At 38.3% G+C, this 244614-nt stretch overlaps 19 protein-coding genes, 1 long non-coding RNA gene, 2 other non-coding genes and 1 pseudogene across 30 annotated transcripts; 17 read left to right on the top strand and 6 right to left on the bottom strand.

Moving 5' to 3' along the window:
• Window positions 1-7056: 7056 nt before the first annotated feature.
• Window positions 7057-11995, top strand: LOC122669913 (oxidation resistance protein 1). 2 transcript variants are annotated; one of them, XM_043866822.1, is made up of 8 exons: window positions 7057-7262; window positions 8021-8466; window positions 8565-8637; window positions 8823-8903; window positions 9016-9079; window positions 10440-10527; window positions 10664-10748; window positions 11798-11995. In XM_043866822.1, exons 1-8 carry the CDS (start codon window positions 7158-7160, stop codon window positions 11834-11836), a joined length of 981 nt encoding a protein of 326 aa, XP_043722757.1. In that variant the 5' UTR covers window positions 7057-7157; the 3' UTR covers window positions 11837-11995. The 2 variants fall into 2 exon arrangements, with proteins under 2 accessions (XP_043722757.1, XP_043722759.1); XM_043866824.1 differs by lacking the exon at window positions 7057-7262 and adding an exon at window positions 7576-7623.
• Window positions 11996-14360: 2365 nt separating this feature from the next.
• Window positions 14361-35546, bottom strand: LOC122669572 (pre-mRNA-processing factor 19-like). The gene is made up of 18 exons (XM_043866363.1): window positions 35325-35546; window positions 35110-35195; window positions 34872-34943; window positions 34725-34787; window positions 29999-30085; window positions 29302-29449; window positions 29033-29154; window positions 28007-28123; window positions 20620-20715; window positions 20475-20534; window positions 17627-17701; window positions 16475-16579; window positions 16289-16405; window positions 15899-15976; window positions 15720-15816; window positions 15366-15417; window positions 14882-14952; window positions 14361-14772 (listed from the first exon to the last, which is right to left on the bottom strand). Exons 1-18 carry the CDS (start codon window positions 35335-35337, stop codon window positions 14660-14662), a joined length of 1572 nt encoding a protein of 523 aa, XP_043722298.1. The 5' UTR covers window positions 35338-35546; the 3' UTR covers window positions 14361-14659.
• Window positions 35547-46475: 10929 nt separating this feature from the next.
• On the top strand, window positions 46476-49781 carry LOC122668297 (zinc finger protein HD1-like). The gene is made up of 4 exons (XM_043864884.1): window positions 46476-47213; window positions 47380-47562; window positions 47991-48116; window positions 49548-49781. Exons 1-4 carry the CDS (start codon window positions 46476-46478, stop codon window positions 49656-49658), a joined length of 1158 nt encoding a protein of 385 aa, XP_043720819.1. The 3' UTR covers window positions 49659-49781.
• Window positions 49782-56670: 6889 nt separating this feature from the next.
• LOC122669710 lies at window positions 56671-61418 on the top strand. Of its 2 annotated transcripts, XM_043866545.1 has the most exons (3): window positions 56671-56811; window positions 58265-60131; window positions 61135-61418. In XM_043866545.1, exons 2-3 carry the CDS (start codon window positions 58347-58349, stop codon window positions 61330-61332), a joined length of 1983 nt encoding a protein of 660 aa, XP_043722480.1. In that variant the 5' UTR covers window positions 56671-56811; window positions 58265-58346; the 3' UTR covers window positions 61333-61418. The 2 variants fall into 2 exon arrangements, with proteins under 2 accessions (XP_043722480.1, XP_043722481.1); XM_043866546.1 differs by lacking the exon at window positions 56671-56811 and having other exon boundaries at window positions 58234-60131.
• A 13073-nt stretch (window positions 61419-74491) lies between these two features.
• Window positions 74492-87767, top strand: LOC122669904 (probable inactive histone-lysine N-methyltransferase SUVR2). Of its 3 annotated transcripts, none has more exons than XM_043866804.1 (8): window positions 74500-74833; window positions 74926-75621; window positions 77635-78872; window positions 79090-79355; window positions 83189-83255; window positions 83362-83412; window positions 86180-86276; window positions 87416-87767. In XM_043866804.1, the coding sequence occupies exons 1-8, from the start codon at window positions 74650-74652 to the stop codon at window positions 87439-87441; spliced, it is 2625 nt and encodes an 874-aa protein (XP_043722739.1). In that variant the 5' UTR covers window positions 74500-74649; the 3' UTR covers window positions 87442-87767. The 3 variants fall into 3 exon arrangements, with proteins under 3 accessions (XP_043722740.1, XP_043722739.1, XP_043722738.1); XM_043866803.1 differs by having other exon boundaries at window positions 74501-74832; window positions 74922-75621; XM_043866805.1 differs by lacking the exons at window positions 83189-83255; window positions 83362-83412; window positions 86180-86276; window positions 87416-87767 and having other exon boundaries at window positions 74492-74832; window positions 74922-75621; window positions 79033-79108.
• An 11239-nt stretch (window positions 87768-99006) lies between these two features.
• LOC122667742 (60S ribosomal protein L23) lies at window positions 99007-102023 on the top strand. The gene is made up of 4 exons (XM_043864146.1): window positions 99007-99047; window positions 99163-99447; window positions 101537-101578; window positions 101869-102023. Exons 1-4 carry the CDS (start codon window positions 99035-99037, stop codon window positions 101949-101951), a joined length of 423 nt encoding a protein of 140 aa, XP_043720081.1. The 5' UTR covers window positions 99007-99034; the 3' UTR covers window positions 101952-102023.
• LOC122670170 lies at window positions 100241-100378 on the top strand. The gene has a single exon (XR_006334147.1). It is a non-coding gene; the product is annotated as a small nucleolar RNA snoR137 (small nucleolar RNA).
• A 3845-nt stretch (window positions 102024-105868) lies between the features above and the next one.
• On the bottom strand, window positions 105869-118596 carry LOC122667741. 4 transcript variants are annotated; one of them, XM_043864142.1, is made up of 10 exons: window positions 118301-118596; window positions 115815-115913; window positions 114820-115382; window positions 113916-114117; window positions 111206-111367; window positions 110903-111003; window positions 110291-110359; window positions 110171-110211; window positions 106030-106142; window positions 105869-105922 (listed from the first exon to the last, which is right to left on the bottom strand). In XM_043864142.1, exons 1-9 carry the CDS (start codon window positions 118466-118468, stop codon window positions 106060-106062), a joined length of 1488 nt encoding a protein of 495 aa, XP_043720077.1. In that variant the 5' UTR covers window positions 118469-118596; the 3' UTR covers window positions 105869-105922; window positions 106030-106059. The 4 variants fall into 4 exon arrangements, 3 of the variants coding, with proteins under 3 accessions (XP_043720077.1, XP_043720080.1, XP_043720079.1); XM_043864145.1 differs by lacking the exon at window positions 111206-111367; XM_043864144.1 differs by lacking the exon at window positions 115815-115913.
• A 190-nt stretch (window positions 118597-118786) lies between these two features.
• Window positions 118787-122421, top strand: LOC122667743 (60S ribosomal protein L23). The gene is made up of 4 exons (XM_043864147.1): window positions 118787-118880; window positions 119019-119303; window positions 121813-121854; window positions 122144-122421. The coding sequence occupies exons 1-4, from the start codon at window positions 118868-118870 to the stop codon at window positions 122224-122226; spliced, it is 423 nt and encodes a 140-aa protein (XP_043720082.1). The 5' UTR covers window positions 118787-118867; the 3' UTR covers window positions 122227-122421.
• On the top strand, window positions 119955-120092 carry LOC122670171. Its single transcript, XR_006334148.1, has one exon. It is a non-coding gene; the product is annotated as a small nucleolar RNA snoR137 (small nucleolar RNA).
• Window positions 122422-127683: 5262 nt separating the features above from the next.
• Window positions 127684-147036, top strand: LOC122670091 (protein NRT1/ PTR FAMILY 4.5-like). The gene is made up of 7 exons (XM_043867055.1): window positions 127684-127827; window positions 128007-128224; window positions 128381-128818; window positions 128894-129018; window positions 131230-131325; window positions 141129-141248; window positions 146375-147036. Exons 1-7 carry the CDS (start codon window positions 127698-127700, stop codon window positions 146991-146993), a joined length of 1746 nt encoding a protein of 581 aa, XP_043722990.1. The 5' UTR covers window positions 127684-127697; the 3' UTR covers window positions 146994-147036.
• On the bottom strand, window positions 131927-137446 carry LOC122670092. The gene is made up of 3 exons (XR_006334126.1): window positions 137435-137446; window positions 136946-136947; window positions 131927-132082 (listed from the first exon to the last, which is right to left on the bottom strand). It is a non-coding gene; the product is annotated as an uncharacterized LOC122670092 (long non-coding RNA).
• Window positions 147037-149408: 2372 nt separating the features above from the next.
• LOC122668296 (putative disease resistance protein At1g50180) lies at window positions 149409-151334 on the top strand. The gene has a single exon (XM_043864883.1). The coding sequence runs from the start codon at window positions 149409-149411 to the stop codon at window positions 151332-151334; it is 1926 nt and encodes a 641-aa protein (XP_043720818.1).
• Window positions 151335-151398: 64 nt separating this feature from the next.
• Window positions 151399-152237, top strand: LOC122668295 (probable disease resistance RPP8-like protein 2). The gene has a single exon (XM_043864882.1). It carries the CDS (start codon window positions 151399-151401, stop codon window positions 152191-152193), a length of 795 nt encoding a protein of 264 aa, XP_043720817.1. The 3' UTR covers window positions 152194-152237.
• A 1873-nt stretch (window positions 152238-154110) lies between these two features.
• On the bottom strand, window positions 154111-155044 carry LOC122668294 (uncharacterized mitochondrial protein AtMg00810-like). The gene is made up of 3 exons (XM_043864881.1): window positions 154918-155044; window positions 154471-154758; window positions 154111-154355 (listed from the first exon to the last, which is right to left on the bottom strand). Exons 1-3 carry the CDS (start codon window positions 155042-155044, stop codon window positions 154111-154113), a joined length of 660 nt encoding a protein of 219 aa, XP_043720816.1.
• Window positions 155045-160738: 5694 nt separating this feature from the next.
• Window positions 160739-161886, top strand: LOC122669941 (acid phosphatase 1-like). The gene is made up of 3 exons (XM_043866858.1): window positions 160739-161167; window positions 161346-161555; window positions 161676-161886. The coding sequence occupies exons 1-3, from the start codon at window positions 160779-160781 to the stop codon at window positions 161851-161853; spliced, it is 777 nt and encodes a 258-aa protein (XP_043722793.1). The 5' UTR covers window positions 160739-160778; the 3' UTR covers window positions 161854-161886.
• A 1423-nt stretch (window positions 161887-163309) lies between these two features.
• Window positions 163310-164903, top strand: LOC122668293 (putative disease resistance protein At1g50180). Its single transcript, XM_043864879.1, has 2 exons — window positions 163310-164222; window positions 164255-164903. The coding sequence occupies exons 1-2, from the start codon at window positions 163310-163312 to the stop codon at window positions 164809-164811; spliced, it is 1470 nt and encodes a 489-aa protein (XP_043720814.1). The 3' UTR covers window positions 164812-164903.
• Window positions 164904-169642: 4739 nt separating this feature from the next.
• On the bottom strand, window positions 169643-175912 carry LOC122668292 (annotated as a pseudogene).
• On the top strand, window positions 175825-189121 carry LOC122668291 (protein PHR1-LIKE 1-like). The gene is made up of 8 exons (XM_043864878.1): window positions 175825-176017; window positions 178325-179145; window positions 179293-179503; window positions 179590-179666; window positions 179755-179794; window positions 180380-180434; window positions 185578-185647; window positions 188774-189121. The coding sequence occupies exons 2-8, from the start codon at window positions 178489-178491 to the stop codon at window positions 189119-189121; spliced, it is 1458 nt and encodes a 485-aa protein (XP_043720813.1). The 5' UTR covers window positions 175825-176017; window positions 178325-178488.
• Window positions 189122-192717: 3596 nt separating this feature from the next.
• LOC122668119 (peroxisome biogenesis protein 12) lies at window positions 192718-202804 on the top strand. The gene is made up of 10 exons (XM_043864693.1): window positions 192718-192920; window positions 193263-193368; window positions 195536-195684; window positions 195947-196181; window positions 197189-197298; window positions 199999-200073; window positions 201175-201261; window positions 201827-201913; window positions 202102-202239; window positions 202377-202804. The coding sequence occupies exons 1-10, from the start codon at window positions 192813-192815 to the stop codon at window positions 202446-202448; spliced, it is 1167 nt and encodes a 388-aa protein (XP_043720628.1). The 5' UTR covers window positions 192718-192812; the 3' UTR covers window positions 202449-202804.
• A 2034-nt stretch (window positions 202805-204838) lies between these two features.
• On the top strand, window positions 204839-225156 carry LOC122668120 (eukaryotic translation initiation factor-like). The gene is made up of 5 exons (XM_043864694.1): window positions 204839-205070; window positions 205475-205643; window positions 205736-205861; window positions 224835-224900; window positions 225010-225156. The coding sequence occupies exons 1-5, from the start codon at window positions 204880-204882 to the stop codon at window positions 225055-225057; spliced, it is 600 nt and encodes a 199-aa protein (XP_043720629.1). The 5' UTR covers window positions 204839-204879; the 3' UTR covers window positions 225058-225156.
• Window positions 225157-225823: 667 nt separating this feature from the next.
• LOC122666585 (protein PROTON GRADIENT REGULATION 5, chloroplastic-like) lies at window positions 225824-226630 on the bottom strand. 2 transcript variants are annotated; one of them, XR_006333684.1, is made up of 3 exons: window positions 226269-226630; window positions 225950-226113; window positions 225824-225909 (listed from the first exon to the last, which is right to left on the bottom strand). XR_006333684.1 is itself a non-coding variant. In XM_043862603.1 (2 exons), exons 1-2 carry the CDS (start codon window positions 226548-226550, stop codon window positions 226009-226011), a joined length of 387 nt encoding a protein of 128 aa, XP_043718538.1. In that variant the 5' UTR covers window positions 226551-226630; the 3' UTR covers window positions 225824-226008. The 2 variants fall into 2 exon arrangements, 1 of the variants encoding a protein (XP_043718538.1); XM_043862603.1 differs by having other exon boundaries at window positions 225824-226113.
• Window positions 226631-229674: 3044 nt separating this feature from the next.
• Window positions 229675-234937, top strand: LOC122667285 (cellulose synthase A catalytic subunit 4 [UDP-forming]). The gene is made up of 11 exons (XM_043863538.1): window positions 229675-229976; window positions 230084-230202; window positions 230823-230895; window positions 231008-231164; window positions 231258-231870; window positions 231960-232097; window positions 232255-232380; window positions 232473-232685; window positions 232775-233290; window positions 233577-233927; window positions 234133-234937. The coding sequence occupies exons 1-11, from the start codon at window positions 229694-229696 to the stop codon at window positions 234712-234714; spliced, it is 3171 nt and encodes a 1056-aa protein (XP_043719473.1). The 5' UTR covers window positions 229675-229693; the 3' UTR covers window positions 234715-234937.
• Window positions 234938-244614: the final 9677 nt, after the last annotated feature.

Raw genomic sequence — 244614 nt, 5'->3', positions numbered from 1 at the left:
ATATTTGTGGAGCACAACTCTAGGTTTCTCTAAATGGTTCAATCAGTGAGTGCAAAACTATTGATATAGCCTCAAAGAGGTTGTTTTATCTTAGAAGTTGTCTTGCAACTCATTGATTGCACTAATAGGGGATGTCTACAACCTTAAGGAAAGTGATAATTTAGCACAACTCAACCCACATCTTCTGCATGTTGTTGTGTTGCAAAAACTTAGTCAGGGAACTTGATACTTTCTCCTCACAGATAAGTTCTTATAATCTCTCTCTCTCTCTTCTTCCTTCCCATTTCACCAATGGATGATTGATGATGGATCCTTCCTACTCAATCTGCATTGAAGTTTATTTCTAGCAGGGCAGCGAGAAGCTCAAACCAATCCGAACAAATCAATAACTTCTCCCCAAGGGGTCAGCTCAGTTGACAAAAGACCAACCTCCTCAAACAAGAGGTCATGAGTTCAAACCACCTTGGGGCCTATCCCCATAACCACAAAAGCAATCTAGAAACCACCCAAATGTATAAAAAAGCATGAACTTGATATGAAGAATCAATACTTTTTCAAAAACAAATATAAGGTTTCTCCCCAAACACACGCCTAGCTTAAAAGGACGAGCCACTTCTTTGTTTCTATCACCCAAGTCATGATTGGTTGGCGGATTTGGATCCTTTGCGGCCTAGAGTTGAGCGGCCATCATGCTGCGATCAACTCACAGGCCACCACGTGGAATTAAAGCCGATCCAGTGGTTGGTAGATGGTGGATTGGCAATTTTTTTTTTTAAATTTTGAGCGGCAATTTTGAATTTTGAATAATTGTTATCTATCAACCATTGGATCGACATTAATTCCACGTGGCGGCCTATGAGTTGAGCGTAGCACGATGACTGCTCAACCCCAGGCTGCAAAGGATCCAAATCCTTGGTTAGCAAGAATGTTAGGGTGGAAAAGTTGGAGTACTAAGCCTCACATGGTTAGGGAAAAAGAATGCTACCTGATCGTGTGTGGTGCGCAACTCCTAATCCTAGACACAAAACCACAAGAAATGACTGCTGCGCTTTTAGGTACTTGACCTATACGCCAAAAGATCCAGAACTGATGGAATGTGTTTGATCAAACCCTTTAACCTATGCCATACTAGGCTGACCCAATCTAGCGCCCATGCACTAGAGTGGGCCCTATTAGACACATAACAAACCACCACCCTTTCGTAGTCGTCGCCCTTAGCGGCTCTCACTCTAGCGGTAGATGCCCTTTCCAAGTGACTCCACTCTGTCTGGCGACAGGTAACCCTTTCTTCACGGCTTTCACTCTACTTTAGGTAGTCATTCTCTTATAGGTAGCCCTTTTCTGTGACTCGAAACAGTGACGTGATGACTGGCTTTGATACCAAATGTTATGTACTTGACAGATAACATTAAATCAAGTCCTTTAATCTACCGTCGTAAAAAATTGACTATTCTATTTCCAACAAATCACGTTAGTCGACAATATCCATATAAATCGTCACTGTAAAAAATGTTTGGTGACAGAAATGTTATGGCCGTCATCAAAAATAGATTTTGGGAGAATGACGACAACAAACACCCCCCGTTGCATAAAATAAACATTAGGTGACGGTAAACTACACTTTAGTCGCCATATATTATTTTTGATGACATATATAAAATAACATTTGTGGCTAATATCCGTAGCCAAAAATCACTTTTCTTCTATTGTTGGCTAACCCAATCTAATGTCCATACACTAGAGTGGGCCCTAGCTATTAGGCACATAACACATGCCCTTAAAATTTTAAAAATTTCCCCCCCTCTTTTTGCATGTTGGCAAGAAGGTGTGGTACAAGATAATAAAGTTGCAACTTTTCTTCTAACCTTTCCCTCAAAATCTGATCAAATTTCATGGTATTTTAAATAGGGTGAGATCCACGCATCTAAACATCCCAATGTTTAAAGAACTTATGAAAGTTATCGTTAGATATTGAATTTAGCTCGTCTCTAGGGAGGCGTGTGCCCAGGGTGCTGCCGGGGGGCATCCAACGATTGAGCTGTGTCGCACATATTTTGGTGCATGCCTAGGGATGTGTGCGGCATAATCCAACGGCTGGCAGCGTCCTGAGTGTTCCCTGCTACCTGGAGATGATCCTGATCCTAGATTTTCCTTTACTATTTGTTTTTGTTCCAACCAAACGGGTACTGATGGTTTAGCATATATGGTAGAAATAATAACTCAGGTTTGGAATCAAGATTCTAAATTACATGTCTCCCTATGGTATTGTCTAACAATGTCATTGAAAAAAACCCTCTCTTTCCATTGTTCAACTTCAATTTCAGTCTAGCTCCGCTTTTCATATCCTTTCCAAATCCAACCTACTCGTGTTCATCAATCAGAATCCCTACCTATTCAAGAAGGCAATTGCTAATGCAAATGGTTGGTGTCTTCCCATTTTGAATCGGTGGAACGGATACACTGGAATAAATCTGTCTAAACAAAAAATAAATAAATAATTAAAATTAAAAGCAAAACATTTCAATTCATCTTTCATTCCGATACGTCAAGGATTAAAATCATCTGGAGTGGTGGCCTGAAAAATCCTCGACATGTTAATATCCATGCCCAAAACCCGATTTGAAACCCGACCGACCCCACCGATCCGGGTTTGAACCTTTATGTAGAACCGAACGGAGTACACTCGTGGAACCGCGGGGTCATAATACTCTAAAGCCATCACACAAGATTGTCGATTTAAACAGGAAGTGGGCCGAGGAAAGGGAAGACCACCGTCGAGACAGGAAAGGAAAGATCGCCCACGAAAGCATATGGGGAAAGAAATTCTTTTCAACCCGATGGGGATCCGTAGTCTCGCACTAAATCGCCTTTATCCACTTAGCGATGACTGGGAGTAAGTCACTTCCGACTAATTCATGCCTATGTATGACCATTAATAAGCATAAGAACTAGAATGGGCTTGCTAGGGAGTTAGTCTCTTTTCATTTGTAACTAGAACTTAGGACATGGGCCATGGGCCATGGGCCCAAGTGGATCCAATGGCCCAATGACTTAAACTAGACCTTGGGCTTATACCTAACCAAACAAGCTCCTAAGCAAATGGACCTAAGGACTTGAGACTAACTAAACAAGACCTAATGCCTAGATGGGTTATTAAAGACCCAAAACTACTATTCACCTCACATTACAATCCTAAATCGTGGAGAGGAGAGGAGAAAAAGAAAGAAGAGGAGAAGAAGAAAGAAGAAGAAGAAAGAAGAAGAAAGAAGAAGAGAAAGAAGGAAAGAGAAGGGAGAAGTATGGTGGAGCACAAGCTATCATCATCAACCCTTGGTGAGTCTCTTTCTCTCTCTCTCCATCTCTTTTCCCTAATTCTATTACCTAGGGTTTGAATCGGTTGAGCACACCTTGAGTGCTCCATCTACTCAATTAGAAGAGCCATTAATGGCAAATCCTTGATGCTTAACTATGAAGCACCTAACCCTACCTTAAACCCATTCACCCTTCTCCATTTATGAATCCTAAGTTGATTTACCTCCATTTATGGGTTTCACCAACTCTCATGGAAGACCATAGAGGTGTGGTTTGTGGGTTGTTAAATAACATTGATTAAAGACCCTTTCAAAACCTCAATACCCAAACCCATGAGTTTCCTTTCCATATGTATTTTAATGGAGGAAAACCTAATCGATCATAGGGTTTACAAACCCATGTTGGGTGTGTGCTATGGCACCTTGGTTGGAGTTGTTCTCACGGCCAAAGAGACCCCAAAAAACCCCTAAGAATACCCCATTTTAGCCCAAGACTTTGGGGCTGCAAAACCATTCTCTAATGGCATGAACAAGAAGATCGGCACATGGACAGCACATGCAAGTGCCTGTCCTTGAGAAACTAGATCCGCTGGTGGGAAGTCCGAGAGGGACAGCACATGCAAGTGCCACCCCGAGAAAGATCTCGCGGTGGGAGGTCCCGCAGGACAGGCACATGCAAGTGCCAGCCCTAGAACCTAGATCTCGCTGGGAAAGCCGAGAGGGACAGCACATGATATAGCCTTGTCGATGTGCCGGTCCCCTATTTTAGCCTTGTTTGATAACTTATGGGGCCCAACTCTTCTAGTCCTAAGGCACTAATCTCTCCCCACGTTGTACACTCTCTTTAGGTTGGTGATCTCACTGGGGCGTAGTACGTGGGCGTACTTGGCATTGAACGCCGATTTGAAGAGCTCCGATCGACGAATGATCGAGAATCAAGGTGAGTGAGTTAAGCAAACGTCTTAATTTATGGAATGTTTGTGTGTCGTATTCTTGAATGCCATTCATGCATGTGTGCTATAATATATAATTATTGGTAAGATATAGACGATATAAATGTTTAGATGTTGATAGGACTTTACATTCTTGTCTTGCGATATTATTTATTTTATTGCACTATGGTGCGAATGGTATTGGATTTAGTTATGGGACTCGGTGCCGTTGGTCTGGACCTGGGATTCCATAATATGGACTCACTCATGGCATGTAGATCTAGGGCTTTAGAAGCGGGATCCAAGTGCCGGTGGGTGCTTGGGCTTGAGATTGCCGTACTTGAAATTGCATTAGAGTTGTAAATTGCATTAGGTAGAAACGGGATGGTGACCGACCACTACCTGCATGTATTCACATCTCGTACTTGTATACGTACGTATGGGCTAGAGGGGCGAGAGGATAGCCGACCGATATTTCGATATCTATAGACTTGGCCTCCGCCTATGCACATGCGTAGCTCACTCATACAATAGGTGAATGTTGGCTAGGATAAATGTTTACCCAAGACTATGACCCTACCGATGGGGTTAGGTGTCGGTCAAACCGTGGGTTCCGATTGTTATTCGGGTATACCCACTGGAAGTTCGAGCACCAATCGTATTTTGGGCCGAACGCCGGGACGGATTTGACTTGGGGTTTGCGATATCTCTTGGTGGAGACCCAGTGACGAGCTTCCAGCGACTCGGGTTTGTCATCGCCGTATACCATCCGCTTATGGTACCGATGTCGGGATGCTACCTAAGGTGTTGCTATAGTACTATACCCGACTTAGTTGTGTGTTAGGTGGATTGACTAGGATAAATGTTTACCCAAGACTATGACCCTTACCGACGAGGGTTAGGTGTCGGTCAAATCCATGGGTTCCGACCGTTATTCGGGTATACCCACCCGGAAGTTCGGCACCAACGATTTTTGGGCCGAACGCCGGACGGGATTTGACTTGGGGTTTGCGATATCTCTTGGTGGAGACCGTACTACAGCTTCCATAGCGACTGGTTTGTCATCGTCGGATACCATCCGCTTATGGTACCGATGTCGGGGATGCTACCTAAGGTGTTGCTATAGTACTATACCGACTTCGTTGTGTGTTAGGTGGATAACAATAAAACTATACATCATCATTCATTCATGTAGCATGATTGTAATTGTATGTGATGTACGGTCTACCTTGGTGGTATGGGACACCTTGGTATCCGTCCATCATGTATGGTTTGCATCAACCCCATTCATTATTATTATTGTGTATGCTTGTGTGGCTTAGCCACTCATTGGGCTCGATTGGAGCTCACTCCTCGAGGAAACATATTTTTTAGTTGATGCGGTACATTCGAGCAGACGGCACGGAGTTCAAGACTCCCAAGAAGGTCATGAAGAGTGGTGGACTTCGAGTATGAGGATCATGGACCGGAGTGCTATCAGAGATGTGTTCCACGAGGGAACATGATTCTTGGTCGGTGGCCATCTTTTGTTACACTTTGATAAACTATTTTCGATTCAAGGTGTATTCTTTTATTCCTTTCTTGATAAGTGTATTTATTATACAAGATAATACATAGATCCCGATTAGAACCCATTGATATGAAGGGATAACTTTGAATAGACAATATTTTATATGCTATCACCTAGCTTCCGCTAACTCGATGTTATTAATATTAATCCTTTCCTTTTACCTATTATTTGTCGTTGTGAATGAGTTAGTCTTGATATCGCATCGCTGATTCTCGGTGGTTAGAGAACGTATTGATACGCTCTAGTTGCATTCCCCGTGGTTCAGGGATGGGGGTGTGACACGACATGTGGAAGATACTTCATCCAATGGTGTGAGCTCGATGTTAGGCAATTTTTTTTCTCAAGCTCAGCACCATCGAATGTTGCATCTTTCACATGTCGAGCTCTCAGTCCCGCACTACAGTGCACCGCCACATTAAGGCACTGTAGAGGATTTTCTTCCATACATCAATCTATATTCGTATCCATATTAGCCTAGAAATCCCAATATGGTTTTTTCCGAGTTACTGTAACTAGAATGAAAAAAAATATTTGGCTCCAACTTGTGTAATGGTTTTTTCTTAGTTACCTGTTTCTATTTCTCCCAACCGTAGGCATTAACTTGAAATAATCTCCTTCTTCGAGATTTCAAATCCACGCCTACGAATGGGGCAACATGAACAGGACTGCAACCCGCGTAACAGCCAAACTTTGACCTAAATGTCCCATGGGCCATGTTAATCATTAGATAGCTAGGGGAAAAAAATTCTGTTTTTTTATTTTTTTTGGGTAAAACCAAAAGACAAATTTTTCAAAAAAATTAAAAGGAATTGGATTGGTGAACTGTGGTGCATATCATCATGCTTTCATGCTCACTAGGAGGTATCGAGTTCGAATCTCCATACTGATACTGTTCACCTCCCCAAACCTGTATTCCCCTCACCCAAAGTAAAATATATATAAAAACTCTCAATTCTAAAAAAAAAAAATTTATGTTCTATTCTACGTGTCAAGTCCAGAAAGAAAAGGAATATAAACATCGAAGGGAACCTGATTCTATCGTTGACGTGAAGTGTCCAGCTACAGCATGGCGACACACACATTCCCTTTTATTACCAAACTTTCGAGGTTGCTCAGTTGCCACCCGTCTCTTCCACAAGCGCTTCTCCTTTTGGAATGCTTGGATGGCAAAATAAGGGAAAGGTGAGTGGCGAAGAAGAGAAAGCCCAAAGCACCCTAACCCCCATCTCTCTCTATCTCTCTGCTGCTATTCTTCGACATTGAGAATTGCTATTATTAGGGCAAAGGTTTCGAGTTATTCTCCATCTCTGTCGTTTCGCCATTAAAGTACGTTGGAACATTACCATGAATTCGTTGAAAGAGAAAGCTGCCGACAAGCTCTCTCGTCTTTTTGCCGACGCTCCATCCCACACCTCTAGGGACTCTTCCGTCGTTCTTCCTGACCCTGAGGTAGAACTTCTTGTGTTCTTTCTTTTTGTTTTCTCTTTTTATTGTTCCACTGTGCAGTGGTTGATTGCTCGATACGCCGACTCAGATGGCCAAAATGCGGAAATTTGGGAAAGTAGCATGCTTTGTGATCTGATCCTGCTATCTGATCTTTGTTTTGGCAAGTGGATCAGAGAGTGCAGTTGAGATTGCTAATTTTGGATATTTGGGATCCTTTATGAGGTTTTTATTTGTTGGGGGTTGGTGGGAAGTGGTTGAAATTCGGATAAACAAAACTATTATTTGATAAAAGGGAGTTTCCTTGATCTTCTAATAGGTTCAACTACTGTGACTTTCTAGTTTATTATCAATGGGCGGGTCTATGGTAATGCTTTTTTGCTTATTGTTACCTCCGTTGAGAAGTTTGTAGTTTCAATTTTTATTTGTCAAAATTTTACATTTTTGAAATGTCCATAAATAGTTTGTAAAAGGCATTTAAAGTTCTCCCTATGCGATTATGCATTTCTAGTGTTAATTCATTTGTATTTGATGCTTATCGTAATGATTAAGCTTCACTGGATGTTGGTTGGTACGGGTTTGATTCCACCTTTTTGAAAGGGAGAAAAAAAAAAAAAAAACTGTATGAGGATGAACAGTCAATGTTATTTTAAAACTGATGCCTCCTTATGATCTTCAACTTGCGTTGTTGTTAAGTTATCCTCTTATTATTTCTTTTGTCCTTTTGAAATTTAGCTTGTAACATGAGGTTTTTACATGTGTAGGCCAGGCCATCTTCTAAGGAGGGTTTAAATAATTCGGAGAAATCTGTATCATCATTTATTTCATCACTTCTCCCCTCAGCAACCTTTGGTGGACGCAAATCTAACAGACGTCAAAATGACACCAAATCGGTTCAATCACTTCCAAGTAAATGGAGAAGCAAAAGTTTTAAGTGGCAAGAAATTCCACTTGATCCCAATGCAGAGTCTGGACCTGTATGCAATGACAAAGAAATTTCAAAAAAAATTGCAGAAGATGGAGGGCATGCCTCAAGCAGAAACATTAAATTTGCTGATAAATTTGAAGAAGCAACTACCTCACTTGTTCCACCGAAAGTTGTTCCTGATTTTCTTGACAGTTCTTCATTTATTTCTTCTGATTTGTACGAATTCTTTCAGTCATCTCTTCCTAATATAGTGAAAGGCTGCCAATGGGTCCTGCTGTATAGGTAAATATTGCTCAAGAAATTATCACATTTTCCTTCAATTTGGTTCTGTTTCTTTTAAGTTGCCTCTTAGTGCATTAGTTCTTTCAAATGAAGGGCAGTACGTTAAAACATGGAATCTCACTGCGTACACTTCTACGTAAGAGTGCTGATCTTTCTGGTCCTTGTTTGCTGGTAAGTGCAGAGTGAATTTATATCTGTTCCAATAAAAGCTCCTCAGTTTTGTTTGTACAGAATTGTATTATCTGAGAGATGCTTTCAGAGTTTCATTATTTTTAACAGTATTATCTTCATGATTGTTATGATGTTTTGGTTTTTCCTTTTGGAAACTGACATGAATAATATTTTGAGCCATCTAGATCGTTGGTGATATGGAAGGTGCTGTGTTTGGTGGGCTATTGGAATGTCCCCTAAAACCTACTGCAAAAAGAAAATATCAAGTAAGTTAGCACAGTCTTCTTGTTCTAAGTTCAGATTGGTTATTTGTATGCATGTGAGTCTAGTTGGAATAGCAGGTTGACCTTGATTTCATTTATCATAATTTTGCATCAGGGAACAAACCAAGCATTTGTATTTACCACTATATATGGTGAACCAAGGCTTTTCAGGGCAACTGGTAAGTAATCTTATCCCCCTCCCCCCCATCCCCCCTGTCTCTCTCACATATACATACGCATAAAACTGCAACACAACACTTGCACACACTTGCTTTATAATTCTTCTCCTATAATTTATGACAATGCTTCAGTAAATTAGAGTTTCCCATCTTAAGGACATCTTTTCTCACTTTTCTGCATAACTTCATAATTATCTCGAGAGGACTTTCTTAATAGTATACTGAACTATCATTTATCTGTTCATTCGCAATTCAATGTCTAGTGAAAATTATTATCAATTATAGATTATGCCTGGAAGTTTCTTGTTAATTAATTCTGGAGGCTATCTTTACGTGTTGCAATGGAAGCAATTGACAGCTTCCTTCCTGAAGTTCCCCTTCCTAAAAGAAGAGACATTCTCAACCTAAATTATGACAATGATGGTTGACAGAGAAAATAGGTTACTCTTGGAGCTCCTTGCTTATTTTTATTTTTTTGTAATGATAACCAAGGGTAATAATTTCATACATTTAGCATTGTTAAGGAATAATAGCCCAGCACCTTGAATGGGCCATATAGATACTCCCACTTACAATTACAACAACCATTGATGGATCAATCAAGTGGGCAAGCCTTAGCACAAAAAGTTGCGCTATTGCAACCTGTTGGTTGCAGGTTCAAAACTTGGAAACAGCCTCTCTTGCGAAGCAGGGGATAAGGCTGTGTACATTTGCCCCTCCCAGACCCTGCAGTAGTGGGAGTCTTGTGCACTGGGATGCTCTTTATTGATGGATCAATCAGAAAGAGAACCCACGGGAGGTTTGCAGAAAGTTTCTCACAGAAAATACTCCATCAGGGAAGCTCGTTGGATTCCTCGATCTTGGACACCATGAGAATAACATGTTCATTAGACCAATCCCTTCTTATCAAATGATGCATGTACCATGGGCCTGTAGTAGATGCACTGAACCACCTGATTTCTGATCACCTTCCTTGCATAATAATGCAGTGATCCACATCTTCGATGCTAATTGAGCACCTGTTAAAGCTGCTCTCAGCTCAGCCCTATTGTGAGGTTTTTTTTCACTCTCAATGGATCAGCAAATGCCTCTGGGGTCCATCTCTGTTGGTTTGTAAATATTCCAAAACCAGTAGGTCCCATGTTACCAATAGAGCTTCTAGAAGTTTAGCTTTGAAATTTTGAAGGGCTCCCGTATCATGGGTTCCTCAATATTTACAGAATTTATTATGTCATGGGCTTGACTATAAGTCCCAGGTGATAAAATCTTGTTGATTTTTTATTTATATTACACTAACGAAGCCAAACATATTCTGTATATTTGTTTTTGAACTAACAGTGTAAATGTTTTCTTGGCATAGGTGCAAATCGGTATTTTTACCTGTGCTTGAATGACTTATTGGCTCTTGGTGGGGGTGGAAACTTTGCTCTATGCTTGGATGGAGATCTGTAAGTTACTATTTGATGTTTTGAAATTTCTCTCCACTTGTCCCATCGGAGCAGCAGCCAAATGCAAAACCTGTCTATATTTGAACATCAAAGCTGCTGATTTTTTTCTTCCTAATTGTATGGTTCCTTTAAAAAGGTTACGTGGAACAAGTGGACCTTGTGAAACCTTCGGAAACATGTGCTTGGCCCGTAGTCCTGAATTTGAACTGAAGAATGTCGAGGTATTGTGTGGTTCCCTTCTTTGGTATTTTCAAATACTTTTGATCTTTGCTGCATTTTTGTTTGGATAATGCTATTGCAGTTTTTTTGTTTTGATTTTTGTACTGTTATCTGGTGTGCGTGGTATACCAAGTAGCAAGACGGCAGTTCAAAGAATAGATTGTTGATTGAAATATTTTATAAATAAGTTCATAAAGGTTAATGCATGGAAGTTTAAAGAAAAGGTGAAATTTTGTTAGTAACTTTTAGGAGGTACTAACAGACATATTCATGCCTAGTTCTGAGGAGTCTAATGTGACACTGACAATACATGGTCATGTAATGTTGATGACAATATCTTGAAAAGAAGGTAACGTTATCTTGTTTGAGCCTCGTTTAGCCTGAAGATAGGTCATCATCTCATGTCTAATGATGGAAGGACTGAAGAAAAGAAAATAATATTGACGACAGCTGCTAGTGCACCTGGCTTGAGGCTAGTGCAGTAGAGCCTAGCCCCCAGGAGGTTTCAAGTTTGAGACCTCCTGTTCCTCATCTAGTCTAGGATCCATCCCCCCCAACCCCCCAACCATCACACCCACAAAAATGTTAGTGCAAGCTGCCTATAATGCAGGCATCCATTGAACAACTGTTTTCATCACTGGTTCTAAATGCAGTGGGAGGGCCCTAATGTTTGCATGGATTAAATATATGCACCTCCAGCTGTCCATAGGATCGAAACTAATTTTGTTAAATATTGATGTGTAAATGATCAGCAGCAGTGTTGGTTTTTTGTTTTTCTTCTGTGGGGTTTGGGATCTTGTTACTTGGTTCATGATAGTAATTGGCTAACTATTGGCTGAATAACATTTGTGATAAAAGATCACAATAAATTAAAAAGAATTAACAGAAGTCGAATGAGTCCTTTTAATACCATGATTTTACATTCTTAATCTTTTTCAACCAGAAAATCTGTTTTCGTCTTGCATGTGTTTGCATTTTATTATAATTTGTTCACTTGGTTGTTATGGAAATCTATTCTTGGTTTGATCATCCTGTTCATTGCTTTCTGCAGTTGTGGGGATTTGCACATTTGTCACAATACCTTACTTGACCTGAGGCTGAGTTTCTTTACTCCAATTATTTACTTCATAATGATGGCATCATTCTTTATTCTTTCGTACACTTTCTTCATTTTGGCCTGGATAAGGCTTTTGTTGAGTGTAGAGTATTATACATTTTCCCCCTTCTCATGTCTGGAGAGCGTTTTCTTTATTTTAAACTTCTTGTACACCCCAACTTTTTGTTGAGCGTCTTTATTTTAATTAGCATCATTTGTGTGACCATGTTACGTCTTATATTTGAGCTTGTTTTCTGGTACTGGCAGCTAAAGAAAGGCCAGCATGCAACAGCCATTAACAGTATATGAAAATCAACCGTTGCCTGGAGGCAGTGGATTCATTACTTTATTGAGCTGTGGTGTCAATTCATTGAGACATGGTTACCCCCAACCTTTGGTGTTGGGAACTCTTGTATTTGAATTAGCTGTGGTATCAAACCATAAAGACTCGGTTATCACCATCTTATATGTTGGGAACCCTTGGATTTGAATCCACTTGTGTTCTTTACCTGAACTTGTCTGTCAAAGCTCGTCAGGTATATGTTCCCTTTTGAATAGTTTCTTTCTAGTAAATTTTAGGGTTGACCTGTACTTAGGTACATCTCACAAAAGTGTTTTTCGTTGCAATGTAACCAAAAGCAAAGCTGGGACCTATCAGCCTGGAACAGAGGGGGGAGGGGGTCAGTCTAATCCTATACCAGGTCATCTATGTATGTTAGGGATCTGAATTAATATATGAGTTCATAGCTAAATTAAGCAATGGGCTCAAGTTCATGGCAAATGAATCCAAATGCCACAAACTCGTCAGTGTGCAGATTCAGTGACGGTTACGCTCATTTCTCCTGACGTGGTGGACACTCAAAGCACAAACAGACATCAACACGGCATCGTGTAGACAGGTGGTGTTTGCATGCCAATGGGATTTGGGCACTTGGTGACTTTCCCATCCCGAGGTAAAATGAAAGCTATAGCAGATCCGATGAAGATCATGTATTCATGTCCATGTAGAAATCGAGATCCTTCAATACTACTGATGCCTTGGTCTTCAGGAGAGTAACGTTGTACATTGACTCTTGTTTCTTTCGGTGTTGCACTCGGCATTCGGTCTTGTGTTTTGCTGTTTTTCCTTTGTTGTTTATGGCGGCAAGGGACTCGACCTCCATGGGTTTTGATTTCAATTCATCGAGAATTGGTTGAAAATTGGCCAAAATGGGCCTGAAACTTGGAAATGAGCTGATTTTTTGAGTTGGGAATCACAGTTCCCAGTACGATTGGATGGAATTGGCGATCCAACTCTGATTTCTCAAACAATGCTCATATCGTTTAACTTTTAGTTGCTAACTTTAAATTGGTGAGGTGGGGAGGAAGGGGCATTCCATCCTCGGGAAACCCATATGGGCACATCTTGGAAAAAATAGGCTGAAACTCTGGATTGACTATAGTAAGCATGGAACAAGAACTTGCAGTGAGATCTCAGTAATATCTTAGTTTTTTTACAGAATCGAGACAATTTTAAAGGCGAAATCGGAGAGACATTGTTTCGGTTGAGATTTGATCTTGGTGAAATAAGCTATACACTAAGTTTCATGATCAAACTAGGTCAAAAATCCACCAAAACCATGGAACAAATTCAAAAAAAAAAATTACCAACTCACCAACATTGGCAAGATATAGGTCCAACTCGTTTTTGGCCTGACCAAGTTAGGGTCCAAAACCGAGTTCTCAAAGTCTCAAAATATGCCTCGGTCTCAGACTGCGAAAGTAGAGTAATGAGTTGCAAGCATCTGACGGATAAATGCTACTTTCATAGCTAGGATTTACCCTTTCACATCAAAATTCTATTGGCAATTTGTGGACGCATTGAGTGTGTTAGGATTTACATATATGGACTACAGGAGCTTGGACAGAAATTGATTGATCAATATGAATCTCGGGGGGTTGGGGGTTGATGGTTGATTACCAAACTACCCCCTCCACTCCCTTCCTGTCCTAGAGGCCACTTTGCTGGGGAAGGCCTTGCTATCCTCCTGGGTGCAAGTCAAAGTAACGAACCCCTAACAGTAAACCCTCGATGCATCGTCAAGTGTCAAATTTCTTTCTTTATACCTGTGAGATCTTGCATTATATTCGTAGCTTTGTTCTTTCCTAATTTATTGGTATAAATAATAAGAATTACTCTTGCTTCTAAATGACACTACCGGATGAACCAGTTCATACGGTGAACTTGTTGACTGGATACAGCCCCTGAAACTCATTCACCTATCGTCATGTGAATCAACGAAGACAAATACCATGCACGAGCCAGGAAGCCTGTCTGTCACACGAGCCAGAAATGCCTAGTATCCTTGCTAGTAGTATTCAAACGAAAGTGTTTTCACTATCTGTAAAGAAATAGTCCAGCAAAGCCATCCATCATCAGATTTGGGGAAAGAAGATACTAAGCAATTAACAGATTTTTTTTGCCGGAATCCATGTCAGGTATCCACCATCTTTGCTAGTCTCTCAGACAAGTAAATAATTTTACAGTCGGGGAAATCTCGAAAGGGAAATTTTTGTTAAAAGGTAATCCCGCTATCACATATGTGCTGCTATTACATGTTACATGCTCAAAACAAAAAGCTCAAAGTAGAACGCCTGCCAAAAATCTTACCGCACCATTGCCTGTATACTTTTGAAACACAGAATTGAACCCCCAAACCACGTAACTTAAAACTGCCTGAGTTTTCATCTACTTACGTCACCTGAAAATTAAAAAATGAACAGCTGAGGAATAATGGGAGGCCTACGCGATAAGCAGGCAGGAGAAATGAGTTACCACTAAGACTCTTCTGCACCATCTCCAGGCAAGCCAAAGATTCGGAGGTTCCGATCCATTGACCCTACTGCCATATATTTTGCATCTGAACTAAACTTCACACAAGTTGCTTTACCTGCATTTAGTACAGAACAGGTGAGTAGACATGTAACGGAGATATTAATTTTAGAGCTTACATAATTTCAAGGTATAGGAAGGAAAACATAATATTCTCTATGAGGGACCTGTGCCAGACAAATCTGGGAATGTTTTGATGCAATTCCATTCTGCTTTGACACTTGCAACTTGGTAAACTCTGCAGCAATGCGTAAGAAAAACTTAGAACCAAAAATGTAGAAATACAAGCTTCAGATAAAAATCAGTGCCACCAAATACAATATTGTAACTGAGGAAATGAATATAAGAATTCTAGAAAGAACTGCAATATTCCTCTCACAATGTCACAGGATCAATACAGCAAAGTGGTTGAGCCTACATATGTTATGCATTTATGCCTATAGTCCTATACACTTGCCAAACAGCTAATAAAGGGTAGAGATTAAGAATTTCGCAAGAAATGGGCAATCTGACAATATTGCTCTGCAGCTCAGGGATAAAGAAACACCCAGTAAGACACTAATGGATTAAGTTAAACAAAAATTCATTTTCTTCCCCTCAGAAGTTGAAACTAGTCCACCAGTTATAAAAGAAAGCATTCTGAAATCTCACCTCATATCTGAACCAGCAATTCCAAGGTAAGATCCACTATGGTCAAATTCCACTGCAAAGCCAGAAATAGAGCAATGTATTATAAGTTTTTGACAAACTGGTTTTATACATCTTTGAAAAGCAACAGAAATAAATAAAGTACTCCCTCCTGGTTTGAAAACTGGTCTAAGAATTTAATGCAGTGAGATTTACCAATGACTGAAAATAAAAATAAGTAAATAATAAAAAAGGTTAAGAATCCCACATGCGATCCACTTGTTCCAGCTTCCTTAACTTCAGAAAAAGTCAAACTTGAGCAAAGGTACATCCTATTTTGCCTATCTGATAAATAGATTGTGCAGAAAAATTGTATACCAGCATTTGTTGGTGTATTTGAATCATAAGGAGTGAAGGTCCGGAAATTTTTCAATTTGCGGAGATCCCAAAGCTTGACACCGTCATGAGCTGATGTCTGATATGTTAAGACACATAGGTTAAAATCAAGCATAACATCAAAACCTGGCTTCCTCAATTAAGAACAGGAAATTGCATACCGCTAAGAAGTAGCCATTTTCAGAGAAAGACATGGCAGTTACTGGCCCAATATGCCCATCAAACTTTGCAACATTTGACTGCAAACATAACATTTATTTTAGAAGAATACAAATATAAAAAGGACCTAGAGAAAAGGTACTTAATGAGCCAAACACACTAAAAGATAAAATTAGAGTGCTAGCATGACCAGAACACGGAAATTTTATCCAATTTTAAGCAACAAACGGAAGATATGAATTTGGGAAAATATGGAACTAGCGAACTTTTACTCAACTTTTGGTCTGACCTCTTTTGACCAAACTTGTCAAACAAGTTACCATTTGCCAAAACATGCTTGTCATCATTCCATCCTCTAATGAATCATAGTTTTTTTTTTAATCAAACTATACCTGACTTTTTACATCCCAAATTCGAACAAGTGCCTCTGCAGTTCCAGTCCCAAGGATGAGACCATCAGGATGAAAAGCAGCTGACGTATAGCCCTCTGACCCTGAAGCATCTCCAACCTGTAAAAAATATCACCAATTAACCAGCTGGAACTGAGAGACAGAGAGAGAGAGAGAGGCGCAGCAAACCTGAGTGAGGCATAATCCAGAAGAAAGATCATAAAAGCACCATGTATTGTCGAGAGAAGCAGTCACAAAGTAATTATGGGTGGCATGGATCGTGACAGCTTGCACCTGGCAGCAATATGAGTAATTATATTTGACTTAATAAAGCATATTACCGAGTCAAATAGCTTGAAGAAGGGAAATGCAAACTATAGTACGTACTGTGAGCTCCAAAACAGATCTTCCACAAATAAATCAAGAGTACTAACAACTACTTGAGCATCCTTTGTTTGAAGGTGATGAGAGAATATTAAAAAACGAGAAAAAATTTTGCCCCTTCTCCACCAAATGTTGACATTCCTCTTGTCACAATTTCTCGAGGAAAATTAAGACAATAAAGCTATTCTGTATGAACATTATTAGAGGCCACATCTTGCCCTCAACAGACAGCAGTAGTTAATAACTTCTATGGGAACAAAAGGGATATCAACAATTGAAAGCCGTAATCCTAGAACACGGATCATGTCCTTGTACAAGTACCGTCCAAGGCCACTCACATGGAATCCACTCCTCCTGTGGGTCCCACTGTGGATTCCATGTGACTGGCTCTGGAGGGCCAGGGACGGTACTTGTACAAGGACACGATCCGGTCTCGTAGTCCTACAGGCATATTAATCATATTTTATTATTTTAGGGAAAATGACCGTCACACCAGTAGTGTAATATGCCCTCTCACACTCTCCTCCCTGATACCCTGCTCCCCCCCACATACCAACTGTGACCCATCCTCTCCCATGCTCCCATTGGCTGGGTGCAGGGATTCCATTCTACGCCACCAATGTGGTGATCCCCTGCCCTTTTTTCTTATAAGCAACATAAAGATGTTGATCGGAAAAAATTAGTCATACAACCAAACACGAAACAGAAACGTGGAAACCCAACCACTTCTAACCAAACAAGACAGAAAGGAGCATAGCCAAATAAAATATATCTTATAAACACTTAAATATTTGATTGGACTGTAAAGCCGCCAGCCACCAAGCCAGACGGTCCAACACCTGGTTTGGTTTAAGAGGTTGAAACTGATGATCTTTTACGCTACAACCATATGACAATCTTAGCATTGAACAACCAATCAAAGTATCTAACATGGCTACGAGGAAGAAAAAATTCAACCTCTGAATTATGATCCTTCAAGATGTGCTGGCAATTGTAGTTTCCATTTTCAGATCCTTGCCATAGCCGAACCGTCTGCAATGCAGTGAAAAAAAGAATCAAATAGTGGTTGAGACTTAAAATGAATCCAATATAAATTAAACATTGAGCAACATCTATTATTAACATGGGGGGGTGGGGGGGGGGGGTGGGGGTGATGGTTCTATTTGATGAAATCAAACCTTTCTAACCACTCACTTTATTGTTTGACTATGTTCAAGAACTCAAGAATAGTGAAGTAACTAAAAACATTCCCAAAAAGTAATATCTGAACAAAAAATTTAAAGAGTAGTCTATGGATTTCAAGAACCATTTTCATAGTACAACCCCTTACAGGTCATAGCTGATATATTTTTCTAATTTATTGTTTAAGGGGATTTCCATATATTATTATACGTACGCTATTACACCATCCATCCATCTATCCAATACATATAATAGACACTCATTATGAATTCATACATTTACATACCATTAAATCAAGGTTCACGATTTTGGTTTGACTGGGATTTCGACCCTGGTTGAAACTGATATATACATCGAATGTGCACCAAAAAAAGATCCATTTGGTGAAAAAAAATAAAAACATTGAAGACATTGTCCAATCTCTCGCATGCCATTTGTTTCGTGTCAAAATTTCGAACTATGCATTAAAGACATTGTGCAATCTCTCTCTCATTTTCTTTCACTTTTTTGTTTTTAAAATTTGTTTTCCATTTCCGTCTCTTGAATGGCTGGATGCCTTTCACGTGTTAAAACAAGAAATGGACGTTCCAATTCCTGACAGTTTTTTACCATTCTATTCTTGCAAACTGATTTCAACGCAGGTCTGTAGAGATCGTGAAGTGGAAAAATATAAGATTCTAGGAGGATCATTGGTGATGACACAACCTAGAAACCTATCACTAGAATCCACTCAATTTCCAAAAAGATGGCCATTTGTTTCTTGTGTCCATCTCCACCTCAAGTTCATCTTGGAACCTTGGCCTCCAGGAGGTTTGACGGATTTTGAGTGGTAAGAGGAAGAAAACCTATTAGATGTCTTAATATATGTCTATTAACCATCTATCACTACTGTTATGGCAGAGAAATATTTATATAAGGGAACTGACATCTAGGGCCCACGATGGTTGTTTCTACTAACCATTGCCATATACACATCATCAAAAGGGTAAAAAGTTAAGCAGCTGGATTATTTAGCCCAAACTGTCCTTTTGTCACTTTATTTTAAAAAAAAAACGGAAGAAAGAAAAAGACTTTCCCAATTTAGACCAAGCGTTCTTAACTTTAGGCTAGTCAAATTTGGTATTATTGGGCTAGTTTTGGGTCATCAATTTTTAGTTACGCCGTGTTTATATTTACTTTACTCCTATATGCCCAAACCTAGGTACTGCTTCCATCAACTTTTCTTCAGGCTGACTTTTCAGGGTCGAGGTTTTTCCACTTTGGCTGATTTCCAAAGGTAATTCAGGTATCTTCCAACAAAACTAAGATCTAGTATGTCTCGTGAAAAATACTCACAAAAATGAGACTTCAACAGGATTTTTATTTTAGAAGTAGTAGTTTTGCCGGGGTACGAAAGGATCTGTGAACTGTGAAGAGTTTTACTTAAATTCATAACAATGGATGGAAAATTTAGACAAAGCTTTGGAAAATTATTCTCACGTTATTGCTTTCAACTTCTGAGGGGATTGCTTAGGAACCATAGGCAGTTATCTTCTTCTTCTATTTCTACTTCTATTCAAATTTTTGGATGAAAGTTTGTTACTGAATGATCAAATATTTGCATAACCTTTCTTATCCAAAAAAAAGGGTAACCTTGTGGCATCCCTTTTCACATAAGGTCTCCCCTGCCACAAGTTTCAAATCTTCGAACAGTATGCCCATCTAAAACTGAAAAGTAAGATTTTATCCTGAAAAGCTAGAATCCCTATCACCAATGGTCCCAAGGAATCCTCAACCACTCCCCTAATAAATCTCTTCACACTATTCATTGCCAGATTGCTGCTATTCCCAAAGAACACCAACCGAAATTGAAGTTAATAGTGTTATAAGGAGGTGATGGTGACTGCATACTTAGATTTAGATATTGCAAGAACTGAATGGGAAAGAAATATACTGAATCAGATAGGCAGAGCCACTGAGTTTGACCTCTCCATAGCCATTTTGACGCCGTTGAGATAAATACCTTGTTAAGGAATACATTGGATAACCAAGTGGTGTTAGACCCCTCCCCTCCCCAAAAAAAAGAAAAAGAAAAAGAAAAAAATATATTGTGCATGAATCTTGCGGTGCTCAAGTAATTTATCCAAAACATTATATAGGTGATATTAAACCCAAGTTTTCCTCAATCTCTCCATAGACACCAAGGCTATCTACAGCATACTTGTTCAACTAGATAAAAGGAAGAACCAGCAGAGCACGTTAGTATATACATTTCCATTTTATTGAGCTTCTGTCTATTAAGCAGAATTTATCTTCTCACAAACAATTAGCGTGGTCATCTCATGCAGCATATCAACTAAAACACTTTTCATTGTGAAATATCAAATCACTGAGGCAGCAATTCCAGAATGAGGACTCAACAACAATATGTGCAAGATCTGTAATGGTGGATGAGGAAAACAAAGGAAAAGAACATCAGGAGCAAAGCATTCACTCTGGAGGTCCCATCTCTTTCACAGTGCAGTGCAAGATATCATAATTCAGTCCCAATAAACAATTCTATTTCCTACAATAAAAATAATGAAGACTAACAGAAAAGTAATAATTATAGCTACTAGTATGTTCAAAGTTTCTGAATGCTTACTTTATCAGCTGAACCAGTAATAAAAAGTTCGTCCCGAGGTACAAACTTGACACAGGTAACCTATAAAAGAAACTAAGTCTTGTCAAACTAGCGACTGGGATTGGAAGACAAACTCCAGCAATTAAACCAATGTGAGAAACAATACCTTCTTAGAATGGCCACTGAGTGTAGACAAGATCTGACCAGATGCATGGTCAAATATAACAGCATTGGTGTCAACACCACCAGTTGCAATCACGTCCTGTTAGCCAGCCAAGGAAACAACACTGATGAGTCTTGTACAACAAGGGAAAACAGAAAATTAATTGCAAAACCAAACAAAGATAATGAAAGAAATCAAACAAAGGCAACTTGATTAGATAGCCAATATTTTCTCCAGACTACTTGTTCCAATGTCTGAAAAAATGGCTGGCACTGATACAGAGAAATTTAATAATGTACTAACCTACTTTCAATCTATTTATGTATTTAAAAATCCCTAATCTACATAGACAGGCAAAAGTGTTGCCAAGATGCACAATGCAGATCCTAACATGCATGACTAGAGAAGCAAATGGATAGTTCAGATTCCAAAATCTGCATTTGAATCCGTTTATATCTTTATTCGAAGAATCAGATAAAGAATACAAATTCGGACAATCTGTTTATTAATATGATACGAATTCGGACAGAAGAGTATTTGCTCCACTAATATCAACTCTGAGCCTTATCCTCTATGTGAATCCATTATTATAACTTGTAGTATTATTAAAAGAGGTAAATGAGAAAAAAGAAGGGCATGATTGTATTACTACATAGAAGCTAAAACCAAATCCCCACTCCTTTCAACCAACAGTTGTAAGCCATAATTTGTTTCTTCTCTTCAACAGTTAAACCTACAAGTTCAGCCATAAACCCTCACCCTTACTCTTTCCTCACCCTTACTCTTTCAATCCTACCATCATGTGAAGAAGAAATTGTTTTGAGGAAGATGAGTTGATGCAGTTGCATTGGACATTAATCCCGCATGGAGGCCTATGTGCAAGCTTGGGAGGCCCATAAGGTGTTCGTGTCAGTCCAACGGGATGAAATTGCCCGTTAGATAGTTATATTATACAGGTTAGGCCTTTTATTTCTTTGGGTTACATTGTAATGAGCCTAATTTATAAGCCCATAAAGTGGGCATAAAGTTAGTACACGGGATTAGTAGTTAAGTATTTGAGTTAGATTAGTATATTTGATAGTTAGATAGAGTTATGTCTTGAGTTTATTTACTTTATTGAGTGTGTTAGACTGATTAGGAGTCATTTTATGAGTCAAATTAAGAATTTTAGGTCTTTGTATATGTAATACAGCACCAATCAACTGCAGATGATTTGAGTAAAGAATATGAGTTTTGTTAAAGAGTTTTGGTACTGTTGGGTAATGCATATGGGATTGATATCCCCATGCCTTATTTCTTCTCTTCTCTTTTGTTTTTTTTCTTGTCCCTTCTTCCTCCCAAGGAGATCGATCCTATCTATTTTTCCTCCCCTTCATCGATCTGATTTCTTCCCTTAACAACACATTTGCTTCCTTTATCTCAAATACGATCACAGATTTGATCATTGGGCCTGCTTGCATCTGAGATCATAATCTAGATTTTCAAACATCATTATGAGTAGAGCTGCTTTGGCGATGATGATTCTGGGAGTACCTTGGCACCTTTCACCAGAGGAGCATAGTTGTCAAGGTGTCACCTTGGTGTCCAGGTGCCTTGGTCACTTAGTTGATGTCGCTTTGCGTCCAGGCCGCTTCCAATGCGTTGAGCAGCCCAGACGCCAGGACAACTATGTAGGTGATCATTATTAGCACAATAAAGAGCATCAAGCCCCATTGTTTTTTAAGATGGGATATCCTTTACGCAGGCTGGTACATACTACATAACTAGGCCCTAAGCTGGAAATTACGTTCTCCTATGGATTAGTTCAGGTCGTGTTTAGATCTACCTGTCTTTGTTTGAGCTCTCTTTTGGTGGTAGCCCCAAGGTTTTAAATATCTGCCGATGCTTATTGATACTTACCGATACGTATCGTATCTTTAAGGTACCAATACGATACTTTAGATTGCAGACCTGGGTTGGAATAACCCTTTATCAGGTTGCTTGTGGGCCCATCCAAGCAAAGAAGCACTCAAATCCAACATTAAGTGGCAGAAGAGTAAAAATTTCAATGTTTACAAGGGGTGGTGGCAGTTTGGTAAATTACCTAGAATCTTTAGGGAGAAATCTGGTAGACAAAGTGGGGAGGATATGATGTGGATTAAGAATTAAAGGATAGGGGTAATGTTGACCTTAGGATAAAATAAGGATGAAACAAGAATTACCAATAAGGGAAGGGGTATATTTGGGAAACAAATATATAAAAACAGAATTAGAAGCACAACCGTGAGGTTGTCTTCAACCTTCAGCCAACAAAACCAGGTGGAAGGCAGGTTTCAATCTTCTGTCGAGATCTCTCTCGTCTGAGGGTGTTCCATCCTAAAATTCAGGGAGTAGCAACCATACTCCATGGGCTCTCAAAGGCACAAATAATCGGCTGGAATAAACTAGCAGAAGAGGAGCAGGAAAGACTTGAAACCAGATCTGCTCGGTAGCTTGTGCCAACCTGAGTTGCAGACTTCAATTCTCACAGCAGGAGGGGATTTTTACTGAGAGGCTGTAAGGGTTTGATTGCCCAGGGCAGGGTAATCTCCGACCCAAATTTGAGAGAGCACGGGAGAAAGGGAATAGAGATCGATAGCCAACAAGGGACACTGCTGGTACCGTCAGAAACAGGGGAGAAACCAGAAACGAAGGAGGAAGAAAGAGAGAGAGATAGAGAGAGGTCACACGACCTTGTTAGTACCAACCTGGTAACTAAACCAAAAAACTTTTCATTCAAATCTGCTGCTTCGTTGCTTACAAGATAGTATTTACAGAAAACAAAACTCATAATCTAAATCTAAAACTAAAATAAATTCCTAATGTAAATCTATCAATAATTAACCTATTAAATTTAATAAAATAGAAGATTAAAAGATAGTTCCCAACTAATTAAAAACCCTAATAAATTAATTATCCTACTGAACCAAAAAACCCATGGACCCAGTTCATCTTCACATGGATAGTATTTACAGAAAATCTGCTGCTTCGTTGCTTACAAGATAGTATTTACAGAAAATAAAACTCAGAATCTAAATCTAAAACTAAAATAAATTCCTAATGTAAATCTATCACTAATTAACCTCTTAAATTTAATAAAATAGAAGATTACAAGATAATTCCCAACTAATTAAAAACCCTAATAAATTAATTATCCTACTGAACCAAAAAACCCATGGACCCAGTTCATCTTCACATGGATATCGAAATGGGTTTGGGTCGGTCCAAGACAGTGCACCTGCATCACTTTATTAATTAAAAAAATGTCTCGCATTTTATTGGTCGATACAACCTGATACAGGTCAATATGGCTTGATACTAATCGATACGGCCCGATATTATTCAATAATCGCATTATGGAGACATTGCTATTTGTTTTTCTTTCAATTTTTGTACTTTTTGTATTGCACATATGTTCGGTCTGTGCACAACATCATCTTAGTTGCACCTTTACTTGAGACCACTTTCAACTCCGAGTTTGAACCAGCCCTCAGCTCTCTATGGTATAGACTATTGATACATGTAAAAGACCTCATCATTCATATATAATATAATCAATTGAATACAATTGTCTCATCGTACTTTGTTCTCATTTTTATAAATGATATATTATACATATCGTTTATTTATAGTGTTTGCGTCTTAAAGCTGTTATTTTTTTTTATACACGATATATTTTACAGATTGCTTATTTATAGTCATAGTTGTCAAGGCGTCGCCTACAAACCGCCTTGGCATCCAGGTGGAAATGCAGGCACTAAGCATGGCTGCGCTCAACAAGAGTCATGAATGGCGACCGACTTGACCACCTAGACGTTGCCAAGGCGATTAAAGCGACACCTTGGTGCGCCATGGGGTCAAGTCGGATGCCAATCTTGAGTGTGGTTTTGTTTTTTGATTTTTTTTCATGCATTCTATTTTATTCTTTTTGTTTAATTTTTATTGGTTGGTGTATATGCATTTCATGTATGCTGCTACATGGGATAAATAACCTTTAAAACTAAAAAACCTAAAATCCCTAAAACTTAAAAGGCTAAAACTTCTCAGAAAGACACTAAAAGTCTAAAACCCACGAGTCCTCTTTGCGCAAAAGCAACTCGACTCTTCCAGTTCCGGTAGTCTCACACTCAATCTCTGCTATTCCGGCAACAACAACTCGACTCAGGCAGTCAGACGAAGCTTCCTCCTACCTTTCCGGCTCCAGCAAGCATAGTTGTCAAGGCGCTGCCTAGGCGTCCAAGCGTCTTGGTGGACTTGAGCGCCTAGGCGGGCGCCTTGGACGACTTGCCCGCCTGATTGGTGTCGCCTTGTTTTGGACCCTCTCCAGCACCTTGGGTTGCCAAGACGCGGTGACAACTATGCCAGCAAGGTAAGTCCCTACTCCCTAGTCTTCTTCTACTTCTCTGTTTTCCCTTTCTTTTCTTTTTTTGTAACACAAAAGGTTATGCGACCTTCCAGTTCCAGCAGTGTCTCACACTCAGTCTCTGCTATTCCGGCAACAAGAAGTCAGCAACTACACTCAGGCGAAGCTTCCTCCTACCTTTCCGGCTCCGGCAAAGTAAATCCCTACTCCCTAGTATTCTTCTTCTTCTACTTCTCTGTTTTCCTTTCTTTTTTTTTTATTTTAACGCCTGCTTCCTCCCACCTTTGATTAACTGCTGTTTGATTGTTTCTTTTTCTTCTTCTCTGTAGTCTGTAACGCCTGCTACTGCTTCACTTTTTTTTTTTTTCTTGGTAACTTCTATGCTTCTTCTTCTCTGTATTCTGTAATGCCTACTACTGCTGCTTCTTTTTTTTTTTTTTTTTTTTGCTTGATTAACTGCTATTTGATTGGTAACTTCTATGTTTTCCTTTTTATTTGTAAAAAAAATTCACGCCTACTGCTGTTTTTTTTTTTGCTTGATTAACTGTTGTAGTCTGTAACGTATGTTGTTGTTTGTTTTTTTTTTTTTTTGCTTGGTTAAGCAGTTAACTGCTTCTAGCCTTCTTATTCTCTGTATGATGCAGATTTATCACCAAACTGGGCTTCTTTTATTGGGAATAAGTCTAGGGTTGGGTCAGATACATGTAGGGCCTTTGATCCCATGGGTTTCTAATGTAATAGGCCACTTTTATGGGCCTAAAATATGGGTAAATAGGTTGCATACGGGATTAGCTCCCATACTTAGTTTTATTTCCATACTAAGCTTTTTATTTGGTGTTTTAAATTGAACCGGTTCAACCAATGGTTCAATTTAAGTGATTTTATTAGTTTTTCTTTTAGTTGTTTAGTTGGTCTGGATTAGGACTCTATTTTGAGTCTATTTCAGTTTCCTAGTCAGTTTAAGTTAGCTAATAGGTTAAGGATTGGGTTAGGCCATTCCTTTGTAGTGTCTAAGTCTATTTTTGAGTCTTCTATATAAGTTTGTAAGGGAGGTCAGCATTGAATACGAATTTGATTAATAAAAATTAGCTTTATGCTTGCTGCCATTGTTGCTGCTCTTTGTGAGTGTATATCGATGTGGATCTCAAGGTGGAAGGGATTGGTGGACCTCCAATCGACTCCTTGCATCGTGAAGATCGGGAGACCCCATTGTTCATCTTCAAAGCTGCTGCCATTGAAGACCTGCAACAAGTAAGAAATTCTGCAACTATTCTTCTTCCTTCTAGAAGGTCACATGCAAGGTGATTTTCGTGAGAATTCTACCCAGCCAAATCTAACCATTAGAACCTGCTAAAAATTTGATCGAGTCTTCCTCAAACCCTAAGAGAGACTCGATTCAAATTTCAACACCATCCACCCAGCCGATTGTCTGAAATTACAGTTTTATCCCTCTCTCCTACTTCTACTAGGAAACCTCCATAACTTCGAATCTGTCCATCAGTTTCAAACCAAACTTTCAGCATACATCCCTTACATCATTGTTGACACTCGGTCCAAGTTTCAACCCCAAACTCCCACTCTAACCCCTTCATCTCCTTGCTCCATTAAAACCCAAACCCAAAACCCTAAAATTCAATTCTGCCCAAAATTGCAGAATTTCAAAACTCATCCAAACCCTAACCTTTTGATACCATATTGACCCCCTAGACCTGCCCATTAATACCCTATAAACTCCTTTCCCAATATCCAACCCAAACCCTAGGAATTGACCTAAATCCCAAGGCTGTCCATTAGAACCAGCAGCCGTTTTTGTTATTTGATCCTGTTGTTTGGCTCCTAGTAGGTCTCCTACCTATCTAGGACTACATTATTGTAACTCACTGACTCCTGATGCTGCTGCTTCTTTTTTTTTTTTCTTTTGGCTTGGTTAATTGTTGCCTGCTTCATCTTCTTCTTCTATGATGTTTGATGTTTCTGAATTTTGATGTATCATGTATGATTTTTCATTTTGATGACTTGAGGTGGCTTAAATTTAATCTTTAATGATATAAGGTATGATACTATGATGCATCATGCCATCATGTATTGAGTGTCAGGGGGGAGGGGGAAAACTAGCACTAGACCGCCTTTACCGCTTAGGCGGGGGCTTCATCGCCTAAGCACTTAGACAGGCCTCCACCGCCTTGGACCGCCATGCCACCGTGACAACTATGTTTATAGTGTTTTATGCTTTAACTGTACTTTGCATGCATCCTGTGCATTTCTGTGTTTCTTGACCATTTCCACGTGTATCTTTAACGTATCTTGTGTCTCTCTGATATGATAAGCTACACCTCTTAAAATCACCCTTCCGTTATGATACCCAATATAAATCCTTGGGTAGCCCATCCTCTTTTCTTTGTTTATGTATTCTATGTAAGGGACAGTTTGCTCCTTTTCTATTTTCTTTTAGGGCTGATGTTCTCTGTGCCGCAGCGCAGCCTGCACCCAGACACATGGGCCTACCATTCAGGGGGGCAGGATGGTCATTGTACCCACCCCATGTGTCTGGGCGCAGCCTGCGCCCCCGGCACAGAGAACATTCTCCCTTTCTTTTATCATGTAACAAAGCTTCTATTTTCATTCTCAAATATGGTTTCAGCAGTCTCTGTAACTGAGTTTGGTGGGTTTTGTTAATTCAATTTCTGAATGTTAGTCATTATTTGGGATCCTTCTGTTAATGCCTTTCACGAAACAGAGGAGAAGACCAAATAAGTCACTAGCGCAGTTTAATCTGAGGAGGAAAAAGATGAGAGACTCTCTTACATCGGAGTTAATAATTCAAAGTGAATATTATTTTCGGATATCTGAGATGTTAAATGAATTTGAATTCAATAATGGTTTGCAATATCCGACAGATGTTAAATCGATATCTCCTACAATATACAGATTTAAAGTAGGAAACTGCCACTCCTTTACATTCCTACGCAAGACTATTGCACAAATATGATGGTTGGTATAAACTCATACCTTAGAGGGATGAATATCAATAGATAATATACCCGGCTTGCTAGTTTTGTGGAGGGGATGACTGGAGAGCTGGGTGTACCTCTCCAGTGCATCAACGGGTGCCAATGTTGGAGGAATCTGCAATGAAAGAAAAACATATACAATTAAGAATGCCCAAAAACTAAAGTATTATGTTATTTCATTACTGATAAATCAAAAGAATAGTTTAATAGTGACACACCACTCATTCCAATGACTTTATCGAAGGGCAGCAAAAAATGAGACTAATTGTCCACCAACCTCGTTGGAAATAAGGTGAAAGGAATGGGGATTTAGGGCTTGGACTCGGGGATCGGATCAGCCGCCGCTGATCCCAATTCTCAATACGATCCCAAGACAACTCAGTCATAAATCGGATGACTTGGTCTAAATTCACGCAGATATAGACCTACTTCAACCGAGTCATCAACTGGGTAGGCAAGTCAACTCAGCTGATATGGCAGATCCAATCCTGATCACTAAATCTAGGTGAAGGAAAATCAAATTGAAACAAAAAATGAAAAGGAACTTTTCTAATCATTACCAACAATGATTCTATAACTCAACAACTTGCTAAATCTATTAATTAAATTGCACTTTACTTTCAACCAAATCCATGGATTTGATAGGAAAATATGATGGGGCTACGGAATCTCGATGAAAAGTTTAATTTCCTTATTTGGAAATAGTTTTAAGTTAGTCACACCATTATTACAAAACTTTCCATTTTCCTTTTTCATTTAATTTAAATCCCGTTCACTTTGTAACCAGATGGAGCCTAACTCTCTTTTAAAACAATACACATCAAAGTAGCTCCCTGCCTCCTCTTTTTGGGTATCAAGAGAGCACCTTCGGCAATACAAAGAATACCTGCCACTTTTGAATATGCCAGCTTCATAAGGTGATAAGATCTGAGGTCCATACGCCAAACAATGGTCCAAAACCCTTCCTCGTCTACTATTGTTAAATACAAACCCTCAACCTATCAAACAAAAAATAAAAATATACCTGCCGCTTTTTCCGCTCTTGTGAGAGTGCACTATTGCAGTCTGTCAGCTCTACAATGATACCAGAGGAAATACCTGGCCGAATTCTCTTTCCCCCAGGGCCAAGCTCTTCATCCTCAGCAGCTGCAGGCATACATGCACAAATAAAAAATTCCAAAAAAAAAAGCAGCAAAGTTTGTGTTTGGGAAGAAGGGAAGAAAGTATGAAACACATTAAGATATCAAGATTTAAGTGCATTTAGAACTGATTCAGATGCATGCAAAACAAGACCTCTTTTCCCGTTGCTAAGAGCCAAAGCATTTGCTGTCACAGGAGCAGAGGCTGAAATAGGAATCTGTCTTTCAGCCAGAGACAACAACGATCTTGCCTCATCCCTTTCTTTCTTTAATCTTGCTATAACACGGCAAGCAGCATCATGCTGTCAAAACATAACAGACTAATCAATGCAGACACATTGCTGTCACAATTCTTTTTCTATCAACAGGCAACAGGCAACAGGAGAACCTAGTGGAAGTAAGATAGAGAAAGCACAAGGGGCTTCAGCAGGGCAATAACAGAAGTAATTGACTCCATTATCACAGACCCTGAACAAGAGCTAAAATAATAAACAACCACTTCAGCTTATTCTTATACATGAAGTATAGCTTTTGCCAATTTTCTGCTCCTTGGAGAAACAATGGGATAATACTCAAGATCTCAAAAACCCAGCCGATCATATCCCTCAGATCAGGAGCATGCTCTCTAGCATCTCAAATTTTATGCGCAATGATGAGACAAGATGAATAACATACGCTCCATGTGCTAAAATAAAAACAGCAATAAGCAACTACATAACTTTGGGGGAAAATATTTGATTTGGTACTAAAAATGAATAATGAAATGAGAGTCACCCAAAAATCTCTAGCATAGAGCTAAATATGATAGACCACAGTCCTAAGTTTAGTGTATATCTGCCTAAGGACAGTACCTGATACAGAGCATGACTCAGCTCTTGCCTTGCCATATGAAGCTGCTGCTCCAATGCAAAAGTGGATAGCATCAAGCCATCCCATTCCTGTTAAGAAAAATAACAATAATAATTAGAATCATCCATCATAAAAAGGGAGGGGGGGGGGGGAGGGGGAACTGTTACTGACATTTAGACATTTAGTATCATCATAAGGTCACACTTCTTTGCCATGTGGCAGAAATAGATAAATGAGGGTGGATCCACATGCTAAAGGACCATAAATCACACTCGACAAATTTCAGCCCATAAAAACAACTACTTTACAAGTGAATCAAGCCAGTATAGAATCACAAAAATGTCAATTCATAATCAAATGGCCTTCTTCTAACTTCCTGTAATTTTGGACATACTCTCTAGACAATGCCCAACCAAATTCGGACTGAAACTCAACCAATGATATGGGTGTGGACTCCTGTATCACATGGTTCCAGTCGTTTTCTGTGTGGAAGGTTGCCACAAATACTATCGTCACTAACAATTGTTTGTGAGTTGTGACAATTAGTAAAACCAAAAATAATAATAATAGTTAGAATAATATCCATCCAACAATGACCAGTCTTTGTCTATATTTTGTCCATCCATAATTGAGTGTACATTGTACAAATCAAGTAATGGGTGTTAATAAGCTTAACATAATGCCCCTTGTCATTAATTGTATGATTCCAGAATTTCAGAAATAAGAGAAGAATATTGGAAAAGAGTGAGTGTCAGTAATTCTTAAGCCCTTAAATAAACATGGGGATTTTCAAAGAGAAAAACCATTGTAGGATAGAGGGAATAACCAAAAGAAAGAAAATTTAGAAAGGGCATTTACAATCAATATCCAAAAAAATAAGCGACTTTGAACATCCATAATTTATACTCTACATAAAGCAACCAAGATTGCACGCAATTGTCATAAAAGGAAATGAAAAGGCAGGAAAAGTGACAATGTCCAAACTTCAAGTACTCCCTCCGAATACCTCCAAGCAGCCCTTCGGTACCAAGGGGATAAAAGAAGCACCCGGCTTAATCTACTCTCATTAGTTTATCATCTGCTTGCGGCTTAAAAAAAAGCTTCTGAAAAGACATCTTTGTCTCAATCAACAGGGAAGCATCCATTGCCTATACTCTCTAGAAAGCAACCAAGCATATCCATAATTGTAATAAAAGGAAATGAAAAGACTGATATAATTCATATAATGGAAAGGGAAAAATATCCCAATTCTTTACTCCCCTCTATGACTTGTATTCCTACTCGGCATGGTAATTTGCCAAAGTTTTTTTTTATTGATTCTATAAAAATTTTTCTTTGGCTGACTCAAAAACAAAAAAACATGTGCTTCGCTTCGCAAGGCACACCTATTTATGTAGAAAAGAGACTTCCCGGATCCTACAGAATTATAACATAATGATGATGAAGCAAAGAAATAGAGAATGTAACTTATCTTAAAAAAATAAATCTAGGGAGATGAAAGTAAAATAAGATCACAAATAACATTGAAATGCCATTGCCCAGGAAATATTGTGGTAATGGCTTACTCTGCCTTGACCATTAACATAGTTTGAGAAACACACAAACATATCAATTGAAGAGTTATATTAGAATATGCTCAAAGAACAGAAATATTACAATATGTATTTGTTTTGGAAAACTTCAAGGCTAACATGTCATTCCATTCATTAGAGGTTTTTTAAGCATTTGCAATGCAAAGTAAAAGTTTTGGTCTTTGTTAAACAGTACAGTAATTTGATCTAAAGTCACCACAGAGAGAAATAAGTCAAATAACTAATAAGAAGTAAATGCTAGGAGTAACAGAAATAGGAAACTATCCTTAAATGGATGGTCAGGCTTGTTTAGGGGCAAACACCCCCTCAAAATGAAACAGGAAATGCCTAAAATCAGGTTTTCTTAAACGTCTATCACTAGGAAAAAAGTTCCTGGTAACTATGGTTTCATGATATTCTAATTTGGAGGATTAGTGACACCAAAGAAACAAAATGACATCAATTACAAATTCATTCAAGCCAAAGCAGTGAAGTCAAATGTAATTGAGGTGGCAGTCAACTACATGAGCATTATGGATAGGGATACAGGATGAGATACTACCAACTTTATGTCATTAGGTGGGTATGAGTATCAAAGCAGTTTCAATGAAACCTAAACTATGGCATCCATTGGGATCCAAAAGGGTACTTTACCTGCAATTTACTGAATGCAAATAAGGGAAAAAGAACAGAAGAATTTGGTCATCAAACAGAGCAACAAAGGTAACCAGCTATTCAATCCATCAACAATTCATTCTGCATCTACATACTCCTGGAAACCCAGTCTAGCAAAAGTACCCATATGCTTAGTAGCACCCAAGGATGGGGTTGCATACATGAGCTAAAGGCAGCAGTACTAGTGCCTGCTAGCCAATAGATATTATTTCATGCGAATTGGTAAATCCATGCAGATGTAATATTAGTAATTCAAAATGCTTCTGTTAAATTACATGACTCAAGCTTCATTATGATAGAACATTTGAGCTTAACTCCGAACCTCAAATATGTGAAGCAGCATATCATTGATATAATACTATCTCCAGCAAAAAAATTCAGCCTCTGATTCAATAAAGGAATTAACTTATATGTTTTTACCCATTACTGTATGTAGGGTCACAATAAAGGATTTATTTTTAATCCACTTTTAAAACTAAATGGATCTAGTTATATAGGATAGTTGTAGACTCAGTTTATGTCTGTTGGATAAGATGGGAGAAGTTATATGGGGTCTTAGGAAAGCTATGTAGATTCACAAGGATATCTGTTGTTTATTTTAGATAGGTTTCTCATTAAGATAAGGAGAACTGTCTCAACAGTCAAAATTTACCAGAACCTCAAGCTGTTGTACCCTGGGCAGAACCGACAGCAGTTGCTGATCAACTATTGGAGAATACTAAGCAGTAGTATCGGAAGGACTGATGACGACATGCTATCTTCAAACAACAGTCCAGGTGCTGTTCAGCCTGTTCTACCTGGGCAGAATCGACAGCAGTTGCTGATCAACTATTGGAGAATCCTTAGCAGTAGTATCGGAAGGACTGATGACCACGTGCTATCTTCAAACAACAGTCCAGATTGAGGTCCTGGTTTTCATTTAGATTCTGTCTTCAAGTTGTTACTGCTGTAACAGTAGCTTCAACCCTCTGATTGAGCCCAAACTTGATGGGTTACTACCTTCTACCTTACCTTCCATCAATCTGAACTTGAAGCCCATCTGTGTTGTTGATCTGAAGATATTCAAGTTTCTCTTACTTGCTATTTTGCTGTTCTCCTAAATTTCTATTTTTTGTCCATCCTTTTTTCTTCTAATCTAACCGTTGGTTTTCTTTGGGATTTTGGGAATACCACCTAGGGTAGTATTCTTGCTACTTTGACAAGTTTTGGGGTTTCATCTGAGTTTTCGATCTTTGTTGGTTTAAGTCTTGAAATTTCTGATCTCCTCTTACACTGTTATTCTGTCCTGTGGGTTTGTTCTCTTAAATCTGATTTCCAGGTTAGAGAATCACATCAATGCTCAAGCATTTATATTGATCATGGTAAATGGAATTCTCTCTATCCTATTTTTATCAATTCATTGTGAGCAAACACTGATAAATCCTCTTCCTTGGTTAACACTTACTTACTGATTTCACATTAATTAAATGGCGTATTTATTTTTAATTGATCAGATTCTGATGTACTATACCCTGTTTTCCCAGTTAAGATTTCTTACTTTGTGTTTCAATGTTTAAGATCTGATTTAAGTAATCAGACTTTGAATTTAGCTGTGCCTTCATTCATGGTTATTCTGGTTTTTGTCTGCATCCATAGTTCAACATTTCAGCCAAAATACTGAAATTTTGGCGAAATATTTCAGTTTTGACACTTGTCAAAATGAAGTAGCATGCAAATTGAGGGGCCTTCAATGTTTCGGTTTTTTCACTGAAATGGACCATCTTTCGGTGCCATTTCGGTGGTATATTTTGGCCATTTCGACAGTATATTTCAGTTTTGACCAGGTTCAAAATCCCAATCGAAACTGAAATCTTAAACCTAGTCTACATCATATTGTTGGTGGGGCCAATACCCGCAAGTTATGTTAGTTGTCTTGCATTGATAATACTTGCAATTGATCTTGTTTTTCCTATTTTCAGCGCTTGTTAATTTCAGTATAACAATTGTTAAGTGCGTCCCAGTACATATTTTGTTCTAATGTTGATTCTACGTTGATATATTCCAAAAAAAACGGAGCACTGTTGGACATCAAAATTTTAATCTCAGTGTCCAATGCATGGATACCCAAAGCTTAAGTGTGAGGTTCAAGTCTAAAAGGTGCAATGGTGGCATATCTCTAAAAATAAAAATACGAACGGTGGACTAAACTTTCAACCGTTTACCCTCGTCTTGAGTAGCTCAAGAAAGGCATAAACGGTTCAACTGTTGGCACTCATCTTAATTAGCTCAAGAAAGCCATAAATGGGGGACACAAGTAGGTTTAATATCAATTTCAGAATCAAAATTAAGAGAAATTCTTCACATGAATGAAATGCAGTCGAATTCCAAATAACAAGCCGAAATAGATAAATCAATTTAGTGTTCCATATAAACATAAACAAAATGCTAAATAAAACTAAATGCCGCAAAATTCATGAATTGAAAATAGATCAGAAACACATACATTTTGGAAAATTCCTAGCAGTCCTGGTATACTAGCTGCCTGTGAAGACCTGGGCTTCACTATCTGCGTGTCATGAGAACAGAAATTAAAATAGAAAAAATAAAAAAACAAGAGAGTCAGGGAATCATTTAATTTGACTAAACTTACCTCACTGGTTTTTAATAAGACAATGTCATCCATAGTGAGGGGCTCTCCAGTCACAGGACATTTCCCATAGTCCTAATAAAAGCCCAAAAATTAAAAAACGCACATAAAAAGCAATGTTTTTTCAATAGAAGCAAACACCGACAACAAGAGTCTAACAAAATTCTTTCATGCTTACATAACTGAAGAAGAAAATAACAAACACAATCAAAAGAACCTGGAGAAGCAAAAGATTACGCACCGCTATATGTCGCTCAATCAACCTCTTCTCAAAGAGTAGTCCGGATTTCCTGGAAACCGCCGGCTCTTCCGGCACTACGCCGGAGACTACACAAGCAAAGTAGAAAAAGAACACAAATCAAACTACAAACGCAGACCGTAACTATCCGTGCCTATAAACCGAAAAGAAGGAACACCGAACATAATAGAAACAGAGAGAGAGAGAGAGAGAAATACTTGAACAGAACATTGTAATGAAAGCTAGGGTTTATCGCGATGTTTCCTTCGCAGTTTCCAAGGATTAGTAGCTGCCGATGTTCAGATGAGAGGAGACTTGGGAGAGTGGTTTCGTTAGTTCCAGTGGGAACTATTGGAGGCGGAAGAGAAATTGAGACTCCCTCCTCCTTTAGATCGGCTTCAAAAGAGGGCTCTCTACTTTACCGAAGGATGTGTTTTCAAGTCCAAGCACACTGATGACTGATGGCACTTTAGACCATTTAGAATTTTTAATGGGTGTTTTTGTCATTTAATCTTGAATTATGTGTGTTGGGAGCGAACCGGGAATTGGACCAGAATCGACAATTTAAAATGAGAACTGATCAGACCAAATAATTATTTTTGGGGGAAAACAGGACTCTCTCCTTGAGTGCAGCCCCTGCGCCCATACACAACCTGGGGCTAAATGGACGCCCTGCTCCCCATGAAAGGTGGAAATGGTCCTAGATGATACTTCTGCCAGTGCTCCCATTGACCTTCGCACTGGCGCAAGGGCCACACTCTTGGACATAAAACTCGTTCCTTTTTTCTTTTTAATGGAAAAGCAAATTTTAAATTAGGAGAAAAGAAACGAGGCTAATTTACAGCCAACCCAAGTAGTTAGCCTCTTATCTAATCCCTAGTGTCAATTACTGTTTCGATAATTATACAACTCGTTTGCAAAATATCAAACTACTGCCTTTTTCTGGGTAAACAAAGTCTACTTCAAAAACAAAACATGAGATACACAAGGTTTGGGGACAAAGTATCTGAAACCAAGGATTGGAATATGACCTATGCCCAATAGTTTCCATAGAGAAAAGGTTGTAAGCATAGCTTGCAAAATGACTCGATACATGACAACTATCGACAGGCACAACCATGTGATTACCCATCATAACACCCGACAACTTGTCTGGTCCCCACTTTCCCATAAGCCGCCCTGGCAAACTAAGCCCAGTGGGCCTAATGTTGGTGATGGCGGTGGTGGAGAGCCAGTTGCGGGTGACGGAGTCCTTAAACAGGATTGGCCTAAGCTCACACGCCTCCCATCTCCGAGATATAGAATAGAACATCAAGTCGACAAAGGACTCACCTTCCAAGGCCTCCAGGAATGCACCATTCCAAGCGATGTGGCTAAAGGTGGTCCATGGGCACACCTCCTAGAACTTGAGCGCCATCTTCCTAAAGGATTCGAATGAGCAGGTCTTCTCTAAGGCAGACGTGAGAGTACGGCAGCAACGCTTCCTGGATTTTGTAATGCGGTCAAACAGTGCCTGGAGGAAGTAAGAGGCAAGCAAATGGTCAATATCACCGTAGGGGGAGCTCAGCTTGTTGAGCATCCACAGTAGTTGTTGTACACAACCACTATTCTTGTCAGTGAAGGCTCTAGCCACTTCCATGAGCAGGAGAACTGCAAAACGGTCGTGACTTAGAAGATTGGCGACGAAGACGACAAATTTGATGTAGATCTGATGGAAAAACCCATCGGTGTTGGAGCCAAAGCCATGGATCATGGAGACGGTGGCCATAATGGGGATATTGAGAGTACGAGAGGATTGGATGTAGATCTGAGATGAGTCAAGTGGAAGGAGAAGGAAAGAAGAAAGGAGGAAAACAAACCATTGGGGCAGAGACGAACACGCCACTGTGGCGGAGAAGGCTCATGTCACAAGGGCGGAGAGGTTACATCTCGAATCAAAGACCATGAAAGGGCAATCGACAAAGTTGAGGTTGAAGTTGCAGAGCAATATCAAACTACTATCATGGCCAGCCTTTTATGAGTATCCAGCATTACCGAAGAGATCTAACTCCTCCCAATCTCTTAGACCAATTATTTATGCATTAGTTTTAAATAAAGGTAAATTACATCCCTCTCCCCTGTACTTTGCCCTAATCACAATTTTCTCCCTTGTGTTTTCAATAATTACACCCCTCTTTTATAGTTTATAATCTATCACAAAGATACCCAGGCGTTTAGAGTCCGCCTGTTAACTCGTGTTAAGTTTTTTTTTTTTGGTAGAAACTCGTGTTAAGTTGTGACGTGAGTAAGGAGTAACATGTTTAATCCTAAAATGCCCCTTAGTACATGTAACATTACCCTTTAACTCTTTGCATAAAAAATGATGACAAAGCTTCATTTCATCTTCTTCTTCCTCCTAATATCAAATCGTCGACGCGCTAAATCTATCTAAGATTGATTCTCTCGATCTCTCTTTAGGATCCATCTCTCGATCTTCTTCTCTATAATGTAATTTCTTCTTCTTTGGTTGGGATTCACGACCTTCATCCCTAGGCGAAGCTGTCACTACAACTTCACCGACCATCTAGCAGTTTATCAACTTCAAAAGTGAAATTATCTGTGAAGACATTTCAATTTTGTGACTATAATCTGCCCGATTCATAGCATCTTTGGTTTTTTTTTTTTGTCTTTTTTCCTATTAAATTGGTTGGAAATCATTATTTGCATATCAGATTCGTCTTTGAGGTAGGCTGTCATTCTCCTTACATTTCAATTTTTTGACATGCTGTTTCCAAATTGGGTTTTCTTTTTACCATTTTACCATTTGTCCGTACTATAAACTGAGAATGTATTGACCCGGTATTAGGATTGATCACTTGAAAAATCGGTATGTATTACCCGATACGATATCGATACCTCAAATCATGATAAAGATCTGATCCATTGACTGTGCCGTACGAGTGACCAATACTCAACTGCCTTTATGATGGGCGTCATATGGGCCTTGGGCTTTGGATAATGGATCCTTTATTTTATTTACAGTTTATACTAGGCAGGCTATGGATTCTGATTACCTATTTTTATAACCGGAAGTCAGGAACATGGCTGAAGTCCAAACAAAGCCCATTTGATCAACATTGAGCCGGGGAACAACAAACAATGGTTTGGCCCAATGTTTAAATGTTCAGAAAATGGTACATATAGCCAATTGAATAAAGGGTGTACTTAGTATACGAGGCTCCCGCTATTGCAGGGTCTAAAGAGGATCGTGATGTACGCAGCCTTACTCCTGCTTTCGTAGAGAAGCTGTTTCCAAACTCGAACCGAACATACTATCAAAAGAAACAAAATACATCGGATTCAACTAGCAATGAGCTTTGACCTCGTTATTACTAAAGTTAATTTTCTTATAGGGCAGTTTTTTATGCATGCCTGTAGAAAGGTGGGGTATGACGATTTGTAAAATAAGGGGCTTTTGATCATTTTGACCCTCATTATTCTCATCCGAAGGCATCATGCATAACCATGCACCATGCACAATTATGCATCAAACCTTTTGCCTTCTTTTCTTATTGACACCTCTCCGGAGTGTCAAACAATTTCCAACATTATTATTATTTGCATTTTTTGTATCACACATTTTTTTAACATGGGCACATCCTGTCATTTCACATATGTACTCAGAAAATATGCAAAATGTTGACAATTTCTGATAATGACACAAAGGGATGGGTTTGTGTACGACTACTTTAAAAATTGAAAGCTCCGAAATAGGGGTAGATGCTAATTTTAAAGTTCAAGTACAACCATGCACCATTCACAACCGTACCTGAAACTACCTTTTATCATGACATAATGATAAGTTACTTTCAAATGATTTTGAAACAGTATTTTTTTATCCTTACATTAAATACTTTTTAAGAATAAAACAAGAGAGAATCAAAAGAAGGATCAACGTTATAAATACACCTATAGAGGTGTCATTTGGATAATCACTTACTTAAAAGCAACCTTATTATTAACCCCCAAAAAAAACTTATCCTTTAGGGGCTTGTCTAATTAGAACTATTAGGTAGTTTGAAAACCAGACCAGGCACTGACTGCTAATTGGGTCAATTATGGTTCAACCAGCTCATTCATCAACAAGCCATAAGAAACTAAAGAAGTGATGGTTTAGATAATGGTTTTAGAAATCAGATTGGAATCGGCCGAATTCTAATTAATGTCAAATCTTGCAACCTATTCTGAAATCGGCTGTAAATACTTTTTTAATAATCTTTATTTTTGGTTATTTTCTCCTTCTTTAGTTAGTAAAATAGTAGAAAATCAATAAAAATTACCTCTTGTGGCAATATACAAGTCTTTTGAATAAAAAACTCCAAAACAATTCATGAAAATCTTTATTTTTTCTTTCCAATTCCAATTTCTAGGGTTTCGACTTATTCAACCAATTTCAACCGATTCTGATCCGATTCGAATTGACATTGAGAAACCAATCTCATGTCCGATTCCAGGTTTTTAAGACTTGGGTTGAGATGCATGGCTGGTTTTTACTGGGTTTGTTTGATTCAATCGAATGGTCATATCTAGTTTTCAAAGACTTGAGATCGTGCATGTGCACGATCATGCACGATCTGCATTAAATGCAGTTAGATTAGCATAAATGCCAATCTAAAATGACATAAAAGCCCCTACATGCCTTATTTGATGGAAGAATCTCTCGTGTACGAATACCTTTCCCATTAGAAATTTAGAATACATCTACTAATCCTTGATTCCTACCTGTTCAGTACATGCCACCATGGAATTTTTCTCCTCTTAGGTTCTCTGCCCGGTCAAGTTCGTAGGTTCCTCTCATAGGGAGGGCGGAAATGACGACCTCACCCCACCCGGGTAGTGTGTTCGAATAGGGGGTAAGGTCGTCATTTCTAGTCCCCTATGAGAGGAACCTACAAACCTGACCGGACAGGGAACCTGATAGGAGTCAAGTCCGCCACCATGTGGGGAAGGTTCATGCAGAAATCATATTACTCCTTTAATTTGTCTCCTCATTGCTTGGAATATGTTTTAATCAAAATCTGCACTAAGTACTCTAGAACATAATTCTGCTAGCTTCTAAAGCAAAGATTATCTTTTCTTTCTGGACACAACCAAACACCAAATTTTCTTAATGTTATCGAATTTTGCCAGTTTGGGAACGAATATATATTTACATAGATATAGCCATCTAGAAGCGAACAATGTAAGTAAATTAAGCTGAAAAAGAACTTCCACTAAGTGGAGCAATGGAAGAAACTGGTCAATCTTTTATAAATCCTGTGTAAAAGCCCATGTGTCGAGTCGGCATTGGAGGCTTTGCGATGATTTCTGGAAAATATATGAAAGTTGGCAATCCATGTTGGAGAGCCATCACACAAAGGCTACTAGTGGCAACATATATATGAATTAAATATCTTCCAATGTTGGTTTTTTTGTGAGCAGAGTGTTTCTTGCAGGGCTAGACATTCTAGAATATCTAGAGAATTCCAGAGGGATAAAACTGATCTTCTAGTGTTCAAACTATAACCGTTTATGGGTTTGGGTGGTTTTATTTTAATACGAATGAGCATGAGTATTTTCGGGTTGAGGTAAGGCGAGTTATGAAAAATATTCGAGATAATAGAAAGAGTAAAATACTTTAAAAATCGGATTGATTCAAATTGTTGAATTTAGTTTTCTTAGAGATCCAAAGCAGGATCAAAATCAAACTACATCTACGTACGTACAATTGTGGAATTCCAAGTAAGGGTGTGAAATTAGAATAAGAACTAAAAACCGAAACCGAATCTAGACCGATAATCAAAATCAAATTAAATAGAATTTAGTTACAATCCGGAACCAGAGAACATAATTAAAGTAGGACTTGGTTACTTTCCAAGTTCAAGTATAGAAACCAATGGTTGGAATCGAAACCAAATTGGATTTGGGTATCGATATATTATAGTATAATATTAATATATAAATACACTATAATATTAATACATTATAATATATATTACTAATATTACTATTCAATTTTATAAATATACTATCATAGTATAATATATTATACTATATACATAGTATAATATATTATACTATGTATATAGTATAAACCAAGTACAGGAACTGTAACCGTGTAGGAACCAGAACCGAATAGGTTCGGTATGATCGAGTACCGATTTACACAATCGAGGCAGGACTCGGTCTGGTTCTGGATCACACAAACATTCCTTGAAATCAAACTAGAACCAAACAAGTTCGGTACGAGTACCGATTTTCATTACCAAAGTGAGACTCGGTCTGGGTCATACCAGCACTCCTTGAAACCTAACCGGAGTTGAACAGGTTTAGTACAAGTACTGATTTTCAGAACCAAGGCGAGACTCGATCCGATTCCAGCCAGATCATATCAACACTCCTTGGAACTGAACCAAATACCCGGTTCATACACCCTTAACTCCAAGGTCCAAATACATATTTAAGGGGGCTATTTTGGTGATTTCACTTAAAATTTTATCCACGAGGAGTAGTAGTGTATTTGAAGTCATTAGTTAGTGGTTAGTACAAATATACAAAGCGTATTGGTTTCGTGCGTTGGGGTGGTTGGGGGGGGGGGGGGGGCTTGGTCAATACATTTTCTTTGTGGACAGTTTAAAGCTATAAATAACAAAGAAACAGGATTAGACACACTGGGGGTGTGAGGTGACAAGTCAGCAAAAATGCCACATCAGAAAAAGAGACACGCGTCAACATATTGCTGGCTGGGTATAGTTCAGGCCACGCTGGCTAAGAGGAAGCTCAGCGGTCCTGCGTTAAGCTCGGAATTACCTCATGAGGCGAAGTACGTAAATCAAAGTCACTATATAAATACCAATACCAAACCCCTCCATTTTCTTCGCTAACGTCCTATAAATAATTTCTAAAAATAATAAAAATAAATAAAAATAAAACCTCCTTATCCATTTGTCTCTTCTTCTTCGTCTTTTCTCTCTTTGTCTGATCCTTTTTCATTCTTGTTTCTCTAATGGAGTTTCTTATAGGGGATTGGAGCTTAGGTTAGAGCATGCATGCATGCATGCATGACAAGCACATCAACCATGTTCTTGAGCTACTTCAAATTCTTGTAAGAGAATTGACAGTTTTGGAGTTTTTGTGAATATTCCTCTCGTTTAAGGTCTGCTACAAAGACGAAGAGACGATGTTACAGGATATTATCCATCCACCAGAACAACAACTTCTGAGCGTAAACTCCCAAACCTCTCAATTTTTTTTGCTTAAATCCATTGCTTTTAGTTTTTTTTTTCTTAAAAACTTTCTTACCATTCCCTCTCCTTGGTGTGTTCAAAACCAAACGAGTCTTAGAATTTGTTTAATGTGAAATTTACTTAAGCTCTAATGTTGAATTTTTTGTACTCATTCACATGGTTTTCTCCTTTTATCAAATTCACTCTGATACATGCATTCCCCTGAAGTGCAAATGCTAGCAATGAATTTGGAGCTGGTCAAGTACTTTATAGGCTACCTTGATTAGAACAAGAAATAAGAAAGTAGCATTTTTCTTCTCTTTAATTTGGTCGTCATAGGAGACAATACTCTTCCAAAAAAAAAAAAGAGATGAGCTTTATATAGACACTATATATCATTTTGGATTCATCAACTTGTACAGAAACAAACAGCTTCTAATAATGAAACTAAGCTATCTAGGAATCCTTGACTTTCATATGTGCCCATGTTTTCACAAGATAATATTCCAATGGGGAAGAGTTCTCTATGGGGTGGTGGCCCCTATGCTAGCATGGGGCCAATGGGAGTGCACGTGGAGGCATCAATAGGGCGATCATTATCATCTTTCATGATGGGTAGGGTGGTCATTTCGCTCCCTCTGTGTCTAGACACACACTTTTCCATAGAAAACTTTCTTCCTATTCCAAATTGTGAAAAATAGTACAAATGCAATACAAATTTTTACACCATTAATTTGCACTCATGAGGGCAGGCCTTGGTGCAATGGTAAGGTTGTTCCATTGTGACCTAGTGGTCATAGGAAAGTCTGGAAACAGTCTCTCCGGGTAAAGCTACATACATTATGACTCACCCCAAACCTCGCAATGGTGAGACCTTCATACACTAAGGACACCCCATTTTTTTTAAAAAATACATAAATAAATTTGAACTCATAATCGAATGGGTCGTCTTTTCTTTTTTTTTCTTTTTTTTGTTTCTGGAAAAACAAACCGGTGCATCCAAACGGTAGATTTTGTTTTTCTGTGCCAGTAGCATAGAAAAACACCAAAAACAAGAAACAGAAGAATTACCAAATGGGCTCTAAGTCCAAGTTTAGTTAACTCGTGACATGCAAACAATCCTCGCACAGATGCTGTCTAATCTCAATTATAATATCATGAAAGTTCGATCCATTCATAGAACTCATAGTTAAAGAACCTTTCGTGTACTCCAACTTGATTCTTGTATATACATAGGTTGAGTACTTCTCCTTCAAGTTTTCTATTTTGAACCTCTTAATTAAATAATTTGATCATTAAATAAAGAACTCCAAAGCATTGCATGTGTTTTTATGTAAGAGCTTTAGGGAAAAAAAGCCTTTTTTTACATTCCAATATTTTCCTCAACTTTAATTTTCAGGAATTTTTGTCTTAACAAGAACAAACACATAATATAAAATTCCTTTCTTGGTATAAGCAATGATCATTGTTAGTAATAGGTTCCTAACTTTCTAAAAATTTCACATGGTGTGCTGGACGCGTCTTTCACCCTCCTGGCATGTATATATATATATATATTTTTATTTAAATATGCCTGGTGGCGGGCCTTGGTGCAACGGTAAAGGTTGCTCCAAGGTTCGAGTTTGGAAACAGCCTCTTTGCAAAAGCAGGGGTAAGATTACGTACATTATGACCCTCCCAACCCCGTAGTGGCGGGAGCCTCATGCACTGGGTACGCCCTTTTTTTATGCCTGAATCAAACCGTTGTACCTATGCAAATTTGTGCCTTTTGTGTTGTTTGTGTATGAGTAGGGCTACAATAGGGTCAGGTTGGGCCGAGCTTTATAAAACCCTAGCCCAATCCTAAGTCCCCTTAGCTGGGCCTAGGCCCAACCCGACCCTGACTCAGGACCTGAAAAATACAACCCTGACCCGCCCTTAGGGTAGGGCCGGGCTGACCCTGATTGGCCCTGATCATGGGGGGGGGGGGAAGGAAATGTATGGGTTAGAATGGGCTAGGGAGAAAACTATCAATTTTACTTGAAATAACACTATAATAAAATGTAGTATATCACTTATTATCTTCATATACAATAAATTATATAACAAAATGTGGGTGAAGTTTAAAGTTTATAATATATATATTATATCAACAGATATTTTATAGTATAACTTAAAATAGGCTCAGGCAGGGCCAGGCCAGGCCAGGCTTAGCCCAAGGCCTCAACCTTGACCCGATTTGACCCTGACACAGGGTCAGAAATTTCCAGCCCTGACCGGCCCTCAGGGCCAAATATCTCAGCCCAGGTCCTGTTCGGGCTCAGGGCAGGGTAGGGTAGGTTCAAGCCGACAGGGCCAAACTTGCACCCCTATGTGTGAGCATATTAAAATAAAAGGGAGATGATTATTTGGGCAAGAGGTAGAAGCACATCAATGATATGCGGTAAAATGGTATCATATATAGGAGAGCAACAAAATTATTTCATATGAGAAAGAGAGAGAGATAGACACAGAAATGCCAATGTACCCTGCAGGCCTGGGGACTTAGAAAAGAATCTCTTCTCTTAGAAGAAAAATGAAGAAAAGCTTGCATAAGTTAGGATGTCCACAAAAAGTTGCTTTTCTAGCTACTAACTTTAAAGGTTGTTAAGCTGTTCCATAATTTAGGGTTTCCTTCTAAGTGCCTATTTGAAAATTATATTGGCACACTTTAGTTCGATAATGCAGAGGTTGATTTAATTTATATCTATCTTTCTTGGCATATGTACTAAAGAAGTTTGACTGGGTCAAAATTAAAAGTTTACAAGTGAAAGGCAAGAGGTACCTCATCCTCCATTTATGATAGGGTTTTGTGACATGAATACCCCTTGAACGTACACTTCAGGTGTCAACACCTGTCCCTTTTTGTTTTCATAAATACCCTTTAGATGATCGTAAATGGAACAAGTGTTGGTTGGCACCTAAAGTGTACGTGTAGATGAAACATACGTGCAAGCCAAAACTTATTTCATTCTTACCTATTTGATTTATTCGTTTAAGAAATCATATTCCACTATTCTAGTTTATCCAAAGATGTAACTTTTATAAAGGCATTATTCTTGAATGATTCTCTTATTTCAACGTATAGTATCCTTTTTTCACACCTTCTATGTCCTTTTAGAGCCTTTAACCTGCAAGAAATATCTAATTTGTACTAATGAATTGATCAAAACTTTTATATGATCAAGTAGCATTTTGGTTGATGAGTTTATTCCATTCTTTAGTCATCCATCCAAATAGGAAGACTATTACTGAGTTGAGTAAACTCGGTGAGACATGACTCAAATTTCTAATTAATGGATTAACAATTAAAGTTATAAATGTGATAACGAAAAGATTCCTTGGATTTCATGGAAGAGATTATGCCAATCTAAAGTTATAAATGTATTGATCTAAACTTTTATATGATCAAGTAGCATTTTGGTTGATGAGTTTATTCCATTCTTTAGTCATCCATCCAAACAGGAAGACTATTACTGAGTTGAGTAAACTCGGTGAGACATGACTCAAAGTTCTAGTCAATGGATTAACAGTTAAAGTTATAAATGTGATAACGAAAAGATTCCTTAGATTTCATGGAAGAGATTATACCAATCTAAAGATACTGGAGGACTCGGGTTTAGAGATTCTAAACTCCATAATCGAGCTTTGCTAACCAAGGTGGCTTGGAGACAATTTCAAAAGCCAGAGTCTCAATGAGCTTCAATGTAAAGTAGTGTTATAGGGAGGCTAGCTTGGTACAATGTTCTAAAGCCCTTGTAGTGATAGATTAATAGAGCTTTGGAACCTTGTACCAAGCTTCCCCTATAACACTACTTTATGTCACCTTTGACTGAAATTAATTATGACCAACATCATTGATGATATAATGGATATGTTTTCTTCATCTAGTATTCTAGTCCAGTTTGGACTTTATGTCTGTCTTTGAACTGCATAAGTGAATAAAGAAAAGGTATGCTTTAAGTGATGATATGGTTGCATTTGTTGCTTTTCCCTTAAAGAAATGTTCTAATATTCCTGTTTCAAAGTTTGTTTGTTTATAAAGCTTTCAGACCTTTAATGATTATTCTGAAAGGGTTTCTTTTGAACTGATTAGGGTATTTAAATATGTTGCAGGATAAGGATGTTGTGAGTAGCCCTATAAGTTCTCAACAATTTGAATTTTGTGATCAAGAATTTTTCCCTGAAACTCTACAAAACTCAGATGTTTCTTCCTGCTCAAACTGCTGTTTTGAAGAGAACTCTAATTACACCACTAATCTCTCCTTTTCTTCTTCATTCCCTTCTGAAATAGGAAAGCCCAATAACAACAACAATAACAGCAGTAACACCAACAATCTCTCAATTATCTTTGATTTTCAAGATGAGAATAATGAGAATAATGAAATCTCAGCTTCCATAGATTTTTCTCCACAATCAACATTTTCAAATGTTGTTGTCCCTCCTCCATTACTATCAACAACACAAGAAGATCAATTTGATCTGTCTTCACTGCAATGCCACATTCCATTAGTGGATATAGGCAATAGGTTCTCAACTACATACTCTTCTGACTCAGTTGTTCCTGATCTCAAAGGACCTTCAATATTACCATCTGTTTTTGAAGATGATCATTGTTTATCTTCATTACCTTCATGTTCTTTCCTTGATCCAACAAGTTTAGGACCTTTCTTGCCCTCGAATTTGAGTACAACAATACCTGCTGATCCATCAGGAGTAGTTTTTGCTGGAAATATTCTTATGGGCTCTGATTTTCAGACACAAGAGTTGGAATTTCAAGGTGATAATTATGGAGTTTATGGTTCTGATTCAATTCAACAAGTTTACAACTCTGGTGATATACAGGTATATATCTAAGCCAATTAAAGAATCAGTAAGAGTACTGAATCAAGAATAAGTAGTGATTTTTTTTTAAAAAAAATTGTTCTTTACCATTATTAATGGGATAAAAAAGATTGTAATTAATTTTTTTTTTCTTTTCCTTTTTTTTTTTTTTGGGTTCATTGAAAAGGGCCTTAATAATGATAGCTCCCAACTGGTGAATGGTGGTGGGACTTCTACTCTAACATCAGAAATCTGTACTTTGGAAGAATCCACCTACAAAGTTGGAAAACTCTCTGTTGAAGAAAGGAAGGAGAAGATCCTTAGATACATGAAGAAGAGAAATGAAAGAAATTTCAGTAAGAAAATCAAGGTCTCTCTCTCTCTCTCTCTCTTATAGTAAAAAGAACAAGGTTCATGTCCTCTTTCATCAGAGTAGATGAAACTAAAAAAAAAAAAAGCGAGAATATGGTGCATCTTCTTGTCCCCAAGTCAGTGATCTAAGAAGTTGAAACCGTACTTTTTTGCCCCTTTGTTTTATTCTCAAAAGTTATTTAATACAAGGGTAATTTTGTCATTTTGCATGGATAATAACAGTTTTTTTTTTAAAATGACATAATGATAAGTCACTTTCAACTTATTTTGAAATTTTTTTTTAACCCATGATTAAAATAATCTTTGAGAACGAGACAAAGGGCAAAAAAAAGTAAAGTTACAATCTTATTGCTGTAACCAACCTGGATCATAACAAGATTTTCCCAACATCTATTTAGCTCCTTTTAATGACAAGTGAATCTGCAGTATGCATGTCGCAAGACTCTTGCTGATAGCCGTCCTCGTGTTAGAGGAAGATTTGCCAAGAACGATGAGTTTGGAGAAGCAGCAAGACCCAATTGTGGCAATCATGAAGATGAAGACGATGAAGAAGTAAGATCTGCTCCCTACATCATAAACTATGACATGCCAAAAAATTAGAACCTTTATTGAAGTTTTTTAAAGAGTTCAAGATTAACCAGGGTGGCTATCATGCCTATCAACTAGTTGAGCTAGTAGGCGAGAGACCAGTTTAAGACCTATATAACCTTGATCTTGTGGCTTCTTAGAGAATTCATGATGCAGGCCATGCCCATACCCATGTGTCTGACCCCAACCAGCTCTCTATTCGATTGGGTTAACCACATGCTCTTCGGAGATCAGCCTGACTTCAAGCCCAACAAGTACATTCCAAGGACCAACCCCAAGGTGTGGCCCAAGCTCAAAAGAGCTTAAGTGCAGCCCAAAGTCCAGCCCCAAGGCAAAGACCGTGTAACATCCAGCCCAAGGCCCCAACCAGAATTCTGACTATGTACATATACCAAACTTCAAGGGAATTTTTGGGATACCTGCAATGCGAATGTGAAGAAATCTATATCACACAAAATTATAGATCAGCGAGTCTTCATTAAAGTTCATTGGAATCAGATCAATCCGAGCTAAAACGAAGGAGTTATGCCATTTATACTAAAGACATATAGTCTAGCTCGCCTATGACCTTTCGTCTCCCTTGTGTCTCTTTATTTTCGTATAAAGCTCACAATTCAGTATAAAAGGCATAACTCTTTCGTTTTAGCTCAAATTTGACCTGATTCCAATGGAACTTTAATGAAAAGTCGCTGACCTATAATTTTGTGTGAAGTAGATTTCTTCAAATTCACGTTGCAAGTATCCCAAAAATTCCCTTGAAGTTGGTATATGTACACAATTAGATTTCTGGTTGGGGCCTTGCGCTGGTTGCTACATGGTCTTTGCCTAGGGGTTGGACTTTGGATTGCACTTAAGCTCTTTTGAGCTTGGGCCCCACCTTGGGGCTGGTCCTTGGAATGTACTTGTTGGGCTTGAAGTCAGGCTAATCTCCAAAAAACATGTGGTTGGGCCAATGGAGTAGAGAGCTGGTCAGGGTCAGACACATGGGCCGGGTATGGGCGTGGCCTGCATCAATTCATTACATGCATAATTGACCATTCCATATGTTCTCTCTATTAACTTAGAATTTAACAATTTTTCCCAACACTTGTCCATATAATTTTCCCTCTGCCAAAACTTTTCCATTTTCCAACACTGGTCCATATAATTTTCCCTTTGTCGAAACTTTTCCATCACACAGGGTGAAGAGAGAATCCATTCATCCATGGTGATATGGGGTTTGATTGGACTCATGAAATAGTGAATCTTGTCGTTGACTCCAGTAGGTCTGAAACACTCTCGGTCCAATCAGAGTGTCAGATCTAATGGATGAAGAGATTCTCTTTTCACCGAGGTGAAGGAAAACTATACCCTTTCTCTTTTTTGTTTTTTTTTGAAAATTTTATGTGTCTATAGGTGGCAGCAGTGAAAGAACAAGAGCAAATGGTTGACTCTTCAGATATTTTTGCTCACATCAGTGGCGTGAATTCCTTCAAATGCAACTTCCAAATCCAATCCTGGACATGAAGAGGATCATGGATCCTCAAGTTGAGATTCGTGTGTGTACAATTTTGTAAGATCCCCTATCTCGGTGGAGCTGATGATTGCTCCATACGATTGAAATAAAATGATGGAGTGGAACATTGCCATTTCTATATATATAAGCAGGCGAATTATTATTATCACAAAAGTCCGTTATTTTTCCAAATGTCACAATGCATCGATTCTGTCACGTAGACCATTGGATAGAGAGAATATGATCTAGTTTAGCCACGTGTCAAATTTCAGAGTCTAATTCAATCAGATAACCCCTTTTGTATTAGTGCACATCCCGTGTATGTCTATATATGTGTATCAATACTCTAGACATTACTGTGCATTCTTTGAACTCTGAGTGAGAACAAACGATTTAGATTAAAATAATATAAAAATAGATGACCCAGATTTTTTTTTCTTGTAATTTTCGAAAACATCGCATTCCATTGTTGCATGGATAACTACTATATAAATAATTCACAGAGTTTCAAACCGGCAGTAGTACAATAACTGGACTAGACTAATTTTTTGTGGGATTGGGAAGGAGTGAATATTATTGGGCCAAGCTAACGAAGGCCCAGCCTATTTTCCATTGCTGGACTTGGACTTCTAGGCCATGGTTTGGGTTTGGTTTGGTTTGATAAATATTTTCTTGGGTCCAACGTTCTGGTCCAAAGCAGATCTTACTTTTACCTGATATAATCGAAGAACTCTACCAAAAAAATATATATGTAATCGAAGTTAATGGACTAGGTGTTTTTGTTACTTAGTTTAAAAATTTTCAAACTTCACAGATGAAGGTGTAATTAAGTCATACCTCAGGGGAGGTACATGAAATTTTCCTAAGAAAAAAGAAAAAGATATAATCGAAAAAACCGTTAAGAAGTGAAAATATCTTAAAAGAATCCTCAATGAAAGAATCATATATAGCTTTAGGTAGCCATGATTTTTCCCCTTTACTTAAACAGTCCAAGAAAATATTAAATCATTGCTTTCATCTGCAAAAAATTTAATAGTTTTACGAGAGCTGAGAGAGCATATGTTTTGCTTATTTGAAGGTTAAAAGGGATTGCACTCAATGTGATGTATATTATAAAGTACTTATTGGGCCATTATAAGGTTGCCCTATTCTATAAATAACAATGTCACCAATAAGTGATCTAAGGATGAGACGAGTCTGTGAAGCATTCTTCAGCGAAAATTTTTTGGTATCCTATATTGCATAATTATTATTACCCAATTAATCGAATTATTAATTTTAACTCCAATAGCTCATTCCTTTATGATTCCTATTTGAGGGTCAATTTAAATTTTGGTAAGCAGATAGCTGTTTATAAGTCACTTCTTTTTCTCTACAGGTTTTTGGTTTTTTATTGTTTGAGTTGTTGGAAATAATGCATCCAAAGCATATATTATAACACATGTATTAAGGGGAATAGAGTATTTATCTGAACCATAGACAAACCAAGACTGATGTTTGAAAATTTAAGTACTCTATAATGCGTCATGAATATGAAAATTATGAAGAAACTTGAGGAATCGATCAGGCTAAGTCGTGTCAATGGACACTTTCTTTAAGACTGTAGACGCCTCCCTAAGGTGCAAACTGGATCTTTGCAAATCAGCTTCCAAGATAAAACAATACTCTAAACATGAAGCTATCGAATAGACTAGGCTACTAAGGACATAAAGAGTTGCACTCAATTGAATATTTATAAACAACAAAGAAAGAAAGCTAAGAGAAAAAACAAAAAAGAGGTTGTCTAAAAATTATCAGAGAAATGGGCAATATCTCTTCTCTTTATATAGGAGAAGAAGAGGCACCCCAAGGGATGTCTCCAAACGATATGCCCATAAATCATGTCTTTTTTCACAAGACTTGTTTGCTAACCATTCAAATAAGTCTTTTAATAGACATACTCATTGGTCATTAAGGTGTCTATTATGAAATGAAAAAAATCCTTTAATAAATCTTTTATAAAAAATAATAATTGACGCAACCCTTGTCTAGGTTGCACAAACTCGGATTGGGAGAGAACGATAACTATAAGAGCGAAATCTTAATTTTAGGTAGATTCGCACTATTGCAGTAAAATAATGATAACTTTCAGTGTGTAACTAGGTTTGAGGTGATTTTAATTAGAGAGGAAAACTAACAGATCGTGCGAAAATTTTTGTTCTTTGGGTTTTCTGAAATTATGAATAAAAGAGGATGATATGAGGTCGTGAAGTAGAGGTCACTACATAGATTCAAATTTGATGAGAAACTTATAGAATGAATTCTCAAACTTGGTATGCAATATAGAAATGAAAAGAAAATGTTATGAGTTTAGATTTGGATTGAAAATGATGAGATGGGTATAACAAAAATATCATAAAATGAAAGAAAAAAATAGTGAATATGTAGGGATGATAGTAATTCCAAGAAAGTACTCTTCTAGGTTCTTTGATGGAGGTAGACTTACTAACTCTTCAAAGTTAATGGTGACAATACTTCGAGGTCACCGGAGAATCTTCAATTCTTCAAGATTGAAATTGAAACTCAGCTTGGTTTCAGGGGGAGGAACTCAACTTGATTCACAAAAGTGTTTGAAGCAACAAGAAAATATTTTATTCAAAATAGGATGACTTACAAGCAATGTAGATAGACTTTTTATAGGCAAATAAAGAAAACCCTAAAAGCTCCTACGATATCTCAGTCGTTGATTTTCAAAGATTGAGATTACATGCTTAATTTTAAAGAAAATAAAAATTATAGAAAACAAATGACTAAAAGTAGATTTCAAGACATAGGGGTTGGTTGTTCCAATGTGCCTTGATGCAAGCTTTAAGGTTGAAGTGGGTGTCCCAATAAAAAAAGACCTTAGAAGATGTTTGCTGTTTTGTAGTCTGTAAGGAAGACTCTCTTGCTTTTTTAAACTAATGAAAATTTGTAGTCTTCAAGAAGGCTCTTGGGAGAAGTAGTTGAAGGAGTTTGGACCAGGAGAATCTTTGAAAAAAGGACTGCTACATCATCTTTCACTATGAGAGTTGAAACAATCACCAAGAAGGATGCCACATCATCTTCCACGATGAAGCTTTCTACATATCAAACTCTAAAATCTCCTACGATATCTCAACCGTCGATTCCAATTGAGCTTCAACGGCTGAGATTAAATCTTTACATTGCATAACAAAGACTAAGAAATATTAGTCATGGACTTGCTGTGCATTATGGGCCAAGTGGACTTTGTGGGCTTGGACCATAATGCGGATAAAACTCTATAAATGTTTAATTGTTGAGCTTAGATGTAATTGGGCTGCATCTATAATATATTGAATCAAATATTCTAAAATCATTTAAAATTCCAACATAAGTTAACCATATATATTTTTTTTCTTTTGAGGAGAACCGTAAAAAGAAGAATTGGAGGAAAAGGAATTTGCACTTGGGGATCTTTTCCCCTATTGTTTTTAATGCATTGAATCAATCCAAGAATCCAAACCTAGTTAGGTCCTTTGATGAAATATTTCTTTTTTAGATAGATTTCAATTTGTGATATTCTTTGGTTAGCAAAAGCTAATAGTTTTGTAGTGTCAAAGTCAACTTGCCTGTTGTCGAGGTCTAAGGGCTTGAGAGTAGTAGGCGGGTGGAGCATTCAAATAGGTTAGGCCTTCTTCTTGATGTTTCTCACTGATCATCATCACCATATACATTTCACCTACCAGAAAAAAAAGAAAATAAAAAACTCTTTAGTCTCTAAAGTCAATAGAGCCATTGAATATAAGGGTGTCCCTGACCTTCCCATAAAGGAACGTTTTTAGGCCTTCGGAACCCAACTAACTACGCACTTTTTGGTATGTGTGTTGTGTGTCTCGTGGCTCATTTTTATTGAATTGTGCGACTTGTGATCTTCTATAACTCCTGACTCTCCAAGGCCTTCAATGCTTTTCTTCTAGCTTCTCTCTTCCTCTTCTTTTTCTTCTTCTTCTTCTGCACATTCAATGGCGCAATATATGGTAGCCGGCTAACTTCTTTCCCACTAAGTTGCCACTTTTCAAGTTCTGAGTAGTATATGGGAAGTTTGAGAACTCCTGAAGTCAAACACTACTCTAATCATGCATCCTAGTCAAGGGATCACTATTATGGATTGTTTAGTAAGTAAATTGGTGTATAAGAAAACAATGGTTGTTTTGAATGCACACATTTAAGCTTTAATTGGATAATAAAAAAGGGCAAGAGATCTCTACTTGGTCGCATGGTCTCTACACAAGTGTTTGGGCCAATGGGTAAGCACGTCTGGGTATTTACCCAGAGACAGAGGAGTCATCTCACAGTGCCCTATGAGAGTCACGAACTTGAAAATGCTTGAGAAACCTTTAAAGGAATCGGTGGGATTGATTCGTGTCACCAATCATCACTCTCCTTAAGACTGTAAACACCCTTATGGTGCAATCTAGGTTACGTGAATCAGTGTCCAAGATGTAATAGTCCAGTAGACCCTTTCAGTAGTGGTTACATTCATTTATTGGGCAACCAATAAGGAAAGAGACTTTTAAGAAAAGTACATAAAGGTCAACTGTTCTCTGCGCCTAGCCTAGACACATAGGGGTAGGCAAAATGACCATCCTACCCCTTTGAATGGCAGACCCATGTGTCTGGGTGTAGGTTACGCTGCAGCACAAAGAACATCAGCCCTTGAATGGCTAGGACGACCTCTTTATATAAAGGAGAGAGACCTCTTGGACAGTCCAAAGAGCCCCCAACAATTGTGTACCTTGCAGTGAATTTGTATGTACAAAAGTAAAGAAACTACCAAGTGAACATAGATTATCCACAATAGTCTTTGCAGCCGACCAGTATTAACAAATCAAACATGGATTACAAAAAAAGAGGGGGGGGGTGGAGGGAATCATATTTTTTCAATCGACCAGAATAATCACATAATCCTTCCATGTGATTTAGTTAGATGTATCCCTTACTTTCCTATATGCAAAGAATCTTTTACTAAAAAAAAAAGACACCATTCATCGCCTTATCAGCAGGGGAAGACAAAGACTTGGAACATGGGAAAGGCCAGGGAGGGGTGGCTGCTGTTTGTCTCCACACTCCATTACATATTAGGATTTCTTTTCAAATACCAAACAGTTTACATCTTTTTCAATTTTCTTCTTATAAATTAATTCAGGCATTTGGGGTATCCTTTTCATGGTCCCATATATATTCTTTCACTACTTTGAATTGGAATCAAAAAGGATTTATGTCTTTTTCTTCTCCACTTGGAAATTATAATACATATGAACCACGACATACTTCTGGGCCCCCTTTCGGCCCAAATAAAAGTCCCCTGTTACTTGATAAGGGGGAGTTTTGGATTATTAATTTGTAGGCCACCCAGCTTCAGAATCTCAATACCTGACGCCCAACAAACCTCATTGACAAATTAGACTTTTCAAAAACCTTTGGAAGTTTTGAATTGAAACTGAAACTGAAATTGAAATTGAAATTGAAATTGAAATGGCCCACCTAGCCAAGTCTGACTAGGACACTTCTTTTCTTGCCATGTGGCAGCTTAGTTGGCATGTGACGCATAGAATGGACTCCATGCACCGGTGTCGAATGCCGTTGATATCAATATTAATACTGATACAGATCGACTATATTAGGCCAGCTCGGATGGTTTTGCCCCTTAAGATTTCGATGCCATTTTTTGACTATTTTTGTGGTTTTGGCCTCCCAATATTTTGTACCATTGATCCGGTATTGGCCAACATGATTTTAGTGCACGGTATCAGATCAGGTATTGATCACTTTCAAAACCGATATCAATACAGATCGACATGGATCAGACAAGTTTGCACTTGATTTTCCAATTAAAAAAAAAGGGTGTTTGACTATCTAACCCCTAGTCTGTACCATTTCTTCGATACAGTTGCGGCATGATATTGGGATCGATGGCTAGCAATACCGATACAGATACTTCAAAGTTCAAACTATGTCCACCAGGTATTGCATCAACGTAACACAACCAATACTAGCCAATCTAATATCGATTCCTACATCCATGACTCCATATTTGATGTTAATCAGGTCGTCGGTTCGTATTGGAATCAGTTGGGACCGTTTCCGATTTTGCCATTTTGAGTTGGAATATTCAGCCTGAGATTCCTCCGATTTATGCCCATTCTAGACTGATTCTAGGGTTATTTGGACCGATTCTGATCCGATTTGACTCACGATACCGATTCTTGATTATAAAACTCGGGTCAGAACTAGATAGGCATCGATGTTTTATCATAAGCCGTTGAATCGTATGGAGAATCTATAGGAAGACGACGGCTCTCTCTTATGCCAAGTGGAAATGAATCATCATCAATCAATCTACAAAGTTGGACCAGTTCTCACGACCAAAAAACAAAAACAAGATTGGACCATTTCTTCCTCGAAATGATCACTCCACGTGTCCAACAGAGGAGATAGAAACCTTCAAAATTGTACTTTTCTTGTATTAAATTACCAAATTAGCCAGCTAAAAGAGAAAGAGCGTCAAAAAGCTCATGGACTGCAAACAGTTGGAACAGAACGTTAACAATCCCGAGAGATCTTGTCTCCAAGGAATCAATAAGGCTAATTCCGTAATTTCAAATCGACAACGATGGGTGCTCATTAATGAGTGAATAAAATTACGCATTAAACAAAGTAACAGAACAACGAATATAATTGCCGAATGAATGTCATCTGAGAATCTTTAGACCCGGGCTACTTCATTTACTGGTTGCGTCGGAAGAAAGGTGAAGGCGGTGACGGTGGTGGTGGTGATGGCGGTGCCGGTGCGGCGGAGGTAAGGCGACGATTGTGCGGACCAGCTCATTCGCACACAATCACAGTCGAAGTTTTCTACATTTCTGGTGTTTAGGGTTTACTTCTGAAAACACGAAACAAGGGGGCCCCCACTGCCCACGCGAACCCGAATCTCAGGCTACTTTCTGTTCTCCTTTTTTTTTTTTTTTTGTTTTTCCCTTCGTTTTTGTCTGCTTTTTCCAAGTAAGTAGTGAGAGAGGACTTGGTGTCCGCTATTTGTGGGGTTAAGGAGTTAGGAGAGTACAGTTTCTAAAAATGTGGCTTGCGTTCTCGTTTCATCTCTTACGCCACCACTACTGTTTGGTTAGTTTCTAAACTCCTCTCTCCATCACTAGTGAGCATTAATAGTTTTACGGTTTCTGAAGTTGGGAGAAAATGGGAGATAAATAGGTATTTTCTCTCCATTCGCTGCGACCCACTATAACCGTTTTCTTCTTTGCTTCCCTGTCTCTCTCGCTCTGGTATCTACTTCTGTGGTGAATGGAGAATTCTTGCTGTGCAAAGATTGTTTCTTGGGAAACCGGTGATTTTTGATTGGATTGAGTTTAAGCTAGTTTGATGGATCCGATTTTTCAGGTGAGAAGTTGTTTCTTTAAATTTCGTCTTTTTTGTGCAAGCTTGAACTTCTGCTGCAGATTTTGTATAACTTTGTAAGGTTTATGTTGGTTGATTGGTTTTTTCTTTTCAGAGCTTCTGTGTTTTTAGCTGCAGCTTTATCTCCAACACCCCCCCTCCCCCTTCTTGTAAAGTTCTTTTAAATCGGGGAAGAGTGAACTTGAAGAGGTTTCTTTCAGTGCAAGTGGGATTTGCGATGGTTTTTTTTTGGCATACTAAGATTCTAAATTGCAGCTATATGTCTTAGATTGATTGATAAGAGATACTTCTAAATTAACTTCAAATCTTGCATCCGTTCTGTTGCAAGTATAGAAGGATCCTTTGTTTTTTTTTGAATAATATATGCTGCACGTATCCACCTGAAGTGGTAAAAAAAGAGGATCAGAAATCCTGACTGGTATTTATTAAATTTCATTAGTTTTTTGCTCTCATTTATGAAGTCTTGGGTAACCTTCCCATCCCAGTGGTGGATTATATTTCATTTAGTTTTGTTAGAGGATCAGAGGAAATCTTAAAGATACTAACAACTGGTCAGAGTTCTTTCACATCCATGGCATTTGCTCCATTAGATTTAGCCATGTTATGGGACTTGGTTGTTTAATGTTTTGTTTTCCTACTTGATTTTATTCTTGCTGTTCTTTTGACGAACACTATCTAGAATACATCAGCACAATTAGTGTTTTTTAGTCTTTTTTGTGGAGTTATTAGGGAAATACCTAATGTCCTTTGGACAACCAAATTCTGGTTTTCTGGTAATAATGTATTTCAATGAGAACAATATGTGGAGTGTTCTTCTAAAACGTATAATAATCGCCTTTCTCATATGAGCCATGAGAGGTCTTGTATTTTGATATCAGTAGATTTGGGTTGGGGGTTCCACTCTTGATTCTTGCCACAGTTTTTGATTTTCAAACTTTTCCGCAGGGACAAAAGAGTCCATTTTTACATGCTTGGAAAGCCAGCACCAGAAATAAATAATTCAACTTAATGGGTCTTCTTTTGCTTAAACTGCATATTCATCCTCCTAACTGATTTCTTCATGGCACCATGGGTGGTTGTAATTATTTTTTTTTCAAGTTGTCTCTTATTACACATTTGATTCAATTTAGGATGGATGCTAACTTTTCATATTGTTTTACAGAGACATTTGTATTTTGACCAATCCGTGAAAGTTTTAGTATATCCAGACTGCCAGTAAGTGCCTTGTTTGGTAGGAGCCAAAGATGGAAGAGAAATTTGTCAATGCAATGAAAAATGATCAAACGAATGAAGATTCACCTCTTAGATTGAAAAAGGATAGGGGAATGGTAGAAGACAATAGTTCAGAGTTTACTGCATCAAAAGCCAAAGGATCAGTCGAAGGAAAATCAAAGGAGACACTAACATCAGATGTGAAGAAATCATATGTAGGTGAAAGATGCATTGAGGAATCACTTTTTCAAAGCCAACTGGTTACTGATGTTACAAAGCTCAAGCATATGCATTTTGGAACTCTCAATGAGAAACATCTCCGGCAACATTACTTGGATTTGGTTAAAGTTAGACCATCTGAATCTTTAGCTATAGCCTGTAGCCCCTCCTACCCGTGCAATATTGCTGTGAAGCTAAGGTCCTCAAAAATGGAGATTCTTTTGGATGGCTTAAAACCAATTAAAAGTAGAAGAAGAAATACATGTGATCTGGGTAGTTTTTCTATTGACTGCCCATCAGCAGCTAGACAAGGGAATTTAGCCATCAGTCCTGTCGGACAGTTGATTGTTGGGGCAGTTGCAGGGAATGACAATGTGAGGAGTATCTTAAAGAGCCCATTAATTTATCATTTAGGGGCCCTAGGTGGTGACAAAAAGACTAAGAAAGCGAGGTCAGCAAATCTTAAAGAAGAAAATTGCTCTCGGATCATGAGCTCTCCGGAATTACCAAGTATTACTTCATCAGCGAAGCTAGAAAAAGAAGCAATTACTCTAGAAAATAAGAGAAATGGACAGGAAAAAGTGCATAAAAGGCTTTTATCTATCTCAAGTACAAATTCTAGTTGTTCAGATCTATCTTCCTTATCTGCCTGTGCCCCTGTTTCTCAGGGAATGCTTCATTGCAAATGGAAAGGTGGAATCCCTTATTTTATGTTCTCTGTAGATGATCAGAGGGAGGTCTATGCAGCTAACCTGCAGAAGGTTGAGTCATCAAACGATAAGGGTCTGGATTATGTGTACTCTTTTCACTCGAGAACAGATGAGCAAAAGGTACTGGGGACTTTTGATAATTTGTTGGACCTTGTTGGTAAAATGAGGGTATCAAGTTCTTTTATTTTATGCCCCAACAGTTCGAAACTCATGGAGACTGAATTTATTTTGTTTGGTACTGATGAACCCCATCCTAGTGAGATGCAAAGTTTGACTTCAACTGCTAAAAAGAATCGGAGGTTCTCAAAAAAGGTAGTGGATGCATTCAGGACAAGCCGTCAATCCAAGAATAAATCTAGGCCCAAAGGTGTACCAAGCTCCATATATGAGGATCTCTCTGGGGAGCAATGTGTAGAACTGTGGGGTGAGCTGGATGCACTGGATTCTACCCTCCTAGAGAGTAACCTTTCCCCAAATCTTGAGTTGGCTGCCATTGTTGTGAGAGATTATGTCCATGACACTTGTCAAGAGGCAGCAGTTGGAGGCTGGGGCTTAAAATTTCTTGAGAAAGTTAGGGAAGAGAAAGCTAATACTCCTGTTGAAGACTTCGATTCTCTGGAAAGATGCCAAGAAAATTCTCATCGAAATAGAAATGATTGTTCTACTAGCATGGATGTTTTAATCCCAGCAGGATTTCATGGTGGTCCAAGAATGAGAAATGGTGGCCCTTCTGGTCTTACTGCGAGGTGGAGATCTGGTGGACACTGCGAATGTGGTGGCTGGGACATTGGATGCCCTCTTATAGTACTCCACAACATGTCAGGCAAGGAAGTCATGCCGCAAGCAGATGCACAACAGGAATGCAGATCATTTGATTTATTCATGCAGGTATGGCAATTTCGTATTGTAATATGATCCTTTACCTGTGACAAATTAACCATAGACTGGTGAATGCTTTTCTTAAACTGCTTCAAGCTATGATGATTGACATATCTGCATTTATTTAATGTTCTTATGATTTCAGAAATTTCTGACTTCCTCATGACAAATAACTCGAGGCTTTCACAGATCCTATTACTAATAACTACATGCTTCAAATGTGGAATTTGTATTTATGAAATCCTAATATTTTATTGCTTAATTGTATCAGTATTCATTTATATTTTTAAAATAAAATAATTAAGTACTTGAGTTCCATCAAATACATAATTTGCTCCCTTTGGAAGTCAGATGAATAGAAATTGCATTGATTCCCATTCTATTCAAATGTAAAACATAACCGCACTAACTTATAACTTGGGTCTTGCTACTACAAGTTGATTCTTTACTTGTGTAAAAGACTTGTGGAATGTTTTTTTCTAGCTCAACTCACCTAAGCCTTTTCCCTACTAAAAATGGGGTCAGCTACTTGGATTCTGTTTCGCTATTTCCCCCTGTTCAAAGCTATGTTTGTGGTTGACCTATGGCTGTTTATACTTTCTTACCACCTCTTCCCAAGTTATTTTCAGTCTACCCCTTTGTCTTTTTTCTTCTCTAATCTGCATCATATCATCAAAGGCCTCCATTGTGGATGTCCATACCACATTAAAGGTTTCTCCTTCAACTTGTATTCTATTGGAGCTGACCCAAGTCATTTTGAATTTTCATTTCTCATTTTGTCTTTTAGAGTTGTGGACTGCCTTTTGTCCTCAATCAAGTTTCAAGAATCTTCAGTGTTTTTGAAATAGAAGATTAATTAGGATTGTGTGAATGCAAGATTTTCACCTTTCTAGATGCCAGTGAATTTTCAACTCTCTCTGATGTAATTCCTCTTTTTTTTTTGGTAATGCTGATGTAATACTTCAATGCAGACAAACATGGGTTTAACCATGGACATATTTGTATGTTGCAGGGAACGAAGCATGAGGAGCCCACTTTGAGAATGGTGAATATCCAGGATGGTATGTATTTTATTCATTTCCAATCAACTCTAACAGCTCTACAGGCTTTCTCCATAGGAGTGGCTACTATTCATACTCAGAGTTCTGCTCTTTGTCCAAAAAATGTAGAGAAGTTGAAGCAGCAGAAATCAGGGGTGACAATTCTGTAGTATTCTGATTGAATTATGACAGTTACATGGTTGTAAATTGTCTTTTTTGTATCACCCCAATGAGAAATGAAATTATTTATGCATGATGTTTACTCATAACTGTTTGTTTTGGTGAGAGGTTTCTTAGCTGGGCTGCCTTGTTTTCTTTTGTTTTTTTTTAGTTCTTCCCTTTGTGAGCACTCTATTTGAATTTTGAGCTGTCTGACGTATTCCAATCTAAACCATCCATGAGTTGGAGAACCTCTGGGTTTGGCCATGGAACAAGAACTCACCGAGATCTCGGTACTATCTTAGTTATTTGCAAAACCAAGACGAGATCAAAGATGAAATGGGAGAAATACACTATCTAAGGTGAGATCTAAGTGGTCTCAGTCATCTCGGTGGGAAACCTTGGTATGCAGACACTTATTTATGTCAGAAAATAGGACAAACACTTATTTATGAATGATATTATTTATGCCTAATATCATTCATAAATAAGTAAAGACCCCCTATTTTTTTTTTGGTAAAGAGCAAATACCCCCTATTTGAATCCAATAAAAATAGTTAGAAAATCAAATTCCAAAAGGAAAAAAAGTAAACTTCCAGTTCAAGAACAAAAATTGGATTTTCGACGGTAGATACAATTTTTAACTTTTAAATGTTAGAGTTTTTCTCAAATCTAAAAATTGCATAAATTTTAATATGGTAAACATTGCTAAAAACCAAAAGTGCGATAAAATATTTGAATGTTAATTTGTTTTGATGTCTAAAAAAATATTTTTATTTAGAGTGATTTTGACAGCATTCATGCACATCAAATAAGGTTTGACCGAAACAAAATTCCCTTAATACAAATCAGATTTAAGCAATCTTGGATTTCATGGAAAGCTTTCGCGGATTGCAGATGTTGAGGTCACAGGTGCTGGGACTCACGGTGTTGTAGGTGTGAGTGCAGGTTATCAAAAGTGCCAAAACCGTCTTCCTCAACCAGCTGTCGTAGCCAAGGCCTGGAAAAGGCATTACCAATCTATGAGATTTGTGGCTGAAGCCTACCCTGGAAATGGGGATTTTCTTTTCTTCAGTGTGTGTTTGATGATCAAGCGATTCGTTTGTCGAGCAAGCAATTGGTTTGCCAAGCCAGTTCTTGTGCATAGTTTTTTTGGTGTAGGCTTGATCTTTGCTGGGTGGAGCTTGACAGGGGCATGGGAGGGGGCTTCATGGGTTGTAGGAAGGGTGGGGCAGTGTGGGCGTGTGAGAGCGGGAGAGGGAGGGGTCAATAGATGATAATGGTGATAATGGAAGAAAAGGTTTAGTGTAGTAGGAAGGGCAATTTGGTCAGTACATGATATATTTCTAACTTTTTTAGTTCGAGGTTAATGGACTGGGTTTACTAATTAATTATTTTGGAAAGCAGAGTTGGTATGCATAAATATTCAAAATTCATGAATGTTTTTGTAATTATGTGATACTTCAGGGGAGGTATGTGTAAATTATCCTTTTTTTTATTATACAAATGAATGACACTATTATCTTAATTGGACAACAAAATATGTATCATATAAAGGGCAAAAATGTAATGTTACAAATTGTCTATGAAATATAGATACTTTATCGACAGTTATAGGAAAGTATTTATTTTGTGCTAGCAATACTCTTGTTGTCATCAGATGTATTATTATCATTTTCTGTATAAATTCATCATGGGTTTCAGTTACGCTATCCCATGTTTAAGCATGTCTAGAGTACCTCATGTTTCAAAGTGGGAGAAGAGAAAGACACAACATCGTTAGCATATAGTATGCCGGTGGTATGCATACCGCCCAACCTTTTTCCTATTGAATATTATATTTAGGGAGCTTTTTTTATCTAGTTTTTGTTGGAATTTACGTATCAACCTGATTACCTGAATGCACAGCAGCGGAATCAGATTGGATAATAACCTTTGCATTTTAAATTTGAGATCTCAGTCCATATTAAAATTAAATTGGAAACAATATAGGCTATCTGAGAACCGCAAGTGAAGTTCCCCCTCCAGATAATAGTTACTCCATACTCAAACAACACTGAGAATCAATCCAGATCAACTCTTGAACCCTTCAATTCTCCGCAAGTAACTAACCATTAACAATTGCCAATAGAAACAGGATTTCATAAAACTCTAACCGCAGTAAAACACCTCAAAGAGAGACCAAGAAGAGAGAGAGAGAGAGAGAGAGATCGTGTGAATCGGCCAAGGGAGGAGAGGGCAACAATAAAGTTCGGCCAGCACTAGTGCTCCTCCCCTTGTCCGCTTTTTATAAGTGCGATGATTCTCAACTTTAGTTTTCTAAAAAGAATAAGAGACTTGTTCGCAAAGTTACTTTCAATCCATCTTGCTTCCAAAGAGGGAAAATGTAGAATCTAAAACGAATTGTGACATCCTTTTAATCTATTTTATTTTCCCAATAAATACTGCACGTAATTAAACTATTTAATTTGTATATTGGACCCTCCACTAAATAATATCACATGATGGACAATAAGGCATGGAAATAAATACTACCAAACCCAATCTATTGTATATGTTCTTAATCAGAAATTTTGTGATCAAAATTGGACGCCCAAAAAACGCGATTAAACATTGTTTGAAATAATATACTAATATGTTTAATAAATAAAAACAACATTTTTAAACAAATTATAAAAACGCCATTGGTTCGAATTCAGCACACATATATATAGTTCACATGACATCAACCATTAGTGTACCAAAACTGGCAATGTAACAGTAACGATAAGGATTTCTTAGATCAAATAGTCAACTTGTGACGGGTACGCAACACTCCTTAATACGATAGACAGTAGCACATGTGATAATTTGTATCAGATTCTTTTTTATACACACAAACGATGTGTACTTAAATTTATGTTTTGAAATCAACATTTCTAGTGACATACAATGTAACGAAATGTTTGGTCTTATAACTATTCCAGATTTGTTTTAGGTGAAAATTCCATGGAACAAACGTATAAACCCGTAAATTAATTCATGTAATAATAAAATTAAATTTATTTATTCAAATTGACTCGGATTTGATGGACCTACTCCAACAGTTTTAGGGTAAAGCCTGGACATGCCCGTGTTATGCCCAGCGTGAGTGTATCTCTCTCCTATCTCTTATGCAATTGACCCCTCACCCTCTCCATTGGGTAGAGCCACTAGTTACACGAAAGCCACTGGGTGTCCAACCTTCTCCCCTGGTTTTGTGTAAAGCCTATTATGTTTTTAACTTTACTCTAAGGCCTTAGTAGCCAATTCTGTTTGGGATACAATGCGTCTCTCCCTAGGCCCTTTTTCTCTCTCTCTCTCTCACCCGTATCCACCCTGGATCTTTATCTGCTGCAGTTCCTTGCTCGCCTAGTTCCCCAGTTCCTCTAACATGAGGGCTGGAATGACCACCCTACCCCTGTCGGAACACTATGCCCAGGTGGGGTCCACCACCCCCATATTAGGGTTGTAATCGGATCAAATTCGGCTCAGATAGTGCTATATCCGCATTTGTATCTAATTAGCTATCGGACGGATTCAGATAGTGCTAAACGGATATGGACACGGATACAGATCGGATATTTTATCCGTTTACATGTAAATATAGCTTTTCGAATAGCTATAGCCTATCAGTATCCGCATCCGTTTAGTTTTCGGACGGATTCGAATAGTACTAAACGGATACGGACAAAGATACGAAAACGGATTTTGACTATTTATTTACAGCCGTACCCCCTTTTAGAGGAATTGGGGCACTGGAGGAGATAATTTTCCTCCCACCCCCTGCTCCTCCGTCCTCCAAACCGACTGCAAGGATGAATCGAGTTAAACCAGAGGACAAATAAATGGTTTCTTGTTTGTCAGATTCCCACTTGCTTCTCTCACTTTTTCTTCATCTAATGAAGGCAGCAGACTGCGAATTTTGATAAAAATCCAAAAAATAAAAATAATTCTTTATATCAACCCAATGAGTTATCTGCGAAGAACCCTCAAAACCGTTCATCTTTTTCCGCCCAAATTACTTAACCCATCTCATTTGATCCTTCATTCTCTTCAAAGCTAATGCTCTCTTCAAATATATCCATCATCAAATCCTGCAGTTTCTGTTTCTGTGGATCGTTCTACAATCACCAATGAACTTTCTTTCACCAAGGGACTAGTTCTCCAGAAAAAAAAACGAACAGAGCTCTACGAGCACTACCAATGCCTGAAAGAGTTGAATCTTTCTTCTCCTTGGTTGCAAACAAGATGGGTACAAAGTACAAACACAATTATTATACAAACAATTGTTCAGGATGGAAAAAAAAAAATTCCATACTACCAGCTGTCTAGTGCAGTTGGTGCGCTGTGGTGCGCTTCATGCCCATGCTCACTAGGAGGTCTGGAGTTCGAGTCTCTTAGCTGGTACCTTCTCCCTTCCTATTCATGAATTTAGATCATCTACGGCGCACAAATAAGGTGCAATGCAATGACCACATAGTACAAACCTTACGATTTGATATCCAAACCCAAACATCAATGGACTTTCACTTGGATTATCACATCTTGGGTCCTCACTTGGATCAACACTCACTCTCTTTAGTAAACATTCCATCATTTTAGAGAAAACCTACTAACTCTTTTTCCTCTTCGACCTTGTTGGGCAATGATTCACTTTCTCTCTCTTTATAGAAAACCCATTACACACTTCTTCTAAGATGTCGCTCGGAAGACTCCACCTTGATTAATGTCTTCAACAACTAACCACTTTTACTCTTTTGGAAGAGTCATTCTTATTGAAGGCTTCATCTTTTTGAAAATTTCACCTCATTTAAGACTCCACCTTGCTTATGTCTTCAACAACCAACCACCTCATTATTTTGGAAAACCTATTATTGTTGAAGACTCCATCCTTCCACTTACTTGGAAGACTTCACCTCTTTAGAAAACTTTACCTTAAAAGATTTTATTTCTCATTTAAATAGACAATCCAAAACTAAATCATTGAACCAACCCATCATCTAGCCTAGATAAAATTCACCAAACCTGACAATAATTCCATGGCTTCAATCCTATCTTGGGCCTAGAAAACTACGCAGTTAAAGGTTTTGGCAAAGGAAGTAATGAATTCTCGGTGTCCAAAGATTGCTAGCGCTTGCGGGTTCCTTGTTGGGTAGCCAAGAATCGATAGATGAAGCGAATTATGTGTTCGATCAATCCAAATTAATGGGTCTTTGTGTTCCTAATGGTTACTAATTAAAGGTTGGGGAAAGTTTTCATACGCGGCTGTGTAAGTCGTGTATGTGAGAGGGGACAATGACCGTGCATGCTTACAAGGCCGTGTATGAAAACTTCCCCTTAAAGGTCCTTACAAAGTTCTGGTTTGATTGATTTGAGTGAGGGATATGGAGATTCTGGGTTGGGACTTTGGTAAGTACACCTTAACAACTGTCTTGCAGTCTTACTACAAAGCTGGGGAGTTTCAGAAGACTTTGGAAGTTTTTATTCAAATAATAAGAGGGGTTGGATTGATGTTCATATGTTGAGTACATTGGTGCTTTCTTTCACCAATGGGTGAGGTAGATAAGGCTTATGAGTTGATTGAGAAGATAGAGAATCTTGTTATGTGTGTCTCGAATTTTTGGATCTGTTTCGACGAATGACCCGCTCTGACATTTTTGGTGGTGATCCGAATGGAATTTTTTTTGAGATCTGTGATGGTAGAGGAGGGCTTGGGCCGATCCCAGAACCCATCACTGATCTCGTGGGGGTGCGAGGAGGACCCGGATCTGATGGAGGAGTATTTATGTTCTTTACCCGTTTTGTTGTAAAGAGAGAATTTTGGGGTTTTCAATTTAAGGTTTCTGGGAGAGAGCAGCAACGCCGTTTTGGGTGTTCTTGAGGGATCTCTATTGTAACTTTCTTCGATTTTCATAGTTAAACAATTTCGTCTTTGCCCGTGGATGTAGCACACCATACTAGTGTGTGAACCACGTTAAATCTCTATGTCATCGATCTTGCTCTATTTTTGTTTCTTTTCATGTTTTGATTGGTGTTTTGCTCTAACATATCTCATTATTGGCCTTGAAGCACCATGAAGAAGAAGACACCATTGGCATATGTTTTTTGTATTTATTGTATATCTTCGTAACGTACAAACGTGTCTTCTCTTTCACATAACTGTAAAACCCTTTAAAACCATTAATGACCTTAATTGAAAAACCTTTAAATTTAGAATGGCTTAAAGAAATATGACTAGTTATCCATATGTATCAATGGAAAATTATGTTTCCAAAAAACATAAGATAAATTTGAACAATTAATGTGCCCTTTACCAACTCTAAGTGGAAATAAATAATTTAGGGGAGAAAAAACACTACCCAGTCATGCACTAGGCTTGGTGACAATGTCTAGACACATAACCACCTTGGGATGTCTGGGAATGACCACCACGTCTAGACACATAACCGCCTTGGGGGGTTTGGGAATGACCGCCTTACCCCCATATAAATGCAAAAATTCTCAGATGTTCCAAGGCGGTTATGTGTCTAGACATGATCACCATCTATTTCCCATAATTTAAACTCGTTACTAGGTGCCTAAGTTGTACTAGTTATCAGATCCAAACAGTGGATATGAAAGGTTTTGGAAAGCACAAGATCAGAAAAGGAATTAAATTAGAGCATATGTTTGACACCAAGGCACATGTTAATAATTTCCCCTCTCAGAATCTCAGCTCATAATCCACCCAATCAGTATTTAAACGAGATAATTGGGTTAATCGGGCTATAAACCAATTTATCAAGCTATAAACAGGTTAATGAGACTAGAAATGGGCTATAAACGTTTGGTCTTCACCGGTTACCAGTACATCGGTCCGATGATTGCAACCAGACACCTTGAATGCCCAACTAATAATCGATCTAGGCTCGACATCCGACCGTTTATTAACCCATTTGGTCCGATTTCAGACTTTAATATGAAATCAGTTTGGATCAAGTCTACGATGTATGCCAACTTTTGACACCTCTATCTTTGCTATTCTGGTTTTTTTTTTGTGTTTTGATACGAATAGGGGTGTAAGTTTGGTCCATGTGAGCCTTGAGCCCGAACATTTCTTGGGCCAGATTTTTCAACCCTGAGGATGGGTTAGGGTTCCAAATTTTTAGGCCCAAGGTCAGGGTCGGGCCGAGCTTGGGTTGAGGCTTCAGGCTAAGCCCGGCCCAACCTAGTTCAACCCTAATTTTAACTTTTAACTCTCTTAGTTTTTTGATTCCCACTTCTCATTTCTCAAATCCCACCTTTCTGTTCATTATCCTTTTACTCCCTTAGTTTTAGGGTTCATTTTTGTTCTCTCCTTCCCACAAAGACGAAATCCTCAAGCCTTCAACCGAATCGACAGGGGCAAAGTTTTAACTACTTTAATTTTAGGGTTCCTACTTCCCACTTCACAAATCACAATTTTCTATTTCGTTATACTTTTACTCTCTTAGTTTTAGGGTTTCATTTTTGTTCTCTCCTTCCCATAAAGACAAAACCCTCAAGCCTTCAAGACTCAAGTATTTAAGCCGTCAAGCTGTCAACCGAATCAACAGCTGCTACTACAAGTTTCGGCAAGGCGGCAACATAGGTTCTCTCTCTCTCTCTCTCTCTCTTGTACAATTTGGATCCTCTACAGCCTGCCTGTGTGGCCGGCATGCAGCCTCACCCAGGCAAGGGCAAAATGACCGCCCTACCCACTACCCGAGCACCATGCCCAGGTCGGGTAGGGTGGCCATTTCACCCCTGCCTATGTGAGGCCGCACGAGTAGGTGATAGCAAGAGGATCGCGATCCTACTTGTGTATTGGTTGATAATTTTTCTTTTTCCTCTTTATATGATGAAATCCATATATGATATTGATGTGATAGAAAGTTAGTGAGCGATCCGCGGAAGCAATTAAGGATCAAGATTACAAATGAGAGATGTCATTCAATAACAAGAACAAACACCAAGAGAGATAGAGAGAGACGATGGTTTCTAGGGGAGGGGAGTGGTCCACGATTTTCCTAGGATGTGAGATTAGCTTAGGGTTAGACAATATTATGAATAAATATGATACAACCCTCTCACTCCTAAATTAGTAGCACACATGTGCTAAGAATATTGAGTTTCCTATTCGAACTCAATCTCCAAGCTTTCAAATCTTTCCAAGCAAGGAAAGATCCCTATTGCTAGAGGAATCCAATATTGAGTCCAATATCCAATATTGACTCAATATCTTTTCTTTTCTAACACAATAATGGTTATAGAAATTGGTCAAAGATTTAGTTTGGATTTAGTTTTACAATCTAAAGATTCAAAACAAAGATTTGATCTTTGACTGACGATACAGTCTTTTATGGCAACTAACCAGCTTATCACATAAGTTTAGAGAGAGAGAGAGAGAGAGAGAGATATGCAAGGAAATTTGAAGACATGGTTGGCAATTAGGCATACGTTAGAAATAAAAAATAGAAGATATCAAATTGTCAATGTAAAGAGTTCAAATCCCCATTCATAGATTAGATTAGAAATGTATAAAATATAAATAGAGAATGTATAGAGGTGATGGGGTTGGAAGTTGGAATTACATTCTTAATAGTTCTTAAGATCTCTTCAAAGTAGGTGCAAGTTTGGCCCTGTGAGACCTTGAACACTTAATAAATACTAAATTTGAATAATGTCAATCCAAGGGAATAACTAAATTTGAATTCTTTACCAAAAAAATAACTAAATTTGAATTCTGTTCGTAACGCTATGGCCAACTTCTTCTGGGGCCAAAAAGAGGAGGAAAGTAAACTTCATTGGATATCTTGGATGAGGTTGTGCAAATCTAAGTAGAGGGGGGGTTTCGGTTTTCGAAAACCTACTCGGCAGAACAGGGCCCTACTTGCCAAGGTGGCTTGGCGCCTATTTGCCTATCCTAACTCCCTTTGGGCTAGATTTATTAAGGCGATTTACTTTCCGAAATCGAACTTCCTTCAGGCAAAGATTGGCCACAAACCATCATGGGCATGGCATAGTGTATTGGAAGGAAGGAAGGTGATTGAAAAAGGTCTACTTTGGAGAGTAGGTGAAGGCACTAGTATTGGTATTTGGGGATGTAATTGGCTGCCATCTTCTACAAATTTACAGATTCAAGCTCCTCGGCCCCAAGGTTGTAACCTATATAAGGTGCATGAACTGATTGATCATGAAAATCATAGGTGGAAGGATGATTTACTCCTACAATGGTTTCAGCCGGATGATATCAAGCACATTAAGAAGATCACTCTCAGCATCCATTCAAGGCCGGATTCCTAGATTTGGGGGCGGGGGAGCAAGAAACGGAATCTTCACTTGCAAATCAACCTATCATCTATTGACTAATGAAAGAGACTATCAAGCTCGTGCTCAACCCTCTTCCTCCCACATTCATGACTGGAATGACATCCCTCCGATGGTCTGGAAAAGAATTTGGAGCTGCAAGACACTCCCTAAGATCCACTCCTTTCTCTGGTAAGCATGTGAGCAAGGTCTAGCTATCAGAAGTGGTCTCACAAGGTGGAGAATCCCAGTCGATGCGGAAAGGAAACTGAAACAATCGACCACATCATCTTTGAGTGTCCATTCGCCCAGGTAGCATTGTTTGGAAGTTCTCTCTCGTTCTCGGTTCCCCAAGGAGGCGATTCAAAAATTTGGAAGTGGCTCCAAAATTGGGACAAATTCCGTCCCATCAAAGCGTGTGGAGCTGAAACTTTGAGCAGGTGTCCTTCATGTGCTTGGTACCTCACGGTTGGCGAGAAATAACTTACTCTTTAATAAGAAGCTATGGTCTCCAGTAGATGTTTTTTGCAAAGCTCAAAAGGCCTTTGAAGAATTTTGGGAGATTGACGGCAACTCTAAGCCTCGCAGTACAAGATTGTCGCGATCTTGAATGCAGATGTTGATAGAAGTATTCCGCTTGGTTGTTGTTGGGTGAACTATGATGCGGCTTTGTCGACTGATACAGAATCAAGTGGGGTTGGTTTCTTGATTAGGGATCACCTGGGCAATATTCTGGGAGCCTGGTCAGATCCAATTGTCTTTGATGATGTCCTTGTTGGGGAAGCCCTGGCGATCCATGAGAGTTTGATCATGGCATTTGAGAAGGATCTACAACACGTCTATGTTGAATCGGATAACCTGGAACATCATTATGAACAACTCGACCACCCCTCCCACCTTGATTTCTAATATCATTCTAGACATTTGCTAGCTTTCATATAGATTGACAAACTTTTTTTTTGTCCATATCTCTAGGGATGCCAATGCTATTGTGCACTCCTTAGCCCGGAAAGCCTTGTCTATGGCTAACAAGACAGATTGGCCGATTTCCATTCCTTGGCTGATAGATGCTTGTAATCTTGAATCCTTGTGCTTTGTTAGCCCCCCCTTGGAATAAAATTCTCATTTACCAAAAAAAAAACTAATACAAATACTTAATAACTAAAATATACAAATACATGCAGGAATTAACTTAGCCAATCCTTACCCAAAACACTTGGCAATAGCTAACATTGCCACTTTGAAATCTTGATGAACTTGCCTACAATAACTACCCCAACATCTCTCTCACCTCTTCTCGTGGGTAGGGGCAATCAGGGTCAACCCGGCCCAACCTTGAGGGCATGTCAGGATTTAATTTTTCTGACCTGTGTCAGTGATAGACTAGGCCTGGGCCCAGCTAAGGGGACTCGGGGTTAGATTAGGTTTTTGAAAAGCTCGACCCAACCCGACCCTCTTGCGGCCAGGCCAACCTTTGTTGTCTACCAAAATGTATGTTTCTTTAGATCTCAGCCATTGGATGATCATCGAGACCATTCTATTGAGTGTCATAAGTTCATCAAACGGTCAATAGGAAAAGACGTTATACATCTCGAAACTCCCGGTCATACTTCATTAATTCATCCCAGTCAGCCAATGACGCAACGTTAACGTTGATTGAAATGGAAGCTGAGCAGGCCGTTTCGTTTCACGTCTTTCTTCCCTCTTTCTTTTTATGGTTTCCTCTCTCTGTCACTGTTTCATCTCTTAATCTGCGAAGAGCTCTAAGTTATTGTGTTTTTAATGGGCGAAGTTCGTATTTAGTGCTGTGCCCTAGCTTTCAATCTATCCTCAGTGGATGTGCTTGATAATGTCGCTCCACTATCGCTTTTGATCGTTGGTAGGCACGCGATTTTCAGTAAGTTCTGCGTTTCTTGGAGGGTTTCTGACGAACTTTTTTTCCTAAAATGGCTTCGTTTGGGATCCTAGTTCTGCTTTCGGCTCTGTTTCCATTTGAAGCATGGTTTCTCTCTTGAAACTGCATATATTACAGTAATGGAAAGGAAACCATGATAAACCCTGATATCTGTTTTGTTACTGGTGATGAAGCTCTAAACACTCTCAAACGCTGCTGCCGTTGAGATCATACACTTGACTTCACTTCTGCATCAGCTTTGTTATCTTCTGGTTTGCTGCTTCAAATAGTTGAACTTGCTTGTGTGAGCTTTTGTTTTCCCTCATTTTACTTGCCCGAGTTGTTGGAAGCTTCCGTGCTTCGAATGCTGTTGATGTTGCTTTTGAGAGAGATTCTTGTTTGGCATGCTTCTCAAAGCTTGTAGTTGTTTCTGCCGGTGAAACCTGTTTTTTTTAACGTTTGATTTGGGATTAAACCTTTGGAAGCCTATTCACATGCAGAAAACACAATGAAAACAGAAAAAGAAAACAATCATATAATCACATCGAAAGGATTTACATGGTCGGACAAGTGCTAATGTCCACGAAGAGATGAGAGCAGTTTCACTAACAATAGAAAAAAGGGTTTACAAAGGAAGAAATGAGAGTAGTTTCACTAGCAATAGAGAAAAGGATTACAACTTTTTTCCTCAGGCCTCTCTGTTTTTATAAAGAATTTCTTTAACCCTATTAATTACTTCACCAACAAGAATTTCTCATAACCTTAATAATCCTCACCGTCACTAAAAAAAATTCCTCATAACCTTAATAATCCTCGTCAATGACAATATAAAGCGAAAACATGAAATACGAATTTCCGAAATTACCCTATATAAACCCTACAAATTTTCTAATCAATTTTTTGAATCTTGCAAAGGATACTGAATCAACAAATCAGGCGCAATTTTGGGCTTTTCCAGGTTTCAGTCGATCAACTCGACATTGAAGACGGGTTTGGTCTAGTCGGTAATGTGATATTCACTTGATCACGTGTGCTTTGTTGCATGCTTTGTTTGTTGAATTTTTGTGCCATTTTTCTGGTGGCAATGTCATTGCAGGTGTCTGCAATTTTTCTTGGTAGTTTGGCTTCTACAAGGTGTCTTCCGCGTGCCTTCTATGGACCTGTGCCTTAGAGTGTGGAACCTTACGTTGCTGTCCAAAGTATTATTCAACATTACCAGACTCCATTTGGCTGAGATTCTCTTGACTTGCTGGGCTGTACCTCTTTCCGACCACATTTAACTGAGATTCTCCTGAATTGCTGGGCTTTGCCACTTTCCTCTTACTCTTATATTTCATCTTTCATCCTTCTTTCTCTTTTTATTTTCCATTTCTCATCTCATTCCACATTCCTCTCTTCCCATTTCTTCATTCCCCTTTTTTTGTTTAGTTTTCCCTACTTTGTTTTGTTTCGATCCATGTAGCCGACCCCATTAAGTTGGGATAAGGCTGAGTTTGTTGTTGGTGATTCTCTTATTGTCAAAAGCATTTTATGTTTACTGAAATTCCACTGATGCCATTTTTTTTTATTGAATTGGGGTCTGGAATTCCAAAAATTCTGGATCATTTCAGTTAATGTGTTGGTCCAGTTGTTTTCTTACGTATCAGGTATTGTTTTTTATGAGAGAGAGAGGGAGAGAGAGAGAGAGATTGTTGCTTTTAGGTTGACAATGTAATTAAAAATTTTCTTTAATTTGTTTTTAATATGTAATTATTGTCTCTCCCCCTTCCAGGTCACTGATTTTGTGCATTTTCATTGTTCTTATTGTATCAATTTTGTGCATTACCATTGTTGTTGTTGGACGATTTTGTGCATTGGTTTAGTGTTTCTATTTCCTTATATATCTTTCAGTACTAAAAACTTTCTTCTTTCATTTCAATTTGTACACCCAATGGTGTCTGCTTGGTTAGTATGTGCAATATCATGTTGAGTTAACACATTCATTTAGAGGTATCTTACCCTCTTACAGGTTTCCAACTGACTTAAGATAATTTTTTGGCGTCTCCTTACCCCAGTGAACGAAGATAGGTGGTGTTACATTGACACTTATTATAGATTCTGATCAGAAATGGCACCGAATCCAAGAGCTGAAAAGGCCATTGCTGCAATGAAGGCTATTGGCATTCATGAAGAAATTGTCAAGCCTGTCCTCAAAAATCTGTGGAGATTGTTTGATAAAAACTGGGAGCCCATTGAAGAAGAAAATTATAGAGCTCTTGCAGATGCTATATTTGAGTACGAGGAATCCAAGGTGCATATCTTCTGTATTTCTGCAAAGTTTTAACTTGTTTGAATATGCTTTTTGTATAATTTTTCATTATTTCTTGGTTCATCTATCAGGCAACAGAAGAAAGGGACAGAGGAGAAGAGACTGAACCTTCTTTGAAAAGATTGCGCAGGCAACAGGGTGGTCAGACCTTAACTTCAGGTTTTAACTCCAGACCCATTTTGGGTGAAGGTTCACTTAAAAGACCAAAAATTGAGGAAAATGATGGATCTGAAACTTGCTACAGACAGGAAAGAACAGGACCCATGCAGTTTAGAGACAAAAGAGTTGAGCCTGTGCTTGTTTCATCCATGGCACATCTGAAGAACAAGGGAAAAGAATCTTCTTCAACCCAAACTTGCCCTGAGCATGTAGGAGCAGAGACATTAGAAATGTGTAGAAGAGATAGAAGAATTGAATCTGACTCTGCTTCACTTCAGGCATTTAAAAGACAGAAAGGGAAGGATTCACCTGAAACTGCCCCTGGAGAGAAAAGATCACCTTCAGTTTTTAGGGACAAAGGGAAGGAGCCTGTTTCACCTCAAAATGCTCAGAGGGGCAAAGTTTCTCCTTCAGGGAGAGCATCTCAGGCAGTCTGTCTTAAAGAGCACAAGATTGAGTCAAGGATTGTTGTTCTTCCTAGAGAAAAGATTCCTAATCAGATAAATAATGCCTTCATAGAGCCCAAAAGCGAGGATTTCACAGATGATTTGCCTCAGTTTGTGGTTCCAATCTCCATGATCCATCCACTTCCAGCCCCCTTGAGAAATGAAGGTATTTTACATGTATTCTCTTCTTTATGGTCCTTGATTGCCTCACCATACTCTGCTAACCTACAACTGCTTTATACTTTTCGTATGTTTGGTTGCAAGGGAAATTAAAGGGAAGGGAAGTGAAAATTTTCAAGAAATTTATGGAAAATGCCTCAAATACTATTGTCATAATATTAGAAAAAGGTTAAGTAATAACATATATGTTTGCCTTTGCATATTATATTTAGAAAAAAATATGTGCATACCTATCCGAAAAAAAAAAAAAAAAAGATGTGCAGTAACATTTTGGTTGAAACCTTCATCCTACCTTTTGAATTTATAGGTTGTGCAGAATCAACATATGAATATAGCTTTTGATATTTGGGTTTATAATTACTAAAATAACCAAGTAAAATTCTACCAAACTTAAGAAAAACTTATGTGCAGGAAAAAAGTTACTTTTCTTTAGGTTGCAAGGGAAATTAAAGGGAAGGAAAGTGAAAATTTTTAAACCTACAAAGTGATATAGTCACATGGAGTAATAATTACAAAGTTTCTTTTTTTAAGTATGAAAATTTCCCTTTCCTTCCCTTCCTTTTAATTCCACTTGCAACCCAACGGAGGTCCAGTTATAAAAAATTAGAAATTGGAATTTGCAGTTTCCTGAATCATTCAGTTCAGCTGGTTCTGATTTCTTAAAATGTGGGTCAGTCGAAAAATTTAGAAGCATTTAAAATAGTAATGAATTATTTAATTATGCTTCCTAGAGCAGAGTTGCACCATACCAAGGCATTGCTAATCACTACTTATTAGAGCGTTCAAAAGTGACTAATTGGAAGCCTGTGTGGCATTCAAGAAATTTATGGCAAATGCCTCAAATACTATTGTCATAATACTAGAAAAAGGTTAAGTAATAACATATATGTTTGCCTTTGCATATTATATTTAGAAAAAAAAAGTGCATACCTATCCAAAAAAAAAAATAAAAAGATGTGCAGTAACATTTTGGTTGGAACCTTCATCCTACCTTTTAAATTTATAGGTTGTGCAGAATCAACATATGATTATAGCTTTTAATATTTGGGTTTATAATTACTGAAATAACCAAGTAAAATTCTACCAAACTTAAGAAAAACTTATGTGCACGAAAAAAGTTACTTTTCTTAAGGTAGCCTCCAAAATGTGTCCCATGAAAAAGTAGGAAAGATAGTGATGGAAACCCCGTCATTAATTCTCCATTCTCCTTTGCAACCAAAGAATGTTGTGAGAGTAACACTTTCCCTCACTTACATATGCAACAAAGATAACAGTGCTTAAGAGTTTATATAAGGAAGCAGCTCGCAATTAAAGTAGAATTATATTATCCTCTTACGTTTTTTCTCTTTATCCTTGCCATTTTTGTAGTACTTAAAGTAGTCAGATTCAAATGAACATACAACACACAAATGTTAGAGAAAGAAAAAGACTGTTTTCTGTACAATAATAAATGGCTTGTATGAGGTTGAGGGACTTTACCTTGTGATAATGTATTGCATATGCAATGTCATATATAGAATGTGATAGAGTTGAGAAAGGATTGACTTTGGCAACCCATTCTAGTAGCACTTGATGATATTCTGATTTACTAACTGAAACATGGTAATATATTTCATCTTCTTTTGAATAATTAACTTAATTTGCAATCTAGACTAGGGGATTTTACACAAATGTTTCTTTCAATTTCATGAGCTCTCATCTTGGTCTTTTTTGGAGGTCAAAGTGCAAAAGGACACATATATAATAATGTCTGAAGAAAACTGCAGAAAATAAAATGATTTATATTGAGATATGTGTCTTAATTAAGATGATTAAGAGGTTATTGTATCTTGTAGAATTAGAGTGTATGCTTGATATCAAGGCAACACTCTGATTAAATGACTGCTCTAGAATTGTAAAATTATTTCTTTCCCATTTGATTTGCATTTACTTCGGCTGAATTCTAGATAATGACTGACGCTTCTCTAATTGGCTGTATTTTCTTATTCAAACCTTTCAGGTCCTATTAGTACAAAGGCGTTTTCAAGCAGAAATTGTTCCGCTGTGCAAGCGAATGGTCAGTGGCTCCAGTCTTCTCAGTCTGGGGATGCAGAAGGTGAAGGTGATTGTGTTTCAGATAAAGCATGCAAGACTGGAAAAGAGCATGAACTTATAAACATCCCAGAAGAATCTTCCTCTACTTTAGAGATTGCCTCTTCACCCCTGGGAGAGGTAAAAATCTTGTTGAGCTGTGATTCTGCCCCCGGGCAATCGGGCTTCCATGTACCAAATCTGGATGAAGTTCTTAAAATGATGGAGGACAGATGTCTAAAATTGTACCAAATTGTTGAGCCCCGTTTGTCTGTGATGAATCTAATGAAAGAATTGTGCCTGTGTTTTCTGGAACTGGGTACTGACTCTGCAGATAAGAAAGCGGAAAATGGAAGAAAGGAAATACCAACTCCTGATATGACAAATGCTCTGGGACCCAAGCAGAATCTTCAGAACAACTTTAGTGTGTCACTGGGTTCTTCAAGTGGATCAGGTCATTTTAAGGTTCTTGTGCCACAAATTTCGAGGCTTCTAACCATGGATGGCCTGGATAGCCACGATCCCATTACACGACTCAACCACAAAGTTGTTGAGAACTCTAATGCTGAAAGGGGCAAGAAGAAAAAGGAGCCAAAAGGTCAAGGCAGAGGAAATTCAAGTAGTTTGGTGCCTGTCCAACAGCACCAGTTTGGTGATGTGAGGCTTCTCCATGATGTCAGTGACATATCTAAAGGGGAAGAAAGGGTTAAAATTTCAGTGGTAAATGAATTTGATGGAGAGCTGTATCCACCTTTATTTTACTATATTCCACAAAATATTGTCTATCAAAGTGCATATGTGAAATTTTCACTTGCAAGGATTGGAGACGAAGATTGTTGTTCAAGCTGTTTTGGTGATTGTTTATCGTCTGACATACCTTGTGCGTGTGCACGGGAAACTGGTGGTGAGTTTGCATACACACTGGAAGGTAGAGTGAAGGAAAGGTTTCTGTATGAATGTATTTCTATGAATCGTAACCCTGATGGACATCCATCGCGTGTTTATTGCAAAGATTGTCCTCTAGAAAGATCAAAGAATGATGACTTTGCGGACCCATGCAAGGGCCACTTAGTGAGGAAATTTATTAAGGAATGCTGGAGTAAGTGTGGCTGCAGCAAGCGATGTGGAAATCGAGTAGTGCAGCGAGGCATAACATGCAATTTACAGGTCAGAAATTGTTTCTTTGTTGCCAGTTAGTTGACATGCATAATTTGTTTGAAGTTTTAAACATATAGATACACATATATATATATGGCTTTTCTTCAAATTATAAGCATGCATCATTCTCCAGAGCTATTTATATGACACCTATTTTTTCTCTGTATAGATTAGCTGAAATCAGTAGTCTTCAATTTGTTGTTATTCAATAAATTTTATGTTCCAGGTGTTTATGACACCTGAAGGAAAAGGATGGGGTCTCCAGACACTTGAAGATCTTCCAAAAGGTACTTTTGTCTGTGAGTATGTGGGTGAAATTGTTACTAACATTGAGCTATATGACCGCAATATGCAAAGCTCAGGAAAGGAAAAACATACATACCCTGTGCTGCTTGATGCTGATTGGGCCTCTGAAAAAGTATTAAATGATGAAGAATGTCTCTGTCTAGATGCTACATCTTATGGAAATGTTGCCAGATTTATTAATCACAGGTAACCCACTAACAAAGATTGTCTTATTCTTGTGGTTTTAGGTATTGCCTGCTTAGTAGGTTTATGTTTTCATTAAATAAAAAAGTGATATTTGGCTTTTTATTTTTTTTGTAATTTTAGTGAGTTTGCTTGAAATAATTTATGCTATCTGGGCCTCTTGATTTGTTGGTTATATGGGGTGATGGTTATCAAGAAAATTAAGTATACCTTTCCATAATGGAGAAAGAATTATAGATGGTGCCTTTTCATTACCCTTTATGTGCTTGCTTTTGCCAGCCTTTTGTTTAACCTTATTCCTTCCCCAATTATCCATCAAAAACTGACAACAATTGCGTTTATTTTTAAGCATTTGAATTCGATACTTTTATGTCTGTTACTATTAAAATATTTTGGAGAGTTTTTGATACAAAAATACAAACATGTAATGACTCATAACAGATAATGCAGACCGCTTTTTAACGGCTGATATTTGGTCTATCAGCTGGTAAAAAGTCATATTATGACCATTGGATGTATGCGTCCTTACTATGTGGTTATTATTATTCCTTTTTATTTCCGATAGGAAGGTCCTGATTTTACAGTTTGGCAAAAGGATTTTTGCATGGTCCACATCCTGTATGATGCACCTAACTCTTGGCACATTAAAGGATGATATGGCAATTGGATGGATAGGGCATCGTCTAGATTGGCCACATGATGCAGCTCCAAGTAGGAAGAAGAAGAAGAAGAAGAAACCCTGAGCTTAGGGCTTGATTAGGGAGCCATAGACTAGGATTATTATTTTCCTGTTTTTAGATTGAACCGGTTTAGAATTGGTTGCACTCAATTGGTTCAATTGGTCTAATTTAAGTGAAGTGTTCCTATTGGTTAATAGGTCCTTAAATCCTATTGGCTAGTATAGAATCTTCTTTTAAATTAGTTGTTTTAAGTTAGATTCTTTTAACATAAGTTAGTAGGGTTAAACAGGTCTTTTTACTGTTTTAAGTTATTAGTTTTAGTTTTAATTCCTTCCCTTCCACGATTTTGTGAAGGAGAAGTCATTAAATTGTATTAGGATTTGGCATAAAGCCATATTATAAATAATGTAAATCGTGGAGGCTCCCCCACATTGAATTTTGAATAAAAAAAAGACTGTTTTGCTGCTGGCCGATTGCTGCTGCTGCTGTTCCTGCTCCTTTGTGAGTGTATATCTTTGTGGATCTCAAGGTGGATAGGGTGGGTGGACTCCTGTGACTCCTTGCATCGAGAAGATCGGGAGGTTCCTTCAATTTTCAAGCTGCTGCCGGTGGATTCCTGCTGTAAGTTTGAAGCTTAATTTTTTGTTCCATCCATTCTTCTTCCCCCCATTCGATCCCTCCTTTTTTTCTGTTTGAAATTTTAAAACCCTAGATCATCTAGAACCTGTCCAGCCTTCATCCTTCATCTGTTTTTCATAAAAATCAGACCACAGCCCTCAAACCAACCCCTCCACTCGACCAGACCTGCAGTCTCAAATATCCACCAAAACCCTAGATTCCCCTACCACCATTAAACCCCCAAAAAACCCTAAACAGCCTGATTTCTGTCTAGAGCTAACTACCCATCAGAATCTGTCCATATTACATTCGAACCTCCCTCCCACACACCTGAACACTCGACCCTAACCCCTGGTTCAGATTTCCATTATAAACCCTAGTTTTGACTACTTTATTGTTTGCCTAAAACCCAAAACCCTAACCCTAAAATTCTGGAAATTGAATCTTGTTTCAAAACTTGTTAGAATCTGTTTTAATAGCTTCCCCTAAGCCTGCCTATTAAAATCAGATATAATTTACCCCATTCCCCCATACCTAACCCTAGAATTTAGCCTAAAAACCCTAATTCTGCCCATTCGAACCAGCAGTCCTTTTTGATCCTATTGCTTGGCCTCTAGTGGGATTTTTCTCCTATCTAGAGCTACATTACCACATGCCAAATTTTAGGGCTTAATTCAGTCGTATTCTCTTTCATGTGTTGGCATGCACCCTTCAGTAATCTATCTACCCTCTTGGTAGTCCTGGATTTTCAAAGTGTTATTTTTCCGTTTGATCAATTCTGGTATGCTCATTAATTAGGGCATTGTTTAGATTGGCCACGTGTCAAATTTCAGGGGCTAATTCAATCGTATTCTCTCTCATGTGGCCTGCACCCTTCGGTAATCTATGCACACTCTTGGTAGGTCCTGAATTTTCTAAGGGTTATTTTTCCATTTGGTCAATTCTGGCTTGCCTGATGATTGACACAAAGGAGCAGGGGACCTTGGGTTTATGTGTCCACAAAATTTGGCCCCATCCAACCTGCCATGTGGCTGATATTTAGAACGTGTAGGAAGGTCTTTTGTGGTGGGCCATGCAGGAAACAACTACCCTTAGGTTAGGGTTCAGTAGAAATGTCTGGGCCTTCATGAGTCTCCACATGGTTTACATTCAAGTAGTAGGGTTGACCACTGATTGGGACAGGTTAGAGTTTGCCAATGCAAAAGTCAGAACATTGAGATAACCTTGTCATCTTGGTTACTGTTTACATTATGAGCTTTACAAACCCAAGAAACACAGTAAACATTCACCACTATGATTGCAGAAATGAATATAGTGGAATCCTTATAATTTTTTTTTTGGATAATAACTGAAGATGATGCAAAGATTACTAGGAGTTTGCCCAAACAGATTACTACACGGGTTCCGTACAAATTCAAGTATCTCATTAGTTATAATTTCGAACTGAACACAGTTATGATCACATTATTAGACATCTTATCTGTCTACTTAATTTATAAGTTGGATCTGTTTTTTTTTATTGGTTGCCAAATTGTTGGAATGTAATAAAGCGAGATATAGCTGCAGAACAATTATTTTGCTGTTGGTTAATTAAGAGACAGGCTTAAGGAATTGAATCCTCAAAACTGTGTGGGGGTTTACACTCACCCCTAATGGGGCCCTACAAAAGCGGGCTTGCACTTGGGTTATGTCTTTTTCCCTCCCTGCTGGTTATTAATTAGAGAATCATGGATTCACCCCCCAAAAAATTACAGTATCAGGAAGAAGTTGCAATTCTTATGACCTTGCCATTTTTTTTTTGGGGGGGGGAAGGGGGGGCGCAGAAAGATATGTCTTAGCAAGGAAAAAGAAAATGATGTTAAAATCATTCATCACTTGCATTTCAGCAGGTGGACTATATTCCAAGAAGGCAAGAACACACCTGTTCTGTTTTATGGTTTTTACAGTCTTTTGTCAGCATAGACATGGCTTGTCACTTTTCTGATACCACATGGGTAGCAACAATTAGACTTTTCCAAAAGACAGATACAACAATTAGCTTTTCTGTACTTATTCAATCTTTGCCAGGTCGTTTATCCCTCCCTTCAAAGTGTTTTAAGGCCATTGACATTGTTGGCACCACAAAGGGGTAACAAAATTGTATTTTTGTTCTTTATAAAAAAGGGAAAAACAACGCTACCTGGTCTCGTGGATGGCTCCTGCTCCCAGACACAGGAGTGTGCAAAAAGACTGTTCAGCCCCAGTGGAATCGAAAATCCCTTCCAAACCAATGCCTCTGTGCACACTCTCATTGGCCCCTGCGCTGGTGCAGGGGCTACATTACCGGTTAGCGTTCTCTTGCCCTAAAGTTATTTATAATTTGAGATGGTTCTTCTGGAGCTCTAATCCACATATCTATTCCTTTCCTTTCATTTTAGTGGCACTGTTTCTTCTCTTTTCGAATGGTTGGTTGGGAGAGTAAAGTTATTGCTTTTTTCTTCTTTTTCCTTGTTCTTTTGTGGTTCTTCTCTCCAGTCATTTTTCTTGTGATGTCTGTAGATGTTTTGATGCCAACATGATTGGGATTCCTGTGGAAGTGGAGACACCGGATCATCACTACTACCATGTATGCTATCTTTGCGCATAGATTCTTATATGTTTTATTTTCGGTGGTATGTGAATTTTCTGAAAGTTGGATATAATGAGAGGTTTGCATGTGGTCTTTTATGCAGCTTGCTTTCTTTACAACAAGAAACATAGATGCTTTGGATGAGCTTACCTGGGTAAGTGGGCTAAGTTGCTGTATGTTCCATCAAGGGCATCTGGAATCACCTTCTGTCCCATAATAATTTTGCATTTCTTGTCCTTTTTCTTTTTGGCTCATCACTTGTTGGTCATAATATCTTGACGTCAAAAATTTTTCATGAAATGTTTGCTGTGATCTGCTCAAGCTTAGGTAGATAGGTTGGGATTAATGAAAAAAAAAAGGATCAAATTTAATAAAAAATAAATCAAGTGAGAAATCCCTCCATGTGTTTGTAGTACCTGATTCCACACCATATGCTACCCTAACTATGTTTGGATTTTGCAACTTGGGGTACTAAGGACTTTCTCCTGAGCTTTCTAATCATAATTAGGTTGGCCGGAGTGTGCTAATTAACCAATTTTACTGACCAATTGGGGCCAGGGTTTGAGATTTCTGTTTTGAGCCTGGCTTTTACCAGGCTGAAACCAAAATATTTCGCGAAATCACAAAATTTCGGTCAATCAGTGGATGGTTTCGAGGCCCAAATGACCAGATTAGGTCCCAAAACTTCTAGGAAACCTATTTTAGGCCCTCTAAACATAATGGAAACCGTTAAATTGTAGAAAAACACATCCAAACTGGTAGTTTGACTTTGGACCTTAGGTTGCTAGAATATGCTATAGTGTGCTAATTAACCAATTTGACCGACCAACTGGATCCAAGGTTCGAATCAGGCTCAAAACCGAAATATTCTGTTAAACCGCGAAATTTTGGTTGAAACTTGGAAGGTTTCGGTGGATGATTTTGATGGATGGTTTCGAGGCCCAGATGCCCAAATTAAGTCCTGAAGATGCCCAAATTAAGTCCTGAAACTTCTAGGAAAACCTATTTTAGACCCTTTAAACATAGTGGAACCCTTAGATTGTAGAAAAACACACTCAAAATGGTAGTTTGATTTTGGACCCTGGGTTGATAGTATGCATTGTACGTTGTATACATTCTCTAATATGGCCTATTCCACACAAAATTTAGTACGAAAACATACATAAGTCAATTAAAACAATTAAAATATGCATTAGGAATGAATGAACATAAAATTATAAAACATTTCATAATTATCATGTTATGCATAATTCATTACAAAGAGTTGAAGGTACGGGAGTGAAGAATACAAGCAAGTCACCCCTATTCCCATCCTAGATTCCTACTACCACATCGACTTCCGGGCAGGATCAAAACCACTAACAGAATGTTGTTGCTGTTGAAGCAAGTTATCCTCTGACTATATGCTGCCCATGTTATAGTGTCTTGGAAGAAACATTTAAATTGCTCCACAACCCTATAAATGGCATCGTCAACATAATGAGGTACCATTTTTTTTTTTTTGAAAAAGTGATATACCTTCAACTTTGAATTTTGTGCAAAACTTCCACAAATGCAACGAATCGTTGGCTTCGATGCGTTCCACTATTGCCCACAATCACAAAAAACCAAGTTTCCACAAAACTTAAAGAGTCAAAACTAGCGAAACCAACGAAATCGGTCGAAATTTTGACCCATTTCGTTCAAAACTATTCACTTTATATTAAAGGTTTGTATCATTTCGGTCGAAATGACACTGAAACCACACATATCGTCAAAATTTCGCTGTTAACGAAATTTCAACTGAAACCTTGCAATTTTTACATATCGCATGGAGTTTTGGCATCTTGTGAAACCAAAATATTTTGCAAAATTTCAGCAAAATCTTGAATATTGATTGGTTGGAACTGGGAAACTATCCTACTGAAGAAGAGTTTTCATGCAGTGACACCTAAAAATTGCCTGAACTGCCACATGAAAAGTTTTGTCCATTTATCATAAAATAACATGTGAAAAGAGAATTTTTTTTACTGTTTGAGTGTGTGTGTGTTACCGCGAGATGTATTGGCAGCTGCGGATCATTTGATCAGAATGAAATTTGTAATGGGTTCACGTGACGATATTAATCACTTGAAAAATAAACGTATCCGTTCTGTAGCTATCGGTTTCCCTTGCCTGACGCATCTTCTACTAGATTTCTGGTAACCTCCTGAGATAATGGTTTGTGAGCTGAGCTAAACCATTATAGTTATTCCTTTGTTCAGATCAACTGTAAGACAACTCCCTTTCCTTAATAGGGTTTTTAGTGGTTTTATTTATCCAACTATGTCTCCCCTATGGTGCATTTCTTGATGATTTTCCTTGCTTAACTTTAGGGCTGCAAAATTCCTCAGCGGTTGAACCATTCTGGATGAGCTCCTGTTCTCACTGTTGCATAACTTCTCGTCACATGCATCTCATCCGTTCTTACTTGCTTGGCCATTGATGATCCCGATTCAGCCGACCCTAATCAACTGATCCAAGGACATTTTGTTGATTCTTGCCAATTTGGATCGGAATCAGCGTCAACTGATTCTGGTGCTGATTTCGATATCTTGAATCGGGGTCCAAAGAATGTTTCTGTTTGGGTGGAAGCCCAAACGGTCAAACCTCTTGTCTTTTTATCTTTCTATTTGGGGGACTTTCCAGTATTACCCTACCCTACCTTATTGTTGGTTCTGTAGTGGATACAAGTCATACAACTTAGTGCCAGGTTGTTGTACACCTCCAGTTGATGTCAGAATATTAGCTTCTTCTACATGAGGTTGTATTCTTGTCAAGATTTGATAATTGATGCTTCTAATGTACCTCGTGCAAAATGTTTTTGTGGAGTTATCTACACTTACTCATTTTTAGTAATTATGCGAGTAGTAATTTTGTCAGATGTTCGCTTTGAATTGCAGGACTATGGGATAGACTTTGATGATCATAATCACCCTGTGAAGGCATTTCAGTGTTGCTGTGGAAGCAAGTTCTGTCGAGACAAGAAGCGTTCAAACAGTAAGTATATCCTCTCTGGCATGATGACATTATCCTAAGAGGCATGCTCTGCTGGATCTCCATACAGATTTGTGATGGAGAAAATGAATGCTAATTGCAGGGGTATGGAATTATAAGAGGAGAAAAGATCTGATGGTAATGCAGTTTTCTTGATAGGGTCATTTCTATAACATACTGAATTAGCAGTGAACCAACCTCCCATGGGTCCAACACTTCAAGAATGACCACATGTCTCTGGGAATATGGTTCTGCATTTTGCAGGCTTGCCTTGGCCCTTGATACAACAGTAAAGGTTGCTCCATTGTGACCAAGTGGTCACGGGGTTCGAGTCTGGAAACAGCCTCTCCGCAAAAGCAGGGGGTTAAGGCTGCGTACATTATGACCATCCCCAGACCCGTAGTGGCGGGAGCTGTGTGCACTGGGTACACCCTTTTAGTCTTGCCTATATTTGAATTGAAATTTTATTAGAGGGTCAATAGTTATATAGAGGTTAAAGATCTTGCTGGAAAGATTATTCACACAAAAAGGATTCGAGATTGAGAGTTACATTTTGTTATTAAACATCTGGAATCAAAAGTTCTGTTTATTCCAATCTAAATTAAAATCTGGGCTGGAGGTATTTTCCCCAGCCCTGGAGAATAACTGCTTGTATCTTGTGTTTGTGCCTCATATGGCAAACTTGGTTGATTTATCAGATAATCAAAAACAGAGGATCTTGAGTACTATTCGAAATTCAGAAGAACTACGTGAAGGGGCCATTGAACGGCTGGAAAAAGTCCGGGCCCGCTTACGGAAAGTAGAAATGGAGGCAGATGAGTTTCGAGTGACTGGGTACTCTGAGATAGAACGAGAACAATTGAATTTGATTAATTCGACTCATAAGAATTTTAAAAGATTAGAAAATTACAAAAATGAAACTATTCAGTTTGAACAACAAAGCCATTAATCAAAGAGGAACCTCTTTTTGTATCTCGAACCAGAACATTGCCATTTGGCTGTTCCAAAAGTCTAATCCCATTATGCTGTATACCAGCTGACTACTTGTCAATAATGGGGTTCTGAATCCATTAAAATAATGAAATGTGGAGAACTTTGCCTTTGTCCCTTTTGACACTTAGAGATACTGTTTTGTGGTACAGGAGGCAAGTCACTAGTCTTGAGTTAACCAACATGCGAGTCTTACCGCTGGAAATTACTGGATCTCGAGGACTTGTGAAGATATAAGCTGTTTGATGCTGCAGTTTAACAAGTGGGATGCCAACATTGAGGAGAAATCTGCTGAGTGAGGTGCCTGAAGGGTACACCGGATGATGTACTTGTCAGTGGATAGTTCGGTTCTTTGTTAAAGCTCCGATGAGATTCTTTCAGGTTAACTGTACAGGTTTTTGTAGATCAGAGGGTTTGGCTAGTTTTAACTGTAGATTGTAGAGTTTGCTGGTTTCACTGGTTCAGTTTTAGTGTTTTCAAAATGCATAATTCATGCTTTTGAGAGAACCCAGTCTGCTAGGGTTAGGCTTTTGAATCTGGTTACATTTGTTTACCCGATGGATTTTAGTAGCACTAGTGTTTTTGAAAATATGGTAGTAACTTTTATTATGATACAATCTCTCAGTGCTTTTGAGAGAACTCAATTTGTTTCTCAATGCTCAGAATGTTTCCAACAAAAGCAATGTGAAAGGAAAAATCTCAACCAAGATTCCAAGATACTACTCTGTAAATATTTTACCTGACATTTTCCCTGGAAACAAACAGATTGTTAGAAACTATATTATGAAGGAGGTCTTGGAGTCATTTCTCACAGCTATTTGTTCTCACTGTGGAAACCTCTGCCGAATGGTGTGTTTGGTACAAGTGTTGGCGATCCCTTCAAGATCTCACAAGGCTTACTTGAGGATCTTAATAAAGCAGGTTGTAGGTTTCTGTGGGGCCAAAAACAAAATAAGATGAAGATCCAGTGGTTTGGTTGGGAATGTTTATGTAAGCCAAGTTGTAAGGACTAAGATGGAGGGGTTTCACTATTCAAAATGGTTCCATGCTTAAGTGGGGTGGAAATTGTTTGAAAACCCAACTTTCTCTGGGCAAATTTTCTCTGCGGCATTTATTTTCCCAATCGAGACTTCCTTCAAGCACTATTGGGTACCAAACCTTCGTGGGCATGGAGAAGGATAATTAAAGGTAGAAACTTTCTTCAGAAAGGGTTAATTTGGATTGTTGGTAATGGTAAATCTATCCATATATGGGGACCACCTTGGATTCCATAGCTTGATGACCACAGAGTTTATTCCAGTAGGCAAGCATCAGATCCCATCGCTTCAACTGCTAGATGGGACTTTTCAAATCTTAGAAGGTTTTTATCCGCCATTCCACGGTCCTAAAAGTCGGTTAACCTTTTGGGATTGGTGTGTGGTTTGTGTGATTACACTTTCATCAAAAAAATCTTAGAAGGCTTTGCTAAAAATTCCTCTTAGTTTTGAAGGTTGCTAGGATAGGTTATGTTGGGGTCCCCTTCCAAAAGGCATTTTTTCTCTTGTTAAGTCCGCATATATAGACTTAGCATCTTTAGTCTCTCAAAATATTCAAGTTTTCTTGTGGAAGGCATGCATAAATGCTATTAGGTTAATTCTAATCTCAAGTACCAAAATATTGTACCTTCTGAGAATTGCCTTTGTTGTGGTCAAGATAGAGAGACGGCGGAGCATGTCCTTCTTGAATGCCCCCATGCTCAATAAGCTTAGTTTGCATCTTATGTGACGATGTCTTCTGTAATCCATCCAAGTTGATCTTTTTATGAGTGGATCGTTTATTGGGGGAAGAAGCCCTAGGTTGTCCAAAGAGATAGCAACAAGAGATCATCATGATTCATGCAATCATAGTGTGGGAGATTTGGAAGCACAAGAATGCAATGATGTTCTGGAAAAACATTGCAGGCTTTTAGCACTTGGATTAATTGCAATGGTTAATAAGTATGTGGAAGAAGCTACAACCTTGCTTTTGGGACATGCAAAAGGTCTTTGGTCAAGTCACTCATCTTCCTCTCATCATATATTTACCCCTGAAGAGGATAAGACGCCACTGCTCATGTTTTTACGATTGGATTTGTAAGTGTGGTGCACTGGGTGGGCAGTGCAACACACTTGAGAGGATGAAAATCCCTCCCCAACCACGAAGCAAGATTTACTGCTGACTCCTTTGAGTGAGTTGACTTTTGTGTGTCCATTCGTGTTAATAGATTTTTGAAAATGTTTTTGCTCATTCTCTTTGGCTTGGAGTTTTCTTTGTTAGGGGTTTTTGGGAGTCCTTTTTCCCTAAGGATTGTCTCAGTTGTTCTGCAACTCGAGGCTTTGTAATTTAGAACTTTGAGTTGCTTTTTTTGTGCTTCATGTGGTTTGTTCACATCAAGGGCTGAACTTGATGATGGAACCTTTTGATGATGGAACCTTTTTCTTTTTCCTCTTTGTCCCTTGTTGTGAACTACCATGGTTAAAATGTAAAAGACCATTCTCATTTGTTTATTTTTTTTTCACATGAAACCATATGTGGTTGCAGTTTCTTGTTTGATTATGAATGGTGAGAAGTTAAATGTCATCAATATTTAAGTGAACAACTAGGATGGATCGTTTCTTTTTTATAAACATTTGTTGGCTTAACCATTAATTAGAGTTTGATATTAAAAAAACAATAAAGGAAAATCTTGTAATAACCCAAATCGATGAAAAAGAAATTGTAACTTTACCTTCTTTTTTTTCCTGTTCTAGTATAAGGATCTCCATAGCAATTTAGGCACAAAGGAGGGAAAAAATGATATTTATAAAATAGCAAAAATGAGGGAAAGAAATGGTAAAGATTTCAATCATATTAGATGCATAGATATGGAAAAACTATTTCTACAACTTATTAAATGAAAACTGTACAAGTAATAGTATTTTAAAATGTTGTGATAACAATAAAAATAAACCGCACATCTCAAAAAAGATGAAAATAGGTAAAACGGTCGGTCCAAATGGTATTCTAGTTGATGTGTGAAAGGGGGCTTAGGATTTTGTTGGATTACTTGGCTAACTAAGTTGCAATAAGATTATAAATACAAGAAAATTGCTAGATGAATGGAGGAGAAGCATTGTGATTCCAATTTATTAAAAAAAGGATGATATTCAAAGTTGTAATAACTATAGAGGAATAAAACTTGGGAGCCATACTATGGCATTATGGAAAAGATTAATTGAAACCCACATTTACCAAAAAATAAAAAAAAAGATTAATTCAAACCCACTTAAGACAATAAATTAATATATTGGATAACCAATTTGATTTTATGCCCAGAAGGTAAACTATATAAACTGTTTATTTGCTTGGGAGATTAATGGAAAGATTTAGAGAATGTAAGAAGGATCTCCATATGATATTTATTGACTTGAAAAAAACACATATGATAGAGTCCTAGAAAGTTGATCTGCCGAATATTAGATAAGAATAGTATTTCAAGTAAATATGTAGACATAGTTAAAGATATGTATAATGGAGTAGTGACCTTAGTTAGTAAGTTCGGGAACGGCAATTGAACGGAACGGATACGTACGGCGCTTAAACGGATTAGACGGTAATAATACTTTTCAAAAATCCGGCTTCATAAAATGCATACGGTAATAATACGGACGCGTTTAATACGGATATAATACGGCATAGACGGCAATAATACTTTAAAAAAACGGACATATATTCATTATATAACATGCATTCACCACCTAATAAACAAAATAATATCATGATTTTATTAACTAAAATAAACACAATAATATAATATGCTATATAACATCTCTAAGATTATCATTTAACATACCAAAATATCAATAATCTACAAGAAATGAATGTAGATTGTCCGAAAATGACATGAGCAAGTTGAAAGACCAGAGAAACAAGAGGAGAGTACAAGACTTAAGTGCCGCTTTGTTGAACGGAGATGGCGAGGATGATTGGAGATGGAGGGCGGCTACTTTTGCCTCGCTACGGTTGGATGTTCAACGCAAATCGAAAGGGACGAAAGGGAAAGTGAAATCGTTTCCCTAAATTCTAATCTTTTGGATAATTTTTTTATAAAAAAGTATAATACGTGTATTATTCGAGTATAATACGTGCTTGCTTAAAAATGCGTTTTTTTATAAAAATACGGAAAAATAAGGGGACGGGAGTATTATACGTTTAAAAATACGGGAACGCGTATAATACGCGTATGATACGCGACTTTACTAACTAAGGTAGTGACTAGTGTAAGAACGGTGGGAGGAGGGAGAGGGTAGTAAATTCCCAACTATAATTGAATTACATCAAGGATCAGTTCTAAACATGTACTTATCTGAGCTAATCATAGATGAACTGACTATAGACATCCAAGATCAGATTCATTGGTGTATGTTTTTTGCTAATGAGATTTTTTTTTATGGACGAAACAAGAGCAGAGAAAAATGTGAAATTGTAATTATGGAGATCAATCTTGAAATCAAAAGGTTTTAAGATAAGTAGAATAAAGATAGAATATATATGGTATATAAATTTATAATAATAGGATGGATAGCAAGGTGGTTAAAATTGATGATAGAGAGATTTCGCATAATGTAGGTACTAGGTTCAATCATAAATAAGGAAGGAGAAATAGAGAATGGTGTTGCACAAAGAATTAGAGTAGGGTGGCTGTAGTGGAGGGTTGCATCTGAAGTGTTGTGTGATCAATGTATTCCTTTGAAACTTAAAGAAAAATTTTTCTAGGACAATTATACAACCCAGCAATGATGTATGGAGCTGAACGACGGAAAGTGAAAAAACACATTAACAAAAAAAACTTAATGTAACTAAAATGAGGATGTTGAGATGGTTGAGTGGTAAAATTATAAAAGATAAAAATAAGGAATGAACAAATGAGAGTTAATTTAGGAGTAGCTCCGATACATGATAACCTGTGAAAAAATCGTTTAAGGTGATATGGACATGTGCAATAGAGGCCTTTGAGTGCGCTAGTACGGAGAGGGATTTGGTTCAGTTCGAAGGATATAAAGAGCCTGGGGTAGGTCTAAAAAGACTAGACTCTAGGAGAAGTGTTGAGGAATGACGTGCATAGCTTAGGACTAGTAACAAGTACGGCTCCGAATAGAACTGATTGGAGAAAAAAGGATAGCCAACCCCATTTAGTTGGGATAAGGCTGAATTGCTCTTAATATTGTTGTTGTAATAAGGTAAAATCATGTCATTTCACATGTGTACATGAAAAGTAGACAAGACAATGACAACTTCTGACAACGACACGATGGTAAGAAACGTTCAACTAATTTAAAAATATCTTTTTACACTTTATTAAAAGAACTTTTGGGAATAACACAAGTGGAAAGTTACAACAAGATGCACCCAAAAAAAAAATTAGTTACATTTGATTCTCATTTCGCCACTCTTAATGGATGAAGGGAACCAATTCTATTTTAAACTTTCATTAAGGCATAATTTGGGTGCTGAGATTCCACACAGCTGAGAATTGGTCCATTTTTACATGCTAACAATGAGTAGTCCAATTGCCAAAACTAGAATCACTATATTGTTATTCAGGCTACAAATACCAGCACTTCAATACAAATCAAACTCCATGACTTTATGTGATTTTGATCCCTATAAGTTGTAAGAGTTGTATAAAGAAGAATGTTGATGCAATTCTCATGATGCTCAGGTATCTATCTGTTCATTATGCAACATCAATGGAAGCAATTCACTGTTGAAGGTTCTTTTCGGGGAAAGAGGAAAACAATTGCTCATTTCAAGGCTGAAATGTGTGGCTGTAAGCCTGTAACACTTATTTGGTGGGGAAAAGCTTTCAAGGCAGAATACGAAATCAGATGTGTTGTACCAGGAACACATAAAATTTTATCCAAAAAAAACGAAAAGTAGGAAAAATAATAAAAAATGAAAATCAAAGAGTATTCATTGCCGATTCCAAAATAAGTTGTGGGCATCAATTGGAATCGATCGACCCTGATTCCAATCTATTTCTCTGAACCATTGGGTGTAGGATGGTGAGTGGGTCAGGGGTGTGGGTGTGTTCCATATGAAAAATAATCCAGTATCCAAAGCTGTAGAAATAAGGCAAACTCTCCTTTAGAAGCATCATGAGAGCAATTTTTATGTAGTTGATCAATAACTTTGAACCGATATAAACATATATTTTCAATGTAGAAAACAGCAGCAGAAACTAAACTCTGAATAACTCCAAAGAGAAAAGAAACACCTCTAATTTGAGTCTACAAAAAACCCCTACCTTAAGCTTCAGTTGTCTTCATGCATCCTTATTAACTTCTTTTAGGTGTACCCTCACCCTTACCCTTTGTGAGTTTCAACATTTCTCAAATCCTTCCGAATAATTGAGTAGCTGAATTGAGTAGTATTTTCGCCAGTCTGCTTCAGGGATCTCAGTTTGATTCTCCTTCCATTGCGATTGAAGCTGCATATGTTTTCCTTTCCACCATACAAAACGTCATTGTCCTGCAACCATGGTCTTCCAAGTACTAGATCAGAGGTTGCCATTGGAATGATGTCACACCATATATCATCAGCCCAAGCTCTCCACTGAAATTGAGACTAGACACCTATTTTTTACAACAAATTCAGGTCCAATACCCAAGCAAGATGCAATATAGGGATGTGGATGCGCCTCTGTTTGGAGCTGTAGTTCCTTAACAATGCACTGGGACACATAATTCTCTTCGCTTCCATTCGTAATTACCATTGTAAGCACTTTTCCACTGCAATAGACATTCATCCTGAAAGGATTATTGCGTTGCAATAAACATTCATCATGTTTCTCCATCTCTTTTCGCTCATACTCAACATCTCTGCTTTCCTGCCTTCTTGTAGAACTTTCAGCAATGGCCTTTCCTTTGATATTTGTTGTTGTTTGTGAAGGCTTTTGCTTGGTAGCATTAGTGTAACTTGGGCTACTTTGGGATGTTTGAGTTTGAACCATATTTTTGTTTTTCTTCCCAATCCCAGACGAAAATTGTTTCAGACGCTCTTCAATTTCGAGAGCCAAACGAATAGCATCTATCAACCCATAAGATTGAAAAGTCATCCTGTTCAATTTGATTTCTTGGTTGAGACACATTTGGATTTCAGGGTTGAGACCGATCTTATATCGTACTAAGGTTTTCCAGTCAGGTTCTTTTATCAAATGATTCCGGTAGAACAATTCCTCAAACTTCCTTGAGTACTGTCCCACAGACATATTCTCTTGTAGAAGTAAAAGCAACTCCTCAAACAAGGATTCTTTATAATCAGGTGGCAGGAATCTCTTCTTCAACTTGAGCTTCATCTCTTCCCAGCTAGTAATGGAAGGTAGATCTTGTCGACAAAGACTGTTTTCTACAGATGACCACCAACGTCTGGCAAGCCCTTTAAGTTTCAATTTAGCAAATAGGACTCGACGATGTTCAGGCATCTCCAACAAATCAAAGAAGTCATCCATCTTACTCAACCAGTCCATAAAATCATTCGGACTTGATTTTCCATCCAACTCTTCAACATCAATGTCTAAATCATCAAGCCACTGATTAGAATTGGATCTTTCTTGATCTTCTTGCACTATCTTTTCAATACCCTGTCTTCTTACAATAGGATTAGGATTAGGATTTCCATGGGTGTCGTCTCTCTTCGCTGGGACATCTTCACCTTCCTGTGCTCCTTTTGTTTTGAGTCGATTACTGCCTGTGGTTTGTGATTCTCTCAGAAATTGAAGATCCTCTTTAATCTCCTTCATGCCAATCATCAACTCTACTAAAATATCATCTCTTTCTCTATCAGTCTTGTATGAACTGCTACTTAGAATGGGCATGGTTGTTGTTTATGAGGCCCTACCCAAAGCTTATCAGGAGAATAATAGCAGAGTAAAATATGACCACAGAATCAAAAACACAAACACTTACAGGACAAAGCACCCCCAACAAAAAAAAGAACCACTGAAGAATGACAGAAAAGCAGCAAGAATTAATGGCTGGTTATTCGCAAGATTCGAAGTTCGAATCCCCAGAAATCATCGAAGTGAGCAATTTGATACCCAAAAACACAGTAGCGATCAAGCTTGCTTGCCTGCCTTATATAAAGGGTGCCGCCCCTTTCTTCTTTCCAAATAAAAGAAGGAATTGGATTTTACATTATCAGACACTGAAAGTCCTTTCCTATGACCCTGATTTCTTTCTAAATATACAATTCTTTCCAAATAAAAGAAGGGTTTGGATCTTACGTTATAAAAAACTTTCCTTTTTTCCGGTAGAGGGTGGGGCTCCCCCTGCCAGAATATACTGTCCTATTAGAGGAAATTGAGGAAATTGACCGGTAAATAAATTGAAATGATAATTTTCCGGTGGATCATTGACTTTTCAAGGGAAGAGTCGGGGCCAAAGAGTAAAAAGAGAGGAAAATGATATGGGATTGAACCAAGCTGGTTATACCCTTGACTACATTATTTATCTCTATTGTGGATGAGGTTATTTTGGTATTTTCCTCTCCTCCTCCTCTCCCTTTACTCTTTGGCTTCAACTCTTCCCATGAATAGTCGGTGACCTGCTCGGGCTTCCTCCTCAGCAAAGCTTCTATTGTTCCCATCTTATACGTCGATGGCTTTGCCCTCTGCTACTTATCCATCAACTCCATCCTCTATCGAAATGTCCTTCCCCAACTCCTCGAACTCCATCATCTTGCAAAACGTCAAAGATAGAGAATGAAGAACGAGAACAATCCAAACCCCTTGTGACCATGGGAGAATTTTTCTATCTTTTCAGCTCGTTTTGTTTTGAAAACATGGATAGACATACATTTCTATTGTTCATAGTTCAACTTATAAGGCTAGGTGCCGATCACATCCAGGAAGTTGTGAAGGACAATATAGTTAAGGGTAATTTTCACATACCACCCCTGAGGTTTGACGAAAGGATAATTTTACTCCCCAGTTTTGAAAAATTCTGCGTACCCCCCTGAGGTTTGCAAACAGTAACAAATAAGCTCATTCCGTCAGTTCATGACTAACAGTGTTAAAAATAAGAGGTGAACTGACAAAATTACCCTTGCAAGAAAAGAACAAAAAAAAAAAAAACCTACAACTCATCTTCCCCAAATCGATTAGGGAAGATGAGTTGCAGGTATCCTGAAAATCTTCTCTCTTCGTTGGATATTATTGATTTCTGAAGAGGAAGGAAAGACATGTATGAACTCGACCCATCATCTAACTTATCTTTTTAATCGTAGCTAAACTGTGATTATTATTTGCAGATTGGTTCATGAAGAAATTACTCTTACTCATAATCGTAATTGGGCTTATCCTAACATTTCTGAAAGTGCGCGGATGCAAAATCTGAAAGGCACAACAAGAACCCTAGTTCATTTGAAGCTCATTGAAGGAAGTTAGGAGGCCATGGCATTAGATTTGGCTGAGGAAACTGGTCAGTCTGAAGATCCCACAGTTGGGTATCCGGTGGCAGTAGGAGGAGATTTAGTTGAATTAGGGTTATTGAGAGAGTCCAGATTAGGGTAATAAAGAAGCGAGATGTAAGAGAGTGGTTAGGTATTGGGGTTAGGGTTTGTTGGGAAGAAAGAAGAGGCTAATGGGGAAGAAGAAGAAGATGAAACAGTAACATTGGCAAACGTTTTTTTTAATTCTTCAATCGCATCTAGAAAAGGCTACAATGTGAATCTGATTGAAAATGTACTCAGTCAAGTAAGTCATGACCGACTTTTTCTTTCTTTCTTTCCAACAAACCTGAAAATTCAGAAACATTACCTCAACAAAATTAAGCACAATACCTGAAATTTTACAAGGAAACAAAGCATTTGTAAGGAAATATTCTTGGATGGATCAATTCAAAAACTTAAAATTCAGAAACATTTTCTAAATTGAGCGGACGGAGAGAAAAACTGAGGATGAGGCCAGGTTTTACCTTCAACGTTTTTGGATTTTGGTGCCATTAATTGATCGATTAGGGTTGTGTGATTAGAAAAGTTGCAGAGGAAGGAAGATGGAAGAAGAGGGAAATTCTTCATCACTGCTTTTCCCAACTTATTTCATGAAGATTAACTCATTTATCCATGAAATAAAAGATCTTTTTAAACTTATTTTGCATAAAACCTGCAACTCATCTTCCCCAATCAATTTGGGGAAGATGACTTGCAAGTTTTTTTTTTTTTTTCTTGCAAGGGTAATTTTGTCAGTTCACCTCTTATTTTTAACACTGTTAATCATGAATTGACGGAATGGGCTTATTTGTTACTGTTTGCAAACCTCAGAGGGGTACGTAAATTTCTCAAAACTGGGGGGTAAAATTATCTTTTCGTCAAACCTCAGGGGTAGTATGTGTAAATTACCCTATAGTTAATTATTGCTTTTATTAATGGGAAAAAGAACATTAACTGGTCGCATAGTTAGCGTGGTTCCTGTGCCTAGAGACAATCCAATGCCTTTATGCGCGAAAAGATCATTCAATCTCCAACGAAATCGAAAACCACATTCAATACCAGATTTGGTATAATTTCTATTTTGATTTCAGATTGATTTAATGAAGTAGTCAACAAAAAGATTTTTTTATCAATAAATTGAAATTGTTGTGTTTTTATCAATCTAAAATATTTCAGGAATAGGAAATCCATTTGGTAGTTCAATTTTTTAGAATATTTTCTTTGGGAATGGATGGTGGTGACAGACGGAGGTGGGTTTGGGAAGGTGGTGGCAGGGGGCATGGTGATGGTAAGACCATCATGAGAAGAAGAAGGGTGGTGTTTTATTTTTAACATGAAATTACTGCTTTATGCATCAAATTAATCATGTGCTCATTAAAGAGCAAGAGTGAAATCAATTTCAATTTCAAAATTGAAACAACTGCTCAACTATTTCAAAATTTTTATTCTATTTGATTTATGTTTCACTTAAATAAAGTGTAAAAGCCAAATCAAACAATTTTCGAAATAGAAAAACCCATAAAATTGGAATAGAAATCATACCAAATCAGGCCCAAACCAATGCCTTTGTGCACACTTTCATTGGCTACTGCACTAGTGCATGGCTACAAGATTAGTTAGCACTCTCTTGCCTAGGGATGTAAACAAATCGGATTCGGCTCGGATGCGAATCAGATGTGATCGGATTCAGATATTCTTTGGCCGAATGCTTGATACCTCTAAACGGACTCGGAAGTAGATCAAATTCAGATTTTCGACCATCCACTTACATCTTTGCCTTGTGTAACTTGGACCTTCCTCCTCCTAGTGGATACAATTCACTCTAATCCATATTTCTTAAATCATGATTTTCTTGTCCTTGTATTCTAAAACCTGTTGAATCTTCAAAAACCCTTAAGATCATTATTTACTTAATTTTTTGTTATTAAGTATTCGGATTTTTTTCCGAATATCTCTAAACGAATATGGATGTCTCTAAACGGATACGGATGCGGATTAGGATTCAAATTCGGAATTCGGTTATCCATTTATTGCCCCTTTTTAATTTATGAAGTTTATTTCCATTAAAAAAAAAAGGAAAAATTGGGACCGTACATGATAATGAGGGGGTATAAAAGTCATCTCGCACTACTTGGTACAGTTCTGGCATTAATGAAAAGGTAGAGGAGATTTTGGGTAATTCATTATGACTGCCAACTGAAACCCTAGCTATAAACTTCACAACCTCTCTCCCGGAGCTCTTTCAGAGGCTAGCAGCAGGCGGAAGCTAGTTGAAGTGGTGCAAAATGTCGAAGCGAGGTAACTGAGTCTTCTTCTCCATCTCTTTGTTCGCTTGGATTAGGGTTTTTGGTATCCCAGTATGTATATGCGATGATGAACTCACTGATGAGTTGTTGCTGTTAATGAGTTGCAGGTCGCGGAGGTTCGGCCGGAAACAAGTTCCGGATGTCGCTGGGTCTTCCTGTTGCGGCAACTGTTAACTGCGCCGACAACACCGGAGCAAAGAATCTCTACATCATATCGGTGAAGGGGATCAAGGGTCGTCTCAACCGATTGCCCTCTGCTTGTGTTGGTGACATGGTGATGGCCACCGTGAAGAAGGGGAAGCCCGATCTGAGGAAGAAGGTCATGCCTGCTGTCATAGTCAGGCAGCGCAAGCCTTGGCGCCGAAAGGATGGTGTCTTCATGTACTTTGAAGGTAGTATTTTTGGGGTTGTTTTAAAGTAATCTCTAAGAAGTCTAATTGTTGTTATTCTTACATGTTTACTCCTGGACCATCAACAGCTAATAATGTGATGTTTCGATGTGTTCTATTTCAGACGAGTGCATATATATTGATTAGGAATTTTTTTGGTCTAACTTTATCACTCTCAATCTTTCCTCCGACAGCACTTTTTGTAGTTAAGTCGTAATATCCTTGTGTAGCTAATTGCTTGGATTTGTTGTAAAGGTGAGATCATGATTGTTTGGATCAGTAGAGTGCTATGTCTGAAATGCATGGTTTTGCTGTAATCTGTTATTTGTGTATCTCCGGTGAGTGAAAACACTCAAAACAGTCTTAAGTTGTATTCATTGCGATATGTTGTTCTTGGTCGGTGGAGTCCTTCCAGCGGTCGAAAGCAATTTTTTCGGGTTCTTCTAAATACCATACTACAGTGAAAATATATAGATTAAATTGTAGAAACTAGGTTGTCTAGGCCACATGCATGTTACTAAATTCTTGCTAGTTGTCTAGCTTCAGCGCACAATACTACTGGCATTTGTATAGAGAAAATGTAATCCCCAGATGGTTTGATGTTTGTTTCCCGTAACAATTCATTGCTGCATGCAGATTGTTTCCTTATTGGGAATTAATTTTGGAATGTTTTATTATGTTGGACCTGCACAATCCGAAATGCATTACATCTTATCTGTTGCACTGTTGTGCACAGTGCATTTTTCCTGAAGGTTGTTTACTTATTATCTGAGTAGGGATAAGACTTGGCTGAGTTGTTGCTTCTTTACTAGTTGAGTTGTCCCAATATTCATGTGACTACTCATAGGAAGAAGCATATATTAAAGAAAGGCCAGTTTTAAACAGCATGGTGCTCTTTTCTCTGGCATTGTGTTACCTGTCTTCTGGTATATTTCTGTTCCCTCAGTTCCAAACTGTTCCAAAATACAAGAACCAGAACTGATTAGTAGAACCAGGATGACCCGAAACAGAGAAATGGATCAGCTTAGGGAGAAAAGTAATAACTCAATACAGAGAGGTCAGGAAGGCCCAATTATGTGGGCGGGTGTTATGAGTATAATGTGTCTGCAGAAGAGCTCAGTAAACAGATGTCTAATATGGCCTGTGGAGACAGCTCATTGTGCTACTAGAAGAACGGAGTAGCAGAGCTAGAACTTATATATAGACTAATAAGCCCCAGTACTTGAGACCAGTAATCAATAGATTAGATAATCAGAAACTGTGTACCTAATTTGAGTCAAATTTGATCAATATCATAAAAGATATTCCAGAAGAAAGCAACTAGAATACTTGAATGAAAACAGGGGAGCCACAGGTGTATAAGAAATTAAGAACTAGAATAACTTAACCTGTTGTGATAGATAGAGTAGAATAGATAGAAGCCAGGAATCCATTTGAAACCCCTTGGAATCCACCAAGTAAAATCTGAGAATCCACTCGTGTAGAAAATAATAGGTTGTCGACATTACAAAGTACTCAGTTGCATAGTTGTCAAGGCGTCACCTAGGTTACTGCCTTGGCATCCAGGCGCTTCGACAACTAGTGTTGCCTAGGCGGGCATTTTGGTCACCTTGTTGGTGTCGCCCTAGACAGGCATTTTGGTCGCCTTGTTGGTGTCGCTTTGCATCAGGCCCCCGCCAACACCTTGGGTCACCTTGCCGTGAGTCCCATGATAACTTTGCTCAGTTGTCCGTGCCCTGAAAGGTTGCTTATAACAGAATGAATAATAGTTATAGTTGCTTGGCTGTTCAGTGTGGACTAAGTTCATCAGTAGACATATTAGTCTTGTGTATCCCATGTTTCTCTTTGAAAATCGCGTGCTATATGATTTTATTTATGAATGAAATATTATAAATGATCTATGGTTCAATAAAGACGGTAAGGGTGATCATCTTTTTAATGTTCAGACATTTTTTTTGGGTATCTTGAAGCAAGCGTATGATTTGTCAATAAATTGTTGGATCTTTGGTGTGTAGTCTTTCTTCCGTTCAGGTGTATATAAAGAGGTCAATAATTTCCTACACTGATTGTTGTTGTGCCATTGTTTTTGCAGATAATGCTGGGGTTATAGTGAATCCCAAGGGAGAAATGAAAGGTAACTTGCATTCTCCAATGTATGTTACAAAATAGTTCTCAGAATTAGATGTTGGCTTCCATATATTGAATGCATACCATTTTTTTTGTGGGCTGATGGCTTGTGGCTGTCTTTGTAATCCTTGTCGTTGGAGTTCTCTTGAACTGCAAGTCCAAAGCTTGATTGGTTTGTCAGAAATTTGGATTATGAGAACATCAACCCCTGGTGTGGCAGTTCTTAGTGCTGGTTGACAATGATCAGTTGATACTTTATGGAGTTTCTCGTCATTATTGTGCTTGTTGGATTTGCAGGATCAGCTATTACTGGTCCGATAGGAAAGGAGTGTGCAGATCTCTGGCCTAGGATTGCTAGTGCTGCCAATGCCATCGTTTAAGAGTCGGGAGGCCCAGCTTGAATATTCAAAAATGTATTTATGACTATCAAATTTTGTTTCGATTAGTTGGTTGTAACCGTGGAGTGCTGTGATGTTCCATTTTAGGTTTTTGAAAGTGAGAAAATTTAGCTAATTCGAAATGCTAGTTGTGCTCTATTCTTACTATCTTAAATTTGTGATGTTTGCTAAACAATTCCTGATTCAGCACAAATCATGAGTTTATTTACCAATCGTGAATTACGAACCCTACTTCACTGTAGGCAGCTTCTTTTGCTGTTTTATGTTAAAACAAAAACAGTAATGTTCGGTAGGAAGGATTTTGTAGGTTGCTGCTGAGTTTCGACCACTTCTTATGTTCTCCTGCAGTTGGTTGTTCCGGTGGTTTATTGTTATTTTGGGGTAATGGTTAAGACTTGCAACTTCTCTCAGTCTTCTTGGTGCATCCATATTTATGTCACGCTTCCTACTTCTAATGAAGGCTGGTTCATGACTTCTGTTTATATGCTTTCTACTCATTTGAGGGGACCTTAGTGGTTCTCACCGTCTAACTTCGTCTCTGATTCACCCAAAAAAAAAAAGAAAGATAAATGGTTTCTCGGTGGAGATTGAACTCCTATCTTTCACCTCGGGTCAAGAGGAGAAGGGGGGGGGGGGTTGGGGGGAGGAATTAAAGAGCTTTCTCAGTCCAATCTAAGGTCAAACCTCTGACCTTATTGATGGTAGATTCGATAGAGCCCTGGCAAATTTTGATTGGGTAGAAGTCTACCTAGAGGCTAATGTGGAGCATATATGTTCATGGCCACGTCAGAGTGTCAGACCAACACAATCTCTATAAGGATCGTAGGACACGCTAGCTATGGAGGCGGCCTTTTCGATTTGAAGCATTTTGGCTGTTAGAAGTTAGAACACAGTTGCAAGGAGTTGGTTGTCAACAACTGGACTCTGGAGAACAATGGCTTATCTTCTAAACGAAACTCTTTCTCCTTAGAGGTTCTCTCCTCAAATGGAATAGAGAGGTAGTATGGAATCTAATCAACAAGGAAAAGCACATTCGTTCCATTCTCCAGGATTGAAAGCGCTAGGGAGGAAGATTGGTATTATGCAGAAAACTATTTTATTGCATTACTTAAGGGGGTATTAAATCAACAAGAATCATTGTGGCAAAAGAAGTCTCGCTCTATACGGGTTACTATTTACTAAAGGTGATCGCAATTCCAGATTCTTCGACCTAACTACTATGATGTTTACAGCCAGAAACATTATCAGAGGCCTCCACCATCATGGCCTGTACGTAACACAGAGGACTGCCCTCAGTGAAGTGGTGACCGGCCACTTCAAAAGCATCTTCACCTAGGCCAGCCCTCCAAATTCACCCAGATTACTTCTGTCATATTGCTAGCTGAGTGACAAGTACTGATAATGATGGTTTACTTGCACTCATCACTGCTCACTGCAGAGGAGATTCGAAAACCGATCTAAAACCGATCTTCAAATGTCCCCATGGAAGGCACCAGGTCCTGATGGATTCTCTAGCATGTTCTTCACAAATTCCTGGAACGTTGTTGGCCTAAATATTATATCTATGGTTATATTATATCTATGGTACAAGATTTCTTCACCACCGGTGCCTTTTCCAAGCCACTAAATAGAACGTATCTCACACTCATTCCCAAAGTGGAGAACATGGAGTCCATTGGAGACTAGAGACCTATTAGTTTATGCAACTTTTGCTACAAAATAACAACCAAGATATTGGTGAGTCGATTGAGACCATTGCTTCACAAGATAATCTCATTAAATCTGAATGGGTTCATTCGAGGTAGGCATATACAAGATAATATCTTAATTTGTCATGAACTCATGCATTGTATCAAATCTCACAGAAAAAGACACAACAGTTTGATGGCCATAAAGATCAACATGAGCAAGGCATATGATTGCCTCGAATGGGGCTTCATTCGATCGGTCTTATGTAGCTATGGATTTCATCCTTGGTGGATTGATAGGGTTATGTTTTGCGTAGAGACCTCTCAACTAGTGGTTCTTCTGAATAGTTCTCTGCTAGATTTTTCCTCTCTACAGTGAGGTCTAAGCCAAGGAGATCCTCTTTCTTCCTATCTCTTTGTATTATGTGTAGAGGTCCTATCATCCCACCTTGAGGAGGCAAATGCAATACATAGCTCCAAGACATCAGATTGTGTAGGGGGGGAGAACACATTACACATATGGCATTCGCAAACGACCTTATTCTTTTTGGGTAAACTTCTAGGATGGAGGCAAGGAATCTCACACAAATTATTAACAAAATCTGTGATATGTCGGGCAATGCCTAAACATCACAAAGACCAGAGCACATTACAACCTGAATGTTCAAGCATCATTAAAACAAGAACTCTCAATGACATTTCATGTTACCCTAAACCCTAAGAAGGATATATATTGGGGATTCCTCCCATATCTGGTAAATTAAGGAAGTTCGATTGCATGAACTTGATCCAAAGGGTGAATTCCAAGTTAGAAGGATGGAAATCCAAAGTCCATCAACTGGGAACAAGGATGCAAGTTTGGCCCTAACGGCCCGAGCCCACCCTGAGCCCGAACAAGGCTTGGGTTTAAATACCTTGGCCCTAAGGGTGGGTTAGGTTTGGGAATTTCCAACCTTGAGTCAAGATCAGGCCGGGTCAAAGTTGAGCTTGGCCCAACCCAACCTTATCCTCTTGTTCTTCTTCTTCCCAACTTGGCTAGCCCATGCATCTCCCATCGCCCCCATGGTTAGGGCCAATCAAGGTCAAGCTAACCTGATCTTGAGGGCTGGTTAGGGTTGGATTTTTTTGGCCCTGACTTAGGGCCGAGTCGGGCCTTGGTCTAGCTAAAGGGACTCAAGGATGGATTGGGACTTTAAAAGACCTGACCCTGTTGCAGCCCTAGCTAGCAAGCACATTTTGATTCAATCAACTCTCTTAGCTCTTCCTTTACACTATATGACATGCTTCCAACTTCCATCTACTATCTTACAGGCTCTGGACTCTACTTGCCGCAAGTTATTTTGGTCAAGTGGCGATGGCTCTCTGATCCCCACCATCAGTTGCAATACTTTCTACAGTCCCAAACTGAGTGGTGGATTGAATTTGAAATGCGTAGGTCCTATGAATAAAGCCATGCTTGCCAAAAAAACTTGGGAACTACTGAACCCCAACTCTCTTTGGGGGCACTAAATGAAACAAAAATACTTCCCCACCACAGACTTTCTCCATGCACCCTCCACTTCTTCAGCCTCTTTGGGATGGAGGTCAATTCTAGGAGCTCAGACTTTATTAATCAAAGGGCTGTTTATTCAAGTGCCCATGGACTGACTTTTGGATTCCTAACCATCGGTCAAACTCGACTCCGTTTCCTTTGACGTCGAGCCAGCTCATAGATCATGATTACAGAACTTGTCGCGAAGAGGTAAATTTTCAGTGGTTGGCGATTGAAGTTGCTTTCCAAATACTCTTCATTCCCATTCCAATAGTGAATTAACGGGACAGATATCTGGTTTCCCACTGCTAATGGACTCTTCATTATAGCTTCAGCGTACAACATTGAGACGACAAAAAAGTCCAATCCAATAGATCCAGTTTGGTTAAAGTTGTGGCGAATCCCACTGCCCCAAAAGTGCAGTAGGACATGTATGAGATCTAATTATTATTTCATTCTTCCAAAATGAGTCAAAACTGCAATCCGAGTAGAAGCACCTGTGCCCTTCGAAAGTTGCTTATGCTTATGCCTGGTGTTGCCTACCAGAGGATCTCCATCTCTTCAGAAAAGAAAGAGCAGCTAACAGGAGAGGAGAGTAGACCCATCGTTTCATTCTGTTAGTTGCCCAAGTGAATCCTCCATTCTGTAAGGTTACAGGACCAGCCTTCAGTTCTATATGTAGACTCCACTTTTTTCCATGTAAAAACCATATAAAAGGAAAATTTCCAAGTAATTTGCAGAAACAAGATTTTGCAGGAAAAATTTCCTTTTACATGGGTTTTACCTCGAAATGAACAGAGTTAAGAGCAATAAAATAAAATAACTAAGACTTTTTCCTTACAGAATATATACCAGCATTGGAATATTTAAGTCAAGTACTACTGGTGCTATTCATTAGCAGTGAACCACGAATATGAATGATGTAAAGGCACCAAATCCTTTCAGCAAGTTCACCTGGGAATACATTAATCAGTAAATGCAGGTTATGTTCTTACAACCCTGTTATTAGTCTATCATAAACAAGGACCATTTATCCTTAAAGGACCAAAATATTATATGACTCATGTCTAAATGTAATTACTAGAAAATGTTGACAGATATGTATATGTGCAGATATGATATTTCAGATGCATATGTATGTCCAAAGTGGGGTTTATTGACTTTCTCCCATGGAAAGCTTTCTTGAGATTGGACTACGTAAACCTTATGTTACCATGTTGTATGAATCATTCAATAAACAAGCAACTTGCTCCAGTGTAGTAGCACATCTAAAAAATTCTTGCATCTTCTTCAGTTATTCTTAATAATTTCATCCACTGGCAAATTCTTCTGAAAAAGAAGAACCAGAAGCTGGACAATTTTCACCCAGCTCTTGGCAGTCCGAAAGTCCACTCCAGTCCATACAATTCAAACAGTTGAAGCAAATTATGTTTTGGGAAATACTTATATTGTATATACAAGTCACTTTTAGAACTAAAAATACTTATATTTCAACAAACGTAAAAGTTCTTATATCTGGTTAAGTAGGAATTGGGAAAAAGTCTGTAGCATTTCATTTTTGTAGAATTTCAATTTTTTAATTTAAAATCTTATAAACATTAACAAAGTTCCAAAGCCTTATTGCTCCATTGATCAGTCAATAGTTCTTGGCCTTTGAACACTCTTGACTAAGGACTGTATCATTTGGGCCCAGTCGCCGATGGTACAGACAGTAACAACAACAGTCCGACTGCCTGGTCCTATGTTACGGAGATAAAATATCTCATATAGTTGTGAGAAAATCAGCTTCCAATACCTAATCATATTTCTGCTTGATATACATACTGCTATGAAACTTGGGCCAATTGCTTCAATTACAAGGCCAAAGCAAATCCAACCCTAAGAGTGGAGCACTCAACCTGCATTCTAACTCAACCAAGAATCAATAGCAGATGTCTACCCTGAGCCTTAACATCATACAAGCTTAAGATACATCCTGATGAGTATTTTGTAGGCTAAAAGTGCACAAGAGACAAAAGGAGACATGGTGGAATTAAGAGTTCTAAGGGCTAATATCCTGATATAGATCGTTGAAATCAATTGCAATACATGACATGGAAGTTCTATAACTACGCAAAACTGGATCTATATTTATTTGGTTCATTATCGGCACAACCATCCAAGTTTTGGGTTCTTAGTGGTCATGTAGCCGACCTCATTAAATTGGGATAAGGCTGAGTTGTTGTTGTAGTGGTCATAGTGAAGGTACAGAATTTTGCCAAGGGGTTGATTTCAACCCTGGAAAAACCAAAATATTTTCCCAAAATTTCCCAATTTCAGCTTCCATACCTTTCTTATTCAACCATCTCTTTTGGTTAAAACTTCATCTATATTTATCGTGCTTACATTATTCATACTTCTATACCCAAGCTCTGCCAAAATGCTAACATTTTCATAAAGATTCTACATCACATCCTAAGATTTAAACTCAAATTCTTTTATAAAGACAAAATCCATACAACTCAGCCTGATGCTTGGGTTGTTTTAAAAATTTCTATTATAATATAGGGTGTAGGGGTAGTTTGGTCATTATGATTCATTATATTGTAACCCTATTGTAACCCAACTTTCTATTCATTCTATTAGAAATAAAAGGGCTAGTATTAGACTAGACATAAGTCACAATTTCCCAAATCCCAAAATAGTATCAGAGCTGAGATCCACCTTGAGATCCTAGCCCCTCTCTCTCTCTCTTTCCGCCACCATCATTGCACCACTCCAATTGCCTACCTCTGATCCAGCGTCCACATCTCCGTCTGGTAATCTCTCTCTTCCTAGTGATACTGATAAGTCTCTTGATTTACCTATTGTTGTCCGTAAAGGAATAAGGACTTGCACACAACATCCTATCTCCCATGTAGTGTCATATGATTCCCTATCTCCTTCATATCAGACTTTTGTGTCTTCCTTGTCCTTTGCTTCTGTTCCTCCAAACTGGCAAGAAGCTTTTGCAAATTCCAGGTGGAAGGATGCTATGCTTGAAGAAATGAGAGCTCTTGGGAACACATAGGATTTGGTACCCCTTCCTCCTACTAAGAAGCCTGTAGGATGCAAGTGGGTATTTACTGTCAAACAACATGCAGATGAGATTGTAGATCATTACAAGGCTAGATTGATTGCCAAAGGCTTTACTTAGACTTATGGCATCGACTACCAGGAGACATTTGCACTTGTCGCCAAAATGAACACCATCCGAGTAATTATTTCAGGTGCGGTGAATTTCGGATGGGAGTTGCAGCAACTTGATGTCAATAATGCCTTTCTTCATGATGAGGTGCAGGAAGAAGTGTACATCAAAGTTGTCAAGGTGTCGCCTAGGCGTCTAGACGCCTTAGTCGCCTTGTTGGTGTCACCTTGATTTTGGACCCTCTCCAGTGCCTTGGGTTGCCTAGACGCCATGACAACTATGGTGTACATGGATATCCCTCCGGGTTTCTCTAGTCAGAAGACACAAAGGAAGGTGTGCAAGTTGAAAAAGGCGCTGTATGGGTTGAAGCAATCTCTGCATGCTTGGTTTGGTTGGTTCGTTCCATAAGGTTATGGTGTTAGTGGGATACAAACAGAGTAATGCTGAACACACCTTATTTGTTAGACAATTGGTGATCATATTACTGTCTTAATTATGTATGTTGACGACATTGTTGTCATTGGGAATGATCCTACTAAGATAGCTACTCAGAAAGCCTACTTAGGTAGGGAGTTTCAAATTAAAGACCTGGGGAAGCTGTGGTATTTCCTTGGAATTGAAGTGGCCCAATCCACTAGAGGTATATTTCTCTCTCAATGGAAATATACTCTAGGTCTTCTTTCAAAGACCGGTATGCTAGGCCGCAAGCCTGCGACACTCCTCTCGAGGCTATTTCCCATTTAAAAAATAAGGATGGTGAGCCAGTTGATAAGGGCGGATACCAATGGCTGGTTGGACGACTTATTTACTTATCTCACACTAGGCTTGATATAGCCTATGCTGTGAGTTTGGTGAGTCAGTACATGCACGACACTTGTGTTTCTCATATGGAGGCGGTGTATCGGATTCTATGGTACCTGAAGTCGGCTCCAAGAAAGGGTATCATTTTTTCGCCTAATGATCACATGCGTTTGGAGGCCTTTACTGATGCAGATTGGGCTGGTTCACCTAATGATAGGAGATCCACATCTGGATACTACACTTCTGTTGGTGGAAATCTTGTGACCTAGTGTAGAGGCTGAGTTTCGTGCTATGGCACATGATATTTGTGAGCTATTATGGCTTAAGGGTCTTCTCCATGATTAGGGCTTGCCTATCTGTGTTCCAATGATGTTATACTATGATAACAAGTCTGCGATTAGCATTGCACACAACCCAGCTCAGCATGATCGCACCAAGCATATTGAAATTGATCGTCACTATATCAAGGAGAAGCTAGAGCAAGGACTTATTTGTATTCCTTTTGTGAAGTTTAGAGAGCAATTAGCAGATGTCCTCACAAGGGGACTTAGTAGTAAGATGTTTCATCCAATTTTGTGCAAGTTGGGCATGTGTGATATCTATGCACCAGCTTAAGGGGGAGTATTGTAATATAGGGTGTAGGGGTAGTTTGGTCATTATGGTCATTATATTGTAACCCTACTTTCTATTCATTCTATTATAAACAAAGGGGCTAGTGTTAGTCTAGACACAAGTCACAATTTCCCAAATCCCAACATTTTCCAACTCCAGCCCAACCCAACAAGTGAAAATTCCAGGTGAAATCAGTATGGCCCTAGCACAAGTTGCACTCCTCAGGTATTGTCTCATTAAGAAAAATATGAGCCTTAGTTATACTATCTTGCGGCATGTCATAACATTATTGACTGGTTTCCCCTTCTTTGACTGCCTAGAGTGTAATATGTAATGTTTAACATTTTGCAATTTAATGGCAATCCCCTGTGTTTGTGCACATGTGTAGAGAGATTGAACTTACATTCTTTGTGCTCTTTCCCATCTTGGATACAACTACAGCATCTGTGAGACAGAAAGCAGGTAAGCCAAAGAAAAAATATGGAAATATGACAGAAGTATAGACGAGTTGTCTCTACAGAACCTAATCAGTGAAGAACTTCCTTTCAACTGTGCTTCTATTTCGTTCAAATACAATCTGAACAGGGTAGACCTGCAAAAAGCGAATTATACATGTATTCAAATATTAATCAAATGCATTTCATTGGATGACAGGAAGAAAGTTAGGCTAGCTGGCTTTTTTAGCAAGTAGCTGATGGTTTAGGAAACAGGAAATTTTATATTGGCAAGACCGGAACTTTCTCTGTGGAATAGTCATGTTGTGCTCAAGACTGGAAATTTCTAAGAGGAATCCAGTCTTTTATTTGTCAATTTTACTTTATTCAAACAACAAAAGTGAAGAGAATATAGAAAAGAAGTTAAGCACTAAAGCAAAGGGATTTGGGACCAGTTTCTTCAACAACAAGCTGTATTTGGAATTTTAAACTGTAAATAATTGATTCTATGCCATTTGTTTGAAAACCTCGATCTTTTATATGATTATCATATATTGACTAGTCAATGATTTGCCTTTGGGATTGGCTGGCCACCTCTCTCTCTCTCTCATCATTTTATGATTCAGTTTTATGCATTATAAACCATGTTGAGATGGTTGCCATCCCAAATGACCTTTGTTAAGGCCAAGAAAAAGATGTACCAGGAAGGAACCGCAGTTGCTGTAAGAATTGGGGATATTTTCCATAAATGGTGAAGTTGTCCACATAACAACCCTGTCAAATGCTCAATTATGCCATTTTCCTAGTACAGAAAACAATAACCAAAAGAAATGGGAATCATAAGAACCACAATTTATTACACAAACAAGGAAAGAATCAAAATTTTAAAAGAAAAAAAAGAGACTTAGGAACTTAAATTCATTTTTCCTCTGGTTTTGAAAAAAAAAAAAAAGAGAGGATGTAGAGCTAAAATCCATTTTTCATCCTCTTAATTAATTGACTACCTCCATTTCTCCTCTAGGATGTAGCAATCGAGATCCTCCTTGGAGCAAGTTGTGCACTTCATGATATTGCTTTGAGATATTTAGGAGATCATAAGATACAGACATGAGGTGTTCAACTAGATAACTCCATCTGCTTGCAATACACCCTAATAGTGAGAGCTCCTGTTGCAACTCCAATATCATTAACCCTCCAAATTGTACATAGAAAGCAAAACAACTGTCTAATCCAAAATCAAATCATTGCACTACATCGAATTCTCAACTTTCACATTCAAGTGTTGGTTCTAAACTCTTCATGTCAGCAGCCACACTAGTTCTATGTAAATAATCCAGACTATACTCTTTATTATTTAATAAATGTGAGAGATGGACTTTATGAGCATTTTTGTGATGATATATAATGTGTCTAATAAACTTGTTGAAAAATGACACTTAATACATAATGATGTAGATAAGTTCTACTCCAAGCAGTACCATCACAAGAAGGGAGGATCCAAGCTTGCAGTTTCTTAAATGAACCTGCTCTGGTAAAACTGAACCAGGTTTAATTGGTTCAGGCCAGACCAATCAGGTCTGGGTGTTTTCTAGTTCACCCAAAACCAGTCCTAATTAATCCAGTCCAAGTCTTAGTTAAAGAAGGGTCAAAAGTAATTAATGCATGTGTGCAGAGTTTGAGGAGCATTATCTAGTTAGTTACAACTATTTTATGAAGTCTTAGGAAATATTATTTCATTCAATAAGTCAATTCATTGATGGTTGTGTAAGACCTTGAAAATTTGCAGTTCATTAAATGGTCAAAGAGTCTATGAGAAAGCCCCAATGAGAGTTGGTTCTGTAAGTCCTTGAAAATGTGCAGCGTAGTTGTCACAGAGTCTAGGCGATCCAAGTTGTTGGAGGAAGGTTGATGCCAAAGCAATCACCTGGGTGACGTCAAGGTGACGCCTTGACAACTATGATGTGCAGTTCATTAAATGGTCAAAGAGTCTAGGTGAAAATCCCAATGAAAGTCTAAAACCCTCCCAGCCACTACAAAAAATGGCAGCCTGTAAGCACTTTTTGAAGAAAGTTAAAAAGTAAAATTAATTTTATAGTTTCATGCCAATAGTTGTGAGATGCAGTGGAGTCTAGTGAGATGTTGGGCGGCTTGGTGAGATGCTAACCTAGGCCTTGATGAGAATCCTTGGTCATATCCCTCTTATCTCTTTCTTTCTTCTTCCTTTGTTCCTGCGATTTTCTGTTCACCTATTTGTTCGCAAGTTATGCTCATAGTTTTGTTGTTGTTTTGGTGGATTTCTAAAGATGTTAGATTGTTGTTCATAAGGGACAAACAATACTTAAACTGACTTCAGTTTTTCAGTTCTCCCAACCTGGGGTTCTTCCATTTTATCTTCTCACCTCCATGCGATCCTGTCTACTGAGGATTCTGATTCTATTGAGGAATGAACAAGGATCCCATTACATAGGTTTTATGAGCATAAAATTCTTTCATATGTCAATTTGTCCATTTATTGTTTTTGCTTTATGCTATTCATTAAATGCTTTTTAAAAAAAGGGGCATACCCAGGGCACAAGGCTCCCGCCACTGCTGGGTCTGGGGAGGATCATAATGTACGCAACCTTACCCCTGTTTTCGCAGCGAGGCTGTTTCCAGACCGAACCCGTGACCACTTGGTCATACTGGAGCAACCTTTACCGTTGCACCAAGGCCCGCTGTCTCATTAAATGCTTTTTTAAATGCCACCTTAACTCTTATGCAAATAGTGATCAGCCCAATAATCATCTGTTTCATTCCCTCATATTTTTGTTACACTCTTTTCTTCTTCAGACATTTTAAAATAAAAGAAAATAAAACATTTTTCCAACATGAGTTTCTTTTTAAAAAAAATAAAATTGGTTAAGGCTCTAGCATATGAATTGCAGCCATGTTGAACTTAGATTTCTGACACTGCTTCTATTCAGAGAATATTTAATTTTGTCTAATAAATCATTTCATGCAGTGAATTTGCCAATTGCTAACTTTGATGAATCAGTAGTCATAATGAAAAGATTAAAAAAAAAAAAAACCCTACTAAAGTATTAGGTAAAGTCATTGTATAGAGGTGGTTCCTTCATTACATACAATACCTTCTATGTTTCAATTAGAGGTGTACCCAATATATCAAAAACAGAATATGTGCAAGTTACTACCTTGTTCTCAGCTTCATATTGTTTGTATAATGTATCAAGTAATACTACTGCAGGTGGGTAATAAAAGTATGTAGTGTATGGGAAAATTCTAGGTACTTCTCCCCCTCTTCTCTCTTTCATCTAATTTAGATCCTCAATGCAGTTTCATAACACCCATTAGAGTTACTATCATATTCCAACATCTTCATTTTGCATGCTAATCTCATTTCCAATGATAAGTAAACGTCTAGCACGTTGAATACGTTTAAAGATAAAACTATAATTGTAGATGGCTGGTTGCTGTTGCCTAGGTCATGATATGCCTGAGAAAACTTAGTGAATGACACATTTCTTGGAACCTCTGATTAGATTGATCATAAGTTAAAGCTTTTCCCTACATTCAATTATTCAATTTGACAGTAAGATCATTCATCTGTGCTTATGAAAGTCTTCAAGGAATATGTGCATACAACTATAAGCATAACAAAATCACATCTCAAGAAAATTCAGGCAAATGCAAATTCAACCTAACAATAGAACTTACAATTATTTCAAGTAAAACATCATCATGGTTTTCAGCTGAAATTTGCAGTCGTTCAAACACCTGAAGCCATTGAACCTTAGGAGCAGAAAAAATAAAATTGGCACCTGATACCATTCTGATAGTTCTCTTGTCAAGCAAATAAGAAAGGTTCTTTGATCTCCACCAGTTCCATGCAACAAACTGAACCAACAGAATTTCATCCCTGATTGCAAGGACAAAAACATATTTCACTCACCCCAAATCTAGCAATGAAATGACAAACATTGAGAGCAAAACTTCTATTGTTTATTCAAACTTACATACATCATGATCATGGATGTCACACAATGTATTGACTACTAGAGATATTAGATATTAGGTTGTCTATTCAAAAGAATTTTCCACATCTCTACTTTAAGACATGAAAAAGGCTTTTAGTTTCTGTTACAAGTTTGAACTACAGAAGTTTGAATTCATGAACTTTCTTTTACCTTGATTTGGCTTGCAACTTGAGTGAACAAAGAAGTGATTTTTTTGTCAAAGCATCTTTCTCCTACCAAATTTTATTTTATGCATTGTAGACAACTTCATTTCTTGAGTTTCTTGTCTTTGATTATCATGGCTCTTTATAATTGCACCCCCACCCCCAAAACAGAATTTTTGGTTGTATATGACTGCTAGTTCAATAAATAAATGATCTGTATTTGGTCACACAGATACAACCCAATTAATAGCGAATAATAAATTAATCTATACATAAATAACATTGCTTTCTCCAAAAGAAATGTGCAAATTATGACCCTCACTGGGAACAGCCTATGAAAGCATAGTAGCATTGTCCTCTATAGGAGCATATTCACTTAGTAAGGTGATAAAAGAATAGCAATGCAGTTCCACAATAGAGGAGGGTAATATCTGTACTTACAGTGGAGAAGTATCACAGTTTACACGTTTCTCCAACAGGTCACAATCAGAACCAACATATTTTCCATGCAATAAGGACTCAGATAGTAGATCCAATCCCATCTCAATTGATGATATGCATGATACTGTAGTCTGTCTCTTCAAAAGCTCTTGAAGGATAAGCTTAGAATAATCAGCATTATGGCATCCATTGAGCTTAAGACTTGAAACACTGAGAGGGGATCCAGGATCCACACTATCTTCTGCAACACAAGGATTACAAACTGAACCACACAGAACTTGGGCATGAAATGGTGAACGATCCTTATGGGAAATCATTGAATTGTTCATAAAACCCCTCATTTCTGTAACCAAATTTAATGATGTATTTTGCAGCTTCAATTTGTCAAGATACACATTAAGGTAGTCATATTCTCTTTCCTTAAGATCATTAAGATCCATCTCAACAGCTGCAGCCATAAGAGTGCTGAGATGTGCATCTCTTAATGGTATGACATGAAATAGATGTCGCAGAACGAATTCTCTAGCTTTACTAAGGATTGCAGATGACAGATTTGTTATACCCTGTTGTTTCAGAATATAATTAGAGATATGGAAGCTACTGAACTGAGATAACATTCACACTTCTCTTTTTGGAGTGGGGGAGGGGGAAACACTATGTAACAAGGACACAGAAACATGTTTCAGCTTCTGACATAAATGCAAGGTGTCAAACCCTGGAACACCGAAGAACGTGTATAGTAATTATCTTCTCCCCATAGGCAGCCACTTAAGTGTGATTACTAAATTACCTCTTCATGCAAATACATATAATTAGTTTTAAATTGTCCAGCAGGGATTATCTCTATTCCTTCTTTCCCCCTCTCAAATTTTTTTGATTAAAAAAAATCCAGCATTGTTGGATATAGAAAACTCAAAACCATGTGCTCTACTGTAGCATACCTACCCAAAAGGACAAACACAGAAGGAATGCAAAAGAAATGAATTAATAGTAACCTGAGGGAAATAAGGATTTGATGTCATCACAAGCAAAGCTGCATCGAGTTCTTTCATTGAGTCTTGATAATCGTCTAAGCCTCTTAGGCGACTAAAAACCTAAACACATCAACAGCCAGAACATTTATTTATATTCAGCATGGAGAAAACAGTTGCTGCTTGAATTCAATAACTCAAAGACAAATGACAATTGCATTGAGGTAGTATAGATCAGTAGTTATACTGAAACGCGTCATTAGAGATAAAGCACAAACTTGATAGGATTAAAAGATAATAGATTGACAGGCTGTTAGGTCTAGAATAACAATAACTAAAAGCTGTTTCTTTGATTTCTTTGGCTTCATCAGACCAGTCTCAGTCAATTGACTTATCGTTTAGACCTTTCCATGCTAGCCCGTACCATAATTACCAATAAACATTGAAAACTGGAGAAGAACAGCAATGTACAGTGACCTAAAGGCTCCTCAAATCATTAGTATTCAACTGAATGCCGGTGTGCAATCCCTATTTGCAAGGCACTAGTTGGAAAAACTGTTGTTGCTTACAAGTCCAAGTTGCATCTGATTTCCTACCTTGGCATATTGTGTAGACTTTCATAGCTATTTATGGCTTATCCTAGGTTGTCATCCATGCACAGTTCCTCTATTGGAGGTGGTGAAAGAGTAAACCTCTGAAACTAACCAGAAACTCACCTTGAAGCATTATCATAAAGGAAATTGTGGTTACATCATTACGTATATCTCCACTAAAAGTAGTCTTTCAGATTATTGATTATACAATTAAATCAATATTTCTGAAATAAGAAATACCCACCATTTGGTTCATTCATAAAGCAATAGATTCTTATATTTGAAACTCTTAAATCCAAAAATATTTCACATACTTAGGTTCTCTGAGAACAAAATATTACGATAAACTCTTGGCACATTTGTACAAGAATAACTTCTATAAAGTAATTAATACCATAGCAACTAATTTCACAGAACATGTTCCTTAAACAAGTTGTAAAAATTTCTATCCATTTTGGGACAATCTCTGAGTCCAAAATCACAATATTTATTAATTAGAGGATATTTAATTCTGAAAACTCTAGGCTGTCTTACACTGCTGATCCCATACTTGGGCAGAGAGGGATGTGTCAAAGAGCATGAAACCTTTGGCCAAACCAATGTAAACCTGAACCTGGAGAATGGTGGATGAGGATTCAAGTTGCCATACCCCATATAGTCTGAATAAGAATTAGTTGAGTTATTTGATTAACTGTCAAGATCTGACAAGGGTATTCTTTGATATTAAATGAACCCTACCAATAATATGTAACCTGGACGATGTTACTATATAACTGGCTTCCCATGTTTTTCAGCAAATTTTGCAAAATATGAATATAAAGTAGGGTGCACAAGATTTATGTATTTCTGAATAAAAGGAAAAACAAAAACCATAGTTCTTATTTTCAGAACCATGCAGAAGTGCATGACTCATTGCCATGCAAGAATACTGAAAGAAGTGGAGTGTACAATTCCTCCTGTTTCCACATTCAAAGAGAAACAGATACCCAGCAGATGAGTACTTTAGATCCATTGATAAGCATACATGTTGATGACCAACAATACATACACCAAGATGGGGAAAAACTAATATGATAGGGGTCCTTGAAAGGCAGTGATTATTGGGAGGCCTATCTGGAAGGCAAGAAACAATGTGGTGTTTCAGGAGGAGATAAAAGATCCATTAACTTCAGTTCAAAGAACCAAAAATGCATAAGAGAAAACTTTTGAAGCAGATACCTCATGAAATAACCTCCACTCCCACTATTTTTGGTTAATTTGGCTATGGTAAAGCCTAGTCTGGATTTCTATTAAACTGTTGTGGTTATACGGGTCTCAAAAGATTAATGGAAACTATTGACAGTTTGAAATTATATGGGTCTCAAAAGATTAGTCTATTGAAGGTTGAATCTGATTCAAGAGACTGTTCTGCAGGTCATTTTGCAGGGAGAAATGACAACAGAACGGAGATTTCAGCCTAATCAATTGTAAATAGTGAAATTTCTCCTGAACTTTGTTACTTGGATTGCACTTGTAGCTTAAGAACCTGTTTTGGTTTACAGCTCCAAGTTGCAAGAAGATTTTGAGGATTCGCATATATGTACAGAGTGCCTATAAAATCATAAACTTCCACGAAAACCAGAGGCATGACAACGAAATTAAATTTCCTCTTTATTCACAAGATAAATTGTCATTCTGTCTCATTTTATCTATAAAGTTGGAGGCAAACAGCCTAATCTTTGACCCAGCAGAATTTTTTTTCCCTGCCGAATGGTAATGACTGTCGCATGCAATGAAAGGATTAATAAACAGCTTAAAAACACATGAACCATGAAAAAAAGGGAAAAGAAAAAGTTTCCTGAAATTCCTATAAATCCTAACATCAAACCTGGAATGAAAATAAAAAGATAACAGTGAAAGAAATAAAGATATGCTCACATCTTCGAAGAACAGACCCCATTGCATGGCTTTCCTCATATTCTGGGCATCCCAAACAGCAGGAATACCAGATGATTGGTATCCAGATGCCAGAATCAAGATATCCACGAACCCTTTAATCAAGTTTAACAGATCTTCCAGGGATATGTCTGGATGCGACCAAACCATTTCTTCCTTAATTCCGTCCAAAACCCAAATTCAAGCAACCCGATGGTGAAACAAACGTCAGATCTCCTCCACCCTTTTCAGTTTTTCATTGAAATTAGAAGAAAACCAATGGCGGCCAATGGGTTTATGAGGTACGGATGGGAAAACCTCGTTTTTTGAATTCGTTGAAAGTTGAACTGTGAAAGATAAATTGGTTTCTCAGAGTTTTCCCGCCTTTTAGGGGTATTATGGTCAATTCGCACTTCTTAGTACTTTTCTGGCATTAAGTGAGAGAGAGGAGGACCTTTTAGGTAACTAACCTACGAGCGCTAATGACGGCCCACTGAAACCCTAGAGCTATAAACTTCACAAAACGATCCTTAGAAGCTCTTTCATTTTCTGTAGTCAAACTGGTTCAAAATGTCGAAGCGAGGTAACTGCGTCTTTCTTCTTCCATAACTTCTTTCGCTTTCATTTCTTCCCTGGATTTGGTTTAGGGTTTATGTGATCACATTATATATACATGTAGTGATGAACTTACTGATGAGTTGTTGCTGTTAATGTGTTGCAGGTCGCGGAGGATCGGCCGGAAACAAGTTCCGGATGTCTCTGGGTCTTCCGGTGGCGGCGACTGTGAACTGTGCCGACAACACCGGAGCGAAGAATCTTTACATCATATCGGTGAAGGGAATCAAGGGTCGTCTCAACCGTTTGCCCTCTGCTTGTGTTGGTGATATGGTGATGGCCACTGTCAAGAAAGGGAAGCCCGATCTGAGGAAGAAGGTCATGCCTGCTGTCATAGTCAGGCAGCGCAAGCCTTGGCGCCGAAAGGATGGTGTTTTCATGTATTTTGAAGGTAAAATTTCTGGGGTTGTTTAAAGTAACCTCTAACAAGTTTAATTGTTGCTTTCGTTACTTTTTTTTTTTTTTAATGTTACTTTAGAATTCTCAATCTTTCTTCCGCAGCACTTGTTGTGGTTATTTCATAACTTCCTAGTGTAGCTAATTGCTTGGATTAGTAGTAAACGTGAGATCATATCATGTTTGTTTGGATTAGTGCTCTGCGTAAGATGCATGTTTTTCTGTTAACTTTTATGTTTTAATCTCCAGTGAATGAAAACGGTCTAAGTTGTATTTATTTGTATTTGTTGTTCTGGGACGGCGGAGTCCTTCAATCGGTGAAAACATATAGATTAACTGGTAGAAGCGGCTGGACTAAGTCATTGTTACTTGACTAAATTCCTGCTAGTTGTCTTGCTTCAGTTGTCAAGAGAAATTGTTTTCACTAGATGGTATGATGTTTGTTTTATAGCAGTCATTGCTGCATGCAGCTTGTTTATTTTGTTTCCTTGTTGTGAATCCATTTTAGAATGTTTGCTTTCTCATGTTGGACTTGCATAATTAGAAATGCTGCATTACGACTTATCTATTGTATCATTGTACACAGTCATTTTTCCTGAAGGTCGCTTCCTTACTATCTGAGATTGGATAAGATGTAGTTGAGTTGGTTGCTTCTTTACTAATTGAGTTGTCCCACTATTTATATGATTACTCATATTAAGGAGCATATATCCAAGAAAGGCCAGTTTTAAACAGCATGGTGCCCTTTTCTCTGGCATTGTGCTACCTGTCTTCTGGTATATTTTTCTTTTCCACTAATTCCGAACGGCTCCAAAATAGAAGAACCAGAACTGATTAGCAGAAACAGGATCACCCGAACAGAGAAACAGAGCAGCTTAGGGAAGAAAAATTAATAACTCAATACCAATAGATCAGAAATACTAATTCTCTGGTCAGGTGTTAATCTGAATGGCTTGAATGTGTTTGCATAAGATCTCAGTAAACAGATGTCTAATATGGCCTGTGTAGACAACTCCTAGTGCTACTAGGGGAACAGAGTAGTAGACCTAGAACTTCAATATAGACTAATTATCCCCAGTACTTGAGGTTAGTAATTAATAGATCAGATAATCAGAAACTATTGTAATTTGAGTCAAATCTGATCAATATCCCGAAAGATATTGCAGTAGAAAGCAACTTGAAAACTTGAGTGAAAGCAGGGGAGTTGGAGGTGTTTAAGAAGTAGAATAAACTGACCTGTTGTGATTGATTGATTGATGAGATAGAGGGGTAGAATAGATAGAGGCCGGGAATACATTTGAAGCCCCTTTGGAATCCACTGAGTTAAACCTGAGAATCCACTCAGAGCAAGTATTGAATCCACAGTGCTTACAATGAAACTGAGGTGTGCTTAATTCATAAAATAGTTTCTTTTTTTTAGGGGGGGTGTTGTTATGCCTATATGTATATTTATAATTTTGGATTTGGATTGGACAGACTCATGGACTGACCTGGACCAATTCCTGGATTAAGAATGAAAATAAAAGCAAAACTAGTTCTGATAAAACAGACCTGTTGGCCAGCCTAATATAACTCCTGTTTCAGCTAGGACTCTACCGAAACTTTTAAATATCAAAACTGGAAAAGGACTAATACAAAATCCAGCCATGATTATTAGATGGACTAACAATAAAAAATCAAAACAACTCCTAATTTCTAACCAACACGACTAGGACTGGTATTCCCTCCTTATTTCACAAGGAAAAATCGTCGCAGTTCAGGTCTTCTTTCTCTTGGTCTTTGGTACTTCATTTTTCGTTCTGAAAATCTTGTGTAGAAAATAGTAGGTTGTCGAAATTACAAAGTACTTGTAGTAGTTGTCTGTGCCCTGAAAGGGTTACCCATAACAGAATGGATATAGTTATAGTTGCTTGGCTGTTCATCGTAGTGCTATATGATTTTATTTTGAAAGAAATAATTAAGATGATCTATGGTTCAGTAAAGACGGGTTAGACAGAGTGATCATTTTTTTGATGTTCAGGCACAGCACAGGAATTGTTTGGTTTGCATTTTGACTCTGTTGGCTTTAGTTACCTATCTGCATCACTGTAACTACTGCATAGGCAAATTGTCTGTAACTAAGATGAGCAATAGAGTAGAATCATTGTGTCTATTGTTCGGTTAGCCTTTGTGGTTGTTTAAGTTATGTCTTACCTGCTATTTCTAGTGTGAAAGCTAGTATCAATTACATTATTATGAGGAAGGATTCCTCTGAAGAACTGTTACAGGCTGTTGCAATTCAATGACTTGACTCTTTTCATTTTCTAATGCTAAACTGGGACAAACATGAAAATGATCTTTGTTTGCCTAATATTTTTTCATTTTTGTCGTATCTTGAAGCAAGCTTCTGATTTATCAGTAAAATTGGTTGGATCTTTGTAGTGTAATGTTTCTTCCCTTCAAGTGAATCCAAAGAAGCTGTCGTCCTTCCTAGACTGATTGTTGTTATGCCTTTGATTTTGCAGATAATGCTGGAGTTATTGTGAACCCCAAGGGAGAAATGAAAGGTAACTTGCATTCTCCAAATTAGATTACAAAATAGTTCTCAGTATTACAAGTTGGCTTGGATATATTGAATGTATAGCCTTTTATTTTTTTAAATGGGTCATATCTGTCATTGTAATTCTTGTCGTTGGAGTTCTCTTGAACTACAGTCGAAAGTTTGATTGGTTTGTCAGGAATTTTAATTGTGGATAACACCAACCCTTGATGTGGCGGTTCTTAGTGCTGGTAGACAATGATCAGTTGATAGTTTATTGAGTTTCTCATTATTCTTATGCTTGTTGGCTTATGCAGGATCAGCTATTACAGGTCCGATTGGAAAGGAGTGTGCAGATCTGTGGCCTAGGATTGCTAGTGCTGCCAACGCTATCGTTTAAGAATCTAGAGGTCCCAGGTTGAATTTACAAAAATGGATTTATTTGACACTATCAAATTTTGTTTCGTTTAAATGGTCATAATCGTAGCTCTAGGGTTCTGGTTTACTTGTATACATTTATTTGGTTAAACCTGGATAATCTCTTGTACTTGATGCTGTGATCTTCAATTTTAGGTTTTTGAATGTGAGAAGATTTGCAAGTTGTTCTACTCTTACTATCTTAAATGTGTCCTGTTCGCCTTACAATTCTTTATTCAGAAAAAATCTGGAGTTCATTTACCAAAAAGAAATTTCAAATAGGAGATAATGATTGTCCTGGTACAATCAAATTTACATTAAACCGTTTATTGGCTCCCCTCAGCCAGTATAGGCAATGATTCCACGGTCTACGAACGGATTTGGGTCCTCTGTAATGCGATATGGTGTGTAGTGCACCATCTGATGGCTTGCAGTGTGTGGGCACACAGTCCAATGTGTCCAAACACTGCAGGTCGTTGGATGGTGCGCTACACATCATGTCGCGCTACAGAGGAGCCCAACGCTCTGCAAACAGGATTGTCTTTTCTGGTCAATGATTCCACCGGACTTGCTTAGAACCAGTTTTGTGATTGTGAATGTGAATGTGAATGGTATGACTTAGCCTGCCAATTGCTTGAGAGTGTGTGGTTTGCATAAGGGTGTCAAAATCAAACTGAAATCGTGTAAGCAAACTGCACTTTAGAAAGACTTCTCCCTTTCTCCAACAAGCTGAGGAATTCCCTGCGCAAATCCAAGAGAATTTGATAACCTTCCCTCTTGACCCTTTATTGTAGCATTAAGAAAGGGATTTGGTTAAGTAGGTTCAGATGTTGAGTGCTAGAGAAGTGGCTTCAACATGGAAATGCTAATTCCAGTTTTTCCATATTAAGGTTAGAAGTAGCAATAATAGGATTCTTTCTAATCTGAATTCGCAGGGGTAGCAGGTGACCCAACATGCAGCCATTGAGCAAGAAGCCATTGATTACTTCAAAGTTATTTGGGCCTCACAAACATTTTTGTGTTCCCTTCGACCTCCCTAGTCACTGCCCTCTCACCAACATTTTCTACCAAAAAAAATATATAATAAAAAAAATCGATTTTTAAAGAAGACCAGGGGTAAACTTGTTCGATAGAGGACGATGGGTGCTAATTTTTATTGGTATCTTATCGGTTTATAAGGTGACCAATACTGGATTTTTTTTTTTTCATTGAATGCCACATCACATGACTTACCAAGTCAACAATTTTTTTTCACTCTTGGAAATTAACTTCTCTTTTCCTTTAATGCCACATTGATTATTTTGCTGCATCAACAAATATTTTTTTCTCTCTCTTGATCAGGGATTCAGTTCACAGTATTGGCACTGGTATCCATTGTTGTCAATATTGATACTAATACCAATATGAATTGACCATATCAAGCCGGATTGAATGATTTTTGCCTCCTAAGATTTCAATATCATATGTTTTTTAACTGTTCTGCCCTCAAAATTTGTACCATTGGTCTGATATTGGACAAGTATGGATATCGTCGTGGCCAATACTATATGAATGACCAATTCGATACCAATTCCTAAATCCATGTTCTTGACAATTAAATCTGAATAGGAAATAAATGAAAAGCATAAGGATAAATTATACATCACCCCCTGATTTTCAATCAAAACTCAGATCACCCCTAATTTTTGAAAAAACTCAAATCACCTTTTGGTTTAGACTCCAAAATGATAAATTAGTCCCTAACATTAATTTTATCCTGTTAAGTGATGATGTCAGCCAGTTAAATAAATTTAAATCCCTAAACTACCCTTTCCCTCTCCTTCTTCCCCAAATCGCTAAGCCAAGAATGAAAAACCAAGAATGATAATGGAGAAAACCCATTTAGGGTTTTAATAACCACCACCGTGGTCTCTTGCGACGACCGAATCAGAGGCCGGCGGCCAAGCTCAGACACGGCCAACGACCGTCAGGGTCCGACGGCCATAACCCCGGCCTCAGATGCCGGTGAAACCCAAAAAAACAAAAAAACAAAAAAAGCCCTAAACCCCTTTTTTCCTGTTCGGTGAAGAAAACCCATTAAGGAACCTATCTTACCTTGCAATTTCCTTCAATCGGTTGACCAACATCACTGGCATTTCAGATTCTGATGCATAACAAGAACCTCACCAAGCTTCTCCTCTCTGTGAACTTCAATGGAGAAGCGATTCCCGTCGACATAAACGGATTCCAAAATTCAGAGGGTGTACAGAGAAGGTGATAAACGAGTAGCAGATTCTACATTTGAATTATGGTTATTCAAATCAATCTAACAAAATACAGTAGATCTTCCCAGTCCAAAAGAATAATAAGAAGAGAAAATTCATTTAAAGAAAGGGAAAAATGGGAGGGGGAAGATGAAGGCGGCAATAATCCTAAAAGAAACAAAACTTGTGTTTTTATCTTTAAAGTTTCAACGATAAATTCCAGCATCCAGAGAGGTTCAGGGAAGAGACGATCAACAAAGAAGGTCCCTCTTGGATCGATCCATCCTTCTGTAAATTTTGTGATCCAAGACCTCTTTGAAAATTTCAATTGTAACGAAGTTTTATGAACCCAGAAAATCGAATCTTCCTGGGAAATTGGAGACCTTTTGGGTTTCTAGTTTAGTGGTTGGGTTCAGATATACAGAGAAGCCCTTAATGCTAACCCCTTCAGAAGACTTAATGCTAACCCCCCATCAACAGGGTGTGATTCTCATTCCCTAAAATCATTGGAAGAATCAAACCTGCTTGATTTTTAATAGTATATTTTTCGCTCTCCCTGGATAAACGCTGTCGGATACCCCTTTGTAAATTTTATTTCTTCTGGTGGAATCCAAGCAACAACAACACTCGTCATCTTCTTCTTTGACAGGGCTAGGGTTTTAAAGAAAGACCTCTCCCTGTTTGAATTTGTGCGCCCTGTTTCAGAGTAGAACAGGATCCTTAGGTTTGCCAGGCTGTGGAAGAGATTTCGGGCTGCCAAGGGAGGAGTAATCTCCATCTCCGACGGATTCTCTGGTTTCTCCTTGCGCTCACAGCCCAGCGGCAACATCTCCATCCTCCGGTGGTTCTTTGAGAGTGGGAGAGAGGGACGGAAGAGATTATCGTGAAAGAGGAGAGAGAATAAAAGTAAAAATGAAAATGAAAAGTCAAATTTGAAAAATTAAAATTTGAGGTTAAATTTATCATTTCATTTTTTTTTTTGATTTAAATTAACACCGTTACTGTAGAGGGACGTTTGCGTTTTTTCAAAAAAATCAGGGGATGATCTAAGTTTTGATTGAAAATCAAGGGGTGATCTGTAATTTGCCCACAGAATAATGTTAACATTGGAAACCTTTTCACAAACAAAAACGTGACAGTTCAGATTATATATGTTAAATGTACCCATGTTGGTTACCAAAAAAAAAAATAAAAGGTACCCTTGTCTCCATCTGCTGATCTGCAAGACTTTCTCTATTGGGTGCATTTGTTTGTAACTAAGAAAGTTACAAACAGAAATTGGAACCATACATTTCTTACCCTCATAGTATGACATGCCAATTGTTCAGAAAGGCTAAAAATGTAAATTTATTACCTTCAACCCTAATCAGCCCTGTGGTTTCTCTCTCTTCATAGCAGTCTCCAATACGAAGGATTCTTTCTGTTTGTCTGGGAATCAACAATGGCCGCTCCGACATCTCTCCCTCTTCATAGCAATCTCCAATACGAAAGTTTCTGTTTGTCTGGGAATCAACAATGGCCGCCATCTCACTGCTTTCTCTCTCTCTCTCTCTCTCTCTCAAGAGCTAAAGCTCCAGGTTCACTCTACCGCTCTCACATGGTCACAAATAGAACGTTATATGTTTAGAAAACCCAATTTCAAATAGACATTTCAAGAACAAGAAGGGATGAGGTAGAGATCCTGTTTATATGTTTTCTGGATATAAAGATACATGGAGCAAGAGGTAGGGCGGAGCCCCTGTTCTTTTGCTCAACTCTGAAATCTAGATATTGTACCAATCAGCTCCACTCCAAGTATGATTTGGTCCCTCACCAATCTACAAGTGATATAAAAGCTAGCTGCTCCTATGCTAGGGACATAGAAAAATTAATTAGTAAACAATTTTGGAAATTTGTAGGTTACAGAGTATGTAGTTATATGACAATGCCCGAAGAGAGTAGCGAGAGCCCAATAGTGGGGGAATTTAACATTAATAAATAGAAGGTACACGATGGGAGAGATCAGAGTTCAACCATCTCAGCTCCACAAGTCCCATCTTCTCTTTCTCTTAGTACATGACATAAATAACTTCAGGTATTTACAAGTCTACGGTAGGCGTGCGCATCTGATTCAGATGTTTGTTGAAGAAGGTATTGAATTCAAGGGGGATTGTTGCAGTTGTTGTGGCAGGGAGATGTAGGGCAAGGTGAGATGGGGCGGCGGGGAATTGCAGGAGAGGGGCAAGGAACCTTAGGGGAGGAGGGATCCAAAGCTCGAGTGGAGCCGGCGAGGAAAGGAACAGGGAGGAGGATTGGGAGGGATAATTACAAAAATCACCCTTCTCTTCAATGATTGGTAAGTAGAGTGAGGTGGGTAAATAAGTCCGTTACAATATTGTGTTGTAACCGGGTTGATTACAAACAGCTTTGCCCTTCTCTAATTAATAATAGAAATTATAAAGACCATTTGGTCAATAAAATGAAGCCAATGGGCATTAAAAAAAAAAAAGAAAAAACAAATGAAGTGGAACAGCATTAATAAATTGATTTTTATAGGTGTTTTTAAGAAACTGGTGCAGTATAAGAAAAAGTCAAACTTACTATTAAGAAAAATAAAGACCATTTTGTCTATAGAGTGAAGCCACTAGGCATTAAAGACAAAAAGAAAAAAACTAAGAAACAACTCACATGGAAATAGGCATTTAATTATTATGAGACCACCAAAGCCCTCATTAATCATTATTTAAATTTACGAGTCCATATCTGCAGTGGCATGGATTGCCCACAACCCAATTTAAGGCATTGCTAAAAAAAAGGGGACCGGGATGGACCGGACCAGACCGGAGTGAGAGTATCAAGTCAGCCATCAGAAAAAAATTGATGGACCGAGTTTTCCTTCAACCATGATGAATGAGAATCTATTCACCAAGGTGGTTTCAGATGCATGTAGGGATATCGGAGGATATTTTGGGGAACATACTAAAACCTAGGAGGGGTTGTGAATCCTAGGATTTTTGAGGAATCCATTGACCGAGTAGTGGAGGAAAACTTAGTTATATTTTTATTATTTGACAATATATTAAATTTATTAAAACCACATCTACTTAGACATGCTAACAACCACTGCTTGAGGAATCTTTTTTACATTAACCCTAATAATTTCTAGTCTCCATTGAAAATTTAAGTCTTCTTCATATGTATATAGGCTTAAATATTGAGAGACTTGGGAGGAATGCTTGACACAGAGCAAGCTAAGCTTCACATTAACATGGCAGTAGTACTCAAGGGTTCCTTACATTGTGAGGGCAAGCCCATCAACAAAGAGAGACAAGATGGAAATAAGGCTTCATGGCTTATCTGCTGTGAGTGAAACCTTTATTTAATTCTCTCTCTAGCTACTATCTTCATTATTAGCTTGAAATGTAATTCTCTCTCTATTATCTTCATTGTTAACTTGAAATTGAAGATTTAATTTCTTATGTTCTCCTATTGGATGATCTGTGAAATGGAGTAACTAATTGATAGGATTTGGATGTTGCAGTTACCACTACTATGATGTATGCAGCTTTTATTCCAAACTTGATGAACTTGGTGACTTACCTTCATAACATAATGCATATGGATATTGCAACCTCATCAACTACTGTTAGTAACTTTAATGGTGCGTCCGCGGGATTTGCTTTGCTCGGAGGCTTCCTTACTGACTCATATATCACTAGATTCAAGGGCATTGTCATCTTTGGTCCCCTGGAGATTCTGGTAAGGACTAAGGACTCCCCTTTTTTGTATATAGTGTTAGGGGACTCAAATAGATTTCACCTTTAAAAGCTAACCCTTAAAAGAGAGGGTGTCTAAGTCCTTATAAGTCTTCACATCGGACTACTCACTTAGTAATATCGTCTTTTAATGGTGCAGGGGTATAGATTGCTAGCATTGCAAGCATATCTTCCATCACTACAACCACCACCATGTGACATCTCTAAGCAATCGAGCAATTGTAAGCCTGTCCATGGCTCTAATGCTGCTATACTTAACATAGCATTGTATATTGTGGCATTGGGTGAAGGTTTTACGAGAGCAAACCTTCCATCCTTTGGGGGAGACCAGTTTGGTGAAGACGAAATTGGGCTTCGCCGCAAGTCTAGCTTCTTCAACTGGTACACAATTGGCATATCAATTGGAGGAATAATAGGTCTAGTTTTCGTAGTTTGGCTCCAGAACTATAAAGGATGGGACCTTGGTTTCGCTCTATGTGCAGCTATTGTTTTGCTTGGGATCATAGTGTTTGTTTTCGGCTTTAAATTCTACAGACATCAAATTCCCAACGGTAGCCCTTTCACTCGGATGCTCCAGGTATATATATCTTGTACAATTAATTTCACTCACACATATACCTTCTCTATTAATCCTCTTCTTAATTTAATTTAGGTTATAGTAGCTGCATTTAAAAAGAGAAAGCTCCCCTTACCTGAAAACGAAGATGAATTATATGAAGATCTATCTAAGGAAGAGATGTTGGGTGGAGAGTTACTACAACACACAAAGGGTTTTAAGTAAGTTCTACAATCATCAATGTATTTTTCATTTACATGAGGCTTATGATCACATGTTTATAATGAGGGTGAGCAACTACGATGAAGAAACCAAGTAAACAAGCACACATATAACTCAAGGAATTTAGGTTGTTCGGCACAAACACCTACATCCACCTGAGAGAAACAAAGATTTTTCACTAAACAAAAAAATGCTCTCTACACGATTCTCTAACTCACAAAGTGATTTCCCTTTGCTTGTGTCTAAAGTTTTCTATACAAAAAATTGTAATTCCACACAATTCTAATTTTACACCGTACATGTAAAGGAACCAAAACCCTACTCAATTACAAATACTGACCCAATAATAAATATATAGACCCACAAAATACAAGACACTCAACCCCAAAGATGCAATGATAAGCTTTCTCTTATGGGTGCAAGTTTGGCCCTGTCAGCCCGAACCCGCCCTGAGCCCGAACAGGGCCTAGGCTAAGATATTTGGCCCTGAGGGCAGGTAAGGGCTGGAAATTCCTGGCCCTGAGTCAGGGTTGGGTCAGGCTAGGGTTGAGGCATTGGGCTAAACTTGGCCTAGCCTGGCCCGACCAGACCCTAATTTAAGTTATACTATAAAATATATATTGATATAATATATACATTATAAACTTTAAACGCACCCACATTTTTTTATATAATATGCTATATATGAAGACAATAAGTGATATAATACATTTTATTGTAGTGTTATTTTATGTAAAATTGATAGTGTTCTCCCCAACCCATTCCAGCCCATGCATTTCTTTACCCCTCCCCATGATCAAGGCCAATTAGGGTTGGGCCGGAGGGTCAGCCCGGCTCAACCCTGAGGGCGGGTCAGGGTTGGATTTTTCTGGCCCTGAGTCAGGGTTGGGTCGGGCCTGGGCTCAACTAAGGGGACTTAGGGTTGGGCTAGGATTCTATAAAGCCCGGCCCAACCCGACCCTGTTGCAGTCCTAGTTTCTCTATTGTGACCTAGTCGTTGATGTAGGCGGAGGATGCGTGAGACCAGGAGAGGTAAATTACACACTCTCAAGGTGTAAGAAAGGCCAACAAATATGACCACAAAAATTGGTAGTAAGAGAGGGGAATTTGCACAATTTTTCAAGGTTGTGTGAGTAACTCTTCTAGGATGTTGAGCGATAGAAAAAAGCTTCAACTCAACTACAAGGTTTTCTAAGGTTGAACTCAATCTTGATTCAAAGGAGAGAACTCATCATGGTTCTAACAAAATGCACAAAGCAATTTTCATTCATCAAATTCTAGTCTCCACTACAAAAAAGATAAGTAAGCCTTTTATAGGCAAAACAAAAGAAATTCTAAAAGCTCCTACAATATCTTAGCCGTTGATTTTCAAGGGTTGAGATTACATGCTTAATTCCAAGAAAAAGAAAACTCTAGAAAACAAATAAATAAAAGTAATTTCCAAGACAAAGGGGCTACTCTAATATGCCTTGATGCAAGTTCCAAGGTTGAAGTGGGTGTCCCAATAGAAAAGACCTTATAATATTCTTGTTGTTGCCCAAGAGAGTTCATGGGAGTAGGTGAGTTTTATGAGGAAATGAAGAGACATAAGAGAGATGAAAGTCATATGTGAGCTGGACTGCACATGTTCAATGTAAAAGGCATAATTCCTTGGTTTTAGATTATATTAACCTTATTCCAAATCCATTTGAACGAAGACTTAAAGATCTATAACTTTGATGTTTTGCATTTTTCCAGATCTCCATGAAAATAATCCGAAATATCACTTGGAGTGGAGACATGTGCAAAGTCATAATTAATTTTGAATTATTCATTGGTCAACTTAGAGTGACCACTTTCTTAGCCTTGGTCTTTGGTTTATTTTGTACCAAGAGTTGGTGCTAGACCTTGAGATAATTTTGGATTTTATGAGTTTGAATGGGCTGATGTCGATCCACACAGTGGAGTTGGGCTGGGTTCTTCAAGATGTGACCTGGGCCTGCATCAGTGGTCGCGGGTACATAATCTTTATAATAGACCAATATTTGTTATAATTGCTTGATGAGTACATTTATAAGCTGGACCAAGACTTGATCTCAAAGGAAAAAATGGTTCATTCAACTCTAAATATAAGTTGTATTTTTTCATCTCAATCCATCTATATTGACACACATTATTGTTACTAATCAGATTAAAGAAATTTCACTAATTTTTTTGTGATTTTTTGTCAGATTCTTGGATAGAGCATCAATATTGAATGGGAAAAATGGGAACTGGACACTTTGCACTGTAACTCAAGTGGAGGAGCTGAAAATCATCCTTCGAATGTTCCCAATTTTTGTTAGCTCTACTATTGCCTACATTCCCTTCCCACTGATCATGACTCTTACTGTTCAACAAGGTGCAACAATGGACAATAAGCTAGGGAAGATTCACATATCTGCAGCATCTCTCATGATAATACCAATAATTTTACAGATACTACTCTTAGTTGTTTATGATCGATTATTTGTGCCATTTGCAAGGAAGATAAGTGGATACAGAACTGGAATCACCTACTTACAAAGGATAGCTATTGGGTTTATATCAGGAACAATAGCAACTTGTATAGCTGCTTTAATAGAGATGAAAAGAAAGAGTGTTGCAAGGGATCATGGGCTAATTGACTCTGGAGACCCGGTGCCCATGTCTGTATTTTGGCTTATATTGCAGTTCTTAGCTTTGGGGATCAATGATGCAATCACATTTGTTGGGTTATTAGAGTTCTTCAATAGTGAGGTCTCAAAGGGAATGAAGTCTATAGGAACTGCCATCTTTTGGTGTGTACTAGCATTGTCATCTTATATTGGATCTTATCTAGTGGATTTAGTAAATAAAGCTACAAGCCATCCTGATAAATGAGAGAGAGGGTGGTTAGAAGGAAATAACTTAAACAAGAACCATCTTGACCGGTTCTATTGGTTACTTGCAATACTTGGATTGGTAAGTTACTTGAACTATCTGTTTTGGGCAAAGAGATATGTATATAGGAGAGATTATCTTGTTCAAAAAGATTGGAAATGTTATATCTATGAGGAATAATTGCTATTGGCAAAATTCTCAAGTTTCTCACATTGCAATATTGGAGTCTTTAAATTTTATTTTCTCTACATTATAAGCACAAGAAAATAGAATTATAAGCCTCATTAAAGGAGTAAAAGCATAGTTGATAAAGAAGGTCATCTTTAATTTGATGTCATATTGGCCTTTCTTATTATCGGATTGATGGGGGAATTGCTTAGAAAGTTTTTTTTTTTTTTTTCTTTTTGGGTAAGAAGAGTTTTTATTGATTCAAGGGACATGAAGCACAACTAGCTTCATTGATACATAGATCATATAGGTAGGGAGTAGAATGCGGCCAGACTGTGTTGCATGTCAATTGTCAAAGATAGAGAGAGCCTTTTGGGCAAGGGAATGAGCAATACCGTTTTTCACCCTTGGAACATGAGAGAAGACACACAAGAATGAAACTCAGCTCATAGCTGTATAATATCTTCAATAATTGGCTGCAACTGGCCTGATCGTTAATATATATGATTATCTCCTTGCAGTCAAACTCCACATGAATACAACCGAGATTACTAGCCATAGCACGCATGTAAAAATTTCGATCTGATAGCAAGAGCCTCTCTACACCCGCTGGTTCCGAGAAGGCAAAGAGTAAAGAGCTAAGATGATCTCGGCCAATCACACCCAAGCCTCCCTGATGATGGTTGGATGGCAGAGTGGCATCACAGTTTAGTTTGAAGGACTCCAAGGGAGGAAGGAGCCACTGGGTGTCAATAACAGGAGTGTGAGGAACCATATGAAAACCATTGTTTTAGTTAGCTGACAAGAATTCATTGCAAGCTTTTTGGGCCGATTCAAATACACCAATCGGAGACCAATTTCTACTTCCAAAGACACAGCATCCAAACATTTCTTTGGATTGTGAACAATAGGAACACAGAGCGAGAGGCTGCTACCAAATCGTGTAGCTCTAGAAAAAGGGCAATCAAACAATATATGATCGTTAGTCTCGACTAAACAGGCACACCGTGGGCAGGCAACACGTACAAATTGTGATTTGACGCAAATGAAGACCTCTCCCGAGGCAACGCCTTGCGCACATGATCTCCATAGAAATGATTTAATTTTTGGGAGGATCTTCCAAGACCAAGACTTGGCAGAGAGTGGGTTAATTTCACAGACACCCCCTATAAATATACAATATATCACGGATATACCAAACTTTAGAAGAATATTACAAACTATCCTTATTTTATGTTTTTATTTTAACTTAATTCATTCCGTTAAGTCAGTGCAGTTACGTTGTTGTTAATTCTTTTATAATGGTGAAATTACTTTTTTCACAAATGAATTTCCCATAATACCCTTAAAGATAAAACTCTAGAAAATGAGAGACACAGAGAGAGAGAGAGAGGAAGGAGAAATGAGACAGGGAGTGATGTCTGTGTGGTTTTCAAATTTATCCATGGCGTACAACACCACTTCGACCGTCGATGGCTCGTTGAAGGCATGAAGCCATCTCGCATTCCACTCCTCAGCCCGATGGAAGGTTCACTTTGACGCTTGCAAAGCTTCAGCTAAGCGTGTAAACTCTACCGCTATTGCCACTTCCATTTCCTCCCTTCTCTCTCTCTCTCTCTCTCTCTCGTCCATTAGGGTTTCGAAATTTCATTTTCTTTTTCTAAATTGAGAGTCTTAGTTTGGCTGTTTGGGCTTTGGATTCTTGCAAGAATCAGATTAACAAATGTTGGCCTCCCAGCAATTTATTACTCATTAATGGCTCTTCTATCGATCAATCAATTTGGTTGTTGGAGGGTTTGTTACTCATCACTGACCTCTAAAGACACCATCTAAGTTCTAAGCATCTGTGCTAATTGCAGAAGAGAAAACAGAAAAGCAATCTTTTTCAAAAGTAGAAAGCCTACTACTAATTAATAAGAACCAAAAGCCCTTTTATTCGTAATCCCTAAACTCTGAAGACACTGAAATGTGAGGATGTAATGTAATCAATATAAGTTCTAAGCATTTGTGCGAATTGCAGAAGGGAAAACAGCTTTGGCTATGTGATTAAAGATTTTCTTCTTGACATTTCTCTTCGGTAGCAATTTTGAATAACCCCCCGCCGGCTCCATGAGTGATCCCAGTTGGATCACAAGCCACTCCCCTACTACCGTCGCCGCCACCTCCGTCTCCGCCATTACCACCTCCGCCGTGGTAACGACGACGGTGGTGGTGGTTGGAGTCAGAGTTGGAAGTGCAGGTGAAGATAAGGTTGGGGTAAAATGGACATTTCCCAAACTTAAGGCACCTTAGATGTAATTTATCCATTTTTTATTTAAATAACTAAGGGGGTAAAATGGGCATTTCAACTTTGGGTGCTAACTGTGCTTGACGTTAGGGGGCAAGTTGATGTTTTGACAAGATTTGGTATGTCTGTGATATATTGTATACTTACAGGAGGTGTCCGTGAAATTTTCCCTATTGTCTTCCACACTCGATTTGGAATACATTGCCACTCATGGGTATGAGATGTAGATGCTTGTTGAGCATATCTATCGGCTCTTTGACTATCCAACAGGCGATAAGCCGTTTTCATTGAATAAACTCCATTCTTAGCTCCACCCCACACCTGCACATCCGGCCTAGGAAAAACGCTGAGAGTGATTTTTAGTATCTCTATCTTATCGTGTAGGTGGAAGAACTCATCTAGCAACATTTGATTCCAAGACCTATTTTGGAATCAAGCAGTGTTTGATTCCATGTCTAAGTTTTTTTTGGGGGCAGAGGGAGGAGGAACATAAGATAACCTAGATATCTTGGTCTCTGGTTAATCAAACAAAAGGGGGATCATAAACCTTCGTGATTCCCTCCTACGTAACATAGCTCTCTTATCAAACGTAGCTTAGAGGTTGTGGTCCAACCCTGAGTCTCTTTGGGCGAAATTCCTGAAGTCCATTTATTTTCTAGGAAGGATTTCTTTAAAGCAAGCATCAAGAAGAAACCATCTTGAGGATGGCACAACATCCTTCAAGGCAAGTGGGTTCTTGAAAAGGGTCTATTATGGCAAATCAGTAATGGTGATGGTATTCAAATCTGAGAGGACATCTAGGGCGTGTTTGGTTGAAGGTTTCTGAGGAGTCGGATTCGACGGGATCTAGATTCCGTAATTTTTTTCGTGTTTGGTTTCTCGGAACACAGTTCCGTGTTGGATTCCAAGAATCCACAGGAATCCATTTTTCTGTGTAATTTTAGAATCCACTAGAATTCACTCTAAGGGTCGAATTCTAAAATGAATCCACACGAGTCCAAAATCATGAGTCCATCTTCTCCTTCTTCTCCTTCTCCTCCTCCTCCTTCTACTCCCCCTCCCCCTCCATCTTCTCTGTCGCCATCTCCACTGCCACGGCTGCAGTCAAATGTTAGAAAATTCGTTTCTAATAGATATTGCTATTAAGATGTTTGATACCATAGTTTCAATAATTCCTCTGATTGGATCATTGGCTAAAGTGAAATTTTGTAACGCATTAGGGCATCCCATTAGTAAACCAGTAGGGACCGCCTCTTTTCGGGCACTAGAACGAAACCCATTCTTACTACAAGCTTTTAATAATAAGGCCGTGATCTGTCATTACGTGCAACTATCTCCACTATAGAAAGAAGAAAAGAAAAATCAAATCTACTAGTAAATACTAGAAAAAGAAAAAAAAACTAGGCTTTCTACATATGCATCGTCCAATGCGGTCACCCCCACCACCACTGCCTCCACTGCCAACTCGACGGCAACAATTTCTTTATAGGAAACTGTTGGTGGAAAATCCAACACCTACACACAGGGGCACAACGCACGTGGTGGAGGTAACGTAGGCGCACCAGAGCCTTTGACGCAGGCCCAAACGGAACTGGAAACGGCCTGTTCCAACTTTCGACCAGGATAAAACGGCCTGTTCTAACTTCCAGCCAGGCCGAAACGGCCTGTTCTAACTGGCGAAACGGCCTATTCTAAGAGGCCGGAGACGGCCTGTTCTGACTTCTAACCAGGACGAAAAGGGGGTCTTTCAGTGCCTGAGTAGCTCTAAGGTCTTTTGGGTGAAAGAAAATTGTGATGGACGAAGCAAAGGAAGAAGATTGAAAATCAAAGTTGCTTACTTGCAGTCTGTATCCGATTGGAATCGGTACAACTTGTGAAATCCGACATTGATGAGGTTTACAACTTGGTATTTACACTACAACTATTCTACGACCAAATCGTATAATCTCCCAAAAACGGACTTGATGAAGCTTCCACAACTCTGCCAACCATGGATTGATGTAGCTTGCAACTTGATGTTAATGGTCATCTTTTGAAACAAGGCCAAAAGACAAGATTGCTGGAGTTGTTCTCCAAGCATCTCCAAAAAACGGATCTGATGAAGCTTCCACAATTCTGTCAGCCACGGACTGATGAAGTTTGCAACTTGATGATGATGGTTACCTTCTGAAACACGGGCCAAAAGACATGGTTGTTGGAGTTATTCTCCAAGCAAGACCTACATTAATGCCCCTTGAAACACAAGCCAATGAGGCATTGGTGGCTAGAAGCCAACTCCAGCAAAAATTACAGGGAAAGATGAAAGATTATATCTTGACAAATAAAAAAGGAATAAAGATAATAGAGTGTTGTGTTGTTGATTGTGGTGTCCCCTCTTCAATGGAGACTTCTGCATTTTATAGATGGATCCCATAAAGGCTCCCATTTGGTAGTTGTCTTAACCGCCGCACTCATGTATCTACAATCCCCTTGTTCCAGTGTCACGTGTCCCTGATTTTGCACATGACCCCTTCGTGAAGTAATTCCCGCTATTGCATCTCCTACTTTTCAGATTGCTTCCTAGTGTGGTGGGCCCCTTTCCAATAACCAACTACTATGCACCTTTATCTCAGCCGCCCTTCTCACGTTTCAGTCACTTGCTATGTTTCTTGGCCTACCCTTGGTTGAAAGCGGGAACCAACAGAAACAAAAAAAAAAAAGTTGCAAAGTCCTCTCACGGCTAATGCAGCACCCAGCCATGGTAGAGGCTCTCAGAAATTTCATGTCCCGCTCTCTAAAAGCACAAAGACTTTTCTGTGGGGGCGGTGGGTGTTCAAATCCAAAACATGCTCTTGTGTTGTTTCCCGAAGAATCTCCCGATTGGTGGCATAAAATCGCAAGTTAGATCTCTGGAAAGATGCCATTGACAGTGAAAGAACATTACTTCGAGTTGGGGTTCTAAGTGTCGGTCGAGTCAGATCTCGTTTGGAGAACCAAAGTCGAAGCATTCTGAAACGGAGAGAAAGAAAGAGATTCCTTGGACGGAAGAAGAACACAGGTGAGATTACTCTTTAGTCTTCCCCTTCTTGCTCTGTTTTCACTTTTACAAGTTCCTTCTTTTCCATTGCTAAAATTTAGTTAATATTCCAGCTGATTGCCATAACCAGATTCGTTAAATTTGTTGGTGATCGTTTCCTGTTCTTGGAGGATCATTTCACCACCACTAACACGAGCAAGAAGAGCACACAATTCTTCTCGAAAAAACTTGCACTAAGACCCTGTACCATTTCTTCTCTCTTCTTCTTCTTCTTCTTCTTTTCCTCCTCCTCCTCCCTTTCTCAGGTAACCAAACAGTTTTATAGATGGATTCAGAAGGATTCCATCTGACAGACTCAGGTAACCAAACAGTTTTTGTTCTCAACTACGAATCCACATGAACCAGATCCAAAATCAGAATTTGACTCCTTAGAAACCTTCAACCAAACACGCCCAAAGACTTTCGAGTCCAACACCTGATGCCGCCCAACTCTTCGGTCCAAAAAGTTTCAATTCTAATTGATCACAAGAACGAAATATGGAAGAGTGATCTCATCAGGTCCTTTTTCCATCCTTCAGATAAGAAGGAGATTATGACGATAATTTGAGCCTCTTTACAAGGCAAGACGGGCTAGTCTGGGTAGCAGCAAAAAATGGTCCTTCTTGTTAAAGTCTATTTACCATTTGCTCAACAATCAAAAGAATGCTTATCAAGATTTGCAGCCATCAAATTCTCGGGTTAAGAAAATGGAAGGTTATCCCTCCCAGTGTGTGGAAGTAAAATCATGGGTATACTTGTAATTTTCATAGTTCCAATATCATATCGGTATCATATCGATTTTGAAGGTGATCGATACCCTATCCAATGCGGTGCACTAAAATCATGGGTATACTTGTAATTTTCACAAACAATGATGTGGCAGTTTAGATTATATATGTACCGATGTTGTCTCCATATGCAGGCCTTGCTCAAATTTTCAATGGATCTAATACAATAACAATAATTTCAGCCTTATCCCAACCTAATGGGATCCGCTACATGAAGAGATGAAAGATAAAATATGAAAACATGACAAATGAAAGATGGATTCGATGGATTTAATATTATTAGAAAAAGATCAAGAGACCATTTTTCAATAAGATGAAGCCAATAGGCATTAAAAAATGAAAATGAATTGGATAAGCACTAATGAATTGATTTTTGTACGTGTTTTTAAGGAACTGCTATAATGTAAGCAAAAGTCATAACTTATAACTATTAGAAAAAAAAATAAAATAAAGACCATTTTTGTCTTGGCATTAAAAAAAGAAACAACTCACATGGAAATAGGCATCTAATTATTATGAGACCAGCCAATTAAAGATCTAATTATTTAAAATTAGGAGTCCATATACGCAGTGGCATGTATTGCCCACAGCCCAATTCTAGGCATTGTTAAAAAAACCGGACCAGGACTGACCAGCCGGACCAGACTTGAGAGTTTCAAGGCAGCCATCAGAAGAAAATAAAGCTTTATTTCAATATTTCATCTTATCAGTCTCTCCGGTTTAATTATCATTTTTCACTAAAAACCAATAATACTCTCTAGGTGGAATGGCCTTTTGAATGGATCAAACCAGTTTTCTGAAACTAGTGGTTGAACCGTTTTGCTGTTGGTCTAGTATGGATTATGTTGGGTTGTTTGCTACTTGCAAATGTTGGTAAGCCATCATAATCAAATCAATGGTCTATTATATTTTTTCTTGAACAACATCAAATTTTTTTTTATTAAATATATTAAAGCCCCCATCTACTTGAGAAGCTAACCACCAATGCTTAAGGAATCTTTTTTATGGACAAATACTCATCAACCCCTCCAATAATTTCGAGTCTCCATTGAAAATTTTATTCTTCTCTCTATATATATTGAGAGACTTGGAAGAATGCTTGATACAAAGCTAGCTAAGTTTCACATTAACATGGCAGTAGTACTCAAGGGTTCCTCAGATTGTGAGGGCAAGCCAATCAAGAAAGAGATACAAGATGGAAATAAAGCTTCATGGCTTATCTGCTGTGAGTGAAACCTTTATTAATTTAATTCTCTCTCTAGCTACTTTCTTCATTGTTAGTTTGATCTGTGAAATAGAGTTACTAATTGATAGGATTTGGATGTTGCAGTTACCACTACTATGATGAATGCAGCTTATATTCCAAACTTGATGAACTTGGTGACTTACCTTCATTACATAATGCATATGGATATTGCAACCTCATCAACTACTGTTAGTAACTTTAATGGAGCTGCCGCGGGATTTGCTTTGTTCGGAGGGTTCCTCACTGACTCATATATCACTAGATTTAAGGGCATTGTCATCTTTGGTCCCTTGGAGATTCTGGTAATGACTCGGGTAGAACTCATCCTTAAGAGTTAACCTTTAAAAAAGAGTGTGTCTTAATTAAGTCCTTAAAAATCTTCACATCGGGCTACTCACTTGGTAATATTGTCTTTTAATGGCGCAGGGGTATGGATTGCTAGCATTGCAAGCACATCTTCCATCACTACAACCACCAACATGTGACATCACCAAGCAATCGAGCAATTGTAAGCATGTCCATGGCTATAATGCTGCTATACTTTACATAGCCTTGTATACTGTGGCTTTGGGTGAAGGTTTTATGAGATCAAACCTTCCATCTTTTGGGGGAGATCAGTTTGGTGAAGACGAAATTGAGCTTCGCCGCAAGTCTAGCTTCTTCAACTGGTACACTCTTGGTATCTCATTTGGAGGAATAATAGGTCTAGTTTTCGTAGTATGGTTCCAGAATTATAAAGGATGGGACCTTGGTTTCACTCTGTGCGCAGCTCTTGTTATGCTTGGGATCATAGTGTTTGCTTTCGGCTTTAAATTTTACAGACATCAGATTCCCAGTGGTAGCCCTTTCACTCGGATGTTTCAGGTACATATAATAACCCTTTTAAGTTTTTATATCTAATCTTGATTTCTTGCACAATTAATTTAATTTCACTCATACCTTCTGTATTAATCCTGATCTTCTTAACTTAATTTAGGTCATAGTAGCTGCTTTTAAAAAGAGAAAGCTTCCCTTACCTGAAAACGAAGATGAATTATATGAGGATATGTCCAAGGAAGAGTTGTTGGGTGGAGAGTTACTACAACATACAAAGGGTTTTAAGTAAGTTCTACAATTATCACATATCTATAACAAGGGTGGGCCTTGGTGACGAATGCGTAACCACGAGAAAGAAACCAAGTACATAAGCACACATAACACAACTGATTTAACGTGGTTTGGCACAAATGCCTACATCCACCTGGAAGAATTAACAATTTTTCCTTCAGTCAAAAAAACTCTTTACACCATTCTTCAGCTCACAAAGTGACCTCCCTTTTTAATTGCTTGTATCTATAGTTTTATTAATTTTCACATAATTACAATTTTACTCAATACATACAATTGACCCACAAAATACAATACACACTCAACGTACCCCAACAAGCGTAACGGTAATGGTAAGGTTGTTTTATTGCAACCTAGTAATCCTAGGTAATCTCCATAATGGACAAATATTTGCTGTACTTGCTTGATTGTCAGTGCATATATTGATACTAATTTTTTTTATGTTTTTTTTTTTTGGTCGGGTGGGGGGGGGGGGGGTTTAGATTCTTGGATAGAGCTTCAATCTCTGATGGGAAAACTGGGAACTGGACACTCTGTACTGTGACTCAAGTGGAGGAGCTGAAAATCATTCTTCGAATGTTCCCGATCTTCGTTAGCGCTGTCGTTGCCTACATTCCTCTGCCACTGATTCTGACTCTCACTGTTCAACAAGGTGGAACAATGAACAATAAGCTAGGGAAGATTCATATATCTCCAGCATCTCTCATGATAATACCAATAATTTTACAGATACTACTAATAGTTCTTTATGATCGATTATTTGTGCCATTTGCAAGGAAGATAACTGGGTACAGAACTGGTATCACCTACTTGCAAAGGATAGCTATTGGGTTTATATCAGGAGCACTAGCAACTTGTATAGCTGCTGTAATAGAGAAGAAAAGGAAGAGTGTTGCAAGGGATTATGGGCTAATTGACTCTGGAGATCAAGTGCCCATGTCTGTATTTTGGCTTGGATTGCAGTTCTTTGCTTTGGGGATCAATGATGCAATCACATTTGTTGGGTTATTAGAGTTCTTCAATAGTGAGGTCTCAAAGGGAATGAAGTCTATAGGAACTGCCATCTTTTGGTGTGTACTAGCATTGTCATCTTATATTGGATCTTTTCTAGTGGATTTAGTAAACAAAGCTACAAGCTATCCTGATAAAGGAGAGATTGGATGGTTGGAGGGCAATAACTTAAACAAGAACCATCTTGACTGGTTCTATTGGTTGCTTACAATCCTTGGATTGGTGGGTTACTTGAACTATCTGTTTTGGGCAAAGAGATATGTTTATAGGAGAGATTATCTTGTTCCAAAAGATTGAAAAATGTTAATTGTTCACCCCACTTCACCAATTGTGAGTTTATTTATATTTCTAGAGAGGCTAACTATGTAGCAAATTCTCTAGCTAAGGAGGTCTTGTCTTTACCCACTCTGAGCTTTACCGAAAAAAATAAAAATAAAAATTGTATATACAATATTAGAATAGTATATATCCTCTTCATTTTTATTTTTTGTTTTTATCAATGTCGAACCTAATGGTGGACTCTAATACTACGAAGTGGTCAATAAATGAGTTGAATGAAATTAAGTTATTTATAGATAACGTCAAGAATACAAACAATACATACACAAACTCTATTTTCAATAAAAATGGGTGGAATGATATCAAAACTCAATTAGAGACTAGATGTGGTCGTACTTTTATTAAGGAACAACTTCGTAACAAGATGGCCGGATAAGTTAAGGATTGACTACAATAGTTTCAAGAAATTGTTTGAAACAATGGGTTTTGTTTGTAATTGAATTATTAGGACAACTACAATTGATGATGAAAATGTATTAAAAAAAAGACTACACAAATAAGCCTTCCTTGTGCAAGCAACAATAATAGACTTGATCCAAAAAGGGGAGGGGGGATACATATGAACCTCCAGAATATTTTCTAGGAATTTTTCCATGAGATTGAGATATATGGTTTCCCCACTTGACCATGTTCTGACAACTTACACAAGCATCCTGCTCCTTTATGTAAAGAAGGCCCCCTTTGTCTAAGAAGATGAAGGAAACACATGGTAGAAATAAAAATATCTTAACATTAGAGACTTTAATTTAAGTTATTTTTCTGGACAAAATTGCTTGAGATATGATATAAAAAGTTGACAATTGATTATGATTAAAACTGTTACCAAACTCTGATTAATACTGACCTATAATACAATTCCTCTTTCAAAGATTCATTAGACCAAAGTATCCCAACAAAAAATTATCCTCTTCAATTCCTTAAAGCTCGACAGTGCTACAATATCAGGCGGAGATGCCAACACCATCCAACGGTCCAAACTCATTGACTATATTGAACTTGGACCGTTGGATGGCCGACCTGCTGGGTGTTAGTATCTCCACTTTGTACTCCTGAGCTTTAGAAACTGGAGAGGATAATAATCCCCCAACAGCATCACCACTCTCTTTTAAAATTTAGAGACTGAAAGGTCTCCAGACTTGATATACCAATGTCACATCAGCATTTTTTTCTTCTTCACTTTTTATTTTTTATTTTAATGCCACATCACATGACTTGCCTAGTCAACTTTTTTTTAACTCTCATGGAAATTAACTTCTCTTTTCCTTTAATAAAAGGGATAATGTGTATATAATATAACATTGGTCAGGACCTTTTGATCTCATTAAATTGATATTAGGGGCAGACCATATTGGAGTACTTTTGGTGTCTTCTAATAAGTCTATAAAGATGAGATGCATGTATACCCATGGTTTGAGGTATCGGTATGGATCACTCGATGCTATCGATACTGCACGATTTTGAAGGTAATCAATATCGATATCTGGTTGATCCCGTATTGGTGAAATGGTATGGACAAAAGGTAAAATAGTAAAAAAAAAGAAAAAAAACCTATTTTTTAAAGGAAAATCAGAAGTAAACTTGTCAGATACTGTTGATCCGTATTGATACATCGTATCGATTTTGAAGGTGACTGATACCCAAATCAATACCATGCACTAAAATCATGGTTATAATTGTAATTTTAACAAACAACGATATGATAGTTTATATGGAGAAGTTCTCTATGAAGGAGTAAACTGCCCATGTCTAAAAACAAAGAGGATAAAATGACTGCCCCATCCTCCAATGAAAGATGGAAATTCCGCCCCATGATGCCAATACGCACTCTCTTATTGACCCCACATGCACGCAGGGGTCACGCTCCCCCACTAACAACGCCGAGCCTTAGAATAAATATGTAGCGATGTTACATATCAGTACGTGCAGGCCTTGCTTCAATTTTCAATGGATTGAATACTATTAGGATAATAGAGAGACCATTTTGTCAATAAAATGAAGCCAATAGGCATGTAAACAAAAGAAAACAAAAGAAAACAAAGAAATGAAGTAGATGAGCACAAGTGAATTGATTTTTGTACATGTTTTTAAGGAACTGCTTTAATGTAAGCAAAAGTTACAATTTGCTATTAGAAAAAATAAATAAAGTCTACTTTTGTCTGAAACCAATAGGCATTAGAAAAGGAAAACAAGAAGCAACTCACATGGAAATTAATATGAGACCAACCAAAGATCTCATTATTTAATATTAGGAGCCCAATTCTAGGCATTGCTAAAAAATGGACCGGACAGGGCTGGGCTCTATTTCTGGTATCTCTCCGGTTTAGTTATCATTTTTTTCACTAAAAATTAACCAATAGTCTAGCAGCTGGAATGGTCTTTTGAATGGATCAAACCAGTTTTCCGAGACTTGTGGTTGAACCGTTTAGCTGTTGGTCTAATGTGGCTTATATTGGGTTGTTTGCAACTTGCAAATGTTGGTAAGCCATCATAATCACATCCATAGTTTAGCATATCTTTATCATTTGTTAATAGGAAAAATTACATTTACCATCCCTGTAGTTTGAAAAAATTACACTAATCCCCCTAAAAATTATGTCTACCCCCTGCAAAGGGGAGATGGATGTAATTTTGAGAAGGATCAGTGTACTTTTTTTCAAATTACAGGGGGTTTTTTGTAATTTTCCCTTGTTAATATAGCCCCATCTATTTTTTTATTTTATTTCTTGGACAACATCAAAATTTTCTTTTATTAAATTTATTAAAGCCCTCATCTACTTCAGAAGCTTACAACCACTGGTCAAGGAAACCCCATCTAATTGACAACCTAACCACCACTGCCAAGGAATCTTTTTTATGGACAAAAACTCATCAACCCCAATAATTTCTAGTATCCATTGAAAATTTTGTTCTTCTCTCTATATATATTGAGGGACTTGGAGGAATGCTTGATACAAAGCTACCTAAGTTTCATATTAACATGGCAGTAGTACTCAAGGGTTCCTTAGATTGTGAGGGCAAACCCATCAACAAAGAGAGACAAGATGGAAATAAGGCTTCATGGCTTATCTGCTGTGAGTGAAATCTTTATTTAATTCTTTCTGTTCATTGTTAGTTAGCTTGATCTGTTAAATGGAGTTACTAATTGATTACATATTGCAGTTACTGTTACTATGATGAATGCAGCTTATATTCCAATCTTGATGAACTTGGTGACTTACCTTCATAATATAATGCATATGGATATTGCAACCTCATCAACCACTGTTAGTAACTTTAATGGAGCTGCCGCGGGATTTTCTTTGCTCGGAGGGTTCCTTACTGACTCATATCTTACTAGATTCAAGGGTATTGTCATCTTTGGTCCCTTGGAGATTCTGGTAAGGATTCTGGTAGAACTCACTTTTAAAAGTTAACCCTTCAAAAAAGAGGGTGTCTTAAGTCTTTATAAGTCTTTACATCGAGCTACTCAATTGGTAATAGTCTTTTAATGGCGCAGGGTTATGGGTTGCTAGCATTGCAAGCACATGTTCCATCGCTACAACCACCAACGTGTGACATAACCAAGCAATCGAGCAATTGTAAGCATGTCCATGGCTATAATGCTGCTATACTTTACATAGCTTTGTATATTGTAGCTTTGGGTCAAGGTTTTATGGGAGCAAACCTTCCATCCTTTGGGGGAGACCAGTTTAGTGATGACGAAATTGAGCTTCGCCGCAAGTCTAGCTTCTTCAACTGGTACACTCTTGGTATCTCATTTGGAGGAATTATAGGTCTAGTTTTCGTAGTTTGGTTCCAGAATTATAGAGGATGGGACCTTGGTTTCACTCTATGCGCAGCTCTTGTTATGCTTGGGATCATAGTGTTTGCTTTCGGCTTTAAAGTTTACAGACATCAGATTCCCAGTGGTAGCCCTTTCACTCGGATGTTTCAGGTACATTTAATAACCCTTTTAAGTTTTTATATCTAATTTTGATTTCTTGCACAATTAATTTAATATCACTCATACCTTCTGTATTAATCCTCTTGTTAACTTAATTTAGGTCATTATAGCTGCATTTAAAAAGAGAAAGCTTCCCTTACCTGAAAACGCAGATGAATTATATGAAGATATGTCCAAGGAAGAGATGTTGGGTGGAGAGTTACTACAACACACAAAGGGTTTTAAGTAAGTTCTATAATTATCAATGTAGTTTTCATTCAATTAATTAAGGCTTATGATTACATGTTTCTAACAAGGGCGGGCCTTGACGTTGTTGGGTGTTAGATTCTTGGATAGAGCTTCAATCATGAATGGGAAAACTGGGAAATGGGCACTCTGTACTGTGACTCAAGTGGAGGAGCTGAAAATCATCCTTCGAATGTTCCCGATCTTCGTTAGCGCTGTGATTGCCTACATTCCCCTGCCACTGATCCTGACTCTCACTGTTCAACAAGGTGGAACAATGAACAATAGGCTAGGAAAGATTCATATATCTCCAGCATCTCTCATGATAATACCAATAATTTTACAGATACTGCTCATAATTCTTTATGATCGATTATTTGTGCCATTTGCAAGGAAGATAACTGGATACAGAACTGGAATCACCCACTTACAAAGGATAGCTATTGGGTTTATATCAGGAACAATAGCAACTTGTATAGCTGCTGTAATAGAGATGAAAAGGAAGAGTGTTGCAAGGGATCATGGGCTAATTGACTCTGGAGATCAGGTACCCATGTCTGTATTTTGGCTTGGATTGCAGTTCTTTGCTTTGGGGATCAATGATGCATTCACATTTGTTGGGTTATTAGAGTTCTTCAACAGTGAGGTCTCAAAGGGAATGAAATCTATAGGAACTGCCATCTTCTTTTGTGTAACAGCATTGACATCTTATATTGGAACTATTGTAGTGAATGTAGTAAACAAAACTACAAGCCATCCTGATACAGGAGAGATTGGGTGGTTGGAGGGCAATAACTTAAACAAGAACCATCTTGATCGGTTCTATTGGTTGCTTACAATCCTTGGATTGGTGGGTTACTTGAACTATCTGTTTTGGGCGAAGAGATATGTATATAGGAGAGATTATCTTGTTCAAAAAGATTGAAAAATGTTATAGCGAATAGTTGTATGTTACAAGCTCAAAATAAGCCAATTTAATTTCTCATATAAATTTACCAAAAAAAAAAATTCTCATATACAAAAATTCTTCGACCATATAAAGGTATACTGTATCATATTGTAAGGTGTAAATAAGAAAAATCAATTGTAATGTAAATAGATTATAGAGCAGCAGCTAAGGAGTTTGCCCCTGTCGACCCGAGCCCACCTTGGCCCGTTCTGAGCCCGAACAGTACTTGGGCTGAGATACCCTGACCCTAAGGTTGGATTGGGGTTGGAATTTTTTGGCTTTCTATTAGGATTGGGCCGAGCCAAGGTTGAGGCCTAAGGCTGAGCCCGACCCTATCTTCTTCTTCTTCTTCTTCTTGTTGGGCAGGGCATTCATTAGAGAGGAGCAAGATCTTCACATACATGTATGGGCCATGATTTGTTGGATTAATGGTCCCACGAAGGACTAATGTTGTTAGTTTTGTATCATAGGAGAAACAAACTCCCATTGACACCATTTGATTATAAGTATAACGTAATTATTTTCATTAAAAGAAAAACATATTTTATAGAACAGGGAAGTGTTTTTGTGGGGGAGAGTAGCTCCTGTGCCTACACGGAAACATCAATGGGGACGGTTATTTCACATTTTATAGGGTTGGACAATCATTTCACTCCTTTCCTATGTCTTAGCACAGGCACCACTGCACCACTCTCCTCCATAAAAACAATTTCCCATTGTATAAAATACCATTGCTTCCCTTCATTTCTTTTCTTTTCCCATTGGTTTTCTAATTCCCCACTTCCTATGCAATCCAGCAACCCAAATAGAATAATGAAGAGGGGTATCACATTCTGGCGTGTTTGGGTTGCAAACCACGAAGCTGGTGGATTCAATTTGTGCGCCTAAAAGGGTGTACGAGTGGTTTTAACTTTTAACCAAATCTACCTTCGCCTAGTGGGTTTCATATAATGCCTCATTTTTCTTACCAATAACTAATACGTGTGTCGTCTTCTTGTTATCAAAAAAATGTGTGGTCTTCTGTGGCCCCCTCTTAAACTTGTCGCTTGCGTATTTTGTCCAATTTCAAACAACTCAGACCGATATCGTACCGTACTGAGTATAGTACTATTTTTCCATTCATATTGATATCATACCATATGGTATCGATTCGGTATACGGTTTTATTTGATATATATATGATATTTGTTATACAGTTTCTTATATTATATATATAAATTAGTATATATATAGTATGAAATATATTATATTCTTAATATTTATATTTTTTTTATTATATATAAATTAGTATGTATATAAGTATATATTATGAATTTATGATAATATAGTATGGTATTAGTATTTGATAATTCGGTACGATACAGTATGTACCATCGGTATCAACCTCCATACCGATATCATATCATATGGTACCATTTTCTCATACTGTTATCGTACGAAATTGTAATCGATATGATACGATACAGGTAATTCAATACAATAAACAATTTCAATATCGAATTGACACCAGCCATTCAAATTTGGATCCAAATTTTCTACGGCGCAACTACCTGTCTGGCTTGTGCTGCACAGACATAAGGACGCATGCAATGATCGTCTTACTCTCACTTGGGCAAGGGTAAGGCAGTCATTATGCGTGACCCTATGTCTGCGCAGCACAGAGAGAACGGAGGAGCGAGCCGCAGAGGATCTTTTTCGGTGTTTGATAGGTTCTCATATAGATAAGTTTCGTCGGTCCAATTGCATTTTCCCACAATTCCTTGGGTGTGACTTGTCAGTCTGTGTGACGAGTCCAAGCTTTTCTTGAGTGCTGAAGGAGGACTGGAGGAGAATGATACAGAGATATTCCGTAATCTTGTCTTAGAATTTTCTTTTGCTGTTTAAGATCTTGGGATCTCGAGCATTCCCTTCTTCATCTAGACTTGAATTATTCTATGGGTAGATCTTGTGAGTTTTATAGAAGTCCGTGATCTCTCTCTCTCTCACACACAGTTACTAAATAACCATTTATAAATTTGAGTCTAGATTGTGGTTTTTTCTTCGGAAAGCCTTAACTATTGGGGTTTGCAGACATTGCCAGTTGCTACATTTACAAAGGTCGTAGAAATCGGTATTCTTCTCTCTCTCTCTCTGCATACTTTCAGAGTCTGCCAGTTTTTTCTTAAAATATTGTTGATTCCCAAGTCCAGAAAAGCAAGTGTAAGAAGATAATAAAGATAGTTAAACAATTTCCTGCTCTGATGAACTAATCTTTATTTTATTCCACTTGTAAAAAAAAAAAAAAGAGGCAAAAGTTTGTTTTTTCCAGCATAGAAACGGATATATAAGATTAGCTAACCATGACTGTTTGTTCTCCTTGGTGCCCAAAAGAAGAAGAAGCAGCAGCAGAATATGGCTCAGTCTGTTGTGTCCTCTGTTGCACAATACATTGGTGGCCTGCTGGTGCAAGAAGCAGAACTTTTAGGTGGGGTGACCGATCAGATTTTGAAGATCCAAAATGAAATGGTGCGGATGCAGTGCTTCTTAAAAGACGCAGATGCAAGACAGGATGAAAGCGCACTTGTTCGTAATTGGGTTTCAGAAATCAGAGAGCTTGCATACGATGTGGAGGATACCATAGACGCCTATATTCTCGAAGCAAAGTATGCAAGCTCCTTCGATCCAAGAAAATATATACGACTTCACAAAATTGGGAAAAAGATCGAAACCCTTCAATCCAAGATCCAGGACATCACTCGCAGTATACAATCTTATGGCTTCATAAGAACAGCAGGCCAAGGAGAAGAAACGAGCTCTACAACTGTGAAGCAGCAACAGTTGAGACAATCCTATCCACACTATGATGATGAAGATGTTGTCGACATACAGGACAACATTAAGTTTTTGGTTGAAGAGTTGATCAATAAGGAAGGCCCTCATCTGGTTTCCATTGTTGGGATGGGTGGACTAGGTAAAACTACTATTGCCAAAAAGGTCTACAATCATGATCATGTTAAGCTTCATTTTGATTGTTGTGCTTGGAGTTTTATTTCCCAACAATACCAAGGAAGAACCATTTTGCTGGGAATCATAAGGAAAGTTTGCAATCTAAATGAAGAAACGAGACTTGAGACTTTGAATGATGGAGAGTTGACAGAGAAACTTTACAAGTTACTGCAAGACAAGTGCTATCTAGTGGTCCTTGATGATATATGGAGCATGGATGCTTGGAATTTTCTAAAACCGTCATTTCCCAAAGGAAAGAAGGGAAGCAAAATATTGTTCACCACTAGAATCAAAGATGTTGCACTTCATGCGGATCGATTCGGCTTTCTTCATGAACCTGCCTGTTTAACAGCGGAACTAAGTTGGGTACTGTTCTGTAAGAAAGCATTTCTTTGGAAGAATGATGCTTCAAGTTCTTCTTCCTTGTACCATCCAGAAGTAGAGAAGAAAGAGAAATTGGGAAGGGATATGATTGAAAAATGTGGAGGTCTGCCTCTAGCCATTGTTGTACTTGGAGGCTTGCTGTCAACGAAGGAGTCAATTAATGAATGGGAGATGATCGTTAAAGACATTGGCAGATATTTGAACAAAGCCCAACAAGAACATCATGGAGTCTCATGGATATTGTCTTTGAGTTACCATAATTTAACTTTTTACTTAAAACCTTGTTTTCTCTACTTAGGTCTCTACCCAGAGGATGCCGAAGTCCATAAAAGAGAATTGATCCAAAAGTGGATAGTAGAAGGTTTTATTCAACAACATAATAATGGACAAGAAACAATAGAGGAGGAAATAGGAGACGAATACTTGGTTGAGCTTATTAACAGATCAATGGTTCAAGTGGGTAGAAGGAGTTTCCGTGGGAAAGTTAAATATTGCCGTATGCACGACTTAATGCGAGACTTATGCTTGAAGGAGGCAGAAAAAGAGAATTTTCTTTGTACTTTTGATGGTAGAAGCTCCTCAATAGGAGATTCTTATTCTTCTTCTTCTTCTTCTTCCACTTCTCTGGTGACATCAACCTCTGATCATCAAAAAATGCGGAGACACGCTGTCCACTTCACTTGTGACAGGAGGTATGTTTCTATGGAACAATCCACAAGAAGTACACATCTTCGTGCCTTCTTCTTATGGGAATTGAAGTCATCAAATCCAGTTGAATCCATTGGGACCTTAAAGTTTGTGTGCAAGAAATTCAAATTTCTTAGGGTCCTAGAGCTTCAGGGTATTAAGATTGATAGATTGCCAAGAGCCATAGGGAAGTTAATTCACTTGAGATACTTGAGTGTGTCAGCGACCAGCAAAAATAAAGGTTCCACCAACCATAGGTAATTTACGAAGTATACAGTTCCTCGCACTCAATGACATTGAGATTATACCAAATGTGCTATGGAAGATGAAACAATTGACTTATTTTCGTTGTCTCAATACCTATGGTTTGAGTTGTCATACTCACGATAACAAACCTTTGCTATTGGTTGGACTGAAGAATCTCTCGACTCTGGTGCTTCCGTGGAACAAAGAGTTGCAGCTGGAATATTCTCTACCAACATTGGCAATTCTTAAAAAATTGCGTTTATATGACATCGACAATGCTGAAACTGTTATGCGTCTATTATATAGATGCAGATGGGATCGCCTCCAATGCTTGAGTTTGCACTTTCGGATTCCCTTTCATAATTACATTCGTATTTCCTTTCCATCAATTTCTAGTTACGGCTGCTTATGGAAAATGCATCTATCAGGAGAGCTAAAGAAATTACCATCGTACTTCCCACCAAATCTAACTAAGCTTTTGTTGGAATCGGATAAGTTGAAAGAAGATCCAATTCCAACTTTGGAAACGATAACAAACTTGGAAAGTCTTCTGTTATATTCTGATGGTTACGGGATCACCAAATATTGTTTCTCAGCAAAGGGATTTGGAAGACTTCGATACTTACGACTTGGATTTTTATATAACTTGGAGGAATTGGAAGTGGAGAACGGAGCATTGCCATGTCTTGTTCATCTACAAATCAAGGATTGTGAAAGGTTAAGAATGCTTCCTGAACGATTAAGATTCATCACTACCCTCAAGAAATTGGAGGTAATAGACATGCCTGACAGATTCAGCAGAAGGCTCCGAAAATATGGGGAGGATTGTTACAAAATCCAACACATACCCTCTGTCACAATACAACGCACTTGACTTCTCTTTTGCTGCTTCAAAGAAGCAATTGGAGTTTGCTGCATTATCTCTACTGTGCTTTATAGGTACTCTCTCTCTCTCTCTGTCTCTCTCTCTCTCTCTCTCTCTCTGTTGATTTTATTTTCTTATACGAAACTAAGTATTTATCTGTGGATGCTAAGTCACTTCCTTGCTTTCTGCAAAGATGTCAAACAATTGGATTTGTTCCAGGACAGGGTACAAGAATTATTATCCGCGGCCGTAATTGCAGCGCTGCTGTACTCATCGTGCGGCGCTGCAGGTGCCATGTGTACACAGTGGCCCCCACATGATACACCTGCAGCGCCGCACGATGAGTACAGCAGCGCTGCAGTTACAACAGCGGATAAAAATCCTGTGGCCTTTGGTGCTTGGGGTGCTCTGGTCTCTCTCCCACTCTTGTCCATTGTTTCTCCCATTTTATAGCCTTGTTTCTAAATGATCCAGTAGTAGACAACTCATGGTGCCTTATTGGTATTTATGCCCCACCTTCCATTGCTTATCAAGCTGAATTTTGGGGGAAAATTACATTGTTTTTTATCTTCTCTTTCTATTCCCTTTTTCCTAATTTTGGTCTTGCTGAACTGCCTTTGTTAGTGTCCTATTCTAGTTGGTCAAACAAACAAAATCCACCAAATCTCATCAAGAAAGCTCTTGATGGGGTTTTAGTAATCCAGCTTGGATCTCCTTGTGGGATGCAACTCTTCATTCTCTCCCTTCTTTCGGCATTGACCATAACCCAATTCTGCTTAAAACTAACCAACCTAGGCAATCTTTTGAAAAAGAAGTTCATTTTCTGGCAACTTGGTTTAAAAACCCAGAGTTTCATGAGTTTCTGGTTTCTAAATGGAAAGGTCTCAGTAACCAAAATTTGATTGTTCAGCTAAATGGAGTTATGATGTATTTTAAGCACTGGAATAGAGAAGTGTTTGGACATTTATTTCCTCTAAAAGAATCTCTCTTTAAGCCTGGAATTGGAACACAAGGATGTGAAGAAAGACGAATTCCAATTACCGAAACCCGCTTCTACAAATAATGAAAATAAAATTTCCACTAGCCCAAGACTCACAACCGAAAAATTGAAGAAGAACAATAATATTACTCTAATAGGATGAGAGAAGATAAACTTTTTCAGATACAGAGATGTTGGGCAATGATGACAAGCTTGCACACAAGGTAATATGGTTGATTGATTGATTCGATTGAATGGAGAAATGGGGTTCTTTATAGGTAAGTGAAAGGAGAAGATCAAGGCAATTGACCAACTTCCAAGATTGAAGTTATGTGAACCGAGAGATATGAATGGAGGTGGAACTTGGAAATGATGATAGGATGGGAAAGGGTCACTCAATGGAATGGATGCTCACATGGGAAAGGAAGGCTTACGTTGGGAAATAGGGACATAAGAAAGAGGTTTTGACTAGGGAAATGGATGGGTGGAGGGTGATGTGGGAAATGTGCAAGCAAGCTCAAATATCAAGGCACACACACAAAATACATAAATTCCTCACTACATCTCTCAAAAATAAAAATAGATAATTCCAAAAGTTAAACTTTAAGATTTAACACTCCCCTTAAAGTGAACTTTTGGAAACAAGCCCAAGTTTGGCTCAAAGATTTTCAAACGGTCCTTTTGAGAGTGACTTTGTGAAGAATATCAGCAACATTTTCTTTGCTCCGTACCTCCAATACATCAATGGACCCATCAAGGACCTTCTCGCGAATAAAATGATGCTCAATCTCAATATGTTTGGTTCTTGCGTGACACACCGGATTAGTAGCAAGTTTGATGGCGCTTTGATTGTCACCAAGAATAACAGTGATTTGTGAATGGGTGCATAAACATCTTCGATGAGCCGACGAAGCCAAATACATTCTTGGGCAGCAAGTGTGGATGCCTTATACTCCGCTTCCGTAGTAGAAAGAGAAATTGAATCTTGCTTTTGCTGCACCATGAAACACATCCTGAGCCACAAAAGAACACATACCAGTAGATCTTCGATCATCTAAGTCACCACCAAAATCAGCATCCAAACCCAAGTAGAGAAAAACAGTTCCTTTGTTATAAAGGATTCCCATGTCACAAGTGGTATTCACATACTTCAAAATTTGCTTCACAGCATCCAAATGTGGTTTCCGTGGTTCTTGCATATAGCGACTAACCAACCCAACGGAAAGGCAATATCCGGTCTTGTAATAGTCAAGTAGATGAGACTACCAACAAGAGCGCGATAATGATGGGGATCGGAAGAAGCTTACCTTCCTTACGCCTAATCTTTATGTTGGCATCAAGAGGAGTAGAGCACAGCTTGCTTGAATTAATCCCAAATCTTTCAATAAGCTTTTTGGCATATCCCTTTTGAGATAGAAAAATGCCATCATTCACCTTTTCTACTTCCAAGCCAAGGAAATGATTTAGTTCACCCAAATCTTTCATTTCAAACCGAATAGAGAGTTCAGCCCTAAGCTTTGCAACCTCCCCTTCATCATTGCCAGTAATAATCATATCATCCACATACAATAAGACAATCATGTGTAGTGATTCACCTTCTTAACAAAAAGACTAGAATCTGAGTTAGAAGCAAAATATCCACAAAAATGTAAGTACTCGACAATCTTTCCATACCAAGCCCTTGGAGCCTGCTTTAACCCATAAAGAGCTTTCTTGAGTTTGCGACATGATTAGGATGAGAAATGGAAACATACCCAGGTGGCTGGTCCATGTAAATGTCCTTTTCAATTTCACCATATAAGAAAGCATTTTTACATCAAATTGCCATAGCTTCCATCCAAGAGATGCCGCCAAGGAGATCACAACTCGAACAGAAGTCATCTTTGCTACGGATTGAAGGTTTCCTCATAATCTTCTCCATATCTTTGAGAAAAACCCCTTGCCACAAGTCTTGCTTTGAACCAATCAGCACTTCCATCCGACTTCCTTTTTATTTTGAACACCCATTTACAAGTAACGGGTTTCACGTCCTTGGGCTTTGGCACTAGGTCCCAAGTTTCATTTTTCATGAGAGCTTGCATTTCTTCATTCATTGCAACCACCCATTCTTGAACACCTTTTTCTTCATCAAAAGAAGAAGGTTCATTTTCATAAATAGGTCCAAAAATAAACACTCAATAGTACTTACCAAGTTGCCATCCCGATATCTGATCGGTTTGACAACTTGCCTTCCGACTTGTGACTTTTGGAGCATTTGCTACCTCCATAGTAGCATCCTCCTCTTCTTGTGCAGCATGAAAATTATTTTCACTCCCCTATCTTCATGCTCTCCTATAGTGAAGAAGAAGAACTACTAGTCATCACCGGTGATGATGATTGACTAGACACTATAGGACTGAGGATGTGATTGGCAAGCTAATTGCCATTTCTTGTTTGCTCTCCATTGTTACTGAAGCACCACAATTACCAAGGGTAGCACCACCTGGGCTATAATAAGAAGAGATTTCATCAAAGTTACATCACGAGAAACTTTAAATTTGTGAGTTTCTGGATCCATGCATTTCCACCCTTTTCTTCTTTCATCATAACCAATGAAGATACATTTTTTCGCCTTGGCATCCAATTTATACCTTTGTGAATCTGGAATGTGAATATAACAAATCGAACCAAAGACCTTAAAGTCTTTCACATTAGGCTTTTCCTTATACATCATCTCATATGGAGACTTCATCTTAATTGGGCTAAGAGGAACCCGATTGATAACATAAGCTGCACATGCCATACCTTCGTCCCATAAGGGTTTGGGTAAATTTTTGCCATATAGCCAGCTTTTGCATGTCTCCGAAATGTGCCGAATCTTCCTCTCGGCCACGCCATTTTGCTGAGATGTGTTGGCACATGTGAATTGCCTTTGAATACCATGTTTACTACAAAAGAGCTCAAACTCATCAGAGGTAAACTCTCCCCCATTATCGGTCCTCAATCGCTTGATTTTTCTATCAAGCTCACCTTCAACTTTTTCTTTAAACTCCTTGAACCTGGAGAAAACATCTAATTTTTCTTTGACAAAGTATACCCATGTGAACTGGGTAAAATCATCAATAAATATTAACATATAGCGGAAGCCCGAAAAAGTAGGTGTGCGTGAAGGACCCATCAAATCACTATGAATAAGATCCAATGGTGATTTAAATCTAGTGAGAGACCTATCAAAAGGTAGGCGATGTGCCTTACCAAATTGACATCCCTCACAAACTACTCCATTACCGAAGGTGGTAAGGTGAGGTAACCCATCAACTAGATTTTTATTCACCATGACTTTTAATTTATCCATACTTAGATGCCCCAATCTAGCATGCCAAAGTGAAGTATTATCATTTGTGCTCATCTTATCAACATAAGAAGTAGAGGCTGATAATACAAATAAATCTTTACTCTCTTACCGGTATGAACAACGTCCGCCTCAAGTTGGGAGATATTCGAAGAAACTTGACGTCTTTAGGCCCGAACAAGACATAGTGGCGGAATCCACGCATTACTCACTCGAGAACAAATTCTTTTTCATCCCTGGTACATGGTACACACTTTTGATGTGATTGGATCATGATCAACACCTTTGAAGATGATAGTGCCTTCTTTCTCCACCGGATGAACGGTGTTGTCCACGGTGACAACAGCATCATTACCTTCATAGTGTTGAAGGCTAGAGAAGTTGGAGTCGTCGCGGTTAGATGATGACCACATCCGAGTCCACGATCCAATCGGTCTTGTAATTGATAGTGGCACAAGCATCAATTGAGGTAGTTTCGCTACAAGGCAACTACCCCAATCTTCTTCAGATTTGTCATTCTTTTCAGCTACATGGCCACCCTTTAATTTCACTCTACAGATTCTTCTTTATATGTCCAAGCTTACCACACCGGTAACATTTGAAACTTTTTTTGTTTGAATTCCCTTTGCTTAAGGATTCTCCATCATCTCCATCTTTTTTCTTCTCTTTTTCATTCTTGCAATTTTTCTTACTTCCCGAGAATAATGCATCACCTTCTCATCTAGAAATTGAACAACCCACCATTTGTTGAGCTAGAGACTCTTGAGAAGAAAGAAGATTCTCTAACTCTACCAAGGATGGCTCTTGAGCCCACCCTTGAATAGATGTAATGAACGGGATATATTCCTTCTTTAAACCACGAATGATATGACGTTTCATTCGTGACTCAGAAATTGGTTCTTCCGGATCGAGAGAGGAAATTTCAGAACAAAGGTTCTTAATCTTTAAGAAAAATTGAGAAATGGAAAGATTACCTTGAGAACTATTGGCCAACTCATTCTCCAATAATTGTAACCGAGCAACATTCTTTTTATTGAACAACCCATTGAGGGTGTTCCATATATCAGATGCCGTCCTACACCCAATGATATGATCAAACAAATCATGAGCAATAGACCTCTTCAAAATGAACTCGGCCTTTGCATTAGAAATCTTCCATTTCTTCAATGCATCGGCATTTTCTTCCGTGGCTTCTGGTGCCACTCTAGTATCACCACCAACAACCTCCCACAAGTCTTCACCAAGAAGGTAAGACTCCATGCATGACCGCCATACCTTGTAATTGGATTGATTGAGAGCCTCAATACCAAGCCCGACAACCCTTCCACTTGAATCCATTTTGGAGCAGCAATTGAGCTTCTTCACCAAGAGAATCTTGAAGACACCAAGCTACCACTCTTGTAGCTCTGATACCATGTGAAGAAAGACGAATTCCAATTACAAACCCGCTTCTACAAATAGTGAAAATAAAATTTCCACTAGCCCAAGACTCACAACCGAAAAATTGAAGAAGAACAATAATATTACTCCAATAGGATGAGAGAAGATAAACTTTTTCAGATACAGAGATGTTGGGCAATGATGACAAGCTTGCACACAAGGTAATATGGTTGATTGATTGATTCGATTGAATGGAGAAATGGGGTTCTTTATAGGTAAGTGAAAGGAGAAGATCAAGGCAATTGACCAACTTCCAAGATTGAAGTTATGTGAACCGAGAGATATGAATGGAGGTGGAACTTGGAAATGATGATAGGATGGGAAAGGGTCATTCAATGGAATGGATGCTCACATGGGAAAGGAAGGCTTACGTTGGGAAATAGGGACATAAGAAAGAGGTTTTGACTAGGGAAATGGATGGGTGAAGGGTGATGTGGGAAATGTGCAAGCAAGCTCAAATATCAAGGCACACACACAAAATACATAAATTCCTCACTACATCTCTCAAAAATAAAAAAACAGATAATTCCAAAAGTTAAACTTTAAGATTTAACAAAGGAGCCTTTCCCTGATTCTACAACTAAGCTAACAGAGATTTCCAATAACCTACATTGGCTCCTTGGAGCTGAACAACTTTTTTGGCTCAAAAAATCCAGGCACCTTTATATCAATGAGGGGGACCCCGATACTAAGTACTATTGTTCTATTGCTAATATGAATCTTAGGAAAAATTCAATTGTTTGCCTAAAGAATTCACATGGTTCCTTTGTTTTTTATGTGCCTTCTTTAGAAAAAAAATCTTTACAGACCATTTGCATAATATATTTATTACATCTAACCCTTTAAAAATCCAAAATTTATTGAAAGTTTGTTACGAGTGGTTTCTGACGAGGAAAATGGTGCTTGAACATCTATTCCTTTTGAGGATGAGGTCAATTTGTTGGTTTCAGCATTGGAGCTTATAAATCTCTGATGATGGCTACTAGCTGTTTTCTATCAGCATTCCTTCGATTATGAAAATTCCTTTTCTTACAACATCCCATCAGGATTTCTAGATTTTCTCACAGTAAGTCCAGTACTTTGTCTACTAGGGTGGGAGCTAATTGTGTACAATCCATCCATCCTCGTAATGGCACTTTTGAGAATAATCAGTTTGAAATTTTATTTTGGAAGTTTCTTATTTACCCTAAATTTTGGTTATTTTGTGGAAAGTTTTAGATGGTGGAGTGCATACTAGATGTAAGTTATCTTGGTTTATCAATATGGACCCCTCTTGTGGTTTTCGTTCAGCTGATAGTGAAACTGATTGGCATCTGTTTATTTCTTGCCCTTTTACTAATAGAATTCGGGCTGTAGAACCCCGGAGTACCTCTAAGCTCAAACAATCTATGATTTGGTTCTTTCTTTTTTCAGTAACTCTTCTATTACTCAACATGATAAAAAAAAAAAATTTATTTCCGTAGCATCTATTAGTTTTTATTTTATTTGGATTGCTTGTAACACTTCTATTTTCAACACTGTCTCTCCCAATCCATCTGTCATTATGGCCAACATTATTCGATGGATCCATAATATGAATATCTACAATTGTCATCCTCCAACATCAATAGTATCATCACCTCTTCCCTATATCTATCTCTTGATGATTATTTGTATCTATCCACCACTGATCATCCAATAATTATTTATAACGGGAGTATAAAAATCATAAAACTCAAGAGACTGGTTGGGCTTATGTAATCTTGTTTAACAAACAATTTGTATTTGCATCCATGGATTTTGAATTTGCTGGATGTCCACAGGAAGTAGAAGAAAGGATTTTGCAGCAAGGAACAAGGAGGAATGTCATTGGACTGCGTAACCATCAACATCTGGACCGATTATCAGGAATTTGCAAACTGGGTAGGATAGTTCACTGCTTTTAGATGACCATGGTAACTGTTTTCTCTATGACTGGATGTTAACGCTTTAAGTCTTTTTGTTCTGTACATGTATTTAAGTAGGATAAATGTTTGATCTCAATAGCTCACAGATTGGCTAATAAAGCCAGATCTGAAAAACATGGAGAGTATATATGTGGACATGAATTCTGCTCTTTTTTCCTTCGTAATTTATATTTGATTTTCGCTTAAAAAATCTATTGGCTATGCTGGTTTTGCCAAAAATCACTCGAATTGACCAATTGATGGAAACATTTGAGAACAAAGCAATTGATATATTATAGTAGGTTTAGTTTTTTAAGAAGTTTTCTTCCATGGTGGATGAAGGAAAAATACACCCATCTAAGGTCATAAATGCTCTACCCCTACTGTATGAAGTCAATAATACCCTCCATGCTTCCCCGATACCCTTTGCACACCATCCAAACCCCTCGATCAAAGGAGATAAAGTGAAACTGCCTCCTTGTTTTTTATGAGTTTCAACCAAAACAAAACTAATCACACTACCTTTCATCTATGCACACAAAAACAAAAAGACATTTATACAACTTAGAAAATGATAATGAGGGTTGGGGGGAGAGAGAAGGAATAAAAGTTGCCCGGGTCAATAAAAGAGGCAGGTCTGTTTGTCAACCCCTAATTCCCCAATGAGCATAAAGTAATGTGAAAACAAAAATATGGGATATGGATGGCTTCCATAATTTAAAGTTTTTTGTCTACAATCTCATAACCAAGCACATGAACTCTAATCTAATGGGCTGGGCGGGAAATGACATACAGACAATGGTTACCCCACCACCCATCTTCCATTTCAATGATCCAAAGCCTACTGCTATAAACACCCAGATCTCCCTTCTCCTGTTGACCCACTCTCTTTTTGCCTTTTCTGATCAAGAAGAAGAAAATGGGAAGAAATCTGGCTCTCTTGCTATGCTTCTCTAGCCTCCTCGTTGGATTAACAGTTGCAGACTGGAAAATCTTGAACCAGAGGATATGGAAGAACAACAATGGATTGAAGATCACCCTCAAGAACTACTGTGAGGCTTGGAGGATAAATGCAGAGCTTCACAACATTCGCAACTTCGAGATTATCCCTGAAGAATGCACTAACTACATTGGCAAGTACATGAGCTCCACTCAGTACAAGGTGGACTCTGAGATGGCCCTAGAAGAGTGCACCATCTATCTTAGCAACACCTTCACCTCTACGGGTGATGATAGGGATTCATGGATTTTCGGTGTCGATGATACCCTCCTCTCCAATGTTCCTTACTTCAAGAACCATCATAACGGGTAGCTGCTAATCTCTTCTTATAAATCTCTTCCACCATTTCTCTTAATTCTCTTTATCAGATCCAACTTCTCAGCTTTATCACAGTAGATCATCTCATCTTATGACATTCAGGACTGCAAGTGGGTTACTTTTCCTTCTTGCCCATTTAGTGACTTGGTTATTCTTTTTTGGGTTCAGGGGTGAGAAGTTAAACATAACCTCCTTTGGAGAATGGATGAGAGAGAGGAAGGCTCCAGCTCTTGAGCATACATTGAACCTCTTCAATGAGATAAAGGAAAAGGGAATTAAGATCTTTCTGATTTCTTCAAAGGGAGAGCACCTAAGGGACGCCACCATTGACAACCTCTTCAAGGTTGGTTACAGTGGTTGGTATGGTCTCATACCAAGGTTGGTAGAACTCTACTCCTGCACTTTGTTTTAATGGATTTTAGTTCATTTCTTGATTCTCTTCTCAAGATCATTTCTGTTCATTCATTAAAATGACTCTTTTTTACAACATTATAATAGGAGTGATGAGGACAACTGCAAGACCGTGCAACAGTACAAAGCAGAGCAAAGGAAGGTGCTGATGAGTAAGGGTTACCGTATTTGGGGAATGATTGGATCCCAGTGGAGCAGCCTCTTGGGACTTCCCATTGCGAGGAGAACATTTAAGCTTCCCAATTCCTTATACTACCATCCTTGAAAAACACCCACTTTTCATGATTCATCAACCACTGTGCCAAACAATGGTTTGAATTTCAAGAGTTTAAATTCCCAGCTGAAATAGTGGAAAGGGGAGAAGATTACCACTCAAATACAAACTCTTACATACCCAAAACAAAACAAAACAAAATTGTTCAGTAAATAACTGAGAAATTTAAGCTGCTTTGGAACCAATTAGTACTGGCCATAATTAATTTTGTTCGATTTGGAGGAAACCCAATAATTTGTATGGATATGGGTGGAAGTTATCCATTAATTAACTACATCTTATAACCATTCATACTCCTCTCTCATGGCTACTCACTCCCAGTTCCCATAATACAACTCCCTTACATATTAAAATATTCAAATATTAATACAAATTAATCAACACGTAACACGATCACAAATGAGGGTGGAGATGAACGATAAAGAAGAGAAGAAGCAAGAGAGTCGAAGGGATATAATTCTCACAGGTTTAAGTCAACCATCAAAGTTGTCATTCTCTTGAAAAAAAAAAAAAAAAGTAAACTCAAGTTTTTTTTTCCCCCTCAATACAGCAATGCACAAGGTGTAATATATGTAACTAAAGTTTGGAGAGGATTCGATAAGCTAGTAGCATACATCTATCTGTTTTTTAAATAGTGGCATACACCTATCACTAGGTTGGACACAGGAAGGCAAGGGGTTTTTTTCCAAAGGAGAAAAAGAGAGAGGATGAAACATGTTAGGCATCCTGGTGCCGTGCCCAACATTTTCCCTTAAATTTAAACATTGGAGATATTTATGGCAGTGTCCGACTTGTTGACCTTATATAACATCCTCAACCCTAGATCACACCTACCTCACCTCACCTACACCAAATCAAATCTATATGAATCAATTAGATAAAACTTTAAATTGTGACATAATGATAGGTAAAGGTGTTAATTGGTTTGATTCATAGTATGAAGGGTAGAAATCAAAATCAAATCGTTTATTAAACGATTCCAATGTCCCAAGTGGCCAAGTTGAAGTCAATTAATAAACGGTTCTAGTTAATCGACTTTTAAATAGTTCTGATTAATGGGTTTTACTAGTGTCAGTTTTGATATTTTTTGTCAATTTGGATTTAAGAATTATGGACCACACCATCTAAGCCCAAATTGTTAATTAAGAAATAAAAACAATCTAAATATAATCACACCAAACTATATGTATCTAATATAAAATTTAAATAAATACTAAAGATATTATTAAGCTGTATTGGACCAGATGAACTAATAATGAATTTGTACACTCAACTTATGCCTTTTCAATCACACTAAATGACTGCCATTCCACTTGTAAAAAAAAAAATGATTGCTTCTCATGACCGAAAAAGGACACATAAGATTATCTATCCATAACTGTTCATTCTCCTTGGTTATCATCATCATCATCAGAAGAAGAAGAAGAAGAAAAATCAGAAGCAAAATATGGCAGAGTTTGTTGTGTCCTCTGTTGCACAATACCTTGGTGTCCTGCTAATTCAAGAAGCAGAATTTTTAGGAGGTATCACAGATCAGATTATGAAGATCCAAGATGATATGACGCGGATGCAATGCTTCTTAAAAGATGCAGATGCAAGAAAGGATGAAAGCCCAGTTGTTCATAATTGGGTTTCAGAAATCAGAGAGCTTGCATATGATGTGGAGAATGCTATAGATGCCTACATTCTAAAAGCAAAGTATGCAAGCTTCTTCAATCCAAACAAATTTATACAACTTCACAAAATTGGAAAGGAGATCGAAACGCTTCAATCCAAGATCCAGGACATTACTCGCAATGTAGAAACTTATGGCTTCATAAGGACTAGCAGCCAAGGAGAAGGAACAAGCTCTACTACAACTGAGCTGCGACAACAGAGGAGACAATCCTATTTGCACTCTTATAATGAAGTTGAAAATGTTATCGACAGAGAGGATAACATTAAGGTATTGGTTGCAGAGTTGATTAACAAGGAAGGCCCCCATCTGGTTTCCATTGTTGGGATTGGGGGACTTGGTAAAACTATGCTTGCCAAAATGGTTTACAATCATGTTAGGTGTCATTTTGATCGTTGTTCTTGGAATTATGTTTCCCCACAATTCCAAGGAGGACGATTCATTTTGCAGCAAATCATAAGGAACATTTGGCCTCAATATGGACTTGAGTCCTTGAATGATGGAGAATTGAAGAAGGAGCTTTACAAGGCATTGGAAGATAAGTGTTATCTGGTGGTCCTTGATGATATAACTAGCACAGAGGCATGGGATTTTCTGAAACCCGCTTTTCCGAAAGGAAAGATGGGAAGCAAAATAATGCTCACCACTAGAATCAAAGATATTGCCCTTTATGCAGATCCATTGGGTTTTCATCATGAACTTGCATGTTTAACACAGGAACAGAGTTGGGATCATTTCTTTGGAAGAATATTGCTTCAAATTCTTCTTCTTCTTCTTCTTCATACCCTCAAGAAGCTGAGAAGAAGGAGAAGTTGGGAAGGGAGATTATGAAAAATTTTGGAGGTCTACCTCTAGCCCTTGTTGTATTTGGAGGCATGCTAGCGATGAAGAAATCAATTCATGAATGGGAGATGGCAGCTAAGAACATCAGTAGCTGGTACATGAACAAAGCCCAACAACAACAACAAAATGGCGATGATGATGATGCTTCGTGGATATTGTCTCTAGGCTATCATGATTTACCTTCTTACTTAAAGCCATGCTTTCTCTACCTCAGCTTCTACCCAGAAGATACCAAAGTTGACAAAAGAGAATTGATTCAAATGTGGATAGCAGAAGGTTTTGTGCAGCACAATGGGCAAGAAACAACAAAGGAGGAAACAGGGGAAGAATACTTGCTTGAGTTGATTAACAGGTCAATGGTTGAAGTGGGAAAACAGAGCTTCCGCGGGAATGTCAGAACATGCGTTTTGCATACCTCAATGCGATACTAATGCTTGTGGAAGGCAAAAGAAGAGAATTTCCATTGTACTTATAATGATGGAAGCTCAACTACAGGGGATTCTTCTTCTTCTTCTTCTTCTTCCACTTCTGTGGCTACTCATCAAATGCGTAGGCATACCATCCAAATCACTTGTAACAGGTATGCTTCCTTGCAACAACACACAAGTAGTTCACATCTCCGTGCCTTGTCCTTATGGATGCCATAAAATCCAAAGGAATCCATTGTGACATTAGATTTCGTTTGCAAGAAATTCAATTTTCTTAGGGTCCTAATGCTTGAGCATATCTGGATTTATAGCTTGCCAAGAGCCATAGGGAAGTTGATTCATTTGAGATACTTGAAGTTGGGAGGGGCTCGCTAAATAAAGGTTCCATCAACCATAGGTAATTTACAGAACCTACAATTCCTTATCCTCAAAAACATAGAAAATTTTCCAAACGTGCTATGGAAGATGGAACAATTGACTTATTGTTCCATTGATGGGTCATATCTCATGTATACGAGGAATTACCCACCTAAAATGCGATTGCGACTGGATGGATTGAAGAAACTTTCGACTCTTATTCTTCCGTGGGAAAAAGAGTCTCGTCTGGAATATAATCTACAAAAATTGACCAATCTTCGGAAATTGGATATAAGTAGTATCTATGTTGATGATTTCAAGTCATTAAACCAGTTCTCGTTATCCAGATTGGATCACCTCCAATGCTTGCGTTTGGACTTTTTTGGCAGCAGATCGTCCAGTACTGATTCCTTTGATTTTGATTGGTCACCACTTTCTTATTGTCATAGCCTATCGAAATTAACTGTGTCTGGAAAAATGAAATTACCAAAGTTGGAAGAATTCCCACCAAATTTAAAAAACCTTTGGTTGTTGGCACCTGATTTGGAAGAAGATCCAATTCCAATTTTAGAAATGCTACCAAACTTAGACAATCTAAGGCATAGTATGCATGGTTCAATCACACAATGTTGCCTCTCCGCAAAAGGGTTTTCCAAGACTTTGATACCTACAAATTTATTACCCAAGAAACGTGAGGGAATTGAGAATGGAGAAGGGAACACTACCATGTCTTGGGCATCTGCAGATCATTAAATGCAATAGCTTAAGAATACTTCCTGAAGGATTAAGATTCATCACCACCCTCAAGAAATTGGAGGTCATAGGCATGCCACAGGAATTCAACCAAAGGCTTCGAGAAGAGAAGAAGCGAGAAGATGGGGATGATTGGCACAAAATCAAACACATACCCTTCATCATAATCGAAGACTAATTATCTTTATGTGTTATTTGACTCTCTTGCCTTTTCATTTATATGTTTTTGAGTTTTTCTTGGGATCCATGTTTGTATTTTATTGTTTGGATAGTGGAATTTTGGAAATTGTATCTTTATGGCTTTACTTTAAGGTTAAGAGGAAATTCTTTGTAACCAGAGGCGAGAGGAAAGATTTTGTAACCCTATTTTCCCATTGCTAGTGAAGTCCCACTCACCTCATCGTGGACGTAGGCATCTTGTCGAACCACGTATATTCTTGCGTTGTAGTTGTTTGATTGTTCTCTCTCTCTCTCTCTCTCTCTCTCTCTCTCTCTCTCTCTCTCTCTCTCTCTCTCTCTTAAGTCTATGATTGCACCAAAATTCCATAAATATTGCACATAAATTTATGTGTTGATGTTCTCTGTGCCGCAGTGCAGCTTACGTCTAGACACATGGGCTTGTCATTTAGAGGGGCAGAGTGGTCATTTCGCCCACCCCCACATGTGCGCCCCAACACAGAAAACATTTGGCCTAAATTTATATAACCATTCCATTAAGATAAGAAGTTACGCCAATGCACTTGAGGGAATTTAATCAACTAGTCATTCCATGAAATAACTCCCTCTAAAGCATCTTTGCATGGAGTATCAATCATTAAAGAATCTCAACAACTTGAACCCTCATTGAGCCATTTAAAAACTTGAAGCCTTAATTAATTTCCTCACAAGAACATCCAAATTAGAACAAGAAGGATGAATTCAATTTAAAATTGTATTTGTGAATAGATTCTAAATAGCACACTAAACAAGCTAAAAGATGTAACCATTGGATGTTATCTCCTAAGAGACCCTAAACAGGAATTGCATAAGAAATGCCATGAAGTTAATGAACTCGCAGTTCCAATGCAATGATGTGGGTCAGTGGTCACATTTAGATACAAGTTACTTAGAACTGGTAAGGGAGTGGGAAATTTATGAAAAAACCAAAAGATGAAGAACTTGATATGGTATGATTTCTATTTTAATTTCAGGGGGTGATTATTATTTTGGAAATTGTTTGGTTTGATTTTTGCATTTTTTTTCAGTGAAAAAGAAATCAAGTGGAATAGAAACTATTTCATTTGATGTCACCCTTTCTCTTTAATGAGCACATGATTAATTTGATGGGCAAAGTAGTATTTTAATGTTAAAAATAAAACACCACCATTTTTTTCTTTCCTAATGGTCTCACCACCACTACCTCACCACTGCCACCACCACCACCATCACCGCCACCACCCTTTCCAAACAAAAATTATAGATTCTCTATTTTCAGAAATTGAATTACCAAATGGAATTTTTTTATTCTTGAAATATTTCATATTGATACAATCAAAATAATTTCAATTTTTTGACCAAAAATCTATTTGTTGACTATTTCATGAAATCAACCCTCTTTGCCAACCTTTGAATTTTTATTTTTTTTTTAATATGTTAGGGTTTTCTTCTTGTCATTATGCGTAGTGAAGTCTAACTTTTCACGATTTACCACATGGCAGTACATGGGTTAGTCCATGTGGTAAGGACCAGGTAAGCACCTTATTAGTACAATGTCAGCTTAAAATGAGTGAAAAAAATAACTAAAAGTAAACAATAGGCCATTTTGTATTCTATATTCATCTCCATTTGATGGCATTTTGGTAATCTTACTAAAATTTTGAATTAGAGTTTGAAAGACTTTCCTTGCTTACTTTGGACTAAAATTTGACCATTGAGAAGTATGTGGGGTTTTTTTATCACATGGACCAATTCATGTACTCCCAAATACCAAATAGTGAAGTATTATATTTCACTAGACATAGTGACACCTTGAGAGACACAACTTTTTTATATTCACTGAGTCTGAGTTTGCATTCAAATTTGTGGACGGCCTATGCTTGCATAGTTGATAGTTGCACTTACATGGATGGCAAAGATATCAACTTGCTGTCCTTAGTCTGGAGAAACAATATTAAAGATTCTAAGTTACCATCAAGGTCATGCAAAACTTGGATCGCCACTGCCCATAAAAATTTCATTTGGTAAATTATACTAAAAACAAAATTGAAATAAGGGCAAGAGATAGTTGTCTGGTTCCATGGTGCGGGAGACAATGAGAATGTCTGCACGAGTATCAATATGGATGGAATTTTTAATTTTATAGACAGTTAGACAGTAATTTCATGTGCTTCTGTGTTTGGGTGCAAGAACCAAGCGACAAAGGCAGCGTTCTTTTTCCATAGGAAGTGAAATAGAATAACCATTTTTTATGAAAAATAAAAGAAAATTTTAACCAAAAAAAAAAAAAGAATTAGATAAATCATCCTCTAAAATAGAAGTTAACTTTAGGGTCTTTTTGGTATCATTTTTCATTTTGTTTTTGGCCTATTTAAAAAATATATATTATTGAAAACTATTTTGATCAAAAATTAAAAATTGTTTGGTAATTACTAAACACAATAGATTGTAAAATGAAAAATAAGTTTGGTAACTTTATAACATTTTTTAACAAATGGGCCCATGTCATGGGCATTGAAACTAAGCTTCTTTTTCTTCTTTTTTTTTCAAGAAATTGGCCCAAAGCCCTTATATATTTTAGTGGTAGGTGAAGAAATTCTCTTATCACCCATCTTCTTTCACAAATCAACTCCAAATCGTAAAAATGAAAAGAATTATGGAGAATAAAACATAACGGGTCAGAAATCCATCATTGTTCAAGCTTAAACAGATCAATGAACATGAAAGCTCATTCTTGTTACAGTTTCTAATCCATACAAGCACCCAAAAAACCTCTTTTCCCCTCATATATACATAAATCCTCCCTTGGTGTTCAAAGGATATCCAAGTAAGTATAACACAGATATTAAATTGACAAATTGGTGTTAAAACAATGAAAATAGAGAGAATTTGGGGCAAAAAAAGTAGAAAACCTAATGGGTTGATAAACCATAAATACTCGGGGCCAACCCCGATCTGCCACGTGGCATGGCATGAAGAGAGGACGACCCAGACTCGGCTACATCAAGACTCATCCGTTAGACTTAAGAGGAAGAGACCCAGTAGGTCACTCAAGGACCAAGGTCACCACACGAGTGGGCAATGGCATCACCACCCGGATTTACATCATCCTACCAGCGAAGGGATCTTATCCCAAAGGAGATGCACCTTACCCATGCACGACTCTCATGGATCTTATCCAACACTTGAGGAACACGCATTTCTATCTGCGAGGGAACTCCTTCCCTACCCAGACTCTACCTCCCAAGAGGAGGATCGAGATCTATTACGTGATGGACTCTCCTACCAAGGAAGCCTACCACCAACTACCTGGACTCTCCACACCGCCATATTCAGCTATAAATACCCAGGTATTCTACCCCATTGACCCATCTTGAATTCCAGTAATTCATTTGCTGTCGAGAGAGATCTAACTTAGGCATCGGAGAGTCCCAGGCTGGAACCACACCGGTTCTCCCTTGTCCTTGATGTCCTTTTGCAGGTTGCGGCACCCGAAAAACCACCCGGCGGTTTCTTGACGCAACACAGGTCAAGGCATACAATACAATGCAATATAGATGAAAAGCCCAGCAGGAACTAAGATAACAAGAGGCACAATATCTCCATAACGATTTACTCTCCCACAAGACAGAGTCCCAAGCTTGATCTGAACCACATTCACCAAAGCAAGCATCAAGAACAAACACCCAGGCAAAGAGCCAACAACAGAAACAAGGATCCCAACCCTCTATGCCATTTTATTAACCTTAGCCATCAGGGCATCATGAAGTAAGACCGGCCCTCCATTGATCCTTGCAATCCTGATGTCTTGTTTGAGACCCAAAGCAATAATGCTTGAGAAGAGAAACGAGCTGAAGGAGTAGACATGAAAGGAGACTAGGTCTTTTGCAACGTGGGGACCGGCGACGCAGTTGGGGTCATCGACGAGGGTGTTGGTTGGGTCTGTGGGGTACCCAGCGAGGTCAATGAAGACTGCGAGGGCGAAGAGGGAATTTATGTTGACGATGTCGTCGATGGCTATTATGTGGATATTCAATTTGGATCCTCTACTGTCGAGCTGCCCGGCAAGACCCTACTGCCAAGACACAACAAGGCGAGGAATGACCACCTTACCCCTGCCCGAGCGCCTTACCCGAGTGGGGGTAAGGCAGTCATTTATCGCCTTACTGTGTCTTGGCAGTAGGGTCCTGCCGGGCAGCTCGACAGTAGAGGATCTGAATCCATGGATACTGGTGCCGAATTTGCGGCCAGATGAGGGTTCTACTTCCATTTGACGAAGCGAGTGGATCTGATTGGAGAAGGTCGAGTTGTGGCCTTGTGGGTGGAGTAGAAAAGTTAGAGTGGCAGTGTTAATGGCGATGAGGGTTCTACTTCCATCTCTATCTCTCTTTGTGTGTTTCAAAAAATGAACAGAACCAGAGTGCTCGTTGCAAGAAGAAAAGGAAGAACTAGAGTGCTCGTCTCCATGATATACGATATGCGTCTGTGAAATTTTAGGGAATTGGGTCAATACTTCTTTTTTAGGTTTGAAATTTTCACTTCCTCTCCTTTTAATTTTCCTTGCAATCAAACAAGGTCTTTTAATGAATTAAATCCAATTTTTATCAATTGGTTTATTCACGATCTGAATTTTCTAAACACACTAAAGTTTTTTTTTTTTTTGATAAACTAAGCACACTAATGTGACTAATCCATATCCATGCAAACCATGTGATTTGCTGGTTTTGTTTGATAAACTGGGCCACCTCTATTGGTATAATAGTGTATTTCTCTTTCAAAGTAAAGAAAAAAAAAAGTTGATACAAAATTTTTTTTTAAATTTTCAATTTCTCTCACCAAATGGGGAAAAAAAATATAATTTAAGGACATGAATGTTTGGGAAAAGCAGCAATCTTTAGCTTGAAATCTTTTTAAAGTGATAATGACTTCAATAAAAATATGTAAAGTAATAGAAATGAATATAGATACCCTAATCCTTGGAAGACTCGCATATATTATTCTTATTTAAATGGTAAAAGTAGAATCTTTCTTTCACTTTGGTGCATCAAATCTCCTGGAGATATTCACAATTTTTTTTTGGGAGAATGTTCTCTGTGCCATAGTACAGGTTGTGCCCAGGCACATGGGCAACATGTGCAGGGGGCAGGGTGGTCATTGTGCCCACCCCCATGTGCCTTGGTGCAGTTTACGCTGCGGCACAGAGAACAACGCCCCCTTTTTTTTTTAGGTTGTAAGACCCACAATGGGGCCAGACAAAGACCCACAAGGGACTCACTTTTTATTACACTACTACCACTACCTACAACTATTACATAGTGAGAGAGTGGGATAGGAGGGTTGAACACTTAACCTCTCCCTGAACTTATGCTAGACCTCTACTAGCTATCTACCGCCACTGAGCTAGAAGCTCATCTCCCCCCGCCCCCGCCCCCGCCCCCAACAATATTGGTAGACTGAAAACCATTCAATTCACACATAAGGGAAAGGGTGGCAATGGATATTTGTTTGGTAGTCTTACTAGCCATCTCTATTTTGGAGGTTCAAAGATGATTTTGTTTCCCATGCGTAAACGTGGAAGCTAAGGGTAGAAAAGTCTTACAATGCCGCGTAGCGTGGATAAGTACAATAGAAATGTATTTATTTGTTGTTACCCAACAAAAAAAAGAAAGAAATCTATTTATTTGTTAACGCAAAAGTCCTCTCATACACGCATAACCCATTTCATTGAATGTGTATTATAACTATTTATTTACATTTAGGAAAGAGATCATTGCCTTGGTTGCATGGTCTTGCACCAGTGTAGGGCCAATGAAAACGTGGATAGGTGTATTAATATGAATGAGATATCTTATTTCATAGAGAAAGGATGGTAATTTTACATGCTTTTGTTTCTGATTGCAAGATCCTTGTGACCAGAAAATGTTATTTTTTCCTTATTTCTATTTAAACAATGAAACTCCTTGTGGATTTTTTTTAGGTTTGACTTGACTTTATGAATTTATTTAACTACATGTCAAATTTTGATTTCAAACTATTATTTTTTTTGAGTTGCTTTTTCTTATTCTATATTCTATTCTATCTTTCATTAAAATAAAAAAAAAAATTCTATTCTATCCAAAGTCCAAACGGAACAATACCAATATAATTGCAAACATGATAAACATGGCGACATGGCGTATCAAATGCGTTTACTCAAAAAAATGAGAAAAGTGTCTCAATGTAGTACGAATAAGGTTCCAATAGAGAACCATAAAAATCATAATTGAAATTCCTCCAATAGACGAAATTGAGAGTAGCAATAGCACGGCAGCGCAGGTAACTGTGTCACTATCACAAATCAATCATGTTATGGAACCTCAAGGTTTGCTCGGGACAGGATTGACTTCCATCCGTGTCAGCTGGATTGGATTTGAATTGACAAAAACCTTAAAAAATGAGATCGAGAAGATCAAAATAGGTTTTATCAGGATCAGGGTTAATCAAAATCTAGGGGTCTCAAACGGCCGATTTGGTTTGATTTCGGTCTATGAATAAGTGAGATCAAAATCAAACTATTAAGGAATTTTAATTTTCGATCCAATACGATTTCAATTTATTTTAATTTTTTAATATCAAGTTAATACTGATTTAAATCGTTTGTTTTTAGGCTTGAACCACAATAAAATCTTAGATTCATAGTTTATAGTGAGGAAAGATTCCTTAAAAACACATTAAATCACCTTCTCCAAATTAAACAAGTAAACAATCGGGAATATGAAAATTGATTTGATATGTTCTTGTTGTAATCCGAATAAAGATTGTAAGGGGAGATAACTAATATTGAAATCAATGGACAAATAGAGTTTGTAGCGAAACCATTGTTACAAATCAAATCATTATTTATCATTGTAGATTTGTAGGGAAAATATAGTTAGTATTGAAAACTAATGTAAGAAAAATAACTAATCAGTAAGAAAGATAACTAATATTGAAATCACACAATGGACCCTACTATCAAATTATTCATTTGAATATTATACTATTTTGTATAGTGAGGAGGGAGATCAATGGAAGCATGGTTACAAATCAATTTCCCTATTCATAACATCATACTCATTGATTTGTAACATTTTCCCTTGCAATTAAAAATCTTCTCATTAATATTGTAATCAAAGGATAATCAATTCACTTATTCATAACCTTATACTCAATGATTTTTATCGGTTCCATTTTGTTCAGTTTCGGTTTGGATATCGGTCAGTTCGATGTGGCATAATTTTCAGCCGGCCCCATCATACTCCAATCCAAAACCAATCCGATAAGGATTGGTTTGGTTCGGTTCGGTTTAACTTTTTCGATCGATTTTATTGGTTTAGGTTTGATTTTGACACCCTTACCAAAATCGGAGTTAATCAATTCCAATTTAAATAGACTGATTCTATAGATTTTTTTATATGGTTTTTAAACAATGTGGATCCACCCCTTCATTTTACAATCTCAAATAAACAAACTAGGAAAGATGAAATGTATGGTGGAATTTTTGTTCTTTACGGACTTAGCAGGCCAGGTGCTTGAGCCAGAAGCAAAAACATGTTTAAAACTTTTTGTTTCGAACATGATAACATTTCTGTTTCTCAGTCATGTTTTTATTCCAGAAATAAATTTTTGTATTTTTGTTACTAGGACAAATTTCTGGACAAAAAAACGCATTTGGTAATGCATAGTAATTTTTATTTTTAGGCCAAAAGAGAAAAAGAAAGGCATTTGTTATGTGTAATAATTTATGTTTCTAAAACTTTTATAAATTTTCAAATTGAACATCCAAAAATTTGGTGGAGGTGATGGCAGTGGCATTGATGGTAGTGGTAGTGGTGGTGGACTGGCGGTGGTGATGGAGGTGGTGGTGGCAATGACGATGGCAGTGGAGGTGATGGTGGTGGTTGAAGTTGCTTTGGAGGTAGTGTTTTGTTTTGAACATAATATTGCTTTACCCATCAAATTAAGCATGTGGAAAGATAATTCAAATAAGGGGGTATATAGGATTAAATGATCTAGGATGTGTCAAAGTATGAAGTTTGGGGGACATGAGTTTAGAGAAGTTCAATGCTTTAATCTTGCTATGGTTGCTAGGTAGAGTTGGTGCATGTTTAAGAGTCTTAATACCTTATGGGTTAGGGTTTTAAAAGGAAAATGCATCATTCAGTCGAACTTCCTTGATGCTTTCGCAAAGAGATTGTTTTTGGTGCAAGCGTGAAGAATCTATTGTGCATGCACTATTTTTGTTGAGACATGTTGGATGGCTTCTCCATTTAGATTTGATTCAAAAGCTCTTTTAGGTTCCTCTATGATTGATTTGTTATATTAATTAAAGTGTCTATTTCTTTTTCTAATCCAGAGAATGCAGTTCTACAATGGATAACACTGTAATGACTTAATATGGAAAGCCTTAATCACAAACCTTTATCCCCTCAAGTGCACCAAAAAGGTACATCTGACGGTGCACATGCACTTGGGAGAGTGTTTTAAATAAAATCACTTTAAGGTGCACCGTCAGATATACATTTTAGTGCACTTGAGGTGTACTGTACTTGAGGTGATAATTTTCCCTTAATCACATTTTTTAGCACATTACAAGCTTTTCATGTTTCTATGGGGGGAAGCCCGCCTAGGCATTGCTAGAGGAAGGACTTCAACTCATCAGTCACCTTATGCTATTTCTTTGGCTGTGCTTGGTGGAGGTTATTTGAGATGAACTCAATGACGGTTGAGGGTATTTGAAAAGATCATTATCTGCTCCATGTCCCTGTTCGAACCATCAACCCCAAACCTAGCTCCCAGAACCATCCCATTAAGTAATGGGTTAGCGACGGTTCCGGACGCTTCCGGATCCAAAATGACAACCCTTGGTTGTTCTCCATAAAGCAAAAGTTAAAAAATGATAGAAAGATGCTTACGTCCACACAGAGCACACTATACACCCTTGTCAAAAACCACTGTCTTGGAATCCATTTCGAGGGGGTGGGGCCCGTGGGGGGACCATAATAAACTATGTCGGGTGTGAACCATGATTCCATGAACCTATAAGCTAGGTTGACTCCAAATGGAGGTGGCTTATCCATAAGTACAAGGAGGGTATTGTAGTAATTTCCTGATGGTATCCGTTTACGTGTCGTCACCTGAAAAGGCAATAACACTGGACCAGTTGGACCAGCAGGTCTCGGGTCTGAACTCTAAAGTCTCTCATATGTAATGGTAACAAAACGAGTGAACGGTGGAGATGAGCTCACGGTGATGTTAACTGTTGTCCACCTGTTATTTCCTAATGTATCAAGGAAGTACTGATTCAGAGTCGTAAGCCCACTCAGATACCACTCAATTAGAATCTTTTCTTTGAAGAATAGTTTAGATACCAATGGGTGGCTAAGGTTCGAATCGAAGTGGTTTAGGGAATCGGTCTACAATGATTGAACTTAGACCCATAGACTCACCCATACGGCTAGCAGATGTGATCGTACATCGATCGCACCCAATAAAAAGAAAATGTGGGGCCCGTGGAGCTTGTAAGTATAGGATAGGAGATGAGCTCATGAGCTCTTCCGAAAGGCCAAAGAAAGAAGGCTTTCGCCAGTTTCCTTATCGATCACTTCTTTCGGTTTTCTGAGTTGGACACACACCCACACAAACACAAACGCAAAAAATATACACACACGGTGAGTGCTGAGATGCAATTCGGAAGACCGGGGCTTTGGCTTTGGCTTTGGCTTTGCTCGTGTCACCAGAATATTTCCTCGTGTTGTTGTTGTTGTTGTTGTCTCACCATTGCGTCTGCGTCTGAGTCGCCTGGAGCTGCAGGCCACCATATTCTCTCTCGACCGAGCTCTCTAGGGTTGTATTCTGTGATACCTCTCCCTCGCTCCCGGTCTCGGTAAGTTCTTATCGTTTATTTATGCAAGTTTTTGTTCTTCGTAGAATTCTATTGATGTCAGGATATGTATAGTATATAACTTAGTTTATCCGATATGATTCCTCTTGCTTTTGACGCAAAATTACTCATTTTGGAGGATTGATGGATTTCCCCCTCCCCCTCGCTTCTTTAACTTTCTGTCTCTGTGCTTTCGAGTTGCGATTTACTTGACGATCCTTTGGATTTTTAGTTTGCTTTATTCTCAACGATGGGTTGTGATTGCATCGTTAATTGTCAAACTTTGTGTCTGGCCAATTGGGGCAATATGCCAATTGGGGCAATATGGAATTATTAGGTGGTTGTTGTCCGAGATTTTGTCCCGACCTTCTAGTTCAATTGCTTTCTGGGTTTTGGTTTTGGTTTTATGTCAGTGGTTTATAATGTTTATATGGTAGTCGTAAATTTTTAAATTTTGCTCTTCCTTGTGGAGATTTATATCTATGATTATATGAATTATCAATTCACTTCTTTAGTTTCAGTACAATTCTGCATAAATGGAGGTGGTTCAGTGGCGTCTCCCCCCCCCCCCCCTCTCTTTAAAAAAAATGAAGAAAAAAAGAATTCCTGCCCACTGTATCGTGGGTGAGGTACTATCGGGATGTGTTTTAACTGACTTCAGCTTCTGGTTGATTATTTATACGAAAAGAAAACACATTAACACTTGTAATAGCTAATTCTGGAAAAAAAATTCCTTGGTTTCTTCTGTCCGTGTTTCTTATATTTGCCTTTTTTTTTATGGGTGTTACTTGTGCGCGATGTTTTGATATCTTGAATATCATTTTGTGGTTATTGAACCTTACTGTATTAGCATTTATATGGAACAGTATCTCCTATTTTTCACTGGAAGAAATTCCATCTAATGATGAGTGAAGAGGAGGAGCAAGGTAGGAAGTTAACTTTGAAGTAGAGAACAAGCCATTTTGGAGTTGAAACTTTTGAACTTGATAGAGAAGGTGGAAGTGCAACGGGTAAAGAGACTATAAATTGTTCTATCATTTATGCTTTTACATAGCTTCGTGATAGTTGCTGTTCCTGCAGTTCAGGTCTGCATTTCGATGAATGTAGATTGTCGTAGTTATTGAGGTTGGCTCAGTCTCCAATCATTTGATGAAGTCATTTAGATTGTTTTGAGTGGCCAGAGTGCTAATGGATTAGTTGGAAATACTGAGGACATGAAGTGTCTTGCAAGAAAAAATGTCCAAGTATGATGAAGGATGGGGCATTATATATGTTTATGATCTGCATATGGCATCTTAATTGGTCCCTAAACACGGTTGGGAATTTTAGAAGTTCAATCCGACACATAATGTGAGAGAGGCATCATTTCCTTATGATGTAGATCTCTATAAAACAATCTTTTCTTATGATGCCAGTCTCTATAAAACAAGGGCTTGTACTCCTCAATTAGAGGGCAACCATGGTCCCACTTGCCACCTGGCCCATCTGTGGTGGGATTAGTTTGTGATAGTATTGCATATAATCCCTATCAGATGGATCAGAGGATACCATCGAGCTTAGATCGGTTTTATTACTCAACTCAAAAGTTTTGCTTTGGGCTTTTAGTAATTAGTGGGAGTACTGCAGATATTGTTTTCATTCAATTGCAATTCTATATACAAGATCATGCTTCTTTTGTGTTAGGGGAACTCCCTCTAAGTGGGGCAGAGTACCTGTTGCCTTTCCATGTGATCATCCACCTCCTGAAGATATTGTTGGGGCCAGTCCAAATTGTTCTTCACTCGCCTAATGTCTTAGCTGCAAAATTTACTTGAGCTAAAACTTTTGTGTCACACAAGTGTTCTGTGAAGCTTAAGCTATTACTTAATATTTATTAATAGGAAAAGCATAATATGTCCATGCGGCTAAGAATCTCCATTGTGCTGTTATTTTCTTCTTGCCAGGGTTTATATTTATTGCTGAAGGTTTTCTTGTTGTATCCATTGTTAACCGTGCTATTCTGGCACTTCTGTTGCTGAGTATTTGAAAAGAGTTCCCTTTTTAGTTTATTTATATATTGACGTCTCTAAGTTAATTTGCACCATAATGATTTCTTTTTCTGCTGTAGTGTTCTTGCAGTATAAGTTGAATGTTTCATTCTCCGAGGTTGGTAGTGTTTGTTCAAATGCTTTGTCATTGTTGACATCGAGCCTGGCATGTCTGTACCTTGTTCGTTCTCACATTTTCAGTTGGTTAATCTCGTCTTGTGAGAATTTATTTGATGGAAGGAGTTGTTGTTAATGTGTACTGTGTAAATGCTTCTTCCCATAGGTGCAATATTTGATGACCCTTTGGTGTGTGGAGCTGAAAATTGAAAGGAAGGTGGTGGAGTGTTACTCTTACTGAGAATTGTTAGAGGTGGATATTATGCGCTGAATTAGTGTCACGTTGATGATTAGTTGACACTGGCTGGCATTCTTGATACATGGAAAGGAATGGAGGCACGCCCTACTTTATCCATTCAAGGAGCTGGTGCAAAGCATCTTAGTAACCTGGAAGCATCTGGAGCTATGTCCTCGTCTTTGCCAGTTCTTCCCATACCCCTTGAACAGAAATATCCAAAATTACCAGACTCCCCACAAGTTTCATTTGAAAGGGAACTGATGACAAATCCCATGCCTCCACGTGGATCTTCAATGGTCACCAACAGTAGTGTTGTTGGGCACATATTTTCATCAGACTCTGGATTCTCCTCAGATCTCCAGTTCTCTTCTGTTTCACCCCATGAAAGACATTCTAGAAATGCACCTTTCATTTCTCAGTTATCAAACAATGGAGCATCTCTGCCTTTAACACCGTCTTCTCATTCAGGACCATTCCAATCAAGGGCATTGAGTCATTATTCCAAAGAAAGCAGTGATGTTTCTTGGTGTACAGATCCACTGCAGGGTTTTCTTGATTATCCTGATAGCGTCCCCACCCAAAATTGTCAAATAGAAAGTAGTGGTGGTGGTGTCATGGCATCTGAGGACCATACTAAGCGAAATGATTGGCAGGAATGGGCGGACCAACTTATCACCGATGATGATGCTTTGGCTCCTAACTGGAATGAGCTTCTTGTTGACAACAATTCTGTGGGTCTTGAACCAAAGGTTAGTTACTCTTTTATTTGTCGGGCCAAGTTGAACATATATGCAAAACATGTAACTATTCTATTCTCGTTAGAAAAGGAAAAGGAAATTGAAACAATTTGCATAAGTTATGTCTTTCCTTCTTTTTCTTTGTTTGTTTTTTTTTAGACAGAAATATACCAAATGCCCAAACAATCTTCAAATTCTTCAGTGCCCCAGCCCCAAGTTCAGCAGCTTTCTATTCCTTCTGGAGAACTTTGCACGGTTGGTAGTCCCCCTTCCTCTGTCGGTGGTGCCCCAACCAAGCCACGTATGCGTTGGACACCCGAACTGCATGAACGTTTTGTAGAAGCTGTTAGTCAGCTCGGTGGCAGTGAAAGTATGTAATCTGTGTTTATTGATCTCATTTTGGCTTGTTGAATTATGGTCAAGTTCCTGTGTTAATTTCTATGTTTTGACCAACAGGAGCTACTCCCAAGGGTGTGCTAAAGCTCATGAAAGTAGAAGGATTAACCATCTACCATGTGAAAAGTCATCTGCAGGTCTGTAAATTGCAGTTTCTTTTAGGTTTTCACACTTGCACTAGTTATTTTATTATAGTTTAACTGGGTCTTGCTTTTTGAATTACAGAAGTACAGAACAGCTAGGTATAGACCAGACTCATCAGAAGGTAAATAATAACTGCCTATCTGTTCCTTTTGAACTTTCTTTTTCCATTTCTAACTTAATAGCTATTACTTGAATTTTCTTCTTTGACTCTCCTGCTTGGTTGCTTTCATCGTTTTGCATGTTGCAATTTTAAATTGTACCCTTTTATTTATTTATTTTTTTTGGGGGGGGGGGTTGTTTCCTCCCCTTACAAGCGTTTTCTGGATAAATCTTACAGCTATTATCTTACTTTCTCTGATTATAGAAACACTTTCACTCGTGATCTGTTCAATTTTAATATGGTTACTCCACTGCAAATTTATTTGTAGTTTTTGCTTTTTTTGTTAGTGTGTAAGCCTTGGCGCGATGGTTAAGTTGTGCTATTGCAAACCATCAGGTTTCAGGTTCGAAACAAGGAAACAGCCTCTCCCTGAAGCGGGGGTGAGGCTGTGTACATTTTCCCCTCCCAGACCCTCCAGTAGCGGGAGCCTTCTGTACTGGGATGCTCTTTTTTTTTTCTGCTGTTTGTTGTCCTGTTTATTTTTTTATGAGAATTAAGACGACATGAAATTCATTTTGAAAGTGGGTGTTTCTCTTGTTTATGCAGGCACATCAGAGAAAAAAACAAATCCAATCGAGGAAATGTCTCTAGACTTGAAAACGTATGTTCCTGAATGTCTTTTGTTTATCGGGACTTTTTATAACCATTAGAAGTATTGTTTTCCAATTGCAAAATGATGGCCTGAATAAAAAATCTAGTCTAGACATGTCACTCTTTGCCAGAGTAAGGAGTTTGCTGGCCTAGGCTTCCAGATGGACAGCACTACAACCTATTTAAGCAAGACATTTGCAGGAAAACACTGTTCTGTTGTAAGCAAATTCTAGCTAAGAAAGACTTGAAATTAGGAACCAGAAAAAATCAGTCATACAGCTTGCATGTTTATGAAGACAGTCACCGACAGCTGATAAAGATTGGGTTACGTAACAACTAATAACTGGATATATATATATATATATAGCCATCACCCAAAATACATGGATGTACTGATGCACATACCAGCACACCTCCAAAAATAGATACATATACACTCATATGAAGCAGGGAAGAAGAAAAGAAAGTGAAAAAAAAACCCATAACTGAAACCAGAGAAAGGGGGGAGGGGGGAACCATAACTGGAACCAGAGAAAGAAGAAGAAGAAATTGAGCTCCCTTACCTATCAAAAAGAAAATGAGCCGTTGAGGGTTTCAATCGGAGAATGTCTTGATGAGGTTGAAGTTAAAGTGTGGATAGCGTCATTCTCCTCTCTCCTCTTTTGTTTTTCCTCTTTTTTTTTAAAAAAAAAGATTTATTTTTAACGACATATTTCCATGTATCCATGTGCTTCATAATCCTGTACACAAATAATAAGAGGGTTAGAATTAGGATCGATTGCCTGTAATATATTTAAAAAAAAAAAAACAAACAATAATGCATCCATCCAATCCACAAGGTGGACCAAAGGCGTATGTCTTTTTCATGCTGCTGCATCCAATAAGGTGCCTTGAATTGCACCTGAACGCCAAGGCATCAACTAGACAACTATGCTGGTTGCCGAGGTCCTTCTGATACTATGTAACAATCTCTGAGGGCCTTCGTTTGTTGGCTGTTCCCATCTCTATGATTTTGGCTTATGGAATCATGGGGTACAAGCTGTAATTTGAGCTTAACTGGCATTGTGACTTGTTTCTCTACTGTCCCTTTGAGAAATGTAGGAGCCCGCGTACAAGGATTCTAGTATCCTTGATCCCTTTGGTGGGCTGTATTAGGATTCTTGATGCAGTTAAGATTGTCCAATTGGGTCAATTGGGCCTTATAAAACTTTATTTTGGCCCATTGTTGGGTTCTATAGACCTTAGGCTTCTTATTTTTGGGCTTATTGATGTAATGGACCTAATTTATAAGCCTATAAAGTGGGGATAGTGTTACACGGGAATAGCAGTTAAATTGAGTGTTTGAGTTTGATTAGGATACTTAATAGCTAGATAGAATTTTGTTTTGAGTTTATTTACTTTATTGAGTGTATTGGAGTGATTAGAAGTCCTTTTATGAGTCAAATTAGGAATTTTAGAAGGTCTATATATATGTAATACATCCGTCATCAATTAGAGATGATTTGAGTAAAGAATATGAGTTTTTTTAAAGAATACGGGATTGGTGTCCCAAATCTGATTTCTTCTCTCTCTCTCTCTCTCTCTCTCATCTTCTTCTCCTTCCATTCTTCCAATCATGTTCCCGAACTCAGGTTTTGTTCTGGCAGAAGAGCACTTATCTCTGGTTCTGTTCTAGCAGAATAGTGAATAACAGAGAGTTTGTTGGAACTCCTTCGGCAAAACTCTGTCTGGTCTAATATCTTGATCGAAGGTGGGGGTTTCATCGGTGATCGGAACCCTGGAGTTTGTTTCTCCAAGCCATCCTTTGTTGTGAGCAAGTATTCCAGTTGCAGGTCTGATTTCACCTTTACCGCCAGAAGCAACTTCAAATTTGATTATTGGGCCTACTTGCATCTGAGATCCTTAATCTGGATTTTCAGATTGCATCAATTCTGGTATCCTGGATCTCCTGGCTGGGCTGAAATGCCCGACTGGTGTCCCTGCTTGGGGCCCATCAAAGTTACCTACATCAGTTAGGCTTGTTTGGACCACCAGAAAATGTACTAGCATGTGAAAGCTTTGATCGGGGCCTATGCCAGGTTTTCCTATAGCCAAAAAAAAAAAAGGGTCATCCTTTGAGCTTGTCAAGGCACTCAAATTACAAAGATCACAGAAGTCAGAATGTTAGATATTCAACTGATTATGTTTGGGAGAATAATATTCAGCAAGGAGCTTGAGTCTGAGCTGGCGACTGACAATTATGGAAGAAGATCAATGTCAGAATGCTTATTGTTTGATGGATTGGAACTTGCAAGTAGATGACAACCCCCCGTGTTGTATTATCTATGTTAAATTTACCTTGTAAAGCCTAGTATTGCAGCTATTCTTGATCATCTTGAGGAAGTAAGATTGATGTTAAGGTCAGGTTTTTGTGTCTGAAAAAGGGCTGAGATGCTTGTCCAGTGGTGATCAATTACTTCTTTCAGAAGGTAAGGTTGGAGGTGTGTGAGCCTTGCAAGTGGTAGGAGCATCCTGAACTGCCATCTGGTCAGTATTTTTGGATGGCAGCGAAGACCTGACCAAACGTGCAAGATCAGATGAGCAGAAAGGGAAAGATGGAGGTTTTGAATAGGGCTGTGGGAAATGTTGTCAAAGTTGGACTGGATCTGGACCTCTAACCTCTTGACCCTAGGGGTCAGCAATCTGAACAGTCTGACAACCTGATCCCCAGGTCTCGTCATGATTCTATGCAAAATTTACAGGACCATCGAGTCCTGGAAGTAGACTGTCTGGACAGTCTAATTGCCCAGCTCAATGCTCTATGTAAGCATTGCCTGTAGGTATTCACTCAGCTGTTGCATGTGGGAACTGGGTATTTTGATGATTCAGATTCATGAACAATGGTTAATCTGTGAGAACTGATGAACTTGGTATGTTAAAGAGGTAGACCATAAGAGTCATAGCATTTTGCCAATGCGGTAAAAGATGTAAGGAGGTGGTTGTTTTTCCGTGGAGGCAACTTGTGTTTAACTATTCCCCAGAAAAAGAAAAAAGAAAAGAAAAGGAGAAACCTAGAATGACAAGGATGGGGAGGGGGACAAAGAGATCATGCTTGTGTCTATTTAATAGGCATCTGGTACTGAGAAATTGAAATTGTTGAACCATGTGACTCTCTTAATTGAAGTGGAAGAGCAATGAAGGGGTAGGGGCATAATTCAAGGTCTCGGTTTCGACCCTTCAGATTTCAATTGAAATCTGGTAAACTTTGGTTGCATTTTTTTTTTAACATTTCGGTGCTCAAATGGTCATATTTTGGCTCGAAACTTCAGGGAAAACCTAATTAAACATTTCTAAATATTTTGGAATCTTTAAATTGTGAAAAAAAAAAACTCTAAAATAGTAGTTTGGTTTTGGACCCTAGGTTGCTAGTATACGCCATACTAGCAATGTAAAGGCCTAATAGCTTCCGTGGTTAGAAATTGAAGTGGAGGTTGGAACCTCTCCTTTCTCTCTCCTTTCTGCCCCCCCCCCCCCTTCCAAACGAATTGGGTTTCCCTCCTTTCTCCTCATCCTGCGAACTGTCTCTTCTCTCCTTGTTTTTCTTTCTCTTCCCACCACCAGCAGATCCGCCTCTCTGCTCTGCATCATTTAGGGTGGAGTACCAGTTCAGTTACATTTTTTAGTCTTGGGAACCTTGCCATACTTTCTATTTCTACATGGAGTCCTAGAGTGAGCCAATAAGTATTTTAGGAGTTCTACTTTTAGGGAAGGATCCATGTAGCCGACCCCATTTAGGTGGGATATTGCTGAGTTGTTGTCGATGATGTTATGCTTCTTTTTTTTTTTTTTTTTCTTCTTTTTTTAATATTTTGTCTTTGCAAGGATCCATGTAACTAACCCCATTTAGTTGGGATAAGGTTGAGTTGTTGTTGTTGTTTCTTTTCCTTGTGAAAGGAGGTGGACTTAGGGGTCCTAAAGTAATTAGGATGTTCTATTTTCTTGCACGTTGATCTATATAAATGATGTAAACCTTATAGTTTGTGAAATTAAATGGATAAAGAATTGCATTGTATGTGTGAGGGGTGTTCATGTGGTTCTTTCTCCTTTCTCTCTCTCTCTTTTCTTCTGTTTTTCTCAAAGGATACTGATAATGGATAATATTCATAGTCGTACCAGAAGCTGATTTCGTATTTTCACCCTAATTTCTTCCTTATGTTAAAATCCTAATCATTTCCAACCTTTCTCCACCACCTTTCTTTTTAATTTAGCCAAAAATCCAAAATCCTAGGCTGTCCTGCATCACCACTTTGCTCCTGTTCTACTTATGACAGTGATCTCTTTCATCATCTTCAACTTTCTTTTTGACCAAAAAGGGGGGGTTCTCTTTCATCTGTCACCTTAAGCACCATTACCTCTTACTGGTGTGGTGTTGGTCTTATCTGGTCACTGTCAGACTACCTTTGCATTGGTTTGAGTCTTGACGGAACAAATCTGGTTAAAATCTTTGCTTACTTTTAAGGAAGGTATATATGTCAAAACTAATTCTCTGCAACATTAGTTAAGAATTTTTCTAGAGAGCATGCTTCACGAAGTCTCAAGAAAGGCCTCATATTCAGTGGTTTTACCAACTCGGATATAATATACAATTTTTTTAATAAATAAGTTATTAACCAAATAGGTATATTGATTATGCATTCATTGCAACTGTCAAAATTTTGTTTATACGTTGTTGAAAATTTTTCATAAGAACGTGATACTTTATCAAGGACCCAGCAGACACCTAAAGGCCCTTGGTCAGGATCCTGCAATGGATAATGAATTAGTCAAGTGTGGGTATCTGAAGCCTCAAGAGTTATGTGCAGTTCTAATGTTTAACATTGGAATGCATTCCACTTCCCTTGTGGCTAAGTTCTTTTGTAATTGGTTGTTGGTCAAGAAACTTAAGAAATTGCATGGTACTCGCAATTTTGAAGATTTATGTTTTATGTTCAATCTAAATTTTGGTATGAAATTTTCCAGTTTCTGCTAGCCAAGCTTGTACAAACGAAAACTTCTTGATCGTGCTGTGTGTCATTAATTGTTGAACTAATATGAAAAGTTCAGTTTTAGAATTTGAATTAATATAATGTGTTCAGTTTAGAATTTTTGACTGGGTGGCTTGATTTGGCAAACAGGGGTATTGAGATTACTGAGGCATTGCGACTACAAATGGAAGTTCAGAAGCGATTGCATGAACAACTTGAGGTATGGATTTTTTATTGATGATGTACTAGGATGGTATGAATTGGTTTTGTTAACAATCAAACAAATTGACGTATTGGACTCATTGGATCTCTTGCTGGTACTCTGGTGAAAATTTTATGGCATATTCATTTTTGAGAAAAATCTTGCCCTGACATTGGTAAAAAACTTATTTGAATTTTTTGGGACAAGTAATGGAAATGATTTTATTAATTCAATACAAACAATTAAGGAAATGACTAGACCCTAAACTCCACTCAAGTAGAATGATCAATGATCTCATATTGATATATGACCCATCACATAATGACCCTCTGAATTCTCTGTTAGTACCAAGGGAGTCAGCAAGAGAGTCTACTCTCTTGTGCTAAAAAATTATGATGGTCCCAGTATGTAACTGAGTGGGATGTGAATCAGTGACCTTTAAAAATTCCGTTACGATAGCAATCACACAATCACACTGCTTGCAGTCATAGTTGTCAAGGTGTCGCCTAGGCGGGTGCCTTGACAACTAGGGTTCACCTTGGTCGCCTTGTGTCCAAGCCCCCCCTCCAACGCCTTGGGTCACCTAGATGCCATGATAACTATTGTTGCAATAAAATAGATTGGTTGGCGCTGACCTTTTTAACCAATCACACACACAGTAGTATGCAACACCTTGCCTCTCAAGTACATGCAGTCAAAAAATGTAGTAAGGTCTACTCGGTGTGCACACCCATCCTGCATGAAACACACTCCAAATATATCCACACAATCTCACCACAGGAGATAGGATTTTTATGTGGTTCGGCAATATGCCTATGTCCACGGAGCTATGCCCTAAAAGGGCTTCTTATATTGCTCAGTACACTAACACTATTTTGATTGCTACAACGACCCAAGAGCACCTACCCTTGTTACAATCTTTTGCATCCGCAAAAGAATAAGGACCACAACACTAAAAAGTACCAAGCACCTGAGTCAAGTCAGAGAAAATAGACTTATTAGAGAAAGCCGTGCAACCAGAGTTCTCCGTGGAGGATGGTGATTACAAGAATAATCAAAGTAATAAAGCCAACCCCAACCCTTATTACATTCATTGAACTAGGAATATCCAATTACCTATCCTAGAACAAAATAAAAAAGATTTGCAAAATCACAAGTTAGCTCCCTTAAAGTAACCCTAACTGAGAAGAACTTGCAGGCCTTGTTCTCCTATCAGATTCATCTTCTCAGCGTCAGATGGTGTAATCTCTCTCGTCCTGAACTCCTCAAAGAGACATGGGCTTCATTCAATCACTCTTGTAGGATAGAATGGCCTCTCTTTTTTTTCCTCTCTCAAGGTCTCTCTCACGTTTTTGGATCAAAATAGGAGTTCTTCATCTCATAAGATGTCCAAAGAGTATATCTTATAGATCAAAAGGCTGTTAGAAAGGTGGATCCAATGAGATCTGTCGATTTAGAATCTTTTCCGTCTGGCCTTCTACTGCTTTGCGAATTGATGGGAAAATTGCCATATCTCACACTCTCAAAGATCTACAACTTTCATGTTTAAAGCTTCTACAAATTATGCAAGTAAGACAGCTCAAAAATCTAATGACGTCACTGCATGTGCAGAAACAGAATTCTGGACACCATGCGCTACATCTGCATTCGGGGATCATAACTCCCTTGTCCCAACTCGGATTGACCCAATTCTTGAGGCATTGTAAAGCTTACTCATAAAACTAGAGTATTTTAGTTTTGAGATTCAGCTGATTCTGCATCGAAGACAACTCAAAACTCTCATTTAGATTTTGAACCTGGCAAATTTTCCTACAAATCACTGCATGACACCTTCAAGCTCTTTTCCAGTCTCTGTCCACCTCATCATGCCAACTCTCTAAGCCATGCCCTACAAATTTGTGAGTATGTGTTGGCTCTAAAAGGGCCAAGATGTTCTATGCCTGCTGCACATCCAGACTATCTGCTGTCTACTGTCATACCATGCGCTCAACAATTTGTTAAAACAAGCAACCAAGGTCTGTGACTTCATCAAGAAGTGAGAACTATCTCATCCTCCACTAATCTCTGCACAGTGGTTCAGAGGGCCTCCCTCTGCCGCAAGCTTCTGGGAAGCTAAATACTTGTAGATTTTGAGTCTTATAGTGTCAAAACTCTTGGGGGCTCCTTTCTTAGGAATGAGTACTTGGAAGGTAGACTTAATTGTCTTGTTTGTATTTTCTTTCTTGAAATTCTTGGAGTACTTGACTCTCATCACACTAGAAATAGACATGTCGTGACACCACCATAACCCAATGGTTATCCTTGTTATGTTTATTATTTGAAGTCGTTGCTGTAGGTGTGATATTTTGCTATCAGCTCTGAAAGATACTCCACTTGTCCTGCACATCTTGCAGCATATTGATGTCAGGGATATGTGTCATCAAACCAGCAGTTATCAAACTGTTAAACATCATTATTGAATATCGATACTAAGGTCTAATGTAAGACTAGAACCTGAATAGGTCTAATCCTAAGTAGGATCAAATTGTAACCTCCAGTAAACAAGAACAACGGGATCTCGAATTGGTAACCACAAGTGAAAAACAGAAATCAATAACAGAATCCCACAAAACAGTGATCCGTTGAAGCTGCAAATAAGGTTGAATGAACCTTGTAGATGTAGGAAGAAACCCCAAATAAAAGAGTATGATCAGAACAGAGAGAAACGGAGATTGATCAGGCTTTGGTTTCTGTTGCAGTACCAGGTTCTATTGTGTACGTCTCAATCTCTAGGCACACATGCACATCGCAGAACTGCATTTTCATGTGTGACATTAGATAAAACATTTGAGCCAGCATGGAAATTCCTGCCATGATGAGCTAATTCAGTCATTGGGCCTGGCCCATATGGTCTCTGCTTGTGGTACTTTGAGGCACTGCGAGGATTATTGTGCCACTGGTTGATTGGTCCATGCATAGAAGTTGCTTTGAATGTCTCAATACTCTGCTTCATTTTCTTGTTATTTGTTATGATAATATTCTAGTGTGTTTTAGCACATAAATGAAAGTGTCAATTTCAACACTATAGAGACTATCGACTATTTCTGCATTTTGAATGTCAAGTCTAGGTCTATTCTAACCTCTTTGGTGCAATTTGTGAACCAGATCCAAAGAAATCTACAGCTGCGTATAGAAGAACAAGGCAGGTATCTACAGATGATGTTTGAGAAGCAATATAAAACCACCGGTGAGAAGCTCAAGGTCTCTTCACCCACTCCGGGGGATCCTGCTGTTTCCTCATCAGATGCCGTGCCCCATTCCCCTGCCAATAATGAAGCAGATACCTCAGAGAAGGATTGTGCCAAAACAGCAATTAATGCTATTGATAACAGTGCAACCCTGAATGAGAGTAACCAGAAGTCGGATGGGAAGCAAAAGACACCTGAATCCAGAACCACTGAAGGTCCTGAACCAGCTGTTGTTGGTCAGTCTAGTTCCCCAGCGAGGGAATGACACGGCTTTGTCATCTGCTGAATCTCCATCAGGCTGGCAAGCCTATATTGCTGACATCGCTGCTTGTTAAGACATGATGAGCATGGTTAATCAGGATCTCATTCAAAAAGAGAAAACTGTGCTGACAGACACTGGGATTGGAACTTGAGCTACCCTTCTTTCCAACTTTTGAGTAACTAGACATGGGCAATCGCATGTGCTTTATTTTGGTCAATAAAAGCAAGTGTATCAGTTGTGATTGATATGTTTTTCAACTTCCTGATTCATGATCTTTAAGGTACACACAGACCTGGTGTTGAAAGAAGGATGCATTGTATATGTTCATGAAGAGTAGTTATTATTGTAAGAAATCCTATGGCCTCAAATGTAATTAGTAACATGTGGGGATTTGATTTGATTACTCCAGTTTATCCATGACCACTAGTGTTTACTCAGTTGTTTGCTTTCAGCACTTAATACAAGCTCCTCTCATTTCGTGATTGGTGTATGCCGATAATTTCTAAAAGCTGATGGCATACCCAACACTCTCTTTTATTAATAATTTTAATATTTTTAGGATGAAAGAACGTTGCCAAGTTGTGGAGCATACACTAGCACCTTCTTGTGTTTATCTCTTGCCTCAATGAGTTCAATGATATTGGGGTGATCCCAGATCGATTACTGATCGAGGGTAAAAAAATTCAAAAAAAATCTGTTCTTTTTTTCTCTTTTTAAATAGAGGTAGATCCATCGGATCCAGCCTGATTCAAGGCGATTGGGTGATCAGCGAAGACCAATCCCGATCCCAATTACTAAAACCGTGAGAAGCCAAGCATACTTGAAATGGAGATTGTCTATCGTACCTTTTGGACGGTTAAAGTGTCTCCTAGATCGCCTCGTCATAAGTCTGGGTTAAAGCAGCCAAAAAAGAATCTTGCCTGGTAGAGTGGTAGCGTGGCGCCTGTCCCTGGATACAAACGGAGGTGAAATGATTGCGCACCGTCTTGTGTGAATGTGAAAAATCAGGCTCTTGTTGATGCTCTTGTGGGTAAGGGTGTCAATCGATTTGGTTTTGGTTTAGTTCCGTGCCTTGAATGGTGTGTTTTGAAATCAAACCGAGAATCGAGTAGATTCGGAAAGTGGAAACTGAATACGAACCTGTTCAGTTCGGTTCAATTACAGTTCTAATTCGATTTTCTAATTCAGATCTAATTCGGTTATCTAATACGATTCCAATTCAGTTCTCCAATAAGGCTCCAATCTGCTAGGTTGTCGATTGTCGTTGTCTTGTTGTATTCTCAAGAAACTCCATTTGTATAAATAAAATGCTCACAAAACCTTAAAGAAATCAGAAATATTAATAAATAAATAAAAATTCAAAGTGAGTTCTCCACTTTCAGATCTTATCTTTCAGCTTACCCATCAATAACGTCAGAGAAACACATCAAAATTATAATTTCAAAAGAAAAAGCAACACCATAACAAAAAAAAAATTGGATATAGGGTTTTGGATTAAATGTGGTATTCGATTCGATTTTGATTCAAATCGATGATTTTTTAACTAAAAACGTTATCAAACCGAATTAAATGATCATATACCAAAACCGAAACCAAACCGAATTTATTCCATTCGATTAATTCGCCTCGATTTCAGTTTGGTTTTGACACCCTTACTTGTGGGCGCCAACACGGAAGCCACGATGCCAAGTAGAGAACCCTTATCCCTTAAGACATTTTAACTTATTCACCATGATTTACATAAATACATGGGAGAATTCATCCACCGCCGAGGAAAAATACACCCATTTAGGATTATTATTAGTGTGCCCTTCTACTGTACAAAGTCAAAACTACCCTTCCATTGTACTATCATAATGTTTCAAGGCTAAGGATTTCTGCTTAATCATGAGTGAAGGGAACTGGTCCCCTTGCCACAAGGGACCTCGAATATTTTTTCTTATTTTTTAAAAACTATTATCCCCTGTTTTAATTAAAGATATCAATCGGTTTAGCTTTTGTTATTCATTTCAGTTCAAGATACAATGTGTGGAAATCGAATAAAAGCATATTTTCCAAACCAAAACCAAATCCAGTCGATTTTTATTGATTGACCTAATTAATATTCGATTTAGACGCTATTTTAGATTTTTAGGTGTTTGGACTAATTTTTTATATTTTTTATTTAAAAACAACCTCTTTATTTGTATAGATTATAATTCAATAATTTTTTTTTTCAAATATTAAAAAGGAATAGAACATATCATCCACATTGATTTTTTTAGAATCTTTTGATGCAAATCATCCACATTAATTAAAGGGTAAATTACATGACACCCCCTTTAAGTTTTCCCATACTCAACTCATCTTCTCTTATTTGAAAATTCACTTCTGTTTCCCTCTACAGTAACGGTGTTAACTTAAAACAAACAAAAAAGTTAAATGACAAGTTTAACCTCAACCCATTCCTTTGCATAAATCAATCCAAAAAATCGATCCTAATTGCTGACTCCGTTGCCTCTGCATCTCTCTACCCGTGCTACACCCTCCACTCGGATAACTCCACCTCTCTCTCCTCTGCTTGAGGCCTGGCACCGGCCTATGCATCTCCCCTTGCCCCTCTCCCCTTCTAAGACCAAAATTCGTTCTACCCTATGAAACCCATTTATAATTTTCCTCTAAAACTCTATAAGACCGAAGAAAGAAAGATGTTATGACAAAGGACTGCTCTTCCTTATCCATCTCTTTTACTATTTCTCTTGTAAAATTACTCAGACTCTATCTTGTATTTTGAATTTCAAATACATTGCGTAAACTATACAAATGATATAAATATATCACCCTTGATCACAAGTAGAGATAGGGGGAGAATTTCAGTCTCAGCCATTCATCTTATCTAGACGACATGAAAACTACAATTATTGAGATTTGTGGTTTTGGATTTGGTTTTAGGTTGCTTTTTGAAAGTTGGATCCATGGCTGATGCAAGAAGAGGGGGAAGAGAAGCAAGGACTGGTAGCGGTGGGTTGCAGATCATGTGAGGAAGAGAGCTGTTCAATTTTGGGGTTTTAATATCTAAGGGTAAAACAGTAATTCAATCTATAATAAGGTTAGTTTAGAAATTTAAATAAAATTAACTTGCTAACTTCATCATTTAACCTCATAAAACTAACGGTGTGGACTATCTTGTAATATAATTCTCTAATTAAGAGAGATTTTAAGTGAATTTTTAAATAAGAGGGGGTGACTTGAGTATGGAAAAACTTTCAGGAGTTGTCATATAATTTACCCTTAATTAAAACATCAAAATACCTATATATGTAATTTAATTTGATTTGAACCTATGATTTTCATTCTTAAAATCGAAACTAAACTAAACCGACCTATCTATTTTGATTTTATTTTTTTTTATGAAAGTGTAATCACACAAACCACGCATCAATCCCAAAAAGTTAACCATTTTGATTTGATTTTGAACGGTCGGTTTCGATTCTTGGTTCTAAATTGACACCCTTCAAATCTTTGATCTTGACAATGTAATGATTAAATCTGTAATCACCGCCTATTTCTCAAAATCTGACTTCCGAGCGTCAGGTCCATCCATACTCTATAATCTAACAACTGTTTCTTCCATGCGAGAAATTGCGTAGCAGGAACTCGTTGGAGCTTTCTTCCCTGACACGCAGAGACACTTAGTAGAGAGAGAGAAGGAAAGATGTTGTTTCAGGTGGGAGGGGATGGAACGCGCCCCACTTTCTTCGAGATGGCCGCGGCTCAGCAGCTTCCCGCCAGTCTCAGGGCTGCTCTAACCTACTCTGTCGGTGTAAGTATTTCATCTCCTTCGTTCCTCTATTTCTGCTTCTCCATCTCCTCCTTGTTAGGATTTTTACATTTCCCCCTTTTTTTCTCCGCTTTCATCAAACACTGCAAATTGTTTGCTGTTTTCGTTCGGCTAATTGCTTGTCTGCTTAAAATTGCTATTTATTGGTGTGATGAGCTCTCAAAAATTGACTGGAGCATTACATAAGAGGAAAAAAGTAATCGAATTTTTATTGAAATTTTCGGCGTTTAAATTTCTAATTCTGCCACTGTTATATGGTTGGTGTGCTGTTTGATTTTGCTTGTTCAGCGCAGCGGACTCTTATGGTAGTGTGTCATCGTGCAGGTGCTTGCTCTTAGAAGACCTTTCCTACATAAGGTGTTGGACTACGACGATGAGTTCTTCGCGCTACTGATGATGGTTCTTGAAACTCACAGCTTGCGAACTACTGGTGCTTCCTTTTTCCTTTAGTTCCTCCTCTTATCCTTTGCTCTCTTGTGTTTATAAAACTCCCAGTTGCCGAACAAGAGCATGCTTTCAATGATTGCTTGGTTGAAGGTTTTGCTGCCGATGTAAGGGCTTTTTCTAAATGGTGGCTACCATGTAGTTCACATTTCAAGTACTAAATACTAAATCCCATAATTATGTCATTTTTTTACCACGTATCTTTTCTCTAGTGGCGTGGGTCAATTTGTACATTTTACAGAAGTTCTTGATGCAGAATCTTATTGAATGTCAGAGACATTGGGATAGTATATACGAGAGAATTGTGAACTGGTAATCAAACTGGTGATGGAAAGAAGCGGATGTTCTGAAATTCCCTATAGTAAGCTAAAATCTAAGGGTTGTTTAAGAATAATCACAAATAGATTCAGGAATGAAGGTAGGTTTAGGGTTTAGTTGGTTGGTTGAGTGGTGAAATTAGGTTCTTCAGTTGCTTCTGAAAATTCATGCAAAAAGAATGGGGTTAGGGCATGAGAAAATATTTTTTACCTTGAATTTGACAAAGGTGTTTTCTCCGATTGTAGATTTGTAGTGCCAACTAAAATGATGACATGTCCTTAGATTCGGGAGCAAAATTAGGGTTCTGGTAGGTTGACTGGGTACAATCTGGTTTTTCAGTCAGTCTGAAATTCCATCTTGGAGATTGTAGTTTGGGGTGGATTAATTAGCATTGGCACTTTGTGGTTGTGAAAGGCTAAAATTAATTGACGGATAGGTTCTTTAGAAAGGTGGATGAACTTGATATTTCAGTGAAGATTGAAGGGATTTGAAGGTTTTGTTCCTAGCCAGTAGGCAGAAAGAAAGTTTGGAATTATTGTTGTGTCAGGGAAAGCTATTGTTTTGGTTCTAGTGCTTAAGACTTTGAGGGACAAAAGATGAAGGGGTAGAAAAGAGATGCTGGTCTGGATATTGAAAGAATGCTTGCCAGCCAAAGCAATAACCAGATACGATGTTGAGATTTACTAGCACTCTATAGGTCCTAGGCCCTGGTGATTAATAACCATCCATAATTGTAGTAGCCACATATTTTATATCATCCCACTCGAAAGAAAAAAAATAGGGGCGTACCCAGTGCACGAGGCTCCCACCACTGCAGGGTCTGAGGGTCATAATGTACGCAGTCTTACCCCCGCTTCATGGAGAGGCTGTTTCTGCGAAGCCGGGGTAAGTCAAACTTTTAAACTAACTACTATCAGTCAGAATAGCCCATAATTGTAGTAGCCACATATTTTATCTCATCTCCTCAAAAGAGAAAAAAAGTAGATGTTTATGATATCATAAGAGGACTCATAGTTGATAGCGATTTGAAAGTCAAAGTTTTAAACTAACTACTATCAGTCAGAGTAATAAACTTGAACTAAACTACACCATACTAAACTTAAACGTAAAACACTGATAAATAAACCACACAACTAGTGTAGCATCACTCCATTGTCTGGGCTGCTCCTCAATCCAAGATGGTCAGTAGGTCAACAGATACTCTCTGTGCAAGCTTTCAGCATATTGGCTTGGTTTGACCAAGTTGGAAAACCTGGACCACAAGAATGGTTCATGCCTACTGGCTATGCTCTGCGGTAAGTTTTAATGGCTAGGGAGCCAGTTCATTATCTTACATATCCACCTTTCTAGAAACACAGTTAATGTTTTCCTTTTCCTTTTTGGATAAATCGAATGATACATTGTTTTGAAAAAATCGCTTGAAGCCTATGCTCTTTAAATGCCCAAGGAGGAGCTGTACACAGAGAAAAAACAGGAGCAGTACAAAACACAGTTTTCCACTCTTAATATCAGCCGCATTCTACTCCCTGAAAACTTTAGTACCACCTTTTATTATTTTTGGCAAGCAGGATGTTGGTAACATCTTATTGCTTCGTATTCGGATCTTTTATGAATTCCATGCATCAATCTTCAACCATCATTGCATTAACATATCATGAACTGGTAAGATTTTGAATTTAGGTCTTCTCCAATTTTATTTTTTTGTCCTCCAGTTATGTGAGGACTAGTGTGTAGGTCTCCAACTTTGTCCATCAGTGAGGTTTCAGGTATCTTATACTTATTCCCCCCCCCCTCCCCCCACCCCAAACCAAAACTTTCTAATTGCATGTGTCTAGATGCTTCTTTCTCGGAGTCCCTATATGGCTTGCGAAGGAGAGCAGTAAAGATTGCAGTGAACAAGGAGAAAATTCGTACAGACTCAGGTGATAGGGTTCGCCACTCTGGATTAGAAAAGCACCAAAAAGTTCTCTCAGTTGCATTTCTGGTACATTCTTCTTCTGCTTTTATCAACTCAACTATGCAGCTGTATTGAAAAGGAATCTAGATTTGTTTAATTTGATGATGACACTGGCCTGGCTGCTATGGCTCCAAATGAGATCTGCAAAGCAGAAACCAAATTAAGGACCGTAACAAAAAATTTAAAATGTGTTTATATTCCTAGTGAAGATGTTATTCTCATGCTTAATTTCCAGGAATCATGAACTTGCTATATTGAAGCCTGAAGGGGTACTGATGTGTGAGTGTAGGTTGTTTTACCATATTTTAAGTCAAAGTTGCAATCAATCTATAACAAAGAAAGGGAAGCGATTCTTCAAGCAAGTTTGTGGGGAAATGAGGATGCTGATTATTTTGATGGAGGTGAAACTTCTCCTGTCCCAAGGGGAGCCTTGGGTGGAGATGCATCACGTTGGGCACGAATCAGAAAGAGGATTGAGGCAATTATAGCTGGTTGCTACCCATGGATACATGCAGGCAACGAAGGTATGTCTAGGTGAAGTTTTCTTTTGTCCATCCCTTCAATAATTAGGACATCTCTTCTTCTTCCCCCATCATATCTCCCTCTCCCCACCCCTTAAAAAAAATGATGAATGCACTTTTTCATATGGTACTTCGCCATGAGAGCCTAAATAATATGGTAATTTATCTATTCTTGATAAGTACTAAAGTGTAATCTAGTGTCCCATGAATGGGATTGGCATGTGTTGCCATTCCCATGCTGGCTTAAATTATCGACAGGGATCAATTCTGTTTTATTATTTCCTTCCTGTGTGTGCTTGCATTTTTATATATCTGTGGGAAAAAAGTTGTCAATTTTATCAATCTATCAGCTATGCAACAAGGAACCAATATAGGGCGTAGCTAGAATATTGTAAGTTTAGGAAAAATTAAGGCTGTGCGTAACTAGGGATGGACAAATATTGGCATTAGGGTTTAGTGGGTTGATCATATGCACTCTGTTTCTTTGTAGGTTTAGGGAAAATTAATGCTGTACATAGCCAGGGATGGGGTCAAAAATTGGAATTAGGGTTTAGTGGGTTGATGATATGCACTCTTTTTTACCTTTTTAAAATATTTTCTTCTCTCTTTTCAAACTTAATTGTTCTGGACATAAAGCATTTCATAGAGGGGGAAATACAGCTGCTTGATTGAATCTTAAATTTCCATCCTCAGAAAGGATTTCACATGACATGTGTAGGTCCCTTGTCTGGTGTGGCACCCTCAAGTAACTTCTCTATGGATCTTTGTGGGTCTGTGTGATTCATTTAAGCTGTGATGTTCCATCACATGGATGAAGTTGTGTGCAGATTGGTCTTTTATGAGGTCCTTATCTTGTTGCCAATGGACCATCTGGTATTGACTATAGTTTTCTGATTGAATAGCCAAATTTACTCACTAGATTGCTGGTACAGGGTTGTCATTTTCTGATAGTATCGACTATAGTTTTCTGATTGAATTGCCGAATTTACTCACTATGATTGCTGGTGCAGGGTTGTCATTTGCTTATCAGCTGTTATATCTTTTGGATGCTACTGGGTTCTATTCTCCAGGGTTACATGTGCTAGGGGTTCATGTCTGTCGTGCAACTGGACAGGAGCTGGTATGAGCCTTAACATATCACTTTCAACTTTTGTTGGACATTTCATGTAGTAGGTCTATATATGCATCTCCATTTTCTGAAATCTGGCTATGTTACTGTTTATTCACATGCTGCCTTGATGCCTACCCTTCTTTTTAATCAATTCTTATTTATCCATATATCTTGTGTTTCGAGATGTATCTACTGTACCTCATACTACTTTTAATGGGATTCAGATTATCTTTAAGTACTTTCTAAATATTTAACATGCTTTTATGAACTATATATATATTTGTAAATGGTCTCCATCAAAGGATAGTGGTCCATTCAATCACTTATTCTTCAAGAGGGAGAGGAACAGGCACTCAGGAAGTTGATTCTTGCCCCTTAGAGTAACCAAGCAAACGGCCCTACAGCCCCGGATTATATACCAAGTCTTCCCTATTCTCTTAGTCGAGCATTGTTGCCTTGCGCCAGGTGGTATAGTTTGTGTTCAGTTAAGGCGCCATGTCAATCAGCCTTTAAAAATGAGGGGCTTTTCCGAGAAGAGAGCCACGCTGCTCTTTCCCTCTCAGTCTGAACTGGCTGAAGAGGCACTGTCAAGCCCTGAAGGCCCCTACTAAAGTAAGGTGTGCACCCTGTGCCTAAGTGAGCTTGAATTGTAAGTCTGCTGACATGGCATCAATGAGATGTTGTTGGTTGCTTGGCTTCTCATTCGGAGGAATCTTCTACATCTTGTAAATTGCAATAAATAGAATAAAATATGTGGATGTGTCTCTCGTTTGGGTTTTTTGAAGTTTCTATGTCATGCACCTTGTATCAGTGTTGTTAGCATCCTTGTTACATCAATCAAAGCTGATGCGGAACCTGGGTCATAAACCCAGTTTGGGTTCGCTATGGGCCCACCCAGATGCACAATAGCCAATGGTACGAAGACAATGGCAATCTCATAAACAATTCCAAGTTCACAAGGGGATGACGCTATTGGAAATAGGGGTTTAAAGGAAGATGAATTGTGGGGGACAAGAGAGTTATATGGGAAGAGGTACTCTTGGAACAAAAAAACAAAATAAGGGCACAAGGGAATTAGGATAAAGGAGGGGCGTTGATGGAAAGAGGGTTATAAAACAAAGAGATAAAGGTGAATCATGGGAGAGAGGATATCATCTTCTTCTCATGTCCTCACGACACCAAAAACCAGCAACCATGAAGGAGAAATCTCCCACACGAGAAGCCTGATCAACTTGGGGTTTTGGGCATAGTTATCAAGGCGGCAAGGCGACCATGGTGTCGGAGAGGGTCTAAAATCAAGGCGACACCAACAAGGTGGCAAGGCACCCGACTAGGCGCCCAAGGCGACCAAGGAGCCTGGACGCCTTGGTGACGATGAAGCTTCTGAAATCCATGTATTAGCCTAATCAGCCACTGAAGAATCTAATTATCTGAACCTGTACGTGGCGGTAACAATGAAGGTGTAGGTCTGAGATGCAATGGAGTCTGAAGGTTAGAGAGGGCTTTTAGGATGGGAACCTAGGGTTGAGTCACCCTAGGCAGGTGATTCAACAACCCAAAGCTCAGGCGCAAATAGATAGTGTACGAAGATAAGTTGTTCGCATATGGGCTGCAACTGTTGCCTAGAACAGAACCCAACAGAATATCAGTATAAAGAAGAAGAAGAAGAGAAGAGGGGAGTCTCGCAGAGAAGGGAAGAGGGGAAGAGAGAGGGGAGGAGGGAGATCACACAAGCCACACTGGCTTTCAAACCTACACTCACAATTCCATTATCTTCAAAATCTGCCTAAAAGTGTTGATTACATCCATATAAATAAGAAAGACTGACATAAAATGGAAACTAACCCAATCTAGGAAACTAAAATAAAATAGGAAACTACTATCTCCCTATCTATGATTCCTTATCACTCCTTACGAATTCTTTTTGAGGAGTCTTTTCTTGCTTTGAGCTTGTTTTGGACTTGGGCTTTATGTGTCTTGTATTTTGCCATTTTGCTTGATGATTGTAATCGATGATTGCCTGTTATTAATTCTCTCCTTCTCATGGGTGCAATATGCTAATTTTAGTTGTTGTGACTATTAAAGCTCCGTCAAATTTGAAATGTCCTTCATCTTTTTCTGTTGAGACTACTCCCAAGTTCCCTTGAATGCATCTAGTTTTATCCTCCCTAGGCTTGTTCGTCCTAGTCCAATATATACACCTTATATTGGGGATGATATTTCTCGACTGCTCAATATTTTGTTCCTTCTGTGTCTGTATGTGTGCTTGTGTGTGTGTGTTTGTGTATGTATGAAGGGGGTTGGTTTCTACTGTATGCGGCTTCCCATACCTTTATTGTCATCAGCTTTTCCATTGTATATCATCAGATCCTTTGCATGTTATTGTGCAACTAAACAATACTCCTTTATATGCATGAATGCACAATGTTTGGAAATTGTTTTTCACTGTTTAACTGTTCTCATTCTTATTGCTTCCAATTTCTTTTTTCTTGGTTTGCCTGGTAGATAGACGAGAGGCAGTTTATATTATCATTGTCACATATTCCAATAAATTTTTTTATTCATGTCATTGATGATATATAACTTGCCCCATTTTCCTTGTGAAAAGAATGTTACAATTTTCTTTATTTTGGTGTATTTATTATTCTATTTATTTATTTTTATGTAATCTCACTGACCTGCACTTTTTGAAAATTTATGTCAAGGTAGATGGATACATCCTCAAGAATTTCAAGGATAAGAAGCCGTGAACGGGAGAGACTGCGTGGCCCTCCCTGGTTGAAGGCATGTCATCTGCTTATTTTTGGGTTTTCTAATTGACATGTTACTTGAATTGAACCTCCTTTGGCAGAAATCTTGAAACTGAACTCAGAAGCATGCCACTTTGTTCAATATATAATTGTTTATCTTGGTATAAAAGCTTTCTATCTGGGTATAGTTTGTTGCATTTGGTTGTAGCATAATCGGCTGGTTGTCAACATTTGCATGCTTCAGAAAAATCCTTTCTTCTGGGATGTGTCCAAGTTGGATGTGAGAAGAGACTCTGTCCAAAGGAGGCATTATATACTCATAAGGATCTGAAAATGCTTCACTTAAACTACTTCCTTCTTATTTGTAGAATGGTTATATCTTCCCTTTCCTCTCACCTAGCCAAAAATCTTGGCCACTGTATGGATGTTTCTCAATACTGAATATGGTTGATCCATCTTCTAAGGAAGTTCTAATTGAAGAAAAGGTATGGCAATGATCATTCCCTTTTTATTCTGCTGGGTCTAAGTCCATGTTGGTAATTTAGGGAAGTGACAGATGGTGCTGTGGATTTACACTCCATTCCGAGGCCTAGAGTAGAATGTTGGGCTGTTAAGAAGCGGTACGTAGCTATGGTCGATGCCTTAGAGTCTGTGTCGAGTTTTGTGTTCATGTTGTATGCCCACCCCCTTTACCTCTTTTGTTATTCTAATGTCTCTTCTAGGATCCATGTAGCCGACCCCATTAAGTTGGGATAAGGCTATGTTGTTGTTGTATAGAAAGATCTAAAAGAGCCAGCGGCAGGCCTAAAATAACCCTAGGAGAGATGGTGAGGAAAGATATGCGTAGCTTAGGCCTTCTACCACATACGACTACGAATAGAGCTGATTGGAGAGCAAGGATCCATGTAGCTGACTCATTTAGTTGGGATAAGGCTATGTTGTGGTTGCTGCTGTTGTTTTTGTAGGATTGTAAAAAGCATATAAAAATTAGTAGGGATGAGGGATGTTGCAAATCATTCTATTATTTGTTATCCTTGCACCTTCTTTTCTGCTATGGTAACCATTGCTCTGTTAAATTAATGCTCATTTATGTGCTTGCATCCAATGTATCTAATTTAAGCTTTACTATATGCAGGCATTGCAAAGAGTGTTGCTCAGCTGTATATATACGATGTTGGATTATGCACAAACTGGATTAATTGCGGCAGTTTTCTTTTTCAAAGTGAGCTTTAACTTTTCTGCGTAATTTTTTTCTTATCATCTAATTCCCCCTTTCTTCATGTTTTAAACGTAAATTTGCCCCCGGATTAATATATATATATATATATTTTTTATCTTCTCATAAAAAAAATCAATAAAATCCTGATGTTGTTGGAGGGGGGAGGAAAGAACTGTAATAAATATTTATGAAACCAGTCTATACTTGGTTGAAGATTTTGTTTATATCATCAATAAAAAACCATGTGTTGCAGGTGCAGCTAATCCCATCAGTCACACATAATAAATTCGTAAATTATGATCATACTGCCTTATACAATATGTAATGATTGTGAGAATCGTCTCTCTTACCTAGTTCATTTAGCCTTGGAGCCTGTCAGGCTAGTATGTTCTTATGTTCTTGGAGTCCTTAAGAGAATCTGAGCAGAGGAGAGGTATATTATATCGGTTTTTAAAAGTTATTCATCTTTTGGTCTGTGCGGATACCCCATAGTTCCTTTTCACACTTAATATTCAGTGACACTTCATGGTTTACAAATAGCAACTTTCACTTGTAAGAATTTCTGCAGATGATGGAGTGGTGGTACCAATCTGCCGAAGAAAGAATGTCAGCTCCAACTGTGTATCCCCCGCCTCCCCCTCCTCCGCCCCCAAAGGTTAGTTCATCTGTTCTAACTTCCAAGTTTTTATGGGAGACTTTAACAAAATTTTCAAGATAACGCTGAAATCTAGTGAGATAAATTTCAACTTTTTTACTCCTAACATTGGTTGCATTTCTCCTGTGTGTTTTTTTCTTTGGGTGTGGTGGGGGGTGTGGGGTGGGGTGTGGTTGTTTGCTTCAAAGGTTGCCAAAGAGGGGATTCCATTGCCACCAGATAGAACAATTTGCCCTTTGTGCTCACAGAAGCGCGCAAATCCATCAGTGATTAGTGTTTCAGGGTTTGTCTTCTGTTATGCTTGCATATTCAAGTATGTTTCGCAGGTGCGGATCTTCAGACCTTTCACATTTATTCTCAGCCCAAAAAAAGAATAAGCATAATACTTTTGCTTACTGTTCTTTCCTTGAATGCTGTCTCTCTGTTTTTTATTTATTTGTCTCTGTGATTTATATGGACACAGTATAAGCGCTGCCCTGTTACATTGATGCCTGCAACTGTGGATCAAATCCGGAGGCTCTTCAATGATTTGTAGCAAGTTTTGAGAGCTGATTTCCTACATGAAGTTGGTAATGACCATGTCAGCGTGCATGGCAAGAAACTGAGAGGGAACTTGCGAGTTGGACAAAGAGGTCAAATAATTAAAAATCTTAACCTTATCGCTGTGGTGTTCCCCTCACATCCTCTGCATGTAAATGTCATGTTGACAAATGGACAGTCTATAACGAGTTAGAAGTTGTGGACAAAAAAATGCAATTTCTGTTACTGCCACTGGCCTGAGGCCAATGTGCAAATTTTACGAGTTAGTGTTTGAAATTGTTAAATTAATCTGAATCTGGATTGTCAAAAGTCCTTGAAGATCAAACGAGCTTCTCTTGATTTTGTTGGTCATGCTGAATATATATGGTAGGTCCATGTAGATACCAGTGGAGATAGCAGCAAGTTTTCTTTTCCCTCTGGTTTGTGTTCATAATTGCAACAGCCAAAATCTGTTCTGTTTTAACTTCCCAGCATGCGCCTTCAGCTGTTCTTTGTGTATGGGGCGGTGAACTATATTCTCTTACCAGAAGGCTGCTATCATTTTATCAAACGACAAGGGCAAAATTCAAATCTAGAAATACTGTAATGGTTTACTTAGCACATCAAAATTTTGGACATACGGTATGTCACCTACTCATTTGGCAAGTCCCAGCCCATAAAGCGCTCCATGTCAAGGGTTAAAAACCCCGAAGAGGTTACAACTGGATTAGCTTCCATCTCTGTTTCCGATTTGAATAACATTAAAAATGGTTGAAGTTGGGTATCTTATCCCCTCCCCGGTTCGATCCCCCCTTCTATCAACTATATATGTAAAAGCTCCCAATTAACCAAAAAAAAATAAATGGTTGACGTTGGGCCAGCATTATAGTTGGTAGAGAAAATCCCAACCGCTATGCAATGCTATGCTGGTTAGTAGGGATGTTAAAACCTAGCCTGAACCGGGAAAACCGATTGAAAAACTTGGACTAAATCGAACTAATCCTTATCGGATTGGTTTTGGACTGTATGATTGGACCGGTTGAAAATTGGATTACATTGAACTGATTGATTGCTATCCAAACTGAAAATCGAACCGAATGAAATCGATAAAAAATATTGAATATGAGGTTATGAAGATGTGAATTGATTATCCATTGATTTCAATATTAGTGAACAAAATTCTGATTGAAAGTGGAGTTATTATAAATCAATGAGTATGAGGTTATGAATAAGAAAATTGATATGCAAAAATACTTCCATTGATCTCTTTGTTCACTACACAAAATTAGTTGGATATTTAAATGAATGTTTTGATAGTAGAGTTCATTTTATGTAATGGAATAATTCTTTCATATTCATAGAGATAAGGGACTCAATATTATTTATCTTCTGATCCATTGATGTCAATATCAATTATCTTTCCCTTATAATGATAAATAATGATTTGTTTTGTAATAATGATTTTGCTAAAAATTTTATTTATCTATTGATATCAATATTAGTTATCTTCCCTTTGCAATTCAATCCTCTTGTTTGGATTACAACATGAGCACATCACATCAATTTTCCTATTCTTGTTTTTTTTTTTTAAATTTTCTTTTGGTAGTAATGTATTCTTGATTGTTTACTTGTTTGATTTGGGAAGATGATTTAAAATGTTTTTACCGAAATCTTTCCCCACTATAGGTCATGAATATAAGATTCTTTATGGTTTAAGCCCGAAAACAGATCGATCCAAATCGATATTAAACAAAAAAATCGAAATCAAACGAAAAACGAAGTTCCTTAATAGTTTGGTTTTGGTCTCTAATTCCCAAATCGAGACAGATTCAACCCAATCATAAACCAAATTGAACCAACGGTTTGACACTCCTACGGGTCAGTGCTCTTCATATTTAGTTTTATTTTTTCTCCATTTTGTATATAATTTTTTGGGGAAATAACGCTACCTGGGCACGTGCGGTGCACTGCCCTTACGCCCAGACCACGAAATGTCCGTGACACCCCATGGAAAGATAGAATTTCCCAGGGATACGATGATCATTTTGCGTACCCCTGTATTTGGGCTTAGGGGCAGCGCACCACACGTGCCCAAATAACGTTCTCTTTCCAATAATTTTTTTTTAATAAATTCATTTTTAAAAACTTTGGTTTTATATCAAAATCAGATAATCCGATGCCTGCTCTGGTTTTATCAGCTATTTTTTTATGTAATAATACCGATGATATTAGAGCATGTCCTTTGACACTCATGAGTCATGACAGACCTGGAATTGGTCATTGGGCCGACAAATCCAGGGCCCAGCCCACTGCAGGTCCTTTTTCTCTATGAAGATCCAGATTTCTGTCTTCCTACTCTGATACTATAAATAAGTCCTTCTTGAGGAACAAACACTTTCCTCTATTTCTGCTGCCAAGGGAAGTTAAACGAGAAAGTACACGAAACCATGGTGAGTGAAGGAGGGATGGTTGAACCGATAGAAGCTGCAGCAGAGAAGGGGGAGACGAAACCTCGGCATATGCTAGAGCGAAAGTGGACGTTTTGGTTTGATAACCAGTCGAAACCTAAGCAAGGTGCTGCTTGGGGAACCTCTCTTCGCAAACTCTACACCTTTGACACAGTCGAAGAGTTCTGGTGGTACGTACATGTTGTGTCGAAATTTATGAGTAGTGTCTCTTCATTCTTCTATTGATAATGAATGTTCTCTTTCAAAAAGATTTAAAGCGAAAAGAAAAAGGAAACTTCTTTTTGATTTTTGTACTTTTTAGGTTTTTTCTTCTGATGGCATGTGTATTATTTTGATCGGAGGGAGCCTGTGTATCGTTTGAATTAAGAGATAACCCCTTTTCTCCCCTCTTGTTTTGGGCCGACATATACCGTGATTTTATCCCTATTGAAAGCAATTATTCACCCGCATTGTTGAGTTTTCCTCGCTTCCAGGTTTGCGAGAGTTAGATACCACATGTTTTCTACTTTTACCCTGATACTTCTCTTTAGTTCGAAGCTACCCTTTTGAATTGAAACTCTCATTCTCCATGCAGTTTGTACGATCAGATATTTCGACCCAGTAAGTTGCCGGCCAATGCCGATTTTCACTTGTTCAAAGCTGGGATTGAACCCAAATGGGAAGACCCTGAATGTGCTAATGGAGGCAAGTGGACTGTAATCAGCAGCAGAAAGGCCAACCTCGATGCCATGTGGCTTGAAACTGTAAAAACCTTGGATTCTTTGGTTTTCGTAACAAGTTTCCTTGAAGCTCTTTTCTTCTATAATTAATCTGTGTTAATGGTTTCATTGTATAGTTGATGGCTCTTATTGGCGAGCAATTTGAGGAAAATGATGAGATCTGTGGTGTGGTTGCAAGTGTGCGCCAGAGGCAGGACAAGCTTGCATTATGGACTAAAACAGCTTCCAATGAAGCTGCTCAGGTATTGTCTGTAGAAGAAGATTGCCTTCTATATCTGTATCCATCTGTTTTATCTGTTTTCTTGATATCCACTGAATGTAGTAGTATTAATTAGATTAAGGATTAGAATTTTCTGAAACCAACCTAATTTGTCTTGGATTGAGAACCAATAGAATTCCCTACTTAACACACACAACCCGGAGAAAAAAACTCTCTTTTTTGTGGGTTTTCTTTTCAACTGTGGCTGGAAATTAGCATTCCAACTTATTTTTTTCATATCGGTTCGATCCCTATTGTTATATTTGTTATCGGGAAGATATAGATACAAGATACGACATGAGACAGGTCAATACAGCTCGAAACTTGGGTTTTTGTATCAAGACGGCATTCAGTTATACTGAGGAAGCAGCAGCAGCAAGCCTCTGCGACTGCTGGAAAATAAGAAGAAGAAACTGGAAAAGAAAAAGAAGAAGAATAGAAAAGGACGCAGCAGTAGTAGCCGCCGCCGCCACCATTGCCAGAGAAGAAGAAGAAGAGGAAGCAGGAGTACCAGCTGAAACCTCCATTACCGCAACTGCCAGAGGAAGAGAAGAAGAAGTGGAGGAGAAATGAAACAGAGGAAGAACGTACCTGTTTCTCACTTGTTGAAACTCCGATGGTGCCCCTCGAGTTGCAGAGTCGCGAGAGAGATCGAGTTGCAATGTTGCAAGACAGAGAGAGATAGAGAGATCTACTCTTCACAACCATTCTGTCAGCAACTTGGGCCACTCATCTTGCGTGGACCTTGAAACCAAACCAAATTTACAAACGGAAATACCACACTTCACTTCACTCACGAAGGGCATCTGATGTCCAAGACAATAAAAATTATAAAAAATATTCAATGTTTGCCCATCAGCACAGATCTTATTACGAGTAGCAATGTAGTACACACACAAAAAATAGCCGCTGATTTTGTCGTACAAGTCAGTACAAAATAAAGAACCATCAAACAAGGGATCAAACAAAGGAGAGTACACAATTGAATTATATATATATATATATATATATATTGGTAAAACCTTTTTGTATATATGAGTTAAAAAACCAGGCTTTCTATTTTATACAAAGATCAGTTTTAAAAATACAAATATGAATATGAAACTTTAACATCTTATACCTAAATCGCCCTAAATAGGAAGGGCATGGTCTAGATTGAATATATGTCTATTTTCACAGAAAAACTCAATCATTTACCACCCATGTATTGGCATCATTTCCTTGTGTTTTTAACCATCCGTTTGTTTTTCAAAATACAATGAATCTTCAAAGCTTTACTCTGCCACATGGACAACTCTGATTGAGTTCAAAATTGCCAAATAATTAGGGTGTCATGGGACATACTTGTACACAAAATTTGGGCCCTAACTGATCAGCCGTGTGGCTTATATTGGGTCTGACACCTAACGTCGTATGGCCAAACCTAATTACTTCTTTATTTTTGCTGTATTATGTTTCAAAACAGTATTTTGCAAACATATCCATGTGTATCTTGTGTCTCTTAGCGTCTTTTCGATACATCTACATTCTCCAAGGCGTCTCTTAAAATTACCCTCCCAATATAGTGACCAATACCAATACTTCACACCTTTTTTGAAGGGCCAAAATTTTGCATTTAACATTTACAATCATGTTGTGATTGAGTGTGTTCGTTACTGTTTTCTTGCATACTTTAGGTGTCTGTCTTGAGGCTAAGCTAAAGACAGGCTTAATTTTGAAACTTTGAGGCACACAACATGAAGCCTTAAAGGATTAAATCTCTTGACATGCATCAAAGAATGAGATCACTGAGGTGGATGCTTCATTGGTAATTTGTGGCCATATGTTGTTTGAGAACAATACTTATTGTCCTTATGAAGAGATTATGTGATTTGTTCTCCTGCCTTCCCTATTTTCTTAATCTAGCTCTTCAATTTTGTCTATGCCATATCTAGTATTATTTAGAACTGATTTGAGACTTCATTTCATAGAAGGGTGATGATAATTCCAACTTAATGGCAGCATATTGTCTAGGTGTGCATTAACATGCATGGGATTGTGGTGGGTAAGGTGTCTGGTCAGTTTTGCTTGGACTTTAATTGGTCCTGCATAACTGAGGCACAAGACCGAAACCAACCGATGCATAACAAGTCTTCAAATCCAAAACCAAGACCAATTGATAATCAGTTAGTTGGTTATTGATCTAATTGGTCCTTAATTTCTCTGGAATATAGAAACCCCCAGTGATCCTCTGTAACGATTTTTAGGGTTTCGACAGAAATCGCTTATCCGGCTTCATAATTTGGGGTGAGTGGAATTTGATACATAAGTCAGTTAATAGAAGAATAGAAAAGGCTTTTATTGTGTCTCTTAAGTTATATAGGAATTCCCAAATCCAAGAACTCAGAATGACAAGTTCTTCATTACCCAAAATAGAATAATCACTCAGAATAGTGAATGAGATTATATTTTATCAAGAAGCAAGAACTCAGAATGACAAGTTCTTCATTACCCAAAATAGAATAACCACTCAGAACAGTGAATGAGATTATATTTTATCCATAGTACTATATCTCGCGATATATCGGTATCTCGGGCCTCCGAGATATCCGAAATATCCGAGATATCGCGAATATTCCCGAAATATTGCATTTTTTCTGCAATATTTCGGGGTCCATCTCGGGGTATTTGGCCATATTTAGGCACGAAACTTCATGGACAGCCTTATTTAAGCTTAATAAACACATTTAAACCATAAAATTGTAAAAATGTGAATTCAAATTGGTGTTTTGGGCTTGCACCCTTGATTGACATACGGTCGCCGACCTTAATGTATAAATAGTTAAATACACATAGATTAATGAAATCACAACTTAAGTTACAAATTACAAGTGCTAAACTCGCTAATAGTAGTTCTTGTGCCTCCCTGGATCAATCCCACTCATGCCTCGCCGAGTCGACGTCCATTGCTCTGTTTGAATGACATATGTGGACCACGGTATAGAATCGGAGAAGAAACGAGTGTAGTCATCCACAAGTGTCACGTAAATGGAATCATCAACGATCGTAGGTAACCTATCCTAGGATATAAACTAGGGTTACCAATCGATCCATCGTGAAGAAGATGATCCATGTGATATGATGTTGGCGCGGCAGCAAGAGGCGATGGCATTGGTGCGATGTATGGTGGTGAGGTTGGTATCTAGGTCCGCTAGGGTATGCAAAGATGTTATCTACAAAAGATGATCCAAGATGTCCCGGGACTGGGGTACGTAGTCATAGTCCCCTACCCCACTAAACGCCCATATGATGATGATCCATATCCATATCCACCGTAAGGTTGTGATGCACCATAATCCGATGCCAATGGAGTGGCATGTGCGTCAAAAAGATGGGGCACGCCAATGTCCATGTCGGTCCTCCTCCCTATCACCCATACTCAAACCACCACAGAGCTAGATAGGTTATCAATGTCCATTTGATCGGGTTGCAATCGTGTTTGTCGACCCCTACGCTTCTGTTGTATGTATGTAGGGGCCTCTCGAGGGTGGGGGCGCGGGGCACGTGCTCCGTGGTCCGTATCTTGTGTGGCATGATCAAACTGTGTCTCTCCGGTGAATCGGAGTGGGTCTACAGCGAATCCTCGGGCCTCTGGCCTACCACATAACGCTCTCGACGTCCGTCATATTCTTCACCAGATCACCACCACCAACATCACCACCACCAAGATCACCATCACCACCACCAAGATCACCATCATCACCATCATCATCATTTGAGGACTTAGACCGTCTTCATCATCGCAACATTGCCACCAGTGGCTGAATGGTATGGGTGAGGCTTCCTCTGCATGTATCGACCCTCGTCGGCCCGTATACTCGTCCACATCGCACCAATCTCGGAAGCTATCATGGGGTCGGGCCTACCTCCCTCCTCATCCAACACTCGGCTCACCTCTATCCTCACCCAATCCACAATAGGGTCCTCATCGTGCGAGTCAACTTGAAAGATGTCGCTAGATCAATGGTGCCCTCTCGTCCCTCATGTCCCATGCGTATGTGTTGCGTTTCAGCCTCAAGTTGTAGTGCACATACACCATGTCGGATAAGCGTTGAGACCCCAATCTGTGCGCCTCTTGGAGTGGATGAGTGCAAAGGTACTTCAGTTCCTCTCACAACCAGATGCAGAACATGTTTGGGCAAGGACTTTAATTGCTATTCTTCTTAAAAAAAATACATATGGGAAAAAAATTTCGACACCGTGAGGCTGTAGATCGGCCTCCGTGTCTAACATATATTAATATCATCAACATCCAACAACATTTGTACAAAGTTTTTTTAAAAAAATAGTTTTAGAGAAATATAATTTACCTTAAATAATGAAATTAGGCTTGGATGATGAGCTTAGATGACCCTCCGACGTCTTCCCGCGACAAGGAGCTTCAATGAGGCTTGGAAGGGAGGAAGAAGAGAGAAAATTTCATTTTCAGCAGCTCTCGGTCGAAATATCGACCAAGAGCTGCGAAATATGAAATTTATAAGGATTTTGAATGTGACACTATTGTCACTTTACAATATCTCGCGATATATCGTGATATCTCGCGATATATCGTGAGTTCCACGATATATCGTCGAAATATCTCGATATATCGACGAGTTATTGTACTTTTTTATTTCGACCTTGTTTCGTATCTCGGTCATGTCGAGATTCACGAAATATCGCGATATATCGCCGATATTTCGCGAGATTTTATACCATGATTTTATCAAGAAGCAAGAACTCAGAATGACAAGTTCTTCATTACCCAAAATAGAATAACCACTTAGAATAGTGAACGAGATTATATTTTATCAAGAAGTGCAAAATAGTATGGATATGACCCTCATTGTGCATCTTGACTAATTATATCGTTTCTTTGTGAATTCCTATACGAAGCTTTTGTATATGGGTCTCTGGGTATACTGTAATCATTTCATCCAAGGGGAATAGCTCTTCTAATTCTATAAAATTTTCTAGATCGTTCTTTTCTTGAATGTCATTCAAAAAAGTTTCGGATTGCCTAGTGTTCCTTCAATTAATAATCCAAGATTCCATATTTTTATCAAATGAGAATGAGATCAACCAGGGTAAAAAGATTATAGGTACAAGATATGGGAAGGGAGTGAATGCTTTTATTTTTTGGTATTTTGAATCTATGAATCATTAATGAACCCGCCTCATATATGGACTGTATTCGATCTGATATTACTATCAAGTATAAGTTCTATAACAAGGTAATGTACCTATAAACCTATTCGATCATTTTATTTGTAATTGACTTGGGAAACTACCTATCTATGGTCATGGATACGGATCAGAAGTACCAAAGTGTGGTGAGTGAAGGTGAAATAGATGAATCTACTCCAGAGTGTTTATGAATGTGTGCGATTGGAAGTGTGTTTAGAGAGGGAGAGGGAGGGTGTGTCGCTTACGTGAACAGCAAGAAAATAAATCATAGCAGCAGGGGAATAGTCGGGCTTCACCGAACGGGTAGACTCTAAAGTGAATAGAGACAAAGGTCTTGAGTCGTCTGTCTCTCTCTGACTGACCAACAGACTTCTCATTGATTTGCAAAGAAGAGGAAAAAGGACCATCAAGCATTACTGCATGGTTGCTGCGATTTTCAAGTAGTGCTGCAGGAAAGAAGATGGAGAAGAAGAAGAGTTGAGGTGATGTCATCTTTACCTCCTCAGTGCATGAAGAAGATGGAGTAGGGTGAAAGTGTTAAACCATGTATGAAAGTTGAAACCTCTTGAACTATAGGGTAGAGACAAAGCTCTCTTGGGAACTATGACTTTTGACTAGTACAGTAAAACTGTGTCTGTGCGTACAGATTGATATCAGTCGAGGTGATTTAATCGGTCCATAATCGATCGGTCTATCAATTTAATTGGGTTAGACCAAGACCGAAAAAAACAAGAAGAAGAACTACTCAGCCTTATCCCAACTAAATGGGGTCAACTACATGGATGATGGATCCTTTCCCTCCAATCAGGCTTTATTCAAGGTCATACTTGATACAAGACCTAAGCTGTGCATGTCTTTCCTCGCCACTTCTCCTAAGAGTCTTTTTAGCTCTGCCCTGGCTCTTTTAGCTCCTTCAATATGAACCAAATCACTCCTCCGTACTGGAGCATCTAAAGGCCTCCGTTGAACATGGTCCTACGATCTCAAACCACTTTCACATAGCTTATCATGTATCAGAGCTACTCCCAAATCAGCGCTAATATTCATTAGTCTATCCTTCATAGTTTTGTTACACATCCATCTCAACATCCTAGGCTCGGTACACTGAGCTTATCTATATGACGCTCCTTAACTACCCAACATTCCAGACCATCTAGATGTACCTTTCTACTTCATCCATCCTATTTTAATTCTCTGTGAAACATCATCCTCTATATCACCTCTTTATTTAGGATTGAGCCTAGATACCTAAATTAATAACTTTGCAGAATCTCCCTCTCATCAATTTTCACCACCTCATTATCCGTCCTAGTGTAAACTAAAGTTACACACCATATACTCCGTTTTCGATCTACTTATCTTAAAACTTTTTGATTCCAAAGTTGATCTCCATAACTCCAACTTGGTGTTAATCCCTGCTTTTGTCTCATCCACCAAAATAATATCATCGGCAAAAAACATACACCAAGGAACTTGATCTTTAATGTCTCTGGTTAAAGAATCTATGATAAGCACAAACAAGTAAGGGCTTAAAGCTGATCCTTGATGTAATCCAATTGTAATTGAAATTCACTACCTTGACACCCCCCCAACAATTCTTACACTAGTCGCCACATCATTATACATATCTTTAACTATGTCCACATATTTACTTGAAACACTTTTCTTCTTTAGTACTTGCCAGATTAACTCTCTAGGAACTCTGTCGTAGTTTTTTGTTTAGGTCAATAAAGGTTATATGGAGATCCTTCTTGCAATTTCAAAATCTTTCCACGAGTCTCCTAAGTAAATAGCTTCTGTCGTAGATCTTCCTAACATAAAACCAAATTGGTTTTTGGTTATTGTAGTTTATTGTCTCAAGCGATTTTCAATAATCTCACCAATAATTTCATGGTATGACTCATTAGTTTAATGCTTCTATAGTTATTGCAGCTTTGATTATCTCCTTTATTTTTATAAATTCGAACCACAATACTTCTCCTCCTTTCACCTGGCAGTGTCCTTGTGCTTGTAATCTTATTAAACAACTTAGTTAGCCAAGATAAACCACAGATTCCTAAGCTCTTTCGCACTTCTATTGGGACCCCATCTGGACTAGGTGCTTTGCATACCTTCATCCTCCATAAAGCTTCTTTTACTTCAGACACCCTAATTATTCATATATATCTACAACATGTGGCGTCTTGATGGGTAATACAGCCTAATTGCTCGAAATGTCTTCATTTAGTAGGCTATAGGAATAATCTTGTCATTTCTCCTTAAGGTCCTCATCCTTTATTAGTACTTTACCATCTTCACTTTTAATGCATCTAACAAGGTCGAAATCTCTACCCTTCTTTTCCCTCATTTTAGCTATCTTATAGATAGATTTTCCCCCTTCCTTTGTGCTCAGATTGTTATAAAGATCTTCATATTTCATATTTCTACGCCCTTGTTTTTCCCACAATCTTCTTAGCTTCATTTCTGACAAAATTATACCTTTTAAATCCTTTACATTCTTAGTCCTTTGCCATATCCTAAAGTTAGCTTTCTTAGCCGCTTGAATCTCATCATCCCACCACCAAGCCTCCCTAGAGGAATGAATTGTTCCTTTCAATTCACCAAGGACATTTTTAGCCATCTTCTTAATACAAGCAGTCATCTCACTCCACATTGTATTAGTGTCTCCATCGAAGTCCCACCTTCGTTGTTTAACCAATTTATCAGTAAATGATTTCAAGATCCTTTTAAGCTCCACCACCTTATCCTAGGGCAAATAAGCCCATCTTTCTTATGATTTGGCGTAATGAGACACATATCCATGACCATTACTACCTATCAGACCTTCTAGTTAGAAATAAACATATTTAGCTATCAGAGCTGACTTGGGAGTTGCTACAATCAATGGCAAACTCCGAGAGAGTCGTTTGAGGTGGTTTGGTCATGTTCAACGGAGGCCTAGGGACGCCCCAGTAAAGAGGAGTGATATGATTCCGATTGATGGAGCTAAAAGAGTGAGGGGCAGGCCTAAAATGACCATAGGAGAAGTTGTGAGAAAGGACATGCATAGTCTAGGTCTCGTGCCATGTATGACCTTGGATAGAGCCCATTGGAGGGATAGGATCTATGTAACAAACCCTATTTAGCTAAGATTCTCCTGACTTGCTGGGCTGTGCCTCTTTCCTCTTTCACTTTTCTTGTATTTTCCTTTGTTCATTTGTCATTTTTCATTTTCACTTCTCATCTCATTTCCCATTCTTTTCTTTACCTACTTTCTTTGATTGGATCCATGTAGCCGACCCCATTAAGTTGGGATAAGGCTGAGTTTGTTGTTGTTGATGATGCCTATTTTTTAAGGTAACTAAATGCTCCTCTCTTATGGTTAAATCATAAGCCACAACAAAATTTAAAACTGAAGTCCCCTCCTCATTCCTCTCTCCAAAACTATATCCTCCATATACACCTTCTTAGCCTCTACAATCTCTCCCAACATGTCCATTCGGATTACCCCCTATAATTCTTTTTCCTTGACTAAAACCTTGCACTAATCCATCCATATGTTCAAAAAAATTTAACCTACTACTTTCATCTAATCCTACTTGAGGTGTGTAAACGCTAATTATATCGACAACCTCTTTTTCCAACACAAGCTTTATTAATATAATCCTATCATCAAATCTTTTAACATCCACCACATCATTCTTTAAATCTTAATCCACTACTTTGCCCACTTCACTTCTATTATTTTTATCCCTTGTGTACCAAAGTTTAAAGTCATTTTTACTGCATAGCTTTTTTACCCTTACATCTAGTCTCTTAAAAATAAGATATGTTAATCCTTCTTCTCCTCATAGCATATATCCATTCTATAGACTCTTACTCGTTAAAGATCCTATGTTTCAAGATGCTAATATAAAACTATGCTTTTGGACTAGCTTCTTTACCCACACTCATCCACAATGCGAGAACTCTTTCGACTAGCTTCTTTACCTGTATTTGTCCATGGTGCGAGAACCCTTGCCTACTAGTCACCGCATCCAAGCATTAACACAATGTGTCACTTTCAAGGGACTTCTTAGGTAACACTCTTACAGAGTTAGACCAAGACCGATTGATTTTAAAAATACACATCTCAAGACCAAGACCATAGCAGTTATTAAATGGTCGGTCTGGTTTCAGGTTAATCAGTTGCTCCAGTCAGGTTAAACGATGTGGGCCTGGTTTTGACACCTCTAGTGGTGGGGACACCCCAATGCACAGATATGGTGCAATGACATGCATCCCATCCCAAAAGGTGATTGATGCATTGTTGAGGGAGGACAGGATCAAGAGCGAGTTGGCTAGTAAATAGTAATGTTATTTGCAGTAGTATCTGATTGAGTTACTGAATGACCCAATCCAAGTAGTGGACATGTTATGCACCTCCCCCCCTCCAAAAGAAGGGTGTCATACACTGCAAAAGGTGATGTGCAGACAACTAGTCGGGAGTGGAGGAGGGGCGGAGAGAAAGTTGTGGACCTGTTGTGATTATTTGTATAAATCCAGTGCCGACCTGAATGCGACCTATATTCAGAATCATTAGGGTTCTGGATATGGATCCAAAGGCATGTAGCCAAGTTGGTATGGGCTTGTGGAAATAAAATTCTCCTGGGTCAGACCAAGATATAACCTTTTGTATTATGCTGTAAAAGGTATAGAGAGTAATGGACACAAAAATGAGGCTAATGAGCACATATTGGACTTCCCCCCCCCCCCCCCAAAAAAAAAAAGAAGAAGAAGATAGTTGCTGCAGAGATGGTAAGTAGATTCTCTTCACGAGACTTCTTGCTGGTCTGTTATTCTATCCATCCCTATCTTTGTATATTCCATGTTCATACTTCATACTGTAGATGTTTTGGTGGTGATATTGTTCAATGTGTCACTCAGCGAACTTTTGGTTGTGTTACAAGTCAAAAGTCCTCTGTACTTAGTCCAGAACCTCACCTAGTGAATGTTAAATTTGTTCATTTGAAAACCAAAAGTGTATAGGGAATGAGGGTGGATTCTGAACCTCACTGGGAAGTAAAATCTGAGTGAGAATGCTAACTTTTTGTATGCATTAGTGGAGTGTTTTTTTTTAATTTTAAATACATATCAGATCACCAGTATGTATAAAAATAAAAGAAGTGTTTGTGTGCCAAGATCCTGTGAAGAAGCATGTTGCAGAGGTCAGTAGGCCTTGGTAATGGGTGACCAGGTCAAAATCATGATGAAATTTTGATGGAATCCTAGGGCACCTAATAGTTTAGGTTTGGATTCTCAAGGAAAACCAAGATAACAGGGCAGAGATTGAACCAGAACTGGGAGATTCTAGATAACTCAAAACGAAGCAATCTGATGGGGCTGTAATCCAGGTTGAAGGACACCATGGGAATAGTCTACCAACAGTGTAGTGATCCAATAGACAGACCAAGTGAGGAAAACCATACCACTGAAGAATCTGGAATCAAGAAACTGACCATGATAGAAGAAGAAGAGGATGATGAGAGAAAGAAAGATAGGTAGGTATCTCACCTACTGCAGAGAAGACATCTCATCTGTCTCCAACTTGGAATCCCACCAGGGAACACTGCTTCTCATTCTCCAAGGGTTGCACATGCAAGCTTTTTTTTTAAAATTTTTTATTTGAAGAGTCAAAATCGTGGGGTGCTGGAATCTTCCTCTATTTATAATAAGTGATGCTACATTAATCAAATAGGAAACTATTCTAAATAGAAAGAGAGCTTTTTACAATTTAACAACTCCCAAAAATTAGGAAGTCTTTGAAAAGGAAATAATTAAGTAGCACTACTAGCTTAGGATAGAAGAAACTACCAATACAATATAGAAACTTGCTAAAAAAAGGTAAAATAGAATATTATCTTCCAACAGCACTATCTGATGCAGGAGAATCTGGGACTGGACCGACCCAAATCTAGTTGCGTATCCAGATGGAGATGAACCGGATCCAAATATGGTTTTATTCTGGTAGATATTTAGGATTTTATTATTTATTTTATTGGGATGGTAGTTTCTTTTTTTTTTTAAAGTCTTTTATTTTTTCCTAATTATATGGTTGTAACCAATGTATTGGAGATTATTGAAGAATGAATTGAAGCCTAAGGCTGCGTGTGTGTGCTCTCCTTCTCTCTCTTCTTCCCCCCTCTGCTTATTCTCACGGCTTCTTCTCTTTTCCCCCTGCAACTCTGATTCTTCTCAGATTTCCCCTCTTCTCCTTCCCAGTCCCCCATTATCTGGTATCAGAGCCCAAACCGGGGTGAATCTCTCTTTCTCGAATTCTTCACCTTCTCAGTCTCTGTTCCTTGCTATTTCCTCTCAGTCTCTCTTTTCCCATTCTGTTCTTCTTCCTCCTTTTTCTTTCCTAATTTCATTTCTCTGCAGTTGTGACCAAACAACACCAGCAACAACCCCGACCTTACCTTTGATTCCCGGAAAACCCCTCTCCATCGATTCCCACTGTAGCAACACCCCACCCATTTTTTTTTCTGCTGTGACAGTGAAATATATATATATATATATATATATCATCTGTCCTCTTCCCACAGCAACCCTCTCTCTCTTCCCATCTCCCACTGAAACCCTACCCTTTTCCATGTCCTTCGACTCCTCTGAAACCCAAGCAGCAACCCCTGCGCTTCCCACACAAAAAAAAAAAAAAAAGACGACTCTGCTGACAAAACAGAGAAGTCGGAAAAAAAAAATCCACTTCCACAGAACCCCTTTCCACCGCCTCCGTTGTTTCTTTTTGTTTTCCCTGCACCTGCGCTATTACCCACACTCCTCTTCAAACCAGCAACACCCTTTCCATCGCCTCCATACCTGGTTTCTCGCCACAATCAACTCCTCTGCCAGCGTTCTCCTTCGAAGTGGCAGAATCCTCGTTGAAGTCGAAGATCAACTCCTTTGTTGTCCTCCTTCAAAGTCGCGACTTCTGTTTCCCACTCTGTGGTAACAGACTCCAAATAGGAGAGTTGGTAATCCATAATTTTATTTTTAAAACCCCATTTCCCATATTACCCCCACTTTATTCTTTTAGTTTATTTAAGGCTTATTCCTACCTTATTTCCAGAATTACCCTCCCTCTCACGTTTCCCTGTTTCTTTTTTTTTTTAGGTTCCAACATACCCCTTGTTTACCTCTCTTATTGCCATCTTATACCTTATTTTTATTCTGTTCCTAGATCACCTCCCTCTTTAATTATAATTCCTTTCATATCCTTCCATTCTTCATCCCTCAATAGCCATTTCAGATTTTACTTCATTACAAATCTGCCATTATTATCTTTAAATCCACTACCCCCAATGAGTCCTGAAGAGAGGGCCAGAATACTTCAACAAAATGACAAAGCCATAAGAGTCCTTCAAGCAAACCATGAATGGTTGAAGTTTGAGTTAAAGCTCCAACAACATGACAAAGCCCATAAGAGTCCTTCAAGCAAACCATGAATTGTTGATGGCTGAGTTAAATCTCCATGATCAGATTTCGACCCAGGCAGTTGAAGATCACAAAGAAATCAACGGTCTGATCGAAGAATTGAAATTCCATGATCAGATTTCAATCCCGGCAATGCCGTTGGCTGATGAACATCAAGAAATCGTGACGGTTGATCCATTTGATTTCATGCTTTCCCATGGTTACTTCAATCAAGAATTTCGGCTCGTGGATTTTATACAAGTTGGACGTGGACTGATAGTTTACGTCAACCGTACGATTTTGATTCTCTCGTTCTACAAAACTCGTCCACGAGTTTTTCTTAACTCCTAGAGAATTGATGCAGGAGAATCTTGTACTAGGCCAACCCAACTGGTACACTACCTTGGACCGATCCAAATCCAGTTCCGTATTCAGATGGAGATGAACCGGATCCAAATATGGTTTTATTCTGGTAGATATTTAGGATTTTATTATTTATTTTATTGGGATAGTTGTTTCCTTTTTGTTAGAAGTCTTTTATTTTTCCTATTTATATGGTTGTAACCAACGTATTGGAGATTATTGAAGAATGAATTGAAGCCTAAGGCTGCGTGCATGTGCACTCCTTCTCTCTCTCCTCTTCCCCCCTGCAACTCTGATTCTTCTCAGATTTCCCCTCCTCTCCTTCCCAGTCCCCCATTACTATCCACCCAAGTAGGGTCCGCACTCCACGCATGTTGAGAAATAAGTCTGGTTGATACCCAGCCCAGTTGTCAAGCCCTAACCAGAACCGTGAGCTTTTTGGGCAGGGTCAAATGGGCTGGTTGGGCTGCTGGTTTGATGGCTGGGTGGACTGGCGTTTCTCCTCTATTTCCACCTTCGATCTACATCAAATTTTTGGCAGCAGCAGCAGTAGTTGTAGCAACTCTCAGTATTCCATTGCAAAGCACATTAGGCTTCCCAAAATGCAGGATGGTGTTGGCCCTAGCAGAACAAGGACTGGATGATGTCACCAGTATTTTCTAGTCCTTTGCCTTCCAATTTATAATTTGAGTGTGTTTTTCAGTTGGAGAGTGATGGAATCTAAATTATGGTTTACTGTTAATCTGCTTGTCTTTAAGAGTTGGAAGTTTCCAAAAGTCATAGTGTCCAGAGGAGTTGTGGAATTTTTAGGGAACATTATTCATTAGTTCTTACATTTGTCTCCTATGAGAAGACTAGAATAGTCTCTATACATTATACAATGAAGGGGTGTCTGATAGAACAATATGAACTTGTTTTTTTTTTTTGTGAGCCATTCTTTCGCATCAGTAGAAGGTATTCACTATGTTGGTCCATTGTATTAGACTTGCGTCTTATACAAAAGTTATACTATGCCTTCTTTACTCTGTAGTTGTGGAGAACTGCTGCAATACTTTGGACCAGAAGTGATTTTCATCAAAATTTGGTGCTTGTGGTGTTTCTGTTCATATGCAATGTTATGACTCTAGCAACTTCTTGATTATTATCTCTATGGGGTATGGAGTATGGTCTAATCACCAAGTGAGTCTAGGAACATTACAGGGAGGCTAACCTTGTTGAGTCGTAGAACAGAGAAACACTTGACAACAAGTACTTTAGTTCAAAAAGTGGTACAGTAGGATACAGAGGAGACCAGACTAAGTCATTGGAATTTCACCCTACTGGAAAGGATCAGGAGAATGGTGACAAACAGGCTACTGCCATGTTTTTTTTTTTTTTGGGATAAATAAGAAGTTACTACCAGTCTACCATGCTGTGAAGTTTTCAATCATCTGAGTGTCGTCCTTTAGCATGAAAAGGATGGCTCTTGCAGACTTGCATTATAATGAGTGAAGAGAGTTGCTCTGACGTTTGAGCCTAGAAGAAGTCTATTTAACTTTAAAAAAAGAAAAATAAGGTGGTTCCATCAAAGCTAGAAGGAATTTTATGGATCAGATAGTAGGGTATCAAATGAATATCTCAACCTTTTTTGTTCCCCATAATAAATAACTTATATAATAAATTTTTCTATTTGTTTGTTGATATTATCAATGAATTTATATTGGCTCTGACAAAAAGGAATTTGCTGGTGGAATTTCTCATAAATTTAGCTGGTTCTTTGTTCTGGAAGTGAACGTGAATAAAAATCCAAAAACTATGTGCCTCTTCTGTACCAAAGTGGCATGTAGATCGGCTCAGTACACTAGAAGCTTTTCCTGCTAATACAAATAAAAATTGGTAAAGTCAGAATGATCCTTTGAGTTCTAGTGCAATTATTAAAACTATGTAAAACTCAAAATCCACCAGGAAAGATTTTAATTTCTTCCGTGGAATGTCCTTTTTCATTGTCATGCAGTAAAATGTGCATGTGGTATTTATGGTGGATACAATTGATATGAGATTGATAAGCAAGCATTTTGTGGCAAACTGATAGTGAAAGTTGAGTCAATGAGAGCATATTGGATGTATGCAGCACTAAGCTTCTCACCTGTATAGTTGCTTTGCTGTTTCAGGGAAGTGAGGTTTTTGATCTCTCAGAGAAACATCTCATTTCCCTGGCAGCCCCAAGATCTTCCAATAAGATAGACAGATCAGTCATATTGGTGGGTGATGGGAAGAAACTCATCTAAGGGTGTTGCTTTTTGAGGAGGGTTTTGTAGCGCTCTCTCTCTCTCTCTAAAGCAAAAATGATTCTTCCAGCCTTGCAGTTGGTGTTTCTTGCTGCATGGTCCAGTTTTATCCCTGTGGACAGCCCATACGGTTATTCTGGCTGTTGGATATGTGGGGAATCCCCTGGACCTGCCACCTGTCAAATTTCGTAGCCTATCTCAGTAGTACATGCTACCATGGATTCAGATCTTCTATGGCCTTGTGGGTAGCAGCCATCGTCTTGCCGTCGCTTTTGGGATTGACACGTGGACATATGATAATCGAACGGTCATTTTTAAAATATTTCAAAAGTTGTTTGTGAAACTTGGTTTTTCTCATCAACCTAAAACGGACCGGTCAGGCAGACCGAAACTGACCAAACCAGTTTGGTTTCAAAACAAAACCCTAGATTTTGGGGAAAATCGTTCCTCTCCTCTCGTCTTCTTCCTTTCACGCACTGAAACAGGGATTTTGAATCCTCATTAAAGCGGCACAGCCAACTAATAGGTTGGTCACTGGTTTGAGGAGCGCACCTTGACCTTGAATCTCATGTTGCACGGTCACGGCCACCTTTTGGTGATTAAGAGTTAACAGAAAGAGCAATAATCATCACGACTATGAAAAGAATTGGAGAAAAAGAAGAAAAACAGCTAAGAAAATCTAAGATTAACATCGAAACCAAACATCACTGTAAAATTCTTCCAAAGGAACAATTCAAACTTAAAAAAAAAAACGAAAGCGCCGGACCAAAACCTCCGTTTGTTGAAGTTATATATATTTTTTACATGGTGATCAAGGGGAAGGAAAACAAAAAAAACTAAAAGAGCTTCTAATCATCTCAATTATATTCCATCTTTGGACTGAGAAGAACAGAAGATGGGTAAGGGCTTGCACGTAACGATCTGGGCTGCTCAAATAATGCCGGAAAACTTAGGCTGTTGACATTTTTCGCCCATCAATATGGCCTTCTGCCACAAACCTCCATCTTCAAAGGCACCTTCTTCTTCTTCCCCTCTTCTTCCCATTCTTGACTTCATTCTTATGGATACAGCCTTGTTGTGGATCTGGCTAAGAAGTCGCCTCGGTGAATCTAATGGCGATTGATGATGATGATGAAACGAATGATCCAACATCTCTTCCTTCTCTGTTGAATTCTTCCCTAGACCGCTTGGCTGGTTTCACGCAGAGCCTTAGAAGCGCCATTAGAGAGGCCAAAATCCTGTTTTTGGGCTCTAATGGATTTACAAGTACCACACCATGATGCCGTGAAATCAATCACCAGCTTCACCACCACCAGTAAGTCAATTACAGGAGAACAAATTTTTTTTTTTAAAAAAAAAAAACCTAGAGGAAAAGCAGGATTACAGACCTGTTTCAGTGCGTGAGAGGAAGAAGACGAGAGGAGAGGAACGATTTTCCCCAAAAATAGGGCTTTTGTTCTGAAACCGAACTGGTTTGGTCGATTTCGGTTTGCCTGATTGGTTCGTCTTGATTTGAGGGGAAAAAATCGAATTTCAAACAACTTTTGAAATATTTTAAAAATGACCGTTCGATCATCATATGTCCATGTGTCAATCCCACGAACGACGGCAGGATGATGGCTGCTACCCACAAGACCGTAGAAGATCTGAATCCGGCTACCATGTATGGATTTATTCCTCTTGTTTTCTCAATAATCCCTTTCTGTGAAATAGAGTGTTTTCTAACAAATTTTCAAAACATTGTCCTGAATAGAATCATTGTCCAACTGGGCTGAAATTTCAATGATGGCTAAATGACAGCATGGACTATATTTTTGCATTTTGGGCCCATCAAACACTGCCACATGGCAGCAAAAAGGTTCAACAGTAAAAAAAAAGGAGAAATAACCAAAATGTGAGAGTGCAAATTTCTGTAGACCATTTAGCTGGCTGAAGACCATCGTCATAGAATATTTTAGTTGTATATTTAATCTTGAGGAAAGTGATATCACAATAGGGAGAAGCAATGGACTGTGGTTTGTGTTTGAAGGAGATATACGAAGCCATAGTATAATACCAGCAAGAATAGCATCTTCTATGAGTTTTCTGAGGTTTTTGGTGTTGTCAGGCTGGCAGGATTCTCCTTCTGGTAGCAACTGAAGCTCTATTGATCATAGTTGTCAAGGCGTCGTCTAGGCTACACCTTGGTGTCCAGACACCTTTCTCTCGCCTTGACTTTTGCTGTCACCTTGGTTACCTTGTTGGTGTCGACTTGGTTTTTAGTCCTTTCCATCGCCTTGGTTCGCCTAGGCGCCTTAACAACTATGCTATTGATATGTGTTTGAATCTCTTGTATTATGGTCAATTCCCAATGCATTGACAGTAATTATCATGCCAAAGAAAATAGAGGCTACAGTGGTGACGGCATGACGGTAACACCATAACATAACAAGCAGGTTGAAAATGTCTGCCCTGTGTGACTGATATGATATGCCCTGCGTATGATACCTGGCTGCAGAGATGCCCTGCCTATTGACATTAACTATCATGCCAAAGAAAATAGAGGCTACAGTGGTGATGGCGTGACAGTAACATCATAACATAACAAGCAGGTTGAAAATGTCTGCCCTGTGTGACTGATATGATATGCCCCGCCTATGATACCTGGCTGCAGAGATGGATATGAACACCATCTAGGGAAATGGGGATCTAGACTCTTCTACAAAATCTTAGAGATGTATAGACACTAATAATAAGTTTCATTGTGGTTTCTAGTAGCATAGGCTCTTGTCATGTTGATTTGGAAGCCTGGCATATTGAAGGATTGGGGATTATGGGCCCATTCAAACTGAATGCCAATTTGGCTAAGATGAATGATGATGGAGAGTGTTCCCTGATATCAACTTCTGCTGCAATATAATCAATTACACTCTCGTAAATATTTGTTTTTGTATGTATTTATTACTTCTCATAGGTTAGATTTCTACAACAACTCAGCCTTATCCCAACTAAATGGGATCGGCTACATGGATCCTTTCAAAACAAAGTAGGGAAAACTGAAATCCACACAAGGAAATGAAAGTAAGAGGACTGAAGAATACAAATGAAGAAATGAGACAAGAAAAGTGAGGGATGAAAGAGGATATTCCAGAAAATCAGGAAAATCTCAGCTACATGGTGTCAACGACGTGGATCCTTGCCCTCCATTAGGCTCTATCTGAGTTCATACTTGGCACAAGACCAAGGCTATGCATGTCATTCTTCACAACCTCACCTATGGTCATTTTAGGCCTGCTCCTAGCTCATTTAGCTCCTTCAATCGAAATCAGATCACTCCTCCTTATTGGGGCGTCCCTTGGCCTCTGCTGCACATGGCCAAACCACCTCAGACGACATAGGTTAGATTTCTCCTTGATTAGAAATCTTATCTTGCTTTGACATCTGCTGATCGGTGTTGAACGCATCAGTGATGCTCATTCACTTAATTTTTGCCAATAAATTGAATTTTATTATTAAACAAAATCAAGGACTGACAAGGAGTCTTGTGTATTTATAATATCTGATAGGAATAGAAGACATCATAACATTGAAGCTTCCCCCTAACCATGATTTGTTCTAATCATTTATTTGCATTTAACCAGAAAGAAAAGCTTTGCTTCAGATACATATCTTTTGACTTTTTTTCAATGTTTGTTCTTTGGCTTTCTGTAGATGGGCATTGGGAGGAAGTGGAAGGAGATCATTGATGTTACTGATAAGATACCATACAGCTTCCATGTGAGTGGGGTGTAGTGATCAAATCTACCATTTCATCCTGATTGAATACCATCTTCATCTCATCCTGATTGAATACCCTCCTTCTGACTCACCCATTTGCATATTGCAGGATGATTCAAGGAGTCAAAAATCATCTAGAGGACGATACAATGTGTGAGCAATCCTGTTCTGCGTAACATCTTTTTCTTTTTGTGCCTCTGAGATGTAAACTGTGATGATAATTTTATTATCATTTTTCTTGTTGATCTATTGAACAGAAAAAAAATATCGAGTGTAAAATGTAATACAGCTTGATTGTATTTCCTGAGGCTAGTGTTTAACCATCGTCGGCTCAAATGGTTACCATGAGTCTTTCTTAAGTTGATAATTCCAACTTTTACAAACTGTTATGCTTTGTCAATCTGCTTTTATGGTGATTGCTATAGAATACACGGATTCATAAAATTGAACGATTGTCTGTTTGGTCCTCTTTCCACCTCTATCGAGTTGTTAATTTGTTATGTGGGCAATGACCCATGGAAGGGATGTAATTCTTCCTGCATCAGGTGCTCTGGACCCAGTTGGAGAAATCCTCTGCCAATCAGAACCTTTCAGTTCTGAAATATTTCACGTTTGATGCGCTTTATTTTTTGGTGCTTCTTGAACACTTCATATTACAAGGGGAATGTGAGATGTTAATTACCCTGTTATACATGTTCTGTCGCCAATTGATCAACCTTTTCTAAACTACGTATAGAATAGATATAGTTAACAGCATTAAAATAATTAGAAATCTCAAGCACACTCACTGTTGTGAGAACAGTTAATCATGACAAAGTAATTAGTGCTAAGGAGAAAAGTAACACTGTTTCCATGCTCTGTCAGTAGAGGCATCAAATTTCTAGGTGGTTGCAGTAACAGACTTGTAAGAAAGGATTTCAACAGATAAGCGATTGAGAAGAAAATGGAATACCATATGGAATAGGGGAAGATCTTTTAACTCGTGTAGTTTACAATCTGATCCCAGGGAATATACACATCTAGATTCTGGGATTCCTTAATTATAATATAGAACAATGTTCCATGGAGATGTTTGAAGAAAGAAAAATGAAAAATACAACATAATTCATCAAGCCAGAAATCCAAGCCTTTCTCCATTCTTCTTTGCCAGTCGAATCAGTCCTTGTCTTTGTTTTGCATCTGCTCCAATTGATTTACAGAATTCAGTGATTACCTGTAAAATGTTCGTTTCAGAATGACATAAGTAAACTATTACTACTTTCTTCCCATCCAAAACCCTCAACATGACCGACAGAAAAGGAAAAAGCCAAGAAAGCTTGGTGATGGTCATACTAATACTATGGAGGATAAAAATATGATTAAGCGGACCTGTGAGTGTAAGGCGATGGCTTTGCCTCTAAGCTGATTGAATCGCTTCTTCCCGATGATGTTGCGGGTTAAAACAACTGCTGGTGCGAAGAGACCCTTTCCTTCATTGACGTTCTTCATAACTGGTTGCAACCGTATGGGTTTACCCACTCGAACCCATCTCGGAACCGATTTCGCCACTGAAGCATAGTCTTCACCAGCCAAGGAAGTACCCCAACTTCCATGGAAGGAAGAGCCAAGACCTCCTTTGAACCCAGTTGCAATAATTGATGTAGTAGCCATTGCAGAACAGAGAAGTGTTGATGATGCTGAAGAGGTTAGCTAGTCTTTCTGCTGTTCGTAGACTAGTGAAACTTAAGTGTGAAAGGTGTTGATTTCTTAGGTTTTCTTTGAACGGTTTAGGTGTAAAGTTGAGAGCCTCTGGTTTATTATTGGATGGAAGAAGGAGAAGCATAGAAAGCCACACGTTGGAGGCTCGGATTTGGGCTCGGTTTGCCCTTTCCAGAGAAAACTCTGTTATTTTGGTCTACGGTCGAACACATGGCGGACTTTGGCACGACGTGGGTCCGACCAGTCCATCAATCTGGGAACCATGACCGTCCATCTTAATATATTCTAGAAAGATCCCTCTCTGTTTCGACTCACCCCGCCTTTTTGGACATTTCTTTAATTAACTGTACACAAAAGATGCAACAAAAGTAATCATCCAACGGTCAGGAACATCCCGAATGAGGTATATTCTTGCCGACGGTGGTCATTTTTTTCCAACTTATTTTCCTCTCAAGATGAAAGTGAAACAGGTTCGTCAAAATTTCTAATATTTTTCATACAAGCAAACAACTTATGAAAATAAAAAACTTTCTAGCTTCTTTTCTTTTTCTCAATATTCGGACTAACCCAATTCCCAAACAGTACAGGAACACAGATTAAAACGAGCTCGACGGTCATTGGTGAATACTCTTGGATTTTATTTTATTTTTTTATATATTTTTTGTGTGTTTGTGAAAATAAATAGCATGCAAGCATTAATAAAAAAAACAAAACAAACAATTAGGAAGAGTAAAAGAAATCAAAAAATCCCTGAAAGCTTAACTTTTATGGGACTTAATGAGCAAGATCATTCTTTGCCTTTCCAATAAAACAAGAAATAAAGACTAAGAGAACCATGGAATAAGATTTTCCTGAATCGCTTAATTCTTGGATTGTAGCTCACTCAAGGTAGGTCCGGAATTTATGCATTTGTCTACAAGTTGGGAGTGATTAATATGGGGTAACCGATTCCTTTTAAAATCTGTGAGGGAACTATAGAATTTTTTTTATTTTTTTGGGGGGTGTGGGGGAGTATTCATTAAACCACCCAAAGAAACTAGAGCTGTAAAGCACTTTGAAAGTTTCCCCCAAACAAAACCTTTATATCAAATGAAATGGCATATAAAACAACAAAATGAGCACAATTTAGAAACCACATACTCAACAAAAAGTTTATGGAAGAGGGTTGGGCTAGCTTTAGGTAAGTTAACAGCATACATCAATCACAGGGCTCGACACAGGAGGACAAATGAGTATTTTCCTTTAGGGGAAGAGAGAGGATAATACATGTTGAGCACCCTGGTGGCATGGCTAATCTTTTTCTCAACATTTTTATAAGGAATTAAGCCTTAATGGGCATTGCTTAGAAACCAGAACAAGCAATGTGCAACCATGGGCCCGGTAGTAAAGCTTCAATTGACGATAGCCAATTGCATAAATGATGACAATATAATATTTCTAGTCATTATTAATTTTTAATGACTATATTTCAACGGTTCTAGTATTTGGCGGTGGATTTCTTGGTAGTTACTCCCCCAACCCCCCAAAAAAACACTTGGATTGATGTGATTTGATTCAGTGCAACCTAATTTTGACTTTCTTCAAAAAAATACTCAATTTTTACTAATGAAAATCTGGATTACAAATAAATTTTAGAAGCAGTGATTAGGACGCATTCTATATCATTGACACTGATTAGAGCACATCCTATCGCATTGGGAGTGTTATAGTCCTTTAATTATCATCCAAATTACTATTAAAATTAAGGGGTTCCTTACATTACCCGAGTACAGTTTCAGGCAAATGAGAGAATCCCTTTTAGAATATGACAATAGGGAGAGATGCATCAATGACATATCACCTCTTCACGAGAACAGTAATATGTGAGAGGGTGTGCAATTTCAATCTCCACCAATTGATTGAATGCTATCTGGTTTCCCCGGTTGTGGGAGGTTTCTCATTGGCAATTTGCATTGAATTACAACGTTCTAGTTTAGAAGTACAAAAGCCATACTCATATTAACTAATGGGAAGACAAAAATTTTTATCCTCCCAATACCTTAAAACATGATAAATAAGTTATGAAAATGTTATTTTGGAGAACATTATGCATTTAAAATCTTGTTTTGAGTCATGTAATTTCTTGTTTGTTCTAAAGAAGCAAAACAGCATAGCAGACTCTTTGGCAAGGAGAGTGTTGTCTCATGTACAACAACTTGGCCAATTTCCGATCTATGGATTCAAACTCAATGTAATCTTTCATCCATGAGTTTTTCAGATCCTTCTAGATAAATTTGGGGGCATTTACCAAAAATATTTATGAAAAAATGCTGACAACTTTGCGGCTTTCTCAGACTTGTTTTCTAACATGGCTTCAGTGATGTTCTTCATTTCATTTACATGGGAGTATGGAAATTTTCAAATAATTGTTACATATATTGCCCTTATATAGATTCTTTTATATTCTTTTTTTTTTTTTTTTTTTTGGGTTTTGATGATTTCTTTATATTCTACTATTTACCCCAAAAAAAGAAAAAAAAAATCTTTATACTCTACTCACATAATAAACAATAGGATCCATATTGATATTTGTCTAATAATATTCTGACCATGTGGACCCCATATGAATGATACCATATTTTAACCAGTCATTGGTTGTAGTGTGCAAATTCCTTCTGTGGTTGTATGAAACTCTCTCTCCCAAATATTGAATCAATGCAAGCAGCCACACAAGGTGTACGTTTGGAAAGAAAAACTCTTTTAAAGACGGTGTGGTGTTAACTATGATTTTATATATGAAGCAGCCCCAACTCAACTCAACTCAACTCAAACTCAAGGCAACGCCTTAGAGCTGAAGGAAGCTAAATATGTAGGGGCCATTTTTGCCTTAATGGCTGAGCAATCCGTCCATCAACCTCACTGTATTGACGTCTCTTCGACTCAAACCATCGACCTCCCAACTCACAGTTGGTAAGAGAAACTACAACCTCTCACCTCACCTTCCATAAAAGCTATCTTACCCATTCTCTCTTCCTCGATCTCCCTCACTCACAATAACCTATCCATCATCTCTCTACTTTCCTCATTCTTCTTCTTCTTCTTCTGCGGCACCGGTCATGGCCATGGCGTCCACCACCATGACCGGTCTAGTTACAGGTTCTCAGCAGAGAAACGAGGTACATGTGTTGCATGGCAACGAGGCTCGGTCACCCACACGCCAATCTGTTACGAAAATATGTAGAGTTTGTGGAGATGAGATTGGATTTAAGGAAGATGGGGAGTTGTTCGTGGCTTGTTACGAGTGTGGGTTCCCAGTTTGTCGACCTTGTTACGACTATGAGAGGAGTGAAGGTAACAAGTGCTGTCCCCAGTGCAACACTCGCTACAAACGTCACAAAGGTTCTCTCTCTCTCTCTCTCTCTCTCTCTCTCTCTCTCTTGCTTTGTGAAGTGTTAAGGAAAACTCACAATATATGCTTAATTATAAGGTGGTGTAACTATTGGCAGGTTGTCCTAGAGTGGCAGGAGATGCAGAAGATGATGGTGATGCAGATGACTTCGTTAATGAATTTCAGATTAAGGGTCACCCTGATTCCCCTGTTCGTAATCATGTTGTACCTCACTCGGTATGCCTGCCTCGTAACCAGATTAATCTGCTTTCATATGTAGAAAAAACCATGAACCTCTAAAACCATGCAGAAAAAGAATGGAAATAATAAACAAACAATCACACACAATGTACACAAGGATTTACATATATGGTTCGGCAAGATTGCCTACAATGAGATGAGATCGATTTGCTTCACTATCAATGAAGAATAAGATTATAGATGCTCATCCTCACACCTCTCTGATATTGATTACAGAGAAAGAGTCCTTGATTGATACAAATTTCTAATGAAATCTTATATAGGAAGTTTATCGTAATACCCATATAGCCTTAAAAAAATTTCTTGGGGACCGTTAACCCTCCGGAATCAGCACACTTATGCAAGTGACGGAATACAAGACTGATTATACCCCAACATCATATTAATCCCCACCCCTCACCACCCCCACAAAAAATAAGAAAATAAAAAAATCTGCTCACTCATATAAAAACTCATGACATTATTTATCCTTATTGAAATCTATTTCTAAGAAATTGAAGTAACTCTATCCAATGATCAATCTTTTTGTTCTTAAATTATTGAAACTATGCTAAAGGGTACTGTTAAAGAAATCAAATCGGTGTTGAGTTTTACAGGAAACTGGGGACTATAACCCACAACAATGGCAACAGCCCAATGGCCCAGCTTTCAATTCCGTTGCTGGAAGCAGTGAGTCTCACCCCTCCCCCTCTTCTCCAGTTGAGAGTTCTTTTTCTTCTTACTACTCTGTACTTCCTTATTTCTTGAGTGATATGATCTATTGCAATACGTGTGTACGTAGTTGCTGGTAAAGATTTTGAAGGTGATAAGGACTTGGAAAATAATGATGAATGGAAAGAGAGGGTAGAGAAGTGGAAAGCAAAGCAAGAAAAGAGAGGATTAGTGAGCAAAGAAGATGGAGGAGGAAATGATCAAGGCGAAGAAGAAGACGATTATCTGTAAGATTTATTACTAATATGTTCTTGGAGATAATTTATTAGAAATTTTACTGCAACACCAACATATTAATTATTTCTTCCTTAATTGGCTAGGATGGCCGAAGCCCGGCAACCATTATGGCGAAAAGTCCCAATTTCATCGAGCAAGATTAGCCCGTATCGCATAGTCATTGTTCTCCGACTTGTCATCCTTGCTTTCTTCTTCCGTTTCCGTATATTAACCCCAGCAACTGATGCTTATCCCTTGTGGCTCATCTCTGTTATTTGTGAAATATGGTTTGCCCTGTCATGGATACTAGATCAGTTCCCCAAGTGGTACCCCATCAACCGTGAGACTTATTTAGATCGCCTTTCATTGCGGTTTGAGCGTGAAGGCGAGCCTAACCGTCTTGCACCAGTTGATTTCTTTGTCAGTACAGTTGATCCATTGAAGGAACCACCAATCATAACAGCTAATACAGTTCTCTCAATCCTTGCTGTGGACTACCCAGTTGAGAAGGTGAGCTGTTATGTGTCTGATGATGGTGCTTCAATGCTCCTCTTTGATACATTATCAGAAACAGCTGAGTTTGCAAGGAGATGGGTACCATTTTGCAAGAAGTACAACATTGAGCCAAGGGCTCCTGAGTTCTACTTCTCCCAGAAGATGGACTACTTGAAGGATAAGGTTCAGCCAACTTTTGTGAAGGAACGCAGAGCCATGAAGGTATGGGACAACCTCCCTATGTACTTAGCTGCCTTGGTTTCACTCTCCTCTTAATGTAAGTGGCTATTTGTTGTGTGGTGAACTTGTAGAGAGAGTATGAAGAGTTCAAGGTGAGGATTAATGCATTGGTGGCAAAGGCTCAGAAGAAACCTGAAGAAGGTTGGGTGATGCAGGATGGGACACCATGGCCAGGGAACAATACTAGAGATCATCCAGGAATGATTCAGGTCGGACATTACAACCCTTAATCTTTCTCAAGTAACTGATAGATATGCCCCCCACTCTAATCACAATTCATGAATTTCCTCTAAAATTATGTCAATAGACAAATCCAGCAACCTCTATGAGTATGTGTGGATGATAATTGGGGCTGTTGCTTTGCAGGTATACCTAGGAAGTGAAGGTGCCCTTGATGTGGAAGGTAAGGAGCTTCCTCGACTTGTTTATGTCTCGCGTGAAAAACGACCTGGATATCAACACCACAAGAAGGCTGGTGCCATGAATGCTATGGTGAGTAGTGGACATTATGTGAGTTTAGTATATTAAGAAGAGATCCTTCATTTTCATGTTGCATTGTCATATTGTGTTTTTGTGATCACTAGGTCCGGGTCTCTGCAGTACTCACCAATGCACCATTCATGCTGAACCTTGATTGTGATCACTACATCAACAATAGCAAGGCTGTAAGGGAAGCTATGTGCTTTCTGATGGATCCTCAGCTTGGAAAAAAGCTCTGCTATGTCCAGTTCCCACAGAGGTTTGATGGTATCGATCGCCACGATAGATATGCTAACAGGAATATTGTATTCTTCGATGTAAGTCTACTGCAATTTAGAAGTCATTAACCTCTCAAAATACAGCAAGTCCTCTAACAACCCCCCCCCCCTCCTTTTTTTCTATGTAGATCAACATGAGAGGTTTAGATGGGATCCAAGGACCAGTATATGTAGGAACTGGTTGTGTCTTCAACCGTCCAGCATTGTACGGGTACGACCCACCAGTGTCAGAAAAGCGACCAAAAATGACATGTGACTGCTGGCCTTCCTGGTGCTGTTGTTGTTGTGGCGGTTCTAGGAAATCAAAAAAGTCAAAGTCAAAGAAGGGAGAGAAAGGATTGTTTGGAGGGTTTTATGGCAAGAAAAAGAAAATGATGAAGAAGAGTTACACCAAGAAAGGATCCTCGGTCTTTGATCTGGAAGAGATTGAGGAAGGGCTTGAAGGTTATGAGGAGTTGGAGAAATCTTCCCTCATGTCACAGAAGAACTTTGAGAAACGGTTCGGGCAATCACCAGTGTTCATTGCATCAACACTCATGGAAGAAGGTGGTCTTCCTCAGGGGACCAACAAGACTACCCTTGTTAAAGAGGCTATTCATGTTATTAGTTGTGGCTATGAAGAGAAAACTGAATGGGGCAAAGAGGTAATTCAGATCTTTTTTTTTTAAAGCTTCTTCATCTTCTTGTCATGCATGAGCTGTACATTTAACTATGGATTCATATTATACATTAATCTTGCACTTTGCAAGTCAAATGAAACTTCTTAAATTACCAAGACTACTGCAAAACAGTGATAAGTGAAAATTCAAGATTGAACAAAAGCAGGGCTATTAGATTGTTAACCCTGGGTATTCACCATTGCATAAATTAATCCAACCACTAATGTAAATTCCGTGTGTTCTAAGTTCTAACAATGATTGTTTTTCACAGATTGGGTGGATTTATGGATCAGTTACAGAAGATATATTGACAGGGTTCAAGATGCACTGCAGAGGATGGAAGTCGGTGTATTGTATGCCTAATAGACCTGCTTTTAAGGGTTCAGCACCAATAAATCTTTCTGATCGGTTGCACCAAGTTCTGAGGTGGGCTCTTGGATCGGTTGAAATATTCCTTAGCCGTCACTGCCCTCTCTGGTATGGCTATGGAGGAAAATTGAAGTGGTTGGAGAGACTTGCTTATACTAACACCATTGTTTACCCATTCACTTCCATTCCCTTGCTTGCCTATTGCACTATTCCGGCTGTTTGTCTTCTCACTGGAAAATTCATCATTCCTACTGTAAGTTATTACATTTTTTTTTTATGAATTGCTTAATGTAATGGAAACTAGTAAGCCTCTTTTCTATTATGAACAAATTGGTTCAGACCAAATTGTTCAAGTGGACAATTAAGTAGACATCTATAGTAATTTTGATTTAGTTGGTTCATTATCTAACACTGAACTGTTATTTACTTTCTAACCGGAAATTTCCCATGTCCCACAGCTGACCAACCTGGCTAGTGTATGGTTCATGGCTCTCTTCCTCTCCATTATCGCAACTGGTGTACTAGAGCTCCGGTGGAGTGGTGTCAGTATCCATGACTGGTGGCGTAATGAACAGTTCTGGGTGATTGGAGGTGTCTCAGCCCATCTGTTTGCAGTCTTCCAAGGCCTCCTTAAAGTCCTTGCAGGAGTTGACACCAACTTCACTGTAACTTCAAAGGCTGCAGAGGATTCTGAGTTTGGGGAGCTTTATCTCTTCAAATGGACTACACTTCTAATCCCACCAACCACACTAATTATCTTGAATATGGTTGGAGTGGTCGCCGGAGTTTCCGATGCCATTAACAATGGGTATGGCTCATGGGGCCCCTTATTTGGGAAGTTATTTTTTGCTTTCTGGGTCATTCTTCACCTCTATCCTTTCCTCAAAGGATTGATGGGGAGGCAAAACAGGACACCAACCATTGTTGTCCTCTGGTCAGTTCTTCTTGCATCAATTTTCTCTTTGGTTTGGGTTCGAATTGACCCTTTTTTGCCTAAGCAGACTGGACCGATTCTTAAACAGTGCGGTGTTGAATGTTAGTCATGCCTTTGGGTCCTTGGCTGCCTCTCTACTTTCCCGTCCTTGCAGTTTCTTCTTCTTTTACCCAATTATTGAGTCTTCACATGTTTTGGTGTACAAAGTTGCTGAAGGTGTGACATTAAACTGTTATGATAAAATTTTGCAGTTCATGTTCTGAAATGAGAACCATTGGCTCTTATAGTGTAACAAATACAATGAAAGCTGTGAAAATTGGATTTCTTCATGCAGGTTCTATTCATTTTGCTCCCACCCCCCCCCCCCCCAACCCTCTGTTTTCCAATCTTCCCTCTTTCTTCTAGGCACCAAAGAACAAAGCTTAGAAAATGTATTTCCTATTTGCAATAACTTGAATTAAGGGATCATAATTGAGATATATCACAGTATGACCATTTACAATACTTAAACTAACATGATCCATAATTCACCATTACCCTTCTACACCTGGACACCCACAAAGAAGCAAGGGAAATTCCCCTTCAACTTCTATGAGCTAAGAAGTTTTACCAAGATATTTTTCAAGTTCTCAAAACAAAACACTGCATGTGTAGGACTATCTAGGCCTAATCATCACCTAAAGTGCATTTTATTTTACATTAGCCAGGCCCAAGATGCTAGGTCAATTTTCCAAATATTTTGTGTTATATTTCCTCTAGGAAGAACATGAGAAAAGTAACGACTCCTTAATACTCTGAGTATGTTTACATTGAAGCTAAACTAGGGATGTAGATAGCATAACAATATGGGACTTGATAGATTAGTCTTACTACATAGCATCTTGGAATCCAGAGAGAACCAGCTTGCTGAGTCTCAAACAAGTAAATGCAAAATGGGCAAATAAGGATTGGTTAAAGCAGCAACCTTATGGAGTGCCAGGATTAAACTGACAAGAATACATTATATATATATGTCTGAGTGAAGCCCATCTATAGACACACCAAGATCAAATTGTTTGTAGAGTTTTTGAGATACCTAACACCTTAAGTACTTGCAGTTCTGTGCTGACTTTGAACTCTTGGGAGGCCCCTTCAAGAATTCAAGGGAAGTAAATCGATTGAGGCAAGTAAAAAGGGCAGAGTTCTTGACCAATTTTTTTAGACCAGGGTTAAAATGAGTTTCTTAAGAGTGTATTTTGCTAAGTAGAGGATGAATTTATATGGAAAAGCATTGCCTTGTCCATGGAGACTATATATCCTTCTGATAGGATAGAAATCGTAGATCTGATTTAACAATTTCACAGTGTGATTGTGTTAAGTAGTCCAGATATGCCCAGGTGTGAGTAGATAGATAACTCTTGTGCGACAAAACACGAGGTAGGTCGTGAATCAGAATCAGCACTTGTGCATGACAGGGCCATTCTAACTACAAATCTACATCCTCTGCCAACTGACCCATGGGAGGTGGAAGCTTTGATCCAACAAATCCACCAACTGGAAATCATAATCATTATATAATGATACTGACAAAGAAGATATAACTTCTCCTGGGTGCTTTCACATCATAACTTCCAATGCTACCACCACAAATCATTGGAAATGTAAGCTCTGATATCAAGTTATATGAGAAATAAGAATCCATTAATCAAATAATTGTTATATCTAGTCATTTAAGAGACATAAATACGATACCTAAAAAGCTATGTTTTAACAAGTGAAATTAAAAGAAAATTCATTTATATGAAAATGAGTGTCAGAAAAATGCTAGTAAGCATCTTTCTGGACAAAAGCGATCAAATTTAGAACTAGTTAACAGGATCCGGATCCCATACACATATGAAACTCATTCTTGCCTCACTTTGTTCATAGCCTTGGAGTAAACACCTCAAATTATTTTGATAAAAAAGGATTATTTGTCCTTTATACAGTATTAAAAACCAAATCAACAAATTTTCATATTATGATATGAATCTCACATAAACATTCAAGCATTGCTTAAATCTAGCTAAAAAATTGAACCAATATGATAAGTTTTACAGATTTATGTCTCTTTTAAGTTTCAACCCTAATTTGTGCAAAGAGCCAAAGATCCTTTAATCTCCTTTGAATCTTGTCGTGGGAGCTTAGATGAGTTGGGAGATTTTTGAATCTCCCAATATTTGTAAAATCTTGAAACATTATTGCAATTTGATTCATTTCCCTAAATTCAACCAGTTCAAATGGAAATTTAGTATTTATATGAAAGGACGTAACATTGCGATCACTTCAACCAAAATTTCGATATTTCAATAATTTCATTTTGATTATTTCAACGAGTTATTTTATTCTTTGTATTTCCCCATAAGATTTCCTTTCGAGGTCCAGGGAAACAGAAATATTTTGATAAATTTCAACCATTTTATCTAAATATTGAACATTGATCAAAATGATATTCTAAACAGCCCAAAGTTAATTTTAAAAGTCTACATATAATATGCTGCATAGAAGATTTCCAATACGCCGTGCATTCATCCTCTGTCATCAATCAGAGCCACCTTCCACTTTATACGATTAATTTCTTGGATGGATAATAGCAACTCAATGAAATATTTGTCATACTCAAAAGTGTATATTGAGGTGAACAAGCAAGTGATAATTTATAATTAAGGGTTAGGAGTGTGCTATTCCACAAGGCTCAACTTCATCGCAATACACACAAATCCATTCTCCAACTCAGATAAAAATAAAAGTAAGGTATTGTGATATTTATTTAACCCAGGTACAAAATTCCAAAATCTATCACCGAGAACCAAGAAGAGTATCCTCATGCGTTATCAAGCTAAATCCAATAAGCAGGCAAAACTAATAGAAAAAGGCCCCGAATCCATTAAAAAAAAATTTCCATCCACTTCAACAGGAGTACAGAATCCTCAAAAGGGCCCTTTTTGCAATAGTACCACATGCTTCCGGAATGAATCTAAACTAAATCCTAAAAGGCCAAATTTAACAAAGCAAAACCCTAGCCAGACTCGATGTCTCTGACCTGTACCTGACGATTAATCGATCACTTGAGAGGCGAGGGTGGGGTACCGAGCAAGCTGACCTGCTGCATATCGAGCTCGGTCAACATTTGCTCTCGGTCCATTTCGATGATGAGAGGAACGACAAGGATTAGGAACGTTGTTCCTGCGATCCAAGCTGCTTTCCCGGTGCTATTGAGGAGCTTTTTGGTTACGAATGTAGCATCAGAGGCCACTTGTTTGCCATAGCTGACGATCTGTGATTCGGATACAGTGCTCGTAAACCTAGTTAGGATTCCATCGTTCCCGCCACTGCTTTTCCCTCTTCTGCTCTGAGGCGCCATTGAAGGAGAGATAGAGAGAAAGAGGGAGAGAGAACGATTAGACAATAGAATCGCAGGCAAAGAGTTTGACGAGTTAATGACAGGGCACACGTCACTGCGTTCGACTCTTATTAATAGTAAACTAGCAAAAGGGCCCGTGCTATGCACGGGAGCTTTATGAAGAATTTGGAAGTAAAAAATAAGGATCCGTTTGGTTGTAAGGGAAATAGAGAGTTTAAAACCATCGAAAGGGAAGTGAATGGAAATTTTTGCATTTTGCTATCAAACATCAAAAATGATTTTTCTTACAAAATATATAGGTAAGAGACGCATGGGGCATCGACTTAGATGGGATTTTTTATTTCATAAGGGCGTGATGATAATATTGCACACTCCAGTGTTAGGGCTCAAATCCAAATGATCAGACAGTTTTCTTTTTTCCCAATATGTCTCATTTGCAAGGTAATATTTGCATTTTCCTTACAACCAAAGGGAGCATTGCATTTTGTCATAAACAAAATTTGGTAGATAAATAGAAGACGTAAATTAGTAAAATTGTGCCTAACTGAATAGGAAATGGCAGATTATGCCAAGTTTTATCATTGTTTACCAATTATTTTGTGAAAGGGGAAGCATCAAGATGAATTACTGCCGCATAATTGGTTGGTTCAATTACTGCCGCTTAATTGGTTGGTTAGATCAATCCAATTCCGATTGTTGAAATCCTTTAATGTTTTGCATGGGGGAGTCTTTAGCTTCAATCATTTTGTGGGTGTAGAGAGAGAGAGATTCTAAATATTTCCCTTTAATTAAATAGAATAATATAGAACGAACCTTTAAACCCAAATGTAACCTTGCCTTTAAAACCCCTAATAAACTACTATCCAAGTACTCATATCATGTAGACGTGAATCGTACGTAAATTTATTATGGGTGGATGTTCTCTGTGCTGCAGCGTAGCCTGCGGCCAAACAACATGGGCCTGTCATTCAGGGGACAAGTTGATCATTTCACACACCCCTATGTGTCTGGTCGCAGCCTGCGCCTCCAACACAGAAAACATTCTTCCATTTATTTTAAGTTTAGAATCAATTTTCCGGCAGTTCGTCGTCTTCGTAATCTCTCTCTAGCTGCTAATGCCAAAACAATAAACTCAGAACCAAATCTTGTATAGCTCTGTATAACTAAACGTCTTCATCTTCATTATTAAACAGTGTATCCACCCTTACGTATTTCTACTTCTACAAACCCTATGCGCACTGACAAAAAGGTTTCACTTTTCAGGATAAAATCTTGATTTCTTCACCGAGATATGAGCACTTGTGATAGGTTATTTGGTTCCTTGGGTTTGATTCCTGAATATGAGTGATTTTCTTGGTTTTAGGGTCACCCGTTACATTCCACGGAATTCAAATAGAACCCATCATCGACCAATAACTTTGTGATATACAGCGCGCGGTTTGTCACTTTATCCAATTTGGATCCTCTATTGTTGAACTGTAGGACAGACAGGATCTTACTCATGTTAAGACACAGCAAGGCAAAAAATGATCGCCTTACCCCTGCCCAAGAACCTTGCCCAAGTGGGGTTAAGACGATCATTTATTTTATTCTAAGCCCAACACATTCATGGGTCAACCCATAAAGAATGAGTAAAGAAAATGTTGAATTTCATAGGAGTCAAGGAAGAAAGTTATTTCTCTATAATGAATGAGCGTAGAATGAGAAATTAATAGTGAAGGAAAACTCAAGGGTTGGGCATACTATACGTATTGCAAGAAGCCCAACTTGACCTATTAAGTTGGGCCAAAAAGGGAACGGAACCAACCTGGCCTGTTGTGTTTCCATTATAGTTTAGTATCAATAGTATGTGATTGTCTGTGTGAGAGAGAGAGAGAGAGAGAGAGGGAGTTTTGTAAATATATCCCTTAAACAGAACAAATATAGAACTGGACCCTTAAAACAAAGTAGAACCTAATAATCAATGTCCGATAACTATCAAAGACACACTTGGATGAACCTAATTAAAACCGAGACCTACAGCTTTACCTGTAACAGACCCACATCACAGACAAATCAAGTCACACATTTTAAGCAACTACCCTACCCTAGGTAGACGTACCCCTTACAAAAAACGTATATTATGGAGAACAGTTCCAGTTGGGACACACAATGACTACTTTTCAAGCCGAACCACCACCACCACCACCACATCCAACATTAACTATGACAGGTTCTTCTTTCTTAACAGAAGCAGCAATGGAAGAAGGCTTAATAGGCTTTTGTTCAACTTTTGGAGACACCAGAGCAGCAGTATCAGCAGCAGAAGCAATGTTTTCTTTGGCATCTTTCACATCTTCCTTCTTAACATCAACCTTCTTGGGCTGCTCGGATTCTTTCACTGTTGTTCTACGTGATGAATAGGAATAGGAGCCACAACAACTACTCTTCTGACCTTCCATCTTCGTAATCTCTCTCTACCTGTTAATTTCACTAAGAAACTCAGAATACTATTGTAAATCAAATGATTACGATTAGTGTATTTTTTTTTTGGGGGGGGAGTATTTATAGATGGGCATGGTGGATATTGGAGAACTAATCGTTTTCACCTTCACAATTAGTGCTTTCTGGTGGGTATTTCTACGTAGCTACATACCTTACCACTAGCTTCTACGAACCCTTTGCGCACTTACTGCTCTAAATTGACACAACGATTTCTCTTTTCGGGATAAAATCTTGATTTCTTAACCGACTTACGGCACTTCTGATTGGTTATTTTGATTCACTCACTAGTCGCTTCAATGTGGGTGATTTTCTAGGTTTTAGAGTCCGCATGGTTCACAGTCCACGGAGTCCAAAGAGAACTCATCAATAACTTTGTGATATAGCGAGATTCATATTTCATGTATATATATGCTCTGGTCAGCCCAACTTCCAGTCACCTTGAATTCTAGGGGTGTCAACGGGTCAGTTCGGGCCGGTTTTGGTTCGGATTTTTTGGTTTCGGTGTGATTTTTATAAAAATCGAAACCAAACCATTAAGAAATATTCGGTTTCGATGCGATTTTGGTTTCGATGCGGTTTGGTTTCGTGTCGATTTTGGTGTATGATAACGGATTGATATCGGTTTGGTACCGATTTTATATAACTAGTAAGGTCCGGTTAGTGCTAATTTTTTTTCTCTTTCTCTTTTAAGTACATAAAATATTTTAAATACAATGCATCTTTGTATCCTATGTCCTATGGCCTATGGATACAATTGGTTGGGTAATCACTAACAAAGGTTATGAGATAAAGTGAGAAACTATCACAACCCATTTAGGGGGCAATGGGGCATTAGGCATTTACTGATTTACTCATTTATCGAGTTAGGTCGGTTCGATTTGGGTTCGGGCCTAACGGTTCGGGCTAACGGTGCACCGTCGGGCTAGCCCAAACCAAACCAAACCGTTTGCCTCTCTGGATCCACAAACCGAACCCGAACCATTAAGAGTTCGGTCCGGTGTGGTCCGGGCTGGTTCGGGCCGATTTCATCGGTTCGGATTGGGTATTGACACCCTTATTGAATTCTAAGGGTTGACAGGTTGTACACTTGTATTGGATCAAAATCAGTTTTAATTTGTGCCAACATGATCTTAAGAACCGTAAATTGATGGGGAAAAAAAATCCTCTCCAATTCCCTAAAAGTGTACTGCGAATGCAGTTCAAGGCTGAAAACTCGACATGTGGAAGATGTTAAATACCACAGTAATGAAATATAAGTAGAGACCAATTGCGTGCTTGTAGCCTTGAATGAAAAACAAACATATGTTGTAGCCTCTCCGGTCTGTTGGGCAATTTGCCTTTTGAAAAAAGAAATAAATTATCCGCTCATTAGAAAAGAAAATTTTTTTTTTGTTTTTTGATAGAACATAAGAAAATAAATTACTGTACATTATGTTGGTCTTTCGGATCAAACGCTTATTACTACACTACAACTAACATGTAGTAGTGAGGATGCAACTTTATTTCATTATGCTTGGTAGGTGATTAGTCCCACAATTGCAAGGAGACGTTAACCTTTTAGGCCCAACAATCCAACCTTCAATCTAATATTGAATGTTAATTGGTCTTTCGGATCAAGCGCTTACTTACTGCTACACTAAAACCAATTGATGGTAGTGAGTGCGTAACTTTATTTCTTTAGACTAAGTGGATGGTTAATCTGAGTCACGATGAGACACTTACTTTCTAAGCCCATGAAGTAGTTTTGGACCTAAATTAGAATTATATATATATATATAAGAAAGACACAAGCCAATTGGCAGTCCAAAACTAGGAGAAATTGTGTTAAAAGTCGTTGTCTGGCTAATCTAGTACTGATACTATTAAAATCTTGCGGAACTTGAACTTTTGTCATTGAGAAATGCTAGAACTATGAAAGGGTTTCTTACAGATCTTGACACGTGACCAAGGGACCTCAGGGTCTACAAGTTTCCCGATTTGGGCTTATCCAACCTGCCACATGGAAAGAATGTCTCTTGTGAAGATAACACGAGATTGAGTTCAATTTTGGTGATTGGAGAAATGTCTAAAGAGAGGCTATCTAGTTATTAGGGTTGAGTTCACCCTCGATCTAAAGCATTAGAATTTAGAAATGTTGTTTTCTAGGGTCCATGGAAAGAAGATTAACTTCTTGGAAACCCCATTTATTATCGTATGCTATGCTCGGGGTTTAGATCCAATCAGCTTTGTCCTCCATTCCATCATATCTCATGTCTTGCTTTGTTTTTCTTTAGAAATAAACTAGATTCTATTAATTTGAATTTTCGGAATGAGGGAGTTTGTAATCGAGAAAAACCTCACTCTTATCCTTTGGAGAATTGTGAGCTCCCTTAAAAAAACCGATGAGAAGTGAGAACCACATCAGGTAAATATTAACAATCACACAGGGGAGAGGGAAGGGGAGGTTTAAAAGAGAAAGAATTAATTTTTTTTATTAATAAAATGAAGAAATCACGATAGAAGAGAAAATGGGATTCCATGGGTGGGTCCCACCTATTTCATTACTCCACCGATTTTAAATTTTGGGCAAGAAATCTCTACTTGGTTGCATGGCCTCTACACAAGCGTTTGGGCCAATGGGTGAGCACACCTGGGTATCTACCAAGTGGCAGAGGCGTCATCTCACAGTGCCCTGTGAGAGGGCGTAGAAAACGCCACCAAGTAGAGATCTTTTTTCCATTAATTTTTTACGCATTGTACACTTCTTTGCCGATTTTTTGAAATGTTGCTGATTTTGAGTGCGATAGTTAACCCCACATTAGTGTAATCCCATTTGTACCCTTATTAAAGCATACTTGCACAAATGGTAGGCCCCACAATATTAAAGGGTCGGGCTAGGTTGAGTTGTAATCGGATGGTCTAGGTCAGGCCTGGAGTCATGTCGCAGTCATTTCACATGCCCCTGTGCCTGGATGCAAGGGTAGCGCACCGCACATGCCCAAGTAGCATTATTTCTCTCTTTATTTATTTATATTTTCGTACGGTTGGGGGGGTTTAAGGTAGTGAACCTCTCTGCATGTTTTCATACGTGCAGAAACCCTTGACCCAGAATTTTCAAGGTATGCTACAGGTCGTCTGGTTCAGAGAGTCTCTTAAGACAAGCAATCTACCCGAGTTCCATGTCATTGTAGGCACACTGACCTGATAAGAAATTCAGGCCCAAGAATCAATGTTTATAATCCAGAGGAGTTGGAAGAGGGTCGGGTATTAGCAATGTTTATAATTATGGAACCAAAACTCGCGAGATCTTGACGAGTTTCTCACTTTTTCAAGACCTCAAAACGAGATCTTAGGCGATACAAAAAATTACCCCATCTCGGGCGAGATCACGAGATCTCATGGTTTTGATTATCTCGGTGGGAAATCTTGGTATATAGACATCTATTTATGCAAACCTTGGTATACAAACACTTATTTATGTCTAATATCATTTAAGTAAATGGTTTTGTATTTGTGTTTCATTTACTTAAGATTGTTTTCCAACAAATCCAAGATTGCTTAAATCTGATTTATATTGAAGGAGTTATGTATCGGTCAAACTTAATTTGGTGTGCATGAATGCTATCAAAATCGCTCTGAATGAAAATATTTTTTTGGACATCAAAATAAATTAATATTTTACTGCACTTTTGGTTTTTAGCAATGTTTTACCATATTAAGATTTATGGAATTTTTTAGATTTGAGAAAACCCTAACATTAGAAAATTGAAAATTGCATCTACCGCCAAAATCCAATTTTTGTTTTTGAACCGAAAGATTGACTTTGTATCTTTTTGTAATTTGATCTTTTAACTATTTTTATTGGATTCAAATAAAGGGTATTTACTTATTTATAAATAATATCTTAAGTAAATAAAATACAAATACTTATTAGGCATAAATAAGTATTTGTCCTGATTTCTGACATAAGTGTCTGTCCTGGTTTCCCACTAAGTGAAATTCCTATTTGGATTTTGATTTTTAAAATCTGATAGTGTCATTGTGTTTAAATGGCCTAAAATAGGCTGAGTACCAAGTTTCAACCTCAAAATATGTTTAAAACCTAACAAAACCAGCCATCGAATTGAAAAAAACAAATATCCCAACCCATCGAGATCTCGA

This window comes from Telopea speciosissima, chromosome 7, assembly GCF_018873765.1.
Source record: "Telopea speciosissima isolate NSW1024214 ecotype Mountain lineage chromosome 7, Tspe_v1, whole genome shotgun sequence".
Lineage (NCBI taxonomy): Eukaryota > Viridiplantae > Streptophyta > Magnoliopsida > Proteales > Proteaceae > Telopea > Telopea speciosissima.
The sequence above is the reverse complement of the archived record's forward strand: the minus strand, read 5'-3'. Positions and strand labels throughout refer to the sequence as shown.

Bases quoted from the DNA above. Each gene is read 5' to 3' on its own strand.
- LOC122669913 (XM_043866822.1), top strand. From the start codon at position 7,158: ATGAATTCGTTGAAAGAGAAAGCTGCCGACAAGCTCTCTCGTCTTTTT. The intron at 10,528-10,663 runs GTAAGTTACTAT...TCCTTTAAAAAG, and splicing joins CTATGCTTGGATGGAGATCT to GTTACGTGGAACAAGTGGAC. The intron at 10,749-11,797 runs GTATTGTGTGGT...TGCTTTCTGCAG, and splicing joins TTGAACTGAAGAATGTCGAG to TTGTGGGGATTTGCACATTT.
- LOC122669572 (XM_043866363.1), bottom strand. The intron at 34,944-35,109 runs GTGCGTAATCTT...GGCTTTTATTAG, and splicing joins TGATTGAGCGACATATAGCG to GACTATGGGAAATGTCCTGT. The intron at 15,977-16,288 runs GTATAGTTTGAT...TTATGTTTGCAG, and splicing joins TTTGGGATGTAAAAAGTCAG to TCAAATGTTGCAAAGTTTGA.
- LOC122668297 (XM_043864884.1), top strand. From the start codon at position 46,476: ATGTTGCAGGATAAGGATGTTGTGAGTAGCCCTATAAGTTCTCAACAA. The intron at 47,214-47,379 runs GTATATATCTAA...TTCATTGAAAAG, and splicing joins ACAACTCTGGTGATATACAG to GGCCTTAATAATGATAGCTC. The intron at 48,117-49,547 runs GTAAGATCTGCT...ATGTGTCTATAG, and splicing joins AAGATGAAGACGATGAAGAA to GTGGCAGCAGTGAAAGAACA.
- LOC122669710 (XM_043866545.1), top strand. From the start codon at position 58,347: ATGGAAGAGAAATTTGTCAATGCAATGAAAAATGATCAAACGAATGAA. The intron at 60,132-61,134 runs GTATGGCAATTT...TGTATGTTGCAG, and splicing joins CATTTGATTTATTCATGCAG to GGAACGAAGCATGAGGAGCC.
- LOC122669904 (XM_043866803.1), top strand. From the start codon at position 74,650: ATGGCACCGAATCCAAGAGCTGAAAAGGCCATTGCTGCAATGAAGGCT. The intron at 74,833-74,921 runs GTGCATATCTTC...TTCATCTATCAG, and splicing joins TTGAGTACGAGGAATCCAAG to GCAACAGAAGAAAGGGACAG. The intron at 83,256-83,361 runs GTATGCTATCTT...TCTTTTATGCAG, and splicing joins CGGATCATCACTACTACCAT to CTTGCTTTCTTTACAACAAG.
- LOC122667742 (XM_043864146.1), top strand. The intron at 99,448-101,536 runs GTAGTATTTTTG...TTGTTTTTGCAG, and splicing joins TGTCTTCATGTACTTTGAAG to ATAATGCTGGGGTTATAGTG. The intron at 101,579-101,868 runs GTAACTTGCATT...TTGGATTTGCAG, and splicing joins TCCCAAGGGAGAAATGAAAG to GATCAGCTATTACTGGTCCG.
- LOC122667741 (XM_043864142.1), bottom strand. From the start codon at position 118,468: ATGGTTTGGTCGCATCCAGACATATCCCTGGAAGATCTGTTAAACTTG. The intron at 115,383-115,814 runs GTTACTATTAAT...CTGAAACAACAG, and splicing joins CAAATCCTTATTTCCCTCAG to GGTATAACAAATCTGTCATC. The intron at 111,368-113,915 runs GTAAGTTCTATT...GAGTTGCAACAG, and splicing joins ATGTTTTACTTGAAATAATT to GAGCTCTCACTATTAGGGTG.
- LOC122667743 (XM_043864147.1), top strand. The intron at 119,304-121,812 runs GTAAAATTTCTG...TTGATTTTGCAG, and splicing joins TGTTTTCATGTATTTTGAAG to ATAATGCTGGAGTTATTGTG. The intron at 121,855-122,143 runs GTAACTTGCATT...TGGCTTATGCAG, and splicing joins CCCCAAGGGAGAAATGAAAG to GATCAGCTATTACAGGTCCG.
- LOC122670091 (XM_043867055.1), top strand. From the start codon at position 127,698: ATGCTTGACACAGAGCAAGCTAAGCTTCACATTAACATGGCAGTAGTA. The intron at 127,828-128,006 runs GTGAGTGAAACC...TGGATGTTGCAG, and splicing joins GGCTTCATGGCTTATCTGCT to TTACCACTACTATGATGTAT. The intron at 128,225-128,380 runs GTAAGGACTAAG...TTAATGGTGCAG, and splicing joins TTGGTCCCCTGGAGATTCTG to GGGTATAGATTGCTAGCATT.
- LOC122668296 (XM_043864883.1), top strand. From the start codon at position 149,409: ATGGCTCAGTCTGTTGTGTCCTCTGTTGCACAATACATTGGTGGCCTG.
- LOC122668295 (XM_043864882.1), top strand. From the start codon at position 151,399: ATGAAACAATTGACTTATTTTCGTTGTCTCAATACCTATGGTTTGAGT.
- LOC122668294 (XM_043864881.1), bottom strand. From the start codon at position 155,044: ATGACTTCTGTTCGAGTTGTGATCTCCTTGGCGGCATCTCTTGGATGG. The intron at 154,759-154,917 runs GTATGTTTCCAT...TTTGTTAAGAAG, and splicing joins TACATGGACCAGCCACCTGG to GTGAATCACTACACATGATT. The intron at 154,356-154,470 runs GTAAGCTTCTTC...GCTATATGCAAG, and splicing joins AAAGATTAGGCGTAAGGAAG to AACCACGGAAACCACATTTG.
- LOC122669941 (XM_043866858.1), top strand. From the start codon at position 160,779: ATGGGAAGAAATCTGGCTCTCTTGCTATGCTTCTCTAGCCTCCTCGTT. The intron at 161,168-161,345 runs GTAGCTGCTAAT...TTTTGGGTTCAG, and splicing joins TTCAAGAACCATCATAACGG to GGGTGAGAAGTTAAACATAA. The intron at 161,556-161,675 runs GTTGGTAGAACT...ACATTATAATAG, and splicing joins TGGTATGGTCTCATACCAAG to GAGTGATGAGGACAACTGCA.
- LOC122668293 (XM_043864879.1), top strand. From the start codon at position 163,310: ATGGCAGAGTTTGTTGTGTCCTCTGTTGCACAATACCTTGGTGTCCTG. The intron at 164,223-164,254 runs GTTTTCATCATG...TGTTTAACACAG, and splicing joins CCTTTATGCAGATCCATTGG to GAACAGAGTTGGGATCATTT.
- LOC122668291 (XM_043864878.1), top strand. From the start codon at position 178,489: ATGGAGGCACGCCCTACTTTATCCATTCAAGGAGCTGGTGCAAAGCAT. The intron at 179,146-179,292 runs GTTAGTTACTCT...GTTTTTTTTTAG, and splicing joins CTGTGGGTCTTGAACCAAAG to ACAGAAATATACCAAATGCC. The intron at 180,435-185,577 runs GTATGTTCCTGA...TTTGGCAAACAG, and splicing joins ATGTCTCTAGACTTGAAAAC to GGGTATTGAGATTACTGAGG.
- LOC122668119 (XM_043864693.1), top strand. From the start codon at position 192,813: ATGTTGTTTCAGGTGGGAGGGGATGGAACGCGCCCCACTTTCTTCGAG. The intron at 196,182-197,188 runs GTATGTCTAGGT...TTGCTGGTGCAG, and splicing joins GATACATGCAGGCAACGAAG to GGTTGTCATTTGCTTATCAG. The intron at 197,299-199,998 runs GTATGAGCCTTA...ATGTCAAGGTAG, and splicing joins GTGCAACTGGACAGGAGCTG to ATGGATACATCCTCAAGAAT.
- LOC122668120 (XM_043864694.1), top strand. From the start codon at position 204,880: ATGGTGAGTGAAGGAGGGATGGTTGAACCGATAGAAGCTGCAGCAGAG. The intron at 205,862-224,834 runs GTATTGTCTGTA...GGCTTTCTGTAG, and splicing joins CTTCCAATGAAGCTGCTCAG to ATGGGCATTGGGAGGAAGTG. The intron at 224,901-225,009 runs GTGAGTGGGGTG...TGCATATTGCAG, and splicing joins AGATACCATACAGCTTCCAT to GATGATTCAAGGAGTCAAAA.
- LOC122666585 (XM_043862603.1), bottom strand. From the start codon at position 226,550: ATGGCTACTACATCAATTATTGCAACTGGGTTCAAAGGAGGTCTTGGC. The intron at 226,114-226,268 runs GTCCGCTTAATC...AACATTTTACAG, and splicing joins CCATCGCCTTACACTCACAG to GTAATCACTGAATTCTGTAA.
- LOC122667285 (XM_043863538.1), top strand. From the start codon at position 229,694: ATGGCCATGGCGTCCACCACCATGACCGGTCTAGTTACAGGTTCTCAG. The intron at 230,203-230,822 runs GTATGCCTGCCT...TGAGTTTTACAG, and splicing joins ATCATGTTGTACCTCACTCG to GAAACTGGGGACTATAACCC. The intron at 232,098-232,254 runs GTCGGACATTAC...GTTGCTTTGCAG, and splicing joins ATCATCCAGGAATGATTCAG to GTATACCTAGGAAGTGAAGG.